At 39.8% G+C, this 275,357-nt stretch overlaps 3 protein-coding genes across 9 annotated transcripts; 2 read left to right on the top strand and 1 right to left on the bottom strand.

Moving 5' to 3' along the window:
* Positions 1-32,234: 32,234 nt before the first annotated feature.
* INIP (INTS3 and NABP interacting protein) lies at positions 32,235-67,471 on the top strand. 4 transcript variants are annotated; one of them, XM_054500881.2, is made up of 5 exons: positions 32,292-32,372; positions 33,815-33,895; positions 56,207-56,309; positions 61,756-61,846; positions 63,743-67,471. In XM_054500881.2, exons 2-5 carry the CDS (start codon positions 33,871-33,873, stop codon positions 63,836-63,838), a joined length of 315 nt encoding a protein of 104 aa, XP_054356856.1. In that variant the 5' UTR covers positions 32,292-32,372; positions 33,815-33,870; the 3' UTR covers positions 63,839-67,471. The 4 variants fall into 4 exon arrangements, with proteins under 4 accessions (XP_054356855.1, XP_054356856.1, XP_063505869.1 ...); XM_063649799.1 differs by lacking the exon at positions 32,292-32,372 and adding an exon at positions 48,709-48,801 and having other exon boundaries at positions 33,812-33,895; XM_054500880.2 differs by lacking the exon at positions 33,815-33,895 and having other exon boundaries at positions 32,235-32,372.
* Positions 67,472-85,803: 18,332 nt separating this feature from the next.
* On the bottom strand, positions 85,804-261,283 carry KIAA1958 (KIAA1958 ortholog). Of its 4 annotated transcripts, XM_054500532.2 has the most exons (5): positions 261,155-261,283; positions 176,665-177,859; positions 133,318-133,401; positions 105,403-105,575; positions 85,804-91,833 (listed from the first exon to the last, which is right to left on the bottom strand). In XM_054500532.2, the coding sequence occupies exons 2-5, from the start codon at positions 177,833-177,835 to the stop codon at positions 91,027-91,029; spliced, it is 2,235 nt and encodes a 744-aa protein (XP_054356507.1). In that variant the 5' UTR covers positions 177,836-177,859; positions 261,155-261,283; the 3' UTR covers positions 85,804-91,026. The 4 variants fall into 4 exon arrangements, with proteins under 4 accessions (XP_054356507.1, XP_054356504.1, XP_063506363.1 ...); XM_054500529.2 differs by lacking the exon at positions 133,318-133,401; XM_063650293.1 differs by lacking the exons at positions 85,804-91,833; positions 133,318-133,401 and adding an exon at positions 100,086-101,778.
* Positions 252,169-265,421, top strand: LOC129043684 (uncharacterized). The gene is made up of 5 exons (XM_063650137.1): positions 252,169-252,241; positions 260,744-261,292; positions 261,731-261,882; positions 262,740-263,358; positions 263,673-265,421. The coding sequence occupies exons 1-4, from the start codon at positions 252,169-252,171 to the stop codon at positions 262,923-262,925; spliced, it is 960 nt and encodes a 319-aa protein (XP_063506207.1). The 3' UTR covers positions 262,926-263,358; positions 263,673-265,421.
* The last annotated feature ends 9,936 nt before the right edge of the window (positions 265,422-275,357 follow it).

Genomic DNA, 275,357 nt, shown 5'->3' with positions numbered 1-275,357 from the left:
AGGGCACGCGCAAGAAGAACCCTAGATAGACGGAATTACGACCCATATCAGAAGAATAGCATAAAGGGCGACGAGGCTCAAAGGAGCTAGAGGACATCGGGTGGGGAACCTGGAAGGGACTTCAAAGAGGCGGTGTGGGGAGTCCTCAGGCTCACTCTGAGGTCCCCATTGTGGCTTGCTTCTGCAGCTGAGCTGGATTTGTGTAAAGTCAAACCTCAGAACAGCGAGCATGAGTAGAGAGCCTCAAATGATATGCGACTCTTCAACTCACACTTTGGCCGAAGAGACTTTTGAAAGAACCATGAGGTTCAAGTTATTTTTCATGCATTTGTGCTTCCTTTCCAGGCCTTGGGCTGAGCTGATTCTCAGCGTTATTTGCTGGCGTGGTGCAAATAGTCAAGGTGTTACTTCCAGCCCTTTGGGGTGTAGGTTCACCTTTTTCCACCTTACCTGTCCCTAGGTCTCCTGTTTCCAAGGCCAAGTCTTTAAAGGGTTTTCAGTCCCTCTAGCAAAGTAATGGGTAGGGAGGCTTATCGTGAGGGACCACATTTTCCTACCCATTCCAAACTCAAACGTTTGCCTAGCTTTACCTGCTAAAAGGTGATGACAGATCTTGACTCTGGGATTCACTAAGGCCTCTACCACAATTTTCTCTAGAAACAAATAGAAGAGAATGCAGAGGGTTGAAATGTACCCAAAATATCAGTCAGAGACTCCGAGCTTCAAAGACCTTCGCCTGTTTCCCCCTATGTAATTTATATAGGGTTGGACGCTTAGTCCTCAAGCTATCATCTTTATCTCCACCACATAAGCCTGCCTTGGCTGGGAAAAATAGCATTCAAAGGGCACTGGGAACAATTTTAAATGCTGCATCTAAGGAATGCCAAGTTCTGGTCCTCTTGGAGTTGGATTAAAATTGTTAACACTTCACATTCAAGGGCTGCTTACAACTACCACAGACCCTATTATTTGTTCTTCTGAATTAGCATGAAAACGAATAGCACAATATAACTAGAAATGAGTATTTCTAGAAATGAGTATATACATCTATAGATGTGTAACATAGGTTTTTCTTATTGAATGGTGCTACTTATTTTAGCAACCAGGCTGCCTTAAATATAATGGAGATCCTTATGGATTAAGACTCTATACCAGCTTTCTCTTTAGGACACCAGGGGAAAGTGAAAAAAGAACCACATTTGAATTTTGCTTTGTCACTACAAGTGGGTGACCATGAGCAAGTTACTAACCTTAGTGAACCTGTTCCTAACCTAAAAAGGAGGAAAATGGAGAGCAGGTAATAATACCTTATGAGATGGTTGTGAGAGTTATATAGCATTCTTTATGTCATAGTCCTAGCAAAGTGCTGGCATGGAATAGGTGCTCCCTAAATGTTAATTACCTACCTTCCTTTCCCTTTCTGTCAGATTTTCTCTACTATCATGGAATAATAAACAGTTTTCGTAATTAAATATGCTTTACTATTCTGAGTAGGGTCTGGTTGAATATATATATTTATAGAGAGAGAGAGAGAGAGACCAGGTAGGGTGCCTCACACCTGTAATCCCAGCACTTTGGGAGGCCAAGGTGGGAGGATCACTTGAGCCCATAAGTTCAAGACCAGCTTGGGCAACATAGTGAGAGCCCCATCTCTATAAAAAATGTAAAAATTAGTCCGGCATGGTGGCACATACCTGTAGTCCCAGCTACCCAAGAGGCTGAGGTGGAAGGATTGCTTGAGCCTGGGAGGTTGAGGGTGCAATGAGCTGAGATTGCACCACTGTACTTCAGCCTGGGCAACAGAAGGACATCTTGTCTCAAAATAAAATAAAAATATATATCCGCACATATATATATGTGTGTGTGTGTATGTGTTTATGTATACATATGTATGTGTATATATATGTGTGTGTGTGTGTGTGTGTATGCTGACCTCCAAAGTCCTCCATTTGCTCAGTTTAGATTGGAGTACCACTTTTCTATGCTCCCACCAAAAAAAGGACCCAGACCCAGAGTTCCTAAAAGTTCATATGAAATAGTTTATTACAGTTTATTTATTTATTTTCCAGTTTCCTGGTTGGTCGATAGCAGCTGGCCACGATTATCCAGTGGGTAGTCATCAAAACTAAAGAAAGTGAATTCGTATGGAAAGTATTTTGGTAGAAAGTTTCCACCGTGAAATTTAGCCCAGCCCTGCCCATTCATATTCACCATTTCCTGTGGTATTTCAGTGTTCCTTGTGGTGGGAAATTCTCGCTGAAATAAGTGTCCCAGAGCATGTGACTTTGCTTCTACTAAAAGGTTTTTTTTTTTTTTTTTGGAGACAGGGTCTCGCTCTGTCGCCTAGGCTGGAGTGCAGTGGCGTGATCTCAGCTCACTGCAACCTCCGCCTCCCAGGTTCAAGCGATTCTCCTGCCTCAGCCTCCAGAGTAGCTGGGATTACAGGTATGCGCCACCACACCCAGCTAAGTTTTGTATTTTTAGTAGAGACAGGGTTTCACCATGTTGGCCAGGCTGGTCTCAAACTCCTGACCTCAAGTGATCTGCCTGCCACAGCCTCCCAAAGTGCTGGGATTACAGGCTACTAAAAGTTTTAAAAGCAGTATGGTGGTAAGGAGGAAACGTGTAACGTTTCTCCATCACAGCAGAAGGCTGTAGTGTTTGTTGGAATTTATGGAGGGAAGCTTGGATTTCTAGGGTTGAGCTCTGAGGAAGACAGTAGATGTATGTGTGTGCATGGGTGGCGAGGGAGGTCCGCGATGCCACCAGAACCCAAGAACACAGCATGGAACCCTCCCAATTCATAAGGAATCTTAGACACTTAGGCTGGCACCTTTCAGGAGACAGGGCTTTGGGCCCCAGAATTTAGTACACTTACCAAACAAATCCTATCGACCTCACTAGCAAGCATATCGGGGCTGCATGTGAGCACCCAGACCTCAGAAACAAAGCAGTCTCAATGCATCATTTGCTCATTCTTTCCCCTGGTACAGCATGTGCTTAGGCCTTCTTCATGTTTGTGTTAGCTGCTTATCCTCTGGTGGTTTTTAGTACAATCATAGCTTTATTCTATATGGCATCCCAAGCCCTGCCTCAGAATAACACCACCACTTCTGAAGTGGACGGCTGGTGAGGACAAAGGACGTTTTCAGAGAGCATTCAGGATGACATGTCGCAAGCCACACAGGGCTGTATCAAACAAGGGGGGCAAGTGAGAAGGCACAACCCCCAACAGAGACAAAATTGTGTGGACAATTTAATTCAGCCAATGATGTCCCAGGAAAGAAACAAGGTCCACTTGAGTCCAGGATCTGAACAGTTTTGCTAACAAGAAATTGGAACTTGCTACTGAACCAGCAGAGGGGCTTGTGGGTGAATGATAGCATCATTTTATCTCTCCATATAAAAGAGCTCCTGGCTTGCAAAGCATGGAGACCCTGATGCAGTGAGTTATACAGTACAGTCATGGAGTCAGTGTTCCGAATCTCAAACTTTGGGTGCCTAACAATGACTTGTGAGCTTGTTAAAATGCAAACTTCTGGGCCCCACATCAAGAGATTCTGCTTCTGGAGTGAGGCCTGGTATAATTTTTAATTTAAATTAATTTTTAATTTAAAAAATGTTAACAATCTCCTAGGTGATGCTTACGCTGATGCTGGTCCATCGACTATATTTTGAGGAACACTGTTCTCTTAGCTCCTTCCATTTCTCTTGCTCGCTCTCTCTTTTAACCTAGCATCAATCCATCAAGATCCTTCCATTTTTATTTTTATTTTTATTTTTTTTGGAGACAGAGTCTCACTGTGTCACCCAGGTTGGAGTGCAGTGGTGCAATCTCGGCTCACTGCAACCTGCACCTCCTAGGTTCAAGCAATTCACCTGCCTCAGCTTCCGGAGTAGCTGGGATTATAGGCATGCACCACCATGCCCAGCTAATTTTTGTATTTTTAGTAGAGATGGGGTTTCGCCATGTTGGCCAGGCTGGTCTCAAACTCCTGACCTCAGGTGATCCGCCTACTTTGGCCTCCCAAAGTGCCGGGATTACAGGTGTGAACCACCGCGCCAGCCTTTCTCTCTCTCCTTTAACCTAGCATGAATCCATCCAGATCCTTCCATTTTTCCATTTTTCTTTTCTATTTTTTTTTTTTTTTTTTTTTTTTTTAGGCAGAGTCTCGCCCTGTCGCCCAGGCTGGAGTGCAATGGTGCAATCTCAGCTCACTGTCACCACTGCCTCCTGGGTTCAAGTGATTGTCCTGCCTCAGTCTCCATGTAGCTGGGATTATAGGCGCACACCACCACGCCTGGCTAATTTTTGTATTTTTAGTAAAGACAGGGTTTCACCATGTTGGCCAGGCAGGTCTTGAACTCCTGACCTCAAGTGATCTGCCCACTTTGGCCTCCCAAAGTGCTGGGATTACAGGCGTGAGCCACCACTCCCAGCCAAGATCCTTCCATTTTTCTAAACTATACATTGACATTCCAAACCTTTAATTGCTTACTTTAAATAAATATCCTATTTGAAAACTTGCTTAGAAAGCAATTTTCTATTAGAAAATTATATTACAAGGTCCTTTTGCACCTAAACTTTTGTGATTATTTTTAGTGAGCATCTACCAGGCGCTTAAAATATAAGGGAAGATTGAGGTGATGGATATCCCATTTACCCTGATGTGTTATTATGCATTGTATACCTGTATCAAAGTATTTCATGAACCCCATAAATATATACACCTACTATGTGCCCACAAAAAATATTAAATTAAAAAAAAAATTTTAAGAGCTCAGATGAACTAACCTATTTGTTGATAGTTTTTGTTTTTTTGTTTATTGTTGTTGTTGTTGTTTCTAAACGGAGTCTCGCTCTGTCACCCAGGCTGGAGTGCAGTGGCGTGATCTCGGCTCACTGCGAGCTCCACCTCTTGGGTTCATGCCATTCTCCTGCCTCAGCCTCCCGAGTAGCTGGGACTACAGGCGCCCACCACCACACCCGGCTAATTTTGTTTTTGTATTTTTAGTAGAGACGGGGTTTCACCATGTTAGCCAGGATGGTCTCAATCTCCTGACCTCGTGATCCACCTGCCTCGACCTCCCAAAGTGCTGGGATTACAGGCATGAGCCACTGCGCCCGGCCGATAGTTTCATTTCATAAGTCTGGTCACGAAGTAGATCACAGAGGAGTGGACACTTTTCAGAGCCCCCAAAACCTTGGCCTACCCTGAAGGCTCCTAGTAGCTGGGCCACATCTGGCTATAGAAACACCTTTCACTGCCGTCACTGAAGGATACGTGCTACCTGGCTTTCTTTACAAGCAGGCGCAGGTGTATGGAGTGTGGGCATGGATGTGTATTCCTTTGTGAGGGCTACTCATTAGAGAGGTTGGGCTGGAGAAGATATGGAACTGACAAGTACTGGAACCACGGGCACTGAGTCTTATTAGCAGTGATTCTTTGGATAGAATGGAAAACCTACTTACTGGCTGTGTGCCTCCATGAGAGTGTTTGATTCCATCACAAGGAGTGAACCTTAAAAGGCATCTGGAGGCTGAGTGCGGTGGCTCATGCCTGTAATCCCAACACTTTGAGAGGCCGAGGCAGGTGGATCATCTGAGGTCAAGAGTTTGAGACTGGCCTGACCAACATGGTGAAACCCCATCACTACCAAAAATACAAAAATTAGCCAGGTGAGGTGGCACATGCCTGTAATCCCAGCTACACGGGAGGCTGAGGCACAAGAATTGCTTGAACCTGGGAGGTGGAGGTTGCAGTGAGCCCAGATTGTGCCATTTCACTCCAGCCTGGGAAACAAGGGTGAAACTCCATCTTAAAAAAAAAAAAGGCATCTGGAACATGGACATTCACACATGATATGGCCCAGCAGTTCTACTTTCAGAACACAATAGAAATGCATGCATACATTTACGAAAAGATGGATCCAAGAATCTCCTCAGCAGTGCTATTTGTAAGAGCAAAAACTGGAAGCCGGTCACATGGCTGTCAACAGTGTAATCCGTGAATAAATGTGATACATTCACACAATGGAATATTGCACAACAGAATGAAGGAACAACATGGTGAATGCATCTCACAAACATAGTAGTGAGTGAAACAAGCTAGATATAAAAGAATATCTGCTGTATGACTCCATTTATATAAAGCTAAAAACCAGGCAAAACTAACATATAGTGTGAGAAATCAGAATAGTGGTGAGTTCTGGGTATTTGTTTTTTGATCTGTGGGCTTGTTTGGGTTTTTTTTGTTTGTTTTATTTTGTAAAAATTCATCAAGCAGGCCGGGTGCAGTGGCTCATGCCTGTAATCCCAATACTTTTGGAGGCCAAGGTGGGCAGATTGCATGAGCCCAGGAATTCAAGACCAGCCTGGGCAACATAGTGAAACCTTGTTTCTACAAAAACTTAGCTGGGCATAGTGGTGTGTGCCTGTAGTCTTAGCTACCCAGGAGGCTGAGGTGGGAGGATCATTTGAGCCCAGGAGGCAGAGGTTGCAGTGAGCAGAGATCACGCTGCTGCACTCCACCCTGGGCAACAGAGTGGGACCCTGTCTCAAAAAAAAAAAAAAATTCTTCAAGCAGTATATTTATGGTTTGTGAGCCTTTATGTTCTACTTCAATAAGAAATTTACATTAAAAAGGGCATCTAGTCTTCGACCCTTGCTTCAAAAGTGAGGAAGCTGAGGCCCAGAGGTAGTAATTTGCATGAGGTCAACCAAGAGTGCTCCTGGCAATGATCCTTTCCACTTTGATGCATATTGATGTACATGTGGATTTGGGGGATGCTAATTTAATGACAAAGAAAGGAGGAAATAAGCAAAAAGAGAGAGAAGTGTCAGCCACTATCAGTTGCCTACCAGAGAGTCATTTGCTCCTTCTTCATTGTTCATTGCTTGTCTCTTCTCCCTTCCTTTCAAATACAATCATGTGTGGACCAATGCCTGGAGCTGCTGCAGCCATCTTGTGGCCATGAGTGGAGACATTCCGGTTACCCTGAGGATAGCTGAGTGGATAAATGGAAAGAGCCTGTGTCTTTGGTGGCATCACTGAGCCACTGCATCTAAATCCAGACTTCTTTTGTAGAATATAAACATCCCTATGGTGTCAGGCAGTTTAATTTGAATCCCTGTGACTTGCAGATGAACTCATCCTTATGGATTCAGAAGACAAAGAATACAAGCAAGCAGGAGAAAGTCTAAGAAGAGAGTTCACCTGGTGGGTGGCAATGTTCACAGCAAGAGTACCATCCTTCTGTAACATGCATTCTCAAAAGAGCCAATATCACCTTCAAAAGGATGTAAATTGGTTCTTGGGGTAGGGAGGCCAAAAAAAAAATCTTAAATATTATAGTGGTTTGTGGCCCCCCACAAAGTTCAGCCCTATTCCTTAGTATTTAATTTTTCTTTTAGGGAGCATTTAAACCTAATTAACTCTTCCCCTTTAGGGGCAGTGATAACAAAAAACAAATTGAGAAACACTGCTTTATAGAGATGGAGGGCAAGCTCTAAAACAGAAAAAGAATAGATTTCCTGGCTTCCTGAGGTAGACCTCCTAATCCTTCCGAAAACCTTGGAATTCCACTGACTTCCAGATCCTTGCCCCAGGTTCTGCCACTGTGGTAGCTCCAGCCATGCCAGCTCTGCACAACCCTTCCTGTGCTTTGTAACCCAGGCCTGCAGGCAAGTCCTCACTACACAGAGGTAGTGAGAGAGTGTATGCAGGAGGCCTTTTCTTTATGCATAACCTGCTAGCAATGTAGCAAGACAGTGCTGGGAGCACAGCAATAAAATTACACTTCGTGCCCAGATTATAGATCCAGGTGAGGTGACTTGCTAGAGAAAGGGCTTCCCCATTCCCCCCAGCTATATAAGGTAATGAATTATGCTAGGGTTTCAGGATTTCCTGATTGGCAGGGTAGGAGGCTTGGTATTCCCCCTCTGCTCCCACTCAGGGCTTCCTGCGATATGGCAGGCAGAAAACCACCACCACGACCACTCATGAAAATGGGAGACGGGTCGGGCACAGTGGCTCACACCTGTAATCCCAGCACTTTGGGATGCTGAGGCAGGCAGATCACATGAGGCCAGGAGTTCCAGACCAGCTTAGCCAACATGGTAAAACCCCGTCTCTACTAAAAAAAAAAAATACAAAAATTAGCCAGGCATGGTGGTGCACATCTGTAATTCCAAATACTCGGGAGGCTGAGGCACAAGAATCGCTTGAATCCGGGAGGTAGAGGTTGCAGTGTGCCAAGATCGTGCCGCTGCACTCCAGCCTGGGTGACAGAGCGAGATGCTGTCCAAAAAAAAAAAAAAAAAAAAAAAAAATGCTACACAGTGTCCACTCCTTCTGCTTCCGGCTGAGACCCAGCTGGGCTTGGGCTAGTTGAAAAAGTAAAGAAGGATGGAAGGAATATCTCCCACCTGCAGCTCTAGGTGGTACAGAAATCAAGGGATTGATTGTGCAGAGCTGAGTAAAGAGAGGACCCGAGACCAGAGAACCAGAGTCAGGGGTCTGAATTAGTTACTAAAACAAGGGGAATGGTGGTGGTGGCAAAAGCAAATGACAAAGGTCAAGAACAGAGCCAGGGTTCAAGACCCAGAAACAACAGGTCCAGAGAATAAGCCTTCTGGTAATCCTGGGCAGCATCTGGGTGGGCACTGTTGTCATTATGAACCATGGTGCTTGCTGGGATGGGATGCACGGCGTGGCCAGGACAGCCAGAATGGAAGGCTTCCTTTGGAAGGCTTCTCTGAGCTAGCAGGAAGATTTGGACAGGGGAAATGATTTCTCACAGCTCCTTCCTGACCACCCACATAATTGGTTCAAATTAAGCACTAGGCTGTAGAGGTACCAATTCTTTGTTTCTGGAGGCAGGATGCTTTCTTGGCATAGATATAGTCCCTGAGGAAGGATGTGGCTAGCAATAATTGTCGTCTCCTCTTTTAATTTCAACTTTTAATTTTAGAATAGTTTGGATTTCCAGAAAAGTTGCAAAGATAGTACAGAGTTTTTGCGTACTCCTCACCCTGTGTCTCCATTGTTAACATCCTATATCATTGTCGTACATTTGTCACAACTAAGGAGTCAACATTGGCACACTGCTGTTAACTAAACTGTATACTTTATTCTTATTTAACTAGATTTTCCCCAAAGTTATTTTTTTATCCTGAAATCCCACCCAGGATACCACATTAAATTTTGCAGTCATGTCTCATTAGCCTCCTCTGGTCTGTGACAGTTTCTTGGACTTTACTTGCTTATGACAGTCTTGAAAAGTATTCATCAGGTACTTTGTAGATTGCCCCTCAGTTTGGTTTTGTCTGTTGTTGTCCTCATGGATAAAGTGGAGTTCAGGGGTTTTTGGGAGGAAGACTACCGAGGTAAGGTGCCTTTTTTTTTTTTTTGAGATGGAGTTTTGCTCTTGTTGCCCAGGCTGGAGTGCAATGGCACAATCTCGGCTCACTGCAACCTCCACCTCCCGGGTTCAAGCAATTCTCCTGCCTTAGCCTCCAGAGTAGCTGGGATTACAGGCATGCACCACCATGCCTGGCTAATTATTTGTATTTTTAGTAGAGATGGAGTTTCACTATGTTGGCCAGGCTGGTCTCGAACTCCTGACCTCAGGTGCTCCACCTGCCTCGGCCTCCCAAAGTGCTGGGATTCCAGGCATGAGCCACCACACCCGGCCAGTAAAGTGCCATTCTAATCACATCATGTATGTTAATCTGTGTTGCACTGCTGTAAAGGAATACCTGAGACTGGATAATTTATAGAGAAAAGAGGTATATTTGGCTCACAGTTTGCAGGCTGTACAAGAAGCACAATGCCAACATCTGCTTCTAGTGAGGCCTCAGGAAGCTTATAAAATCATGACAGAAGGCAAAGGAGAAGCCAGCCTATTACGTGGCAAGAAAGGAAGCAAGAGAGAGGAGGAGGTCCCGGGCTCATTTAAACAACCAGCTCTCTTGCCAGGTGTGGTGGCTCACGTCTGTAATCCCAACACTTTTGGAGGCCAAGGCGGGCAGATCACCTGAGGCCAGGAGTTGGAGACCAGCCTGGCCAACATGGTGAAACCTCGTCTCTACTAAAAATACAAAAATTAGCTGGGCGTGGTGGTGCATGCCTGTAATCCCAGCTACTCAGGAGGCTGAGGCATGAGAATCATTTGAACCCAGGAAGTGGAGGCTGCAGTGAGCTGAGATTGCACCACTGCACTCCTGCCTCGGTGACAGAGTGAGACCCTGTCTCAACAACAACAACAACAACAACCACCTCTCTTGTGAACTAACAGAGTGAGAACTCACTCATTACCATGGGGAAAGCACCAAGCCATTCATAAGGGATCCACCCCCATGACCCAAACACCTCCAACAAGGCCCCACCTCCAACACTGGGGATCACATTTCAATATGAGATTGGAGGGGACAAACATCCAAACTAGATCATCATATCAAGGGCACATACTGTCAACATGGCTTATCACTGAGGGTGTTAAACTTAATTGCCTGGTCAAGGTAGTGTTTGCCAGGTTTCTCCACTGTAAAGTTACTTCCCTCCCCCATATGGCATATGAATTAGACATCAATAAAGCTGTTACAAGAAAAGATGAATGATAATCTGGAGAAAGTTATTTGGAACACAAATGACCCACAAGGTATTAATATCTTTCTTGTTTTCTTTTTCTTTTTTTTTTTTTTGAGACGGAGCCTCGCTCTGTCGCCCAGGCTGGAGTGCAGTGGTGCAATCTCGGCTCACTGCAAGCTCCACCTCCCGGGTTCACACCATTCTCCTGCCTCAGCCTCCCAAGTAGCTGGGACTACAGGTGCCCGCCACCAGGCCTGGCTAATTCTTTTTATATTTTTAATAGAGACAGGGTTTCACCGTGTTAGCCAGGATGGTCTTGATCTCCTGACCCTCATGATCTGCCCGCCTTGGCCTCCCAAAGTGCTGGGATTACAGGCGTGAGCCACCGCGCCTGGCCCAAGAAATATAAATGATCAAAATATGTATTCAGTCTCACTAGAGATCAATAAAATGTTGATGAAAACAAAAAGATACAATTTTTGCTTGTCCTACCAGCAAATGTTAAAAGACCAATAAATAATAGGTAAGGATTCATGCTTTATGAAATTTAAACAATTTGGGGGGCCTTCTTCCAGAAAAAGAATTCAAAATTTCAAATATAAAAATTAGTACAAGGCCAGGCACTGTGGCTCACGCCTGTAATCCCAGCACTTTCATAGGCCGAGGCAGGAGGATTGCTTGAGCCCAAGAGTTGGAGACCAGCGTGGGCAATATAATGAGACCTTGTCTTTACGAAAAATTTTAAAAATTAGCTGGGCATGGTGATGCGCACCTGTAGTTCCATCTACTCAGGAGGCTGAAGTGGGAGGATCACTTGAGCCCAGGAGTTCAAGGCTACAGTGAGCTATGATCATGCCACTGCACTCCAGCTTGGGAGGCAGAGAGAGACCCTGTCTCAAAAAACAAAGAAACAAACAAAAAACCCTGATACAAAGCTGAATATTAATTTGGAAAATACATCGCCACAATTGTAAGTTTTACAAAACTGATAAATACCACAAACATCACAAAAGTATTAAAATTATTAGCTGCCTGGCACACCTCTATCATACTATTTTCCATAGTCTTTGAATGCACGTTCTTTACTAAATTCTTCATATGACAACTATTTTATAGTATTCTAAAGAGAACAGAAAGCTAATGAAGTCTTTCTTCTAGCATGGCTGATTGAAATTTGCTTTGCTTTTTTATTGTTAATAGTTTACAAAACTTTTTTTCAACTTCAAATTTGTTGTCGGTAATGTGCTAAAATGCCCCCTGATACCTCAGCAGGCTTACCACCAGACATTCTTGCTATTTGTTGTACTGTTACAGATTTTTGGCCTACAAACCCAGGAATTCTTATTCTGTTTCAGGTAAGTCCCACCAAAAAGAAAGAAAAGAAAAAAAAAAATCTAGGCCTGGGCACAGTGGCTCACGCCTGTAATCCCAGCACTTTGGGAGGCTGAGGCAGGCGGATCACAAGGTCAGGAGATCAAGACCATCCTGGCTAACACGGTGAAGCCCCATCCCTACTAAAAATACAAAAAATTAGCCAGGCATGGTGGCGGGTGCCTGTAGTCCCAGCTACTCGGGAGGCTGAGGCAGGAGAATGGTGTGAACCCGGGAGGCGGAGCCTGCAGTGAGCCAAGATCGCACCACTGCACTCCAGCCTGCGCGACAGAGCAAGACTCTGTCTCAAAAAAAAAAAAAAAAAAAAAAATCTATATGGTGCGTGTATGTTGCATTACCAAGGATATTCCTGATAGAAGAGAACTTTTGGTTTTGTTAGTCGTCAGTGAGGAGTGATTCATTCATTTACAATTATATAACTTTGACAACGGGAAGAATTTTTTACAGACTAGCTTCTCGCTCTACATTTCAAACTTTGTTTCTTCTCTAGTACTCTCATTCATCTGGTGCCGGTGCCTCAAGACACATTCATTTCATGATGTGACCTCTGGCCCTGCATCTTCATAGAAGCATACCAGGATGTCCAGCAGTAACGTATCTATGCACAGAAGTGACGGTGAACGTTGTAAATACATCCTGCTAGACTCAAATAAATGTATCCCAGCTCAACTTTCAACTGGCAGCCACTGCAAGCCATAAAACCCAAGGGCAAGAGTAAGGGAAGGGGAATTTGGACTGGAGAGGTACAGTTGTCTTATCTGGCTGCCATAAAAATAACTTACTTTGTCAAGTTTTGACCCTGTGAGCACATTGCTAAGGCTTGTCCCAGGGCTAGGGGAAAGGGGACTCACATGTTCAAGCAAAAAAAACGCCCTGAAATGTAAGCTTCAGGCTCAGAGGCAATCAGCCTCCACATCCACTGCTAGTGAGAATACTGAGAAACAGGTACTCTCAAATGGTGTTGGCAAAAACATGAAGTGCTATCAAAATAAAAGCACTAGACTTTGGAAGGCCAAGGTGGGCAGATTGCTTGAGCCCAGGAGTTTAAGACCAGTGTAGGAAACATGGTGAAACAAAAATTAGCCGGGCATGGTGGCGTGTGCCTGTGTTCTCAGCTACCTGGGAGGCTGAGATGGGAGGATCTCGACCCCGGGAGGTCGAGGCAGCCAGTGAGCCATGATCACAACACTACACTATAGCCTGGGCAACAGAGTGAGACCTTGTCTCAATCAATCAGTCAATCAATAAATAAAAATAAAAGCACTGGCTGGGCATGGTGGCTCACGCCTGTAATCCCAGCACTTTAGGAGGCTGAGGCGGGCAGATCATGAGGTCAGGAGTTCAAGACCATCCAGGCCAACATGGTGAAACCCTGTCTCTACTAAAAATAGAAAAAAATTAGCTGGGTGTGGTGGCGCACACCTATAGTCCCAGCTACTCGGGAGGGTGAGGTGGGAGAATCACTTGAACCTGGGAGGTGGAGGTTGCAGTGAGCTGAGATCATGCCACTGCACTCCAGCCTGGTGACAGGGAGAGACTCTGTCTCAAAAAAATAAATAATAAATAATAAAGCACTAATACCTAAGGAAATATGTGCAAAGACTTTTTTTGCAGCATTATTCTTAGAGGCAACGAAAGTGGAAATAATCTCATATACATCACTAGGGAAAAGGTTGAATAAATTATGATACATCTGGCCGGTCATGATGGCTCATGCCTGTAATCCCAGCACTTTGGGAGGCCGAGGCAGGCAGATCATGAGGTCAGGAGTTCCAGACCAGCCTGGCCAACGTAGTGAAACCTTGTCTCTACTAAAAACACAAAAATTAGCCGGGCGTAGTGGCATGCACCTGTAGTCCCAGCTACTCAGGAGGCTGAGGCAGGAGAATCGCTTGAACCTGGGAGGGGGAGGTTGCAGTGAGCCGAGATTGCGCCACTGCACTCCAGCCTAGGTGACAGAGCGAGACTCTGTCTAAAAGACAAAACAAAACAAAAAAAATTCTGATGCATCCACACTGTATTATGCAGCATTAAAAAAGGATAAATTTGAGTTTTATGTATGGGAAGGTCTGTAATACATTTAAAATGGCAAACAGTAAAGTAATATGCATGCTGGGATCACATTTTTGTAAAGAAGAAAACTCCTCCACATATGTGTGTGTGTGTGTAAATATATATAGATAGATGAATATATATGTATAGATTTTCTATGAGAACAAAAGAATATGCAGCCAGACTTAAGGTTTTCAACTTGGTGAGGGTCAGGGAACAGAGATTAGTAGAGGGGACAGATCAGATTAATGTTTGCTTTCTACAACTTTATGTTGTTTACTTTCACAGAGTACAACAGGCATTTATTTATTTTGCAATTTAAACATTAGAATAAAATTTTTAAAAATCAAAACATATGAAACATCTGGCACTGGGCACGATGGCTCACGCCTGTAATCCCAGCACTTTGGGAGGCCGAGGTGGGCAGATCATGAGGTCAGGAGATCGAGACCATCCTGCCTAACACAGTGAAACCCCGTCTCCACTAAAAATACAAAACTTTAGCCAGGTGTGGTGGTGGGCACCTGTAGTCCCAGCTACTCAGGAGGCTGAGGCAGGAGAATTGCTTGAACCTGGGAGGTGGAGGTTGCAGTGAGCCAAGATTGTGCCACTGCACTCCAGCCTGGGTGACACAGCAAGACTCCATCTCAAAAAAAAAAAAAAAGAAAAAAAGAAATGTCTGAACTAAACATATTTACAGTGCCTCCCACTTCTTTTTCAAGGATTACCAATATTCTTTGTAAAGCCAACCCTATGCTTACCTTTCTCCACTCCTAAAGTAATAGAATTATATGAAGAGCTTTGAGAAATCTCCACTGTACCCCATGGTATAAAAGTCCATGTCCATGGTACTTTTTAAAAGCCTCTATGACATGTATCACTTTCTACTTTAAATTATATCTATCTAATCCCAGCACTTTAGGAGGCCGAGGCGGGCGGATCACCTGAGGTTGGGAGTTCAACACCAGCCTGGCCAACATGGTGAAACCCCGTCTCTGCTAAAAATACAAAAATTATCTGGGTGTGGTGGTGTGAGCCTGTAATCCCAGCTACTCAGGAGGCTGAGGCAAGAGAATCACTTGGACCCAGGAGGCGGAGGCTGCAGTGAGCAGAGATCATGCCACTGCACTCAGCCTGGGGAACAGAGCAAAACTCTGTCTCAAAAAAAAAAAAATTATATTTGTCTGCTACTCAATAGCAACAAAGACAATTTCCTTGCACAATCTTAGACTTCTGCCTTTCAGCTGTGTCCCACCTCTCTCCTCCACTTTACAGACACACTCCTTCCTGTCCTACCTCATTTTTATCAGATGTGTCTTGAAACGTGTTAAAAAGCAAGGTTGCATTAATGTCATACAATTTGAGGTACACTACAGAATCATTTCCAATTTTAGAAAAAAATTCAATTTTACTTCTGATTAGAATTTTTTTTACACTTCAGAGTTCTGTGTCTTTTTGCTATTAAGGATGTAATATGTATATTTATAACTGAAGAGGTATATTCCTTTTTTTTTTTTTTTTTGAGATGGAGTCTTGCTCTATTGCCCAGGCTGGAGTGCAATGGCACAATCTCGGCTCACTGCAACTTCTGCCTCCCAGGTTCAAGTGCTTCTTGTACTTCAGCCTCCTGAGTAGCTGGGACCACACGCGTGGGCCACCACACCCCGCTAATTTTTGTATTTTTAGTAGAAACGGGGTTTCGCCATGTTGGCCAGGCTGGTCTTGAACTCCTCGGCCCAAGTGATCTGCCTGCCTTGGCATCCCAAAGTGCTGGGATTCAAGCATGAGCCACCATGCCCAGCCTTGAGTTGATATATTCTCAGCATCTTCATTTTGATTATACTCTTAAAAGATTTTCTAATATTCTCAGTATAAAATATAACAAATTTTCTGGATGGCCACTATTTAGCTAATGAAATGAATATTAGCTCCTACATTTACATCTGTTTAAGATCAATAAATTAGCAAATATTTCAACTTTAATTTCCTTTTGCTATTGAGAAAAGAACAGTGGCAGGCTTAACATGTGTAGACCCTCGCTCAGTCAGTTTCATCTGAATGTTTTTGGGGCCTGAGGCAAGAATACAGATGAAGGCTCACATTCTACATGTCTAAATATTTAAAAGTTATGAATCCAGGTAACAAATATATATTAAGACTATGGTTTTGGAATGACTGAAAGTTGACTAAATATGAAAGACAACTAACTTTATGACTTTTTATATCTGGGTGTTCTATTGACATTTGATATGAGTAATAAAATAAATATACAAGTAGCTCATAAATTAGTTTATACGATAAAACTTCTTTTTTTGCCTTTATATCAGCAAAAAAATTAATTACATTATTATGAGTGTAAGATTTTTCACACAAATTGTGTTCTATGACAATAATACCAATTGGACAAACTTTCTCACATTATTATTGTTCTTAGTTTTCTATTACTTTCTACTTGGAGAAAACATGTTCTCTGGTAAAGAAGCAACAGTTGAAACTGCTAATGAAATTCTTTTTTTTTCTTTTTTTTTTTTTCTTTGAGACGGAGTCTGGCTCTGTCACCCAGGCTGGAGTGCAGTGGTGGGATCTCAGCTCACTGCAACCTCCATCTCCCAGGCTCAGGTGATCCTCCCACCTCAGCCTCCCAAGTAGCTGGGACCACAGGCACATGCCCCAACACCAGGCTAATTTTTTGTATTTTTTGGTAGAGATGGGGTTTTGCCATGTCATCCAAGCTGGTCTCAAACTCCTGAGCTCAAGCGATCCTCCTGCCTTGGCTTCCCAAAGTGCTAAAATTACAAGCCTGAGCCACCGCACCTGGCTGCTAATGAAATTCTTAAAGCAATATTTAGATTCAGAAGTGAATTACAAATTTTACACACTGTATTAAAAAAAACACTGTCTTGGTCCGCCCAGGCCGCCATAACAAAAGACCACAGATTTGGTGACTTAAACAACAGGAATTTTTTTCTTACAGTTCTAGAGACTGGGAAGTCAAAGATCAAGGGTCCAGCAAGGCAGGTTTCATTCTGTGGCCTGTTCTTTTGGCTGACAGATGACCATCATCTAGCTATGCGCTCATGTGACCTCTTGAGTGTGTTCTAGGAGAGAGAGCCAGCAAGCTCTCTGGTGTCTTTTCTTTTTTTTTTTCTTTCTTTATTTTTTGAGACGGAGTCTCGCTCTGTCACCCAGGCTGGAGTGCAATGGCGCGATCTTGGCTCACTGCAACCTCCGCCTCCCAGGTACAAGTGATTCTCCTGCCTCAGCCTCCTGAGTAGCTGGGATTATAGTTGCCACCACCACACCCAGCTAATTTTTGTGTTTTTAGTAGTGACGGGGTTTCACCAGGTTGGCCAGGCTGGTCTCGAACTCCTGACCTTAGCTGATCCACCCACCTCGGCCTCCCAAAGTGCTGGGATTACAGGCATTAGGAGCTACCTTCTCCACTGAGAGCTGCAGAAACAACCTGCCTGCAGAGGGGAGCCACCCTCTCCAGGGCCTCCTCTCTACTGAGAACTGAATACTGGACACATGACCGGCCTACAGAGAGGAGCTGCCCACTCTGGGTCTCCTCCGAGCTGTTGTAACACTAAATAAAGCTCTTTGTCTTGTTCACCCTTCACTTGTCTGTGTACCTTCTTCTTCCTGGACACAGGACAAGAACTCGGGCAAAGGTGCTGCGACCACAGAGGTTTCTGGCCAGAAAATTGACACCCCAAAGATCCCATACACATTCAGTCCATAATACATAAGATCAATTTTCACAGAATAGTAGGATATTTTTAATTTTGTCATAAATTATATGTATTGCAAATTGTATTATCTTAATACAAAATATTTGTTACTAGAGAATCAGTATCAAGCTTCACTTATGTTACTTATAAACCTATACATATATACACAAATATAACAGGAATTATCAAATACTTAATATTGCAGAAATAGTTCCTTAGCCAACAGTGCAACTGTTGTGAATAGTGAACTAATTCTGACGAGCTCCAGAATCACAAATGAGAATAAGGAAAACAGGAAAATGGACACTCACTGAAGGGAAACAATTCTTGGTTGTGCACAATTCCACTGAATTCCTCTGATCTGAGAGGAGGTATTTGGAAGTTAATAATTTGCCTTTTCTCTTACCTAAGTTCTGCTGCTCAACTATTCCTGGCACTAAAATGCACTGTCCATTTCTGACCTCAACAGAGGCATAACTTGTAAACCTTCACAGCAGTCCAACCCAGCCGCCTTTCTTTCAAGAACACAGGGCAAGAGGTGTTTCCACAGGGTATAAATTGTGTTAGTCACAGAAGCAGACGTTCAAAGTTCCAGGTTGTTCTGTGCCAGAGCCAAATGCCAGATCCCAAGCACAGAGGTTCTCATCTGTCCTTTAACAAATTTATGTGCGTGTGTGTATGTACTGGATCCTCTAAAATGTGGCGGCAGGAGTCCCTCCTGTTTGCTATGGTCTATGGGCAATACTGAGCCTAATGAAGCCCAAATGACTTCATACTGTGCTATATAAATGAAGAGTTTATAGTCTTTTGAACAGAGGAAACTGGTGGGAGAATTGAGGTACCATAGGGCATGCAGTGATATAGGCAAGCAAACCCAAAGAAATGCATGCCGTTGCTAAGGGCATCCTCTTTACACTGTGAATAGCGATTGCATTTGCCAAAACATCAGTTGTCACATAAAATTTAACGTATTAGCTAGAATGTGTCTGTTTTGTGGGTTTGGTTGTGTTTAAGTTGTAAACCTAAATTCCAAGCAATTCTTAATTTTGAGAAACATATTTATTTTGGAAATCTTATAAAGGTGAATAATCTTCATATGCAGACACAGGACTAGTGTTGACTGACAACTGTTAGAAAGGGATGATCAAAACTTATCATTTCTGTTGCCAATTACTAAAAGATTTCTCAAAATAAAGCTGGGCATGGTGGCTCACACCTGTAATCCCAGCACTTTGGGAGGCTGAGGCAGGCAGATCACCTGAGGTTGAGAGTTCAAGACCAGCTTGGCCAACATAGTGAAATTCCATCTCTACTAACAAATACAAAAACTAGCTGGATGTGGTGGTGCATACCTGTAATCCCAGCTACTAGGGAGGCTGAAGCAGAAGAATCGCTTGAACCCAGAAGGGGGAGGCTGCAGTGAGCCAAGATTGCACCACTGCACTCCAGACTAGGTGACACAGTGAGACCCTGTCTCAAAAAAATAAAAGATAAAATAAAAAATTTCTCAAAATAATATGATTTATTTTAAAATGTTCTAGGAGAACTACATACTAAAAAGAAGCTACATAAGTGGCAGCAAGAGAGACAAGCATGTTATTAATTCAAAGCTACCGTCCCACATTTAAGTATTAGAAGGTAGATACTGAGCAGGAAGCTTCCTTTCCAACAATGGTGAGGGGGCCTCTCTGAACCTATTCTGATTCAGGGGCTGCCCAATACAAAATTAAAGAATTTTTTAAAATTTAAAAATAAAGGGAAAATACCTGTAAAATACTGCATTTTAAGCTCTTCTAACAGGCAATATTAGATAATGTCAATGCAAAATGTTATCTAACTTGTCTTTTCATCCACACTGCCCAACATGGTGCCTTGCAGGTAGAAAGCCCTTAATAAGAAAGCAAATTGCAAAAGGATATACAGTTGACCGTTGAACATCACGGGCTTGAACTGTGTAAGTCCACTTATACAGGGATTGTTTTATAACCAACTGCAGATTGATGCTACAGTGTTCATAGTATGCAAAACTCGCGTGTATATACAGAGGGCTGACTTCTCCTATACATGAGTTCTTCAGGGCTGACTGACAGACTTGAATATACTCGGATTTTGGTATACAAGAGGCTCCTTGAATCAATCTCCCACATGTACCAAGAGATGACTATGTATATATATATATAGATAGATAGCCATATATATATATATATATATACATGGCATATATATGTATATATTATGTCAGCATTTTTATGAAGTTTTAAAACATTCACAACAATGTAATTTTAAGGGATTTAATGTAGTACAAATTTTTCTTTTTTTTTTTGAGACAGGGTCTCACTCTGTCATCCAGGCTGGAATGCAATAGTGTAGTGGCATGATCTTGGCTCACTACAACCTCTACCTCCTGGGTTCAAGCGATTCTTCTGCCACAACCCCCCAAGTAGCTGGGATTACAGGCGTCTGCCAAGATGCCTGGCTAGTTTTTTGTATTTTTAGTAGAAACGAGGTTTTGCCATGTTGGCCAGGCTGGTCTCAAACTCCCGACTTCAAGTGGTCTGTCTGCCTCGGCCTCACAAAGTGCTGGGAATACAGGTATGAGGCACTGCACCCGGCCAAATGTAGTACAAATGTAAAGATATGTATTGGAACAATGAAAACTAAATTCAGCGAAGTGGTTACCTCCCAGGTGGAGGGAGAGGAACACAATGGAGAAATGATGTCCAGGAGGATTCCAATGTATTTGGAATGTTTTCTTTTTTAGGCTAGGCAATATGTTCAAGGGTGTCAATTATATTGTTAGCTATGTATTTGTATAAGTCTGAAATATTTCATTAAAATGCAACCCCAATTAAAAAAAAAGTCATTCCAACATTTGTTTCTCAAAGACTTTCACATGTTGCTAGGCATGGTGGCTCATGCCTGTAATCCTAGCAATTTGGGAGGCCAAGGTAGGTGGATCGCTTGAGCCCAGGAGTTCTAGACCAGCCTGGGCAACATAGCAAAACTCTGTCTCTACAAAAAATACAAAAATTAGCCAGGCGTGGTGGCACATGCCTGTAATCCCAGCTACTCTGGAAGCTGATTGGGAGGATAGCTTGAGTCCGGCAGGTGGAGGCTGTGGTAAGCTGGGATTGCACCACTGCACTCCTGCCTGGGTGATAGAACAAGACTCTATCTCAAAAAAAAAAAAAGTAATGTGCTCTGAGCTACAGGCACTGTAATGAATTACCATAAACTTGGTGCCTTAAAACAACCGAAATTTATCCTTTCACTGTTCTGGAGGCCAGAAGTCCAAACCAATTTCATAAGCCAAAATCAAAGTGTCAGCAGGGCCAAACTTTCTCCAGAGGCTCTAGGACAGTGTCCCTTCCTTGCTTCTTCAAGCTTCTGGGAGTTGCCAGCATCCCTTGGCTTGTAGCTACATCACTCTAATCTCCGCCTCTGTGGTCACATTGCCTTCTCCTATGTCAAATCTTCCTCTCTTCTGTCTTGTACAGACATTTGTGGCCAGGCGCAATGGCTCATGCCTGTAATCCCAGCATTTTCAGAGGCTGAGGCAGAAGAAACGCTTGAGGTCACCAGTTTGAGACCAGCCTGGCCAACGTGGTGAAACTCTGTCACTACTAAAAATACAAAAATTAGCTAGGCGTGGTGGCCAGTGCCTGTAATCCCAGCTACTCAGGAGGCTGAAACAGGAGAATCACTTGAACCTGGGAAGTGGAGGTTGCAGTGAGCCAAGTTCGCACCACTGCACTTCAGCCTGGGTGACAGAGCAAGACTCTGTCTCAAAAAAAAAAAAAAAAAAGACACCTGTGCACTTGTGATTGCAGTGAGGGCCCACCTGGATAATCCAGGATCATCTCTCTATCTCAAGACCCCTAATTTAATCACATGTGCAAAGATGCTTTTTCCATATAAGGTAGTAATTACAGGTTCCAGGGATTAGGACCTGGCCACAAGTACCTTTAGTTTTAGTCACCATAGGTATGCAGTCCTTTCCTAAGGTTCAGGTTGAATAAAATTAGCTCAAGGGTATCAAATAAAAGATACTGATTAACTATCAAGGAACTTCAAGAATGCTCAGGGATTTGGAACATGCAGCATAGGGCTGATATTTTGTCATTAATCTTAAGTAAGAGCCTTTTAGCAAATTTGTTAAATTTATAAATGGCAGCAAGCCTAGAAGAACTTTTTTTTGTTTGTTTGTTTTTCTGTTTGCTTTTTGAGATGGAGTTTCACTCTTGTTGCCCAGGCTGGAGTGCAATGGCGCGATCTCAGCTCACTACAACCTCCGCCTCCCAGGTTCAAGTGATTCTCCAGCCTCAGCCTTTAGAGTAGCTGGGATTACAGGCATGCACCACCACGCCTGGCTAATTTTGTATTTTTAGTAGAGATGGGGTTTCTCCATGTTGGTCAGGCTGGTCTTGAACTCCCGACCTCAGGTGATCTGCCAGCATCAGCCTCACCAAAGTGCTGGAATTACAGGTGTGAGCCACCGTGCCCAGTCGTAGAAGAACTGTTAACAATGCCAGTGCAGTAGTTTCAGAAGACCAAACACTTTGAACTTTGATAGATCAGTAATGCTAAAGGGCATATTAGCTGCATACTGTGCTATGGTTTGGATGTTTTTGTCCCCTCCAAAAGTTCATGTTGAAACTTAGTCCCCAATGTAACAGTGTTAGGAGGTGGGGCCTAATGGGAGATGTTTAGGTCACAGGTGCTCTGCCGTCATGAATGAATTAATGCCACTATATAAAGGGGCTTGTGGGAGTAGGTTTACTCGCTTCTGCTCTTCTCCTACATGAGTTCACAGCAAGAACGCCCTCCCTCAACACCAGATGCTGGTGCCCTGATTTTGAACTTCCCAGCCTCCAGACTGTGAGAAAGAAACTTCTGTTCCTAATAAATTACCCAATCCTGGCCGGGCGCAGTGGTTCACGCCTGTAATCCCAGGACTTTGGGAGGCCGAGGTGGGTGGATCACTTGAGGCCCGGAGTTCGAGGCCAGTCTGACCAACATAGGGGAACCCCGTCTCTACTAAAAATATTAAAAAATTAGCTGGGTGTAGTGGCACACGCCTATTGTCCCAGCTGCTTGGGAGGCTAAGGCATGAGAATCGCTTGAACCTGGGAGGCGGAGGTTGCAGTGAGCCAAGATTGTGCCACTGCACTCTGGCCTGAGCAACAGAGTGAGACACAGTCTCAAAAAAAAAAAATAAATAAATAAATTACCCAGTCTCAGATATTCTGTTATAGCAGCACAAAATGGACTAAGGCAGAAATTGATACCAGAGGAGTGAGGTGTTGCTATAACAAAGACCTAAAAATGTGGAAGTGGCTTTCAACAGTTTTGAAGTGAATGCTGAAGAAAAAGCTTGTACTGCCATGAACAGAGCATTAAGGGTGACTCTGGTGAGGGCTTAGAAGAAGGGGAGAGTTGTAGGAGAGCCTGAATCTTATGAAATATTATTTAAGTTGTTGTGAACAGAACGTTGGTAAAAATACGGATGTGAAGGCCACTCAGATGAAGTCTCAGATGGAAACGAGGAACAAAGTATTGGAAACTGGAGGAAAGGTCATCCTTGTTATAACACGGCAAAGAACTTGGCTGAATTATATTTGTGTCCCAGGACTTCATGGAAGGCAGAACTTAAGAGTGATGAGGCCAGGCATGGTAGCTCACGCCTGTAATCCCAGCACTTTGGGAGGCCAAGGCAGGTGGATCACCTGAGGTCAGGAGTTCGAGACCAGCCTGGCCAACATGGTGAAACCCCTTCTCTACTAAAAATTCAAAAATTAGCTGGGCTTGGTGGCGGGCGCCTATAATCACAGCTACTTGGGAGGCTGAAGCAGGAGAATCGCTTGAACCTCGGAGGCAGAGGTTGCAGTGAGCCGACATAGCACCATTGCACTCCAGCCTGGGCAACAAGAGTGAAACTCCGTCTCAAAAACAAAAAAAGGAAGTGATGAACTATGATATTTGGCAGAAGAAATCTCTATGCAGCAAAGCATTCATTTCAGGGTGTTGTGTGGCTTCTCTTAACTGTTTATATTAAAATGCAAGAAGAGAGAAACAATTTAAAAATGGAATTTATCATCAAAAGGGAAGCATAATATAAAGATAGAGAAAATTCTCAGCCTGGCCAAGTAAAGAATAAAAAAATATATTTAGGAAAAAAAAAACCAAGGATATGGCCAAGCTACCTTTGGTAACAAGATTAGTAGGAACAGAAAGGAGCCAGGTGCTATTCATCAAGACAATGGGAGAATCACCCTAGAGGCATTGCTGATAATTTTTAGACTGCCCCTCCCACCACAAGCCCAGAGTGCTAGGACATTGAGGGCCGAAGAGTTTGGGGAGAAGGCCTAGGGAACCCATAGGGGCTGAAGGCTCACTCTGCAGAGTTTCAGATGCAGTACTTACTGCTGCCCCAGCTGTAACTCAAGTGGGCCCAGGTGTGGCTCAGGCCACTGCTCCAGGCCACTTAAGCAGTGAGCCTTGCTGGTGTCCACGTGGTGCTAATTGTACAGGAGTGCAGAGTGCAAGAACTGTGGTGGCAGGGCTTCCTTCATCCTGATTTCAAAGGCTGCCTTAGAGAGCCTAGGGACCCAGGCAGTCACCTGCCCCAGTGGCAGAGCCATGCTGGAAGCCATGTGGCAGAGAGTACCCACTAGGGCAATGCCTAGTGGGAGTGAGGCCACCCCAAGACCCCAGAACTGTAGAGCCACTAGTACGCAGTGTCAGCCTGTGAGAGCCACAGGCATGCCATTTCGATGCATAAGGGCTGAAGTATGGGCTGTGCCCAGGAAAGCCATGGGGGCAGGCCTGCCCAGGGCCTTGGGCACCCAAACCCCACTCCAGTGTGTCCAGGTGGTGGGACATGGTGTCAACAAAGATTATTCTCAAGCCTTAAGATTTAATGTTGTTTGCCCTGTTGGGTTTTGGACTTACTTAGGGCCTGTTGATCTTTTCTTCTTTCCTATTTCTCCCTTTTGGGGAGGGAATGTCTATCCTATATCTGTTCCATCATCATATTTTGGAAGTAAATAATTTGTTTGATTTCACAGGATCATAGCTGGAGGGAAATTTACCTCAAGATGAATTATAATTTGAGTCTCACCCATATGTGATTTAAGTGAGACTCTGGATTTTTTTTTTTTGAGATGGAATTTTGCTCTTGTTGCCCAGGCCGGAGTGCAATGGCACAATCTCGGCTCACCGCAACCTCCACCTCCCGGGTTCAAGCGATTCTCCTGTCTTGCCTCCCTAGTAACTGGGATTACAACCATGCATCACCACGCCTGGCTAATTTTGTATTTTTAGTAGAGACGGGGTTTCTCCAAGTTAGTCAGGCGGGTCTCGAACTCCCCACCTCAAATGATGCGCCTGCCTCGGCCTCTCAAAGTGATGGGATTACAGGCATGAGCCACCGCACCCAGCCGAGACTCTGGACTTTAAACTTTTGGGTTAGCGCTGGAATGAGTTATGACTTGGGGCTATTGGGATGGAATAATGTATTTTGTATGTGAGAAGGACATGAATTATGGGGGATCAGGGGAAGAATGCTATGGTATGAATGTTTTCATTCCCTCCAAAAATTCATGTTAAAACTGAATCCCAGGTAGGCGCAGTGGCTCATGCCTGTAATCCCAGCACTTTGGGAGGCTGAGGTGGGCAGATCATGTGAGGTCAGGAGTTTGAGACCAGCCTGGCCAACATGGTAAAACTCCTTCTCTACTAAAAATACAGAATTTGGTGGGACGTAGTAGTGAATGGATGAATGCCATTATAAAAATGGCTTGTGAGCTGGGCACAGTGGCTCACTCCTGTAATCCCAGCACTTTGAGAGGCTGAGGCAGGCGGATCACAAGGTCAGGAGATCGAGACCATCCTGGCCAACATAGTGAAACACCATCTCTACTAAAAATACAAAAAAATTAGCTGGGTGTGGTGGCGCCAGTCTATAATCCCAGCTACTTGGGAGGCTGAGGCAGGAGAATTGCTTGAACCCAGGAGGCAGAGACTGCAGTGAGCTGAGATCGCGCCACTGTACTCCAGCCTGGCAACAGAGCAAGACTCCGTCTTAAAAAAAAAAAAAAAAAAAAGGCTTGTGGGAGCAAGTCCTTGCTCTCTTCTGCTCTTCTGCTATATGAGTACACAGTTTAATTCCTTCTTGTCCTTCTGCCACAAGGATGCAGCAAGAAAGAAAGCCCTTGCCAGATGCTGGCGTCTTGATCTTGTACTTCCAGCCTCCAGACCATGAGAAATAAATTTCTGTTCTTTATAAAATTAGGCAGTCTTGGCTATACTGTTAGAGCAGCACAAAACAGATTAAGACACAGTGGGAACCCACAACACATTATTTGACTAAAAGATTAGATCAGCTTTTTATTTTTGATACGGAGTCTCGTCGTGTCGCCAGGCTGGAGTGTAGTGGCGTGATCTTGGCTGAATTCAACCTCCACCTCCTGTGTTCAAGCGATTCTCCCACCTCAGCCTTCCTAGTAGCTGGGACAACAGGCATGCACCACCATGCCCAGCTAATTTTTGTATTTTTAGTAGAGACAGGGTTTCACCATGTTGGCCAGGCTGGTCTTGAACTCCTGACCTCAGGTGATCCACCTGCCTCAGCCTCCCAAAGTGCTGGGATTACAGGTGTGAGCCACTGTGCCCAGCCTAGATCAGCTTTTAAAGCAGTGAAAAAGCAAAAGTGGGATTCTGGCCTGCACAATCCAAAGCATCTCCTAGACAAGGACAGATCATTTTGTTTGTATTTTCAGTGCCTGACATAGCATTGTTTATTGAATAAATGAATGAAAGGGCACATTTCAGCTTTAATTAGGTTTACATTAAAGATCAATCATCAGGTATACCTGCTTAGCACTCTTCTAGGTACTCTGAGGATACTAAAACATACTGGCAACCTGGTCCCTTAGAAGTGACCAAATTAGAAGTAGATGACGTAAAGGATTACACTTCACTCCTGCAGCCATTTTCCATAAGCAGCTTAGTGCAGTTTAGTGAGTCCTTTTCATAGTTCGTTGAAAACACTAGGGTTTGATCTATTTATTTATTTATTTATTATTAATATTCATTTATTTATGAGTTGCGGTTTTGCTCTGTTGCCTGGGCTGGAGTGCACTGGCACAATCATAGCTCACTGCAGCTTTGAATTTCTGGGCCCAAGCTATCCTCCCACCTCAGCCTCTCTAGCACAGATGGGATGACAGGCCCCCGCCACCATACCCAGCTAGTTTTTTATTTTTTGTAGAGACATGTTCTCGCTGTGTTGACTAGGCTAAGTATTGAACTCCTGGTCTCAAGTGATCCTCCCACCTTGGTCTCCTAAAGTGTTGGGATTATAGGCGTGAACCACTGTGCCCAGTCCCAATCTATTTAATGAAGGAAAAAAAAACAGTGGCAAAATAAAACACTTTTCTCTTTTTTTAATCTTTAAACATATTTTTAACATTTTGTAGAGACAGGATCTTGCCTTGTTGCCTAGGCTGGTCCTGAACTCCTGGCTTCAAGGGATCTTTTCACCTCAGCCTCCCAGGGATTACAGGTGTTAGCCACTGTACCCAGCGAAAACCCTTACTTTTTATTTTTTTTACTTATTTATTTATGTATGTATGTATTTATTTATTTATTTTGAGCCAGAATCTCACTCTGTTGCTCAGGCTGGAGTCCAGTGGTGTCATATCAGCTCACTGCAACCTTTGCCTCCTGAGTTCCACCAATTCTCGTGCCTCAGCCTCCCAAGTAGCTGGGACCACAGGCATGCACCACCACACCCGGATAATTTTTGTATTTTTAGTAGAGATGGAGTTTCGCCATGTTATCCAGGCTGGTCTCGAACTCCTGGCCTCAAGTGATCCACCGCCCTCAGCCTCAAAACAACATTCCCCCAAAGTTGCTAGAAGTCTTCCTTCCATGATAAGCAAGTTCCCTTTTACTGTACCATTAGACCATCTGTCTACCTCCTGATTTAACTAAAACCCACTTCTCCTTCAAGGATAGCTTCCCTTCTGTTCATGTAAGGTGGAAAATCCTCTGTGTCCAACCACATACATCATGGCATGGGGTTAGGGGAAGGGTGCTTCAGTATTTCCAGCATCCACACTCTCAATTCCAAACTATTCATCTTCCTCCAACATGTAAAAACTCCAAATCTTTAGAAGCAGGTGCATCTGATTATACCATCTTTATCCTCTCCTCATTGCTGTCATCTACTGACATATTCATGGAGGACTTTGGCCCTTGGCTCAGTCTTTCTTCTTATCATTCTAGATAATATCATTGTCCATGTGGAGAATTCATTCTAAATGAATCCTACCATCTCCCTTAATTAGATAATCCTCCAAGGCTAATAATGGTCAGAAATCTTCTGCATAGAAGGTAGTGGTACAGAGAGGGGTGAAAGGCATTGTGGTGTTTTTTACATTTTATTTTAGACTTTTTTTTTTTTTTTTTTTTGAGACAGAGTTTGCCTCTTGTTGCCCAGGCTGGAGTACAATGGTGCAATCTTGGCTCACTGAAACCTCCGACTCCTGGGTTCAAGCGATTCTCCTGCCTCAGACTCCTGAGTAGCTGGGATTATGGGCATGTGTCACCACGCCTGGCTAATTTTGCATTTTTAGTAGAGACGGGGTTTCTCCATGTTGGTCAGGCTGGTCTCGAACTCCCAACCTCAGGTGATTCGCTTGCCTCAGCCTCCCAAAGTGCTGGGATTACAGGTGTGAGTCACCGTGCCCGGCCTATTTTAGAACATTCTTAAACATTTATTTTTAAAAAGGCTAGTCTGGCCGGGTGTGGTGCTTCACACCTGTAATCCCAGCACTTTGCTGGGCCAAGGTGGGAGGGTCACAAGGTCAGGAGTTCGAGACCAGCCTAGCCAACATAGTGAAACCCCGTCTCTACTAAAAATGTAAAAATTAGCTGGGTATAGTGGCATGTGCCTGTAGTCCCAGCTACTTGGGAGGCTGAGGTGGGAGAATCGCTTGAACCTGGAGGCAGAGGTTGCAGTGAGCCAAGACCACACCATTGCACTCCAGCCTGGGTGACAGAGTGAGACTCCGTCTCAAAAACCAACAAAAACAACTACAAACAAGCCATATTTACTATCCTACATAGTTTCTGTGGATTAGAAATTTGTGAACAGCTTAGCTCAGTGGTTCTGGCTCAGGATTGCTTTCGAGGCTGCAATCAAGATGTCAGCCAGAGCTGCAGTCATCTGAAGGCCTGCCTGGGGCTGGAAGATCCACTTCCAAGGTGGAACACTACTTGACTGGCAACTTGGTGCTGGTTTGTTGGTGGAAGGCTTGCCTCAGTCCCTTTATGTGGGCTCTCCACATGGACTGCTTTAGTGACCTCATGACATATACGTGGCTTCCCTTAGAGCAAGTGACCCAAAAGAGGCCAAGGTAGAAACTGCAATCAGTGTCACACACTGACACTTCCACAATATCCCATTGGTTACTTGGGTCAAGTTTATTCATTGTGGGAGGGGATGACAATAGGAGGGCCATCTTGGAGGCCACCACATTTGGTTGTACAAAATCTTCATGATGTTTCATATTGTTTTAATACTCTAATGAGTTAATGTTTAATAGAAAATAATAGCTTATAGGTATGAGGCATCTGGTTTGATTTTATTTAATTTTTAAAACAATGGCATAAGCTAGGTGCTTTTAATACCCCTTTCCACAGATACTGAGGTTGAGGAACAGATAAATAACTTGTCTAAGTGTTCACCCAGTAAGTGCAGGGCCAGGTTCTAAACCCAAGTTCTAAACTGCCAAGATTCAGGGTAATTTGTTACACAGCAATAGATAACTAATACAGTAATTGTCTCAAACTGCTACACACTTGATTTTAAAGGTTGTCTAGCCTCATGCAGATCCCCAAATACTTTATCACAAAATACCAGAAAAGGAGGTTAGAGTGGTTTCAGGGCTTCAGTGGAAATTAGGGAGTATTGTCAACTCTACCTTGATACTGAAGGTCTGTAACCACAATGGTTTCAGGATAAAGTAATTCACAGATGGCTATTAGTTAACAGAGCCAAGGGGCTATAACATGCACTCTTCTGTCTTGGACTTTCCCCTAGTATATTTCTCAGCTGACATTTTTTTCTTTTCTTTTTTTTTTTTTTTTTTTTTTGGAGACAGGGTCTATTGCTCTGTTGCCCTGGCTGGAGTGCAGTGGCGCAATCATAGCTCACTGTAGCCTTGACCTCCCGGGCTCAAGCGATCCTCCTACCTCAGCCTCCTAAGTAGCTGGGACCCCAGGCACGCACCACCGTACCTGGCAAATTTTTTAGATTTTTTTCTAGAGATGGGGTCTCACTATATTGCCTAGGCTGGTCTCAAGCAATCCTCCTGCCTTGGCGTCCCAAAGTGCTGTGATTACAGGCATGAGCCACCACACCCAGGCTCAGCTGACCTACTGACCACTTGCCAAGACACCCAGTAAAACAGATTGTTCATTGTTTATATTCTAATAGTCAACATTTATTGAGTTCTTATTATGTGCCAGGTGCTATTCTAAGTGATTTATGTATATCCAATCATTTACTTTTATTCCCATTTTATAGATGACAGAACAGAGGCACCAAAAGGTTAAACCAGGGCTCACAATCATTAAGTGGCAAAGCTCAAATTTGCATTCTAGTAAACTGACTCACTATTAACCATTGTGTTAGAGGTTAACACAATGAGGCAGAAGTTCCAAAAACTCTAGGAGAAGACAGAAGGGTTTCAAGGGCTGTGACCTACCAAGTAAAAGGCAAAAGAATCGGCAGCAAGTTAAATTTATCTTTCTCCTGATAATGTTCTTTCAACTCTCAGAGGCTGAATTTGCTAGGAAATTATAAAATGTTGTTTAGGGTTAGAACTCTTTTTACTCCCACCTCCTTAAATAAGCTTTGTTCAGAATGTCCATTTGAAACTTAGACTGGAACTTTCTGTGCCCTAGTTTCTATATTAGCTAGGCCACAAAACAAAACAAAAAATTCTAAGATTCTATCAGCCATATAGATCTCAGTCATCTTTTTAGTCATACTAGAACTCACAAAGTCCTCCTAACTGAAAGGACTCCTGGCCTACCATCAAAATGCTTATGTGTTAGGCTTTATATCTGGATTAAAGTCAAGTCAGCAAGAACTGGCCTCAGAGGAATTCATTCCTCCAGAGCAGAGGCAATGTGTGAGATTTAAGAACTCAGGCCTTAGCATCTGGCAGACCTTTCAATTTGAATCTTAGCTCGTTACTTGACATAGAGTAAGAAACACGAGTCTCAAATATAAATCAGGGAACAACAGGACCAGAGCTGATGCACAGGAAGCACCTCGCATTGTAGAAGGCACTCGATAGCTGCTTGGTATAGAGTAAATACAAGCTTGGTTTTGAGTAAATAAATACTTGATATTGAAACGATTATATCAGTCATTGATCCATGCACAAGAAAATTGTGCATCATAAACATTTTACTCTTGAGCAAACATCGATTATTAAAAACATATGTTCAAATTCATTATCCATTCTATTTAATTAAATGCTTTGAGGTGCTTGGGGAGCTTACATTTGTGATTTAGGTCTGTGCGTTTTTCAAATGTATCTTTCGGAAGAGATTAAGACACTGCAATTTTAAGCAGGGCAGGTGGCTCACGCCTGTAATCCCAGCACTTTGGGAGGCTGAGGTGGGCAGATCCCTTGAGGCCAGAAGTTCAAGACCAGCCTGGGCAACAAAGCAAGACACTGTCTCTATAGAAAACATTTTTTTTTTAATTAAAAAAAGTGCAATTTGAACACATGTCAATATAAGATTACCTTTTAATTCAAATGTGTAGATATCTATTGTGCTGGAATCAGGTGGGCAGCAGGTGATCCCACTAGTGGCAACTTGGTGTTCTGCCATGTGGCACATCCACTTCTTAAATGCAGATTATTGCACTGTAATAAAAATCCTCCATATTCAGTGCTTTCATTGTGTGTAATTATGTAAACTGTAGACAAAAAATATTCCTGAATTTGTGTGTGTGTGTGTGTGTGTGTGTGTGTGTGTATGTGTGTGTGCGGATGCGCAATCCGAGATGGTTGTTAAAGCTCGAAATCGAGTTTAGCCTATAGAGTCGCCCCTCCTCCGAGGCCCAGCCGAGGTGGACTCGCACCGTCTCAAGACCGGCCAGGCGGTGGCAATGAAGAAAAAGCCAATCTTGGTGCTAAGGACCCAGGTGTTCTCCGTCCCGCCCCTGCCTGGCAGCCCCGCCCCTCCCCCGCCCCGGGCCACGCCCCACCCTGGCCCCGCCCCCGACAGTACCAATTGCATCTCCCGTGAGCCTCTTCGACTGTCACTCTTTGGAAAAAAAGTGACGTCTGCACTGAGGTGGCCGCTAAAGTGCGAATCACGACGGGCGGTGGCCGTTGGGTCCCGGCGGGAGGCGGGGTTTCCGCTCCCTGGGGTGCACGTCAGTCAGGAGGCGGAAGCGCAGCGGGGGCGGGAAGGTTGTAGTGCCGCGAGTTGAGCTCCTCTTGCCTAAGTGGTCGCGCCCCCTTTAAGAGCAGCGATTGGAAGGCGAGGCGGTCCCGGTGTCCTCGGGTCCCAGGTAAGTACGACAGTCTGGCGGCACCGGGCAATAGAAAAGTGTGGCTCCGGTGCTAACCTGTCGCCGCCGTCTTTGTTGCTACAGGCAGCGACCTCCCTTCCGACCTTGCCACCCAACATTTCTCGCTCCTACTTGCTTCCTTCGTCTCGTTCCAGCCCGGGCCCGGCCGGCTCTGCACACCCGTAGGCAGGGACCTTTCTGGCACGCCAGTCTACCCTGTCACAAGATGGCCCTGTTGTCCTCCAGTCCTAACCCCGCATTGCTCGCTCTGTGCTTCAGCCGCTGGAGACACCTAACGATTCATTTACTAAAAACCGGTGTCTGTTTTCTATCCCTTATGTCTTTCCCGGGCTCCCTAGACTAAGGCATCACTCTTTGCTCCCAATGAAATCAATTCTTTGCCTCCGGCACTGTGCCCACCTTTTAAAGAGCGGGTTTGTTAAGCTTTTTTTTTTTTTTTTTTTTTTTAATTAATATTATGGTTGCTTGAATAAGACTTTATTTTCCCATCGGATTATATGTTCCTTGATAGCAGGAGTAGGATCTTGCTCATCTTGGATCTCTCCAGGATTTAGTACGAAAGCACGAAGTTTGGAAACCGGCAGCCCAAATAATTCTTACTAGCTCTATGACCCTGGGTACGGTTTCCTCATCTATAAAATGGTGATAAATAAATAAAGGAACTAATTTCGAGCATCTTATACAGTGTATGGTGCAGAGCAGGTACAGTACTCCTTTACCTTTTTTAGCTTTCAGTGTACACAGTAGTTTTTGGGTATGTGTTTTAGACGAATGCAGACACCACAAATGAATGATTTTTCTTCCTAGCACCATGATTGTATTGATTCTATCAATTGGTTGATACATTTGGTAAATACAACCTAATGATGTTTATTAAAGACAGTAATGCTAAATGATATGAACATCTGCAAGAATAAACAATGCCGTATTTAATTAAATGCTTGAGGCACTAGCAGAGTTTACATTTGTGATTTCAGTCCGTGTACATTTCAAATGTATTTTTTTTTTGAGACCGAGTCTTGCTCTGTCGCCCAAGCTGGAGAGCAGTGGTGCGATCTCAGCTCACTGCAACCTCCGCCTCCCAGGTTCAAGCGGTTCTTCTGTCTCGCGCTCCCGAATAGCTGGCACTACAGGCGCGTGCCACCACACCCGGCTGATTTTTTTTTTTAATTTTGTTTTTAGTAGAGACGGGGTTTCATCATGTTAGCCAGGATGGTCTCGATCTCCTGACCTCGTGATCCACCCACCTCAGCCTCCCAAAGTGCTGGGATTACAGGCTTGAGCCACTGCGCCCAGCACAAATGTATCTTTCTGAAGAGATTAAGAAACAGCAAACATTTCATTGTAAGGAGGCTAGCTGTTCCTTTTAGTTTGTGATTAAAATATGGTGCATTGTATATGTGTGTACACATATTTTACAGGTGATTGTGAAGTGCTGACCAGTTGCCACTGGACATACTTGAAACAAAATAGGAAAATGGCAGCAAACTCTTCAGGACAAGGTAATGACAGCAGGAATTTTTACTACGAACATTTCCCCATATAGTAAATGTATTTGAATAAGAGAAAATTTAGCATAGGGCAGTTACTGTAGCCAGAATTTAAAAAAGGAATAGCAGGCCGGGAGTGGTGGCTCATGCCTGTAATCCCAGTACTTTGGGAGGCCAAGGCAGGTGGACTGCTTGAGGTCAGGAACCCCATCTCTACTAAAATACAAAAATTAGCTGGGCATGGTGGCGGGCACCTGTAATCCCAGCTACTAGGGAGGCTGAGGCAGGAGAATTTCTTGAACCCAGGAGGCGGAGGTTGCAGTGAGCCGAGATTGCATCACTGCACTCCAGCCTGGGCGACAGAGTGAGACTCCGTCTCAAAAAAAGAAAAAGAAAAAAAGAAGAACAGCAAAGTAAAACTCTAAATTTGAAATACACTCATGTGCTGAATAATGATGTTTAGGTCAATGACAGACTGCTTACAGGATGATGGTCCCATAAGATTATAATGGAGCTGAAAAATTTCAATTGCCTAGTGACATCTTGATAATCCTGACCCTGTGTAGGCCTAGGCTAATGTGTGTGTTTGTGTCTTCATTTTTAACAAAGAAGTTTAAAAAGTAAAAAAAAAATTAAAAATTTTAAAAATAGAAAACTTATAGAATAAAGATATAAAGAAAATACTTTTTTTTTTTTTTTTTGAGATGGAATTTCACTCTTGTTGCCCAGGCTGGAGTGCAATGGCATAATCTTGGCTCACTGCAACCTCCGCCTCCTGGGTTCAAGCAATCCTCCTGCCTCAACCTCCCAAGTAGCTGGGATTACAGGCACGCACCACCACACTCGACTAATTTCGTATTTTTAGTAGAGCCGGGGTTTCTCCATGTTGGTCAGGCTGGTCTCAAACTCCTGACCTCAGGTGATCCGCCCACCTTGGCCTCCCAAAGTGCTGGGATTACAGGCATGAGCCACCGTGCCTGGCCCAGTGTTTTGTGTTTTAAGCTAATCGTTATTACAAAAGTCAAAAAGTTAAAAAAATTTAAAAGTTTATAAAATAAAGTTACAGTAAGCTAAGGTTAATGTATTATTGAAGAAAGAAAAATTGAACAAATTTAGTGGAGCCTAAGTGTACAGTGTTTATAAGTATACAGTAGTGTACAGTAATGTCGTAGACTTTCACATTCACTCACAACTCACTCACTGACTCACCCAGAGCAACTTCAGTCCTGAAAGCTCCATGCATGCTAAATGCCCTATACAAGTATACCATTTTTTGTCTTTTAAACTCTGTGTGTGTGTGTGTGTGTGTGTGTGTGTATGTATGTGTGTATTTTAAGATCTCAATTGGCTTTATTTGTGATTCTAGAATCAGGCAACACTTCATTTCATAAAATAGAATAAGTGTTCCCTAAACCATATTTTTACTGTACTTTTTCTATGTTTAGATACACAAATATTTAGCATTGTATTACAGTTGCCTACACTATTCAGTACAGTAACATGCTGTACACGTTTGTAGCCTTGGAGCAACAGACTGTACCATATAGCCTAGGTGTGTAGTAGGCTATACCATCTGTGTTTGTGTAAGTACACTCTGATGTTTGCATAACACAAAATCACCTAACAATGAATTTCTCAGAATGTATCCCTGTTGTTAAGCAACATATGATGGTAGATCTGACATTGGATCAGATATACAACATCCTTTATATTATTAATCTTATGTTTTAATCTGTTAAGATTATTTACATTGAAATTGTATTCACATTATTCACCTTATAGCCTCTTCTGACATCTATGTCCACTTGCTCTTTTACTTGAAATCAGAACCACTTTCAAAGAAGTTTTATTGTCATCATGCATTATCCGTGCCTTTATCTTCATTGCTGTAAAAATTTTGTACACATTTCACCTGTGTTAAGATAGCTCCAAAACAAATCAAGTCAGACACATTTGCTGCTTTCAAGGAGTTTTTATTTTAAAATGTTTATAAAAGTAAAATTTACTCTCTATAAAGTATTGAATCTCACTTGGCAAGTAGTTAACCGCTTAACTACTTGAAGGATGCCTCTATTTCCATTCTGTATCAAGTCTGAATTCCTGTTTGACTCTATGTATGTTTGATCCATCTTCATATTTTAAAATTACTCATCTCTGTTCTGATTTTTTTAATCTTGGTTTTATCTTAAACTTATGGACTCTTAAAATGTATACTCATTTGGTCTAGCTTCTTTCATTGACCATACCGTCTGTGAGATTCATCCATATTGTGCATGGATCAGTAGTTCGTTCCTTGTTATTGTGTAGTAGTATTCCATGGTATGACTATATCACATTTTGTTTATTCATTCTTCCGTTTGTGAGCTTTGGGATTGTCTCAGTTTTGGCTGTTGTGAATAAAGCTGCTATGAGCATTTATAAGTCTCTTTTGCAGGTACTTTTTTTTTTTTTTGAGATGGAGTTTTGCTTTTGTTGCCCAAGCTGGAGTACAATAGCGCGATCTCAGCTCACTGCAACCTCCGCCTCCTGGGTTCAAGCGATTCTCCTGCCTCAGCCTCCCGAGTAGCTGGGATTACAGGCGTGTGCCACTGCACCTGGCTAATTTTTTGTAGAAACGGGGTTTCACCATGTTAGCCAGGCTGGTCTTGAACTACTGACCTCAGGTGATCCACCTGCCTCGGCCTCCCAGAGTGCTGGGATTACAGGCATGAGCCACTGCGCCTGGCCTCAGATACCTTTTTTTTAAGAGACAGGGTCTTGTTCTGTTGCTCAGGCTGGGCTCTGAGGTAGGTAATAGCTCACTGCAGCCTCAAACTCCTGGGCTCAAGCGATCCTCCCGCCTCTACCTTCCAAAGTGCTGGGACTGCATGCATGCATCACCATGCCTGGCGAATTTTTTTATTTTTTGTAGAGAGAGGGTCTTGCTTTGTTGGCTGGGCTGGTCTTGAATTCATGGCCTCAAGAAATCCTCCCACCTTGGCCTCCCAAAATGTTGGGATTACAGGTGTGAGCCACCATGCTGGGCCACTTGTACCATTTTATTATTTTAGTATATATGCTGCCGAAGTGAGCTCTCTTTGTACTGTTTTATATTCTCTCCAGCAATATGTGAATATTCTGGTTGATTCACGTTTACTGTTGTCAGTCGTTAATTTTAGCCATTCTAGAATGTATGAAGTGGTATCTCATTGTAGTATTAAAATGCATTTCCTTGATGACAAATGCTGAGCACTTTCTTTGTACTTATTGGCCATTGTAAATCTTCCTTTATGAAGTGTTTGTTCAAATCTTTTACTCTTTTTTTAAAAATTTGGTTATTTCTTTTATTAGTAAGTTGTTTTGTTTTCATTTTTCGGTCTGGATACAAGTCCTTTGTCGGATATGTTTTGCACGTATTTCCTCCCAGTCTCAGTTGCCTTTTCATTTTCTTAATGGTGTTGTTCTTATCCTGTATGTAATGTGTTATTTTTCTCTGGCTGCTTTTAGGATTTTCTCTTTGTATTTCAGTGGTCTGACTATGGTATGCCTAGAGGTGGTTTTCTTGTTTGGGGTTTGTTGAGCTTTTTGGATCTGTAGGTTGATGTCTTTCACTAAATTTGGGATGTTTCCATCCATTATTCAAAACTCCAAGGCTCTGCTTATTTTTCCTCAATATTTTTTTCTCTGTTTTTCAGATTGGATAGTTTCTAATGCTCTAACTTTAATAACTTCTGCCATCTCCAATCTGCTGTTAATTCAATCAAGTGAACATTTTGTTTCAATTTACTTTTTAGCTCTAGAATTTCCACTTGGTCCTTTTCCATAGTTATATTTCTTTGCTAAAATACCCCTTTTATTTATTGCATCTTTTTCCCTTAAGTCCTTGAACATATTTATAATGGCTGATTTTAAATCCTTGACTGCTAATTTTATTATTGGGGTTATCTTGGAGTTGGTTTTTGTTGACAGCATTTTGGTGCATATGCGTCACGTTTTCCTTTTTCTTCCTATAACTCATGATTTGTTATTGGGTACTGGACATTGTGGAAACTCTGGATTCTGTTATATTCTTCTGAAATGAGGTTTTTGTTCTCACGGACAGCTTGACTCAACTCCTACTCAACTCCAAACTCTTGTCTCTCCTGTGTTGGGCAGCAACTGAAATCTTGCAGTGTTTTCAGCTTCCACCTGCTGCTTTATTGATGGGCTGCCTGGGATCTCCCCTGGATATGTGTAGTTCAGCAGTGAAAGAAAACTTTGAGAAGATTTTATATGCATGAATTGAGCTTTATTCCTTCTGCCTTTCCCTCAAGCCTTGACCCTAATTTTTTGGCTACTCTGTCAGCCCTAAATTTGAGTTCTCCTCTGACACTCAAGCTAGTAAGGTGAGGTTAACCAAGCTGTTAGTGGATTGGGGAGTGCTTCAGGCAAAAGGCCACAAGTTCCCAAATCTCACCAGCTGCAGTTTTTGCCTGATACTGGTCAGACTCCAGTGCCTTTAAATAGTGAATTTTTAATATTTTAGTATTATATTTGTGGCAGGATTAGACCAACCAGACTACTCTGCCAGTACTGGAAATTGAAAGCTTGCTGATTCTGTTTTAGTTTATTAGTTATATTTAGGACAAACTAAAGGTTACATGAGTTTCGTAGAATTATAGTATTGTAAAAAGCAAGTTGTGGTGACAGCTTTCCCAGCTGTAACCAGCTAATACCATTCTGTTCTCCTCTTCTCCTCTCACATAGCCATGTGCGATTTGTGTGCTCTGTGGACTAATGATAGGTCCACATTCCCTTGTGGTTGTTGACCTCTTTATTTTTCCATTAAATTATAAGGGCCCACATTAAAAATAACTTAATTTGAGCTCAGATGAAAACTAAGAGAAGTCTATTTTGGAAAGATAATACGCTGCTAAAAAAACCACCCAATGCACTGCAAATGAAAATAAATTTTAAATTATCCCACTATTAGCACAAATAGAGATTTACAATATGCTGGTTACTTTTTTTGTAGTTGTAGTAAAAACGCAATCATTTTTAGTATTGCCTTTGATTGACCCATAGTCAGATCCACTATGAAACATCCCCTAATCTAAATAGAAATGAATTTAGATTAGCCCTTTGGCTTCCATTGCTCCTTTGTCAGGGATTTTTGTTGATGTCATGGAACTGCTGCTACTAGGAACCAGCAGAGGGAGTCCACATCATGTTCTAGAGACTCCTAGACTCCAGTGAAATTTTAAAATTCTTATTTATTCAGATCTATTGTATTTTTTTCTCTGTCTTTTTAATTTAATTTTTTTTAAGAGGCAGGGTCTTGCTCTGTTGCCCAGGCTGGAGTGCAGTGGTGTGATTGTAGCTCCCCGCAGCCTCCAACTCCTGAGCTCAGCATCCCAAGTAGCTGAGACTATAGGCACATGCTACCATGCCTGGCTAATTTTTTTTTTTTTTTTTTTTTTCCTGTAGAAACAGGGTCTCGCTTTGTTGCCCAGGCTGGTCTTGAACTCCTCAACTCCTGTTCTCAAGTAATTCTCTCACCTTGGCTTCCCAAAGCATTGGAATTACAAGTGTGAGCCACCATGCCCAGCTGTATTTTACTTTCTGTAGTAAATCATTTCTGTACTGTTTGTATGTATAAGAATTACTTAATATGGAGATTAATACCAAGGGCCTTAATTATCTTAAAATGATAACTGAAAGAACCATGATTAAAAAAAATTCTTTATGTGTTGTAATTTATTAATGTAAATAAATAGATTTTGCTTATTATGTCTGGTGTAGAGAATAATTCCATTGTGTTGGGGACTAAGCCCTCTTTCAGATCTAGCAGTCTTTCATGCCATCATAGGAATCAGGACTGCTAAATTTCATACGCCCTTGACAGTCACTGCAGTCCCATGCTCTTCATACTGTCCAATGTAGTGTGGAACATTTGGTAGGCTTTCAGTCATGAGAATTTTAGTATGCAGAGGCAGATTGTCAACCTGGGGTTTGGACAAGGTACCAAAAGCAGCACAGAGTCTTTCATTATTGGTAAATGTCAAGGTCCTATGATGATGTGATGGCATTGGATTGGTTCAGCCTGATTTTAGAGAGACCTGGTGAAATACTGAGTAAGGAACATGAATTCTTTTGTTTGATTTTTTTCAATTTTACAGATATCTGAAAATGCTTATAGTAGTAGCCATAAGATCTGCAGATCAGGTAGTAGGAACTATTGATTTTGGGCCAGTCCAGGTGCTCTCAGCTGTGATTTCAGCATGCTGCATAGGAGTGGAATGGCAAGGCTCCTGGGAAGTGTCTTGTTTGACCTCAGATCCAAGTACAAGTCTTCACCTAAACCATATATGGTCCAGAAGGAAAGCAAGTTTATTCTTCAGGTTTATACTAAAGTATGCCACCTCCCAATTAAGAGTTTGTCCCAGTGATGCATAAAAAGCATCTGAAAATTCTTGTATTTGTACCTTTTTAAAGATGAGAGTACGGATGCAAAGACACAATTTGGAGTAGGTTTCTAAAGGCTAAATTTCTTTTTGTTGCATTTTAATTGCTAGAGCAAAGAGAATAAATTAGATTTCTGATGCTAGGCTTGACCTGTAGGCTCCAGATTGAAATTGTCACTGGGAAGAATATTATGTAAAGTAATCTGAGACTGTTTGTGTAGTTAGGAGAGAGTATGGGATCCACACATGCACTCAGACTGGCCTGGGAGTTTTGAAATGTGAATGTAATTAGAAAGCTGCATGCCAATTAGTTGTGGCCTATCTAATGAAAAACTGTTCACTGACAGAGAATTGTCAATGTGGGATGACAGGAATCTAGTGATGTTAACCTAATGACTAGGGAGAAAGAATGCTAGATAATAATAACAATAATAGTGTGTATTTATTAAGCAACTACCATGTGGCAGGCGGTGTTCTAGGTCTTTCATATTTTTCTGTATTTCCTGTAACCACCCTTTAAAGCGTTACTGTTATCCCCTTTGGTCCTGAGGCATGGTGAGGTAATTTTCCTAATATTCAGTAGTAAGTGGAAGTGCTGAGATGAGAACCCAAGTTGATTCCATGTCCCAAGTTCCTTGTTCATTCTGTTTTCCTATACCGCCCTTCAGTAGGGGGAATTACAACATTCTGATGATAGCATCTGATAGGAAACCACTGGGCGCTTGAGACAAGGGGCAAAAGACCTCTTCTTAATCTTTATTGGGATCAATCTAATTGTCTACATTGGAAGCAGAAAATCCTTTAAATGAAAAGGGCCTGTGAGTTTATATGTGAGAAGAAAAAAAAGAATGGGGAAGAAAGGTTGATTCAAACAGAAGATACATCATCATCTTACAAACCTCAATGGGTAGAAAAAGTGGCAGTAGTTTTAAGAGGAGTGGGTCCTTAAGTCTAGGTGAAAGGGAACATGAACACAGACAGATCACCTGAGCAGACATTAGGGCTTGATTCCTTTTCTTTGTTATGTATTTTTGGTAAACTCTGAAAGGTGGCTAATGATTGAGTAATTTTTTTAATCTTGCAAGATATAGGAACATTCGTCATTAACTAGATTTGGGACAGAGCCAGAAAATGGATTCTTTCCTAGAATCCATTTAGAGACCCTGTCTTTAAAAAAAAAAAAAAAGTTAATAAAAAAAATTAGCTGGGCATGGGGCTGAGGTGGGAGGATCGCTTGAGTATGGGAGATTTGAGGCTGCTGTGAGCCCTGGTCATACCACTGCACTCTAGCCTGCACAACAGAGTGAGACCCTGTCTCAAAATAATAATAATAATAATAAAAGAAGAAATGCAGCCCTGGCAACACCTTGATTTTAGCCCAGTGAGACCTCTGACCTATATAGATCCATAAGACAATAGATGTGTGTCGTTTCAAGCCACTAATTTTGGGTAATTTGTTACAGCAGCCATAGAAAGACAATGTATATTTAACTGCAAGAACCAAAAAAATCTAGGAACCCTCCATGACACCTTCTTCCTCATTCCTTCATATTGAATCCATCACTCTCCTCCTGATTTAACTTCCTAAATAGCTATTGGATCCGTTTGTATCTCTGCATTTCCATCCACTAATAACTTTTATTATCTCTAGCTCTTTCTACTGTGATAGTTTCCTGACATTTTCTCTTGTCTATTCTCAACATTGCAGTTAGAGTGATCTTTTTAAAGGGGGAAAGGTTATTTTGTTCCTCACCCCTACTTTTATGCCTTAGATTTCAGTTCAAGCATCACTTTCTTTGGAAGCCTTCTCTGACACTGCTCCCCCCACTTCCATGCTAGGTCAAGTTTATTTAGCATTCATTCCTACAATAATGATTGTTATAAATGCTCATCAAATGGTTTATTTCAGACTACTCATGTTAGATTTTAATTACACATTCATTCATGTGATTATTTGATCTCTATTTTCACTGAACAGTTTGAAAACCGTGAGAGCTAGAATCATGTCAAGTTTGGCCTTATCATTGCATCCTTAGAACGTAACTTTGTGCCTGTATGTGATAGCATGAAAGACTGCTAGATCTGAAAGAGGGCTTAGTCCCCAACACAATAAATATTTGTTGAATCAATAAATAACTGAAAACATGTTAAACATGTTAATAGTGCCACAGTGACGTTCCTCTAGTACTAAACATAGGTGTCTCAACTATGGTACTTTAATGTACTATATAGTTGTGAAAAGTATATAGCTTGTAGGATAACCACTCAACAGGATTTAAGTAATCTTTTAAAAATTATTGTTATGAAAGTGTGATAGATTGTCCATAACTGTAAAATCAAAATAATTTTTACTTTTAGCTTTAGATTTTTTTTACAATAAGAATTTCAGTTAGTCTTTAAGTGTGATAGAGCTGTTAAAGGAAAATGAGTATCAGCTCTTAGATTTTAAATGCAATCTGATGTAATGCTAGTTACTTGAGAATGTTTTTAGTGACGAAGAAATGTGCGGGAGGAAAAAAAAGAAATGTGTGGGAGTCAAAGTGTTTCTATGAATGAATGAGAAAATGAGAACATACGTGATTATGAATGGAGATAGTTTTATAGTTCCAAAAGTGGAAATGTTTTTTCAAACAAAAACCAGGCAACAGAATGAGACCCTGTCTCTTAAAAAAAACAAAGTTTGAAACAGATTTTTTATTTGTTTTTTAAAAAGGTTAGTTATAAAGGGATATTAAACATGCCTTGGTTAAAAAAAAAAAAAAAAAAAAAAGAGGCCGGGCACAGTGGCTCACGCCTGTAATCCCAGCACTTTGGGAGGCCGAAGTGGGCGGATCACCTGAGGTCGGGAGTTCAAGACTGGCCTGACCAACATGGAGAAACCCCATCTCTACTAAAAATACAAAATTAGCCAGGCATGGTGGCTAATGCGTAATCATGGCGGCATGATTACGCATGCCTGTAATCCCAGCTACTCAGGAGGCTGAAGCAGGAGAATCGCTTGAACTTGGGAGGTGGAGGTTGTGGTGAGCCAACATCACGCCATTGCACTCCAGCCTGGGCGACATGAGTGAAACTCCGTCTCAAAAATAAATAAATAAATAAAAGAAAAATAAATAAATAAATAGTTTCTGCCAGGTTTGGTGGTTCACACCTGTAATTCTGGTACTTTGGGAGGCTGAGGTGGAAGGATCACTTGAGGCCATCAAGACCAGCCTGGGCAACACAGCAAGAACCCTGTTTCGATACTATATTTAAAAATTAAGTAATAGTTCTTACCATACATGAGATAATATATTAAACATCTTTGTGCTTCTGAGACTGAAAAGAGATGCACTGAATTATATCAGGAGACTATATGGGTTAATTTTAGAAACCCTCATAGTGAGTATAACATTGTTAAAAGTTATATGTTGATGCCCTAGTTAGGGTAAGTTTGAACCCTGAAATTAAGAGAATCTTATCATAGAAAATTATGGGCTGGGTGTGGTGGCTCATGCCTGTAATCCCACTACTTTGGGAGTCTGAGGCAGGAGGATTGCTTGAGGCCAGGAGTTTAAGATGAGCCTGGGCAACATAGTACACCCTGTCTCTACACAAAATTGAAAAAAAATTAGCCAGGTGTGCTAGTGCACACCTATAATCTTAGCTGCTTTGGAGGCTGAGGCAGGAGGATCGCTTGAGCCCAGGAATTTGAAGCTTCAGTGAGCTCTATTTTTAGTTTTTTGAGGAACCTCCAAACTGTTCTCCATAGTGGTTGTACTAATTTACATTCCCACTAACAGTGTACAAGGGTTCCCTTTTCTCCACATACTTGCCAATGTTTGTTATTGCCTGACATTTGGATAAGAGCCATTTTGACTGAGGTGGGATGATATCTCACTGTAGTTTTGATTTGCATTTCTCTGATGATCAATGGCATTGAGCACCTTTTCATATTGCATTATTTCTTGAACAAGTCTCTATCTCACTGCCCGTCTCTGATCCTGGATTAACTTTTCCCTGCAGCAGGTCTCTTCTACCCTGTAATCTATTCTCTGTTACCACCAGAGGGTGTTCGTAACCGTGCCAAGACTGATCTCTGCCTCGTCCTTTTCTAAATACTCTCAGTAGCTCCCCATTGCCTATTTGATCAAACTAAGAATCTACATGTAATACAAGGTCCCTAAATATCTGCCTCCTTCTTAACCTTCCCAGCTGCTTCTTTCACTGCTTTTTCCACACATAATTTGGGCTAGAGTCACTTGTATTTATTTGCCAATTCCCAAGCATTCCGTTCCATTTCATTCGTTAATGTCTGAAGATATTGGGGCATGGAGAAAAATACTCATCACTGCTCATAATTTAATACTCAGTTTAGTAAACCTACTTATCTAATACACTAAAGTTCTAAAATAAAATTTTTTAAAAAATTTAGGGTGTGGTGGCTTATGCGGGTAATTCCAGCACTTTGGGAGGCCAAAGTGGGAGAATCACTTGAGCCCAGGAGTTTGAGAACAGCATGGGCAACACAGGGGGACCCCATTTGTACAGAAACTTTAAAAAATTAGCCAGGTGTGGTGGCACATGCCTGTGGTCCCAGCTACTTGGGAGGCTGAAGTGGGAGGATGCCTTGAGCTGGGGAGGTCAAGGCTGCAGTGAGCCTTGATTATGCCACCTGCACTCCAGCCTGGGCAACAGAGCGAGACCTTGTCTCAAAAAAAAAATTTTTTTAAACATTTAGACATTGTTTATAAGCTTTTTAGTTAAATTATGTTTAATAATAGTTTAAGTTACAATTATAATAAATTATACTGTCTGTTAAACTTCACTTTATATAGTGGTCAAAAATTTACTTAAAATTAAATGTATTTTAAAATGTTAACCTGTTGGTTTAATTTATTCATTCTATACTTTTTTTTTTTTTTTTTTTGAGACAGGGTCTCGCTCTGTTACCCATAGTGGAATGCAATGGCACAGTCATGGCTCACTGCAGCTTTGACCTCCCAGGTTCAAGCCATCCTCCTGCCTAAGCCTCCTGAGTAGCTGGGACCACAAGTGTGCACCACCACATCCAGCTAATTTTTCTTATTTTTAGTAGAAACGAGGTCTCACTATGTTGCCCAGGCTGGTCTTGAATTCCTGGGCTCAAGTGAACCTCCTGCCATGGCCTCCCAAAGTGCTGGGATTACAGGCATGAACCACTGCACTCAGCTGATATACTTGCATTTTTATATTTCCCTAGAGTTATAATACTCTTCCAGATTTCTATTTCTATACTTTTCCAGAATTGTAGTAATTTTTCTATACCTGTGTAGGTTACAGTAATCTTACCACTACCAAAACAAAGCAAAATTTCAAATTACCGAGCGTTCAGAGTTGTTGATGGATTTGATTCTTAATTAAACCACAAGGTTTGGTTATGCCTAAAGCTTACCCAAAGGCTGTGTTGATGGGCAACCTAAAGTCGTATTGGTGTGCATGAGTTCCCCTCTATAACTGAATGTTACCTGCTCAGGAGGATTTTTTTTAACTTCATGCCTTTCTCATAGACTGTTAGTTTCTTGCAGCCTAGAGTTATTCCATTAATTGAAATATTCTTTATTTTTTGTGTGATCAGTGTTTCATAGCTCAGGGCTCTGTTGTCATTATAACTTTCCCTTTTCTGGTAGCAGTGGTGCCAGGAATTATAGATGTTTCCTTTCCTGAGCAATCAGGGATCAGGTCTGTACTGTGAGCTCTCTAGGATATTGGACTAACTCACCCTTTTAGAACTCACAATGTCTACTCGGTCATTGTGTGTGATCATAGGCACTCATCAGCCACTGCGTCTCCTTTAAAAATACATATTGCTATATGTGTTAGGGCCTGTGCTGATCTGAATTGCTTGTTTTTGGTACGTGATCTGCTTTTTGGGGAACTGTTTGGCTTAGTCACACACAATTCCTTGTATCTACCCTACCCTCCTTGTACTGAAACAAAAAAGTACACGGCTATACTTCATAAATAGACATATACTTAACAGGAGAAACAAAACACCTAAGTATTAACACCAACCTAGTTATTAATATAATAAGACATTGGATACCCTATTATTTTCAACCTGCTTTACAACTATCTTTTTATGTATCTTAGCTTTCCCTTTTGCATCTCATTATGAATTCATGGCTTATCACAGACTTAATTTATTCCACTTAGCTGTAATTATTATTCTCTTTTTAATGTTCAAATTGTGACAGCCTGGCTAACCTCGAACTGGCTTCTTTGTCCTTTTAGCACTTACCCTTGGACCTTTTTTAAAAATTCTTCTCGGCTGGGCACAGTGGCTCATGCCTGTAATCCCAGCATTTGGGAGGCTGAGGTGGAAAGATTACTTGAGACCAGGAGTTCAGGATCAGTCTGGGCAACACAGACCTTGTCTCTACAGAAAATAAAAAATTTAGCTAGGAGTATGAGTGGTGGTACACACATGTAGTCCTAGGTACTTGGGAGGCTGAGGTGGGAAGATGGGTTGAGCCCCAGAGTTTGAGGCTGCAATGAGCCATGGTCCCACCACTGCACTTGAGCTCTGGGTGACAGAGCAAAACTTCATCTCTAAGAACAAAAAATAAATGGATACATAAAAATGTTAAAGTCTTCTTGCTTTCTAACAAGATAGTCCAATCCCATTTTGATATTTTTTTCCTGCCCTAAGACATGGAACTAGTACTCTCCCTAAAACTCTGTTTTTTGTTGTTGCTGTTTTGTTTTGTTTTTAAAGAGACAGGGTCTCACTGTGTTGCCCAGGCTGGTCTCAAATTCCTGGCCTCAAATGATCCTCCCACTTCGGCCTCCGAAAGTGCTGGTATTACACGTGTGAGCCACCGTGCCTGGCCTCTGGTTCCTTCTTAATGGAGAATAGTATTAGAGACCAAAATCTGTTCAACATGGAGTTGAGGATAAGGAGGGAGGCATTTTTGCTGGCAGCTGTAGTGACAGAGCAGGGGACCATGTTTCTTTTAGGGCATATGTTAATAATGGCAGTCCACTTTAACATTACTAGATCTTTTTCGATCTTACCATTTTTCTTTGTTATAAGGTTGCATTGACCATGAACACGATCATATTGGCATATAACTTTCTGTATGAAGATCCCTGTGCCAGGAATGCTTCCTCTCACCCCTTTTCACTAGTTGGCAAAGTTCTTGGCCAAGTAAAATGAGAGGAGGAGGGGTAGAATGAATTTCATTTAAAGCTCAGCCTAGTTCAGAAATGTTAAACAAAACCAGAGCAATTGAATATTCTTCTGATATCTTGCAGTATTTTTGTTGAATTCATTTTCTTCCAGTAAAAAAAAAAAATTCATACAAACAATATTGAATCAAGCTATCCTATCAGCTTGGTGTTATATTTGAAAATCATTTGTCAAATTATATTTACATCATACTCTTAGCATTTATAAATTTTTCATCCGGGGACAGTGTCTCATGCCTGTAATCCCAGCACTTTGGGAGGCCAAGGTGGGCAGATCACGAGGTCAAGAGATCAAGACCATCCTGGCCAACATGTTGAAACTCCGTTTCTATTAAAAATACAAAAATTAGCCAGGTGTGGCGGCACGTGCCTGTAGTCCCAGCTACTTGGGAGGCTGAGGCAGGAGAATCGCTTGAACCTGGGAGGCAGAGGTTGCAATGAGCCGAGATCGTGCCACTGCACTCCAGCCTGGCGACAGAGCAAGACTCCGTCTAAAAAAAATAAATAAATAATAAAAAAAAATCTTACATGACTTGGAACATGAGCGTTTTGTACAACTTTTCTCTGTCCCATGCCACCCTCACTCTCATGTACTTTGAAAACAAAAATATTTTTGTGCGATTGTAATTTTCAATATTATTAATCAGACTGTACACTTTCAAAAATAATTTATAGAAGTTTATGTATGTTGAAGGGCATTGAAAAACTCAGTTGTGTTCCTAGTCATATGAACATTATCGATCACATTATCTTTATAGGCTTTTTAATGCTTTTTCCATTGTTGGCTGTACTTCATATAATTTTTATATATGTATAATTACTGACGGTGACCCCAAAATATTTTTGTGTGAACAAGTTAATCTTGAGGGAAATTGATATTGCTGTAAACAACAGATCAGGATTTTCCAATGTGGCCATTTATTTTGCTCATGACAAAATTTAGACATTATCAGATTTTAAAATTTGCTTTTCAAGAATTATGTGTGCGTGCGTGTGTGTGTGTATATATTTTTGAGACAGTTTCACTCTATTGCCCAGGCTGTAGTGCAGTGGCACAGTCCAGTCATGGCTAACTGCAGCCTTGAACTCCTAGGTTCAAGCAATCCTCCTGCCTCATCCTCCCAAGTAGTTGGGACTGTAGGCACACACCATCATGCCCTGCTAAATTAAAAATTTTTTTTTTTTTTTGTACAGACAAGGTCTCGCTGTGTTGCCCAGGCTGATCTTGAACTCCTGGCCTCAGGTGATCCTCCTGCCTCAGCTTCCCAAAGCACTAGGATTACAAATGTGAGCCACCTAGCCCTATTTTATATTTATAGTATCTCTTAATCGCTAAAAAGGTGGAAGCACATAATTATCTTCTAAAAATGTAGTAGCCTCCACTGAGAAAAAACAAGTCTTGTCCTTTAGTTGACAATAAGCATGTGCAATTTGTATATATACAAATGGGAGAGTGCCAGTTTCCCTTGGAAAACATTCTTCATTTACAAAGAACTCACCTTTGGATTCCTCTAAATGAGACATTCCAGTATACTTAAACACGTCTTCCCATAATTATCTTACCTTAATTCGTATTACATAACTTTTAGGGAAACGTCTGTTGTATAAAATCAATAATACCTGTATTTACACCTTTCCATCTGATTCATTGTAAGAGCATGATTTGTTTGCTTATTTGGGTAACAGGCTCACTGTGAAGTAGTAAATAGAGCAATATATGAGAACAACATAACTCTCCTTAGTGGACTGCTTTTATTTTTATTTTTATTTTTTGAGACAGAGTTTTGCTTTGTTGCCCAGGCTGGAGTGCAGTGGCACGATCTTGGCTTCACTGCAACCTCCACCTCCCAGTTCAAGCAATTCTTGTGCCTCAGCCTCCTGAGTAGCTGGAATTACAGGTGCCTGCCACCACACCTGACTGATTTTTTGTGATTTAGTAGAGATGGGGTTTCATCATGTTGCCCAGGCTGGTCTCGAACTGCCCATCTCAGCCTCCCAAAGTGCTAGGATTACAGGCATGAGCCACCGTTCCTGGCCAGTGGGCTGCTTTTATAACCATATTAATATATAGTTGACTAACAGTCAAAGGAAATTTTATATATATATATATGTTTTCTGTTTTTTCTTTTTGAGACAGGGTCTCTCTCTTTTGCGCAGGTTGGAATGCACTGGTGCAAAAATAGCTCACTGCATAGCACGCCACTCTTGGCCAAGAACTATATTAATGTTAGTTTGGAGCCTATAGTTACAGATTTCCACCTTTGATTTCCACGGAAACAGGGAGGTTACTATACCTACCTATGCTCTGATTGTCAAACATGCATGAAGTTTTTGAAAGTGAGGCTCTTCCTTCTTGACCAAGCCAATCAAGACATACAAGTATGTAATTTTTTAAAAAGTTGATGAATCATATAAAATTGTTTTTGTAGGTAGAAAATCATCAAATATAGGCAGTTTTAACTTAATGCCTAAAAATTATAGTAGTTATGTTTATATAATATCCTTTATATTATATATTATATAATATAATTAGGTATATATTATATATATATATATAAAATATATACCTAATTTATAAGTCTTTTTTGGAGATGGCCCTGATAAAATGGGAGAGAAATTGTCATTCAGTTGCTTGGGTAGTGGTTGAAGAAAAGATCTAAAGCTGTGGTTTGTAAACTATACACCATGGCATCCTAGCACCCCATGGAAAAATCCCAGAGGCCTCATGGAAAATTGTTTTGAAAGCAAACACAGAACTACCTATACTAGTTGGACACCACATGAAGTAGTTTGAGACAGTTTACAGTTTCAACAGTGCACTCCATTCCTTTCAGTGACATCATATCTTTGCGAAGTTAGGTTTTTAGCAATTGCTTTGATAACCAACAACTACTGTGTGAAAATCAGTGCGGAACAGGGAATGAGGATTGGTGGTGTCTGAACTGATTCCAAGGTTTGAAAAGTGATACAAAGCCCAGGCACACATCCATTAGTAAGTAATTAATTGTGGTTATTTAAAAATGAAATTAAATATTTTTTATTTCACGTTATGTGTATTATTTTTTAAAACAACTACAAGATGTAAGGACACAAATACTTACTAGGTTGTTTGGACCTGACTACTTACTAAACAGAATAGTTATATATTTGTTGGCCTGGGGTGTCATGCAAACATTGCTGAGATACTAAGGCACACCGTGAACCAAGAAATTGTGAGAACCTCTGGTTTAAAGTAATTAGACTACCCAATCAGAATTCACATAGCTGACCAAGTCACTGATACCAAGTGGAAAGGTACATTCAACTGAAATTTCTCATGGATAGCGTTTTTAGAGTTGCCACTCCATTCTGCTTGTTTAATATTATGTGACAAACATCTGTACAGTAATCCCCCTTTACCCAGGAGGACGATGTTCCAAAAACCCCAGTAGATGCCTGAAATCACAGATGGTACTGAATTCTTTATATACTGTATTTTTTCCTATACATACATACCTACGATAAAGTTTAATTTATAAATTAGACACAGTAAGAGATTAACAACAATAATAATAAAATTAACAATTATAACAATATACTGCAATAAAAGTTGTGTGAATGTGGTCTCTCTCTCTCTGAATATCTTATTTTACTACCTTGGCCTGTTTTTGTACTGTGGTTGACCACAGGTAGCTGAAACCGTGAATATGGGGTGACTACTATACGTTTTAAATTCTGATTACTACTAAAGAGAAAGAATCTTTTTTAAAATTTTGTTATTTTTTTTTAGAGACAGGGTCTTGCTCTGCCACACAGGCCAGAGTGCAATGGCACATCATAGCTCATTCCAGTGAGCCCAAGTGATCTTCCTGCCTCAGCCTCCTGAGTCACTGGGACTACAGGCATGCAGCACCACACCTAATTGAAAAAAAAAATTTTTTTTTTTTGTTTTTTAGAGATAGGGTCTTGCTATGTTGCCCAGGCTGATCTCGAACTCCTGTCCTCAAGTGATCCTCCTGCCTTGACCTCCCAAAGGGCTGAGATTACAGGTGTGAACCACTGAACCTGGCCCATTTTTAAATAAAAATAATAATGCAAATGATAAATAATTTCCTAAAAGATGTCTCAGGTATTAAGACACCTAGACATTCAGAAAATCAATGAAAAGAATAGTGTAGCTTGGAATTCAAACATTATTGAAGTCTGAAGAACAATTCCCTTCTCTACGTCTGTATCTGGAGGGAAAGAAGGCTATTATGTGAGAGTCACTGTGGTATTCTACAATATGAGAAAGAGACAGACCATTTTTCTGCTCCTCAAGATAGTTATCTGACCAGCTTTGTTAAAACTGGGAATCTAAGGATCTCTTAAATCCATTTTGGTTTGAAGAAAGATATTAATATTGAAATACATAGTTGCACACCAAATGGCAGTGGGGTCAGGGCTGGGGTAACTTTTATATCTGCTTTCATTTTTCCATCCCTGCCAGATAGTTGTTATTTCTGATTCTAGTTGTTATTTCTGATTCTCTAAATCAGTGGACTTGTAATTATATATTGCTTTGCTAATTATGTTTCCTTAACATTATTTTGACAAAGTTTCAGTTATTATTTACACATGGCTCCTTTTTACCATCACATTGCCATACACAGGCATAAATGTCACAAATATTAAGATAGTTGAGGTTTTCAAAGCAGCAGACATTTGGGGAAAATTATGGAACCTTCATGTGTTGGAGCTGGAAAGAGCCTTTCAGGACTACTTTAATCATTTCTTTTTTTTTTTTTTTTTTTAAACAGAGTCTCGCTCTGTCACCCAGGCTGAAGTGCAGTGGCATAATCTCGGCTCACTGCAACCTCCGCCTCCTAGGTTCAAGCAATTCTCCTGCCTCAGTCTCCCGACTAGCTGGGACTACAGGCACGCACCACCACGCCCAGCTAATTTTTTGTATTTTTAGTAGAGATGGGTTTTCACTGTGTTAGCCAGGATGGCCTCGATCTCCTGACCTCGTGAGCCACCCACCTCAGCCTCCCAAAGTGCTGTGATTACAGGCATGAGCCATCGCACCCGGCCTACTTTAATCATTTCATTTAACATGAATTAATTTGCCTGTTTTGGGATACTTTAAGCAAACTATCCTAAGCAAATAACAACTGTTTATGGAAGGATTTCCATAGGTAATGATGTTTCATAAGTCTGATATGAGACTGGGAGGAATTTTTCATTGATTCAAACTTTAGTATTTCCTACTTCTGTTCTGCCTCATTTCTTCTTACTGAATCCTAAATTGAGATAGAAGAATACCTTCTTACTGTCCTTTCAGAAATAATTAATTGTATAAGTAATACATTCTTGGAATTTGGTTGTTGTGATACCATGATATAATAAGAAACATATTTGGTCATTGACCATGGTTCCTAACATAGAGCTCCTAAAACTCTTACAATTTCCTGAGCAGTAGGGGTACTAGGAGAATGTTTTGTTCTGATATTTGGTTTTGTTTTGTTTTAAGTGACAGGGTCTTGCTCTGTTGACCAGGCTGGAGTGTTAAAGGCACAATCATGGCTCACGGCAGCCTCTACTTCATGGGTTCAAGCGATCCTCCTGCCTTAGCCTCCCAAGTAGCTAGCCTACAGGCACATGCCACCAAGCCTGGGTAATTTTAATTTTTTGTAGACACAAGGTCCTGCATAACCATTCTGTTTAGTACATAGTCAGGTCCAAACAACCTAGTAAGTATTTATGTCCTAACATCTTGTAGTTGTTTTAAGTTGCCCAGGCTAGTCTTGAACTCCTGGCCTCAAGTGGTCCTCCCACTTTGGCCTCCCAAAATGCTGGGATTACAGGTATGAGCCACCAGCCTTGCTCTGATATTTGTCCTTGAACCCCATTTCCTAACACAGAGCTCTGAAGACCTTTGTGATTTCCTGGGTGATGGGAGCATCTTTTGTTCTAATGTGATGACTCTTTATGGGCCCTGGATGGAGGCTGGTTGCCAGGGAAACCAACCCTATAATTTGAGGGTTGGAACTTTCAGTCCCACCTACTGACCTCTGGGGAAAGGAGAGGGACTGAGGTTGAGCTGATCACAAATGGCCAATGATTTAATCATTCATGCCTATGTAATGGAGCCTCCATAAAACCCCAAAAGGACAAGGTTCAGATGAGCTTCTGGATAGCTGAATATGTGAAGGTGCTTGAAAGATGGTGTGCCGGAGAGAGTATTAAAGCCCCATGTCCCTTCCCACGTGCCTGGCCCGATGCATCTCTTCATCTGGCTATTCATGTCTAACCTTTGTAATACCCTTTATTAATAAACTAGTGAATGTAAGTAAAGTATTTCCCTGAGTTCTGTAAGCCACTCTAGCAAATTAACCAAATCCAAGGAGTGAGTCATGGGGGCCCCCGGTTTATAGCCAGTCAGTCAGAGGCATAGGTGACAACCTACTGCCTACTTGCCATTGGCGTCTGAAGTGGCGAGCAATCTTGTAAAACTGAGCCTCAGCTTGTGGGGCCCCACACTATCTCCAGGTAGATAGCATCAGAATTGAATTATAGGACACTCAGCTGGTGTCCACTGAAGAATTGCTTGGTGTCAGAAGTTTTGTGTTGAATGAGAGTAGAGAATAGTTTGTTTTTTCCAAAAACAGTTTGGTTTTTCCTCTGTCTCTCAAAGCTGTATTAAATCTTTCCTTGAGTAGAAGACTTCTCTCGAGACATGCCTATCCAGAAGACTGGGCGGAGCAGGTCATGACCTGCAGCATGGAAAGGCCCCACAGAGCTTCTTCCACTGGAAGATTAAGCTCTAAGAGATCAGGCAGGAAAAAGGGATTGGAGTTAGGATGAGAGTAAATGATCAATACCCTGGAAGGCTTAGAAAACTCTCTTCAGAAAGACCATAATGGGCTGAGCTCAGTTGCTCACACATGCAATCCTAGCACTTTGTGAGACTAAGGTGGGAGGATCGCTTGAGCCCAGGAGTTCAAGACCAGCCTGGGCAACATGGTGAAATCCTGTCTCTACAAAAAAAAATACAAAAATTAGTAGGGCATGCTGGCTTATACCTGTAGTCTTAGCAACTTGGGAGACTGAGGCAGGAGGATCGCTCGAGCCCAGGAGTTTGAGGCTGCAGTGAGATATGATCCCACCACTGCACTCCAGCCTGGGCTACAGAGCAAGACCCTGGCTTAATACATTCTGGCATGTCTTCTTCTTTTTCTTCTTTTTTAATGAATTATCTTATCCAAATAGAGGGAGTCTGCTATTACTAGAGTTTGATGACATAGCATGGGTGGGCAGAGAGGGGAAAATGGGAGATGATAGAAATGAATGTGCCAGAGGTTTATTTTGCCCAGAATCCTGGCCAGAGACAGTATGCTAATGCCTGATTGAAGAACAGATTTAGCTGAAAACACTGCAAAAGGAGTATGAATACTCCTTGTACAGCCTACACCATCCCTAGCTAGTCTCTGCTCCTCTCCCAAGGAGAGGAAAAAGTTTGCATCCTACCACCTAATTCTTCCTCTTTATAATCAGTATAAAATTCTTAGACTCCTTCATGTGAGTACCCTTAGGAGTGCCTAGGTCTGCTCTGCTTGGAAAATGTGCTTTCCTCCCATATTCATTCTTCTGGCCTAATGATTCCAGTCTCCTGAGCCATCATTGTCTTTATCTTTTTTTTTTTTTTTCTGTAGTTCTGTTTTCCAGTCCTTTAATCTTTCTTTTTGTTTTTCTAAATTAGGGATCAGAAACTCAAATGCTTACAGATAATGTAAACAAGGTGATAAGGATTGTAATGAGCTGGAGAGTGCCCAGCTAAAGGGGACAACTATTTCTTAGTTCTGGTGAATTGTTGCCGTGGGGGCATATAGATCACTTGTTGCCAGATCTTGAGATATATTTCAAGAGAAGCTAGGAATCTGAGAAATTAGTGTACAGTTTCTCAATGTTTACATGTTAGTATTTAATTCTGATTTTTAAAACATAGCTAGGAGTTGCTCCTGGGCCATAACTTGGCAACCTCTACCCTATATCTTATGTAAGTCTGAAGCTGAAAATCCAGCCCAGTATTAAGTATTTGACAAAGGCCATATCTCTTTGTATCCTGTCAGTTACGCTCCATTTCTTTCTCAGAATTGCTTTCTGGTCAGTTGAAATTCTTTGACATGTTCCTTGAAAAATTGTCCAACATATCTGAATGGAAGCAGTTGAGAAAAAGAAATATTTTGATCTGAGTATGTTTACTGCTTTTCCCCCCATGAAAAAGGCATGCAGAAAAAGGCTTCAAATAGAAGACTAAGAACATCTGCCCTCCCAAAGGTTGACTCTGCAGGATAGAGACTGCACAGGCCCCTGCAGCATTTAGGTCCTCAAAGATTTTGTTAAAAAACAAATGCTGTAACTTATACCTTGGTGATTAAAATTCTGTAGAACTAAGCCTTAAAAGTCCTCAGCTACACTTTAAATATAATATGATTTGATATTATATTCTGCTTAAGTATTCATGAATTATGCTGTTAAAGTTGCTGGGAAGTAGGAGGGAAGAAGTAACCATTTAGGGAAAGTACTTACTGGTGAATTCATTATCATGTTAGAGAATAGGAGTTTTGCTTTCTTGGTTCTAGATGACTTAGGTTATAAAAATAGGTCTAAAATGTTTCTTATTACTCTCTCTTTCTTTCTCCCTTTTCTCCTATTCCCCTCTTTTTTTTAGGTTTTCAAAACAAAAATAGAGTTGCAATCTTGGCAGAACTGGACAAAGAGAAAAGAAAACTACTTATGCAGAACCAGTCTTCAACAAATCATCCTGGAGCTAGGTATTGACACTATAATGTGGGTTTTTTGTTTGTTTGTTTGTTTTTTTTTTTGAGACGGAGTCTCGCCCTGTCCCCCAGGCTGGAGTGCAATGGTGCAATCTCGGCTCACTGCAGCCTCCGCCTCCTGGGTTCTAGCGATTCTCCTGCCTCAGCCTCTCGAGTAGCTGGGATTACAGGCACCTGCCACGACACCCAGCTAATTTTTGTATTTTTAGTAGAGATGGGGTTTCACCATGTTGGTTAGGCTGGTCTTAAACTCCTGACCTCAGGTGATCCACCCGCTTTGGTCTCCCAAAGTGCTGGGATTACAGGCGTGACCCACCATGCCTGGCGTATAATGTGGTTTTTATATTCAGTGATATAAAAATTTCTTGGACCAAATAACTCAAATTGGCTGGCAATGATTTTTTTCTTTAACACTGCAATCTATTCATTGTGTTTTATTTGTATAGGGGAGGCTAAACTTTACCTGTGCCCAACTTAGTTCTTATTGGGAGGGATCTCTGTAACAAAAGATAGATTAACAAGAGAAAAACAAATTTATGAGTGCATGCAGCACACATCACAAGGGAGAAACCTTATAACTCAAAATCATGGCTTAGAACTCTACTTATATAGCATCTTCAACAAAGAACAATAAATGTGGCACAAATGAAAGGGATTTTAGGCTTCTGGGGGTGGGAAACTGAGAAGGTAAATATATGGATAAAATGAATGGAGTAAGGCTTGTTGGCAGAGTCCTCTGCCGCTGTCCCTAGGCTAAGAGTCTAGAGTTGTCTCCAGTAGAGGAGAAGTTCTATCCTATCTTTAGGCAGAAAGTGGGGAGGGGAGAGAGAGAGCTTTTCCTCAGTTTGCTGCTGCCTTTTATTTTTATTTTTAAGCAACCCTATTAACTGAGCTGCTGCTTAATTGCTTTCAGCTCAAAAATAATTTTTATATCAAAGAAACATATTTTAGATGACATATTCTGGTTCCCTTCATTTCCTAGTCAGACTTTTAACAAACTGTTTAGTTGATTAAATTGTAAACATTCTAACTAGAATATTTAATTTTCCCTATAGACTTCATAGCCTTCAGACTTTTTTTTTTTTTTTTTTTTTTTTGAGACAGGGTCTTACTCTGTCACCTAGAGTGGAGTGGAGTGGCACAATCATAGCTCACTACATCCTCAGTCTCCTGGGCTCAGGTGATCCTCCCTGAGTATCTCACACTACAGGCGCACCCTACCATACCTGGCTAATTTTTTTTGTTTTTTAGTAGCGACAAGTGAGGTCTTGTGTTGCCCAGGCTGGTCTCAAACTCCTGGCCTCAAGTGATCCTCCTGCCTCGGCCTCCCAAAGTGCTGGGATTACAAGCGTTAGCCACTGCAACTAGCCCTTATAGCCTTTTTTTTTTTTTAAGAGTTTTGTATGGTTTTTTATTACTGCAATTGCTGCTAGTGCCCCACTTTTTAATCATTCTGCAAAGTAGGCCAAATTTAGGTAGCTTGATGATCTTTATTATAGGTATTCAGTCTCTGCCATATTTAGTATCTTCCTTCAGATCCATTATTGCCGGGCATGGTGGCTCACGCCTGTAATCCCAGCATTTTGGGAGGCTAAGGTGGGCGGATCACTTGAGCCCTGTAGCTCGAGAGCAGCCTGGGCAACGTGGCAAGACCCATCTCTACAAAAAATACAAAAAATTAGCTAGCCATGGTGGTGCGTGCCTGTAGTGCCAGCTACCTGGGAGGCTGGGGTGGGAGGCTCACCTGAACCTGGGAGGTTGGGGCTGCAATGAGCTGATTGCACCACTGCAATCCAGCCTGGATGATACAGTAAGACTGTCTAAAACAAACAAACAAAAAAGATCCATTATCCCCTTCAGCCACCACCACCCTAACTCTCTTTTGTCTTTCTCTTAAAGCAATTGTCTGTACTCTACTTTCTCACTTATTGATGCCTCAACCCACTGCAGTCTGACTTCCAGGCCCTCCATCAAAGAAAATGTTCTTGCCTAGGTCTCTTGTAACCTTCCCGGGCTAAATCTGGCAGACTAGAGTCCTTTTCTTATCAGACATCTTAGCGTTATTTGACACCACTGATCACTTTCTTTCTTTTCTTTTTTTTTTTTTTTTTTTGAAACGGTCTCTGCTGTGCAGGCTGGAATGCAGTGGCGCAATCTTGGCTCACTGCAACCTCTGCCTCCTGTGTTCAAGTGATTCTCGTGCCTCAGCCTCCCAAGTAGCTGGGATTACAGGCGTACGCCACCACACCCAGCTAATTTTTGTAATTTTAGTAGAGAGGGGGTTTTGCCATGTTGGCCAGGCTGGTCTCAAACTCCTGGCCTCAAGTGATCCGCCCACCTTGGCCTCCCAAAGTGCTGGGATTACAGGCGTGAGCTGCCGCACCCCGCCCACTTCTTAAAGTACTCTCTTGGTTTCCATTTGCTCACTCAGAGAATATAAAACACAGTAGGAGGAGACTATCTTGATTTCTTTTGTGGACATTTCTCTATTTGTCCCTTGAATGCTGACAGCCCTTCGAATTCTGTTCTAGACCAGGCTTCCTAGCCTGCCTGTTTTCACTGGACAGTTGCATCTTTTCCCACATGCTGTTATTTACGTGCTAATCACTTATGCATTTGCAGCTCTAGTCTGTCCTTTCTTCTAAGCACCACCTCTGCCTCCTGGATATCTCTACTTTGATGTCCACAGGCATTTCAAATGTAGTATGTCCCAACCTGAGCTCATTCTCCCTTCCTGTTCTCCAATCAGCTACTGAATATTCTTGTGTATCCTGTCTCAGTAAATGGTTCAGGCTGCCGTCTACTAGTTACAAAGTCAGAAATGTGAACTTCAATTATTTACCATTCCTTTCACTTTCATCTCCAAGCATTCACCGTTCTCTTGTGATTATACTTTGAAAGGTGTCTCACATCTGTCCATTTTCTTCATTGCTACTGATGCTATCCTGATTCCTGGCCACTCTCATTTCTTGCCTCAATTATTATAACTGCTTCAGATTTCCTGTGGTCTTACGCTTCTTGAATATATTCATCAGTTGTGTCATTTAGCAAGCTTTAATCGGGAAGTAACAGAAATATAACAAAATTGGCATAAACATTTGGGTATCTGTTAACCAAGCGTGTGAAGATAAGGTAGTTCCAGAGTAGCTGAATTCAGTGGCCACAATATCATTAGTGATGCAGCTTCATTCATCTTTCCTTTCTGCTTTACCCCATGGGTCAGTGGCTCCCTCAGGCCAGAGTATGACTGCAGTGGCTTAGGCATCACCCCACACTGAGCCACCTGTAGAGGAAAAAGCCTGAAAGATTCCTGTGCTGTGTCCCATTTGTAAGAGTGAGGAAAACACTCTCAGAAGCCTTCCTGTAGACACCCATCAAGTCTGGTTGCCCAGATTATGTACCTTTCTCTTGCCTAAACCAGAAACCAGCTAGGGAAATGACATTGTCTTACATCAATCAAGGTCTACCTCCTGGGGCATAAGCCTGGCCTGCCTTGAAGCATGTGACCACTGATAATTGAACCAAGTTTGGGTTCCATCAGCAAGGAGGAAAGGAGACAAACAGCTGTTGAGGAGGTGACCAACACTGTCTGCCACAGTAGTGCAGTAGTGGTCTTTCTGAACTACAGGATGATAGTTCTTTTTTTTGAGACAGGGTCTCACTCTGTCACCCAGGCTGGAGTGCAGTGGCACCATCTCCAGACCTCCCAAGCTGAAGCGATCCTCCCATCTCAGCCTCCCACGTAGCTGGAATCGCGGGCGCATGCCACCATACCTGGTTAATCTTATTTTTGTAGAGATGGGGTCTACTATATTGCCCAGGCTGGTTTTGAACTCCTGGGCTCAAATGATCCTCCTGCCTCGGACTCCCAAAGTCCTGGGATTACAGGCATGAGCCACCACGCCTGGCCAAGAGGGTGATACTTCTGATCATGTCACTCCCCTGCTGCCTAACACTCTTTGGAGGTCTCCTCTTACTGTTAGGATAAGGTCTACATTTTATAACATTTTCCAGACCACTATCCTTTCAGATACATTAAATGTCCTTATTAATTCTCCTGTTATTAATATACATCACACCTCATCAGGATTGCTGTTGTCTGTGAGCCTCTTGTCTTGCATATACCCCTAGTGTTCAGTACAGAGCTATGCATCTAGTAGCTGCTGTAGAATCTGGTAAGTATCTCTAAGTTTGATTATTTATTCATAATAGTTCTACCTATGTGGAACATGGTTATGATAATTTTAGTTTAATTATTATTTATTTATTTATTTTGAGACAGAATCTTGCTCTGTCTCCCAGTCTGGATGCAGTGGTGCAATTTCGGCTCACTGCAACCTCCATCTCCTGGGTTCAAGCGATTCTTCTGCCTCAGCCTCTCGAGCAGCTGGGACTACAGGTGTGCGCCACCACGCCTGGCTAATTTTTGTATTTTTAGTAGAGACAGGGCTTCACCATGTTGGCCAGGCTGGTAACGAACAAGTTTAGTAATCATAAAAACAAAAGGATATGGTTTTACTGCTGACGGATATCATGTGGTTTAACTGTTTTTAAAATAATGTTAATAGACATCATGATAGATCATGGTATCTCAAATCTGTTTGAAAGCAGGAGACCATAGATTATAAATTTTAGGCTGCGCATGATGGCTCATGCCTGTAATCCCAGCATTTTGAGAGGCCGAGGCAGGCAGATCACTTGAGGTCAGGAGTTCGAGACCAACCTGACCAACATGACGGTGAAACCCCTTCTCTACTAAAAATACAAAACTCAAATATAGCTGGGTGTGGTGGTACACACCTGTAATCCCAGCTACTCAGGAGGCTGAGGCACGAGAATGGCTTAAACCTGGGAGGCAGAGGTTACAGTGAGCTGAGATCGCACCACTGCACTCTAGCCCGGGTGACAGAGTGAGACTCTGTCTCCAAAAACACAAAAGATAAATTTTTAAAAGATCATTTAAAATCTCAGTAAATAACATAGACTTTCTTATATAAATTCATGAAGATAGTGAGAGAAGGAAAAAAGACTTATTCTTGGAGGTCTTTTTTACCCCTATAAAGAATATATAATGAAAAGTTGTGATTCAGAAGTAAGGACATCTCTTTAAGAGATTTACTGTATAGCATAGTGACTATAGTTAATGATACATACTTGAAAATTGCTAAGAGAATTTTTTGCTAAGAAAATTGCTACGAGATCTTAAATGTTCCACAACTAAAAATGGTAAGTATGTGAGGTGATGGATATGTTAATTAGCTTGATTTAACCATTTCACAACAAATACAAATACTAAAACATCACATTGTACACTGGAAGTATATGCAGTTTTTGTCAAGGATACCTCAATTTAAAAAAAAGAAGATAATTTACTACCATCCAAAAAAAAGTAAGGATGTTTCTGCCTTAAGCAGCTAAGTAACCAAGATTCCCATTTTAGCATTGCACTCTCGAGACCCTCTCTTAATAAGGACTTCCGGGATCACGCTGAGCAGCAGCATATTGCAGCCCAACAGAAGGCAGCTTTGCAGGTGAGCAAAGTGTAACTGACATTCTTGCCTCGGTGGAGGTTTCCTGGATCTCAGAAGCCAGCACATAGTTATTTTATATTTCAGTGGAGCAATATCGATAAAAATGTTCCACACATAATTGCAATGGTTTGCTGATGTTCAGTCAAGCCCAGAGGATTTGAAGGACCAGTGCAGCAGTAATGAAAGTATCTTTTATGGTGTTGACTGGGTCATGATTGATTCTGTGCTTCTACAAGCCAAGGGATTGCTTGTGCACAAAAGAGTTTAGGATATTTGGATGGACAGGAATCATCTTAAAAATTGAACTGGCTAAATAGTACATGCATTTTTTTTTCAAATCTATCATGTCATTACATCCTTTGATAGTTGTATTAGTTTATTATTGTTGCCTGGATTTTTTTTTTTTTTTAATGCTCAGCACATCTGTTGTGCAGGAAATATTTAATAGCTAACTCTTACTATAGGACTAGAAATGTGGTGCTTCATCAGTTAAAAAAAAATACTTTTCAGAGTAATGAATAGTTTTAGTGTTACAGTCTCATCATGAATAATTTAAGATTTCCAGAGACTTTGGACAAGACATTTTTTTTTCATAGACATAATTTAATCACTTGTATTTTTAAACCTTAGAATCCCAGAATTGGAAGGAACATTATGAAGACCATCTCACTTTATTTTATTTTATATATCTATTTTTTAGAGACAAGGTCTCACGCTCTGTCACCCAGGCTGGAGTGCAATGGTGCCATCATAGCTTACTGTAACCTCGAACTCCTGGGTTCAAGTAATCTTCTTGCCTCAGCCTCCTAAGTAGCTGGGACTACAGGCACATGCTGCTGGGACTACAGGCACATGCCACTGTGCCTAGCTAATTTTTTAATTTTTTGTAGAGATGGGGTCTCACTGTGTTGCCCAGACTGGTCTCAAACTCTGGGCCTCAAGTGATCCTCCCACCTCAGTCACCCAAAGTGTTGGGATTACAGGTGTGAGCCACCATTGCCCAGCCCTCCATTCACTTTAGATGACCTAAAAACAGTCTTTTTTTTTTTAAATGACAGAGGGAAGTTACTGGTGGTTTTCTGTTATTTACATTCCAACATTCTCTACCAAATGTTGGTATTTTAATCACCAGTAATCTCACTCCCTTTTCCCCCGTCTCCTTCCAACTACTACCCTTCTTTCTCAAGTTCCTGGTTTGTTGACCAAGATCAGACTACTTTAGGATCTTTGATACTCGTTTTCCTCACTGGAAGGAACAAAACAGTTCATGTCTGAGTCATTTATTGACTGAGGACGATTACAGGGTAGATAGAGAGGATGATAAATGAGTACTTGGTGTAACTTGTTAACCCAGATTCTGTATTACTGTCCATTTCCTGTCTATTTAAACACAACCAGCAGCAGAAGAACTGATTTATTTATTTATTTTTTTATTTTTTTGAGACAGAGTCTCGCTCTGTCACCCAGGCTGGAGTGCAGTGGTGCGATCTCTGCTCACTGCAAGCTCCGCCTCCTAGGATCACGCCATTTTCCTGCCTCAGCCTCCTGAGTAGCTGGGACCACAGGCACCCGCCACCACGCCTGGCTAATTTTTTTGTATTTTTAGTAGAGACGGGGTTTCACCGTGTTAGCCAGGATGGTCTCCATCTCCTGACCTCCTGATCCGCCCGCCTCAGCCTCCCAAAGTGCTGGGATTACAGGCGTGAGCCACCGCGCCCGGCCAAGAACTGATTTTAAAATAAATTCCATCTTGGCCATAACAATGAAAAATAAATGAATAAACAAATAAATTTGGTCTCAAGCATTCAGAAAGAATAAGTAATTTTAATGCCTTGGTTGAAGAATTGTGACTCTGTTTAATAGCTTAATTGCCTTTTTGTTTTTAATCTTTCCCAGCATGCTCATGCACATTCATCTGGATACTTCATCACTCAAGACTCTGCATTTGGGAACCTTATTCTTCCTGTTTTACCTCGCCTTGACCCAGAATGAAGAAAACATTTGCGATGGAAAAGTGACTTTGTAATATCAAATGCCAAAGCTACTATCATTCAGTGCTACATGAACTGTGACTTTAAGAATTTTGGTGAACTTTGATATTTTTTGTTTGTCTGAAAGAAAAGAATGTGTAAGTGAAAGCAGAAAGAAGAGTAACCAGGATGATGAAAGTTGTGGAAGCTGTATCTTCCAAGGAATTGATTATGTACCGTGACGGTAACTTTTTTGTAATGCTGTTTAACTCTCAATCAGACTCTGAACTGGATGGTCACGAAGTCATTCCCCAACTCCTAGCAAGTTTGACTGAATATATCATGTCCACAGTAGATTTTCAAGAATCATTTATAGTACTTAACTTTAAAGAAACAAGGGTGCTTTTAAAAAATGAACCGATAGGCTTAAATCAATTACATCCATATTTGCTGTTTATAGGATTGCTATCAGTATACCTTTTGAGTTTATAGTCAACATGTATCATCCTGAAATATTCTTTCTGGACTCATAACTACTTCCCCCTTTTTCACTTTAAAACAAACCCCAAGAATAAATTACTAACCAGTCTTAACCATCTTTTATAAACATATGCTCTTATAAATGTTGTGACTAAATGCAATTAAAAATAATAGGAAATGTGGTAGTTTTTTAATTTGTACATCCTCTTATTTAGTGTTACCACATAAATGATGAGTTTGTGTGGTTCTATTTTCCATTTTTGTTCTAATTGAAAACTTTTTGGCTGGGCACGGTGCCTCACGCCTGTAATCCCAGCACTTTGGGAGGCCGAGGCGGGCAGATCACTTGAGATCAGGAGTTTGAGACCAGCCTGGCCAACATGGTGAAACCCTGTCTCTACTAAAAATATAAAAAATTAGCCAGGTATGGTGGCACGCGCCTGTAATCCCAGCCACTCGGGAGGCTGAGGCAGGAGAATCGCTTGAACCTGGGAGGCAGGGGTTGCAGTGAGCTGAGATGGTGTCATTGCACTCCAGCCTGGGTGACAGTGAGTCTTCATCTCAAAGGAAAAAAAAAAAGAAAAAGAAAACTTAATGCAAGTCGAGCTCCTTTTTAATTACTTTAAGTAGGAAGGGATTAGGTTAAGAAAGTCTCTCAACATGACCCATCTTTAGCAGTATCTGGGGTGCTTATTTAAGTATGCAGTCCCACTACCCTACCCTAGTCCTACAGAATTAGAATCTGATTCAAAATAAAGTCTGAAAACCATGACATACAGAATTCTATGAAATATCTTGTACAGATTTTCGTGATATATTTATACACGCCTGGGTTTGTAGATCCCTGAAACTTAGAGGTCATTTAGCTAAAATCCACATTTTTTTTTAACTTTTAATAGGATTGAAATGATATTTTACACTGTATCACAGATAGAGTATTTTATATAACTTTTTGTAACTGACCTCATCTTGGCCTTGAGTCCCATCCTCTCTGATGGTAGGGTAAAACTGAAAATTCCAGTTTGGGTCAATATTTAGTGAAAGTTCTACTTTCTTTTCAGAGAGTTTGTTCCCCCCGCCCTTCTTCCTTAGATATTTTCAAACACACAGCTCCATCCTACTCAAACCAAGTGAAGCAAGGGTGGACAATTCTAGAATTAGCTGTGCCATGTAGGTTTTTTTGAGAATTTGAACTGATTTCCTTCATTTTGATGAGGTGGCCACTGTCCCCATTGTAATGGTCACCATTGCAGCGAGGATAGCCTTACTTCTGCAGCGCAGAGCTCCTCAGGGGGCCTCTGGCTCCTGTCCCTCCTCAGGTCCATCCAACTACTCCTTGGGCCTCCTTATGGTAGCCCTCATTGTCTTGAGTTAATTTCACTAGGTTTCTGTTCTCTGTGATCTGCAACATAACTGACATGGTTCTAAATCTGTCTCTAGGGAGATAACACATTAGTATATTTTCTACATTATTGAAGCCTCTACCTAATGTATGACTTTTGTAGCTCAGGTAAAGAGATCTTTTTACCAGTGTTATCCTTTCTAGTCTGTTAGCCTTTTAAATAGATGTGGCCTAAATCCTATAGTCCTGGCTAGGAAGCACTTCTCTCTACCCCTCTGCTTTGAGTCACAAATTCAATTCAATTTCCTATGTATTTATTAATACCTACAGATAAAGCACTGTGCTTTGGAGGACACAAAGGTGACTGGCACCTGCTCTTTTAGGAGGTCACCGTGCAGAGGATCCTATTCTGGTACACCAATAGTTATAAAGCAAGCCACAGCCTGGGCAACATAGTAAGACTCCTCTCTCTACTAAAAATTAAAAAAAAAAAAAAAAAAAAAGATTGGCTAGGTGTGCTGGCGCATGCGTAGAGTCCCAGCCACTCGGGAGGCTGAGGTGGGAGGATTGCTTGAGCCTGGGAGGTTGAGGCTGCAGTGGACCATGATTGCACAAATGCACTCCAGCCTTGGCAACAGAGTGACACCCTGTCTCTAAATCAATCAATCAAGCGAGCCAGAATGCAGTAGTGGCCTGAGAGAGGCATCCTGGAACGTAGTGTGGTCTGGCTAGGCTTAGAAGTATTCATGTAATTTTTACCTGACAAGGGAAGGAAGAGCTGCTCCACATGCAGAGCAAGGTTTCAGAATGAGAAGAGAAGAGCAGGCACCACAGAGGGTGAGGGAAAGGGCAGCAGTGGACTGGGAAGCCCTCAGGTGGAGGTCAGCATTGCTTCCCTCAGATCATGGGTGAATTTGAGGAACTCAGTTAATATCTTTGCATGTTCCTCCCTCCATAAGGTGAGAACAGCAGATGCTCTGCCCATGTCAGAAATTGTCTAGACTAGTGTTTTTCAAAGTGCAAAAGCCTCAACCCATTACTGAGTTGAGAAGCCAACTTAATGGTTTAACAGGATTGACCAGCATTTTTTCCGAAAAAAATCAAAAACATCTGAGTGTACTGCATATAGAAATAGGTGGTTTTGCCTCATGAATATTCTGTTTCTGTGTGTTCCTATATGTGTATATTTTACGTTGTATTTTGTTGGTTTTTTAAGAGACAGTCTTGCTCTGTCGTCCAGGCTGGAGTGCAGTGGTATAATCATAGCTCACTGCAAGACTCCTTGAATCCCTGGGCTCAAGCTATCCTCCACCCTTAGCCTCCCAAGTAGCTGAGACTACAGGCACACGCCACCATGCCCAGCTAATTTTTTTTTTTTTTTAATTTTTGTAGAGACAGCGTCTTGCTATGTTGCCCGGGCTGGTCTTGAACTCTTGGCCTCAAGCAGTCCTCTCGATCCTCCCACCTTGGCCTCCTAAAGTGCTGAGATTACAGGTGTGAGCCACTGCACCTGGCTTACTTATTTCGTCTATTGTCTGTTCCACTAGTACGTAAAGTCTTAGAGGGCAAGAATTTTTGTTTATTTCCTTCTCTTCCTCCTTTCCTTTCTTCCTCTTTTACTTCGTTCACTACTGTATTCCACATAAAATATATTTGGCATATAGTAGGTGTTCAATATGTTGAAGGAATGAAAGAATTTATATGACTTGAGTTGCAATATAAAATGTATATTTTTTTTACTGTTGAGTTATGGCAAAAAAAGTTTTGAAAGCCGCTTCTAAATAATGCAGATGTCAGTGCTTTGTATGACCCTGGAATAAAAACTGAAATGACTTAGTGATTTCAAAGGCATATTTGTTTTCCTGAACAATCTATAAACTGTCTCATTAAGTTGTCTCAGTTATTTGCTTCACTTCGGCAATAGAAGCTCAGCCTTTACATGTGTTTAAAGCCTCTTGAGGCAAGGGATTTGGCAAATATGGTTACATGGAGAATAGAAGATAACGAGAGAGAGTATCAATTCATTAGTGCAGTTGAACCCCTCTACTGGAATCCCATCAGCGAGCACAAGTCCCATTTCAACAGCATTAAATGCAACAAGTATTTGCTGAGTGCTTTTCTTATTCACCTCTATATCCACGGTGACTTCTACACAGTTGATACCCACGATTCTTTTTTAAAGAGATGGGGTCTCACTCTGTTGCCCAGGCTGGACACTGGGCTCAAGTGATCCTCCCACCTCAGCCTCCCAAGTAGCTGTGACTATAGGTGTGTGCCACCATGCTCAGCCACAGGCTTTTTTTTTTTTTTTTTTTTTTTAACAGGGTCTCACTCTTGTTGCCCAGACTGGAGTGCAATGGCAGCATCTCAGCTCACTGCAACCTCTGCCTCCCAGTTTCAAGTGATTCCCATGCCTCAGCCTCCTGAGTAGCTGGAATTACAGGTGTGCGCCACCACGCCCAGCTAATTTTTTATGTTTTTAGTAGAGACGGGGTTTTGCCATGTTGGCCAGGCTGGTTCTCCAACTCCTGGCCTTAAGTGATCCACCTGCTTCGGCCTCCCAAAGTGCTGGGATTACAGGTCTGAGCCACCGCACCTGGCTGGCCACAGGCTTTTTAAAAATGTGCAAATAATGAACATGGACAATGAGGAAGAGAAGGAGGACAGTCACTGTCCTCAGGAGTCTGACAATCTAGATTGGTTGAGACAAGCACACTAAAAACTAATCCTAGGAGCAACCTGGAGAGGAGAGAATGGAGACGGGAGCCCGAAAGGACCAATAAAAGCTACATCAGAACAAGCACTGGAACTTGGCTTTCAAGATGAGAAGGTTTCAGCCAGGAAAGAGAGCAACATTCGGCCGGGCGCGGTGGCTCACGCCTGTAATCCCAGCACTTTGGGAGGCCAAGGCGGGCGGATCACGAGGTCAGGAGATCGAGACCATCCTGGCTAACACAGTGAAACCCCCGTCTCTACTAAAAAATACAAAACAAAAAAATCAGCAGGGCGCAGTGGTGGGCGCCTATAGTCCCAGCTACTCGGGAGGCTGAGGCAGGAGAATGGCAGGAACCCGGGAGGCGGAGCTTGCAGTGAGCTGAGATCGAGCCACTGGACTCCAGCCTGGCAGACACAGCCAGACTCCATCTCAAAAAAAAAAAAAAAGGCAACATTCAAAGCAAACACCTGCACAGAGGCAGAAGGAAAGCAGGTTTGGGGGCGTTGTGGGGAGACCAAAAGCTTGATTTGGCTGGAGCACAGAGAGACATGTCTAGGCAGATAACTGGAAACGAGGCTAACCGGAGGCTAGATCCATTCCAGAGCATCTGGAATTCCAGGGTGCGCCAGACCTCTTTAGCTTGGTACACAGCGGGGAGACATGAAACATTTGTGGGCATAGGCAGGTACAGAGATGAACCCATCCAGCCCATCCAGCCCTCATCAGCTCTTGGGAAAGGGGAACATGTGAGGTACTAAAAGAATATTACTCTTCATGTCTGCAAATTTAGCGACAGGTGTGTTCTGTTTACATCTGCCTTTCAACTCCAGCCCCATCTGTCTTCGCTTTCTCTTGCATTTAGTTGTTGGGTCCTTCCCCAAATTTCTCTCTGCTCACCTCCCTCCCCTATCTACCTTTCTTTCCTCCAGTTTTCTTCTGTATCTCTACCTCCAAAAGCCTTTTAAGAAGGAAAAAGCGGCCGGGTGTGGTAATTCCAGCACTTTGGGAGGATGAGGCGGGGGATCACGAGGTCAGGAGATTGAGACCATCCTGGCTAACACGGTGAAACCCCATCTCTACTAAAAATACAAAAAATCAGCCAGATGTGGTGGCGGGCACCTGTAGTCCCAGCTACGGCTGAGGCAGGAGAATCGCTTGAACCTGGGAGACGGAGGTTGCAGTGAGCCGAGATCGCGCCAATGCACTCCAGGCTGGGCAACAGAGTGAGACCCGGTCTCAAGAAAAAAAAAAAAAAAGGAAAAAGCAAGGCGTCCTCACACAATATTAATTTAATTTTCCCAAGAGCTCAGTGAGGTAGTGAGGTGGATATTTTAGAACTCTATTCAGCATGACTTTCCCACTTCCTAACATTACTCAGATTTGTATTGGCCACGCTCCTTCCCCAACAGCCGGTGTCCTTCAGGGGAAGCCAACAGTGCCCCAACAACAGGAATGGGCCTTACATGCTCCGAACCAGTCAGGGTCATTCCTTGTTGCCACAGTGATTGCCTCAGGTAACTCGTGCCCACACCAGTCAGCATGTGGTATTTCCACACCACGGGAATTGGTTTAGGATTGGAGGCGTTGCTCAAATGAGACTCCAGAAGGGGTCTGCTGCACTTATGGAAAAGAGGCAGTCACCTTTCTGAGACATTATCAAAAGGGACTCTCTCTCTCCAGATGTGCAAAAGGAAGCAGATAGTCCTGTGTTGTTTGCAGCCACCTTGTGACCATGAAGAGGAGCACGTTTTAAAATGAAGCCACCATTCTGAAAGGTACAGCAGAGAAACGCAAAGAAACTGGGCCCTTGATGACATCATTGGGCTGCGGAGCCCAACAGTCCCTAGGTGCTAGCTCCCCTTCCTGTGGAATGCCCAGTGAGGGGAGGTAATAAATCCTCGTTACTGTTTAAGCTGGATTGAAGTAGGTTTTTGTCACTTGTCATAGAACTACCCTCATACAAAGTGTACTAACTTGCTAGCCTCAGCCACACAACTAAGCCGAACTCCAGAACACCAGTCCCTCCTCAAGCCCACACCACGCTGCCTCTGCTGCCTTCCTGACACCTTTGTTAATCACCACCCAGGTCAGTTGCCTCCCTTGCCCTTGCGTCTGTTCACTCGTCTCCCCTGCACCTACCTGCTGACCTGAACCCTTCCACGACACGGCCTTTCCTGGTGATTTCCCTCTTGGGATCTCTGGAATTCCTTTGGTTCAATCACCAAAATATCTCTAGTATTTCCAAGTCATTCCCACTGTCCCCTTTGTCTCCACTCTTCTTCCTGATACCCTGCTTTCTCAGGAAATCTGTAGGTCTTTGGTACCTCTCAGGAGGAGGTAAGCTGATATGTTTGCCTTCTGGCTGTAGATTCAGCTAGTTTCTGGCCCACTCACCGTTGCCACTCCAGAATATTGTTTTAACTTCATTTCAGAATTCACTTCTTAAAAACGCATGTCTCCTCCCTGCTTAAAAAAAGCCAGGCCAGGGTGGGCACGGTGGCTCACACCTGTAATCCCAGCACTTTGGGAGGCTGAGACAAGTGGATCACTTGAGCACAGGAGTTCAAGATCAGCCTGGGCAACATGTCAAAACCCTGTCTCTACAATTTTTTTTTTTTTAATTAGCCAGGCAGGCATGCGCCTGTAGTCCCAGCTTCTTGGGAGGCTGAAGCAGGTGGATCACTTGAGCCCAGGAGGTCGTGGCTGCAGTGAGCCATGACTGCACCACTGCACTCCAGCCTGGCCAACAGAGCAGGACCGTCTCAAAAAACAAAAAAAACAAAAAAAACAAAAAAAAAGCCAGGTCCACTCCAGAGTCATAACTGCCAAGAACTGTGTGGGGGTGTCCCTTTATATCCCCTCAGGACCCTGACTCTTTCATCAGCTTCAGCTCCTCTGCATTACTCCTGCTGCTATCCTGGGGACATCGACAGCCACCTTGGTGTGAGCTGAACAATACGCTCCTCCTCTCAGGTCCTTGACATCCTCTGCACCTCAAGGCTGCCTTCTCCTTTCTGCGGTCGCCACACTGGCCCTTCCCTGAAGCTGAAACTGTATATCCTTACCCTTCTTCCCATGATTTCTGCATCCTCTTCTGCAGCCGCATGCCCTGAGATTTCACATTGTCAGTTACCCCCTTTCTATCTTTCCACAGGCTCATGCTTTTTGCTTATATATTTGCACCTATTAAAAGCCCTCCCAATGATCTTATGTCTTTTTCAAGCCTGGTCTAATCTGGCCCATCACTACCAGACTGTATTTACTCTCTACAGCACCTCCCACCACCCCATCTAACCTCTCCTCCTGCACTTGTGACCATATACGCTGCCTTTCTTACTGTCATGGATGAATGGTTCACGCTCCATTTGAAGGCTGTCTACTGTGTCTTCCTTTGACCTGCATCCCATTCCATTACTGCCCCATTCCTCTGCATTCCTGTATAACTCCCGCCAAGAGTTGTCTATGCTGCTCATCTCCAGATCCTCTCTTCCCATTGTCTCTGGAGCCCACTCCAGTCAAGCTTATGTCTCCACAGACTCACTGAAAGTATCCTTGGAAAACTGCCAGTCATCTCCACTTGGCCAAATCCAATGGTCAGTTTTCATCTCTATCTTACTTGAACTCTTAGCATTTTACATAACTGATCACCCCCTCTCGTTCTTGAAACGCTGTCCCACTTGACTTCATCGACACCACACTCTCCTGGTTTTCCTCCCACCTTATTGGTTGTTCCTTCTCATGGTCATTTGCTGGTTTCTCCTTCCAAGTGCAAAAGGCTGGAATAGCCTAGAGATTAGCCTTTTCATCTCTTCTCTATCTACAGTCATTCCCTGAGTAATCTTATCCAGTAGCATGGCTTTAGGTACCAACTATCTTTTGATTACTTTCAAACTTATATCACCAACCCTGATACCCCACTCTGTGGTGGGCAGTCTCCAAAGATGGCTGCCATCAATTCCTCCCATCCCTGTCAACTTATGCCACTGTTCTCATCAAAAGGTAGAGTCTGTTTTCCTTCCCTCACATATATGCTGGCCTTGTGACCTGTTTTGACAAGTAGGATATGGCAGAAGAGATGCTATGTCAGTTTAGACCTAGCTTTAAGAGGCCTGACAGCTTCTGCTCTTGTCCTCTGTGGAGAACCAGCCACTATGTAAGACATCTGACTCCCTATGACCGCCATGCTGTGAGGAAGCCCAAGCTAACTATGTGGAGAAGTCACATGGAGCACTGAGGTGCCAGAAATGTGAGTGAAGCCTTGGACCTTTCTGCTCAGCCCAGCCACCAGCTGAATGCAGCCAGATGAGCAACCCCAACTCATGCCACATAGAGCAGAACTGACCAGCTGAATACAGTCAACCCACAGAGTTGTAAGAAATAAGAAATTGTTGCTGTTCTAAACGTCTGAGTTTTAGGGAAGGTTATTGTGTAGCAAAAGATAACAGAAACACCCTTGATCTCCAGACTCTCGTACCTATTGTCAGCATGTATTGTCAGCATCTCCATGTGGAAGTCCAATAGGGATCCAAACTTACATGTCTACATGTTCACTGGATTTTTTTTTTTTTTTTGGTGCATTGGCAGGGAATCAAGATAACTGGTGTTTTTTTGTTTTGTTCTGTTTTTTGAGACAGGGTCTCACTCTGTCACCCATGCTAGAGTGCAGTGGTGTGATGGTTGTGGCTCACTGCATCCTTGACCTCCTGAGCTCAGGTGATCCTCCCACCTCAGCCTCCCAAGTAGTGGGACTACAGGCATGCACCACCACACCTAATTAAAAAAAATTGTTTTTTAGAGACAGAGTCCCGCTACATTTCCCAGGCTGGTCCTGAACTCCTGGGATCAAGCAATCCTCCCATCTTGGCCTCCCAAAGTTGGGATTGTAGGTATGAACCACCGTGCCCAGCCTAAAATTGGGTTCTTGATATCTCACCCTCCCATGATATGGCAGGGTATCTCACCCTCCCATGATATGGCATATCCCATGAGGGTGGGTGAGATATCACCCTCCCAGCGTACTATTCTTCCAGCATTCTCCATCTCAGTAAATGGTCATTTGCATGGGCATAAAGATAGGAGTCATTCCAGACTTTTCTTTCTTTCGCATTCCTCTTTCAATTCTATCAGCCCTGGCCTCAAAATATGTCCAGAGTCCCATGAACTCTTACCACCTCCACCACTGTCATCTTGTTCCAAGCCGCCATAATTATTTGGCTAGAATACTGCAATAGCCTTGTAAATAGTCTTCCACCTTCCATGTTTTTTCCCCTGCTCTCCATCCCATCACCCTACAGTTAACAACATTCGACACAGCCTCCAGAGCGATCTTTTAAAAATACGTAAGGCACATGAAAAGATGGTCAACATTGCTAATCATTAGGGAAAAGCCAATCAAAACCAAAGTGAGGTTCCACTCCCCACTTCTTAGGATGGCTACTATTAAAATAAAATAAAAAAACAGAAAATAACAAATGTTGGTGAGGCTGTGGAAAAACTGGAACCCCTGTGCACTGTTGGTAGGGATGTAAAATGGCACACCCTCTGTGGAAACAGTATGGTGGTTCCTCAAAAAATTAAACTTAGAATTATCATCATTTGATCCAGCAATTCCACTTCTGGGCATATACCCAGAAGAACTGAAAGCAGGGACTTGCACAGATATTTGTACACCCTGTTCAGAGCAGCATTATTCACAATAGTCAAAAGATAGAAGCAACCCAAATGTTCATCAACAGATGAATGATTAAACAAAATGTGGTATATCCATGAGATAGAATATTATTCAGCCTTGAAAAGGAATGACATTCAGATACATGCAACAAGATGAATGAACCCGTAAGACATATGGGACAAATATTGTATGATTGCATATACATGAGGTACCTAGAGTAGTCAAATTCATAGAAAGTAAACAGTGGCCAGGCACTGAGGGAAAGGGAGAATGAGGAGTTACTGTTTAATGAGTGCAGGTTTTCAGTACAAGATGAAAAGTTTCTGGAGATGGATAGATAGTAGTGTCAGTCACACAGCAATGTGAATGTACTGAATGCCACTGAAGTGTACACTTAAAAATGGTTAAGATGGTAAATTTTATGTGTATTTTACCACAATAAAATTTAATAAAAACTCTAATTAGAGTGTCTATCTCACTAAGAGTAATAGGCAACATCTTTACAATGGGTTACAAATATACAGAATATTATGAGATGAGTCTATTTGTTGGAACAAACAAAACAGGCAAAGTGAAGGTTTTTTCACCTTCAATTTTAATGTACACTTTTTCTGATCTTTTTATTTTATTTTATTTTTTGAGATAGGGTCTCACTCTGTCACCAGGCTGGAATGCAATGGTGCAATCTCAGCTCACTGCAGCTTCAAGCTCCTGGGTTCAAGTGGTCCTCCCACCTCATCCTCCTGAGTAGCTGAGACTACAGGCTGCCACATCTGGATAATTTTTTGTGGGTTTTTTTTTTTTTTTTAATTTTTAGTAGAGACGAGGTCTCACTATGTTGCCCAGGCTGGTCTGGGACTCCTGGGCTCAAGTGATCTTCCTGGGCTCAAACGATCCTCCTGTCTTGGCCTCCCAAAGTGCTGGGATTACAGGCATGAGCCACTGTGCCTGGCCTCCTCCTTGAATTTTTTGAGACGGAGTCTCACTCTGTCACCCACGCTGGAGTGCAGTGGCACAATCTTGGCTCATTGCAACCTCTGCCTCCCGGGTTCAAGCAATTCTCTTGCCTTAGCCTCCTGAGTAGCTGGAACTACAGGCATGCGCCACCATGCCCGGCTATTTTTTTTCTTTTTTTTTTGCATTTTTAGTAGAGACGGGGTTTCACCATGTTGGCCAGGATGGTGTTGAACTCCTGACCTTGTGATCCGCCCCAAAGTGCTGGGATTACAAGCGTGAGCCACCGTGCTATGCCTGAATTTTTTTTTTCTTTTTTAAGAAAGAATCTCACTCTGTCACTCACGCTGGAGTGCAGTGGCACAATCTCAGCTCACTGCAACCTCCAACTCCCAGGTTCAAGCGATTCTCCTGCCTCAGCCTCCCAAATAGCTGGGATTAAAGGTGGGATTACAAGTGTGCACCACCAGGCCCAGATAATTTTTGTATTTTTAGTAGAGACGGGGTTTTGCCATGTTGGGCAGGCTGGTCTTGAACTCCTGGCCTCAAGTGATCTGCCTGCCTCGGCCTCCCAAAGTGCTGGGATTACAGGTGAGAGCCACTGTGCCCAGCTTCCTCGAATTTTAACACGCAAGTTCCCTTTTTCTCTTAGTGTTATTTAGCTCTTTTGTGGAGAGGTTGCTGGTCTCTTGAGAATGGCCAATGGCCAGCCGGGCGCGATGGCTCATGCCTATAATCCCAGCACTTTGGGAGGCCGAGGCGGGCGGATCATGAGGTCAGGAGACCGAGAGACCATCCTGGCTAACACGGTGAAACGCCGTCTCTACTAAAAATACAAACAAAAAAAATTAGCCGGGCATGGTGGCGGGCGCCTGTAGTCCCAGCTACTCGGGAGGCTGAGGCAGGATAATGGCGTGAACCCGGGAGGTGGAGCTTGCAATGAGCTGAGATTGCACCACTGCACTCCAGCCTGGGCGACAGAGCGAGACTCCGAGACTCCGTGTGAAAAACAAACAAACAAACGCTCACAGATGTAAAGCTACTCTGTTTGAATGCATGTGGCTCCTTGGGAATGGCAGATGCCTTGCAGGTGACAGTGGTTGGTTTGTAGGTTTGTTCAACATTGCTGTCCTCTGAGGCAGCAGAATCCAAGAGGCCTAGCCTGCCTCTCAGGAGGAGCTCACATATATCGTGTGCCAGATGAGAACTGAAGAAGAAGCATGAGTTTTACGAGAGCAGGGTGTGTCAGCAGAGGAGCAGGCGGGAGAGAGGGAGGGCATGGTGTAAATGCAAGATCTGGCAGTCCACGTGGCCAGTGTGGAGCTTTATCAGAAAGGCTTTGGTGAGCCAGGAAGCAAGAAATGATCGAATAAGACTTGTGTGCTGTGAGGCTTTTCTAGGAAGCAGTTGGGGAGGGACTGGTGGAGGCAAGAGGCAAGGAAGCCACTCAGGCAGCTTCTGAATAATAATTGGGCAAAATGGTGTGGGCTGACCAAGTTGGTGGCAGTGAGGAGAATGAGAAGGGAAGAGATTCAAAAGCAGGTAGAATGATTAGATAATGGAAATTGATTTTGGAGGAAGCAGGAGAGGAAAGAGGGAGGTCCTAGAAGGAACTGTCAGGTTTCTGGCTTGGGCAACAAGGTAGGTACAGGTGCCATTTCCTTAGGAATGAAAGACAGGGTGAGGCGTGGGGTTGAGGAGCCTGCTTCAACTGGGGTTCCACTGGAGAAGTAAGCCTGAAAGCCCCAAGGCTGCACAGTCTGGAATGAATGAGCGTCTCTCTCCTGCATCTGGAATGGTACTAGTTATGTACCTAGTTCTCCTTGAAGAACTGAGAAAATAGGGCCTCAAGTCTTTTTCGGCATTCTGTAGTTCAGCTGAAGAAGCCCAGTTGAGAAAGGCTTAGAAAATCTAGGTCTACAATGGAACAGAATAGAGAGCTCAGAAATAAGGCCACACACCTACAACCATCTGATCTTTGACAAACTTGACAAAAACAAGCAATGGGGAAAGGATTCTCTATTTAATAAACGGTGCTGGGAGAACTGGCCAGCCATATGCGGAAAATTGACACTGGACCCCTTCCTTACACCATATACAAAAATTAACTCAAGATGGAATAAAGACTTAAATGTAAAACCCAAAACTAAAAACCCTAGAAGAAAATCTAGGCAATACCATTCAAGACATAGACACGGACAAAGATTTCATGACAAAAATGCCAAAAGCAATTGCAACAAAAGCACAAACTGACAAATGGGATCTAATTAAACTAAAGTGTTTCTGCACAGCAAGAGAAACTATCTTTGGAATGAACAGACAACCTACAGAAAGGGAGAAAATTTTTGCAATCTATCCATCTGACAAAGGTCTAATATCCAGAATCTACAAGGAACTTAAACAAATTTACAAGAAAAAAACAACCCCATTAAAAAGTAGGCAAAGGACATGAACAGACACTTCTTACAAGAAGACATACATGCAGCCAATAAACATATGAAAAAAAGCTCAGCCTCACTGATCATTAGAGAAATGCAAATCAAAGCCACAATGATATACCATCTCACACCAGTCAGGATGGCTAGTATTAAAAAGTCAAACAACAGATGCTGGTGAGGTTGTGGAGAAAAAGGAACGCTTTTACACTGTTGGTGGGAATGTAAATTAGTTCAACCATTGTGGAAGACAGTGTGGCGATTCCTCAAAGACCTAGAGGCAGAAATACCATTTGGCCCAGCAATCCCATAACTGGGTATATACCCAAAGGAATAAAATTATTCTATTATAAAGATACATGCACGCGTATGTCCACTGCAGCACTACTCACAATTGCAAGGACATGGAATCATCCTAAACGCCCATCAATGATAGACTGGATAAAGAAAATGTGGTACCTATACACCATGGAATACTATGCAGTCATGAAACGGAACAAGATCATGTCCTTTGCAGAAACATGGATAGAGCTGGAAGTCATTATCCTCAGCAAACTAATGCAGGAACAGAAAACCAAATACGGTATGTTCTCACTTATAAGTAGGAGCTGAATGATGACAACACATGGACACACGGTGGAGACAACACACTCTGGGCCTGTCAGGGGTGGGATGGAGGGAGAGAGAGCATCAGGAAGAACAGCTAATGGGTGCTGGGCTTAATACATAGGTGATGGGACGATCTGTGTAGCAAACCACCATGGCACACATCTACCTATGTAACAAACCTGCACATCCTGCACATGTACCCCTGAACTTAAAAGTTGAAGAAAAAAAAATCTAGGTCTACTTAGGCTAAGGCCATGCAAGTGGATGAAACTGTCCTGAGAAAGTGTACAAAATTGAATTCATATAAATGACAGCATCAAAGGATGAGGAGCCAGAGAAAGAATCCAGAGATGCTGCAGAAAAACCTGGATACAGTGATACTTAAGCTTGCATGGAAACCAAGGAGAAGATCATTTCAGGGAGCGGGGGAGCTATTTCCCAAAGTGCCACTGGTGATGCTAAGAAGTAACTCTTGGAGTACATATGGGCAAACACTTTTAATAGTTATGTAGTTATATTTATTGCAGGTAATATAGCATTTATATAGTAATATAAATAATAACCATAGCTAATAGTTACTTTTCATTCTTTCTTTCCTTTTCTTCTCTCTCTTTCTTGGCAGGGTCTCACTCTGTCCCCCAGGCTGGAGTGAACTGGTATGATTCAGTTCACTGCAGCCTCAACTTCCCCAGCTCAAGAGATCCTCCCACCTCAGTCTCCTGAGTAGCTAGGACTACACACGCATGCCACCAGACCTGGCTAATTTTTAATTTTCTGTGGAGATGGGGTCTCACAATGTTGCTGAGGCTGGTCTCAAATTCCTGGGCTCAAGTGATCCTCCTCCCTCAGCCTCCCAAAGTGTTGGGATTACAGGCATGAGTCACGGCACCCAGCCTAGTTACTACTTTTTCTAGACAGTAACTCTGTACCAGGCATTGTTTTAAGTGCTTTGTATGTATTAATATTCTTATTCTTTGCTTTAATATAAATTCAAGTAAAAATGAATCAATTTAAAGAAAATATCAAACAAATAATAGGACAAGTGGACTCAGTTATCACAAACATTGTGAAGGTACTACATAAATGACTGACCCTTGGGCAACAGTGCCCTGGCTGGATAGTTTATATTGAGAAGTAATGAGAGAGCAAGAGGAATCCGGCCAGGCGTGGTGGCTTATGCCTGTAATCCCAGAACTTTGGGAGGCCGAGGCAGGTGGATCACCTGAGGTCAGGAATTCGAGACCTGCCTGGCCAACATGGCGAAACCCTGTGTCTACTAAAAATACAAAACATGAGCTGGGCATGGTGGCGGGTGCCTGTAATCGCAGCTACCTGGGAGGCTGAGGCAGGAGAATCGCTTGAACCTGGGAGGTAGAAGCTGCAGTGAGCCGAGATCGCACCACTGCACTCCAGCCTGGGCAACAAGAACGAAACTCCACCTTTAAAAAAAAAACAAAAAAAAAAGAAAGAGGAATCCATGGTACTGACCTATACCGAGTAGTCTGCACATGTACTGAGAATACGGAACAAAAGGAAACATCTGAAACATAGTTTTCCCTGCCTAGTGGGGAGGTCAAATCACATCCTTTCAATTCTGGGCCATTATCCAAGGACACACAACAACAAAGCACAAATATTTATTAAATAGTAACTGTCAAAAATGTATTTGTTATCGGCGGGCTTTAGATTCTTTAATAATGTCCTAAAAGATTCACCGCATTTTTTGAAGCTGGCCAAACTCTTCAACATGATTGCCATAGTTAAGTATATTAGAAACGTGCTAAATTACTTCCTTGATTGCATTTTGAACATTTCAGCAGCTGAGTACACTGTAAATACCCCACCAGGAATTTTTATTTCTCATCCTTATTTCTTTGGGATCCCCTGAGAAATACAGGAATGTTGTTTATTGCTGAAATACATATTGTTTAATGTCTTTCATGTCTGTCCCTGGTGTCTAACTAGGAAAGATGGTGATGAAAACTCTCCTAGGCAGAGGAAGGAATAAAACAGGGAGGCTGAAAAGAAGAGAAGGAAAAGGAAATGTAGTGGGGAAAGATGGAAAGATGGGGACACACACCTTCTAAAATACGCCAGGACATATTGGTCACGAGACCCCTTCAGGACTGGGGAGGCAATATCGTGACACATCAATGAAGGTGGGGACGCCAGGCACCCAGGGGCCCTGAGGCATCTACCTCATGCCCCACTAGCGCTCCCCAGGAGCGTTTGTCCCAGAGGTGGAGGCTAAGACCATGTGCCATTCCAGCCCCTTGGACCTCCTGGCTCAGTTTGCTATCTTCATAGCGTGACTGGGTCCCATCTCAGTCTGGGGGTCGTAACCACAGCTCTCTTAGGCCTGCTGGGATCAACCCCAAGATTTCCACAGATCTGCTTACTGTCTGCATTCAAGGGAGAGAATAAAATGTGTTCCCAGGCTCCACCGTGTGGTCGGTACAAATGAGGCCAAGTTCAAAGCAACAGCTTAAACTCCACTGGCTCTTATCGTCACAGGCACCACCCAGCGTGCTCACCTGGAAAATCGACCTGTGATCTGCTCCTGTCAGCATCATCTTCTCATGTCTCTCCTTTTAGCTAGAAGATTCTGTGGTTCTGTGAGATCGATGAGGAGGCCTGTGGAATCTGTAGTACAGGAGCTTTTTGTTTTGCTTTACATTTTCCTTAACGGAAAATTTTAAAGATATAGGAAAGAACAGGGAACAGAGTAATGAACCCTCACATACTCATCACAGATAATTTAACAATTATCTGCTCAAGGCCAATTTACACTTCATCTATGCCTCCATGTACTCTATGCCTCTGGATTATTTGGAAGGAAATACTTAAATAATTTAGAATATACCTCAAAAAATGAACTCTCTTTAAAGACATTGAGTACAAGAATTTTTAAAAGTGGATTTCTTATATTGGGAGGCTGAGGTGGGCAGATCACTTGAGGTCAGGAATTCGAGACCAGCCTGGCCAACATGGTGAAACCCTGTCTCTACTAAAAATATAAAGATTAGCCAGGTTTGGTGGCGGGCACCTGTAGTCCCAGCTACTCGAGAGGCTGAGGCAGGAGAATCGCTTGAACTCGGGAGGCGGAGGTTGCAGTGAGCCGAGATTGCACCATTGCACTCCAGCCTGGGCAACAAGAGCGAAACTCCATCAAAAAAAAAAAAAAAGAAAGAAATATTTTTCAGAAACTGTTTCTTAGAAATTATTTTTTAACTGCTCTATATACAGAACAGTTAATTTCTACATTAAAAGTTTTGAGAATTAAATGTAGTCTCCAAAAGCCATAAATAATCATTTAAAGAGCAGAAAAACATTCATTAGCAGCATGTACACAATGGTCAATGTAAAATCACCGTGACACCGTCCCAAATGGGACCTCAAGCCTGCCCAGCGAGGCAAATCTAAGTCAGAAAACCAGAGGGAACTCTGCTGGAACAACTATTTCACCCAGAGGATTGGCTCAGAGGCACAGAATATGGGTGTGGAATTCTCATAACGTCCTAACATCGCAAACTACAAAGACAAACATTACCTCCAGGAATGTGACACTAAAAAACTATTCAGAAACCAGAAATGCTACTGATTAAGTTAAAATAACTAAGTTAAGAAAACAGAAAGTATACATTAAATTTTTTTATTGTTTAAAAATCTGGGTTGAACAGTCAAGCTGCATATACATAAGTGAACCCAAACAACAACAACAACAACAACAACAACTTTTAAAATATAACCCAGACCCTTACAAATTGTTAACAGACTACTGGACTATCAATTAGAGGGCTGGACTGGATGAACAAAAAAATCCCTTCCAACGCTGACACTCTAGGACAGAAAATAGGAGTGACACCCACTTTCCCACTCATGTGCCCCCACATGCACAGCAATGTATGCACAGGTGCGACCATCTGGGGGAAGAAAGAAAAAGGTGGAGACGGTACAATAACATCATTTACGTTACTGACCACTTCCTACATCGTTCAGAATGATGTTTCCAGTGTTAAGAAATTATGGGTATCCTCTACATTAAAACAAAATTACAGAACAGTGAAAACGTTAGGACAGTTTTGTTGCTATTATTTGGAAAATACAGCCCCATAGAAAATATTAAATTTTTAAATAAAAGCATTGCACTTCTTATCTAAGTAGTTAAATTGAACAGACTTTTGTTAGTCACAGCTAAGCAAGAGGACCCTGGGACAGGTTATACTTGGAATCTACCCAGAAGAGATTCTTTCCATCTCTTTGGGAAGACGTTTTGCTCTGTTTCAGAATGAAAAACTAAGGAAACGCAAAGCAATCCATTGCCTATTCTATTGCTAAATTTAAAGCAAACATGCTGGTGTCATTGAAAATTTAGTTTAGAGTTTAAATTGGCAAAAACTTGGGGCACAGATAAAGAAACTGAGCATCGGAGCTGACGATACTCTACACTCCTGCGTGTTTTCAAGGCCTTCCAGTGCAAGCAAATGAAAAAACAAAACAAAACAACCCAGCTTTAGTTCTAACACTGACATTGTAGACTCCAGAAATAATTCGGATTTTTAAAACTGCATTCATTCCCTTGATATCTGAATTTAAACGGCGTTCCATAAAACTTCAAGTACAGCTAAGGAAAGCACCTCACTGCCCCAGGCCATCTTTCTGCTGTTGAAATTGAACTTTTCTTGCATTTGTATTCTAAAACAAGTTTTTTGTTTGTTTTTTCCTGATTGCTTTTTGAAACACAGACTTATATTCTGCAATTTTCTGACTTTGTACCTGTTTTTAGTTCTGTGTTTGAGCATGGAGAAGCACATGGGCTTCAGTCTACAAGCTCTAGTCTAGGCTATTACACCCCCAACGCGGGGGACTCCTTGGCTTTTCTCACTTGGAAGCAATGGACTCTTTCAGGATAGAGTGTTTTAAATGATGGTGGGGAAAATCAAGAGCAATTTATATTTTATTTGTAAAGACATACCTGAATTTTCTAATAACTATCATGCATTATTTCAGTAATAAAAATGAAGAAACATGATGCTGTGGTATGGCATTTATTACATCTTATTGTATTAATTTAGCCTATTCATATGAGGACTTCGGGTGCTTTTAGATATGTAGCTTCTAGCCATATTATCTATTTAAAAGCATACATACCCTTCCTCTAGTGGATAATGTCCTGGTATTTAATAGCCCAGAGCCCACTGAAATTAGGATACTAAGCAAACATTGTTTTATTTAAATCAAGCCTCGTAGGTTGCTGTACAACTTATTACCTTTGTAAGACTATTACATAGCTCATATATTTCCTGGATGGTTATCATAACTAAAAAATTATGTATCTTAACATATAAAATATGTATAAAATTCCAAAGTCACAACTTTTCCCCCTCACAATTCTCTATTGTTTCCTGGCATTTGATGCTATAGAGCAGAAGTCTGAAGCCAGATGCTCTTTGGTTTTCTTACAGGCAATTTGTTATTTATTTATTTATTTTTTTTGAGATGGAGTCTTGTTCTGTTGCCTAGGCTGGAGTGCAGTGGTGCGATCTCGGCTCACTGCAACCTCCGCCTCCTGGGTTCAAGCGATTCTCCTGCCTCAGCCTCCCGAGTAGCTGGAATTACAGGCGTGTGCTACCACACCCAGCTAATATTTGTATTTTTAGTAGAGACGGGGTTCACCATGTTGGCCAGGCTGGTCTTGAACTCCTGACCTCAGATGATCTGCCCGCCTCGGCATCCCAAAATGCTTGGATCTTAGGCGCGAGCCACCGCGCCTGGGCCCATTGACTTTTTTATATGCCTCATTTTACTTTTTTCTCTATACTCATCCTTAAACGTGGTCCTTTCTTCCCAGACCCTGTTCACATGACTGTTTGTTGAATCCTTTTTCAGTTAAATCCCAGGTCAATGGTAAGGTGATGAACATATTTCCAAGTCCAATTTCTAGTTTACTTTTCTATTGAAGCAGCATCCTTTTCCTTCCTATTGCCTGATTTTGTGGGTCTCTGAACCCAACATCATACATAAAAAATCATAATATTTGCGTGTTCTGCTACTCAGGTATTTATTGTTTCTACCTTCACCTAAAGGGCTTTATTCTTGGGATGCCACCATAGGTCTAATAGTCCTTCTCTGCTTTCTGCTCCTGTTTTAGCTCTAAGATTTATGTGGGATTGAATGAAGAGGAAGTGGGTTGGGGAGAAAGAAGAGAGGGTGGATATGAACTTTTTCTCTTCCCGGTGTAATAAGCATCAGCTAGGATTTCTCTGGCTCAGAAGCTCTGACTCCGAGTAAGGTGACAGACATGATTGGGGAAGAGGAGAAGTACTAAACAGCTTTCATGTTTTTAATTTCACAGGGCCTGTTTCATGAAGTAAGCCAGGAATTGAGCTACTTGGAAACTTTTGCCCCAAGCTACCTCCATATGCCTCATAAATTACATCAATTCCTTCTAGATTCTAGAATTGAGATTTGGCCTTCTTCTGGGTTTTTCTGGGAAGGTACAAGAAGCTCACTAGGGTCTTCGGCGAGCTGGATGTCATTTTGCCAGATGCAGCTCTATTAATTTTTAAAAATCTAAATCTTCTCAGCTGTGATATGGAGGAGAGAGTTCTGGACTAACTCTCTAGTCCTGAATCTATTACTTATTGTTTGGCTGATCTTGGATGGGCCCTTTAATATCTCTGGCCTTAAATTTCCTTATTGATAAAATGGGGGAATTTGACTAGATGATCTCAGAGTTTCATATAACCTATTGCTTTAAAAGTCTCAAAAGAGAAAATAAATATGCCCCGATAAAGGAAAAAAGAACAGAAAACCAGTGAGTAAATAAGTATATTTTTCCACTTTGGGAGGCTGAGGCAGGTAGATCACTGAGGTCAGGAGTTCGAGACCAGCCTGGCCAACATGATGAAACCCCATCTCCACTAAAAATACAAAAATTAGCCGAGCGTGGTGGCACACGCTTGTAATCCCAGCTACTTGGGAGACTGAGGCAGGAGGATGGCTTGAACCCAGGAGGCAGAGACTGCACCACTGCACTCCAGCCTGGCCAACAGAGTGAGACTCCTGAGTCTCAAAAAAAAAAAAAAAAAGGTATATTTTTCTATGACAGTGCTATAGCCTACAGATTATAAAAATCCTCTGACCAAAATTAAATGGCAAAAGTAAAAAACCTGAGCATGTAATTGTGGCGTAAGTTAGGAACTCCTTTACTTTTTAAGCAGTGAGTCCAATGTCAAAACAGGTACAGCTTGTAAACTAACTTTTATTAGAATAAAGTCACATGACCATCTGCCCTTTAAGGTAGATGACAGGTAATATAAATTACTTATTGGATAAAGACAGAAGGTTCTCAGTAGGCAGAAAATACTGGGGAACCGCCAGGCTTTCCAGGAATGATTAAGTTCCCAAGTGAGCAATCATTTAGTAAGAGAATACATGGAGGGGTGACACAGTATGGCTTGAGAGATGAAATATTTGCCAAACAAACTGAAACTGTGTTTAATTTTCTTAAAGTTAATGGACTTCCATGGCCTCCAGGAGGCAGTTTTGTCTCATGGACTGAGCACTAGATTTGGAGTCAGAAAACCTGCATTCTCCAACTTACAAACTTAAATTCTCCAACTTATCGGTGAGATTTTTGGAATTTTAACTCCTCTGAGCCTAGATTCTCAATAAGTAAAATGGAAATAATTAGACATACCTTGTAGAGCGGTTGCAAAGATTACATGAGAATATATGGCAGCTGCGAGAAAGCATGTAACACAGTGTTAGTCAAATCTGAGCCTTCTAGAAATTTTTATTTGAACAAATCAGTAGATGTAACAATAACCACAGTTAAATGCAAGTTAATCGAATCAGTTATATTGACCACCAAGTATCTAGGAGCCCATTCTCACCTCAATGGGGGGAGGGAGAGTTATCTAATTGCTATTAATAGTAATATAACTAAAATATATCTACATATTATCCAGTGATTTTTTTGGTCTTATTACGTATTTCCTGAAATAATTAACTTCCATATGAGTTGTTTTAGCTAAATACTAAAGCACTTCAATTGAGCGCAACAATCAGATTCTGGTCAACCACTGAAAATGGAGAACTTCTGCAGATTTTCTGGACTGTAATGAACAAGAAATATTCAAAATCATAATAATAATGGGTAAACTTTGCCTGAAGCATGGACAGCCTTCCTCAAAGAAGCCTTGGGAAATTCTGTTATGTCAGAATACACATATCCGACGGAGGAACTTCCAGATGTTCATTTAGTTATCACACCCCATGGCCTCATCTTCTCTTAGAAAGGGAGGGCAGCAGTAGGTCACCACGAATCCCTCCCTCCTCCTGTTTTAATAAGGGTGATTCATTTATATGGGAAAATGCAACAAAGATTTTTACTGAGGAACACTGCCTACACGATGGAATGTTTTTCTTTTAACAGAGTATAAAAAATTCACTCCAAAAACAAAAGCATTCAAAAATATATACAAGTTTGAAACTTTTAATACATACTTCTGTTCAGAGCTGTTACCAGCTTTTAACTATGTATAGGCCTTATCTGAGACTACATTGGAGATCATGTAGAGAAAATGAGGTAACTCTTCTTTGAGGTCTTCGCTGTTTGCATTCATTGATGCTTAAAGGTAACCGGCTACTAGCTCAAAAGTTTTTAGCAATCTACATCTCATAAAAGCAACAAAGTGATGGATGTTTGATAAGGATAATATTTAAGCATTCTGTTACTTTATTTAAGTGGTAACGGTGTGGACTGTGTTAGCCTAAACTGAGAAAAATGATCAATATTCTGCTGCTTCGAGATAGCAAAATAATTTTAGAAGTTGTGGAACTTGAAAATTAAAGAAGTCTTATTCCTAAAGGCGGCATCCCAATATAGTGAGAAGCACTAAATTAGGAGATTAACTATCTTCAGGAATTAGGAATTTTGTGTCCTAGCTCTGCCACTTTCTAATTATATGACCTTGTGGAACTGCAGAAGTGTAACACGGTTCACCGTGGAGAGGATCCATCCCACTGCTGACACTTTATAGCTAAGCAAAGTGATATCCGCATTTGCCCAAGTGAGGAGTGAAGTAGCTCTGAGTCTAGTTATCTTTTGAGTACAGCAAGATGCTTCCGTTTCTACAAGAGTATTACTTTGTCCAGATTCTCCTAATGACTATGTCTATGAAAATGCTGAGTGTGGCAGGCATATAATGCTTGATGCTTTTAATAAGCTTGAATTAAAATAAAAATCAAAGTACCCAAATTTCACATTTCTTCAAACACCACTTATCAGCCAGGGCAAATTAATGTAGCATAAAATCCAAGGAAAGCTGGAAAATGCCACATGACCAAGGAGACCCTTCTTTCACAGGTTTGGTTAGGTACTTCCATAAAATTCCTTTTTGCGAACACATTAAACAATGGAAAAACCTTCTCATAAAGCCCCATAAGGCTTTTCTGTTCTTCCTTCACTTGTTTTTGCTTATATCTGAGGTATCATAGCTTGGTTGTGTTGGAGGTAGAATTCATGGGCGAAAATGTGTTAACTTGACCAGATTATCAGGTTTGGTTTCTTCTTCAAGTTTAACAGTTTAAGGGAGACAGAATCTCCATAATGGAAGAAATAAGTGGTATAATGCAAATTAGTTAAATAATATTAATTATTACCAAAAGTTATAACTAAGCTGGCTAACATTTATTGTGTGCTTATGATGTGCCTGGTACTGCACTAAACTCTTTATATTCAATTGAATCATACCCTTTAAGGTGACATCCTAACTTCTGTGCCACAGTAAGCTTCCAACAGGGAGTCTGCTTAGATTCTGGAGGTGGGGAATAGCCAGAAAGTAGGGCTCACTTTAGAGCAGATATGAAAGGTGTTGTGGACAACAGCTCACCCGAAGGACACTCTATGGGTCCTCTCATAACACCTACAGTACCACCAGCCCTGACACAGAGCCCAGGGGCAACTTGTGCTTAAGTAAACTTGTGAATTCTTGATATTTATTTGTACTTGGGAGCACAAAAAACCCAAAGGTAAGTGGAGAAAATGCTCTTTACCTCCCCACTTCTTTCTCTGGGGATTCTCCTTTCTCTTGCATTAGGCCAAGAGCAGAAAATCCTGGAGTCCCCAGACGGTAAGGTTTAGAGCTGACTGGAAGCCAGATCAACTGCCTTAGAACACCAACGAGGACTGCTACTCTGGCCCCCTTAAGACCTCGGAGGATGGCTTTGGCCAAACACATGGACAGGTGCTTCGCCATTTTCTTTATTTTTTATTTTTTTGAGATGGAGTCTAGCTTTGTTGCCCAGGCTGGAGTGCAGTGGCATGGTCTCGGCTCACTACAACCTCCGCCTCCCAGGTTCAAGCAATTCTCCTGCTTCAGACTCTCAAGTAGCTGGGATTACAGGCACCTGCCACCATGCCCAGCTAATTTTTGTATTTTTAGTAGAGATGGGGTTTCACCATGTTGGTCCTTATCTCGAACTCCTGACCTCAAGTGATCTGCCCACCTTGGCCTCCCAAAGTGCTGGGATTATAGACGTGAGCCATGCGCCAGGCCGCTTTGCCATTTTAGCAGGCTTACCAGGCTTAACCACATATTGTGCGTGTGTGTGTCTGTGTAAACATTTATGTATATGTGTGTGTGTGTATACACAGACACACACACATATACATAAATGCATAATAAAGTACCTAGTACAATGGGTGGCACACGCTGGCACTTAATGACTGTGTTTTCTTCCTCACTCTTGTTCCCCAAGGTGGCATGTCATAAACAGCTTTTAGGCTGCTTACAGTTCTTTCATTCCATCAGATGCCACTGAAGATTCGCCCTCCTGATTATTAATTATAATAGTTCACTTCAGAACCCAGGGATTTTATGGAACATCAACTAGGTGATAGGCAACACATTTGAGGCAGAGATGATTATTTAGCTGATGAAAAGCCACTACCAACAGAAAGATTACAACCTCTGGAGTAGTTATTGCTACCTTTGAAAAGGTCAAAATCCGAAAAGATCCCAGTGATTCCTAATGGCAATTTCTACTTGAATCTATTCAAATAAAAATGGAGGTTTTATTTAATTAGGCTGCAGGCTTTGCCCAATAGTTCACATAGGTTGTATTTCAGTTTAAGTGCAGAACCAACAAAACAAAATATCCTTTGGGTGTTTAGCAAACTAAAGGAAATTGTACCTAATGTTTTGTGTATTTCTTTTAAATCAAAACCCTAAGATCACTACAGGAAACCACACCAGAACATTATGTGATATCAAGTCATACACTGATAATTAAATATTACCTGTTATTTATATACAGATGGAGAAATGCCAAAACTAAGCTCTATTCAGGAAAGGTCAACTAGTAAACAAACTTATAAATGCACAGTGACTAAAAAGGGAATAACATTAAATCTTAAGGCAGCATTGGTTGAGTCTTCTCTGGTAAAGGAAGTATTACATATTTCAATGACTAGTGTATGATTTTTTAAGAAACCAATTAATTAAAATAAATACTAAAATAATGTTTTTAAAAAGAAAGAGGAATGATTTTAAGACTTCTACAAAATGAATTTGTATTAGAGTTTTAATTTGGGATTAGAAAGCATATTAGGAGCATAATGGAATAAAGTTACACGAGATTTTCCTCAAATACAAAGTCAAGGTCCCTAGGAATTGTTACTATTAATGAGCACTCTTTGAGCTCCTTTTTCACTTGTTGTTGCACTCAGAGTAGTTATTAGAAAATTCTGCTGATATTTAAATAATGTGGTCAGGTTGCATTTTACCTGAGTAAAATGGTTTCAAACTGCATTACCTACCATGATGCGCTAATTTTATAACTGCATCCTTAATGCTGAGTTTGCTTACCTGGTGGGGTGCCTAAATCATCGTGTCCCAAGTATTGGTGCCAGCCTAAAATGATGACATCTAACTGTGGTTGAAAAGTCATACATTGACAAAAATATTCCAAAGCTCTTTAATAAAGAAAGTTTGGGGATCTGTGTTTTTTGCAGCTTGTTTGGTTAACTTTTCTCGGCTAAGACTAAAAATTACCTTTAGTTGTTTTATACATCCAGTGGTATACGCTGACAGAATAATGGGATGACACGAAGAACAGATAGAAACCTCAAAAAATGTTCCAATCAAACGAGCTCTCACATGGTGCTGAGAAATAAAACATAGGCACTTCTGCTTCAGGAGGTTTTCACATTTTGATCACAGATTGGCTTTTCCAAGCCATTTTCCTTCACTACTAGAAATTCCCTCACGGTACCAACTGTCTAGTTCACTAGAAGCCTTGTTCTCACAGACACCCTTCTGGTGCGTGAATCTTTTATCATAAAATTGTCTCCATTGACAGCCGAGATGGGGTTCCTCCCGCTGCTGAGAGCCGTGGGAGCAGCCCAAGTCCTTGTCAGATGACCGAATGTCGCTTGAGGATATTCCCCGACACAAGGCTGCCTGCCCTCCAGAACCACCTTATCCACCAACAAAAAAACAAAGGCGTGTCAAGCGCAATCTGTCTCCTGGAAATAGGGAACGTGTCTGCCTCTCTCTAGTTTCTAATTGTGAGTGTAATTCAACAAAGTGTACAGTCTTCCTAACATTCTAAAGCTACTGCGCTACTGGGATTTTTTTTTAAATGACTACTTAACAGTTTCCTTTTTTTGTTTGTTTTGAGAAAACCTGTGCTAGAAAGGCACTAGAGAAAATGAATTTCCTCACTCTTGTATGTAGCAATTATACATTGTGTTAGATTCTAAAAGCTAACAAAGTTGACGCACATTTGGATAAACCATCCGAATGATTTAGACTCATCTAGTTTCATTTTAAAAAGCAAACCCCAAGTCAAAGGGAGAGCAGGCCACACCAGGGGAGAGCCGCCAGACCGGGAGGTCACACCTGGTCAGCCCCTGCCTCCGAGGAGCTCCAGCTGCTCCAGCCCTGGCCGGCCCAAGCAGGTGACAGGGCAGTGGGCAGGCCCCAGGAGGGGCTCACTGGCAGCAGCTGTGGGAGCCAAGCCTCCGAGAGACCTGAGTGAACGAGACAAAGGTGAAGTTCTCACAGTTTTCCAGCTTGACCTTCTTGGCTAAGTTTGGGACAATTCCCCGAAGAGAGCGCAGCCCCATCCTCTGCTCCTCATACCACACGCTGCCCATGTCTGTGGCCTCCTTCCTGGCAGTCAGGTAGAAGGGGGACTTGGCCTCCATTTGGGTGGGCGGCCGGTGGATGTACATGTACTTGTAGAGGAGGCAGTAAGGGCACTGTTTGTGTCCCCGGGAATGCTCATGATAGATCTTCCCGTGACACACTCTGGTGGAGCCGCTCCGACTCTCCCGCTTGACGCTGTCTGTCCGGGCAAAGTAGGGCTGGTTTTGGGGGTCTTTGAGCAGCTCGATGTCACCGTACATCAGATCCGCATGCTCCTGCAGCGTCCGCATGTTCAGGTACTGGCTGTTGTACTTGACCACAGTGGACAGGAGAGTGATAGGGCTGTCATCCCCCAGACACCCTGCCTGCCACATCTCCTCCTCGTCAGAAAGGGAGAAGTAGACGATGTTGCGAGAACGCGCGCCCGACATGCCTGCCTTACTCAGCACCCACAGCTTCTCCTTGAGTTTCTTGGTGGAGGAACTAAAGGTGCTGCTGGTGATGGAAAAGCCGACACCTGCATTCTTCAAGATGCGGTCCAGGCCTCGGCGAATAGCATGGAGCGAGGTGGCCAGGAAGTCTGAGCCGTCACTCTTCTTGACGGTGACATAAAAGTTCTCGAGCAGCTCGTTCAACTTCACTGCAGGGATCTCAAATGAGACAAACACGGAGGTTACACACTTGACACTCACACAGCCAGACCCCTCCTTCCTTCTAATCCTCACCAGGGGCTGTGTTGACATTTTGTGAGCCCTTAGCAGGACATAATGGAAAGAACAATGAATTTCAAGCTGGAAGATCTAGGTTCCATACTTGGCTCCACCTAATATCTTTAAACCTCAGTATTTCTTTTTTCTTTTTCTTTTTTTTTTTGAGACAGAGTCTCGCTCTGTCGCCCAGGCTGGAGTGCAGTGGCGCCATCTTGGCTCACTGCAAGCTCCGCCTCCCAGGTTGATGCCATTCTCCTGCCTCAGCCTTCCGAGTAGCTGGGACTACAGGCGCCCGCCACCACGCCTGGCTAATTTTTTTGTATTTTTAGTAGAGACGGGGTTTCACCGTGTTAGCCAGGATGGTCTCGATCTCCTGACCTCCTGATCCGCCTGCCTCGGCCTCCCAAAGTGCTGGGATTACAGGCGTGAGCCACCGTGCCCGGCCTAAACCTCAGTATTTCAATCTGCAAAATAGAACAACATAATCAATACCCTCTCCAAGGCTGTAATGCTTAAAGCAGAGGACCGTGAAAGAGTGTGTAAATAGTAATGACACTCCCCCCATACACATATATACATGTGTGTCTGCAAATACATCTGTATATACACACTTATTATTACTGGCTGTTTGTAACTTTCACTGTTCCTCTTGAAAGGCCCCTGGTTTTGTTTGCAAATCAGTTGCTTCCCTCTCCTTTAATAAAATTCAACCAAACGCTCTGAAAAATTCCTGAATTAAACAAACTCTGAATAACTTCATCATTGATTTCCTTGATATGTGCACAGAACATTTGGTTACTAGACATAATGCTATAGCAAAAGATGTCTGATATGTCTTTTGCACAGCAAGTTAATGCTCCTTGATTTTTCCATTGAATTTATCTGAATAGGTCCTGAAATATCTGTGGTTTAATGAGCCACAGGTTTTCAATATCAGTTGTTTGTTTAAAAGATATGAAAAAGCTGGGCATGGTGGCTCACGCATGTAATCCCAACACTTAGAGAGGCCAAGGTGGGCGGATCACCTGAAGTCAGGAGTTCAAGACCAGCCTGGCCAACATGGTGAAACCCCCATCTCTACTAAAAATACAAAATTAACTGGGCATGGTTGTGTGTGCCTGTAGTCCCAGCTACTTGGGAGGCTGAGGCAAGAGAATTGCTTACATTGGGAAGGCAGAGGTTGCAGTGAGCCGAGATTGCACCACTGCACTCCAGCCTGGGTGACAAGAGTGAAACTCCGTCTCAAAAAAAAAAAAGAAAAAGAAAAAGAAAAAGTTAATGACTATCCTGACAGAATGAGCTCCTTATTTAGAGACAGTGGGAGGAGAAGGAGAGCTTGGTTATTAAGAAAGCTTTATTTTCAAGATGGAACTATGAAGGGCAAACCAGCCCTTGCTCATGGTCTATTCAAGCTGAATACATATTCTAGGACAATTAGAAAGTCCCAATAAAATTTTTTTTTTATCGAGTAGACATTGGACAGGTAACATTCATTCTTCTAATAGCCCTTAATTAAGGAGAAAATAAAAGCTGAACTATAGATTAAAAATTAACCAAGCTGAAAACATTATATATCAAAATGTATGAGATATTGCTAAATATACATAAAAAATATACATCATAGTTTTGAATGACATTGTTAGAAAATTTTATTGAGAATAAGCAAACTGATTATTCAACTCAAAAAGCTAGAAAAGTAAACTAAACTCAAAAATCGTAGAGTGGGGTTGGGCATGGTGGCTCATGCCTGTAATCTCAGCACTTTGGGAGGCTGAGGCAGGAGGATCACTTGAGGTCAGTTTAAGACCAGCCTGGCCAACATGGCGAAACCCCTTCTCTACTAAAAAAAATACAAAAATTAGCCAGGCATGGTGATGTGCACCTGTAGTCCAGTCCCAGCTACTTGGGAGGCTGAGGCAGGAGAATCGCTTGAACCCGCGAGGCAGAGATTGGAGATTGGAGTGAGCTGAGATCATGCCACTGCACTCCAGCCTGGGCAACAGAGCAAGACTCTATCTCAAAAAAAAAAAAAAAAAAAAAAAAAAGGAGAGCGAATCAATAAAAATAAAAAAATAAATTAATGGACTAGAAAAGAAATAAATTGGGATAGATAAAAATGTAATCTTTGAAAATACCTATAAAGTCGACAAACTTCTAGCAGGTCTGACTTTATAAAGAGAGTGAGACAGGAGGAAAGGAAGTGTGTATACACCTAAACCATATTAGGAATAAGAAAGACTATACAGAAAATGAAGAGAGTAAAGAATATGAAAGAACATCACATACTTTATACATATTAATATGAAAATCTAGATAACCTGAACAATTGTCTAGCAAAATATAATTACTAAAATGGGTTCAATAAAAGGTAAAGGATCTGAATAGCCCCAAAGAGTGTGAAATGATTGTCAAAGATGTATATTGTTCCTAAAGGGATGCCTTTATGGAATCAGTTCAGCTTTTCTTTTTCATTTTTCATTTCATTTCATTTCAGAGCATAGAAAAAGACAGAAAGGCTCTTCATTTTTTTCTAACCCAAATCTGACAAATGTTACATTAAAACCCAAAGTATATAAATATAAACTCCCGAAAGTAAAATACAAGCAATTTTCATTTTGCATGTTATTAGGTTAAATAGAACGTATGCACATTAGTACCACCCACAGCGAGGGCATGGCTCTGAGACACACAGATTCCAGTTCATATGGTACCTCTCAAAACAAGGACTGCCTGTGTAACCAGGCAGGTATCCCAGCCTTGAAATGCCTCTTTTTTTTTTTTTTTTGAGACAGAGTCTCACTCCGTTGCTCAGGCTGGAGTGCAGAGGCATGATCTCAGCTCACTGAAGCCTCACCTCCTGGGTTCAAGTGATTCTCCTGCCTCAGCCTCCCGAGTAGCTGTTACTACAGGTGTGTGCCACCACACCCAGCTAATTTTTTTATTTTTTAGTAGAAACGGGGTTTCACCATGTTGGCCAGGCTGGTCTCAAACTCTTGACCTCAAGCGATCCACCCACCTAGGCCTCCCAAAGCGCTGGGATTACAGGCTTGAGCCACTGGACCCAGCTAAAATGCATTGTAAAGTTTTGTTTTCCTTTCCTTCTTAGCCTCAGAATGCAGCCTTGAAATGTAGCTTAAAACCCTTTGTTTCCCTCCTTTTTCCAGACACCAGACACTCCCTTACACCATGCACATTTATCTAATTATGTACTTATTCAACTTACACCAGGCACACTTATCTAACTATGTGCTTACTTAGAAGTTCCAGGGCTAATGTGGAGACAAACCAGGCCTGGAGACCCAGTTTCAAAATTCCAGAGATTACCTCAAGGCCATGCGTCAACAACCCAGCTATTGTTGAGATGAGGCCACCATGCTTCAGGTGGACCACGACTCAAGATAGCCACTGGAACAAGACACAGAGACCTTGTGCCCAGCAACACTCCCGCATGCCTCCCATTCCCAGTTCCCTTTTTAAGCCCCTCTCTCCAGCCAAAGTTGAAAATGGTTTCTTTAAAGCACTAGCCTTGGCCATTTCCCCACTGCCAGCTCTGGAATAAAGTCACTTTCCTTTCACTGCATCTCATCTTTGTTACTGGCTTTGCAAGTGGTGAGCAGCTGCACCTGTGTTTGGTTACACCTGTATTATCAAGTTAAATTTAGGACTGCAGTACAGCAATACTGCATCAAAACAAGGGGGGATTATTGTAGAATGTAAAAATGATTCAATCTCTTTTTTTGTTTTATAGAGTAGTGCCATGAGTTTTTGTTGGATGAATGGATTAATGACAATACATTCAACGCATTATGGGAAGATATAGAGGCATCAAACCTATCCTGTGGGCATCATGGGAAGTGTTTGACTCCTGAAGTGAACACAAAATGATTCCATCTTAATAAATATTTTAATATAATTGACATTCACACATTAAAGCAAAAAGTAATATGAACTTATACATACTTGAAAAGTATTTGAAAAAAATGTGACATCCATTACAAATTTTTAAAAATTCAAATTCAAATTTAGATAGGAAGAAAAAGATCCTCTTACTACGATGAAGTGTAATTTACAGGCAAGAGCTAGAAAAACTGTACCCACAATGAAAACATTCAAATCTTTCTTATAAAGTCAGGAACAGGAAGAGCTTACTGAATATCACTGTTATTATATAATACTGTTCTGGAGGTTCTAACCAACCAGATAAGACAAGAAAAATAATTTATATATACACACACATCCATATGCATGTATATGGGAAAGGAAAAAGACAAAATGTAATTGCTTTCTGATAATCTGGTTGTTGGTCTAGGAAACCCCAAGAGATTCAGCTGAAAAGCTATCAGAGTAGGTTAGCTGTATGCAAACTATAAGAAAAACAGCTTTTTTATATACCAGCGATAACCAGTTAAAATAACTTGCCAGTAACCATTGCACTAAAACAAAGCTGGCTTTGGATTTTTACGTTGTCACTTGCAACTCCCTACTTGCAGCTGGTAAGCTCTCTTCATAGTAGTTGAGACTCCTTTGGTTGCAAGAGACAAACCAAACTTGAAGCTGAGGCAGAGAGGGATATCAGAACGAGTGGACTGCAAGGCTGTCAGGATTCTCATCTTCCATCTCTGCTTCTTTGTGCAGAGTGGCTTTTTTCACATAGCTGCAAGCACAGCCACCTAGCACTCCCCCAAATTTACGTCTTAAAGCTTCAGGTTTAGCAAGAGACCAACTCTCATTTTCAGGAGAAAAACACCACAAAGAAGGACTCTGATTGGCCCTAATCCAAACAACTTGCCAAAAGGTAGTCTATTCTATCCATGCTCCTAATGTGATAGCTCCTGCACTGACCATGTGGATTATAGGAGAGGAACGGTTCCTGAATAAGGGGTGCTGAGTAGAAAATCTTACTTTTTATGTTAGTGCTTTCAACAAAAACCAAAAAGCAAATCTTTGATAGTTTCCTGTGCCCTTGGGATAAATTCCAAACTGTTTACTTTGTATGCAAGTCTTCACAATCTGCTTCTGACAGTATGAGAAGACAGCTACAATTTCCCCTTGCTGTACACACACCCTTTGGCAATGAGACTTTGCTGCTTCTCCAATCAAGTAGAATCCATTTTCCCATGCCTTGAATCTGGGCTAGCCAAGTGACTTATTTTAAACACGTGACTTACTCTGCAGAATATGGCAGAAGTGACAATGCGTGAATTCCAAGCCTTCAAGGAATGTGTGAATTCCCAGGCTTCAAGGGGTTCTGCTTTTGCTGCTTTTGTCTTTTTTAAGACAGAGTCTCACTCTGTTGCCCGGACTGGAGTGCAGTGGCGTGATCACGGCTCATTGCAGCATCTACCTCCCGGGTTCAAGCGATTCTCTTGCCTCAGCCTCCTGAGTAGCTGGGATTACAGGTGCACACCACCATGCCCAGCTAATTTTTATATTTTTAGTAGAGACGGGGTTTCACCATGTTGGCCAGGCTGGTCTTAACTCCCGATCTCAAGTGATCCGCCCACCTTGGCCTCCCAAAGTGCTGGAATTACAGGTGTGACCGCACCTGGCCTGCTTCTGTCTTATAGGTTCTTACTGCCTTAGTGCATAGTGTTGCCACGTGAGGAGGCCCAGTTAGACTGTGGGAATATGGGGACAAGTTGTTTCCCACCTAACATCCAAATGACTGCACCCATATGAGTACCCCAAGTGAGACTAGTAGGGGAGGTACTCAGCTGAGCTCAGTACAAAATGCTAACTCACTCATCAAATCATGAACAAATAAAATGGCTGTTGCTTTAGGTCCCTATATTTTTGAGTGGATTGTTATGGAGCCGTAGATGACCAGTACACACCCTATTTCTGTAACCTGACCTTTTGGTTCCCTTTGTACTCTATTTTCCAGCTTCATCGAACTTCTTGCCATAACTAGAAACCATAAGGCCTTTTCATGCTACTTCCTCTGCCAAGAATGCTTTTTTCTACTAACCTTCTCTATTTGGAAAAACTGTATTCATTCTTCCAGAATTAGCTCAAATTTTACTTTCTACATAACCTAAGCAAAGTTATTCTCTCATATGGGATCCCATGGCACTTAAATTAAATTTTTATTATGGTCCTTTCCGTGTTGTACATTCTCTTACCTAGTTTATGTCTATCTCTTGAAGTGGACTGAAAGCTCCCTGAAGACAAGAACTACATTTCATTTATGACTGGGTCTTTAACACATACCAGAAGTCCCGAAATACATGATTGGCACTATGTAACCATGGGTTAGGCAGGGCACGGTGGCTGATGCCTGTAATCCCAGGACTTTGGGAGACTAAGGTGGGTGGATTGCTTGAGTTGAGTTTGAGACCAGCCTGGGTAACATGGTGAAACCTCATCTCTCCAAAAATTACAAAAATTAGCCAGGCATGGTGGTGCCATCTGTAGTCCCAGCTACTCTCAGAAGGCTGAGGAGGGTGGATCACTTGAACCCCGGAGGTAGAAGTTGCAGTAAGCCAAGATCACACCACTGCACTCCTGCCTGGGTGACAGAGTGAGACCGTCTCAAAAGACAAAAACAAAAACAAAAACAAAAAAAACAATGGGTTAAACCAATGAATTAACCTAGTGTCAGGCGAACCAAGCTGACTTAAGATACAGAACATTTTTCTTAATTTCCACAGAATATTACAAGTTTCAAAGTAAAATCACAGCCAAAGCAATTCCTCGTGAAATGTCAAGTCACAACACTTATCTTGTTTGCATACAAGAAACAGTTCATTCTGGCCCGTGTTGTTTGCCTCCTTAGTTTTCTCTGACTCAGTTTTAGTTAGTGATTACCCCCCAGGTTACTAAGGTTTCAATCAATTATAAAGACATCGCAAGAAACCATTTTCCTTTAGTAACCATTCTGAATTGATTCACCATGTCAAGACTCACTATAGATGATAAAATTGGCTTCCTTGATGTAAAAATGACCAAAGAGAAGTCAAAGACTGGTCATAGGGCTGATGACACCAAGTGGGAAAGAATAAAATAAAAACTGGGCTGGGCACGGTGGCTCACGCCTGTAATCCCAGCACTTTGGGAGGCCAAGGCAGGTGGATCACTTGAGTCCAGGAGTTTGAAATCAGCCTGGGTAACATAGTGAGACCTGGTCTCTAAAAAAATTTAAAAATTAGCCAGGCATGGTGTTGCATGCCTGTAGTCTCAGCTACTCAGGAGGCTGAGGTGGGAGAATCACTTGAGCATATTTTTTATTTCTTCAAGTTCTTTTTGTTTCACATTCATTGATTTTAGACCTTCTGTGATAAGCATTTAAAGCTAAAAATTTTTTCTCTAGACATTATTTTAGCTACAACTCACAAATTCTGGTAAGTGGTGATTTAATTTTCATTCAGTTCAAGACATTTTATAACTTCCTTTGTGATTTCTTCTTGGTCCTTTGGTTATTAGTAATATGCTAACTTCCAAGTATTGGGTACATTCTAGTTAGCTATCTGTAATTAATTTATAATTTAATTTGGCCAGGCACAGTCATTCACACCTGTAATCCCAGCACTTTGGGAGGCCAAGGCGGGAGGATCACCTGAGGTCAGGAGTTCGAGACCAACCTGGCCAACATGGCGAAACCCTGTCTTTACTAAAAATACAAAAAATTAGCCAGATATGGTGGCAGGCACCTGTAATCCCAGCTACTTGGGAGGCTAAGGCATGAGAATCATTTGAACCTGGGAGGCACAGGTTGCAGTGAGCTGAGATTGTGCCACTGCACTCCAGCCTGGGAGATAGAGTGAGACTCTGTCTCAAAAAAAAAAATAAATAAAATAAATAAATAAATAAATATATATGTATATATTATATATGTATTTATTATATATGTATATATTATATATATATAATTTATATATATATAAAATTTAATTCTATTGTGGACAGAGAACATACTCTATATGATTTTAACCCTCTTAATTAAATTAATTGAGATTTGTTTTATGACCCACCATATTGGTCTAGTTTGGTGAATATTCCATGGCATTTGGAAAGAATTTGTATTCTGCACTTGGTTGGAGTGCTACATACATGTCAATTAGGTTAAGTCAGTTTGACAGCATTAAGTCCTTATCCCTACTGATTTTCAGTCTACTTGTTCTATAAATTATCAAGGGAGAAGTACTGAAATCTCCAATTGTGGATTTGCAATTTTTCCTTTAAGTTTTATCATCTTTTGCTTCATGTGCTTTTATGCTCTAAGTGTATACACATGATCTTCATGTCTTCTTTATGAATTGATGTTTTTATCATTATGAAATTTCCTTCTTCCTGTTAAAATTCCTTCTGTGGAATTCTACCTTGTGTGATATTAATAGCTACTTCAGGTTTCTTATGATTAATGCTTGCATAGTATATCTTTCTCTCATCACTTTACTTTTAACCTTTCTCAGTCTTTATATTTAAAGTCAGATGTGAATAGCACATAGTTGGTCCTTGCTTTTTTAAAAAATTCAGTCCTCACAGTATCTCTCTTTTCATTGGTAGATACAATTATCAAGATAGCTGGGTTTACAGCTACCATATCTTGCCATTTGTTTTTCATTTGTTCCATTGGTTCTTTGTTCCTTTTTTCCTCTTCTTTTCCATTGAATTTTTTTTTTTACAGTTCCACTTATTTCCACATTAGGATTATCCACTCTATCTCTGTGTTTTATATTTTAGTCTTGCTCTAAGATTTGCAATATCTATCTTTAACTTACCATAGTCTACTTTCAAATACTATACCACTCTGCATATATTGTTGGAACTTTACAACATACCCTTTCATTCATCCACTTATCCTTTTTGCTATTGCTGTAATGCATTTTTTCTCCATATATAAAATATAAACCTTGCAATATATTGTTATGAGAAAAACAAATTTTATATGCCATTTCAAGTACTTTCCATTCCTTTGTGAGATCCTTGTTTCTGTATGGTATAATTTTGCTTCTGCCTGGAGAGCTTCTTTTAATATATATTGTTGTGTAGGTCTTTTGGTGATGAATTCTCTCAGTTTTGGTTCATCTGAAAGGTCTTTATTTCACCTTTATTTTTATTTCCTCTGAATATAAAATTCTATGTTGACAGTTTTTCCTTCAGCTTTTTAAAGATGTTATTCTATTGTCTTCTGGTTTGCACAGTTTCTAATGAGAAGGTTCTTTTTTCTTTTTTTCTGTATCAATTTAATATTTCTATTATTCCATTTTTATCTTGTTATGGTTTTCATTTAAAAAGTCAGTGATCTTTGAAAGAAAATTTAAAAATTTTAAAAACTTACATATTTACCCATGTAGCTATCATTTCCAGTAATCTTCATTCCTTTGTTTAGATCCATATTTCCATGTGGTATCATTTTCCTTCTGGCTGAAGGACTTCCTTTAACATTTTTCTAAGTGTGAATCAGCTGATGATAAATTCCTTCATTTTTGAATGCCTGAAAAGTCTTTATTTGATCTTCATTCTTTAAAGCTGTTTTCACTGAGGATAGTGAAAGTATTTTCCTTTCAATAATTTAAAGAAATTGCCCCATTGCCTTTTCATTTTCGTTGTTTCTAATGAGAAATCTGTTGTCAACCCTATCTTTGTTCCTCTGTATATAATATGTCTTTTTTACCTGGCTGCTTTTTTCTCTTTATCATTGGTTTTAAGTAATTTGGTTACTTCCTCCTCCTCCTTTTCTCTTTTTCAGGGATTCCAATTACGTGTACATAAGGCTGCTTGAAATTGCCCCACATGTCAGTAATGCTCTGATTATTTTTTAAAATTTTCAGGTGGGGTATGGTGGCTCATGTCTGTAATTCCAGCACTTTGGGAGGCCAAGGCAGGAGAATAGCTTGAGCCCAGAAGTTTGAGATCAGTCTGGGCAACACAGAGAGACATCGTCTGTACAAAAAAAAAAAAAAAAATTAGCCAGGTGTGGTGGCTCATGCCTGTGGTCCTAGCTACTCAGGAGGCTGAGGTAGAAGGACCACTTGAGCTCAGGAGATTGAGGCTGCAGTGAACTATGACTGGACCATTGCACTTCAGCCTGGGTGACAGGGCAAGCCTCTGTCTCAAAATAAAAAAAAATTCTCTTTTCTTTCGGTGTTTCATTTTACATAGTTACTATTGTTATATATTCAAGTTCACATATTTTCTTCTCTAAAATATGTGTAAGCATTTATTTTTCATCACACATTGTAGTTTTATATCTATAAGTTCATTTTGAGTCCTTTTTATATTTTCCATGTCTCTACTTAAATTTTGAACTTATCAAATATAGTTACAATAACTGTTTTAATGTCCTTGTCTTCTAGTTATACAATCTAGTTAGTTCTGGCCTGGTTTTGGTGGATTAATCCTTTAAGGGATGTATTTTCTTGCTTTGTTGTATGTCTGATAATTTTTGTTTAGATGCTAGACATTGTGAATTTCATTTCTTGTGTTCTAGATATTGTTACATTACTATACATATTCTGAAACTTTGTTCTGGGACATGATTAAGTTACTTGAAAATGCTTTGATCCTTTTGGATCTTTGTGAGATCCTCATTTTGGATCAAAGCATTTTCAAGATTTCCTCGGTGGGATTACAGCAGTGCTCTGTCTAGGGCTAATTATTCCCCACACCTGATGCAAGTCCTTTCTGAGTACCCCATGAATCCTGAGGTTTTTCCAGTTTGGCTGGTGGGAACAGGTACAGTTTCCAATTCTGTGTTAGTGCCAAGTACTGTTCCCTCTAATCTCTTCAGGCAGTTCTTTGTCAGCCTCAGATAGCTTCCTCACACACATATGTTGATCAGTATTCAGCTGAGTATTTGAGGGAGATTATCTTCAGATCTCTTAGGTTATCTTGCTGTGCAGCTCTCCAGTTTTGAGTGCTCTGTCATGACAACTTCAGCCATGTTGGTCTCTCTGGACTCTCAGCTCCATTTCCTTAACTCAGCAAGTCTGCTAGGCTCTGACTGGATTCTCCCTCCCTGTACCACAAACCTACTATTAATTCTCTCAAGGCAGCAAGCTGGAGGAGTCACAGGTATTATTACCTTGTTTGCTGTCTCTCAGAAGTCACTGTCCTTAGCCTATTATACAGTGCCTTGAAAAACGTTGTTTTATATCTTTCATCTGTTTTATGGTTGTTCAAGAATAAGGTTGTTCAAGAATAAGGGTTTCATCTGTTTTATGGTTGTTCAAGAATAAGGTTCAAGAATAAGGGCTCTCCAAACTGGCTGAAGTGAAAGACTTAACTGATTTTTCTCCCATGTATGAGTCACATGTTCCCATGTCTAGTAATATTTGATTGGATACTAGAAATTGTGAAATTTACAATGCTGGATTCTGAGTTTTGTCATTTTTTTTCTCAATAAACAATGAAATTTCTTTCTAGTGAACTTGTATCCTCAGCCTTTCTAAACTGTGATCTCTGCCTCCCCTCAAATCAGTGAGATCGCCAAGCTCTGAACAGATTCCCCTCCCTTCACTGCAGTTCAGAAATTGCCTCCAGGCAGAAATCCCGAGATGACAGCGCTCCTCTCACTTGTTTCCTGTGCCTTAGGGATCACATTCTGAGCAGACCGTTCTGTCTAAAAAGAGTTGTTTCATATGTTGTGTCTGGTTTTCTAGGAGGGTAATTCTGGCTAGAAATGGAAATTTCAATTTGTTTTTAAATCTGCTAGATTACTGTGATTAGTATATTGTTGCTTATTTCTATACGTTTTTATTTTTATAAAAATTTCATACATAGTCTATAATCTGCTATCTAAAGGCCTTCGTGTCTAAATCTGTTGTTTGTTGTTTTTATTCATCCTCATGCATTGTGGTTTATTTCCTTCAGCAGCTGTTTTTTTTTTTTTTTTTTTTTTTTTTAACGAGCACAAATGTAGTTGCTCTGAATCTGCAAAAAAACCTGAGCACCTACATTTTGGATATTTTCCCTAAAAGAGTATTATGATATGACTTTGCCAGGAGCCAGGGTATGCTACCTACCTAGAACCGCTTTAGGATCCTTTCAGGTCCTCTTTTTCATCAAGGATTCATCAGCTCATCTTCCCTTTGTTAAATAATGTTATCAACATACGCTCTCAGACAGGACCCAGGACCCTGCCTTTCATATGTGCTTACTGGCCACTGCTTCCATTGCACTTTTTTTTTTTTTTTTTTTTTTTTTTTTTGGTTCCATGGATGTTTCCCTGTCTTCAAGTACAGTAGAAAGGTCCCTCACGCTATGTAGTGTACCATGGTGCCAGAAGTAGAAACCTGGGTTTCCTGTCCTATTTCATCTGTTGTTGATTCCCTAAGCACATCACTCAAACCTGGAGATCTCACTTGCCCTTGGGCTTCAACTATGACCTCTATTTGCAAGACTTTTCAATGTATACTTCCAGCTTTAACAGTTCCACCATGTTTTAAGTCCCACATTCCTAACTCTTTGTTGGCCATTTCCATCTGCACATCTGATTTAGACTCAATGCAGTCAAATCAAAATACAGTACCTTTATGTTCTATCTCCACATGTCCAAGATTATTTCCTTCGATTTACAAACCTCAAGCATTTCAAGTTGGATGAGTTTTTCAGTTTTCCTGTTTGTTTTTTAGAGGCAGCGTCTTGCTATGTTGCCCAGGCTGGAGTACAGTAGCTATTTACAGTCATGGTTGTAGCACACTGTAGCCCTGAACTCTTAGGCTCATGCAATCCTCCTGCCTTAGCCTCCTAAGTAAGTGGGACTGTTACAGGTGTGTGCCAGTACCCCTGGCTTTCAAGTTGGAAGAAATTTAAGAGCTCATTTTACAAATGGGGGAAATGGAGGACCAAAGACATTAATTAACTTTTTGCTCATCACTTCCAATTATTTCCCTAAAATACTACTTTCATTATGTTTTTTCTCTCTCAAACAACTTCAGTGGTTTCCCTTTTGTCTAATCCTTAGGATGCTTGCGGATTTTATGGTCAGAGTGTTTTCCCCACTACAATAGTCTCTTTCTCTGCCCCTGCAATAATCGTTTCAAATATAGTCTCTCCTTAGCAAAAACAAAAAAAGATATTTCAGTGATTTTCCAGTGTTCACAAGATTTTAGCCTGGCACTTAAGGGTTATCAGAATCTGGTTTTATTGTCCATGATACCAAGATATGAGGCCTCTGCTGTAGGCAAGTGAGTCTGCCTCCCCAAATTTTATTCTTCCTCACATCACTCAGCCTAGAAGGCTCCTGTCCTCATCTAATTCTACCGAAATCCTACCTTTCCTCAAAAAAAAAAAAAAAAAAAACACTTAAATATCAATTCTCTCTCCAGTTTTACCAAACTGAAATTAATTTATCCATCTGAACTTTTCAGGCATTTCCAATCTATAAATTCATAAAACACTTGTTAAATTCTGCTTTGTGTGTGGATTTTTTCTATTCTATGTTCTTCCAAAGTTTCCCCAGGCAGAAGGCCACCGTTCTGTGTTTCCTACAATGCTTAGCACAGTGCCTGGCATTTGGAAGCTCAGTGAAGTTGGCTGAAAGAAGTAAACTCAAGAGTCCCTTACCTTGGTGATGTCTGTGTGGTCTTTGAGCCCGTTGGTCATGCACCAATATCGCCACACATTCAAGGCGTACCGCGTGGCTTTGGTAGTATTTGGGCTTACTGCACTGGTACACAGATCATTCAAGTCATCATTAATATTAAATACAGGAAATTTGTTGAGCTTAGTGGAATAAGCTAGAAATAAAAACAATAAAAGCATTAAAATAATTTGCCATTCCCTTCTTTAGAGAATTACATCTTGGGATGATAAATAACAGAAAACTCTAAAAGACAATACTTTAAAACATGAAATGTCTATTAAAGTAGATGTATATCTATATCTATCTATATATATTAGAATAAGTAGGGAACAGTATTTATAGCATGGAATCAATGTAGTAAGCTTGCATTTAATCCCAACAATTTTGCCATATATACTAGCTTATGTACCAATGCAGGCATTCCAATAATAGAAATATAAAAATAAATGCTGAAAATCAAAGACTGTTCTATCTAAAATTTTTACTGAAAAAATAGCATTTCTATTAACAACAACAATCAAAAGGAAAGGAAGAAAGAGAAAGCAAATAAAAAATTATATACCCTTAGCACATGAAGACCTATCATTTATTTGTAATTTACTTTTTCATATGTGTTGCGTACCATCATGGGCAGCCTTGAATTAAATGGTGTTAGCATTTTTTTTTGTTTGTTTTTGAGATGAAGTTTCGTGCTTATCGCCCAGGCTGGAGTACAATGGCAGGATCTCGGCTCACTGCAACCTCCGCCTCCTGGGTTCAAGCGATTCTCCTGCCTCAGCCTCCCAAGTAGCTGGGATTATAGGCACCTGCCATCACGTCTGGCTAATTTTTTGTATTTTTAGTAGACGGGGTTTCACCATGTTGGCCAGGCTGGTCTCAAGCTCCTGACCTCAGGTGATCCACTCCCGTCAGCCTCCCAAAGGGCTGGGATTACAGGCACGAGCCACTGCACCCGGCTCTGTGTTAGCATTTTTTTTTTTAAAGTTTTGTTCACAAAATTGATAGAGAGAGGGGTTTAAATCCTGATTCCACAACCCATCAACTAGCTTTGAATCAGAAGGGAATGACAAGTGAGAGAAAAATTATAGGAAGGAGGGAAGAATATTTCAGAGGGGCTCACATCTCCTCAGATGAAAGGGAACATGGTTTAACTTGCCATAATTACTTCAGATAAAGACAGGTCTCAATATGTCCACTTTAAGTGTTGATTGCCAAAGGGATAACTAGCTCATAAACCTTAGCTGGCTTTTCTTAAGACCCTGTGATCTGCAAAAACCAGGCTTAATCTGTTCAAATTGTAAGTCAAGGTAGAGCATCTCAAAGTAAAAACACTTCATCTAATAGTTCTCACCCTCTCTGGACTATTGATGAATGTATTCAAACAAGGTGCTAACTGGCTAGGGCTGTGGGAAACAGCAAAGTGAAAAATTAAATGCAATGACCAAGCTGAACTGCAAATTGGGTTCATTTTACCTCCCTCACCTCACCTTTCACTGCTCCCTCTGAGCGTCTCCTCCATACCAAACTACCAGTCTCCTACCGTCCCCAGGATCTGTCTGCACCAGGACACCCACACTACACCTTCCCCATGCACTGCCTGACCAATCTTCACATGGTTGTTTTTTTTGTTTGTTTGTTTTGTTTTGAGATGGAGTCTTGCTCTGTTGCCCAGACTGGAGTGCAGTGGCACGATCCACCTCCCAGGTTCATGCGATTCTCCTGCCTCAGCCTCCCAAGTAGCTGCGACTCCAGGTGCCCACCACTACGCCCGGCTAATTTTTGTATTTTTAGTAGAAACGGGTTTTCGTCATATTGGCCAGGTTGGTCTCGAACTCCTGACCCCAGGTGATCTGCCCACCTCCACCTCCCAGAGTGCTGTGATTACAGGCGTGAGCCACCACGCCCAGCCTTCACATAGTCTTTGTGCCAATCAAAATACCCTCTTTTTTTTCAATTCGAAATCCACTTTTACATAACCTTTCCTCACACTCACCCAACTCCCTTATTCTCTTCTTCAGTCTATGCCTCACATTTGCTTTACTATTTTTTAGGAGTGTGTTCTCATTATGTCCAGAAGGTCTCTTCAATTGGTTTGCATGCCGCTTAGGACTATGTCTTTGCTCTTTCAATCTTGATCCTGCACAGAACTGTTGAACATACTCTGCTTTAACAAATGTTTACAGCAAGAGAGGAAGAAAACATGCTGGAAACTATCCAAAGCAACTGTGTCTTGTAGGTAGACTCCTCTCACCACCCCATCAACCTGGATAACTCCTATTACTTGTGGGACTTGCTTGATATTAATAAAAGTACTCTTGTATAAAATTTATTATTGTTATACCTAGCACTAATTGAATGCCTACTATATGCCAAGAGGTTTTACATAAATTGTCTATAATCCATAAGCAAGCTCTTTGTTATTCCTGTTTTCAAGGCAAGGAAACTCAGCCTCATACATGTAAGTAACTTCATATATTCACTCATCCAATATTTACCAAGGTACCCTCTCTGTGCCAGGCACTGGGCTGTTTAAATTATGGAGTCAGTAAGTGGAAGAGCCAGGATTTGAACCTGGGTCTCTGACTCCATGCTTGAGTCACTACAGTGAAGGAATTAGGTACTATAAAGATAAAATTCTCAGTAAAGAATGCAATTTAGATACTAGCTTGTGCTTATGAAAAAATACCTTGGTCCCCCAAATGTACTCAGAAGAAACTTCAATAAGAATAATTAAGTCTGCTTTGTTTAGATGACCACTATTGTTTCAAACATGATTAAGTTAATTATCACATTAAACAGCTAAATAATTTCTTTTTAAAATTTTCTTAAAATCACAGGACACAGACTATACATTGAAAAACGAAACCTAAATCCCAGTGCACAGTGAAACAAATAAAGAATACTTGTCTGCTTACATAGTGGGACAGAAATTATGTGAAAATGATTAAATGACATATATGGTTCGTTCATGATTATATTTATGGATTAAATTTCATTTACTTAATAAACTGCTTTCAAAATTTTGGAGGTAGGAGTTGTGTTATGCTGCTGAGGATATTTTTAAAAGACTATATTGGTGAAGAAACAAAGGTAGTAACTTATAACTGAGTACAGGAAAAACAGGGAACTACTAAATAAAGCTGTGAATGATTTTTTTCTGCCAGAGGACAGGACAAACCCCAAGCTTAAGGTGAGGAGGAACTGGGCGTGAGAGAAGGAAGGGACTATGAGGTTGTGGTAGTGTAGGCTGCGGATGCCCTTACATCATCTACCACCAGCTCAAGTGTTGGGAAGTACGGCTGCGTGAAGTGAGGGATATTTGCTGTGGAAGCCACCCTGAGGGGCCAGAGAAAGGAAAGGGAGCACTGCCTCAGGTAACTCTGGGCAGTCCCATTGGACATGGACAAGGGAAAAAGCAAAGCAGCTAAGAAAAGCAAAGAAATCCCTGAACGCTGCCATCTCTCAAATAACACCTTCCTAGTGTCTATCACTGGGACAGTTCCAGTTTCCCAGCTTGTTGCCAGCTCAGGCACCCTGAAGGGAAGCCTATTCATGAACACTTCTTCAGCCACTTATCATAGCTGCTTGAAGTCCACTTGCAGAACCCTGTGCTCAACCACGGCCTGCAGAAATGAGTCTATCCAAGTGTTATCAGACAGGAGCCTTTAGCAATAGCTAAGAAAATCCCTATCAATTACCATGAATGATCAATCTAGACCTGAATTTTAAAATGTGAGTATATAAGCATCACTTGGCAATGGGGACAACCAGTAGCATGACAGTCACCAAGCTACGCAAGCAGAGAAGCTAGTTTCACATTCCCTACTTGTCCCCCTGAAAGGAGACTTAATCCGGAAAACCAAAGACAAAAAATTAGACATTACAAATATATCATTAGAGATTTGAGAGGATAACATCCTTAAAATAAGAATAGTCTTTACTGGAAAAGGAAAAATAGGAAAACAAGAAAGATCCTGGAAATTTAAGATGATTGAAAAAATATATTTTAAAAACAACAGATGAGCTGAGTACTAGAATGAACATGGCTAAAGGCAAATTAGTGATCTAGAAGGACTCTTCCCTACAGGGCAGGCAAAGACATAAGAAGTTATGAGGGTGAAGTTAAGAGATATGAAAGACAGATCCAGGAGACTGAATATCTATCCTAAGAATTCAAAGGAAAAATGTATAAGGATGAAACAAATAATATAAGAAAAGTTCCATTAATCAAAGAAAGATTTGAAACTTTAGGATATTAAGGTTCATGAACTGTCAAATAGAAATACTGAAAGAAGACATACATGTAAACATATCTTGGTGAAATTTCCAAAGTCTAAGAACAAAGAAAAAACTCTAAAATCTTTTCTGGTAGGCAGAAAAAAAAAAAAAAAAAAGCCACCAAGAGGCACTAGAGCTGTCAACATAGTGAGAAGAATCAGATTTCTCATCTATAACACCAAATGGCTAAAAAAAAAAAAAAAAAAAAAGACATAGTCTCCTCAGAGTTGTGAGGGAAAAAGACTGTCAATGAAGAAATTTATTACCTACCTAAAGCAGCATTCAAATGCTAGAGCAAAATAAAGATATTTTCAATCATGAAAGAAGTAGCATCCAAGCACCCACCCTATCTTTAAAAAAATTAGTTACAGATATTTGCCGGCAAAATGAAAAATGGATAGAACAAAGGGGAAGATACAGGGTATAAGACATAGTGAGGAGCAAACATTTATTTTTAACATTCAGTAATGTGGCAATAAAGCTGAATACAATTGTTAAAGGACTGTATATTATATGTAAAATATATCTCATTGAAGGTTTTTTTTTTTAAAGAATTGTGAAATAGATGAAGCATAATGGAATGAAATCTTGAACCAAAAATCCAACACCTGCAATCTATCTAGCAAAAGTTAGAACAGGTTAACAAAAGAAATAAAGAACAAACAAAGAAGGCATGATGTAAGGAAAACTTAAATTCATGCACGTGGAGGACTTCCACTTAGGACTATGATGAAGTCGCTGGTATTATACTCTTCTTCCTGCTGAGAATCAACCTTGATAAAATTCACTGGAACACAATCAAAGGAACCAGAACTCAAGAAGCAAAAATTTCAGAAAGAAGGGAAATACATAGAGGTGATTCCTGCTCTGGTCACCATGTTTTTCTCTTAAGGCATTTGCAGAGCTGCAGTGCAGGACATAGAACCCAAACAGAAAGCAGCAGCCTGAAGTCTACAGTAATCTCAGTGGAACAGGTACATGAATATTCAAGTGCAGGGCTACCAAGCAGCCAGCCAGCGCTTGAGAGACTGAGATCCTGGAGGAAGGAAACCACAGAAAAAGAGTCAACACTCTGCATATAATTTTCCTTCCAGAAATTGCTGATCCTAAGCCACATATAGAGAAACGATGCAGAGAAGCCAAGCAGAAAGAAATCACCAAGAGGCAATTGCATGGCACTGAGGAGTCAAAAATTGTAATTCAGGTGGGGGCCTTCCAAAGAGGAGAGATGCCTTGGACAATCCAGCTTTCATTTGAAATCCAGGAAGGGCTTGACTGTAAGAGTTACAGAAACTGGGAATAGATCAGTCTTGACTGCATTAAAGTGATCCACCCACCTTACGTGCTGGCTAGCAGAAATTTAAATCTTTTCTTGAGGAAGATAACATCTTCAAAAGTTTTCATACACAATGGCCAGCATTCAATAACAAGTTAACAGGCACACCATAAAACAAGACCAAATGAATGAAAACTAAGAGAAAGATCAGGCAATACAAATAGGCCTACAGATAACATGGATTATTCAAGTTCTCTGACACAAAAATAATTTGAATATGTTAAAGAAAATAATGAAAAGACAGAGAATTTTACTAGAGCATTGGAATCTATTAACAAAACAGAAATTCTAGAATTCTTTCCTTTTTCTCTTCTTCTTCCTCTTCTTCCCTTTTCTTCCTGAACTATGCACTTTTAAAGTTGTTGGTAGGGCAGGATGAGGTAAGACATTTATACCACAGTATGTGTGTATTGAAGGAGATGCAATGGCCTCCAGTAAGGGCATGGAGGGCATCTACATAGGAGAATTGCCCAGTGAGGTGTATTAGAACTTCACTAGGGTGAGAAATATCTTACATTATATGGGGGCAATCTGGCAAGCAGTTACAAGGCTTGAGTCAAGAGAAAAAAGTGTCCATGGAGGAGCAGCCTGGTATGTGGTGCCATAATCTGAGCAGGTTAAGAAGGGCATCCATGCAGCAGGGGGAGGCATGGGGAGAGGCCCTGTGTGAAAAGTCAGGGCCTGACTGGGGTGAGTAGGCCTTCCATGCATGGGGGTGACCTGGCATAAGGTGTCATAGCCTAAGCAGCGTGAAGGCTTTCATGTAGGAGGGTGTCCTAGGATGAAATGTTAAAGGTTGAATGGAGTGAGGAAGGTGTCTCTGGTTGGGAGGATGGCCCAGTGCAGGGCATTATAGGTTGAGCAGATAAGGATGGCATCTGTGTGTATGTGGGTGGCAGAGCACAGGTGGATGTTGCAGTCTGAGTAGGCAAGGAAAGTCGAAGAAAGACTGAGGAACAGGATATAACTAAATGCAATACATGATTCTGATTAGATCCTTTTCCAATAAAAGACACTGTTAGGGCAACTGGCAAAACTTCAATAGGAATAGACGTTTAGAGGGAAAGAATGCATCAGGGTTAATTTCCTAATTTTGATGAGTATATTATGGTTATGCAAGAAAATGTCCTTATTTGTAGAAAAATCACAGGAAATCACTTGCAGGTGTTGCTACATCAGGCTGGCAACTTAATTTCAAAATTGGTTGAGAAAAAAATGTTCTCTGTAATACACTTGCAACTTTTTGGAGTTTAAGATTGTTTCAAACTTTAAAAATTATTATAAAGGCAATAATGAATTGAGAATTCAATAGATGGGTAACAAGCAGGTTTAACACATATAACAGATGGTTTGTGAACTGAAAGGTCAATAGAAAACAATCAAATTGAAGCAGAGAGAGAAAAGAATATAGAGAACACAGAAAAGAATATAGAGAAAATAGCAAAATAGACATTTGGGACATAGTGAAATATCCAACACACTTGTAATTAAGAGTCCCAGAAAGAGAAGAGAGAATGGGGAAGTAGCAATATTTTAAAAATATTGGGTGAGAATTTTCCAAAATAAAATACCTCAGTCTACAGATTCCAGAAGCTTTCCTAACCAAGCAAAATAAATACAAGGAAAACTAAATGTAGGCACATAGAATAACAATGCTGACAATCTAAGTCAAAGACAAAATTTTCTTTTTCTTTTCTTTCTTTTTTAGAGATAGGGTCTCACTCTGTCACCCAGGCTGGAGTGCAGTGGTGTTATCACTCATTGCAGCCTCGTGCTCCTGGGTTCAAGAGATCTTCCTGCCTCAGCTTCCTGAGTAGCTAGGACTACCCGCATGCACCACAACACCTGGCTAATTTTTAAATTTTTTGTAGTGACAGGGGTCTCACTATGTTGCCCAGGGAGGTCTCAATTTCTGGCTTCAACTGATTTGCCTGCCTCAGCCTACCAAAATCCTGACATTATAGGTGTGATCCACTGTGCCCAGCCTTTTTTATTTTTTTCAACTTCCCACATAACACCACATTAAGAGACAATTTTATTTTTTGTTTATCTATTTTTTTGAGATGCAGTCTCTTGCTGTTGCCCAGGCTGGAGTGCAGTGGCACGATCTCTGCTCACTGCAAACTCTGCCTCTTGGGTTCAAGCGATTCTCCTGCCTCAGCCTCCCAAGTAGCTGGAATCACAGGCACGCAGCACCATGCCTGGCTAATTTTTGTGTTTTTATTAGAGACGGGGTTTCGCCATGTTGGCCAGGCTGGTCTTGAACTTCTGACCTCAGGTGATCCACCCTCCTCGGCCTCCCAAAGGGTTGGGATTACAGGCGTGAGCCACCGCGCCTGGCCCAGCATAAGAGAAAGTTTAAAAAGAAACTGGAAAAAAAGGACAAATTACCTTATACAGCACAACATCAGACTGACTGATTTTTCAACTGAAATGATGGAAGCCAGAAAACAGATGATATCTTTAGTATGCTAAAATAAAATTACTACAAGTCTAAAATTTATACTAAGCAAAGCATCCTTCAAAAATAAAGGTAAGGCCAGGTGCAGTGGCTCACGCCTGTAATCCCAGCACTTTGGGAGGCCGAGGTGGGCAGATCACGAGGTTTGGAGTTTGAGACCAGCCTGGCCAACATGGTGAACACCTATCTCTACTAAAAATACAAAAAGTAGCCGGGCATGTTCACGGACACCTGTAATCCCAGTACTCAGGAGGCTGAGGCAGGAGAGTCGCTTGAAACTGGAGGAGGTTGCAGTGAGCTGAGATCGTGCCACTTCACTCCAGCCTGGGCAAAAGAGCGAAACTCCATCTAAAACAATAACATAAAATAAAAATAAAAAATAAAAATAAAGGCAAAATGCAGCTGCAGTCACACAAAATAATGAGCAAATTCATTGTTAGCAGTCAAGTGATAAAAAATAAACACAGATGTTCAGGCAAAAGGAAAAAAGATGGCAGCAAGTTAATGAGAAAAGAATGAAAAATACTGGAAAGTGTGAATATGTAGGTGATTCTCAACGAATAAGCTGTTTAAAACAATACTAGTGACGTCTTGTGGAGTTTTAAATATACATAGAATATTATAATAACACAAATAAGGGTAACTGAAGCTAGTTTTGAAAAGTTCTTGCATTGTCCAAAAAATGATGAAAACACAAAATTAAAGTAGATCTTAATAATGCAAGAGTGCATGTTTACATCTGTATGGTAACACTATAAGAAGAATAAAATAATGTATAACTTATAAGTTGACAGAGGAGGAAATGGGATAAAAAAGACTTGCTTAATCAAAAACAAGGCATAAAGAACAGATGGGACTAAAAAAATGTAAGATGATAGATCTAAACATAAATATATCCATTATCATAGATATTCCAATTAAAAGATAAATGTTGTCAGGCTGGGCAAAGGAACAATATTCAGCTATATTCTCCTGGGGGAAAAATATACCTTACATATAAGAACAAATAGAACATAAAGATTCAAAGCGAAAGGTTGAAAAAAGTTATACCATAGGAACAATAAGCAAATGAAAGCTGGTATACCTATATACTAACAGACAAAACAGACTAAGACAAGAAGTATTACTAGAAATAAAGAGGGAGGTTTTAAAATTCAACAGGAAGGTATATATAACAATCCTAGATTTTCGTATGAATCTGATAACGCGTATAGAAATATAGAAAGCAAAAATTGAAAGAATTAATGAGAAATAGGCAAATCTATGATAAGAGATTTTAACACATCTTTTCCCACAACTGACAAAACAGTGAGCAAAACAATAGTATAGATATAGATGTGAACAATGCAAATATCAAACTGGACTTAATTGATACATAAAGAAGAACAACACACACAACTTCAGAATACACATTTCTTCAAGTTTGTATGTCACCTTTACCAACATAGAAATGCTGGGACATAAAGCAAGTCTCAACATTTCAAAGGATTAAATAATTCAGAATATGATCTCTAATATAAGTAGAATAAAATGGAAATCAATTACAAGAAGATAATTTGACAAGCAATTATATACTCCTAAATAATAATATGAGTATATTATTTAATATAATACAAAAATATATATAATATATGTATAGTATATATATAAAATAAACAATTCTTTCTGGTAAAAGAAAAAAAAATGAGAATTAGAAAATATTTCCAACTGAATGATAATGACAATACATGTCAAAGTTGTGGAATGCAGTTATTGCCTAAACAGAAAATAATACAATTTAGTGCATAGACTACAAAAGAAGAAAAGGTGAGTATCAACTGTACCAAGAAATTTAGAAGAACAACAAATCTATCCAAAAAAGTAGAAGGAAGGCAACACTACAATTAAGAACATAAATCAATAAAATGGGAAAGAAATTTATAATAAAAAGTAATGTAAGAGGTGGATTTGAAAAGACTAATAAACTAGCAAGAAGAAGAGAGAAGGCACAAACTATTGCACCAGAAATGAAAAACATGTTAATTATCACTATAGATCCTGCAAATAGTAAAAAGACAGTAAAAAGATACTATGAACAACTTGATTATGTCAATCAATTTGAAAATTTGGATAAAAGGGACAAATATCTAGAAAAGCCACAACTCACCAAAACTGAATAAGAAAGAAAGCTTGAATAGTCTTATACCCATTAGAGAAATGGATGCCAGATGTGGTGGCTCACACCTGTAATCCCAACAGTTTGGGAGGCCGAGGTGGGTGGATAACTTGAGCTGAGGAGTTTGAGACCAGTGTGGGTGACATGGCAAAACTCCATCGCTACAAAACATACAAAAAAATTAGGCAGGTGTGGTGGCATGCACCTCTGGTCTCAGCTACTTGGGAGGCTGAGGTGAGAGGATGGCTTGAACCTGGGAGGCAGAGGTTGTAGTGAACCGAGATTGCACCACTGCACTCCAGCCTCGGTGACAAAGCCAGACCCTGTCTCAAAAAAAAAAAAAAAAAAAAAAAAAAAAATATATATATATATATATATATATATATATATATATATATATATATATAAATACACACACACACACACACACACAATAAAGAATCTCAAAATAAAACTTCAGGTTCAGATGGGTTTCACCAGTAAATTCTTCCAACTGCCAAACTCTGCTAGTGAACAGAAAAAGAGGGAACACTCACTTCTTTTACAGGACTGCATAACTTTTATACAAAAATAAGCCAAGAACAATACAGTAAAAGAAAATTATAGGCCAACTGAGCTCATAAACACAAACACAAACATCTTCAACACACTATGAGAAAACGGAATCCCTACCTCACATCATAAACAAAAAAACAATTCCAAATGGATCATGACTTAAATGTGACTGATAAAACAATAAAGGAAGGAAGGAAACACAGGAGACCAGCTTTATGACCATGGGATAATTATGCACTTTTAAACAGGACATCAAAATCACTACCCCTAAAGTAAAAGATTGATCAAAATCACTATCCCAAAAGTAAAAGGTGGATAAATCGAATTCCACTAAAATGAAAAACAGACATTTATCACAATGCAGCATTAAGAGGTGAAAAGGCAAGCCACACAGTGGCAGAAGATGTTGTGGTACATTTATCTGAAAAATCATTTAGAAGGACAAACCCCCATGACACAAGTTTACCTATGTAACAAACCTGCCCATGTACCCTCGAACTTAAAAGTTTTTTAAAAAGGAAAAAAATCATTTAGAAGGGAGATAGTCCAATTGAAAATGGACAAAACAGCCAGGCGCGGTGGCTCATGCCTGTAATCCCAGCACTTTGGGAGGCCAAGGCTGGTAGATCACTTGAGGTCAGGAGTTCAAGACCAGCCTGGCTAATATGGTGAAACCCTGTCTCTACTAAAAATACAAAAAAAATTAGCCGGGCATGTGGTGTGCGCCTGTAATCCCAGCTACTCGGGAGGTTGAGGCAGAAGAATCGCTTGAACCCAGGAGGTGGAGGTTGCAGGGAGCCAAGATTGCACCACTGCACTCCAGCTTGGGCAACAAGAGCAAAACTCCATCTCAAAAAAAAAACAAGGACAAAATTTAAACGGGCCTTGCATAGAAATATTAATATTCCAGGAAATATAAAATACACTCACTGAAATGTCTAAAATGGAAAACGAAGTCTGCAAATATCAAGTGATAGTGAAGATATGGAGCAACAGGAACACTCTTGCTAAGTTGGTACAAGCGTCGATTTGTGCAACCACTTTGGACACTAATATAGACAGTATCTACTAAAGTTGAACACACACCAATTCTATGACTCAGTAATCCTACACCTAAATATATACCCAACAGAAATGTGTACATATCATGAATGTATGAGTGTTCCTAAAAGCATAATAGTACAACAAATAATAAATGGCCTCAAACTGGAAATAACCCTAGGACCCCATAAACAATGGTATGCATATAAAATTATAAAATATCTATACAATGAATTATTATACAATAGTGACAAGGCGTGGACTACTGGAGTGAACTGTATACAAAAGCATGGAAGAATCCCACAAACATAATGTTAAGCAAAAGAAGCCAGACACGGAAGAGTATATTGAAAGGGTTCATTTATGTAATTAAAAACCCGATAAAATGACTCTATGGTGAAGTCAGTGATTACCTTAGGGCGGTAAGGGAGGGCACATGAGGGAAGCCCCTGGGGTTCGGGTAATATTCTATGTCTCCCTCCAGGTGGTGGTTACAGCAATATATTAGCGTCACAAAAATTAATCAAGCTATATTTCAGTAAGTATAATAAGTACTTCAATAAGTATTGTATAATTCAATAAGAAAACATTTAAAAATCCTTAAAAATTCCTTTAAAAATGTATATGCAAACCTAATAAATTAAGAGTTATACCATGAACCTAGATGGGAAGACTCAATATTATAAAGATATTTAATTTCTTCAAGTAATCTTTAAGTAAATGTAATTCTAATTAAAATCCCCCCTTTTCTGTTGTTACTTGTTAGGGTGTTTCTAAAGTTTAAGAAAGTAACTATGTAAGAAAAGGCAGGCAATTTCAAATATAATTGGGAGGACTTGCCCTAAAAAAAAAAATGTATCATAACACCACTATAATTTAAATTGTAAATTACTATTTGTAAGTTAGTATTTGTAAGAAATAGACAAATAGATCATTGCTACAGAAGAGAATCCAGAAAAGGTCTGCAAGTATGCAAACTGAGGGTATAATAAAGACTAATTCAAATTGTTGGGAAAAGATGGATTCTTCAATAAAGGTATAATTGGTAGAGCTGGAAAAGCAAAAACAAAAGCAAATTTAGGTACCTGTTTCATAACACACACACAAAATCCACATATCTAAATCGCTCTTTTTTTTTAAAAAAAAAACAAAACAAAACTGTTTCCTTAAAGAAGACAGATTTTCATGATTTTGGTACTGAGGAAAGAAAGGCTTTCGCAGCACAACACAACCCAGAAGGTATAAAATATAGATGAGTAGATGTGAAAAAATTTGGAAAATCCTGCACTGAACAAATTTTAAAAGACAATAAACATAACTGGAGAAAATACTTATAAAACATAAACCAAGGACATATGAAAAGCTCCTACAAACCAACAGGAAAAATAACTTGCTAGCAAAAGGGCCCAGGATATGACAGGCAATTATTCACAGAACAAATACAAATAACAAAATGCATTAAAAAATAGGCATTATAATTAAAATGAGATATATTTCATTTGCCAGATTATCAAAAATACAAAAAGGTCCACATCTAAATGTTGGCCAGGCTGCTGGGAGCTTGCATTCTCAGCCAATACTGAATGATGTCTACATCAGTACAACTTTTCGGTGGGTAATTTTGACTAAATGCAGAAATATACAAGTGTGCAAAGATAAATGAACAAAGATGATCACCAAAACCCATTAGGAGATGAATGATTAAATAATTGTGCATATATATATATATTTACATGCGGTCATTAAAAATGTGTTACCCTTCTACATGCTAACATGAAAACAGTTCCACAATATATTAATTTAAAAAGAAAAATTCACTCTAGGACAATATGCATAGCAACATTCCAACTTTTATATAAAAAATAAAATGATTTATAATTACATAGAAAAAATTTGGAAGGAGACACATCACATTGGTTAGTCATTAGCTCCATGGGACTTTAAGTTTTGTAATATGAACATATTATATTTGCAAGTTATAAAAATCAATAGGACTTTGGAAATGTATATATAAGAAAAATAAATAAAATGTTCTTTTTATTTTACCCAGGAATTCCTCTTTTAGAAATGTATCCTAAGGATTTAATCAGAGAAGTATGCAAAAATGTATCCTCAAGGATGTTCTTTAAGGCAAAGTTATAAAAGCAAAAAACTGGAAACAAATCCAATCTAACAACAGCATTATAAAATAGATTTTGGCACATCTGCGCAATGGAAAAATGTGTAGCTACATAAAAATCTACTTTCAAAAACTAAAGATCTTTTATAAACATACAAAATGGTAAATATAACTAGATTAGTTTTTGAAGTACATTTTTGTAAGGAAGCAGTCCAAAATAAAACATCAAAATGTTAAAAGTTCTTATCTATAGTTAATAAGAGTCCTGTGATTTTTATTTCTGACTTGACATTACTATTTACCAATTATTAATAATAAATGTCTACTTACTGCCTTAGCATTTTTAAAGCATTATAAATCTTAACAAAGCAAATGGTGGTTTTACTTCCTTTTCTTTTTTTTTTCTTTGAGACAGGCTCTTGCTCTGTTCCCCAGGCTGGAGTGCAGTGGCGTGATCACGGCTTGCTGCATCCCCTATCTCCTTTCCTGGGCTCAAACAATCCTCTTGCCTGAGCCTCTCTAGCATCTGGGACCACAGGTGCACACCACCACACTAGACTAATTTTAAAATTTTTGTAGAGATGGGGTCTCACTATGCTGCCTGCCTAGGCTGGTCTTGAACCCCTGGGCTCAAGTGATCCTACTGCCTTGGCCTCCCAAAGTGCCGGGACTGCAGGTATGAGCCACCACACCTGGCCTTCCATTTTTTTTATTCGATGGTTCAGTCTAAACATGTTTGCCATCAAATTCAGTGTTTGCTTTTAAAATTATCTTTTGAGATGATATACCACCAACATCAAGCGTTTTATACATATTAGCCATTTTAGTCACATCAAATCCTCTTCAAAAAGATATGAATAAATTGAAAATAAATAAGACTTTTAAAAAGGAAAACATTATTTGATTTGTAGTTATTACTCAACTTGAATTCTAATATTCTTTCCCTAGCAAGGAAATAAACTTTGTCACATTTTAAGTGTAAAACTTGTAAGCACACTTGAAGATGAGTTCCTCGTTTAAATACTATGAAAATATAAAGGTGTAACTACCTGTAATTTTATATACTCTATCATCATACAAAAATACAGTCATTGTTTCTATTTGGAATATTCAACTGTGAGTAAAGACTGGTGGACTATCCAGCCATGAAAGAAAAACATTTGCATTTCTGCAAAGTAATTTTATATGACATACGTTGTATATTTTCAGATGTTTTAACATGTTTTTTCATTATTAAATGATTTTAGTGACACAAAAAATGTGTCTGAAGTTAACCAACTTAATAATTTTGGAGAACCATTCCTATTTGGCTCAAAGAACACTGTAATATGTGCTAAAGGTAATAAATGGTACATGGAGAATTATATCTGACTAAAATGATTCTCCTAAAAATAAGTAATTTTAGAACATGGCATCTCCTTAGCTTGGTATAATTTTAAAAAATTTTAAATTATTTTTTAAAATAGAAACTCTCCCTTTGTTGCCCAGGCTGGTCTCAAAACTCCCGGCTTCAAGCGATCCTCCTGCCTTGGCCTTCCAAAGTGCTGGAATTACAGGCATTTGCCACTGTGCCTGGCCACAGCTTAGTATAATTTTGCACCTATTTAAGAAGTGTCTGACAAGGGGATTACTGGAGGTAAAGAAAAATGGCCAACAGAGCTCCACACAAAAACAAGTGAGTTAATTGTTTGCAGCAGGGCTTTCTTTTCTATTAACAGGATTTTCAGGCTTGGGGCTCCAGGAAGCGTACGATTAATTCAACTGTAGATCCTTTACTAAAGGATTGTTGCTACCCTATGATCTGTGTTGGCACAGTCACATGCGCAATGCTTCCCCTTCCAGGGCTTCCCCCCAACTTCAGTGGTTAGAAACACTGCACATGGGCTGCTTGGCTCAATCTGCATTGACTGTATATCCTGAGGCCAGTGCACAATGTCCAGGTCAACAACATGTTTTTCAAAATGTGGTTTAACTTGTTTGTTGTAGCTACAAAAATCAGCCAACTTTGCAGAAGACAATTTATTAAATGAATGAAGACTGGTCATCATGCCCAAATACAGACAAAACACTGTGACTCAAGCATGCTCTCATTATAGAGACACTGTTGACACTCATTAGCTGACTTTATTGGATTGCTTTTCTTATTTCCATAAGTTTTAGGCTGTACCAACAAATATCAAAAACAATAGAAAATTACACTACATCAGAGGCAAACATTATACACACAATGGAATAAACTAGACATAAAACTAGATTTTTATTTAGAGCACAAGTACACAGACAAATATGAAGCAAAAACAGCGAGTTGACAAAGATGAGAACATCTTAGTGTAAAAAATCAGTGAGCAGCAAAATAAAGATGAAACTGAGGGTACTCTTAACAAAAAATTCTGTTATTACAAATATTGACAGGCAGCAGATTCTCTGACCAAAAGCATCAGTCACATATTTGACACACTAACAGTAATTTCCCTCTGTTGCAATTCACCTTTCTCCTCTTTCACAAACTATAACTGTAGCAGCTTTTAAAAAGTTGTAAAATATGATTTGAGTGAAACAGGCACACGTGCTTTTTTCATGTTAATCAGTTAAAAGCCAAGTGGCCAGAAAAAATATATAAAAATAACTATCTATCAAATTTGGGGAAAAGTAAATGCATCCTCAAAGAACACTACTATATTTTTTCAAATAGCAGAGTTAATCTGTTGAAACAATTTTCTCTAAGTATTAATTGTGGTTATTGTATTTCCAAGCAGATGCCTGGCCTTAAACTACAGCGACTAAATTGATAAATCTTTTTATTCCCAATTAACTTCCAAGGGATAGAGTAAAAGTGAAAGAAAGCTTAAACACATTCTTAAGATTTATAAGAAGGATGGAAGACCTTGTTGAATACAGCATTCATTCTATTAGACCATGAAAGTTCTTCATTTTAATAGATAAGTCATACATAATCAATCTGTTAAATCTAAAACACTTTCAATCTTCCCACCAGGTTTCAGGCCTACGGGGTTAGAGTTATATTTTCAGGCTACAACATAAAAGGTACAAACTATTACTGACCATGGGGTTAATCTAGCAAATCTACTTCTAACTTTGGCAGTGAAAACATTTAAAATTGTGGGAGAAATTGGAAACTCTATAAATTAGAAACCTAATAAATATATATATACATATTTGATTTAAAAACTGCCCGAGGCAAAAAGGCCTCAGGACAGAAATACAAAATGTACATAAGACCCAAAGGTGGGAAACAAACCCAAGAGCAGGACTCAAATAAATGTGCCCACTGCTAAATTGTTAATCATCAGGATATATCATGCCATAATCTTTGGTGTCCAAAATATAAAAGGAATTCTTGGTACAAAGGCTCTGCCTGAAAACCTCTGATGTAGGAATCAAGAAATACTTTTGCGTGACTCTGGAGGCCAATGGACAGAGGTAGAACTTCTTTAGACCACACATAATTAAATTTATTTTTATTGCTTTATCACCTCATGGAGGGGCAAATGTCTACAGCATATTCTAGAGAAGAGGCTCACAGTTAAAATCTGCCTTGTTTTCCTTTAAGCAAAGAGATGGTGGAGACCTTGAATTAGTTTCGATAGTCTTAGAATTAAATCAGTAATTTCATCAGCAATGTGTCCAAATACAGCATTGGCTGTTGCTGCAGATCTGACAGTTACACAAAAAGTTTCTACAGAATTCAGATTACCCCTTTATTAAAAGAATCTTGTAATGATAAGCCCATTGAACTGACAGAAGGAAACCCTGCACCCAGTGTGGAGTTCTGGCATGTTGGTGTAAAAAGGCTCTTCAGAAAGCAGCCTTCTTTTCTTAACACTTTATGACAGCTTCCCCCCACTCATTTTAAGAGTATAAATAAAAGTATAGTGGTATTTCCCTCATATTAAATTTTAACAATGTGTAGTAGAGTCAATCTGTTGAAACAATTTTCTCTTTACTTTCAGTTTGTTTGGAATTGCTGAGGCAAGATGGAAACACCAGGTACCAAACTAGACAAGTGGGCATGAAAAAACCCTAATGGCCATAAGGCAACCAAGTATGTTAAGTAAGTCTGTGTAAATGCTGAATGTAAAAGTTAACAAGTGGGAACTGTGAGGTTTCAATGGTTCTTAATAAAGGAAATAAAATTACTGAATATTCTTTTTTTCTTTTTTAGGAGTGTTGGAGCCTCACTCCCTCACCCAGGCTGGAGTGCAGTGGTATGATCTCAGATCACTACAACCTCCACCTCCTGGGCTCAAGCGATGCTCCTGCCTCAGCCTCCCAAGTAGCTGGGATTACAGGTGTGAGCCACCACACCCAGCTAATTTTTGTATTTTTAGTAGAGACTGGGTTTCGTCATGTGGCCAGGCTGGGCTCGAACTCCTGATCTCAGGTGATCCACCTGCCTCAGTCTCCCAAAGTGCTGGGACTGCAGGTGTGAGTCACCATCTCCAGCCTGAATATTCTTATTAAATGAAATTCAAACAATAAGCCATGATAGCCAACAAAAATAATGTATGCACCTCACAGTCCTCTATTACACTGTTCAGCCTAAAAATATCCAGATCAAGAGAAATTCTACTGCTCGTCATTCGACTGGATTTTTCTGTAAGATACTCAAATATCAAAAGAAAAAAATAATTAAAATTCTAGAGGAAGAGAGTATTAGAAAAGTTCAGAATTCTTGCTTTCTTTCTCTTTTTGCAAATGTTTTTTGCTTTCAAAGAGCTCGGAAAGTGTCGAAGAAAAGCTGACCTGGCCTGGAATTATAAATGTGACACAAGATTTTCAAGTTTGGCACCACTTTGACAACTACAATATTTCCTTCTGTAGAGGCCACCAAGTGCTGGCTCAAAATATTAAACAATGAAGTACATAGTTACTTAAGTCACACATAGAAATGTTGACTGGCACAGCCTTTTAACAGAGTTTTTCAGTTTAACTACAATAAGTGATAGCAGCAGTGGTTAACAATTCCACATCAACACCACAAACACACATATGAAAGAGCACCTATAACAACATGCAAAATCTCAACATCACTGAATATTACACAATGCATAGAAATCGTAATGATTTTTGGCAAGGTGTTTTTTTTTTTTTGTAACAAATGCTTTATAAAACAAAAGTTATTTTGTTATAAATGCTGTTTAAAAAGTTGTAACAATCTAATGGGTTATAGATACAAAAGTTCAGTTAGATAAAGTTAATCTGAGTGGGTTAATACTAAACATGGACCTCCTACTTCATCCAATATAAATAAACAATTATAAATTAATTTCTAGTGGAAGTACACTAAGGGATTTATAAAAGAATTACAGAAAATAAATGGACATAAAAATCACTAAAATACAGTATACACAATTACTGTTAGGAATCTATATTGCTGATATCTTCCTAGTTCTACTTATCACAAACAAACAATGCCAAAGCATTTTCAAAGCTCTTATTGAAATGAATGTATAATGGTAAAAATGCTAATTCCAGTGTAATATCAAGACAAACATTAGAAGTCTAACATAATTCAACATTACAGAAAAAAGACAAATCACACTGTACCTTTTTAAAAAACATCTAAAATTTGAACTTTTTCAACTATGATCTGGTAAATATGATTTGTAAAATAAAAATTTATGAAACGTTTAAATATTTATGCTTGAGTTCCTTTTCAGAAGAGTAAGCAAGATGAGAAATACAAATAATTTGCATTTAAGTAAGTTTGTATTTCTACATCTACTTACTATAGGCCTCTTTCCTTAGTTACCATTTTTCCTCATTACTATCTCTAAATAAATTTACTTCAGAAACTTCCTAATTATGTCGATAGAAATTTGATCCTTTTGACTGAGGATATATCCCAAAACTTTAAATATGATTTTTAAAACTTGCCAGACTAAAAAATATTGTGGGTTGCATTCAGAACCAGTAGTATAGATGCTATGTAGCTCAATATCCAAGTGAATATCAAATTAAACAAAAATGTATTTTTGTTCATAATCTATAACTAGAATTGATATTCTTGAAGACTGTAGTTTCCCCTCCATAACTGATAACTAAATGTAAATTGGGTAGGCTGAGAGATGTTTGTTAGAATCAAAGAACAATTACATTTACAGATTTTCCTATCAAACTCCAAAAAGAAAAGTTGCTAAAACTAAGATGTAACACAACACAGTGAAAAGTGAAATGTCACATTCAAAACAGCCTATTGGAACTTGGCAACTTGAATCTACTCCTAAGAGAAATTTGTGGGTTTTAAAAACAATTAAAATTTGGAAAACAGGAAGCAGAAATATAGGGTTGTTTTTCCTCTCTAAACTCTACCTATGGACAGGAAGTCAGGATGCCTGGTTCTAGTCCTGGCTTTAACCCTAACAAGGGAAAGCTCACACCCTAACAGGGTGTGACCACCTGGGCATTCACCTTCTTTCTCTGGGGCTATTGCCTCTTTTGTAAAAGGGTGGATTAGGCCAGAGCAGTGGCTCATGACTGTAATTCTAGCACTTTAGGAGGCTGATGTGGGGGGATCACTTGAGTCCAGGAGTTTGAGACCAGCCCGGGCAACACAGTGAGATCCGATGTCTACAAAAAATTTTTAAAAATTAGTCAGGCCTGGTGGTATGAACCTGGAGTTGCAGCTACTTGGGAGGTGGAGTTGGGAGGATTGCTTGAGCCCAGGAGTTCAAGGCTAAAGTGCCACTGCAGTGAGTCTTGATTGTGCCACTGCACTCCAGCCTGGACAACAGCGAGATCCTGTCTCGAAAAACAAATAAATAAATAAATAAAAAGGTAGATTCAATGTTTCCAATTTTATTTTCCAGATAGCACACCTGAAGGATGCATTGCAGAGGGAACAGCAGCTCAGTCGTAAGTCTCAAAGGAGGGGAGGGGGTAGGAAACATGAGACCTCTGGGGAATTTGTTTGAGGTTTTGTGTTCTCTTGGCTATTTCTATCTCCTTACTCTCCCCACTCCCCACCTACATGAGGACGTGGTGACTCCTACTCTTCACAGCATTGAAAATCACTGGGCTAGATGATCTCTTGGGTCCTTTCCAGATCTAGCCTCTGTGACTAATAATTCAACAAAGACAATGGTTTACATTAACACTCAGACCTAATTAATATTCTAATCAAACTGTGACTCCGACCTAATTAATACACTGGTTCTAATTCACAAAAGTCACTGTTTACTTAAGAACTCAATGTAAGTGTATTAAAATGCCATTAAAAAATAATTTTCAAGCTTTTGCTCAGCTTTGGCAGGCCTAACTGGTCAATTTACAAACAGGCTGGACCATGAGGAATTTTAAATGTCTTCCTTTTCTGTTTAGAAAAGTAAAATTAGAGTTCTTGGTACTTCATCAATACCATCTCTTCTTTTCTGTTGTTATATCACTAGAAATACACCAACTCCCAACAGGATGATATCTGCGATGTATTTCTTTATTCCAGTTCTATTTGATGGCAAGGATCTCTAAAATTATCCTAGCTTCATCACTTTGCTTTATGAAAGGCTATGCACTCAATATCATCTTAACCAGATCCAAGTGGGAAGGGAAAGCAATGTTTGCATACCATGCATTAAACAACGATTGAGGATGCCCTTGCCAATGTGCATTTCTTAACTGATCACAGTCTATCTGTACCATATTGTATGGTAGATGTACAGAGACATATCTTGTATAATAGAATTCTATTTGGGAAACATTTATTAAGCTGATAGAGAACTTGCTAATTCTTTCAGCACTTGTAACTATTTTTTAATGAACGCTTTAAAAGATATCTTGCTCCAAGAAATTATACATTCCCCTTGACTTTCCTCCCTAGGCTTAGGTATCTATTTCTTCTGTCATATGGGAGAGAGTTTTTATTTACAGGTGCTTAGTATTACAGCTTTATTTTGGCTAGAGAAATAAGGATCAAAATATACCTTTCCTATAGATAAAGAAAATCAGTCAGAAGAGGGCTAATTAAGATCAGAAGTGTCTGTCTCACATTAAACTGCAGACAGTCGAACCAGAAAAAATCTGAATAGGTTCACAGTCTACCTCTAATTCATATTTAGTATCTGGTCAATGGCAATCGATACTGGCTTATAGGCAGTCCCTCTGCCTAGACCCTCCCGCTTCCCTGCCTGAATTATAAAGGACTCTCTTGAAATTGGGGTTTTGGCTTTAATTGGGGTAAAAATAAATTATACACATATACACACTTGCCTCCATGACAAAGTTAGGTGTTTAAATTTTAGAGTAACACAAACTTCTGCTCTCTGCTGGTAACCAGGGGTAAACAAACTGCTTAATATCTCATCTCAAAATACTACAGTAATGGTGCCTAAATAATGTTGTGCTAACACTGATCTCGATCAATGAGGAGTTGAATTGATGATTTTATTACACCTGGGATTTCATTTATAATTTATAACTTCAGAGGGTCTACAGAAGCACAGCAAATCACTTCTTGAACAAGTAGCTACAGCAGAAAAAGAGAGTGCTTAATGGGATCTGGATCTAATTTCAGATACGGATGCTCTTACATATTAACTGTGACATGGGCAAGCCATTTGACTTTTCTGGATTTCCTTGATTATAAAAGGGAAATAATAATACTTACCTAATGGGACTATTGTGAGAATTAAGTGAAACAACTTATAAAGCACTCAGTACAATGGCACATTGTCAGTGCTCAAGAGGTGATAGTCACTGATGACAGATCTGCACATTCTGATGCATATGTGCACCTATATGAACACAGTGGATGGTACAGAAATGCCTTCTCTTTATTGATTTTAAAACAGGCTCTAAGAAAGATTCTCCAGAAAATACTCAAAGCAGAATTTTGTACTCCGCAGCAGACCAACATATTCAATGAATAAATAATGGATAAATTGCATGAGTACAAAGTTTGGAAAACTACGCAAAATAGTATTAGCAGAGCTTTTTGCTGGGCTCTCAAAAATGAACTAACTTTTATTACAATGTCTTTTATAAATTCTTTGAGAGCAGGGACTATTTCACTTATCTGTTTGGCCCCTAGCTGTTCAATAAATATTTGTTGATGTGACTACAAATTTTCATCTCAATAAAGTCATTGATTTCATGGCATCTGGAAGCTAAGCCATATGATTTAGTCAAGTAAACGCTATGAAAGTTTCAGCTAATAATAATCTAACTGAAAAACCAAAGAGATCAAATGTATGCTAGAAGATTTTCAGACTACTCTTTTGTAGAACAGGCAGTGATGTAACATAGGAAAAATTTAGCCATAGGGAAAAATAATTATAAATATCGTAAATTGCTGATATATATTTATAAGTCATATTCAGACCAGCCCTAATAACCGTGATATCAAATGGAATCTAGAATAAGCTGTCTTGAATAAATATCCTATCTCTTAACTTTTTCAAACATTATAGTTTTTTAAAAAATAGCATCTATGGTTTTCAAGAATCACTCACATGAATATGGTAGAAAGACCAAATTATGCAGCTATGTCATCCAAATGCTGACAGTGTTCAGTGTTTTTGTTGTAGACAGTGCAAAACTTTCAGTCATGTGAGGAACACTGGAGGGTTTCTTACATGACATTACATTTATCTTAAAGTGTAAGCACTGCAAATATGGCTTTATTTGAGCCACAGGATTGCCTGAAAAGGCAGCACATTCAGTTGTAGTGAACACCTCCTGGACTGTTGATTTTTTGCTAAAGTATATATGCAATTTTGACATCTGCCTCTGCCACAGCATGAACATGACTTCTTCTTAAGCTAATATTCCAAATAATAAAAATGGCATCTGGCAGTGCTATCTTCTCAGTATCATTTAGATAAAAACACAAAATTTAGAGGTAGCTGTAGATTTTTCATAATGTAAGTAACTCCAAGAGATAACACCAGCACTTTGGGAGGCCAAGGCAGGAGGATCTCTTGAGGCTAGGAGTTTGAGACCAGCCTGGGCAACACAGTGAGACCCCATCTCTACAAAAAATTAGCGAAGTGTGATGGTGTGCACTTGTAGTTCCAGCTATTTGGGAGGCTGAGGCGGGAGGATCTCTTGAGCCCCAGAGTTTGAGGTTGACAGTGAGCTATGACTGCACCTCTGCACTCCAGCCTGGGCGACAGAGCAAGACCCTGTCTCTATTCAAACAAACAAAAACAGACTGATAACTGTAATTTGGCTAGGTTTCTACCAAGCCATTATTCAGAAAACAGTTTTCTGAAACTAAAAGTCACAATGTTCCTATTTGGTTTGAGTTATCACAGAAAAATATAAATAAATAAAAATAATTCACATTCTCAATTTAATTGTGTTCTTCTAAATGAAGATGCAATACGATTAAGCAGGACAAAGATTTTCATTTTAGTACCTCAATAAATACAGATAGGGAACTGACATTTTCTAGTTCTGCTTTCACAGTGCATACTGACTACTCTTCTTCCTTAAGACAAACTTACTGTGCTGTCAGAAACATATCAAAAATTTAGAAACCATGTCAATTAAAAATTAAATGCACCATAACATTTTAAGTGTTTTACAGAGACCTTTTTTTAAACATGAGAGTTTAAGAGTTCCCTTAAAGTAGGCTGTCTGATGCCGTAAGGACTAACTATAGAATAAGGCGAACAGGAAGGTTCTGTAAAGAGAACTGGGAGAAAGAGGCTCTGTGGCTCCAAATGTACGGGTGTGGGAGAGGATTAGAGGACATGCTGCCACCATGGAAGATCACTCGGCATTCCTTTTGATCAGACATCCTTCAGAGATGTTAAGACACTGTGTCCCCAGCTCTGGACACTGGAAATTAATGATGAGCTGGTACTGGGAAACTTAAATAGAAAAAAACTCCGGAGTGAAATGACAGACTACCATTTCTTTAGCTATGACCTAATTGACTTATCTTGACCTGACCATAAAATAAAGATAACTCACCTTTTCAAAGTTGCTGAAAATATTAAGATAATGTATATAGAAATAAATATGTAAGTACTACAGTATGTCTGAAGAAATATTTGCCAAAATGTTAACAGTAGTTATCTTTGGCTAGAAGACTTATGAGTATGTATTTTGTTTTCTTTATCCTTATCTGTGTTTTCCTTTTTTTTTTTTTTTTTTTACGATTAGTAACTATGACTTACATATGTGATCCATGTAAGTCACTTAGCACAGTGCTGGCATGCACGCTGGCTCAAAAATGGCAGCTCTCATCATTATCAATACAAAAACATAAAGCAAGACATTCTCTGCCCTTTCTTCTTGTTTCTGGATGTATAAATGAATACTTCTCTATGGAGGAAAAGTCATGAACATGAGGTTAATTCCACCACACAAAGTCCATGGCTGACTTCCCACTCCTGAGCCAGATGAAAGGTCACAGCTTAGAGGAACAGGTCTTTATGTGCTTATGACTTGGTGTTGGAAGGAGTTCCCTGACCATGGGAGAGCTCAGCTCTGTGATGATTTAGCAAAGCAATTCAGAATGAAATTTGTCCTGGTTATACACTAAATTAATGTACAAAATACCACCTACCTTTCTAGCTAATGTGAATTATGAGGTTGCCTTGAAGAACAAATATTTCCCAATAGAATTCCCAGATTCAACAAAACAATCAAGATTTGGAGTTTATGCGTGTTGCTGATTATACAGAATAGGAACCTAGCTCAGCTTTATTGTGGCTCTAAAGTCTAAATTTATTTTATTTTTGAAATATCTTAACTAATAATTCACCACAGGCATCAAGACTTGAAAACAAAGACCTTGGAAAAACTGCCACAAATGTTTAACCAAAACTATTATAATAATTGCAGGATATCACAGATAAACACATTTATATTTACTATAGAAAAATCTCGCACATTTTCAAGAATGTCTTGAATTCAGCAAAATCTGGTAACAAAATATTGTTACCTAAAATGAGTGCCAATATTCCTTGGATCTCAATTACAGAGTCAAATACACAGCCTTGCCTCAGGAGAAAAGAGACTGTTTAATGCTTCTAAGTAAATAATTCGGGGAATATGAACTTTGAAGAGGATGAGTTTTTTTGTTGTCTCGACTACTGCTTCTAGAGTAAGACTTTCCACCTTTTACCTTTTTGATATGCAATCTAATGCTTGGCAACATTTTCAAAGCTTTGGTAGGTTTAAATTTCTTGTCAAACTTCATTTATACCCATTTCTTAGGGACAAAAAAAGAAACATTCTTTCCAGGTTCAAGCACAATAGTTAAAATGAGCTATGTAACAGTCTTTTTAGCCACAATATTAGACTTTGCATATTATTTTAAAATCATATATCTCCCAAAAAGAATGGCACCTTTATTCCCTCCTTCTACCCTTTCCCCCCAAAAAGAAAAGATGTTAGCTAAACATCTAGATTTTCGTACATTGTAAAAAATGAGGCACAGGAGCTAAAACTCTAATTAAGTTAAAAAAGAGAAGATGTAAATAATTTGATGTTGAGCTTATACAACACTTTCGTATTGTGGATCTAGCTGAATACAGTTTTGCATCAGCAGTAAAGTTAATGTCTCCTCTTGATTAATATAGAATTTTAAAAATTAAAAAAATAAAGCCATTTATTAAGGAGACCAAAAATGGGAGTTGGGGTGGGAAGGAAAAGCAGGAGTTGAGGACGCAAGCATGTAAGTCTAGGATGACTCTCAATTTCCTTTTTGACAGTTTTTAAAAAACAGAATTCCCTCTCTACTTTGTGTTGCCTGAGAACCACGTACAGTTTTGTAAAGTCTGTAACAGTAATTACATTTGATCACCCACAAGTACATTTGTCTTAAGCCTATAAATACTATGTTAGTAATACTAAATTATCTCCATTGGCTTATTTGTAAAAAGAAAAATATATTATATATTTATATTTTTATAAAGTGAATTAACACTGAGGGCACAGGAAAGGGAATGAGAAGCGGTGTATAATCACAGTTTCTCTGGACACAGTAACCAAACTGGAGTCTTGCTCAAGCCACCTGGTCAAGCGGTATCTGAGGAAGAGTCATAGGAGGCGGAGACGATGAAATTGCCATTGTTGGAGTGGCCGGCCACTGACTGGGCAGCCTGCTGGCTCAGATTGTTACAGATCAGCACGAGCTGGTTGCTCTGGGCCTCAGACAAGGTGCTGCAGCTCTGATACACACTGAAGTTGGTTTTCCTGCCAGGGATGTTGCCCTTCTCACACATGGTCTTCACCATCTTGGCCAGCTTGTTCTTGCCAAGGGCCTGGCAGTTGTACCAATGCAGAGCCGCCAAGTTCACGACTGGCTTGATGGATAAGTAGAAAGGGGCATCCTCGTAGCGCATGGCGGGAGGCCGCCGCTGGGCATACTCCTTATAGTCCTGGACAGGGCAGGTCTGTGGGGCATGCTGGGTGGCATACACACGGGAGTCTGTCCCCCCTCTCTTGGTTTTGGCATTCAAGTCTCCAGTGTCCTGACCCATCCACTCCAAGTACTCTAGACCCGTCTCTGTTATGCGGAGCCGGATATCACCCCATTTTAAGGTAGATCCATGGAAGCCTGTGCAATGCCCAAAAGCTTTTGTGTTGTTGAGCCAGACTAGGTTGAGCAAACCCTCAGGATTATATCGGCTTAGCAGTCCCCTTTTCCGCAGAATGAGCTCGTCAGCAAAGGTGAGCTTCATGGACTTGTGTGGTTTATTTCCTTTTCCTTTACAGCGGAGTTCAATTTGCTTCTGCTTCAGGGCCTCTTGGGAACGCTTGAATTCCTTATCCCTGGTGATGCTATAGCCATACCTGTGTTCTTTCAGGTACCTTTCGAGCCCACACTGGTAATTGGCCAAGCTGTTGGGTTCGTATTCGGACCCATCCTTCTGCCTGGCATCAACAAAGAAAGAGGCAAGGTAGGCATCCAACTCCTTGCAAGGGATGACATAAATCTCTCTTGTTTCAGAAGGATACTTGGAGATGAGGAACTCACGGAAATTGCGGAGCGCGGTCTGCGTGCTCCGGATGGTTTTCTCGTTCTGCTCCCTGCTGAGCTCAGCTGCTCTTTCATCCTGGTCTGCAACAAATTGGGGGGGGGAGGGATAGAGAGGGTGTTGATGAGTTCAGACAATGCACTTTCTACTCTGAAATAAAGTTTCCTTTTATAATGACAAGGGAAAGGAGGAATCAATTTTACAGAGATCACTGATAAATGTTATTTACATACCTGTCACATTGTAATAGCCAACTTCAGTTTCACAAATGATCTACTAGACAAGCATATGGCCCATTACAAGCAAAACGAGCTTCCTATGTCACGGGCACATAGTTTAGTGCATGAAGGTTTGTCAAAAGAGAGAGATTAGAGACAACCTTCGTTTTAGGAAAAATGTGGGACAGAAATGTGCTATTTATCCTACTGCAGCGTGCAAGGGCCCCATTAGCGCTGACAAACTCATTCCGAATCACTTCATTTGTGAAAATAGAGGTTGTACTGGTTCCATTTTATTGAATTAAACTAAAATATCTGTATTTGTTATTTTAACGCATCACTAAAAATCTGTATTTAAAAATGACAAAGCAGATCTTTTATGGCAGTTAATTAAATACTTGTTCTTCTACAGCAATTCGGGTAAACATAGTTTATAAGCATTCTGCATGTAATTGCAGGGCATTTGTAATAAGTGATGAATGGAAATATTTGGTATTTTGGAGGGTAATGAGGATAAAACATCATAGCTACAGAGACAGGACGGTTACATTTGAATTAGGCTATTATAGTCAAGATGTAAAGAAGGGGGTATGTCTCCAGGATCCGCTGTTTCTTTTTATTACTTTATTATTTGTACTCTGCTACCAAGGACTTGAGGTGCCTCTTTCTGTTTTGGATCATCCATGATTAAGTAATGCTGCCCTAGAATAGCTGTCTTCACAGATTGCTGTGCTTCAGAATCATCCAGGATGCTTGATCAAAATGCAGATTACCACGTAGCAGGTGTAGGAATCTGTATCTTAACCAGCATCTCTATGTTCATGATGAGGTTTGAGAGAATACATTTTGAGAAACAAAGTTCTAGTGCTTATGTCCTAGGCAGGAAATCTTACTCTATTTTCACCAATTTTTAAATAATAGTTAAGTTCAATTATATCATTTACATGGTTTCATTTCAGTAAAATGTAATTTAAATTTAGGATCTTAACATTAATGATAAAATATTTTGTCAAAACCACTATTATGTTAGACATGGTCTGGTGAAACTCAAGAGAAACCCTAAAGAAGGCATACAAATAAAAAACAAAAACAAAAACAAAAACAGGCTACCCTATTGACTGCTGAGAGGCAAACACAGAGGTTAATTTCAAACAACATAAAATATGTAATTTCTGATTTCTAAAGTATAAGGTAAAAGTATTTTATCTTAATTATGTTATCTAGAAAAAGTTATATTAACTTGTAAGATTGCTTAGTGGAAGTCTTTGTAATTACCACATCCAATGATAAAATTTCTAATAAACTGAATTTTATTTACACACTACTTTTTGTATTACTATACATATATATGAATAGCCATGTTATTTCAAAATGACAATCATAGGGCATTATTGCCAAAATCCACAAAACTTTATAAAATGATATAAATGAAAATTCACTAAACTAGTTAGCTATTTTTATAGGCACATTTTTGAGGGATCACATTTCCAAAATTCAAATATACAAAAGTAAGCTTTATGCTCCAATACACTTAACTTTTAGTCATGCTATTTTCTTCCAGTTGAAATTGTTTATCTATTGACAATAAAGATGTTTATCTTTCCATCAAAAACATGGAAGCCACAGGTTGAATGTAACCATTTGACATGCTGGCTTCCTTGACTGTTTACATGGACAGCCAAAGGGGCCAGCGCATCTGTTTTTTTTGGCTACTTGTTCAAATATCTATCACAGCAGTCTTCTAACTTCAAACAAAGATTTTCTAAGAAATAAATAGTCACAGACAACTTTGGGAGAAAAATTTCCAGGTTCTCAACTTTCACATGGGATCTTTTAAAAACTTTCTTGTCTGAGATGTAAACTGAGTTGTACATATTGCCATCCCAAACCTACTACAGTACATACTCTGGGGTGTATTGATTTATAAATTTTGTTTGGCTCCTCAAAGTCAAAAGACTTGACTTTTACCCATTAGCATTTCCTGTCTTTAAATAATTAAACCCATAGCATTTCCTGTCTTATGCATATTTTGACAAAGGTGAAATCTACCATTAGAAACAGTGTTTGGGGCCTGAATGGGGTGTTCTGAATTTAGGACATATGAAGGGGTTATATGTTAGTGAGGTTGATTCTTCTAACTAGAACTAGAATATTCTGCAGAACTACAAAAAAGCTCAAGATAAAGTAGTAGCTTAAAATTTTATTAATTTCTTTCAGATGATTCAGTGTGCTTTTTATTCACAAGGTATTTAATATTATCAAATCATATCATGAAATACTGATTCTAGGTAGAGTTGCTCCTCTTTTTTTTTTTTTCAGACGGAGCCTTGCTCTGTCATCCAGGCTGGAGTGCAATGGCACGATCTTGGCTCACTGCAACCTCCACCTCCTAGGTTCAAGCGATTCTCCTGCCTCAGCCTCTCAAGTACTCAGGCACCCGCCATCATGCCTGGCTAATTTTTGTATTTTTGTAGAGATGCAGTTTCACCATGTTGGCCAGGCTGGTCTGGAATTCCTGACCTCGGGTGATCTGCCCGCCTTGGCCTCCCAAAGTGCTGGGATTATAGGCGTGAGCCACCACGCCCGGCCTCCTCCTCTTCATTTTATAAAATATTCACTATTTCCTACCTCCTTTTTTACAAAAGTAAATTGATTGAAACATATTGAAAAACCTTTGGGTGTCAATTTAAAAGTAAGTGAGTGGTAAAGACTATTCAAAGTTCTTTTAAGGGATATGTAAGCAAAAAAGTTTAAGTCTGTTGGATTTAATTAAGCAGCATTAGTCAGTCTGCTATTAGTGGAACTGGTGAAGACAACCACGGAAGGGTCCAGACTGCTGGTGTGGATGTCGTCACCTGCCACAGTCCCGAGTGAAGCTCTCCTTCTTCTGTATCTCCTCCACATTTCAGCACCATGCTAACACACACAAAGATGACTGACACATTCACACCTTTTCAACTCATCTTCAGCCAAGCCTTTCCCTCCTTTCTACTGGGCCTCAATCGTAGTTGACAGTCATTCCATCTGCAGGAAAATAAAACTAAAGACAAATGTCACACTGTCATATCCTTTCCTGACAGCCAGGAATGAGCTACACGAAGAGGTTGAAAGGGTAAAGACACCATCGTTGATTTTACATAAGTAAGAGGGAAAGAAATAGTTTTAAAGTCAAGTAATAGGAATAAGTTTTTTAGTTAATAACAAAATCAAGTAAGACTAGAGAAGACTGACAATAAAATACAAAACTATTACAACTATCTGCATTTACCTCTAGTTTTAGAAATTTTTCTGACCCATTCCTTTTAAAATCTTTTTAATAGGTGTAACATACATACAATGAAATAGACTAGTCATTAAGTGCATGTGATTAATTTTCACAAATTGAATACACCTGTGAATCCAGTGCCCAGATTAAGAAAAAGAACATCACCAGCACCCCAGAAGCTTTTCTCATGTCCTCTTCTTCCAGTCACTCGCTCTCACCAAGAAAAGCCGCTCTCCTGACTTGAAACATCATAGTTTTGTTTGGCCTATTATTGTAACACATATGAATGGACTCTTAGAAGGTAAACTCTTTTGTGTCTGGCTTCTTTTGCTCAACATTATGGTTTGTGAACTTCATCCATATTGTTGTGTATTTGTAGATAATTTATCCTCATTGCTGCACAACATTCCATTGTGTGAATATATTATAATTTATTTTTCCATTCTACTGGACATTGCATTCTATTGGTTTTCAGTTTTTGGCTATTTCCAATAAAACTGCCATAACATTCTAGTGGGTGCCTTTTGGTGATCATGTGCATGCATCTCTCTTGGGTATATACATAGGAGTGGAATTGTTGGGTCACAGGAAATCATGCGTTCAGCCATAATACTAAAGACAATTTGCCAAAGTGGTCATATCAATTTACTTTCTCCAGCATGAGGAAAGGGTGCTCCATTATCTTCAGCAACACTAAATACTGTTAACCTTTCTTACTTTAACCATTCTGGGCATGTAGTGATACTCCAGTGTGGTTTTAATTTTCATTTGGATATCCTCTTTCATGAAGTGCCCGTTCAAATATTTTGTCCATTTATCTACTGGATTGTCTGCTTTTTTCTTACTGTTTGTAGGAGATTTTTAACATATTCTAGATATGAATGTTTGTTATATTTATTGCAAATATCTTCTCCAATCTGTGGCTTGCCTTTTCATTTTTTAATAGTATTTTAATAAACAAGAATTCCTAATCTTATATAGTCCAATTTACCAATTTATTTCCCTTATGATTCATGCTTTTTGCCTCCTGTTGAAGACATTTTGCTTATTCCAAGGTTATGAAAGATTTTTCCATTTCTTCCAAAAGCTTTACTGTTTCACTTTTCACATTTTGATCTGCCATCCACCTAGAACTGACTTGCGTATTTTTGATCTGCCATTTACCAAAACATCCACCTATATGTTCTGAGATAGAAATTAAGATTTTTTTTCAATATGGATCATGATCCATTTGATTTTAATTAATTAATAAAATTTGAACAGGCAATAGAAGCATATAGGACAGTTTCTAAAAGCTACAAATGGGTATAGAGTAAAAGTAAGGCACCTGCTCATCTCAACCCTTTGTTACCAAGTTTCCCTCTTCACAACAACCAATGTTACCAGTTGATTATATATAATTTTCAAGATTTTATATTTCTTATTCTTTTCCTTTCAAAATGGGGGAGGGGGAAGAAGATACTATACATCGTATTCTATACTCTGCTTTTTACCATTATGTATTAGAGATAGCGCCATATTATTATGTATACAGTTGCCTTAATCTTTCTAATAGCTGCATTCTATTATATATGGATATACCAGAATTTTTCCAGTTTCCTAACTTCCTACAGATAGGCATTTGCATTATTTGCATCCTGTCGCTATTACAAACAACACTGCAATGGGTATCCCTGTAGACAGAACGTTTCCCATGCATGGGCAAGTATATCTATAGAATGAATTTCCAAAAGTGGAACTGCTATATTGCTACTGCCCTGAACATATGTTGAACTTATACTCCCATGATAAGACATAAGAGTGCTGCTTCAATCACACCTTCCCAGATATATTATCAAACCTCTTCATCTTTGCTTATTTAATTGTAATATATATTATGATTTTATTTTGCATTTCTTTTAGAAGATTTAATGCTTTTTCAAGTACATACTAGTTATCTGTATTCTCTCATTTTCTGTGAATTTTGTCATCTGTCCATTTTCTTTTTAAAATATTGATTTATAGGAACTCTGGATATATTTAAGAATATTTATATTCATATTTCGTCTTAATTCATTACAACAAAATTTATCTGCGACCCAGGCTGGCATGCAGTGATGTAATCACAGCTCACTGCAGCCTTGTCCTCCTGGGTTCAAGCAATCCTCCAATGTAGCTGGGCCTACAAACACACACCACCACACCTGGCTAATTAAAAAAATCCATGTTTTTTTTTTTGTTAGAAATGGGGGTCTCACGATGTTGTCCAGGCTGGTCTCAAACCCCTGCGCTCAAGCGATTCTTCCGCCTCAGCCTCCCAAAGCACTGGGATTACAGGTGTGAGCCACCCTGCCTAGAAAGTCTTAATTCTTAATATCTACTATTTACAGATTATTAATTTAGCCTTATTACATATTATGTATTATAAACATTTTTAATATATATTAACCCTTTGTCTATAATATATAAATAATATATTTTTTCTTTTTTTAGTTTGTCTTTGTCTTTGTGACTCTATTTTTTCATCACTATGATGGCATCTTTATCATATGCTAAATTCCTAAATGTATTTGGGTCTATTCTGAATCTTTAATTCTATTCCACTAACTAGTATCCTTATTAGGGCAAAGTATACTACTATTTAAAAGTAGGTGTAATAGAAATTTGTCTTAATAATTGACAAGCCTATTCAATCCCCTCCTTACTCTATTATTTCAGAACATTCCAGGATATTTTAAAACTTTTGTATAACAAATAAGCTTTAGAATCAGCTCCTATCATTTTAAAAATCCTGTTTGCATTTGCACTGATAAAATTAAATGTATACTAAGTTTAGGAAAACCTGACATACTTATGATTGGGAATCTTCCTCTATAAGAATAGATTATTGCCGTATTGTTCATTTGTCATATCTTTTGCATCTCCCAAATAGCTTTTTGATTTTCTCCCCACTCCAATTTTTTTTTTTTTTAAATCTTAAAGAGTTTTGTTAAATTTATTTATTCCTGGGTATTTTCTGTAATGCTATTCTTACTGCAAACGGAAATTTTCCAGTTTATTTTCTAACTGTTAATTGTATATAAGGTTACTAACTGTTGTATATTTGTATTGTACCCAACCAACTTACCCAAGATTTTTAGTTGATAATCTCGGGTTCTGAAAGTATATAATCCAAGCATTCCAAGTATACAATTACATCATTTGCAAAAATGGTAATTTTATCACTTCTTTTCAATGTTTATGCTCCATATAGCGTTTTGTTTTCTAAGTACTTCCAAAATAGGTACCTCTAGAACATGTTAAAAAACAGTGATAGGTTGTGGCTCATTACTGATATTAATGAGAAAATCTCCCAGAGTTTTACTTTAAAGAACAATGATAACCTTGGGGTTAAATGATACAGATATATTGATACGGGTCTATTTAAGACTTATTAAAGAATTTCCTATTCATATTTTAATAAGGCATTTCTTAAAACATTCATGTTAAATTTTATCAAATGGGTTTTCAGCATCTATGGAGAAGATACAATTTTTCTTTTGCTCTATTAAAAGATTTCCTAATGTAGAAGCATTATTTAACGTCTGTTATGAATCCCATTTGCTTGTGGTATATTCCTTTAATGCTCTGTTGAATTCTGCATGTTAATATTTTATTTAATATTTCTGCACTGGTATTCATAAGCCAATTTTGTCTATTTTAGGTTATTTCTGTTACATATTACTATTATAGTTCTGCTGGCATAAGAAAACAATTTGAAAGTATTAACTATACTTGAAATTCTGGTAGAATTCACGTGTGGAACCATCTAGGTCTGATGCTCTCTCTATGTGTCCTGGAGGGGTTGTGAGGAGAGGAGGCTTAGCGCTTTGTTAATTTACAATTTCTAGAAAATCATCTACTTCTTCCAAGCTTTTAAACTGACTTGCATAGAGTTGTACAAAGTAATGTCTTATGATAATTTCAATTTCTGGGGGACCCATGATTATTTCTCATTTTCATTTATTGTCTTCTATATCTATGCTTCCTCTTCTTAATCTCTCCTCCATACCCCTTTTGGTTATCTACCAGTTTACTTTGTTAGTGTTTTCAAAGATTTAGATTTTGGATATTTTTTCATTGGTTCTACTTTTTTCTAATACTCTGTTTTTGTTAACTGTCTTTCATTCTGCTTTAAATCTTTTTTTCTAACCTATTGAATTGGATGCTTAATTTCTTTTCCTACTTATTTATATTAATAAAAGTTTTTAAGTATATAAATTTCCTCTGAGTACTGGTTTATCTGCATCTCTAGGTTTTGCTATATAATGCTATTATTGTCATCATTATTATTTTTATCTAGTTACTCTGCATTATTGATTTCATAATAAAAACTTGTGAATCAAAAAAATTTTAGTGTTATAACATTTCCAGGAGGTAGGTTCATTTCATTTCCTAATTTTGTTAAAAATGTCTAATTTTGCTTCATTGTGTTCTGAAATATTATTCCAATTATTTTCTACTTCAGACATTTTACTGAGATTTTTCACCAGTGTTCCAACACAGCAGAAGGTAATGCACTGTGGAAGAATAGGGTATTATACAAGATGTCCATTCTCCCCACTTTTCTTCTCCTTGGCTCAATTTGGTCATTTAATATATGGGTTTTCTGGCCAGGCATGGAGGCTCATGCCTCCCCACTCACTTTGGGAGGCTGAGCGGGGAGGATGGCTTGACCCCAGGAGTTGGAGATCAGCCTGGGCAACACAGTGAGACCTGGTCTCTACCAAAAATTTAAAAATTTGCTGGGTGTGGTGGTGCATGCCTGTAGTTCTAGACACCTGAGAGGTTAAGGTAGGAGAATCCCTTGAGCCTAGGAGGTTGAGACTGCAGTGAGTCATGAGCATGCCACTGCACTCCAGCTTGAGTACCAAAGCGAGACCCTATCTCAAAAAACAAAAATTACATATATATAAAGTTTCCCAATCTCTGTGCATTTTGCACTTGCCTCTGTAATTCAAGTTTCAATTTTCCTTACATCCTTTTCTAGTCACATAACTTCACCTCAGAATTTTTTACAGTAAATTCCTATATTTACTGCAACTTATGCTTATTTATTAAAAATTATCATGTCCTTTAAACTATACTAGTATTTTATTAGAATTAGCTTTGTTAGTTATCTGATTATAAAGTTACGTCGAATTTGAGTAGTCTGCCCCATAGCTCCGTTATTTTTTAGTGTCAACTGTTTTCAGAAATGCATATATCATTTGATAGCAGTTACCTGCACAGCAGGTAACTTGCGATCTAATCTGAGAGTCTCTACCAAGTTTATAGTTATATTGTGATTTTACGAATATACACGAGATATATATGAATATATGTCAAGCTCTCTGTTTTCATTGTTGCATCAGGGCTCTTGCTCAGCTCCTCTTTCTGTTGGCCAAATCCTTCTCCTTCTGTTGGCTTCATCTCAGGCAGAAAAACAACAGCCAGAGGCTGAAAAGAGACTATTTCAGTATCTCCTTTTAGGAGTAAAGAAACTTTTTCCAGTTTATATTCTACTGTAAATTTTTCTAGTGTTATCACTGTTGTTATAACTTTGCTTCATATCATAAATCCTCTCTCTTCTCTTTTTTTCTGAGGAGGAAGGGGCTCTTGCTACATTGCCCAGGCTGGCCTTGAACTCCTGGGCTCAAGAAATCTTCCTGCCTCAGCCTCCTGAGCAGGTGGGACTACAGGTGCATGCCACCCCACCCAGCTTAAATCCTCTTGATCACGGCTCACTGCAACCTCCACCTCCAGTGCTCAAGTGATCCTCCCACCTCAGCCTCCCAAGTAGCTGGGACCACAGGCGTGTGACACCATGCCCGGTTAACTTTGTGCATTTTTGGTATAGATAACGGTTTTGCCATGTTGCCCAGGCTGGTCTCAAACTTCTGAGCTCAAGTGAGCCACCCACCTTGGACTCCCAAAGTGCTGGGATTACAGGTGTGCACCACCACACCCCGTCAAATTCTCTATTTTTATACAGCATATTTTGGTACTCCACTACAAAAAATGTCAAAATTAATATACCATATGCTTCCTTTTCTGTCTCCAACTAATCATTTTTCCATTACATTATTTTTCTTGGTCTATGTAATTGTTAGCTTTTAATCATATTATTTAGTTTTTCTAATGTTACCTATATACCATCAAAGGTTTATAAACCCTATTAGTTTAATTATTAGTTTTAAGTAACATCTTTTGAATCTTGTTTTATACTATTTCCCACTTACTACCCTCCCAACTTTTAACAATAAGACATTTCTTCATTGTCATGGTTTAAAATAATTACCATAAATATTTAGAAATAATTTAAAATAATGTTTTTAACCATAATTCCCACATTTTGGTCTCAGTCTTGTAATTAAATGGAGGGAATGAAAGCTTACCTCAAGTGTTTTGCCAGTTTCCATCTCTCAGCTGGCTAAGTTTGTCCTCTAACAGCTTATTCAAAAAGTATTTATGAAAAGTGTTTTCCTGAGGTCCTGAGTTCTTGAGAATATCTTTACACTTTTATTGCTTTTATAACTGAGTAACAGTTTGATTAGGTTCAAAATTCTCCACTCATACTCATTCTCCCCCAAGCCCAAACATTAGTGGCATTGTTCAGCTGTCTTTTAGAACTCAGTGCTGTCTTAGAAAAGCCAATGGTCAGCATTATCTTCCACCTTTACAGGTCTCTGGATTGCCTTTGCCTTTTTTTTTTTTTTTTTTTTGTCTTGGATATCTAAATGATTATCTTTTTATCTATGAGGGGCAATAACTTTACTAGGAAATGTCTCCGTGCTGATCGTTGCACATTAGTCTTTTTTTCTGGTACAGAGTACATCCTTTCAAGCCATAAATTCAAGTATCTCCCCATTGCCTTCTCTTACCGGCAGACCACTTCCCTCAAAGTTGGCAAGTGTATAGGTGTTTCTTTACTCAGCTCTGCCTCCTATGCTACTCTCTGGTGTCAAACAGGGCACAGGGAAGCTCTCACCACCAACCTAAGTTCCCCATTCCAGTTCTTCAAAAGTGAATGTTTATTTTACCACTGAGCACGGACCACCTCAGTGGAAAACTGAGGTCTCTCACTTCCATCTGAAATCTACATTCCCACGCCTTTTTTTTTCTTTTTTCTGAGACAGAGTTTTGCTGTGTCGCTCAGGTTGGAGTGCAGTGGCGCTATCCCGGGTTCAAGCGATTCTCTCACCTTAGCCTCCCGAGTGGCTAGGACTACAGACGTGCACCACCACACCCGGCTAACTTTTGTATTTTTAGTAGAGACGGGGGTTTCGCTACGTTGGCCAGGCTGGTCTTGAACTCCTGACCTCAGGTGATCTGCCCGCCTTGGCCTCCCAAAGTGTTGGGATTACAGGCATAAACCACAGCCCCTGGTACCCATGTCTCTTGATGCCATATTCAAATTCCAGTCTCATCACTGCATTCAGCACCCCTTCTTTATATACTACGGTTCTGGGTTACAGAAGACTTTCAGTTTTATTTAAGAAAATGTTTGTGAAATGATTTCCAAGAGAAGTGGCTGAAACATCTTTGTTCTGTGTTCTCAAAGCCAGAATTCTAATCCAGTTGTTAGCATTTGAATGAGATTGCTGTAACTTCTAGTCTCTAACTTGGTGCTTTGGATTTTACAGGGATCCCATAAATGTCTGTTGAAAGCTTTCTAATCACAATGCTTTCTGATCTATACAGAAGGGTTTTAATCCTGAAGATCTGGGTGTTCATCAGTAACTCAGTGGTCAAACTTCATTGAAATTTTCTTTGAATGTACATGGTAAGAAATATAACTTGAACTCTAAATAGCTGTTGTTTTATCTAATGCTGATGATAAAAAATTTTCTCAACACAAAAGAAGATACACTATAAAAATTACTTAATTTTCTGAAGTATGTATATGGTTTAGCAGGTGAACTGAATGAGTCATTGTTACTAATGAGAAATATATGCATTGAGATGGGCAAAATGGTCTCATTAAGGAAGCTGTGATTAATAAGACATTTAAAAACTGAATATGGGTAAAATCCCAAAGGCCTAGAAAACTGAATGGCAACTACAAATATGCAAGTACAAATTATTTTTTTCTAAGCAGATCAGGTATTTATTCAACAATTAGAAATGAAATTTTAATGGGCAGGCAGCAGAATGTTTCTTATGGCTCCCATGAACCTATGTACCCAAAAGCCTAATCAACATCTGTACCCAGACCTAAGATGTAACTTAGGATCTGTCCCCAAACTTGCTCATCCACCTACTCAGTGTTTCCACCACCTACCCAGGTGCTGAAGCCTGAAACCTGCACACCATCCTTGATACCTGCTCTCCCTTTCTGCTACACCTAATCAATCAGGTCCTGCCAAGCTACCTCATTCATTCACTCAAGCACACTGACTGAGTAACTGATATATGTCAGGAATTAAGTAGGCTGGGTCTACAGGGATGGATATAAGGGAAACAGTCCTTGCATTTGTGGAATTTACCATCTGGTGGTGGAAAACAGACAAGAATACAAATAAGTAAACCTTGGACAAATTGGCAGAAGTGCTATGAAGAAAAATAATGGGTGTTATCAGAGAGGATAAGTGATGCATTTAAGGATGGATATTCTAGGAAGTCCTCTCTAAAAATATCTTTTAGTTAAGACCTAAAAATGAGAAGCTAGTCATGCAAAGAGCAGAAGGAGGAGCAGTAGAAGGAACAGCATATGAGAAGTTCCTGCAATGGAAACAAAATTTGAGAAACTGAAAGAGTATCACTGTGCCTGGAGTGAAGTAACTAAGAGCAAGAATGGTATGAGGAGAGGTTTTGAAAGCCCACTGGGGCCAGGTCATGCAGAGCCTTGTATTTTATCCTAAGAAAACTAGTTGGTCAGAAAAGTACATGGTCAGATTTGCACTGCTCTGTTATGACATAAACCTGCCCATTTTCTCCCATATTAAGAAAATCTTCAATAAACTCTGCCTTGTATAAGTAGGAAGGGCAGGGGCTGGGCTGATGTCTGGATGACCTGGTACGAAATATTCTCAGAAAACGAAATGATCCATAACTTCAATTACCTCAGTGGAAGCAGTAGGTCAGAGGCAGAGGGAACAGGAGAACATCCAAGTCAACCACTATTTCACTTTTCCCCAACCCATCCTCAGCCCCCGCAAAAAATCATAGTTTGTAAAAACTGTAGAAGAGAGATTCAAGCTAATCTTACCTAAATCTTAAAGAACCAGGAGACAGCAGGTGATTAGACTCACATTGTCCTACATATTTACCTGTGTCCATCTCAAACCTCTCTGTTAGGCTGTGACCTCCTCCAGGAGAAAGAAATGCTTAGAGACAGCTTTAGCAAAGTTTTAAAGCAGACAGCTTCTCTCTCTCTCTCTCTCTCTCTATATAAATTTATATATATAATATAAATATATAAAAATACATAATGTATTATATAAACATAATATAAAATATATATTTATATTTATATATTCTATATAAAATATATATTTATATTTATATATTCTATATAAAATATATATTTATATTTATATATTCTATATAAAATATATATTTATATTTATATATTCTATATAAAATATATATTTATATTTATATATTCTATATAAAATATATATTTATATTTATATATTCTATATAAAATATATATTTATATTTATATATTCTATATAAAATATATATTTATATTTATATATTCTATATAAAATATATATTTATATTTATATATTCTATATAAAATATATATTTATATTTATATATTCTATATAAAATATATATTTATATTTATATATTCTATATAAAATATATATTTATATTTATATATTCTATATAAAATATATATTTATATTTATATATTCTATATAAAATATATATTTATATTTATATATTCTATATAAAATATATATTTATATTTATATATTCTATATAAAATATATATTTATATTTATATATTCTATATAAAATATATATTTATATTTATATATTCTATATAAAATATATATTTATATTTATATATTCTATATAAAATATATATTTATATTTATATATTCTATATAAAATATATATTTATATTTATATATTCTATATAAAATATATATTATTTATATATTCTATATAAAATATATATTTATTTTATATATCTATAGTGTCCACTCCCTGTTAAGTCAATTATTTTTCACGTCTTTGTCATCTGTGAATCCAGAGTACTCAGCATATGTTCTGAATTTTAAATGCACAGATCCACCACATATATTTCAAAGGATGAACGTCCCAAGCTTTCACTTGAGTATGATAGGAAGGGGAGAACTTCTGGACATGCATGGCTTTCAAAAATGCATTTTAAAAATGTCTTTCCTCCAGAACTTGCATTTACATTAGCTCCCTTCTACCTACCTGCTATAGCCTGCTGGCTACTATTTTAGCAGTCCTTGCTGTCACTGCATCGCTAGTTTGGTTTTGCTTATAAACAGGAAGGCTGGATAGATTCTCTTAAAGAAAGTATGAGTGACCTTAGTTCTTTGAATGAAAGGTTGTATTTCTTGCCTGTACCATTCACAAGTACCACTTAAATTTACTCAAAGCTTCTCTAAAGCAGAAGCTATCCCATAAAATCCAGCACAGTGAAATGAGCCTTCAGTAACCTCTCTAAAGGAGAAGCCATCCCATAAAATCCAGCACAGTGAAATGAGCCTTCAGTAAATGTAGCCAACAGATCGAAAAGTTTTAGGTTAATGACTTCTAAGAGATTTGTGACCTGGAGAGGGGTCTCAGGAAGAGCCTCAGCACTGGCTCAGGATAGCCTGAGTTAAGTTTTTATCCGGACAGCTTTTCTGTACTTATTTACATAGTCTCCATGCCCCATTAATCTAATTGTTTCCTCTCTTGTTAGAAGATGGCATGGAAAAACACATAATTAGTGCAGTATCTTATGTTCTCATTTAATTTGGGGAGATTTGTTAGATTTAAATTCAGATCCATTTGCTTCTATTGCTACAGTACCCAATTTAAAATAAAAACAAACTTGGCTACCACATTCCTTTGTGATTTTATTAAAGCAATACATTTGAAGCAATATGAAACATTTCCTTTATTATTTTCATTTAAGAGAAGACTATTTTGTCTCATTTTTCACTTGATAAAGAAAAGAAATGTCTGAATTCTCTTTATATACCAGTGACTGATAAGTCCATGAGCTTATTAAATAAGAATGTATTTTATATTTGAAAAGTAAAAAGAAATCTGGCGAGCAGATTTATATTTATGAAGTTGCAGCTGAGATAAATATTTAATCCACATTTGTGAGTACCCACTGTGCCCCCTGGCATTTCAAGAAGACCTGTGGGATGTAGTCAAAGGTAAGTCCCTGATGGTTATGAAGATTACATCATAGGTAGATGATTAATACACATAAAACAAATTAAAAAGACCACACATGGCACTGTGCAATTACGCATTGAGTTTATGGTGTGGGCTCTAGGCCCTATAGGAATTCAGAAAGAGGGAGAGGAAAGACAGAGAAGTCAAACAGAGCTTAAGCTGTGTGGGGGCTCTAATCCATGGTGGAACTAGGTGGGACTTGGGTTGGTTTTAAAGGATGGGTATCATTTGTTTAGGAAGGGCAGTAGGATAGGGCATCTTAGGACGAAGCTGCACGAGCAAAGGGAAAGAGACGGGAATGAGTCTGGCTTGTGCTCATAGGCTGTAAGACACCAATCCTGATTTTGGGGTAGGGGAATAAAGCTAGACTAATGGGATAGCCACGTGAAATGTTTTTATAGTAATATCAATACATATGCAAGGAGAAGAGACTGAATATGTTAAATGCAAAAACCTCCAAATGCCAAACACTTGAATAAGGTGCTTTTAAAAAAAATAAATCAACACCCATTTCTCTACCTCTAACATTCCTTATTCTTCCTTTGCTGTTAAGTTCTTCCACACATCTATTTGTTTACTTGTTTCGTGTCTGTCTCTCCCCAATGGACCATGAGCTCCAAAAGAGCTGAGGCTTCACTGCTTTATTCCCAGGGTCTAGAAAAGCACTTGAAAAAAGTAATAGGATTCAATACGTATTTGTTGACTGAATTAACACCAAAGCAGAAAGGGAGGTTACGGAGATAACTCCATGTGTAATTATACAACTTCACTTCACTTATCCACTTCAGACCAACCATACTGATTGTATTTAGAAAGCATTAAAAACAAAAGTGAGTGGCATAAAATTAAATGTTGGGACTCACAGTGAGAATTCCACAATCACCTTATTCTTTGTTAGGACCCTTCAGAGAGTCAGGGAAGGTGGTGTGGACATCTGTAAAAATGGTATTAAAATGACTTATGAGGCCACTGGAAGCTTTTCCCAGGGATAGTTCCTTAGGAATTAAGGACCCATCGGCCATCACACAAATTACTACAAGACAATATCTTTATCTTACTAACAGAATAAGGAAAAAAACAAATAATACTTCAACAAAAGTCCATACCAGAATGAACATAACCCATAAAACCAATGGATAGCTCCGTCACTCTCCCTCCAACCTCCTTTTAAAAAAGAGATTATGCTGATGTTACAATGGTGTCTATTAGGTCCTGTACTAACTTCTTCCATAGATGCATTCATCTGAAAGAAATCAAATTTTCTTATGACTCCTTTCATGTTCAGGGAAACGATCTTGGTATTTTAAAAAATATGATCCCTGGTTGGTGATTGTAGGAAATAGGCCAACTTCAATTTTATTTGTTAGTGGTTACAAAAATCATATTTGCCAACATTCATGTTTCATTTTTGAAAATATTATAGCAATAGCTCCTAATACCTGCAATCTTTTGGGAAAAAAAACCAGTAAGCTATATTTACTTTAAAAGTGGAAAATTAATTGTAACAACCTTATAACTATCATAAAATATAATTAAAAAGTCAGTATCTTCTTTCTTTTTTAAACACCCAACTCCTTGCATATTATGTTTTCTCCTAGAGCTTTAAAACAAAGACTGTTTTCTAGGATAGTTAACAGCACTAATTGAAGCCTGATTTGTAAGCTATTATAGCTATCTGACCAGCAAATTATTTTTATGCTTGGTTAATCTTTTCCAATACTGGAAGTAAAACACATTTCTTACATACATGTTCAGGAGCTCTAAAATTTGGAACGATAGTATGTTAGTCCAGTATGATTCTTGATAGCATTTTTCACTGAAGCAGAATCACTTAAATAAACATTAGTCATCTGCTCATTTATCTTGGACGTATGCTATGTGACTCTACAGCCTCTGAGGAATTTTCTCCTTAATAAAAATTTAGAAAACAGAAATAGAACACAAAATTTACCAGCACTTATTAAACCAACACATGGTCCTAAAGAACAGGGAAAAAGCTTCCTCCACTTTCTCATCTGTATCAACTGTGGTCTTCATATATTCATTAAATCAGGCACTGTGTGTGTTGGAAGGTGGGGGTGAGACATCACATGTGTACAGGAGACCAGGCACTGACCTTGCAGATCCTCAGAACAGGGAATCAACTTATGGTCAAAGGAGGAGTCTGCATTTTTAACAAGTCCCCAGATAGTTCTAATATCAGTGTGGTCTACTAAGCCACACTTTGAGACACAGTCCCCTAGAAGACCTAGAAAATGACACCTCCTTTCAAATAAGCTTTAGACCCAACTCCTGCCACACTGCTGGAATAGCAGATTTTCTGGTCTGAAAGTTTTTATTTTCCAGGCAGAATAGTTGCTAAATAATGTTTATTTAAATGATTTTTGTTCAGTGAAAAACAGTATCAACAATCATGCTGGAATGACTGGTCCTATTATTGGACAAAATAATGAGTTAAGGAATTCTTTCTGAAACCCACTAGATTCAGATATTTTCTTTCTTAACTTCTCTAAAGTTATTCTTAAGTTCAAAACTGTCTAATTAATGGCCAAAGACCATTTTCCAATTCTCATCTTAGCTGACCCCTTTCAGGGTACCTGACATAGGTAGCATAGCCAATGGTTAAAGGTTCCAGCTCTGCCAACAAGAATGCCCGGGTTCAACTTCCAGCTCTACCACTTAACGAGCTATGTGAAATCTGTGAAAGTTCTGTAAGCTAAGCCTTGGTTTCTTCAATTGTAAAATGGGTATAAACTGTACCTATCTCTTAAGAGTTGTATGAAGATCAAATACAATAGGAAGGTAAGCCACTTAGCTCATTGTTGGACATATAAGTCATCTAGTTCAACTCTTTAAACATACTGCTGCTTAGAAAATGTGTTCCAACTCATGAAATCAAAGTCTTCCTACCTAGCCCGAGCTCCTCCTCTATTGCTACTTTAATTTCTGGCAAATATTTGCTAATTATTCCAAGCTAGATTCTACAAAGGCTACTGAAGTCAGGCATTCGTGTATTTAACAGAAAAGAATATCCTGCCATGGACATATGTGAACAACCAGAGTTAATATCTATATCTAAAACAGCTTTTAGGAGACCTTCCGTTCCATAAAGCTGAAAATTCTGTGATTTGATAAGCTAATTGTGTCACTGTAAGAAGAGACACTATGTGACTATGAATTCAGTAAAGTTCTAAACAAGGGTAGAATCAGAGAATGCTCCCCTTTAAGAACGCTACTTTTTAAAAATTAAATTACGACAATGAAGTTTTTCCTCAATGGTTCCTTCCCCTCAAAAAGAGACGTAACGTTGCAGGTGTGACCTAACAAGCCTGAGGACAACCCTGCTGTGCTAGAAGGGAGTGAATTCAAACAGGCTTCACACTTGGAGGAGATGCAACATCAGGTGAACCTACCAAGACACAAAAAGGCAAAAAGAAGACCAGATGACAGGTGCGGATAAATAACTAGATGAAGCTCCTCAAAACTAAAAGCGAATTCCAGTTCAAGTCACAGAAAAGAAATTAAGCATTCTGTACTACAGCCAAGGTGAAAGAAGAGTAGAACAAGAGAATAAATACTGTACTATATTAATCACAATAAGAAGCACTTTCGTCTCAGCCAAAATATATTCTTAAATCAACTTTAGAATGTAGCTGCATTTGCAGGCTTAGCAGCATGAAACCCACATAACTGTAATTAATGTAATAAATCATGTTGTGGACTTTTCTACAGAATCTGACAGTACTCATTGATATATTGCTTATTAGAGACTGCAGAAATTTCTCCCCCACTTTTTTATTATATGCCAGAGACACTGAATCAAGAGAACCTTCTTCTGATATGTCTGAAATATCTGCTGCTGGTATAATACATAAAATACACAGTGAGCTGCTGCCATCAGACTTTGATATACAAGACATCATATACAATTTCCAAAAAGAACCTTGTTTTTTAACTCTCACTTTCCTTGAGTTAAGGCAGTTGTAGAAGATACATGGATTCATTATAGATGTGACATTTACATTTTCCACAGCTTCAGCCACGAAGCCACAGCTTTGCACACATGGCTCTCCTTTTCAGCTCATTCTTTAATGACTCCATTAGTATATAGCACAGAATATTCTAAACAGGCATTATTTCAACAACCTATACATGTTATTCCATTGTTTTCAACATCTGACTCTTCAGAAAAAAAGTTTTATTGAACATTAAATCATTTTCAGAGCTAAAAATGAGTCCTTTCACAGTTCAGAAGAAATTCAACTATGACTGCATTTCACTTCAGTGAGTTTACAAACCTTTAAATCTGCTGTATATAAGCATCTTCTAATTTAGGAATAAACTTTAGTTTAAAAAACAGATAGTTTAAAGGCTCACTATACACATAAGGAAAAGGTTACATGATGCATTTTCCCCTAATAAAAAAAAATTCATTAGTTTTATCATAAAAGCAATATATGGTTAATATAAAATGTTCCCCACAAAATACAAAAAGTATGAAGAAAGTAAAAACTGTTCGTAAATCTATCATCCAAAGATAGCCATTGGAAGTACTGTGATGCATAGCTTTCCAATGCAAAATTTTAATTTAAAATATTACTTTCTTTTTTTTTTGCTCTAGTCTTGCTCTGTCACCAAGGGTAGAGTGCAGTGGCTCAATCACTGTAATCTCGAACTCCTGGGCTCAAGCGATCCTCCTGTCTCAGCCTTCCCAATAGCTGGAACTACAGGCACACGCTACTGCACCCAGCGAATTTTTGAATTTTTTGTAGAGATGGGGTCTCGTTATGTTATCCAGGCTGGGCTGGTCTCAAACTCCTGGCCTCTAGCGATCCTCCCACCCAGGCCTCCCAAAGTCAAAGTGCTAGGATTACAGGTGTGAGCCACCATGCTTGGCCTAAAAATAGTACTCTTTAATTACCAAGAGTCTAGTCCATTCTGTCTTAATTACACACTTCAGTTTTCTTGTGTGTCTTGTTTTTTCTCAGGATATACTGCTTTGTGACATGTTCAAGAGAAAAAATACTATTAACATAGTAATGCCTGGATATTTCTGATGTATTCCTTTTGATCATATAAAACTACAGATTTTAAGACTTGAATAATGGTTTGGCATTGGATTTATTTTCCATGGGTGACACAAATTCCTTATTTAGCTACTGAGAATTCCCTATGCTCACTCTTGCCCTCATTCAAAATGTTCTCCACACAGCAGCCTGAGTGTATGAGCTTTCTGGATTCCCAGTTTGTCCATGTCACTCTCCTGCTTAAATTCCTTCCCTGAATTCCTATTGTCCTTTTAAGTGAAAGTTCAGTCTTCAGTATCTCGATCCACAAGGTTCTGGTCACCTCACCAGTCCCATCTGAAACCAAGCTCACATGGCTTCCTCCATGCCAACGACAGTGGCCTCAATGCAAGTTTTCAAATATGCTTTCCTTTCAGTATCTTAAGGCATCTTCTCTCTCAAAGAATTTGCACGAGCTGGCCCCTCCTCTGGAATACACTCCTGGCCTCCATTTCCAAACCTCTCATCCTTCATTCTCAGGTCAAATGTCACTTCCTTAAAAAAAATCTTCCATTATCCTCTCCTTATGCCAACCAATTCTCTGCTTTTTCCTACCACAGCACGTCTAACAATTTATAATTATCTATTTCTATGACTACTTGATTAATGTCTATAATGTAAGTAAGTCTATGAGGAGCTCAGACTAGAATGCAAGGGACCTTTTTTTCCCCACTGTTTCATTCATGGTTCAAGAAATGAATAGCAGGCACTCGTTAGTTAATATTTGTTAAATAAGTGAATTAACTTGATTATCAGAAAAGAAACACTAAAACTATATAAGAAAAATATAAAGCCAAAAGAAAACAAAGAAAATGAAAGTGATCTCCTTTTTCATTTCTAGAAACTTTACTATTTGCATATTTGCTTCAACATTCAACAAAAACATATTCAGCATCTCAACATGGTAGGCATTGTTTTAAGCATGTCTGTACGTGTCTCCCTCAACTGTTAAACACTCTGATTTCCATCTAACAAAGCAGTTAGAGATTGGAACAAGAAAAAGAAGAGCAGGAGGAGAAGTTTTGGCAATGAAGTTTTTGGAGGAATAAAGCAAACTCAGGGAAAGTTGGCCCATGTCCTGGAACAGCCAAGACGGAGGATGCCGAGACATGTAGGAGAAGCATCACCATGGCAAGGGGGCCTACTGGTTAAGAGCATAAATTTGGGAATCAAACCACCTGGATCAAAATTCCAGCTTTCCAAGCTTCTTACTGTGTGACCTCCAGTAACTCTAATCTTTCTGTGACTTAGTTTCTTTATCTGTGAAATGGAGTTAATTATAGTCCTATCTTCAGAGAGTTGTGAGAACTGAGTTAACATAAATAGTGAGATAATAAGCACACTAGAAGTGTGGGCTATTATTACTGCTATTTTGCGTGTAGTAATCAAAGAGAGACAACAGCATATGACTCTGCAGACTGAAGAGGAGTCTGGGAAGTTAAATAAGATCACCTTTGTTAACAGTTCATCAGTATGACAGTCAGAACTGAGTATTTGAAAGGTGCTTTTCACGAGTTTGCTGAAATTTTATGGCTGCAATGACTGAGAACAAACTCTAACAAAACATTAGCGGTAACATCTGATGAATTTAAGAGATGAAGTACTATTACTGTACCACAACATAAATAGTTATTACAAACATTTGATTAGAAACCATTCCTTCCTTTAAATTTACACTCAATTTACATATCTACATTTACTGCATATATTAATCAGTAAGGATCAAAATATGAAGGCATCTTTTACTAAAAATGCATAGTACAAATCAAAAACAAAAAGGTATTATTAATCAATTTGAAACAAAAGATGTATGGCACATAAAGCAAAAGGAAAACAGATAACACATAAAAATGGAAATGCACAAAGCTATAATAAATTACCTGCTTCTCTTCTGAGTTAGGCTATTAATATTCATTAAATTCCACCCAAGAAGTAATAACCTAATGGACAGGAGGATGTTGATTTCTAAGTGGGTCAGTGGACAACAGCAAAACATATTTTTAATAAGTTCATTATAAAATAAAAATTATGTTGTCCCATGACACTATAAAGAAAAAAAAATTAGGTATTTTCCTATATGGATTAGCATTCTATACTCATTTATTAGGCAAAACAGGAAAATAAAGCTTTTCTTTCAATTATGAGATGGTTGCCTTCCATAACACAGAATAATTTAGTAGCATTAATTCTAACAGTATACAAAGTGTTAAAAAGCTAGTGACCTGTAACATAAATCTTCCTATATCCTAGAGACTAAAAATATTCTGTAAAATATAATTTTAGGTAGTATTTTTTAAAAAGATATATTTATATTCTTTGAATCAAACTCTAAAGTCAGATGCGTAGAAACGGTGTACCCTAGAATAAGAGGTATTATTTTCCCTGCTAAATGAAGGGTGAAAAATTAAGTAATAATTGAGTTATTTAAAAAAAAATTCTCAACTATAATCAGTCATTTCATTTATTGTCCTAGAGGTCCCGGCTTTTTTTACTGTACACCCCATATGTAAAAATGTTTTCGGCTGGGTGCGGTGGCTCATGCCCGTAATCCCAGCACTTTGGGAGGCGGAGGCAGGCGGATCACCTGAGGTCAAGAGTTCGAGACCAGCCTGACCAACACAGAGAAACCCCGTCTTTACTAAAAATGCAAAATTAGCTGGGCATGGTGACACATGCCCGTAATCCCAGCTACTTGGGAGGCTGAGACAGGAGAATCACTTGAACCCGGGAGGCGGACGTTGCGTTGAGCTGAGATCGCGCCATTGCACTCCAGCCTGGGCAACAAGAGTGAAACTCTGTCTCAAAAAAAAAAAAAAAAAAAATGCTTTCAAACAACAGCCCCAGAATATGTATATTTATTTACACTATGTATAAGTGCTACTGCCAATGAATATATTAGAGGTTAGTAAAGCTTAATTTCTTTTTTTTTTTTAATTTTTTTAGATGGAGTCTCACTCTGTCGCCCAGGTTGGATGCCAGTGGCATGATGTCGGCTCACTGCAACCTCTGCCTCCTGGGTTCAAGTGATTCTCCTGCCTCAGCTCCGCCCACCCCCACCCCACCCCAGTAGCTGGGGTTACAGGTATGCGCCACCACACTCAGCTAATTTTTGTGTTTTTGGTAGAGATGGGGTTTCACCATGTTGGCCAGGCTGGTCTCGAACTCCTGACCTCAGGTGATCCACCCACCTTGGCCTCCCAAAGTGCTGGGATTACAGGTGTGAGCCACTGCACCTGGCCAGCTTAATTTCTCAGATTAAATAAAAATCAGGAAATCTAATGTTTTCTGCTGGCACCGCAATGGATCACTGTGTGACTATCTTGGAGAGCATTGAGCCTTATCACTCAGTGCTATAACTCAGTGCTATAGCTTCGTTACTTCATTATGGATTATCTTGTATCTAATTGTTTTTCTATTATCATCACAGTTATGTGTCCTTTTATATGGAAATTAATAAAATTCTGTTTCTATCAATCACTTTGAGATATGAAGGAGGTCAGAAACAGGTTTATTTATGTATCACAGGTAAAGTGAAAGTATTATTTATTGATCACTGCTAACTTAATGAAAATATATGGATGTCCCTATGTTTTAAAACTCTTATATTAAATATGGCAGAAACACATAAAAAGATGCTCAAGATTGTTAGAGAAATGCAAATTAAAACCACAATGAGGTACTACTTCACACCACTAAGATGCCTATAAGCAAAAGTCAGATAGCAACATATGTTGGCAAGGATGTGGAGAAACTGGACCCACATACATTACTGGTGGGAATGTAAAATGTCACAGCCACTTAGGAAAACAATTTGATTGGTAATTCATCAAAAAGTTAAAATGGTTAGCATACGACCTATCAAGTTCACTCCTAGGTATATCCCCAAGATAACCGAAAAACCTATGCACCCAAGAGCCTGTATATGACTATTCATAGCAAAGCATTATTCACAATAGCTAAAATGTGGAAACAACCCAAATACCCATCACTTCCTGAATGGATAAACAAAATGTGATATATCTGTGTATGAGGGATATTATTCAGCTGTAAGAAGAAATGAAGTACTGATAGACACTATAACACAGATATATCTTGAAACATTATGCTAAGAAACCACATTGTACACCTATTGTACAATTGCACTTACATAAAATGTCTAGAATAAGCAAATCCATAGACTAGTGGGTCCCAGGGGCTGAGGAGGGAGTAAGAGAAGCAACGTGGTAATGAAATGTTCAGGAATTACACAGTGCTGATGGTAGCACAACAATGTACTTGAAACCACTGAATTGTATACTTCATTTTAATTGTGCACTTTGAAGGATGTATTTTATGGTATGGATTATATCTCTGTAAATTGGAAAACATTTGGCAGAAATTGCTGCTGTCCAGCAAAATCTATCTTCCCACCTTCCAGAACTTTCCAACTATACTACATTTAAAAGTCTCCCTTGGCTGGGCTCACTGGTTCACATCTGTAATCCCAGCACTTTGGGAAGCTGAGGTGGAAGGACTGTTGGAAGCCAGCAGTTTGAGACCAGCTGGGGCAACGTAGTGAGACCCTGTCTCTACAAAAAACAATAAAAGTAGCCAGATGTGGTAGTGCATGCATGTAGTCCTAGCTGCTTAGGAGACTGAGGTGGGAGGATTGCTTGAGCCCAGGAGCTCGAGGCTGTAGTGAACTACGATCGTGCCACTGGACTCCAGCCTGGGTGACAGAGCCAGACTCTGCTGTCTAAAACACAAAACAAAACAGACAAGTCTCCCTTGCAGTTGGTGCTTGAGGAGGGTATTCTGCCACAAGAATTGTCTGAAGCCCTTAGTTTCTGTCCATCTCTGGATCTTGACAACTTGTTTTACTTACTAACTCTAAAAATACAGGCTGGGCTCGGTGGCTCACACCTGTACTCAGCACTTTCGGAGGCCAAGGTGGGAGGACTGCTTGAAGCCAGGAGTTCAAGACCAGCCCGGGAGACAGAGGAAGACCCTGTGTCAAAAATCCAAACAAAACAAAAACAAAAAAACAAATATAGTCCTACTGCACCCCTCCATCCCTGGTCAGACATAAACTCTTTATCCACCCCAATTATGGAACAATTCTTTCAAATTTTGTTAGTTTTTAGACCAGTAATCTAAGCTCCCCCAAAAGGTGGGCATGTGGTCCAGCTGCTGTTAAATCTGCCATCACCTTGCATAAGATAATTTTCAGCTTTCACTGACCCCCTCCGTGGCCTTTTAGTTTGTGGCCGGGAACTGGTTATGGGCCAAGATGTATGACTTTCACATTCAAGGGGGTTACTGATGTATATTCAGAACCTGCAGTTTAGTTCCACCACGTGGCAGAGCTGGAACCCTGACAATAACATTGAGTGGTGCAAATAAGGGATGTGTGAACCCCTTTGCTTTCTGTCATGTAAAAAGATTTTATTTTTATTTAAATTTAATTTTAAAAGGCAATACACATCATTACAAAAATCAAAACCAAAAAAGTACATAGAATAAAAAGTATCCCACCTCAAAACTCTCTCAATTCCTACTCTTCAGGAGCAACCACCATAAACTATTTAGTGTTATCCTTGCCAACCTTTTTCTACGTGTACTAAAACAAACAGCTTTTTTTCTTTTATAAAAATAGGCTATTATATACATAGTTTTGACAGTTTTTGCACAATATTAGCAAAATGGACACAAGTCCATTCAGTACATATAGACATACCTCATTCTTTCTACCACATGGTATTCCGTTGTCCCATTACCTGAAAACCACCTGCCCCATTTCAGAATGTGGCTGCTACTCAGATCCAATTACTTGTCACCAAAAGGGAATTTTCCAGGTTTTAGCACTGTCCTACCCAGGCTACCTCTCTTCTATTAAGGTTTATCTTACTGTCTTATTTTTAAATCCTGAACCAGGATGACAAATAAAAACTACAATTCCCTTCCTGCACTGCTACTAAAGTACTTCCAACTTATGGTAGCAGCAGCTAATAGTTATCAATCACTGACTACGTATCAGGTACTTCTCTCTAAGTGCTTTACTTTGATTAACTTGTTCCTTACAATGACCCATTAAAACATACTATGACTTTCCTTACTTTATAGATGATGAAACTGAGCACCAGAAAGCTTAAGTAATTTGCCCAAAGTGACATGGGTAGAAGTGTTGAAGCCAAGCAGTCTTACCTAAATTCTATGCTTAACTGCTATACTGCTTCTTTTTTTGAGACAGGGTCTCCCTCTGTTGCCCAGGCTGGAGTGCAGTGGTGTGATCTCGGCTCACTGCAGTTTCAACCTCCTGGGCTCAGGCGATCTCCCTGTTAGATATGAGTTCTAAATTTCTTTTCAAAGAATTAATATGTCAGTATGTTCAATTCTTTGTCTTTTACTTTTAAACTTAACTTCCTCGTAAAGCAACCTTTTTCGATTACCTACTCCACCCTCATTCCGACTACCTGCTCCACCCTGACTCATTCCGATCACCTGCTCCACTCTAAATCATTCCAATTACCTGCTACCTGCTCTGCCCTGACTCCCACCAAACCACTCACCCTGTCACTCTCTTTAAATTAGCCAATCAGAATTAGTTTAGCCTGTGCAGTCTAACCCTAGCCAATAGGGGAACGACACAGCAGCAGGGGCCACTTGCGTCAGGGATAAGAACACCTTCCCTTCCCTTGTCCAAGAGTGAGCTCACTATTGCTCCATCTGTAAGGGGGCACCCTTCTATAGAAGTAACTTGCCTTGCTGAGAATTAAAAAGAAAATTTAATATTAGAGTGCTATTCCTTTTGTGGCACCGTAACTTTATATATAACATTCCCACCTCAGCCTCCGCAGCTGGGACCTCAGCTGGGACCACAGGCACACACTACCAGACATCGCAAATTTTCTTTTCTTTTCTTTTTTGTGGAGACAAGTTCTATGTTGTCCGCGGTGGTCTCAAACTCCTGGGCTCAAGCGATCCTCAATCTCAGAATCCCAAAGTGCTGGGATTACAGGCATGAGCCACCACATCTGGCCTCATGCTGCTTTTTAAGAACAATATGTAGTCTAACATGACAGTTACAGCCCTAAAAAAAAAAAATCCACTTATCAAATACTGAATTAACAATAACTACTTCTATAAAAAATAAGAGGGAATGAAGTTACGGTTCTAAATATATAATAGCAAAATTATTTTTTCCTATATGAATTCCAATACTAAAAGTTGTTTTTATTGCTTTAAGTATATAGCCATAAAAGCTAAACGGGCTGGGCGCGGTGGCTCACGCCTGTAATCCCAGCACTTTGGGAGGCTGAGACGGGCAGATCACGAGGTCAGGAGATGGAGATCATCCTGGCTAACACGGTGAAACCCCATCTCTACTAAAAATACAAAAAAATTAGCCAGGCGTGGTGGCATGCGCCTGTAGTCCCAGCTACTCGGGAGGCTGAGGCAGGAGAATGTCATGAACCCAGGAGGCGGAGCTTGCAGTGAGCAGAGATGGCGCCAAAGCACTCCAGCCTGGGTGACAGAGCGAGACTCTGTCTCAAAAAAAAAAAAGCTAAACCATCACCGAGTAAATCCAGCATTTCAATGCATTTAAGTTTTGCTCATGAATTACAGCCCTTCTTTTCCTTATCACCACCAGGAGTAACAGAGCAGAGTTCTTACATATTCCTGTCACCTTCAAAATTATAATGCACAAAGCCCAAAGGCTCCTAGAGAAGCTGGATGTCAGGGTGACAGTAGGGTGAATTATAATTAATGGTAACCTGCATTAGACATATCAACTTCCTTAATCAATCAATCACATTATACACAATTATGAAATTTTGCTGTAAGAGAAAATGCCTGAACTTTATTCACTGGGACCAACTACATGTTTCAAAATTCAATGTTTCATCATTACGTTGGCCCCCATCTCCACGCTCAGTAACTACTGCCCAGAAATGTTCTGAGGTCTGCCATGGTTAGCAAGAGGTTAAAGAATGGTGTCTGGGCCCGGCGGTGTGGCTCATGCCTGTAATCCTAGCACTTTGGGAGGCCAAGCAGGTGGATCACCTGAGGTCAGGAGTTTGAGACCCGTCTGGCGAACATAGTGAAACCCTGTCTCTACTAAAAATACAAAAATTAGCTAGGTGTCGTGGCGGGCACCTGTAATCCCAGCTACTCAGGAGGCTGAGGCAGGAGAATCACTTGAACCCGGGAGGGGGAGGTTGCAGTGAGCGGAGATCGCGCCATTGCACTCCAGACTGGACAACAAGAGTGACATTCCGTCTCAAAAAAAAAAAGAAGGGTGTCTGGAGCTTGATGGGTCAGGAGTTGTCACCTAATGAGGATTCTAACAAAGCTTTGGAGGAGAGTTGATGGCATGTGTTAAAAATTAAGGCACAGCAATGAAACTGTAGCCTTGAACTGTTCTCAAATCTTAAAGTGAATAAAATCATTCAGGGACCTCATTAAAATGCAGATTTTGATTCAGTAGGTCTCCTAGGGCCTGAAATTCTGCATTTTAAGCAAGCCCCCAGGTGATGCCAATGGTCAGGGGACCACACATGGCAGTATGAGGGACCAGATCACACTATGCAGGGGCTGCATCCAAGGTGGAAGCCAGTCATCTGTTGGAACCTTGGAAAAGCTCCTGGTAAGAGAGGGTGGCAGTAACAAGTGGATCTGAACCTAGGAGACTAATGAAAAACTTATAATGGCTGTACCAGCCAGGACATCCCTACTCCCCACTATCCTACCCCAGCCCCTTTCCAGAAAAAAATCAGAAAGAACTTTGCTAAGGAAATGGTACCTATCACATGGGAGAGTCAAGACCTCTATCGTGGGTACTGGTATCTGAGCCCTGTCACTGGAGGCCTGCTGACCAAGTGCCAGCTCTCTACCTGCTCTGGAAAGGGAGCCCTGCCAATCAACTTGTCCTGTCCTACTTTTCACACATATCCCATCCTACTTTCAGGCCTAGTGGGACACAAACCTATTTACACAACTGCAGCAGAAATCCACACCAGATTTCTGTCCTGCATTCTTTTTTTTTTTGAGACGGAGTTTCACTCTTGTTGCTCAGGCTAGAGCCATCTTGGCTCACCGCAACTTCCACCTCCCGGGTTCAAGTGATTCTTCTGCCTCAGCCTCCCGAGTAGCTGGGATTACAGGCATGTATCACCATGCCCAGCTAATTTTGTACTTTAGAGACGGGGTTTCTCCATGTTGGTCAGGCTGGTCTTGAACCCCTGACCTCAGGTGATCCACCAGCCTCAGCCTCCCAAAGTGCTGGGATTACAGGCGTAAGCCACTGCGCCCAGCCTGTCCTGCATTCTTAAATATGAACAAACAAGTAGACAAGGCATCAGAAGAAAACTGGCAGAATCAGAGAAAAATGAGGGAAAAGGAACAGAAAAACCAAAGGAAAAGGTCACTCAAGAACAGAAGATCACTTTGTAAAAATTTCTAATTAAAATTCTCCAAAAGATTTGGGAGTTTTTGTAGCTATAACCCTTGCAAAAGGAACAAGTATTGAGGATCTCTTTCAATCATATTAGAGAGCTGGGCATGGTGGCTCATGCCTGTAAACCTAGCGCTCTGGGAGGCTGAGGTGGGAGAACTGCTTGAGCCTAAGAGTTTAAAACCAGCCTGGGCAACATAGTGAGACCTCATCTGTATTTTTTTTTTTTTTAAGTCATATTAGAGGAAAGAAATTTTCAGCAATTTAAGGACTCCAAAAGTTACTTCCTACCAATCCATTCTTGGGAAATTATTTGATGGATTCCACCAAAACGAGGGGAAAAAAGGAGGAAACATGAAGTTAGGGGAACAGTGGATCAACCCAGGGAAAACCTCAGGGTTGGGGGATCAACTTAGATTTAGGATAAATCAACTAGTCCAAATTGTAGCAGGAAACCAGCTTGGGAATCTCATGGGCACCAAACAAATATGGTGATGACACATTGCTTTCTTGTCAAGAAAGGCTACCAAAAGCTTTACGAAAACACACACACACAAAGTAACAAAACAAGAATACATTTCACTGATTCTAAGATACACTTCTGCACATTTTAATAATTGTGAGATTTGTCTCTAAATTCCTGGGGATTATAGTTTAATCCGTAGCATGCTTTTTTCTTTCTTTGCGGAACATAAAATAATAATACTGCTTACAGTCAGTGACACTTCAGATGCAATGAAATACAGTACTAATAATAATGCTGGGACGGGCTTATTGAAGACTTACTCTCTGTACCAGAAATTGTTCTAAGCCCTTTACATGGATTAAGTCATTTATCCACCCAACAACCCTTAGAAACATTCTTCTCTGAATGCACCAGAGCTTGTGAAACTCATCGGGATGAAAAGAAATGCAATCTTAGAATATGAATAGCTAGGAACAATATTTACACTGTGAAAATAACATACAAGGTGTTACTGGTTCTGAATATTTAGAATCAACCTATGGATAAAGCAGAAAAGGGTTAGTTATTGAGAGTAAAAATATTGACAAACTTGTGATAAGAACATTGTGAGAAACAGGAGCAGGGAGGAGAGAACAGTGGAATGAATAGGGACACTGATATCCCTAATATCCTCATCCTTAGGTGGAGAAAATGTATTTATTTCCTCTCTCATTATTTTAACTTCTTCTGTTGCTTACTGGTGTATTTTAATAACCCAACAATCAAATTGGAAAGTTAACGAAAATGAGTTAAATCCTCATCTTTCATAACAAAGAGCCTATGGATATTTTATTAAGTTGATAAATCAAGAAACAGAAGTTATATGCATTTGCTCAGATTTTTGGAAGAACTGAAAACAAGTTTCCTTTGAAGAGCTGGCATTGGGGTGAAAACTAAGGTGAGACATTGTTACTATTCAGGAATATTATTATTTTATTGATTGCCATATATATGTATTACCATGACAAAAATAAAGAAAATTGAAAAAGGCAATAAAAAATGCTTTCTTTGGGTCTAAGAAAGCAATCCTATCGATTTTAAGGCAGTACTAAAAAAGCAGACTGATATGTGTATCATAACAGTCAATAAGCCAACTAAGGTGCATCAATCATTATATCAGATTTACTTGATTATAAATCTGATCACTGTTCTTACCTAAAGTAAAGCTTAAAATAGCCTTGAAGCCATAAAGCATGTTTTTTCATTTTTGCCATGCTCTAAAAATACTTCTGGGCTGGGCGCAGTAGCTCATGCCTGTAATCCCAGCACTTTGTGGGGCCGAAGCGGGTGGATCACTTGAGGTCAGGAGTTCGAGACCAGCCTGACCAACATGGTGAAACCCCGTCTCTACTTAAAATACAAAAATTAGCCAGGCATTGTGGCACATGCCTGTAATCCCAGCTACTTAGGAGGCTGAAGTATTAGAATTGCTTGAACCTGGGAGGCGGGGGTTGCAGTGAGTCGAGATCGCGCCACTGCACTCCAGTCTGGGAGACAGAGTGAGACTGTCTCAAAAAAAGAATAATAATAAAATAAAAATACTTCTGGCTCCAATACACTCTTTTGGGGACACAAGCCATTAGTTACATAAATAACATCTATATTGAAAGAGAAGCTATTGCTGGACCTAAAATGAAGCGGATCACCTGCATTCTGCTCACTCCTGCTGAGACCCAAGATGGTCAGGCAGCTCTACCTGTGGGGAGAAGGGGGCTGCTGCTTTGCTAATGAAAACAGACATGGGAATAACATTTGAATTAATGGGATGCTGGAGCTAAGGCCTCAGTGCCCTGACACTGACTTGTTTGACCTGAGGTTGTACATTATTTCCTCTTTTCAGACCTCAAGGAATGGATACCAAGCTAGAAAGGTCAACACCTCTTCAGTTCTGAAGTGGTTCCTGGCATCCTCGCAGTCTTAGTCAAATCCAATTCATTGAAAGGAAATTATATTCTGAGGTTTATAGCTATTTGCTAGATTGCTGCATTTGGGTATATTTCGCATATTTGGAAGTCTCAATCATACGCAGGCAAACTTTAAATACATCTAAATAACACAGTTTTTATTTCATTGGTATAATATGAAAATGCCCTTGAAGAAATAAAAAGCCAATTGGGAAGATTTTTTTTTTGTGAAATACTAATACAAATCATACTAAAATAGGATTTGCAAGCATTTTAAAAAGCTATTGAAACATAATTTATCAGAAAATTATGTATTTGTACAACACAGAGCAATTTGCTTTTCTACTTTTGCCTTTCAGATACTAGTAAACAATTGTATGTTTAGTTCTTAAAGAAGGTCACTAGTCCACAAAAATAAGCAATATTACAATTTTAATACAGCTAGGCTTGTTATTTTTAGCTGAGTAGAAAGTGTTTCGAATAAATTATGACACGGAATGGGTTAGCCTCTACACTTTTAATTTCCACCTAAGAAAGACTTGCCTCTCATTTATCACAGTGGCTTAATTGTTCATTTAACCACTGTTATTCGTATATCATCCTTGTTAAATGTGTTATCTAAAGGCAACCAATTTAGTCTTACAAAATCATTCACAATTTGATTAACAGCATCTCGGTTCTGGAAATATTTAAAAGTTTTGTTTTGTTTTTAAACTAGGGATGTTTGAGATGTTTTTCTTTCATTAGAATGTAGGCAGCACGAGAACATGAACCATGTTTTTTCTCTGTTTCTTGCTGTATCCAAAGTACCTAACCTCAACTTGGTAGTTTGCAGGCTTCCAATGAGTATTTGTTGGATGAATGGATGATCATTACATGCTTCAGAACTCTTCAAACTGCTTTATCCTACATATAGAGGACTTAACAATATGACTTCGCTGCAGATCTCTGTGCCCTGAAGACCTTTCAGTATTACTTAAAATAATGTTGTGCCTTTGGACAGGGAATATGTGGGTGACAACAGAGACTCTAAGAGGCCAAACACTCACAGGTCACCAAGTTCTGTATTTTAACTCCTGAAACACCTGCCTGTCTCCTCCTCTCCAATGCCTTCACTGTTATCTCATGCGAGCATTACTGCCATCTCCCACCTGGATTACTGTCACCCTATAAAACAGCCCTCCTGTCCCAGCCTCTACTTCCCCAGTACTATCAGCATGACCTTCTAAGATAATGAACTGTGTCCCCCTGAGCCCTGTGGAGGACACTGTGACATCATATGCACAGCCTTTCACAGGTGGCTTTCTAGCCCATCTTGCCAGCAGCAACTCTAAGCTACAGTCAACGCATTGCTTCTCTAACATCTTTGCTCACGTTATTCCTTCTACCTGAAATATCCTTCCATGTGTTCCCTGAGGCTGAGTCAACCACTCTTCATATATCTTCAGCTATATTTTATACACCTCCTTCTTATACACTTGAAGTTGAAGTTGTTGGTTTGTCTGCTTCCTTTATAAACAATGATATCCTCGAGGCAGGAAATTTAATATTCTTCTTTTTATCTCCACCAGTCTAGCACAGTGCTTGTCACACAGCTGATCCTGAAAACAGGTCTGATAAACCGAAGTGCAAGTGACTTGTGCAGATACTTAATAGAAAAAAGACTGAGAGACATGTCTCCCTGATCCTCAGTCAACCCTTCTGTTAAACTCTAGGTCCTTTTTGATTCTCATTTCTAAAATAAATGACCTCTTTAGGATATAACCTAGCAGTCTCAACTTTGGATAAGTGATGGGCATGATGTGACATAAAAGGAGAGGAAGGGGAAGCAGTCGGCAGTTTAGACTACTCCTGTACCAACGCAGGCAAAGGCAGGGGCGGGGAGCACGGTGCATGCAGGTCGCCAACCCTGTCCCTCTCGGTTCACAAGGAAGGGGCCAGGTTCCCTCTCACCCGTCATAACTTCAACCAAACCATCTACCTTCTTTGTGTGTCATTTCCATCAGTAAAATAAAGGAAATAACCTCTCACTTTGTGGAACTCAGGCAATGTTGATCCTGGAATAAAAGTACTGCATAGATAACAGACATTTTATTTTTGTGTGTTTTTTATTTATTCCAACAGAAGAGCTTTAAAAAAACTTTCCCATGACAGCATCCCATCACAATCATAAGGAGAAAACACATAGTGTTAAAATTTGTGAGGATAATTTTCAAATTCCTTGTCCATAAACAAATCTACTAGAAGACAGTGGTAGTAACGTTTGCTTTCTAATAAAAATACCCCACATTCAGTAATAGCAATAATGTTACAATGCCTTCGTAAATATTCCACAATCAATTTTATTTATGCTTCATGATCTATTTTTAAAAGTAATCACATTTTTAAACATCCAAAAAAGTATATGGAATAACAGCTAGAGTATGTTTACCATGAACCAGAGGGCTTTGTATAGCTCAGCTTAATCTATATATATATCAACCCTATAGGATTGCTTTATTATCATCTTTATCTTACAGATGAGAAAACTAAGCCACCGAAAGGTTAAGTAACTTGCTAAAGTCACCCAGAAAAGAAGGGGGCAGGGCTGGGATATGAATCCAGGCTGTTGTGTGAAAAGTTCAACCCTGAAGCATTGTGCTAAGGTTGCCTCCTGTTAACATAAAACTCATGTTCCCATCACTCAGATTTTTTTTTTAAGAGACTGGGTCTTGCTGTTGCTTAGGCTGGCATGCAGTGGCACAATCATAGCTCACTGCAGCCTTAAACTCCCGGGCTCAAGTGATCCTCCCATCTCAGCCTCCCAGAGTGCTGAGTGTCCACCACTCAGATTTAATAAATGTTCACATTTTGCTATATATATTACATATGTATTTTTAAAAATTATAGATACAGTTTAAGCTTCCCATGTACCTGTTTCCATCACCCCCTCCTCAAAGAAAACCATTACTGTGTATCTGGAGTGTCTCCTTCCAGTCCATTTTTAAGTGTGTGTCTGTGTAACACACACTACATCGTAATGTTCATGTGCTGTAAACAGGTATGGTATTATTCTAATATATAATAATATTCTGCAACTTTGTCTTCCAAGATTTATCCACATTAATAAATGTACATCTGGCTGATTCATCTATTCCACTGAAAAATATATCACAATATATTTATCTATTTCTCTATTGATAGACACTAAGGTTAACTGATTTTTTTCTCCTGTTATCAAGAAGTTGCACTGTAGACCCCGTACATATCTCCTTTTATATACTATGAGAAAGTCTCTCTAAGACAAGCATTTAAAAATTGAATTCCAAGGTTGTATGATACGCACACTTTAAACTTTATTAGATATTGTAAATTGCTCTCCAAAGTAGTTGTACCAATTTATATTTCCACCAGCATGTCCCCATTTTCTCATACTTTCAGTAACACTTGGGATAGTTAAAATTAATACTTTCTGCCTTTCTGATGGGAGTAAGATAGTATCTTGTTGTTTTAATTTGCATCCCCCTGCTCCCCCAGTCTGATGTGGATGCATTTGACTGGCAAAGCCTAAGGTCACAGGACTGCCCTTGCTGAAATGTAAACCTGGAAAGCAAGTTTCTGGCTTCTCCTATGGGGAGGTACAGATGCACAAAGGAGGGAATTCTCTCACATAGGTAGGAAGAGTGCTCAACGTTACTGGGTGGCCAGATGAAATGACAATGTAGCCTGTAATCCTGAATTTCCTAGATCACTGCTTCTCAAGTTCTAATGGCATACAAAGTCACCTGGAGATCTTTTTAAATGCAGATTCTGATTTTGTGGAGCCTGAGATTCTGCATTTCTTTTTTCTTTTTGGAGAGATTCATTCAATAAACATGTAACAAGCCCCTGCCAATGCCAGAGAATACTGTATGTGCTGCTTCAGTGACAGCCATGTCCAATGTCACTGAATCCTTCCCTCTGCCCTTCATGGGAAGCATGGGAACTCATTCCACAGAACTAGTGGGTACTGAACAGAAGCTGTCATGTTTGGTTATGGATTCGGTTTTTTTGTCTGTTTTTTTCAGGGCTATTGCTGTTTCTCCTCCCTTTAGTTGAAATAAGAGTTGTTCTTTGGACTATGCCACTCTATCTGATCCTCTAAAGCATTAGAGGGCTGAGTTGTCACTTGCCTTATAGTCCTTTGTCCTCTAGATCCCACATGTGGATGGCGAGTAAGATCTCAAAGTGTCCCGAGACATGGCTTAGGTCTTCAGAGATGTCTATGTGCCTCTAAGCTGCCGAATCATCAGGCAGGTGAGAACAAGTCACTCTTACTGCCATTCATATTCCACTCTCTCTGCCTTCTCTTGGTCCCTTGGCCTAACAACTATTTTTTTTTTAATTTTAATTTTTAATTTTTGTGGGTACATAGTAGGTATATATATTTATAGGTTACATGAGATATTTTGATACAGGCACGCAATGTGTAATAATCACATCATGGATACAGGCATGCAATGTGTAATAATCACATCATGGAGAATGGGGTATTCAGCCCCTCAAGCATTTGTCCTTTGTTACAGACAATCCAATTATACTCCTCTAGTCATTTAAAAATGTACAATTAAGTTATTATTGACTGCAGTCACCCGTTGTGCTATCCCAACTCTTTACTACTCAAGTAAATGAGCAAAAAATGTGACAGTGTGACTGCCACGCCTTTCCTTTCCTAAGCCTGATACTGTCTGTAGACTTGAAACCAGTGCCTATGCCTTTCCGGTGCTGGAGCGGTGAAGCTTCCCTAACGAGGTAATAGGGCTGCTCAACTGTAGTGAGTTTGCACTCATGGGTATGTGGCACTGACAGTGGGGAAAGGTGGCAACGAGAGGTGGGCTGAATGCATCCCCCAGGACTAGCATGTCAGGGAAGAGTTGAATCTGGTCTGACCTCAGACATGACCAAGAAAATCAAGGATTCCAGTGAGTCCCTTCACCTCACCTTGGTGGTGTTCTTGGGTGGCTGCACATTCTCTGAGATCTCAGCTCTCCAGTTCCTAACAGGATTGTGACAGAGGTTAAATGGGATAACCAGTGTTGAAAGGTACCAGGCCTGTGAGCAGGGTTCAATGTTCTTTCCCTTCCCCTTTAGTGTATGATTTCCTACAACTGGGGAAGATTTCCTACAACTGGGGAAGATTCCCCCCAAAGATCAGTTCCAAGGTTCGCTTCCTGGATGAGTAAGGGAAATAAGGCTCCAGACTTTCCTATTAATCTCCGCTCCTGCACCCAGATCTGGCCCTGGGCACTGAGGGCTTGGGGGAGGCTGGGCAGACACAGCGTTTTTGGTCTTTCCTCGTGGCCTCCTGAAACTCTGCATTTCTAATGTGCTCCCAGGTAATGCTGGTGGTGATACTGGTCCACAGACCATATTTTAGTAGACAAATGGGTGTAACTACACGAAACCAGAATCTACTTCACTTCTCACAGAGTACTGAGCACAATCTAATGATGATGATGATGATGCAAATAAAAATATTAATAAAGGAGGCTATTATCCATTTATTGAATGTTTATCATATGTCAGGTACTCTCTTTAGTGCTTTACCTATATTTTTGCATTTGGTCCTCACAATAACCCTGACAGGCAGACATTATCATTACTTTACAAATGAGGGAATTGAGTTTCAGAGAAGTGAAATGACGTAGCTGAGGTCACAAGGCCAGCAAGAGGCAGAGTAAGGAATCAACTCAAATACATCTGATTCTATTCATCTCTAAGAGATCTGAGAAAAAAATAAAAATAAATAAACACATCAGACTCTAAGCTCCGGGTGGCCAGGCTCCACTCTCTCAGCCCAGAGCTGCCTGCCATATCAGTCTTCAGATGTGTACCCGCTTTGTGATAAGGAAGAAAATGATGGCAAAAAATAAAAAGCTGAATTTTTACTTTGTCTCTCTTATTTTTCAAAAATTATGTCTCAGCTCTTCCTTCAGGAAATGACAGGAAAAGGTTAAGAAATGGCTAAGAAAATAAGTTTTAGTCTTGTTTCTTTGTGTGCTTTTTTTTTTTTTGAGATGGAGTCTCGCTCTGTAGCCCAGGCTGGAGTGCAGTGGCACAATCTTGGCTCACTGTGACCTCTGCCTCCTGGGCTCAGGCAATTCTCCTGCCTCAGCCTCCCGAGTAGCTGGGACTACAGGCGCCTGCCACCATGCTGGGCTAATTTTTGTATTTTCAGAAGAGATGGGGTTTCACCATGTTGGCCAGGCTGGTCTTGAACTCCTGACCTCAGGTGATCCACTCGTCTTGGCCTCCCAAAGTGTTGGGATTACAGGCATGAGCCACTGTGCCCAGTTAGTCTTGTTTCTTCTTGTAAGAAGAGGCATATATTTCTCATGGAATAAAGAAATATATAAAATATGTGTCTATGTATATATATACATATATGTGTATGTATACACAAGCACACATATTTATACATATGTCCACACTTAGAACACTTTTCCAATATACGCTGCCTTTAAACAAAACACGTAACAACTCTTATCTGCCCACATAAAAAAAACTAAATGCTCAAAAGAAAACAAAACAAACCTCCCATAAACAGTAGCAGGAATCTCTGGTTTACTGCCCCTCTCAAGAATCATACCTAGAATGTTCTTGGAAGAATACCTCCACCCCACGCTCGCACTCAGCTATGTAGTTTGTGTAGGCTTGGTCTAAATACCATTTCCAGGGTGGGGGCCTGATCCTCCTATGAGTGGTTTAGGGGTGACTGGGAATGCTGTGACACAGGTTCTGTCTACTGCTAGACAAGAAACCAGCAGCACAACCATCTTGGGTCCACGCAGGGATCAAGTATAACAGGTGAATCTAATCGGGAGGAAGGCAAGGTGGCAAATGGCAAGAGGGAAACTTGATGCTGTCTGAGCCTGAGTGAAAGCTGGTTTGAAAATCTGTCCTTGGACTATAAGGCAGTTAATTCTCTCCTTTAACTTATTTCAACTCAGATTTTTTGCTTCTGACAAGAGAAACCATTATCTATTATGTCAACACAGACCAAATAACTGGCAGTAATATATACCTTAATCAATTTTTAAAAGCTCACTGAACTCAATTTTACATGAGTAATTTTTCAAAAAGCATATTAAATGACTTAGACTACATTTCTCTTTCTGAATGCATTTTTTTGTATAAAATACAATCACCATAAATTTATACAAATAAATACTCAAGCAGTAAAAATCAGAAGAAAAAATAAAGAGATCAATAAAAACAGAACTGAAAACAAGAAAGAGACCCAATAATAAACAAAAATGTGGTATCTGAATCAATTCAGCAGAGAATGAGAATTATTCAACAAATGAAGCTGAGACATCTGACTATCTGCAAAAACAATAACATGAAGTTCTACCCCAAAAGGTATTCTAACTGTAAAGTCAAATGTTAAAAAAAGAAAGGGAGAGGAGAGGAGAGAGAAAGAAAACCATAAAAGAACAAGAGGGAAATACAGAGAAATATTTATGTGATCCCAATGTAAGGAAAGGACTTCCTAAGCAAAATACCAAAGACAGAAAAGATTGATTGACTGATAGATGTTGAAAGAATTGCCTTCATAAAAATTAAGAAAATTCATACCTCAAAAAAGGTCATCAACAAAATTAAAAGCTAATGGTAAAGTGGGAAATGTATTTCCAATATACATGAGAGACTATGAGCTACTTGGGAAATGTATTTCCAATATACATGAGAGGTTATGAGTTACTATTTCTAACATATGCAGAACCCATATGAATCTATTAGAAAAAGATAAATATGTATTTTTTTTAAAAGAAAATATATATAAACATACAAATCTGATAGGCAAAAATGGATTGCTTATAGCACAGAACTTCTGGGAAAAAAGCTGATTAATAAAAGGGATCTTTGCACAAAATCATAAAAGAAGCTATGTGTATGTTAAGTATATTGAAGAAATATAATATACACATAAAACCCTAACTCATGATGCGATAGAGATTTAAATGTCATTATGACAAATGCCCCAAATTTACATAAAACCTCAAAAATTAATGGAATCCAAGCTACTACTAGGTAGTCAATAATTCTTCTAATAATAGATGCCTTCTTTACTCATTGTTTGCTAAGATTTGGATTGAGCAGTATGGCAGGATTGACATGAAAATTAATGATTTTATCTACACCTTGATTAACATTTTATAATTTTATGAGTTCAGCTCTGAACAGAAGTAGGGATGATTTTCCACTATGGGAATCAAATTTAAATGGCAACAATAAAACCAAACAAAATGGAACAATTTCTCTTTGTTTCTGGCTGACTCAACAGTCATTTGTCAAATTATTATTTTAAAAATATTATCTAAAGATACGCAATATTTCTGCAATGATCTGATAAAGACTCAGTATAAAGCATTAATTTTAAAAGAACCTGACTTAGCTTTCAGAACCTGTCTTCTTTGCTTAGTCCCAAGTACGCTTTACGTATTAATTGCGTAAGGTCCATCTGTAACAAAGTCATTCACATACATCTGGGTGTGCTAGATTCTAAATTTTCTAAAATCTATGTTTAGAAAGATTATCTACTATAAATAAACATGCAAACACAAACACATAAATAAAACTTTAGAACACAGAATCTAGTTAGGTACTAAAGTAAAAAGTAAATTTTATGTTAACTTTATACAGTTCACTCAAAAGAAAAATACGAGTCTGATTTTTATTTGTCCCACTGCTGTTTCCAGTTCAAATAGTATTTCTCTAAAGCTAATGACATCTTAGCAATATGATACCCTTCCCGAGAACAATGGATCAAAACATGAGGACCATCCTTGGAAAATCGTCATGACCAGTCTTCACAATGTTTTTCTTAACGGTTTACCTCCAAGCCAAACTAATCCTCCTCTGAGAGTAAAGCCAAATCACAATTTATGATTGTATATATTCTGTGCTCTCTTTGGCCATGCCAGCTTTTCACAGCTAATATAAGAAGTGCAATTTCCATGAGGGAAGAAAAAAACCTAAGAGAATGTAATATACACAATAATAAATGGATTCGTATTTTTTTCCCAAATAGGCTGAATTTCTTTCCCAAAATAATGAGACAGTAATATATTCATATATGGTTTAGCAAAGTGCCTCAGTGCCTCATTTACTATCCACAAGGCAGATGCAGAAAAGTCTTGCATCTTGCTTTGCAGGGATTAGTGAAAAGGTATGCAACACAACTAATACTCTCACCAAACTGGGTACACTGGACCACTTGGCAAAATACATTTCTGAATTCTACCCTATTTAAATGAAAAAAAAAAAAAAAAAGGCAGGAGAGTTCAAATAAATAAACTAGAACTAGGTTCATAGCTATTTAAGTGAAAAGGTACTACTTATATCCTACATATATCAAGAGTCAGATTTCCTAGAACAAAGACTTTCACCAGCCTAATAAAGATAACATTTTGTCTCATGATGAGATTAGTCAAGGACCACATTGTTATTCAATGATCAAAGTATAATTCATTAAAATATTTTTTAAAAGAAAGAAAGAAAAAGACAATCCATGAGATGGGAGAAAATACTTGCAAATTATATACCTGATAAGGATCTCATATTCAGCATACATAAAGAACTCCAAAAACTCACCAATAAGAAGGCAATTTTGAAATGGGCAAAAGATTTGAGTAGATATTTCTGAAAAGAAAATATACAAATGGCTAACAAGCACATGAAAAAAGTCTCAGTACCATTAGTCATTAGGGTAATGCAAATCAAAACCCCAATAAGATACTACTTCACACACCCAACAGGATATTTATTGTTTTTTTAAACATGAAAAATAACAAGTGTTGGTGACAACGTGGAGCAATAAGAACCTTTATAGATTACTAGTGAGGCTGTACAATGATGGAGCTGCTTGGGAAAACAGTTTGGCAGCTCCTCAAAAAGTTAAATACGAAGTTACCACAGTACCCAGCAATTCCACTCCTAGGTAGTTACCCAAACAAGATAAATATACACACCCACACAAAAACCTGTTCCCAAATGTTCACAGCAGCAGTATTCATTATAGCCAAAATATGAACACAACCCCAATGTCCATCAACTGATGAAAGGAAAAATAAAATATGGTAGAGTCATACAACAAAATATTATTTGGCAATAAAAAGGAAAGAAATGCTACAACATGGATTAACCTTGAAAACATAATGCTAAGTGTAAGAGGATGGTCACAAAAGACCACATAATATATGATTCCATGTATATGAAACATATAGAATAGGAAAATCCATAGACAGAAAGCAGATTAGTGGTTGCCAGGAACTAGGAGGAGGGAAAAAGTGACTTTAATGGGTATGGGATTTCTTTTCGGGGTGATGAAAATATTCTGAAATTAGATAATAGTGATAGTTGTACAACTCTATGAATACACCAAAACCCATTGAATTGTACACTTTAAAAGAGTGAATTTTATGATATGTGAACGGTATCTCAATAAAACTATTATTTAAAAAAAGAGAAAAGTGAAGAAACTGAAAAGCATAATCTTCAATCAGGATATAAATATTTTCAATGAGTATCTTCTTAATAATACCATGACTATGTCTTCAAAAAAATAATAAATGAAAGGTCTTCTTTGGGAATCCTAAAGTTGATACTAAAATTGGAAAAAAAAAGTTTGTAAAGCAACTTCATCCAAGGAAGTTTCAGGATGAAGGCACAGGGGCCTCAGGCTTCTAGGAAGCTTTTCCCAAAATACACTATATTTTTGAGAAGGGCTGAAATAAACTAAAACATGCCACACAGACTTCTGCACGTTTGTTCATCCTTGTCCACGTTTCTATTCTAGCCTACTAGAATTGAGTCATGAAGCCAAAAGCATGAGATCCAACCCCTTTATATACTAATGGCCCAGATTAAATAAATATTGAATGTCAGAATTAAAAAACATTAGAATGCTAGAATTACAGGTAGAGAAGCCTCGTACAATTATTTCATTCTCCTCTCAATCCATTCCAGTTAGGCTCACGGATTCCAGAAATGCAAGTTTCCATATTCTTTTAAATTTTAAGAGAAAAGATCAAATACCTCTTTTAGAAATGTATATTACTTTTTAAAAAGCTTATTAACTACCAGACCAACTAAAATGAATAGCAATGTCAAGTTGGCTCAGTCAAATAAATAATAGGAAAAGCATTAGGTCTATTGTCATGATATGCCTTACCCAACATTATTTTGGCTTCAAACAGCAACTAAACACCTTGCTACTGATAGAGAAGCATATTTTTAAAACTTTCAAAAATAACTTTACTATATAAAAATTCAGCTGACAGGTATCAACCTTAAATCTAACACTGCAATATCAACAGAACAATCTTACAGCTGTCCTCTCAGCCCTAAGGTACGTCAACTAGATATGGCCTTAATTCTTATGAATTTCCTTTATAGTATCACCTGGATACTATAAAGTCATTGTTTCTATCTTTCTATGACTAACAAAGGACTGAATTCTAGCAAACTGAGTGAATGGTTTTAGAAGTGCTGACGGCGCAGAATTCTGGCGTGCGTGGATGAGGGACTCGCTGTCACCTCACGTGCCATACCTGGTATGCACTGTGCTGTGGCCTCAGTGGTTATGGCTGGAGCAACTGGGGGCTGCTGCTGACTGGAGCTCACTTCTGGCTCTGTGTTAACTGAGGGAGAAAGGGCTACCTCACAGGAGGAGACCTGGCTGGGCAGATGGGACAGGAACTCTTCAGAGGCAACTTGCTCATCCTGTCCAGGCAGCTGCAGGGCAGACAAGGGGATACTGATCTGTTTGTTAGGATGGGATGTGCTCACAGGCATTTGCATGGCCACCTGTTGGTTGGTGCCATGTGTACCAGGGGGTCCTCTGTTTGGTGAAGCCAGAGGTACCCTAGCAGTCTTCTGGACAATTGGTCTGGAGATCACAGAGGGGGATGCAGACATACCGTGTGGGTCTAGCTCCGTGCTGAGGGCAGATGTGACATGGGGAATCAGTTTAGCAGACCCTACACAGGAGGGACCAGCGTGAGTCTGAGGCTTGGGTTTTGCCATCTGTGTCAAGGACAGGGCTGGTCCATCTACTCCTCCTGTCAGTTCTGCATTTGCCACAATGTAATAATCTTCGGGGATTTCTTGTTTGATTTTCTTGATGATGACATCATTGCTGCATTCGTCAACCATCTGCGTCTGGGAGCTTGAATGGAGGGAAGATGGGACTACCCCAGGTCTTTTGCGAGCAATGCTTTGAGGCCTTTGGGTTTGGGGTTCAAAGTCACTATCCTCATCTGTAACAGAAGACTCACAAACCATGTCAAACAGGGTGTTCTCATCTTCATATTCTTCAACAGTTTCATCCAGTTCAGAGGGCTCACTACAATAGGAGAAGTCACAAGAGTCTCTGGTCCGGTTACAGTCTAGCTTTGCTTTCACTGGTCTCCCAGGGTACCTTTCAACAGGGCTAGTCTGTGTCTCAGAGGGCACCCCGATTATACTGGGACTATCAGAGTTAAAACTTCTGTTATCCTGGAAACAGACCCTCTCTTGGGACCCAGCTCTGCAAGTAGCTGTTAGTGGCCAGTGATAAGCATGGCCAGCACTACAGCCCCACATTGCTGTCAGGTTCCCATGGGAACCTTCAGAAAGCAAGTGTTTCAGGTTTGGAATGAGGCTGCAAATAGTCCCATGGCTGTGGGCCCAGCTGACCAATTTGGACAGATTCTCAGATGAGGTATGAAGACAATCCTCCATGTTACAGGATCAGCAGTGTCACTCCTAAAGGGAAATAATCAAAAGAAGAAGCCATTATTACCCAAGATAATCCTATAGCTCAATTACTTCAGTTTGTTCCAAATATGATCATTTGGCATAAAAAAGAAATGCACTTCAAAACTGAATCTAGTTAAGGTCGCTGTAGATGAGCAGGGACTGGAAAAGAATACCAAGGAAAGTAGAAACAGCTGATGACTGACAGTTGTGGGATTTGGAGAAAAATTTTGTTAGTTTTCTTTATTGTTATAATAATTCCTGCCTAAGGGGGGAAAAAAGGAGGGAAAGAAAAAGAGAAACAAGCAATAAAGAGATGAGCTTTTCCATGGTACATTTTACTTCCAAAGTCACCGACAGAGAGGTTCAGATGGTCCCCCAATAATAAAATTGTGTCTATTACTTGCATTAACCAAGAGGATGCAGCTCCAATGACACCCTTTGTCATCAGAAACTTCACTACTAGAGGCAGAGCCAACAAAGGAGGTTTAGATCCATCTTAGGATGGAGGTCAGAGAAAGCAAGCCAGTCCTCTGCTGACAACGCAACTGGGAGTCCAAGGAGAGGATGAGGGGCTCAATTTGAGAAGTGGGAAAGAAAAGCAGAGAAGGGAGAACAGACTGGGAGGAGACCTGCTGGAGGGGAAGGCTGTAGACCAAAGAAGCAAGGATGGGGAAGCAGGAGGCCCTGCTCTAACCACTCCTAGGACCAGGCTTCCTGTCTCCTGGCTGTCTGCAATTCCTGAAATATTGCCTTTCATCCCACCATTAGAGGTTACAAAGTACGTCTGGTGTTTTCTACCATCTGAGGGTCTCGTAAAGTCAAGTATAACCAACTACCAAATAGAAGCAAATCATTCCTTATTAGGCAGGAGACAAAAAGAAGCCCTTGTTAGGAGTCCCTGAAGAGTGAGGACAACAAGATGGGTAGGAAAGTGAAAGGGGACATGTGGAGTCTGCAAGGGGCTGGAAAGGTTAGTAAGGCTCTGCCAAGAGGGGGTCCTGGGAGCACTGGGCAGGGAGGCACAGGAATCTTTATGTGTCATTCTGTCGGCCCTGGCTATCTGCAGCTGTGGGTGACAAGAGGTACCTCACTGGTGCTCTGCACTCAGGCACCATGGTCTAACCACAATGTCAGGTGGTTACACCAAAGTGGACAGACACCTGAGCCATTCCCTGCCCTGACTCCATGGCGCCCTGTCAGGGAGGTGAGGTCAGTTCAAATCCTTTAACATACTATTAAGGTCTCTGTTGATGTGGCCACGGCTGCCTCTCAAGCCTCATTTCCTACGACCATGGCCTCTTCCCATACTTCTTGTGGTCCCCTCTTCTCTAAATCCCCTACTGGTGAGAAACTGATTCTTTGGCTTGATATGCTGCCCTTCTCTTTCCTCACCTGGCCAGCCCCTTCAAAACAACCTGGGGCTACCTCCTATTGGCATCTTTCCAGACCTCCTTTCTGCCTCAGAGATTTATTTAGCTTCCCTTCACCCATGCCTGTATCATCTCAAGGGATTTGCCTTTGCTGTACTATTATCATTGATTTGCTTGTCTGTCTCTCAGACCTAAGAATTTCCTGAAGGCAGAAACTATGACTTAATTATTCGCTCGTCAGTGAGGACCTACTTGGGGATACGGAAATTCAAAAGCCATGGTCCTGTTCTTGGGACATTATAACCTATTGTCTAGTATGCAGTCGTCGAATAAATGAATGAAGAATGAATGAATGTTTACATACTGCCAGCACCATCAACACTTACAAAGTGAACATATAAGACTCTCTCAAGTAAGACACATAAATTTTCCTCAGATCACTTTTATTGTAATCATTCAAGGGATTAGACAGTTTTCTCCCGGATAGTGTAACCCAAACCCAGCCACCCCGTATATGCAGAAGAGTGACAGATGAGCTCCCAGAGTTCATGAAGCAGCCAAGTAAACGGAAAGAACAGTGACTGGCGTGGGAGTCAGGAACGTGAAATCCCAAGCCTGGAACTGCTCCCTGTGGTCTCAGACAAGGCACTAATTATCTCTAAGTCTAAAATGCCAGGACTACATGATCTTACATTTCCTTCATACTCTAGAAATTTAGACTTATTTATGTTCCTTTCATATAACTTTGGTTAAAGTAGAAATGTTAAAAAAAAAAAAAAAAGACATAGATTGGTTTGTGTGTTTGTTCTGAACTTCTTTTTTTTTTTTTTAATTTTTATTTTTTGTAGAGACAGGGGTGTCCCTAGGTTGCCCAAGCTGGTCTTGAACTGGGCTCAAGCAATTCTCCTGTCTCAGCCTCCCAAAGCTCAGGGATTACAGGCATGAGCTATTGCACCCCAGTCTGTTTTGAACTTAACATAGCTATTAATATTTAATTGGTGTGGCAGAGACTGCTATTTGGCCTACCCAGTGTCCATTCTCTCTTAGTCCTCACAGAGTCCAAATTTGTTGAGGCAGCAATGTGCTCACTAAAATATTTTTCCCAGCTTCCCCTGGAGCAAGGGTGGCCCTATGACACAGTCATGGCCAAGGACACGTAAATGGAAGGGGTTTGGATCATAATCCTGAAAGACAAAATTCTGAACGCCATAGTTCCAGATGTTGAAATCCCGAAAGATCAAAATCCCTAAAATCTAACGTCCCCAAAATCACAATCATAGGATAACTACATCATGTTAGGTGGAACTATTACCTTGTTATTGTCTTTATTTGGAAATTAAGTATGGTTTAAGGAAATGCATATGAGCGATAAACTGACATGGGGTGAACTTGTGGACTTAAATTCAGGTGTCAATTTGACTGGATTAAGGAAGACTTAGAAACCTAGTAAAGCATTATTTGGGGGTGTGTCTGTAAGGGTGTTTCCAGGAGAGATTAGTGTGTGAGTCTGAGTGGATTATGTGAAGATCTCGCCTGAATGTTGGCGGGCACCATCTCATCAGCTGGGGCCCCAGAGAGAACAAATACAGAAGGTGAATTGTTCTCTCTCTGAGAGCTAGCACAGGCTTCTCTTTCGCTGCCTTGGACATCAGAACTGGAGGCCTCCAGCCTTTGGACTCTGGGACTTACGCCAGCAGTTCCCAGGTCCCGGCCTTTCAGCCTCAGGCTGAGAGTCACATCATTAGCTTCCCTGGTTCTGAGGCCTCTGGATTTGGACTGAACCACTATACCAGCACCCCAGGGTTTCCAGCTAGCAGAGAGCCTGTTGTAAGACTTCTCAGCCACATAATCACACGAGCCAATTCCCCTAATAAATCCCCTCTCATGTATATATGCATATTCTATTAGTTCTGTCTCTCTGGAGAATCTTGACTAATACAGATTTGGTACTGGCAAAGCCAAGTATCATTCCTTCTTACTGTATTCTTTACAACACAACAGAAGAGACTAAGAAATGTTCCCTTGCAAAAGGGCTGTGATAAGTTAAGTATACAAGGTTACTAAATGGTGAAAGATAAAAGTTTAAAAGCTAATTATTATTGGTGCTGCACAAGCAGAAAATTGCTTAACTGCAGCAGCCAAGCAATAAGCAGACTTTCAGACGGATAGCGTATACTTACAAAATCTGTAGACCACAACCACCCTTCAAATACAAGTGCAGCAAGTGTTTCAAAGATCACAGAAGTGAAAACACAGGCCAAAAGTGCAAGAAATCTCCCCGGCCAAATTATTCAATCATGTAAGACTTCTGCCCCTTCACGTGTAGCACCATGCTTCCATTCAAAAAACGCCCTTCAGCAGAAAATAAAAAGAATTCAACAAGCTCAGTGACCTTCTGAACCAAAGATACTTGTTGATACTGAGGTTCTTCAGTGTTAAAAAACAAACAAACAAAAAACATTAAATGGTGAACTATTCTTGATTAGTGATTTGACTGTCAAAGAAGACAGATTTCTTATATTTACCACCAAATCTAACACAGAAGAACTAGCACATGCTTCACGTTAGCTGATAAATTGCACTTTCAAAATCATTCCCACTGTTTATCAACTATATATAATTCATGTCCCTGTTAGATCTGAAAATTCTACAACTTATCCACTCAATTATGTATTAATGACAAGAAAAAGTAAAGCACTTAATAAATGCTCATTTGGGCCAGGTGCAGTGGCTCACACCTGTAATCCCAGCACTTTTGAGGGGCCGAAGTGGGTGGATCACTTGAGGTCAGGAATTTGAGACCAGCCTGGCCAATGTGGTGAAACCCTGTTTCTACTAAAAATACAAAAAAAATTAGTCAGGCACGGAGGCGCACACCTGTGATCCCAGCTACTCAGGAGGCTGAGGCGGAAAAATCATTTGAACCCGGGAGGCGGAGGTTGCAGTGAGCCAAGATCATGCCATTGCACACCAGCCTGGGCGACAAGAGCGAAACTCGTCTCAAAAAAAAAAAAAAAAAAAAAAAAAAATCTAAAAGTGAATTTCAAAGTGTTACCAATAAAGTTTGTGTCTCCCATTCAGCCTAATGCATTTGGCAGGAAATTCAGATGAGCGGATTGGCTACAATGATATGGCAATGATACAAACTTCAGTTAAAAGCATCATTTGCCTGCACTGGCATTCCTTTCAGCAGATGACATTCCAGAAGCTTTTAATGAAGTAAAGCCATATTGCCTGAAGAAGCCAGCAAAGTACTGACTAGTTCAAAAATAATTATGTGCACAATAGGATAAGAAGGCACTTAATACAATGGTGTTGCTGTTTCATCACCAGTATTGCTTCTGCCAAATTTGTGGTCTGTGTATGAGTACATGTAGAATGGATTTCCACCTACTCACAATACAGAAGCATGGCATGGAAAACGGGGGAAATTTAATAGGCAATGCTCATGTTGTTGTATACGGAATCATACAAGAATTTCAAAAAGAACAGTACCACATATAGAAGGAACGTGAACATATTCTCCAACGAGAGTCATGTCCGAAAAGAAAAAAAGCAGCTATTCATCAAGATGCAAGACTTCAAAATACAGTTAATGATTATGAAAGTCGGCCAGTTCTTACAGACTACCTCCATGCAACTGCCATAATATATCCCTGTAACACACATTGTCATATGTCAATTTTTTTTTTTTCAGTTTTCCTACTCTTAACTTGGCAGCCCTATTTTTTTTTTTTTCTTTGAGACAAAGTCTTGCTGTGTTGCCCAGGCTGGAGTGCAGTGGTGAGATCACAACTCACTGCAACCTCTGCCCCCCGGGCTCCAGTAACCCTCCCACCTCAGCCTCCCTAGTAGCTGGGACCACAGGTGCGCACCACCACACCTGGCTAATTTTTGTATTAAATTTTTTGTTTGTAGAGATGGGCTTTTGCCATGTTGTCCAGGCTGGTCTTGAAGTCCTGAGCTCACGCGATCTACCTCAGCCTCCCAAAGTGCCGGGATTTCAGGCTTTAGCCACCATGCTGGGCCAAGCACTATTTATCTTACAACGTGCTATGCTATGTATTTCATCTTACCATTTCCAAAACTGGAGGTATAAACATCGGGAAGACTTACAGAGTTCTAACTTATTTTATGTACTTCTTGCAAATTTGACTCCAAAAAGGTACATTACCACAATGTTGACTTTGTGTGTAAGCACTGTGCGTGTATATAAAAGCACTGAAATGTCCTTAATAAATGAAGAGATATCCTTTTCATACATCTGCATTTGTGAAAAATAAAATTTCTCAAGATCTTAGCTCTTTGGGTAACTGCATATGCAGTGGTGAGCCATCACGGTTTTGATGGATCTCACCAAAAGACTTAGGTTGTCTGTCACAGTATTTCAGATGACCTCAGTTGTAAAAGCTATCTCTTCATGAATATGGTTCATCTGCTCATAACTGTTATACCCATGAAACTGTCATTAGTATACCTGAGTGTTTCTGTTTGCAAAAATTTGTATGCTAATATCGCCTATTTTATTTTATAAAGTGACCTATGAAGTGTTCTGCTGTGTTTTTATGTTTCTCAAATAAAAATAAATAAAAATTTTTAAAAATGTAAAATAAGTATCTTTCAAATTTCTTCCAGAATTGTATTTTTGGGATTTTTTTTTTTTTTTTTGAGACAGATTCTCACTCTGTCACCCAGGCTGGAGTGCAGTGGCACAATCTCGACTCACTGCAACCTCCGCCTCACGGATTCACGCCATTTTCCTGCCTCAGCCTCCCAAGTAGCTGGGACTACAGGTGCTCGATATCATTCCCGGCTAATTTTTTGTATTTTTAGTAGAGACGGGGTTTCACCTTGTTAGCCAGGATGGTCTCGATCTCCTGACCTTGTGATCTGCCCGCCTTGGCCTCCCAAAGTGCTGGGATTACAGGCGTGAGCCACTGCACCCAGCCTGTATTTTCAGGATTTTGATCTTTCAGGATTGATTTTCAGGATTTTAGACTTTAGGGATTTTTACTTGGGATTATGGTGCTCGTGGTTGTTTCCTTCTGGATTATGATCAGCTCCTAAATGGAAGTCACTGGGTGGGGTTTTGGGAAAGCCCTTGAAACACAGATTTGTCTGGTTTTTACCTTTTCCCCTTAGTTCTTTCCCTTTCTTTCCAAGTGGAAAAAGATAGGATGACTGGAGCTACAGAGGCCTCCTGGGAGCATAAAGAAGAACTTAAGAATGGCAGAGATCAAGAAGGAATGGCAGAGATCAAGAAGGAGCCTGGTTCCCTGGTGACGCCCTTGAGCCACGACATCAGCTCTGAACTGCCTGCTTCAGGAATCCTTATTATTCATTAGGGAAAGATATACTCCTGATCTTGTTTAAGCCACTGTTGTTGGAGTTTTCTCTTATTTTTGTTTGTTTTGTTTTGTTTCACCCTGTCTTAGGGAGCTGGGGAGTTATTTGTTACATATAGCTGAACTCAATTACTAATTGATACACACAAAATAATACATTCCTCCCTGGTTTTTGACACCTCAGAGTATAATCCTTCATTTACTCTGCATCATACTCCAGTACAATTGTTACTCAGATTAGATTCCACAAATAAATTCTTGGAAGGTCCTTAATTCTATGTCATAATGTTTTTACCACTTTTCATTTTTATCATAATCAAAAATAATTAATATGAGCATATTATTAATCATCTAAATAATTATATATCCATGTACTGTCATGTAATTTCAACACCTCTTTGCCTCACATTAGGGCCCATAATCACCTTAAGTGACATCACTCAACTTCCAATTTGTTAGAAAACCTGTTCATGCTCTATTCATCTTAGCACATATAAATAAAACATTTCTCTTTTGCACTAATAATTTTAAAACAAAAGTCCTCCTGATTTGACATCATAAAAATAACATAATGTGATGGTGGAGTAATATACTACTTTTAAGTGTCGTAGGGCAATGAGAAAAGAAAAGGAGTTGAAATAAATACTACATGTTCATAGAAAATCACATACATTACGGCACAGTATTTTTTTGAGGCAGGGTCTCGCTCTGCTGCCCAGGCTGAAATGTAGTTCACTGTGTTCTTGAACACCCAGGCTCAAGCAATTATCCTGCCTTAGCCTCCCGAGTAGCTGGGACTACAGGCATGAATTTATGGCACAATATTTGGAAGAAGATGTTGGAACAGTTTAAAAATGTAAAAATGTGGCAGAATCAAGGCACCAAATTGTAAAGGCGTGTAGAACTCTAAAGAACCTATTAACCAGGTAGAAGCTACTATACAATAGAAAAATAGTACCTTTGCTGAAGGCCCTCATAGCTATAATAACAAAATGCTAAAGTGAAAATAAAAGACCAGGTGGATAAAATTATAAATTTTATTAAAGATTATACATTTAATTTTATTAATATTCACTAACCTTTAGAATCAAAAGATAGGCTACGCACGGTGGCTCATGCCTGTAATCCCAGCACTTTGGGAGGCCAAGACGGGCAAATCACGAGGTCAGGAGATCGAGACCATCCTGGCTAACACAGTGAAACCCTGTCTCTACTAAAAATACAAAAAATTAGCTGGGCGCAGTGGCGGGGGCCTGTAGTCCCAGCTACTCGGGAGGCTGAGGCAGGAGAATAACGTGAACCCGGGAGGCGGAGCTTGCAGTGAGCCGAGATCGCGCCACTGCACTCCAGCCTGGGTGACAGAGCGAGACTCCGTCTCAAATAAATAAATAAATAAATAAATAAATAAATAATCAAAAGGTAGTAAATATTAAGTTGCTTTTATTATATTCTTAAATCCATTGCCAATCTCATGGAGAGGCTCTTTAAACTTTGAGTACCATAAAATGAAAATATTTCTCCAGAATTACTATTAATATATTTCAACCTGGCAACCATGTTGACTAGTAGTTTTGAGAGCATAATTAGCTGATATATTAAGGCAATTAAATATACTGAGTCAAAAGAATAGTTATCACTCTACTTCAATATATTGTAAATTTCATACAAATTGAAATAAAAAATAAGACAATCAAGGTATTTTTAAAATTTTGAGAAAGTTTTTAAAATCTACTGATTCCCATCGGCAGTCAGTGATAATCTCTATGCTGAAAAACAATGCTGCTTCTACATTTTCAAGAATTAAAAAATAACTTCAGGTGGCACTTCCCCATATCTGACATGGGCAATGATTGGATAAGATACTTACAGAGTTATCAAGTGACACTTGATTAAAAACTGAAATTCAGGCCAGGTGCAGTGGCTCATGCCTGTAATCTCAGCACTTTGGGAGGCCAAGGAAGGAGGATCGTTTGAGCCCAGGGGTTTGAGACCAGCCTAGGCAAGGTGGTAAGACCCCGTTTCTACAAAAACAAAAAAGCTTGAAATTCAAGGGGTTCTAGCTGGTGGAGTTTAGGTTAAGTATAATACACTATGTTAGCAAAGCTATGAACTTAGGCAAGTAGACATTCTATATATTAGCATTTATATTATGAAAGCCAAAATCAGAAGCACATTAAATATCGAATCAGACTTTCTACCATTAAACCCAAAATTAATCATTAAGTTTCAGTAGAACAATAATACAACAATAATTACAACTAAAGCTAATATTTTTTAGACAATTCTTATTTGCCAAGCACTGTTAGGACTCGTCACACCAAGAATCCTAATTATTATCAATAATTCTAATTTGACTAAATTAGTTCAGTTATTATCCTCATTTTATAAATAAATAAGTCACTTGCACAAAGTAAATGGCAGAGCCAATATCTGAACTTAAGTCTTACTCTAGAGCCCATGCTCTTATTTATATTACATGGCCACTGGTATTATAATATAGGAAGATACTGTCTCAAGTCTGGTTCCCTATAAATTAATGTTGTTAATTTGATCTTATCTGGTTTGATAGATTTAAGTTGAATTTGTAAATACATTTTGATTTATAGCTGTATCAGAACTATAAATTTTATGTTTACATATATTTAAGTAGCATTATAATAAAAACTATTTAAGCCAGCACTAGTCACAAAGAAGGTCCATGAAAATACTTTTTCTTTCAAAAGTTTGAGAAAAATTTCTTTACAGAAAAAAAAGGTATGAAAGGATTATGTCACTTTTTCAAAAGATGACAAAACTAATTAGTAACGAAACAACAGTGAGTTCCTAGTTAGCTTCCACCTGACTTCAGCTACAAAAATCTACCCAAAAATCCTTGCAGTCTCTCTCTTTACAAGGTTCTGAACCTTTTAGAGTTTGTTGTTGCTGTGTTTTAATGCCACTAGATCTCAACTGCTGATGCATGACAAAATTGACATAAAAAGAAACAGAAAACCTAAGTAACTATATGCCTACAAAATAAATTGACTTAAAACAAAAAACCTTCTCCAAAAAGAAGGCTCAGGTGGTTTCACTGGTAAATTCTATCAAACATTCAAGGAAGAAATAACACAAAAATTACGCAAATACTTTCAAAAATATAGGGGGAAAAGACAGCACTTCCTTCAACTTGTTTGAGGATGCCAGCATAACTTTAATACCAAAATCTGACAAAGCCTATATAATAAAGACAATTATAGATCAATATTCCTCATGAGTATTGAGGTAAAAATCCTTTACAAAACATGAGCAAATGTAATTCAACATAGTAGCAGTCTACAGGAGAAAAACCACACAATTATTTCAACAGATGCAGAAAAAAGCATTTGACAAAATTCAGTACCCCTTCATGATAAAAACTCTCAGCAAACTAATAATGGTAGGGAATTCCCTCAAACCGATAAAGAGCATCTGTAAAAAATCTACAGCTAATATATTTAATGTAAAAGACAATTATTTCCTTTTAAGATTAGGAATAAGGCAAAAATGCCCACCTGTATCACTCTTATTCAACATTGTACTAGAGGTCCTAGCACTGAAATAATATAGTCGGGGGTGAGGAGGGAGGAGAAAAGGCAGAAAAATTGGAACAAAAGAAGTAAAACTGATCCTATAATATATGTAAATAACATAGCTGTTTATGCAGAAATCACCGAGAATTCACAAAGCACTGCCAGAACTCATCATTGAATTTAGCAAAGTAAAGGATACAAGATTAATATTAAAAGCTCAATTATTTTCTACATACTAGCAGTAAAATATTTAAAAATTATATTTAAAGAAATTCTACTTATAGTAGTGCCAAAATATATGCCAAGGAATAATTCTTACAAAAGATGCCCAAGGCTTCTATACTAAAAACAACAAAACAATGCTGACAGAAATTAAACATGACCTAAACAGAAAGATATACCGTATTAGTGGATTGGAAGAGTCAAAATCATTAGGTTTGCAGTTATTTCCAAATTTATCTATAGGTTTGATGCAATTCCAATCATGAAGGTCTTGCAAGTCACGTTAAAGACTTTAGACTTTATTATAGAGATAAGAAAATATTACAGGCTCACACCTATAATCCCAATACTTTGGGAGGCCAAGGTGGGAGGATCACTTGAGCCCAGGAGTTCAAGACCAGCCCGGGCAAGATTGTGAAAATTTGTCTCAATTTAAAAAAACTTATATATGTGTGTATATATATATATATATATAGAGAGAGAGAGAGAGAGAGAGAGAGAGAGAAAATTAAGATGAAAGGGAATTAAATGTTTGAGCTTAAACTGTGATTTAAAACACATTCATAAAGGCTAGGTGGCTCATGCCTGTAATCTCAGCACTTTGGAAGACCAAGGTGGGAGGACCGCTTGAGCCCAGGAGTTTGAGAACAGCCTAGATGACGTAGCAAGACTCCTTCTCCACAAAAAGAAAAAAAAAAATCCTGACATAACTTCTACTTCCCCTAAAACAAAAACAAAAAGAAGGAAAAGACATACAATCAATTTTGATAGATGTCAACAGTATGTTTCAGATTACCTATAAACCTTGTTTACAGAAGAATGAATACAGAAGGAAGTCAGACCATTCAAGTACAAAGCAGAGAATCAGCAACATTCTCCACTGACCGACGCAGATAAAAGCTTCTGGGTCTCTTCAAAGGGCCTCGGTGGCAGAAGTTGCAAATATTCTGAATAGGTGAGGATCATATTAGGCTTTCTAGAATCTCAACTGCCCTGCCCTAAACCCAAACTGATATGCATAAAACTTAAGAAGTTCTGCCCACAGACTATTCTAGGTGTGTGTGAGATACCCCCTTATGTGAGCTGGGACAGTGCAGGGGTGAAGAGCCTGGACTCCACTGCCAGATGGCCTGGGTTTAAATCCTAGTTCTGGCCACTTGCTAGCTATGTGACCTTGGGCAAGTTATTTTACCTCTCGGTCCCTTAGTTTCCTTATCTGTAAAATGACAAGAATACTGACTTCACAGTGTTATTATGAGAATTAAATGAATTTATATCTATAAAATGTGAAAAAAAATTATCACTTCATAATTGTTTACCTGAAATTAGGGGCTTTCCCCCCATTTTGGTGGTCTACCATGTAACTACAGAGAATAATACACAATATAGTGCAATACACTCACGAAGTGAGGCCCAGACAGCGAACATATACAATACAGCACAGTGCACTCAGGCACAAATGAAGTTCTCATTTAACATTCTGACTTCTTAGACTCAAGTCACTCCTAAATTTAAAGCAACATTATAAAACAAGGCTCATTTACCCACACATCTCCGTCTCTGGGAGCCACGCAAATAGGCCCTTAGACCAACTATATGATCTATTCTGCAGCTCTCTGAACCATCAATCCGTCAATCCCAGAGTTTTTTTTTTTTTTTTTTGAGACAGAGTCTCACTCTGTTGCCCAGGCTGCAGTGCAATGGCATGATCGCGGCTCACTGCAGCCTCTGCGTGCTGGGTTCAAGCGATTCTCCTGCCTCAGCCTTCTGAGTAACTGGGGTTACAGGTGCCCACCACCATGCCCGGCTGATTTTTGTATTTTTAGTAGAGACGGCGTTCCACTATGTTGGCCAGGCTGGTCTCAAACTCCTGACCTCAGGTGATACGCCCGCCTCAGCCTCCCAGAGTGCTGGAATTACAGGCGTGAGCCACTGCACCCAGCCCGAGTTTCTTTTAAGAGAAATCATATAGGCTTTTCAGTAGCATTTCTATTCAATAAATATTGTATGACAGTGGGCCACTAGGCACTGGGGATACTGCCATTAATAAGACAGTCATGAACTGTGCTCACATGGAACTCATGGTGGCAAGGCAGGAAGAAACAAAGAACTAATGATACAAGAAATAATTTTGCTGCAGTTCTATTAAGAATTTTGCAAAGACAGGCCAGGCGTGGTGGCTCACGCCTGTAATCCCAGCACTTCGGGAGGCCGAGGCAGGCAGATCACGAGGTCAGGAGATTGAGACCATCCTGGCTAACACAGTGAAACCCCGTCTCTACTAAAAATACAAAAATTAGCCAGGTGTGATGGTGGGTGCCTGTAGTCCCAGCTACTTGGGAGGCTGAGGCAGGAGAATGGCGTGAACCTGGGAGGCGGAGCTTGCAGTGAGCCAAGATCGCACCACTGCACTCCAGCCTGGGCAACAGAGCAAGATTCCGTCTCAAAAAAAAAAAAAAAAAAGAATTTTGCAAAGACAATATACTGAGTGCTAAGAGAGCATAAAACCATAAAAACCTGTTTCATTTTCAGTGTAAGCTTCTCTGAGAAAGTGGTATTTAAGTTAACTGCTGAAGAATTAGCAAGAATTCACAGATGAAGAAGGAAGAGGACAGACAGAGAGAAAAGGTTTTTCCAGTCAGAAGGAAAAGCACAACCAAAAATCCTAAGAAGATTCTGGAAGTCTTCTATGATACCTATCAAAAGTTATCCACCCTTAGCAACTACCTTGCAACATTCTAGCATCCCACAGACTCAGGATAATAGATGCCATGATCTAAAGTAATTCTTACCCTAACCACTTCTACCATATTTCACCTACCCATTTCCTAACAAATGCTGCTCACCAGCTCTTTGACAAACTGATCCAGTTTAAGTCCTAACTTGAAATACAGTTATGTGATGCAAACTAGTTATACCTTTGCCAAGAAAATTAATTTTTAAAATAATTTGTAATATAATTTCTATGGTCGTGGAAAACAAACACCTTGATCTCAGTCAATAATTTGATACTGATATTATATCAAAAATGCAAGGCCAGGTGTGGTGGCTCATGCCTGTCATCTCAGCACTTTGGGAGGCCAATGCTGGAGGATCACTTGAGGCCAGGAATTTGAGACCAGCTGGAGACCCTTTCTCTATAAAACATTTAAAAAATTAGCCAGAGGCAGTGGCACGAACCTGTAGTCCTAGCTACTCGAGAGGCTGAGGCAGGACGACTGCTTAAGCCTAGGAGTTTGAGGTTACAGTGCACTATGATCGTATATACCACTGCACTCCACCCTAGATGACACGGCAAGACCCTATGTCTTCAAAAAAAAAAAAACAAAAAACAAAAAACAAAAACACCAAAGAAAAAAAAAAGCAGCTTCAAAAATATCAGTGCAGGCCAGGCCAAGGCAGAAGGATTGCTTGAGGCCTAGAGTTCAAGACCAGCCTAGGCAACATAGTAAGACACTGTCTCAAAAAAAAAAAATCAGTGCAGCTATCTAAAATACTTATAAATACCTCAAAATTCTTAAGAACTTTCCCAATTATTCATGTTTTTAAATTCTATAATTTATACTACATAGGTTTTTATTATACACTATCAGAAAAGGATTAAAATGAATTGCAATGGCATTCCACTCACTAAAATTGTTCCACATGTGATGACTAGCAATATTATTCCATCACATTTTAAAGTGGTTTTCTCATCAATGGGCGTGATTTGACATGATTCATACTTTACAGCCCACTCAAAGAAGTATAGTAAATAGAAAATCTGAAAATTCTGTCTCAGAGTGAGTGATGTTTAACATTTTTAATTGCCTTTAACATAGCCTCATTCTCCTGATGGAATTTTCCAAGGCTTAACAGAGTAACAGTGTCTCACAACAAAGAATCTGTCCCCGATGCTTGAAAATACAGCCTCACCTTGGTAAATAAACTATAGGCGGGCTGATCCCAGATTTGAGAGAACAAAGTGAAATACATGTGCCTCCCCAGACTCCACTGGAACTGCCCTGGCCAAGGTCACCAATAACCTCTATATCAAGACATTCCATTGACACTCCTCAGTCCTCTTCTCTTGGCTCCTCGGCAGCAATCAGAGCTGTTCTCTGCCTCACTTGAAACCCTCTCTTCCCTTAGCTTCCATGATACTGCCTTTCCTTATTCTGCTATTCTTGGTTTCCTTTGCTAGAGCACATCACTCTATTTTGACCTTTAAAACCAAAGTTTATCCGTGTGTTTTCTTCTCATAGTCTCACTAGATGAGGCTCTCCTTCACCCCTGTGGATCTGGTTATCAGACAATTAATATACAAATTAATATCTCAGTAAATGGCATTACCATCCCTTCAAACGCTGAAGCCCAAATCCTGCAAATCACCCTTGACTCCAACACATCCTTCACATGTCTACGTAGAAGAACCTGCAGGGCTGGTTCAATTCCAAGAACTCATCCCTGGCCGCTGGTTTTCAAAACTACTATGTTTTACAAAGCTTCTGATTTGCATTGCTGCTACACTTCTGAAGGGTGTAGAAAAAGATGAAACATGCAGGCATGTACTTTCTTTATGCAGAGTGGGTGAACCTTAAATTAGCATTTTAAATGTGGTAATAAGTTAATATTATATAACACTTTGTACCCAAAGTGTTGTACCCAAAGTGTTATATAATATATAAATTAATTCTTATATCTTCACTAGCTCTCAGGAAGGGAGGACAGGTCTTTCTTATCACTGTGAAATATTTGCTCATGGGAATAAGATCTGAAGCTACAGTGTCTATCATTTTAATAGCCCCTCCATTCTGACTCTTATTTTTAGGTATGTGGATGGTGAGTGCTGAAAGTGGTATAATTGTTCCAGATGAGAGATGGTGAGTCAGTGACAATGTTGGGAATGTGAGTAACCTATTTTTATTCATAAAACGAAATATTTTAGAAACTCTGAAATAGACTTAACAGACATCAAGATGACTTGAATTTCAGGACTAAGCCTCCCAATTTGGGGCCATACCACTCATTCTAGAAAATACTCAAAGAAGGAGAGAGGTCATTTTCCTGAGAAATGCAAAAGAATTTAAAAATTGACACGGTTTTAGTTTGGTATTATGGTCCCTTTGCAAAAGCACAAAAATGTCCTAATGAGTCAGGATATACATTCCCATATAGTTCTAGAATGTATATCCTGACTCATTAATCTACTTATCTATTTTACAATTAATACTATACCATTAAAATTTAAATACTTATCTATTTTACAATTAATACTATACCATTTAAAATTACTGTAGCTGAATACTTTAAATTCAAGAAGGCAAACCCCTTCTCATTATTCTTATTTTTCAAAATTGTTTTCTAATTGCTAACTTTTTTTTTTTTTTTTTGACAGAGTCTCACTCTGTCTCCAGGCTGGAGTGCAGTGGCGCGATCTCGGTTCACTGTAATTTCTGCCTCCTGGGTTCAAGCGATTCCCCTGCCTCAGCCTCCTGAGTAGCTGGGACTACAGGCGTGCACCACCACGCCCGGCTAATTTTTTGTATTTTAGTAGAGACGGGGTTTCACCATGTTGGCCAGGATAGTCTCGATCTCCTGACCTCGTGATCCACCCGCCTCGGCCTCCCAAAGTGCTGGGATTACAGGCGTGAGCCACTGCGCCCGGCCTCTAACTCTTAACTTTTATGCAAAGTGTCCAGTATGCCATATCATATTAAATATGATATTAGGTATTTATTCCTATAACATTTTCTTATACTATGTTAAAAATGTTTTCTGTCTTTCTTAGTTGGAAAACCTGTCGAATTTTATCAAGTATTTGGTCAAGTATAAATACGATATTTTTGTTTTTCATGTCGTAAGTTACATTTACAGATTTCTCAGTGTTGACCTACCTCAGATTCCTATAGCTACTTCTCAGTTTCTGCCATTGGCTCATCGTCCTTGCTTTGACCTTTAAAACTAGGTTCATCAGTGGTCCTGGCATTGCTTTTCTCATGGTACTGTCTAATGAGATGATGCTTTCATCCACCTCTGTGAATCTGGTTAGCTGAGATATATACCCTAATGTTTCCCTAATTAATATCTCAGTAGCTGGCAGAGACATCTTCCTGGCTGCTGAGGCCTGAATCCCAGAATTAGATTCCTAAATATTTTTTAGGATTTGAGAGATCATTATACAAATACACTGCTTAGGGGCTGGACAGATGTGTGCCAGGGCCAGGCATCTTTGTGCTCTGTGATCCTTCTCTAAGTCCTGAATGCAGGCTATAGGAGGGTAGAAATTTTGCCCAGCACTGTGTCTTCAGCACCTTGAACAAAGCCTAACACACAGAAGACATTCAAGAAACACTGAATGGGGCTGGGTGTGGTGGTTCCTGTAATTCCAACACTTTAGCAGGCTAATGAGGGAGGACTGCTTAAGCCTGGGTGTTCAAGGCCAGCCTAGGTAAGAGTGAGACCCTGTCTCTACAAAAGACTGAAAAAATTAGCCTTGTGGGTGGTACGTGCCGTTAGTCCCAGCTACTCAGGAGGGTGAGGTGGGAGGATCACTTGAGCCTGGGAGGTTGAGGCTGCAGTGAGCCATGATTGCGCCACTCTGTCTCAAAAAACAAAAACAAAAACAAAACACTGAATGAATACTGAAGGAACAAATTCAATTGGGTTCTCATGAATACTCTGATTTGAAATATGTCCACCCACCTGTTCTGTCCACCTGTCCGCTCAAACTTCTACTTAGCATTGTGTCTCCCTGCCCCACTACCCCCTGGCCCAATCTGACAAGAACAGAGGGCACTCCTGCCCATTCAGGATTACATTAAGCATAGCAATGATTCAGAGAGGGGAGGGGTCAACAACCCAACTGCAACACTCCCTAGATTAAAATCTTTCAACAAGTATGCATCATTTTCATTGCAATCGAACTGACTCAGAAAGCCTGTATAATCTTTTGCCTAGTTCACTAAAGAAACCTAAGTGGGCTGGACTCAGTGGCTCACGCCTGTAATTCCAGCACTTTGGAAGGCTGAGGCAGGAAGATTGCTTGAGGACAGGAGTTGGAGAACAGCCTGGGCAACACAGTAAGACCCTATCTCTACAAAAAATTATAATTTTTACAAGGAAGCCTAAGTGAAGAGAGAGGGCTGTACTATATACAATTTACAACAAAATTGGAGAGCAAAGCCTGTGAATTAAGTAGGAGTTATGTGAATATGAAAGTGCATGTGTATTTGGTAGCACAACTTTCAAACCGAACCCCAGTCCCCTTCAAAGAACTCAGCCAGTAGCTACCTGTGTGCAGGCAGCAGACTGTGCCCTGGGTATGGAGGCATGGTAGAGAGAAACCGAAAGCTGAGCCAACCTTGCAGGTAACAGGGACAGAAATTGATAGCCAGCTGAGGTCTACTTAAGGGAGATGCAAGATGTCATGCAGCATTTTAAACTTCATTTGGTGCTATGGTTTGAATGTATCCCCTCCAAAATTCATATTGAAACTAATCCCCATTGTGGTTTTAAGAAGTGAAGCCTTTTTTTTGGGAGACAGAGTTTCACTCTTGTCCCCCAGGCTGGAGTGTGCAATGGTGCGATCTTGGCTCACTGCAACCTCTGTCTCCCAGGTTTTCAAGTGATTCTCCTGCCTCAGCCTCCAAAGTAGCTGGGATTATAGGCACGCGTCACCAGGCCCAGCTAATTTTTGTATTTTTAGTAGAGACGGGGTTTCACCATGTTGGCCAGGCTGGTCTTAAACTCCTGACCTCAAGTGATCTGCCCGCCTCGGCCTCCCAAAGTGCTGGGATTACAGGCGGGAGCCACCGCGCCGGGTCAAGAAGCGAAGGCTTTTGAAAAGCGATTAAGTCATGAGGGTTCCACTCTTATGAATAGGTTAGTGCCTTACAAAAGAGCTGGAGGAAACTAGCTTAGGTCCTTCTGCTATTCGAGGGCACAGCGTCTGTCCCTTTTCTGCCCCTTCTGCCATGCGAGCATACTGTGAGCATATTGTGAGAAGATGCCATCCATGGAGTAGAAGGCAACGAACCTGCTGGAACCTTGATCTTGGACTTTCCAGCCTCTAGAGATGTGAGAAATAAATTTCTGTTCTTTATAAATTACCCAGTCTCAGATATTTTGTTACAGCAGCAGAAAGGAGCTGAGACACTTGGTTTCCAAGAGGCATTTATCAAGGCAGGAGGGTGAACACCATGATCACCCACTCTGTATAGTGCAATGTCTCAGTCTTACTTGTTCCTCAACTCTCCCACTTGCCTGGCCTCTGCTCATGGGATCTCAGGAATGTCTATGGCAACTAAAACTATAAATGACACTCTTAATAAGACACTCCTTCAAAATATTGCCTGGAAGTAAGCTCTAAGACAGATGTTCTGTGCCCAGGAGATGGAACAAGCAACCATGCCTACCACCTCCAAACCAGGCCTTGCTGCTCCAGTTTGGGGACAGTCTATGTTCCTTTTGGAAGAACTCACCCACTGATTTTTCTGGGAGGGATAAAGTTAGGGGAGAAGACTTTTCTTTGACTTGTGTTAGGTGCTCAGCACTAATTAGCTTTCTGTGTCGTCAGAATCTGATTCAATCTTTTTCCCTTCTTGCAGTATTTTTGTTTTTAGTTCTTCTGAAGTCCTCCTTTCTTGTTTTCCAGAGTCCTCACAGATTTTAACTCTTTTTTCTTACTTGTCATTTCATTTGGTTCTAAGACCTTTGGGCTCAGCTGACTAGGAGCCAATGCACACACTGTAACAGTGGCTCCAAATCAGACTGTACAGTGAAATCATCTAGGGTTCTTCCAAATCAGGCTGTGCAGTGGAATCACCCAGGATTCTTGTTAGAAAATATACGACCTGTTTCTTAGCAAAACCACAGAGATTCTGAGTCACCGACCAAGAGGTTGGGTTTGGGAATCTGTGTTTTTATCTAGTGTTTGCAGCCAATATAAGAATGTGCATTTAAGAACCATGGTTCTACATAATTTTTAATGATGGATATATTATAATTAACCAATCCTTTACTTTTGGACATTTTGTTTAGCTCTATTCTAATTATGATTATGATTATTATTATTATTATTGAGATGGAGTCTCACTCACTCTGTCATCCAGGCTGGAGTGCAGTGGCACAATCTCAGCTCACTGCAACCTCTGTCTCCCAGGTTCAAGCGATTCTCCTGCCTCAGTCTCATGAGTAGCTGGGATTACAGGCACACACCACCATGCCCGGCTAATTTTTGTATTTTTAGTAGAGACGGGGTTTCACCATGTTGGTCACGCTGGTCTCGAACTCCTGACCTGGTGATCCGCCCGCCTCGGCCTCCCAAAGTGTTGGGATTACAGACGTGAGCCACTGCACCCAGGCTGTTCTAATTATTAACTAATGTAAGTGCCTTCATGAACATCTTTGTATATTCACCGTTTTTTACATACCTCTATGTCATTTTGATAAATGCTTAGACATAGAATCAAAAGAAGAAATTTCTGTAGTTCTTTTGGTCAAACTGCCTTTAAGCCAGGATCTGCTGCAGACTGATCCTACTTACAGTACATGATACCATCTATTTCCTACCTCTCTGCCTAGGTATGATGGCATTATTTCTTTCAATCTTTGCTAGTTTTAGAAGTGAAATTATATCTTATTGCTGAACTACTTTATAACTGTGAAAATATTTATTCATTCAATAAATATTTCTTGAACACTTATCAGGCCTTGTGAACAATGCGCACAAAAAATAAACATGGTTTTTACTCTCGTTTATGTAGAAAGTATCTGATTAATCCCATAATGAAACAAAGAAACCTAGTCACTGGTACTTATTATCAACACTGTGATAAGTGATGTCATTAGATCTTATAAAGCAGAGATTTGACCTATTTAGAAATGCCTTCAAAGGCTCCCCTGAGAAATTAAGTTAACAATAAAGATAACAGTACACAGTGTAATGTAGCACTTACTATGTTGTTCCAAGCTCTATTCTAAGCACATCAGAAATATTAACACATTCACCTTTATAAGGCAGTACTATTATTATCTCCATTTTACAGATAAGAAAACTCAGTTGGAAAGTTTAAGAAATGTGTCCAATGTCACAAAGCTAGTAAATAAGGGAACCAGGGCCAGGTGCAGTGGCTCACACCGGAAATCCCAGCACACTGAAGCAGGAGGATGGCTTGAGCCCAGGAGTTTGATCGAGACCAGCCTGAGCAACACAGCAAAACCCCATCTCTAAAAAACATCAAAAAATTAGCTGGATGGGGTGGCATGCGCCTGTAGTCCCAGCTACTTGGGAGGCTGAAGTCAGGAGGAATGCTTGAGTCTAGGAAGTCAAGGCCACAGTGAGCCATGACCATACCACTGCACTCTGGCCTGGGCGACAGAGACCCTGTCTAAAAGTAGGAAAAGAAGGGGAGGGGAGGGGAGGGGAGAGGAGGGGAGAGGAAAACGGTGTGGAGGGGAGGTCAGGGGATGGGGGAAGGAATCAGGATTCAAACCAAAGTGATCTAACCTGGAGTTAGTACTACTAACCACTGCCATCTCTCAAGTGATGCAGTGTGCATCCCTGTGCGCACACCAGGCTCAGTGCTCCCGGCTCTTCCCCATCATAAAGGCATGATGTGCTGCACTACTCCAAAGAAATGGCATACAGCTCCATGCCAACTTGAATGGTACACAGCTCCATGCCGACTTGAATTGTACACAGCTGCATGCCAACTTGGAGCTAAGAGTTGTTGAAGATGATCACGAATGGATATCTCCTCCCTCTCGCTTCCCGAGCTGTAGACAATGTTCCACCCTACACATGCAACCCCAGAATATCTGACTAAGGCACTGGAGAGGGAAGGAGGAGCATTTTCCTTGTTTTTAAGTGAGTAATCCCAAATTCACCTATGTTGATGATTTCTTGCTAATCATCCTGTGTTATATTTGAACATTAAGCATCACTGTTTCATGAGGATATGAGGAAAAAATATCCACCATTTTCAGTTTTTAAACCTCTCAAGTGAAAAGTGACTGCCTCTTATAATGACCCTCCCTGGCATAGGCCTGGTTCCCACAGGCTGGCAGTCTATTTTTCTATTTATAGTTAATATATTAGGCCTGTGAACACTGAGAGTGGATTACTATGAACACGGTGTAAGCTGACTGAGCATTAAAAATAAGAACGGTAAAGGTTTAAAACCAAAGATTCTTAATCCTCTGTCAGTCCACCCAACTTTTTGAGAGTTTAAATTACGACAACTTAAAGAAGCATGTTCCAGAGACTTCTGTGAGGAACATTTACTCACTTTGGGCCCTGGACATGTAAGTGAACTAAATTCTCTATCAGATTGTTAAGCAAACACTCAATACTCTCACAAATAAAAGTACAGGGATCCTCATGGTCCAGATGCTCATTAACCATGACCCTATAATCATGAGGCAAAAGCTGTCACACACAAATTATTCACCAATGAGCTGACCAGTCCCCATTCAAACTACCCACCTAGTATCTACTTCTGGGAACTTGTTTATGTCACTCTGATTTTTAGATGCTGCAAACATGAGACTATACAAGTAGGATGAACATAAACTGAAACTATAAACCACCAAAGATACAGGATTTGAACAAGTCACTTAACAATGCTAGAGAACCGCTTTAATCACATGCAAAGCCATTTTAACAAAGGAATGTCCGGCAGAGTTAGACCAGATACAATTAGACCACAGAGCAACTGTGGAGAATTCTCAAGGATGATACAACAGGTACTTCAAAAGAGAATGAATTAACTCTCTAAGAACTAAGAGAGGCCCCTGGGAAAACTAGAGAAGCCAGGAGACATTTCCGCAAAAACATCCCTCTCTTCTTGACCTGGTAAAGGATACTATATTCTTATATAATTTTGTCAGAAAAACTATGTCCCTAAAATGAGTACTCAAGTCACTTCTTTTACATTTTAAGGATTAGCACAGTTTCAATTATGTAAATTTTGTTGAATATAAGATTTTTAAAAAATACTTTTTACCATCTTCAGTTTATGTTTTCAAATTAAAGCCTGTGCTATATCAACATTAAATAGGAATACAATTCTGATACTGGCTAACAACATGGATGAAACTTAAAAGACACTATACTAAGTGCAAGAAGCTAGTTAAAAAGACAAATCCCGTATGATTCCACTTACATATGAGGTGCCTGGGGCAGCCTAATTCAAAGAGACAGAAGTACAACAGTGGTTACCTGGAGCTGGTGGATCAGGGAATGGGGAGCTATTTTTTAATAACACATCAAATTTTCAGTTTGGGGATGATGAAAAAGTTCTGGAGATGGATGACAGTGATAGTTACATAACATGTGAACGCATTTAATGCTACTGAACTGTACAGTTAAAATTATTAACTTCTTTTATATTATATATATTTTACACAATTTTTCAAAACTCATAGTAAAGCAGGGAAAAACAAAACTATAACCTCCCTAACTTAAAAAAAACAAAACAAAAACTATGCGGTAAAGTGTTAATTCAGCAGGCCAGGGTTGCTCAAACCCCATTCATTCAAAGAAAGGAGGGCTGACCCATGACAGGCTCCTGAGAGAGAACCTCTGAGTTTGTGGAATATCTTCCTCATAAGAGTATTTTGCTGGTAGCCTTGAGCCACACTGTACCTGTCTGGCCTCTGAGGAGCTAGAGACTGAGTAACCAAGGTCAGTCGCACAGGTTCACACAGGTGATACAAGTTTACATGACTGACAAATAAAAACCCTGGACACCTGGGTTGGGTGAGCTTCCCTGGTTGGTAATACTTCACATGTTTTGTCACGCATTGTCGTTGGGAGACAATCCTCATGTGACTCAACTGGGAGGGCCTACCTGGAATCTGACTCCTGGTTCTCCAGGACTTCATCCATCTGCCTTTTCCCTGCACTGATTTTAATCTGTATTCTTTCGCTGTAGTAACAAGAACTGTGAGCATAACAGCTTTCTGAGTTCTGTGAGTCCTTTTAGTGAATCACTGAGCCTGAGGTGGTCTTGAGGACCCCAACACAAAGCCCCAGTCAAGTTCCCTCACTCTCTATGATAAAATTTGTATCCCTACTTCAAGTGGGTTCACTTTAAATGCCCCTTCAGTAACAGAATGTGTAGGGGACACATTCAAACCGTAGCAGTTATCCTCCCTTACATAGATTTATCAGTGATCCTCACTAGATGGGTAACCCGGAGTTCAGACTTTCTAGAATAGTTATTCTCAGCCATAGTGCTTTACCATTAGTGTCTGCAGATATACTCAGAATGGTTACTAGTTACTTATCAACAGATTTACCTCAAACTCTCCATCAAAGGCTCCAAACAGCCAAAGAGAAGACATCCCAAATTATCAACGTGGCTCTGAGGCCTCTAAATCTGAACATTGCCAGGCTTACCTCTCAAGCCTAATTCCTTCCCATTCAAACATTGAGCTCCAGCCACATTAAACTCAGTCCAGTTAGCCAAATCATGGTATCTCAACTCTAGTAGATCTTTGCAAATGCTGCCATTCTTTGGCTGGCGAAACACCTTCCTACTCAAATTTTACAACCTGATTTACAGCAGGATTTCTCAACCTCAGCACTATCAACTTTGTGAGCTAGATAATTATTTGTTGTGGGAGACCATCTTGTGCACTGTAATATGCTTTGCAGCATCTCTACCCACTAGATGCCAGTAGCATACACCCACCTCCAAGTCGTGACAACCAAAAATGTCTCCAGACATTGTCAAATGGTTCCTCCCTTTTCATCCCCATTTGAGAACCACTGACTTAGACTCATTTCTGCAGCTCTTCCCCTCGCCCCACCGAAGGCTTGGTCCATTGCTTCCCTGGAGCCCTATGTTACCCTACTTAAATGTCTACCCCTACCAGAGTATTAGCTCCTTCAGCAGAAGGCTTATGGTTTTATTAATCATTATACTTTCAGCTCCTAGCCCAGTTTCCAGCACACACTGAGGCATCAATAAATATTTGTGGACTAACTAAATGAATAGAACAAAGCAGTGTTGAAAGTCCATAAACAATGAGTGAAGGCAAGAAAGTGGGAAGTTAAGGATATACAGAAAACAGCAAACACTTTCATTTCCTTGAGACTAGAATAGGCTAAGGGAAGTAGCAAGATACAAGTTATGAAAAATAGCTTGTAATAGCACGGAGAGTTATAAAGCCCAAGGGAAGTAATCTGAACTTTATTGAGAAAGAGAAATGAGGATATGGAAACATATGTTTGTTACAGTCCTTTTCCACAATGCCATTACTGAGTTTCTATTATTTGTCAAGCAATATAAAGGTGCATATGTCGTTACCATCTTGAATGAAATATTTTTCTTGACATGTCAGAAAACTAAACACTATATAGTCATCCAGATATTTGCTATTATGTTTATATCAGCTTGCTAGAGCTGCCATAACAAAATACCACAGACAGGATTCCTTAAGCAACAGGAAGTTATTTTTTCACAGTTCTGAATGCTAAAGGTCCGAGACCAAGCTGTCAGCAGGACTGGGTTATCCCAAGTCCTCTCTCCTTAGTTCCTAGATGACTGTCTTCTTCTGGTGTCTTCACATGGTCTTCCCTCTGTGCCTGTACAAATCTCTATCCAAATTTCCTCTTCTTATAAGGACACCAGTCATATTGATCAGGGGCCAGCCTAAAGACCTCATTTTAACATAAATTACCTTTTTAAGGACCTTATCTTTAAATATGATTATATTCAGCCTGTAGCAATGCTGAAAAATATATGGAAAAACAAGATGCTGAAATTATTCATCTATTCCAAAAACATTAAGACTACTATGTAGCAAATACTATGCCAAGACACCAAAGAGTCAATGTTACACGTTCCTTGTCCTCACAGAGCTTACAATCTAGTAGCTCAAAATCTAAACAAAACAAGTAATAACAATATAGCCTGATTTGGATATGTTGACGCAAAGGGTCAAACTATTGAAAATATTTCAAGAGATTTATTCTGAGCCAAATATGAGTGACCATGGCACACGACACAGCCCCAGGAGATCCTAAGAACATGTACCCAAGGTGGTCAGGCTACAGCTTGGTTTCATACATTTTAGGGAGGCATAAGACACCAACCAGTACACGTAATATGTATACTGATTTGGTCCAGAAAGGCATAACACCTCGAAGAGGGTGCTTCCAGGTCATAGGTAGATTCAAAGATTTTCTGAATGGCCGGGCGCAGTGGCTAACACTTGTAACACTTTGGGAGGCCAAGGTGGGCAGACTGCCAGAGCTCAGGAGTTCAAGACCAGCCTGGGCAACACAGTGAAACTTATCTCAACAAAAAAATTAGCTGGGTGTGGTGGCGCTTGCCTGTAGTCCCACCTACTTGGGGGACTGAGGTGGGAGGATTGCTTGAGCCCAGGAGGTTGAGGCTGCAGTGAGCTAAGATGATGCCACTCCAGCCTGGGAGAAAGGGCGAGACCTTGTCTCCAAAAAAAAAAAAAAGATTTTCTGACTGGCAATTGGTTGAAAGGGTTAAGCTATTATCTACAGACCTGGAATCAACAGAAAGAAGTATCTGGGTTAAGATAAGAGGTCCTGAAGCCCAAGGTTTTTATAATGCAGACAAATCCTCCAGGCAGCAGGCTGCAGAGAGAACAGATTGTAAATGTTTCTTAATCAGACTTAATAAGGTGCCAGAGACTCTAAAGTTAATTCTCTCCTGGACCAGGGAAAGATCTGGAAAGGGAAGGAATTTTCTACAGAATGTAGATTTTCCCCACAAGAGACAGCTTCACAGGGTCATTTCAAAATATGTCAAAGAAATATATTTTGGGGTAAAATACTTCAATTTCTTTCAGCGCCTTGTCATGTTGGTATCTTACTGCTACAAAGAGTCTGTTTTGTCAGTCTTAAGGTCTCTATTTTAATGTTAATGCTGGCCAATTGTGTCTGAACTCCAAAGGGAGGAGGGTATAATGAAGCATGTCTGACTCCTCAACCCCGCATCATGGCCCGAACTAGTTTTTCAGATTAACTTTGGAATGCCCTTGTCCCAGAAAAGGGGTCCATTCAGTTAGTTGGGGAGACTTAGAATTTTTTTTTTTTTTTTTTTTTGAGACAGAGTCTTGCTCTGTCACCCAGGCTGGGGTGCAGTGGCACAACTGTGGCTCATTGCAACCTCCATCTCTTGGATTCAAGTGATTCTCAGGACTCAGCCTCCTGAGTAGCTGGGACCACAGGCGCGCACCCCACTCCTAGCTAATTTTTTTTTTATTTTTAGTAGAGATAGGGTTTCGCCATGTTGGCCAGGCTGGTCACAAACTCCTGGTTGCAGGTGATCTACCTGCCTTGGCCTCCCAAAATGCTGGGATTACAGGAGTGAGCTTCCGCGCCAAGCCAGGGAGTGGTGGCATGCGCCTGTGGTCCCAGCTACTCGGGAGGCTGAGGCAGGAGAATCGCTTGAACCCAGGAGGCGTAGGTTGCAGATCACGCCACCACACCCCAGCTTGGGCAACAGACGGGACTGTCTCAAAAAATATATATATATATTTTTTATTTCTGGTTTACAACTCTGATGGGAAAGCTCAGGGTGTCAAGGAGCACAGAGAGGCAGTAGCTAACCTAGTTCCCAATGAGTCAAGGAGTGCTTCCTAGAGAAAAGACGAGTTCATACTTGAAGGATAACCATGATTAAATTACACAGGGCAGAGAGAGTGAGAGTATTCCAGGTAAGAGAAGACGTAGAACTCTGAGAAACATAAAATTCAGTACAGCAGAAGCATATAATATACAACAATCATAATATTTGTTCAATTCAAACTATATTCCTTTCTACAGGGCAAACCTCAAAATTGGAGTTCAGTTTGGGAGGCCACATGGGTTCATGGCTTCACACAGGAAGGAATTCAAGAGCCAGCAGACAGAGTAAAGTGAAAGCAAGTTTATTAAGAAAGCACTGCACTCCAGCCTGGGCGACAGAGTGAGACTGTCACAAAAAAAAAAAAAGGCAAAGGAATAAAAGAGTGGCAGCTGCATAGGAAGAGCAGCTGTGATGGCTGCTAGTTGGCTATTTTTATGGTTTTTCTTAATCATATGCTAAACAAGGGGTGAATTATTCATAAGTTTTCTAGGAAAGGGGCAGGGAATTCTTGGAACTGAGGGTTCCTCCCCCATCAGACCATATATGGTAGCTTCCCTACATTGCCATGATGACTGTAAACTGTCAGAGTGCTAGTGGGGGTTTCCTCTAGTATGCTAATGTATTATAATTAGCATATAATGAGCAGTGAGGACAACCAGAGGTCACTTTCATTGGCATCTTGGTTTTGGCGGGTTTTGGCCAGATTCTTTACCTCATCCTGTTATTTCAGTGGGGTCTTTACGACCTGTATCATGTGAAACCAGTCCTGCAGAACTCCTATCTCATTTCTAGGTCATCAATATTACACAAATTTGCCAGCCTCAAAATAAGTATAAATTTAGCTAACTCAAGGACACTCTACTACTAGGTGCTCTAAAATGCCTTAAGATCAGGAGAGACTCACAAAGCATCTGACAAGTTTATATATTTCACACATCAATAATATCCAAATCAATAAAGGCCAAAATCCAAGAATGGCAGCCATTATTCTTTGCAATTCACTAAAAAAAAAAACCAAACAAACCTGTGTATCACTAATGAAATATTTATCTAAAAATGCTAAGACAAATCTTTCATGAATATGGGACCCAAAAAGGAAATAAAAAACAACGAAAGTGCTAACCAGACCAGAAGTCTGCCTTTCCAATTCATCTCCCGGATGCTCTGTAAGTAGAAAAACTCCCTCCTGGCAAATAGCACGAATCCTAAGTGTTGAAAGGACATGTTTCAAAGGGATGATAGCATTTCCATTTACATGTATTTTTCTGCTGCTAAATAAGTGATAAATGTCAAGTAAAATATGATCATTTCATATGTTCAAAAAAAGTACAAAAATATACATATTTTAATAGAATGACATATAACAAGAAAAGCCAAACCCTGACTTGACAGTTTCTTCCTTTCCAGTCTTATTCTTTTTCCCATTCTCCCTCAATATGGTTTAAATTCTGACTTCATTACAAACACCTAAGTTCATACATAAGCAAAGCCATTTACCATGCAGTCAAAAGGTGAATATAGGTACTGATGGGGAACTTAACAGTAAAAGACATCAATGACCCACAGTATTATATACTCCAAGATCTTAAAGATCATCAGGTAATAACCGTTTCTGTGACCACGTACACATTTTATTTTCTGCAAAACAAGCAGATTTGGGATCATTAATGGAGGTCAACAGTAGACCAGAAAAACTAAGGATGAAACTTTAAAAGGTCATGATGATTCTGGAAGTTTCTGTTTGAATTCACAAATGACCAGTATCAATAGTCCTTGAGGTTTTATAAGTACCTTAGGAGTCTGAGCCCTCACATTAATGAACTGAATCCTAAGCAGAGTTTTTGATCGCTGGGGCACTCAGGATTTCAGAAACAATACATTTAAAAATAAGATTAATATGATGGTATAGTGTGGAAAGTTAAAATTAAAAAAAAAAAGATTAAAAATTAGATTGTAGCTGGGGAAAATTTCTTTTCCTAAGATGAAGTTTCACTGCTTTGAAAAGTAGAAGTGCCTCTTGAAAAAGGCTCCAGGCAAAAATAATGGCAGCACATCCTCTACATTGCCTTGGTCAGCTGCTTTCCTATATAGCAGTCTCCGGTATACTGAAAGCCAACATGTGGAAATGTATAAGTTGCAGAGCTTAACAAACACACTTAAGAAAAATTAGTCATTTCCACTGACCTTGACTCTCTCCAGGATGGCAGAGTAGATTACAAAGCTCTGACTTTTAATGTGCTTAACTGAGATTCAGCAACTGTGGGCTGCCCCCTAAATAGTCACATGACTTTGAGCAAGTCCCTTCACCAATCTTGACTCATTTATTTATTTATTTATTCCTAACTGAACCATTAACTGAACACCTATTCTCTTCTAAGCACTGTGCTGTGTCAGAAATACAGCAGTAAATAAGATAGATGTGGTCCCTATTCCCACTGAATTTAAAGTCTAGCTAGAAATGCCAACAACTAAGCAATTACAAAATAGCCTGGCATGAGTTACAGTGCGAAAGCAATTAGAACTCTGAGTTTTTCACGAGTAAAACAAAAGGATTGAATAGTGGTCTCGCAGGGCCCTCTCAGATCTGACATTCATTCAAGTCTAATAGTACAGAAAAATTTTGAAACTTTTCAAATCACTGAACATTTTCCCTCCACTTTATAGTAAAGAAGGCTACAGATAAGAAAAGGGCTAAACAATTAATCTAGTATTCTGTGAAGCTGTGGGGAAAGAGGATTTTAGTGCACGAAGGTTGGATATACAAGAAAAAAGGGCATCTTTATTAAGAAAACAGAGACATAGACAAGGCTTACCATCCATATCCTCTAGTTAATGGGCAAAATAGCAATACAAATATAAGGAAAATAGATAGTTCCATGACAGACATTTCATATATGTATTCATTAAAAATAAACTTTAGGCATCTTCTACACACAATAAATTGTGCTAGATGCAATAGCACAGCAAATATAAATTGGACATGGGTATTGACTTTAAGAAGCTCAGAACTCTGGGAGGCCGAGGCGGGTGGATCATCTGAGGTCAGAAGTTCGAGACGAGCCTGACCAACATGGAGAAACCCTATCTCTACTAAAAATACAAAATTAGCCAGGCATGGTGGCGCATGCCTATAATCCCAGCTACTCAGGAAGGCTGAGGCAGGAGAATCGCTTGAACCTGGGAGGTGGAGAGGTTGAGGTGAGCCGAGATCATGCCACTGCACTCTAGCCTGGGCAACAAGAGCAAAACTGGGTCTCAAAAAAAAAAAAAAAAAAAAAAAAAAGCTCAGAAGCTCAATGGTAAAGTTAATGATAAAATTAAGCATTTTACAAATTCCTTAGTACAAACCTCAGAAAACTAATATCCCACACAAAACACCATATAACCAAGGTGTCAGCAAGATCTGGCCCACTCAGCATCCATTTACTAATGGTTATTAGTGGTTAATATTTTGCTCAGAGATACACGTGAAGTTGATGGTTACTTCTGAGTGCCCATAAAATGTTAAGTCCAAATATTTTACTAATATTTGAACTTTTGGTTTTTCCAAAAAATGTGCACCCACAATGTGTTTTACTGCTGCTTTAAAACAAACAAACAAACAACAACAACAAAAACAAATAGGCTAAGAAATTTGGGTTGTTACTGGCAGTAAGCCTCTGGGTGAGCACTATTCAAGCTGCTCAGAGCTTTGATCTGCTCAAGATAGATCCAGGTCACGAAGAATGCTTGATTTATGAGATCTGTGGGTAGCAAACTGTCTAAAGCCTCAGAATTTCTTTTCTGAAACACCAAAACAAAATGAAGTGAGGAACTCCCAAAGCAAGCCATGTAATTTTCCAGTTTCTCTCTATTATGAGTAAACTTAAACTTGTATCATTCTGCAGATGGTAACTACACTAAACTCTTCAGCCCCAAAATACTGCCTGCCATACCAGTCTCACCAGCCTGAGCACTGTGGTCCTTAAATCTCATGCAGTGGCTTGTAGGCCTTCCTTCTAACAAGAATCTTTATTTCTTTAGTGTTATTAATCAGCCTGTTCTGAACACTCAGCCCAGCTGTTTTCAATATCCCCCTCTTTTTCTCTTGGTTTTCCCAGGGCAGATGCTGTAATAAATAATGGTTCATCTCATGCAGAGAGAGAGGGCTCTAAATTAATTTGCCAAGAACTATTCACTAGGAGCCAATTCATAAATAGATCAATTCGCTGAAGATACCAAATTTATACTTTTTCACTTTTTGAAGATTTCAGTGAAATTTTAGTAGAATGATTTACACTTTGCTACATAGCAGGATTTTAAAAACTAATTTGTAAAACGCAAAGAGTTGTAGAGTAGTTTAGTCTTCATATGAATATATTCTTTGTGAAAATATTCAATAAATGTGAATATATTCTTTATAATGATTATATTCATGAATATATCCTCTTTATGAATATATTCATGAATATATTCTTCTTTACCCTATTGGGAAAACTTTTTAATACAGTTTAAAATTAATGAACATGAATATATTCATGAACATTTTCATAAGTTTATATTCATATTCATGAGCTATGTTCTTGACCATATTGGGACATTTTTGAACCTGGTTTAAAATTTAATAAAGATCAATATATTCATTAAGAACATATTCATATTTTCATCAGCATATTTTCATATTCATGGTCTGTACTCTTGACCATATTGGGAAATATGAACTCAGTTTAAAATATGATGAATATCAATAGATTTATTAAGAGTACACTCATATTCATTCCACAAAAGTATACTTGCAAGGCAACTAACCCATCCAGTAATTTTAACCTTTAACAAAACGAACGTTCCTTAAAGCAGTGCTAAGAAAAATATATTTGCTTATTTTTGGCAAATAGGCATACTTCCTTGTAGAAGAGCTCTTATCTCCAACACACATCGACCCCAAGATTTATTCAGTGAAACTCTTTTGGGCACATGCCAGTGATGTCCCAGTATTTCTCAGATCTCACAGGCTCTGTAACATCTGTTTTTGTTGTTTTATTCTTTTTTTTTTGAGATGGAGGCTCACTCTGTCGCCAAGGATGGAATGCATTGGTGCAATTTCGGTTCACTGCAACCTCTGCCTCCCGAGTTTAAGCAATTGACTCCTCAGCCTCCCGAGTAGCTGGGATTACAGGCACCCACCACCATGCCCAGCTATTTTTTCTTGTATTTTCAGTAGAGACAGGGTTTCACCATGTTGGACAGGCTGGTCTCGAACTCCTGACCTCTGGTGATCTGCCCACCTCAGCCTCCCAAAGTGCTGGGATTACAGGTGTGAGCCGCCGTACCCAGCCTTTGTTGTTTTATTCTAACATACTGATTTGGTATACATCTAGGACTAACAGGGTTTTTGCCTGAATGTAAGAACTTCTATCAGTCCTGTGGGCTGATTATCACCCTCTACCTTTGGGTATTATTTTTGCTCTACATTTTAGGATTGCTTTTCATCACTTTTTTTTTCATTTAATTTTCTGATTTGGGTACTCTGTTTCACTCAACTATTTTAATGTTAGATGAAAATGTCCTTAACCCAATCAATAATATTTATCAAAAAACATAAAACTTTGAAACTGAAACAAGACTGCCATTAAAAATTTAAAATAAGGACGTTTACCCTCATCATCATTCAAAATTGTTCCAGATATTCTAGCCTATGCAATAAGGCAAAAATATTGGAAAGGAATCATAAAACCAGCATTATCTCCAGATGATACCACTGTTTACCTAGAAAAAAAGTAATGGATCAAAAAGAAACCACATCAAAATTAATAAACATAGATTATGAAACTCCAGGCCAGGCTCGGTGGCTCACCCCTGTAATCCCAGTATGTTAGGAGGTGGGGGTGGGCCAACCACTTGAGCCCAGGAGTTCAAGACCAGCCCAGGCAACACAATTAACTCTGTCTCTACAAAATATACAAAAAAAAAAAAAAAAAAAAAAATTATCCAGGTGTGGTGGCAACCTGTAGCCCCAGCTACTCGGGAGGCTGAGATGGGATAATCACCTAAGCCTGGGAAGTCGAGGCTACAGTGAGCCATGATTGTGCCACTGCACTTCCAGCCTGGGTGACAGAATGACACCCCATCTAAAAAAAAAAAAAAGAAAAAAAAAAAAAGAAATTCCAAACAGCCTAGAAATTTAACTTAAACAAAAGCAAAAGGACTAGAAAAATAATTTCATAATTTTGAAATGTTTAAGGCATTTTTCTGCTTATTAAGTGTGACTAAAATTTTTAAATATGTAAATATTTTAAATATTACAATAATGTGATCACAGAAAACATTCTGGTGGGGTTTTTACCCCTGATTTTTTATTACTATCAAACACAGATAAAATTTGACAGACTAGTAAAATAACTATCCATATAACCCCCACATAGAGTCAACAATTGTTACATTTGGCCATCTTTGCTTTATCTATCCATCTATATGTGTGTATATATGTAATTATGTATGCATATATGCTGTCTTGCTGAACCATCTGAAAGTAAATTAGAGATATGACACATCATGGCTTTTTATTTAAATACAGGTTTTCTTTTCCTAAATTTCATTGCTACCTCCTTCCCCTCGAATCCCTCTTCCCCCATATCAGCACCCTCCTATCTTGATAACCCAAATTGGCAACCTATTATATATCCTTCCATATTTATTCCATGCTCATATGTCACTATTTTACAAAATAAAGCATATTGCTTTCCTTACTGAAATGTACCTTGCAGAACTCCTTTAAAGTCAATTAACATAACTGTAATTTGTTTTCGATAACAACTTCATTAAAACATATTTCACATATCATAAATATATCTATTTACAGCCCAGCACAGTGGCTCAGGCCTGTAATCCTAGTGCTTTGGGAAGCTGAGGCAGGCGAATCCTTTGAGGTCAGGAGTTCAAGACAAACCTGGCCAACATGGTGAAACCCCGTCACTCCAAAAATACAAAAATTAGCCAGGCATGGTGGGGCATGCTTGTAATCCCAGCTACTCAGGAGATTGAGGCAGGAGAATCATTTGAACCCTGGAGGCAGAGGTTACAGTGAGCCAAGATCGTGCCACTGCACTCCAGCCTGGGTGACAGAGGGAGACTCCATGCACCCAACCCTCCCCCCGCAAAAAAAAATATATGTATATACTTTTAAGTCCAATTCGATGGTTTTTTATAAATTCATAGGCTATGCAAATCTGACTTTAGAATCACAATCAATTTTAGAACATCTTCGTGACCCTAAAAAGAAACCTCCTGCCCATTAGCATTTAAACCTAATTACCCCCTCCCACCCAACTCTAAATCATAATAACCACTCATCTACATTGAGTCTCTATAGACTGGTCTATGCTACACATTTCATGAAAATGAAATATGTAGTCTTTTATAACTTGATTCTTTCACTTAGCATAATGTTTTCAAGGTTAACCCATATGGTAGCATGTATCCTTTTTATGTCCAAATAATATTCCACTGTGTGGAGAAACCACATTTCATTAATCCCTTCATCAGCTGATAGACATCTGGGTTGTTTCTACCTTCTAACTGTTAACAATAATGCTACTATGAGAATTCACATACAAGTTTTTTTGTGGACAAATGTTTCCAATAATCTCAGGTATAAACCTAGGAGTTGAACTGCTGTGTCATATGGTAACTCTATGTTTAACCTTTTCAGGAAATGCTAGACTGTTTTCCAAAGCAGTTGCATAATTTTAAACTTCTACTAGTGATGTATGAGACTTCCAACTTCTCTACATCCTTATCAACACTTGTTATTGTCCATCTTTTTATTACAGCCACCCCGGTGGGTGTGAAGTGGTACTTCACTGTGGTTTTGATTTGCATTTCCCTATGACTGATGCTGCTGAACATCTTTTTAGGTGCTTATTGACCATTTGCATATCTTCACGGGAAAAATGCCTTTTTGTTGAGTATCATAAGTTTTTTATGAGGATCAATGATTTAATACTGTAAAACACTTAGAAGAGTGCCTGGCACACAGTAAGCACCCAGTAAATCTCAGATAATATATTAATATAGTACTGTTATCATTACTGATTATTCAGTTCCTCTAGATTCAATACTGTAAGGATACACTGAAATGCCTCACAATAGCTCAACTTTTACCAAGTTTACCTTATATTACTAATAGTTTTTGTTTATGTTTTTGCCTGATATGATACTTGATGCTATTTGGTTCATACATGATCATAAATTGTGCCCCTTATCAGTATATAATGTCTCTTTACCTCACTTAGTGCTTCTAACCTGAAATCCACTTTGTCTAATGCTGTTCTGCTTTGAGGAAATTTGTTTTTGTTTTTCGCTATTTTCCTGCTCTTTCATTTCTGCTTTATTTTCACCTACTCATTTTGCTTTGAGAATTGCTTATAAACATTATTCTCCAGAGGTTTATTTAGTTCAGTCTGACACATCTTTTTTTTCTTTCTTTTTTTTGAGACAGGGTCTTGCTTTGTCATCCAAGCTGGAGTACAGTGGCACGACCAAGGCTCACTGCAGCCTCCACCTCCTGGACTCAAGCAATCCTCAAGCAATCCACCTCAGCCTCCAGAGTAGCTGGGACTACAGATGCATGCTACCACTCCTGGCTATTTTTATTTATTTTTATTTTTTATTTTTTGTAGAGATGGGGTTTCCCCATGTTGCCCAGGCTAGTCTCGAACTCCTGGGCTCAAGACACCCTCCTGCCTTGGCCTCCCACAGAGCTGGGATTACGGGTGTGAGCCACCCGTGCAACCTCACATACCCTTTTTAATGGCAAAATTCAGTCTGCTCACATTTAGTCTAATAATTGATATAATCTTATTCCTTCCCCTTACTTTTATTATTGTATGTTTCCTCTTCTTCCCTCTATTTGTGTTGAGCTAGTCAAACTGCCATTCTTTCCAACTTTTTTCTTTTGTTAATGTGAAAATTTTCCTAAATTTCTCCATTCAAATAATAGTTTCATTTTCCCTGCTCTAAATATTATCTGAAAACAGGATGCCAATTATTTCCCCAACTTTGAGAGTGGCCTGGATACAGTGATAGATAACTGAAATAACTGCCAAAGAATTTTCCTAAGTGGTTACACTAATTCCTATTTCCACCAGCATGTAAGAGCACTCCTGTTGCTCCATATCTTTGTCAACCTTGCATATCATCAGATGTTGAATTTTAGCCATTCTGGCAGGTGTACAGTAATAGTATCCTACTGAGGTTTTAATTTTCATTTTCCTGATGACTAATGATGTTAAGCATCTTATTGGTCAATTAGATATCTTTTGAGAGCATATTTTCTATTTGGTTGTCTATCTTAGCCTTACTGATTTATAGAAGCTCCTTAAAGATTCTAGATATGAACGCTTTATTAGTTATATGTGTTGAAATATCTTGTCCTGGCCCAGCGCAGTGGCTCATGCCTGTAATCCCAGCACTTTGGGAAGCAGGCAGATCATTTGAGCTCAGGAGTTCGAAACTAGTTCAGCCAACATGGTGAAACTCCGCCTCTACTAAACATATAAAAAATTAATCGGGTGTGGTGGCTTGTGCCTGTAGTTCCAGTTACTCGGGAGGCTGAGGCGGGAGAATCACTTGAACCTGGAAGGCAGAGGTTCCTGGGAGCCAAGATTGCACCACTGCACTCCAGCCTGGGTGGCAAAGGGAGACTCTTGTCAAAAAAAAAAAAAAAAAAAAAAAAGAAAGAAAAGAAAAGAGAAGAGAAGAGAAGGGGGAGGGGGAGAGGACAGGAGGGGAGGGGAGGGGAGGAAATACCTTGTCCCACTTTGTGTCTTCTTGCTTTTCACTCTTCTTACTGATAACTTTTAATAGAGTCTCTAATATTAAAGTAGTCCAATTTATAAACTTTTCCTTGATGATGACCGTTTCTTGTTCCTATTTGAGATATTTGTTCCTACTCCCAAGGCAGGCATGTTAGCTTCTTAAATCTTTATTATTATTTTTTTATCTTCAACATTTGGATCTAAAATTCTACTTGGAATTTATTTTAGTGTATGATACAAGATTGGGTTTTTTGTTCTGTTTTGTTTCAGGAGACAGGGTCTTGCTCTGTTGCCCAGGCTGGAGTGCAGTGGCTCAATCATAGCTCACTACAGACTCAAACTCTTGGGCTCAAGCAATCCTCACCTCAGCCTCCCAAGTAGCTGGGACTACAGACATTCACCACCACGCCCAGGTAGTATTTTTTTCCCACGTGAATATCTAATTGACTTGCACCATTTATTGGTAGGACATAGATGTGTGGGTCTGTTTCTGGACTTTCTGTACTATTGGTCTATTTACCCATCCTTGCACATCCCTTTTTAATTGTACGACTTTACAAGAAATTTGGACACCCTATAGAGCAGGGGTCAGCAAATTACAGTCTGCAAGCCATGTAGCCTGCAAAGTCTAAAATATCTGATATCTTGTGTTTTATTGAAAAAGTCTGCCAAGTCTTCTATAGGCTAAATCCTAACTCCTCTAACTTTGTTCTTCTTCAAGATTGCCTTCACTGTTCTTGGCCTTTTGTTTACCCATGTAAGTTTTATTTATTTATTTGAGAAAGGGTCTTATACTGTTTCTAAAATAAAAAAATATTGAGACTAAGCTTATCCAAAGATCCACAATTTCCTGGTCTTCAGTCTGTGGCTTGGTCTCTAAAATGTTCATGGGAAAGAAAGCCCAGTGCCAGTTTCTTTTATATTCACTTCCAGTAGAGAGCCAGGGGCTTCAGTTACATTAGCCACTCACTGAAACCAGAGGTCAATTAACAGAGCAGAGATGAGAATGGAAGGAAGGGAGCCACATTCCATTATGTTCATCATGTTCATAAATTCCTCTCTCCTTATGTATGACAATATGACACAATCCACCAGAGCCATGAAGAAAAAGTCAGAATGACTAAAACACTGTTGACAATTCCTCAACAGTAAAAATCACAACAAAGTCACAAATGGCCAACAAGTAGATGAAAAAAAGTGTTCAACATTATTAATCATCAGGAAAGTGCAAATTAAAACCACTAGGAGATATTACCTCATGCCTGTTAAAAAAAAGCTACATCAAAAAGGATGAAAGACAGCAAGTGTTGTTTAGGTTGTGGGAAAAAAAAAAAAGAGAGAACCCTTGTACACTGTTAGTGAAAATGTAAACTGGTATAGCCATTATGGAAAAGAGTACGAAAAAATATTAAAAATAGAATTCCCATATGACCCAGCAATTCTACTTCTGGGCATATATCCAAAGAAGATGAAATCAGTATGTCAGAGATACTGCACCCCCATGTTCACTGCAGCATTATCCACAACAGCCAAGACATGGAAGCAGCCTAAGTGTGTATCAACAGATGAATGAATTAAAAAAAACATGGTATATTTATATAATGGACTGCTATTAAGCCTTAAAAAAAAGAAAGAAATCCTATCATTTGTGACAACATGGATGAATCTTATAAACATTATGCTAGTTAAAATAAGACAGGCACAAAAAGACAAATACCACATGGTCTCACTTACATGTGGAATCTGAAAGAGTTGAACTCACAGAAGCAGAAAGTGGAACAGTGGTTACCAGAGGCTGTGCAGTGCGATGACTGAAAAAATGGTGGTCAAAGGATATAAACTTTCAGTTAGACAGGAGGAATAAGTTCAAGAGCTCTATTGTACAATCTTGTCACTATAGTTTATATCGTATACTTGAAAACTGCTGAGAGATTTTAAATGTTCCAACCACAAAAAATAAATGTGTAAGGTAATAGAGATGTTACTTAGTTTAATTTATCCTTTCTACAATGCATACATGTATCAAAACATCATGTTGTACACCATAAATATATACAATTTTTATTTGTCAATTAAAAAAAATTAACACACAACAAAGTCAAGAGACATAAACAAAATAAAACAACCCTGGGAAAATATTTGAGTAATCTTTCAAGAGGTTGTCTCCTTAAAATATAAAGAGTTTTCATAAATCAGTAAGAAAAAGATTGGCCAGGCACAGTGGCTCACGCCTGTAATCCCAGCACTTTAGGAGGCCGAGGCGGGCAGATCACCTGAGGTCAGGAGTTTGAGACCAGCCTGGCCAACATGGAGAAACCCCATCTCTAATAAAAATACAAAAAATTACCTGGGCATGGTGGTGGATGCCGTAATCCCAGTTACTCAAGAGGCTGAGGCAGGAGAATCGCTTGAACCCGGGAGGCGGAGGTTGCAGTGAGCCAAGATTGTGCCACCACACTCCAACCTTGGCAATAAGAACCAAACTCTATCTCAAAAAAAAAAAGAAAAAAGAAAAAGATGAATATCCCAAGATACAAACAAGTAATTCACAGTAACTGTATCTGGCAAAAGATATAAACAAGTATTTCACAGTAGCAAAAAAAGTCAACGAATGCTCACAAAATGTATTTGAAAATACACAATCTTACTAATTAAAAATGCAAATTAATATACCCTGACATTATTTTTTGGCTGACTAGAATGACACTAAAAAGTGGAATAATAATCAGTGCTGATGGCAAAAATGGAGTGAAAGGCCATCTCATCCACTGTTGGTCCTTTCATTCTGACATGCCTCTGCTAGACGCTAGGCCCCTTTGGTGACAAGATATACCCATGGATATGCAGCTTTCTGAACAGTAATCTTGAGACACGTATAATAATCTCTTACTATGAGCTAGGCACAAGTCCAAGCTCTATGTCATGACACAGGTGCTGCTGCTATTCCCCACTTTACAGATGAGGAAACTAAGGCACAAAGAGGTTAAGTAACTTGCCTAAGGTTACAGAGCTAGGAAATGGTAAAGCCAGGCTTCAAACCCAAGCCAATGGCTCCAAGGCTCTGTACTTGGCAGCTATGTTCTGCTGTCTCTTCTGCACATATTTTACAGTATGTATACTCACTGACCCAGCAATTCTTTCAGGAAGTCATCCATTGATATGGTTTGGCTGTGTCTCCACCCAAAATCTCATGAATTGTAATCCCCATAGTCCCCACAATCCCCACGTGTCAAGGGCAGAACCAGGAAGAGGTAATTGGATTACAGGGGCTGTTTCCCCCACGCTGTTCTCATGATAGTGAATGAGTCTCACAAGATCTGATGGTTTTACAAGTGTCTGCCATTTCCCCTGCCTGCATTCTATTTCCTGCTACCCTGTGAAAAGGTGCCTTCTGCCATGATTGTAAGTTTCCTGAGGTCTCCCCAGCAATGGGAAACTGTGAGTCAATTAAACCTCTTTTCTTCCCTTTTTTTTTTTTTTTTTTTTTTGAGATGGAGTCTCGCTCTGTCGCCCAGGCTGGAGTGTGGTGGCGCGATCTCGGCTCACTGCAAGCTCCGTCTCCCGGGTTCACGCCATTCTTCTGCCTCCGCCTCCTGAGTAGCTGGGACTACAGCACCCACCACCACGCCTGGCTTTTTTTTTTTTTTTTTTTTTGTATTTTTAGTAGAGATGGGGTTTCACCGTGTTAGCCAGGATGGTCTCGATCTCCTGACCTCATGATCCACCTGCCTCGGCCTTTCAAAGTGCTTGGGATTACAGCACTTTGGAAGTGAGCCACCGCGCCCAGCCAAACCTCTTTTCTTTATAAATTACCCAGGTCGAGGTACTCCTTCACAGCAGCATGAGAACAGATTAATACATCCCTTAAAAAATTAGAAACTTTATATATATAAGAATACTCACTGAAGCATTGCTTAAAATGGTGGAAAGTGGACATACTATTGAGTGAAAATGCACGTTATACATAGATACACACATATTTTATAATCTGGAAGGGTATACTTAAATTTGGGGGGAGGAAGGTAAGATTATTGAAGAGCTTTCATTTTTGCTGTACTACCTGAATATTTTATAATCAGGTATCTGAAAAAAAATATATACATTTAAAATTCATATTAAAATGTTTTATTATATGGTAGATTATTATTTTTCAATTTTGAAAGTTTTGTAAACAGATGGCCAAGTTTTGTTGCACTGATTTTCAAGGGCTATTTGAGGGCCATTATTAAGAAAAGAGGAGTTACCATTGTGTACAGTTCTTGAATATCATCTTAGTGTACTGCTAAATCCCATTATGAAGAATTCATGGGCAGTCTGCTGAAAGGTACACTAGCTTATACCACACACAGCGGTACACTAACAGACTGGAGGAACTAATCCCACTAACACCATGAAATGAGACGACTTGAATGCTGGCCCAGTTTTTGATGTTGCAATCCTAACTCCAGAGCTGGACTACCAGTGCTGTGGTAATCCCACTACTGTTTTATACACACATAAGAACCTTCTATTAAAACAGACTCCCTCCAGGAAACAGTCAAAGAAAGGATCACTCCAGTCCCTATTCTCTTGCATGCAATGATATTTCCTAGTGATAGAAAGGAAAGAGGTAGGGCACTGGCCACTACCTTAGGGATAAGGGCCATAATAGAAAAAGAGTTTTCCTCTGGTTTAAGGCCAAAAAGAAGTCCCTTTGAATGTATCTCTAAATGTTAAACTGAAAAGAAAAGTATCATTTATTTTACTTAAAAAATAAAAGATTTAATAAAAGATTTAAAATGCATCTCCCTTTCATTGTGCTACTCTTGCAAATTATTTGAAGACTGGAATATATCTTTTGTAAACTATAATCTTCCATATATGACCCATCCAGAGGACACCCACAGACATCAGCCTACAAAAGCTACTCTGCAACTTCCAAGCCTGAATCATGAACTCAATTCACCTCCCCCTCACCGCCAGAAGCTAAAAAAAATTAGAAGCAGCTAGACAATGTTAGGTATTTTTAATCCAAACAGGCTCCCCAAGGTATCTACTGAGGTCATCAGTCTCCTATGAGAGGAATGTGAAGCGGTCCCTCAAATTGAGGTCTGACAGCAACCCCAGCCATGGCAGCAGCAGTTCCAGTGCACAAGCTTTGCTCCAAGAGCTTTAGGGTCCTCGGTCTCCAACTCTGCTCCAGTTGATCAGACATTAATGTAGTCATGGTTTCAATACATCAACATGAGCGTTAACCTTTGGACTTTGATCCATTCGTGTGGATAAAGTGAAAATCCATCTGATACAGATTTTTTAAAATACGAAATAAGATACATGAACAATTCTGTAAACTATAAAGGGTTGTAATTATCAAAATAGGAAACGGTTCACTAGTTCATCAGTGAAGAAAAACAACCTGAATTATGGACTATGTCTTCAAAAGACCTTTTAACCTTCAGTATCTAAAATGGAATAAACAATTTGGCTTCCTTTTCTACACTGTAAAAAAGTCTCCATTTTCCTTATTAAACAAGTAACACAAGCCAATTTATTTTTATTTATAATTGGAAAATAGCAGAAAAGCAGTGTCATATGACCTAATAGTCTGTTAACACTGTGGCATTTTTCCCTCTAGTCGTTTATTCCTACTTATTAGGATCACAGTTAGTTTTGTTTTATTTATTTATTTTTTATTTTTTTGAGATGGAGTTTCACTCTTGTTGCCCAGGCTGGAGTGCAATGGCATGATCTCGGCTCACCACAACCTCTGCCTCCCGGGTTCAAGTGATTCTCCTGCCTCAGCCTGCCGAGTAGCTGGGATTACAGGCAAGCGCCACCATGCCTGGCTAATTTTGTATCTTTAGTAGAGATGGGGTTTCTCTATGTTGGTCAGGCTGGTCTTGAACTCCCGACCTCAGGTGATCCGCCCGCCTCGGCCTCCCAAAGTCCTGGGATTACAGGCGTGAGCCACAGCGCCTGGCATTTCCTTTTAAACAAAATTGTAATTAGACTAAATATTACTATTTCCATCTTGTTATCTTAAGCATTTTCTATGTTGTTGCGTAATCACATGCTATATGTCATTTCATCAGCTGTAACTCAGAATAAGCTGAACATAAAATATATAATGGAATTACTGACAGTTTCATAACAGTCTCTGAAATATTTAGTTAGAGACAAACATATTAAGAATTCTAGGCTTCCAAAAGCTAAACTTAATTTCTGGCAAGCATGACTGGTAATTACAACCAAAAGCCAAATATTGTGGAGTCCTTTTTTTAGACTAAGCAATCTTACCACTCAGAATATATAATCACTGAAACACTTCCAGCATAATGATATCCGTTCAGCTACTGGCAACCATAAATGTCTCTGAAAGCCAGAGAAATGTAAAAATTCTCTAATATGATTTGCGAAGTGAAAGTTATATTTTAAAAAATTGAAAGTATAAAACTGTGGTCATAAATACAATATTCATTCAGAGAAAATCTGTAACCCTATATATTTTCACCTATGAGAAGTAGCTATACAAATCACTACGAAAAATAAAACCAATCCAATAATGAAAAAAATGTAATCTGTTCAACAGTCCAAATTCATAAGCACATCAAAGTATTTTCAACTTCTGTATAAAATCAGAGGCAAAATTATTTATATTTTCAAAAATAGATACTTGAGCACCTAATAGTACCAGAAAATAAGAAAATGTTCAGAAAACGAACTGATGGGAGCACAACAAAGGGACACAGGAGTCAGTTCAAAGAGCTCCCAACGGCTAAAGCTAGAGTAATTTGAGCAATAAAGTCTAATCCGAAGTATAAAATAAATAGGAATTCATATTGATATAAATAAATAAATGGGAGAGAACAGACAACTCTACAGAAGAATGCCAAATAATTTATGTCAATATTGCCTCCTCAAGAAAGTGGAGTCTAGGCCGGGCGTGGTGGCTCACGAGGTCAGGAGATCGAGACCATCGTGGCTAACACAGTGAAACCCCGTCTCTACTAAAAATACAAAAAATTAGCCGGGTGTGGTGGCGGGCGCCTGTAGTCCCAGCTACTCGGGAGGCTGAGGCAGGAGAATGGCATGAACCCGGGAGGCAGAGCTTGTAGTGAGCCGAGATGGTGCCACTGCACTCCAGCCTGGGCAACAGAGCAAGACTCCATCTCAAAAAAAGAAAAAAAAAAGAAAGTGGAGTCTAACTTCTGGTCCCTTCAGTGTGAGCTGCACATAGTGAGTTCCTCCCAAAAAGTAAATTAGGTAGGGAAAAGAGTACTTTTAAGCCTGACAAACACTACCTCAGACAAGGGTTCAAGGCATCAACAGTAATAATTCATGTTGATAGCATGTAGCATTGATATGATGTGGTAAGAATGGTATTTTACCTCTGTGGCCTTAATCCTAAGAACACATAATCCCCAGTTAACCTATGAGAAAAATATACAAATCCAAATTGTAACCCAAATGTCTCACATTCTCTAGAATACCTCAGCAGTACGTCTTAAACTTGTCAAGGTCATCAAAAACAAAGAAAGTCTGAAAAACTGCCACAGCTCAGAGGATCCTAAGGCGGCATGATGACTAAATGTAACGTGGTATTATGGATGGGGTCCTGGACAGAAAAAGGACCCTAAGTAAAAACTAAGGAAATTCAAATAAAGTACGGACTTCAGTTAATAATAATGTATCAATATCGGTTCATTAATTATAACAGATGTACCACACAAATGTAAGATGTTAATAATAGGGGAAACTCAGTGTGAGCCATATGGGAACTCTCTGAACTATTTTTGCAACTTTTCTGTAACTCTAAAACTATTCTAGAAATTAAAGCCTATATACAATATGTATTATATATGTATTATATTAAAATGGACATATAGATATAGGTAGATAATATAAAAACAGACACATCTAAATTACAAGAAGGCAGGGAATTGTTTTGTTCACTCCCCTACACTCCATTGTTAGACCACCTCCTGGCAATTGAATAAATATTTTTGGAATGAATAAATGTGCATATATGCTTTGTAAAACTGGTTTTATTTCTATAATTCTGCATTATTCCTTTATTTATATAATTCCATGTACAAAAAAAAAGTTCTAAAGGAAAAGTCTCACCTAATACTGGTTAACAAATTAGCAAACATTCACGAAACAACCCATTCAACAAACACTGATTATATCTTTACCATAATCCAGAAACAATGCTGAATGCTGGGAACTCAAAAACAAATAAAAACAGGCCGGGCACGGTAGCTCACACCTGTAATCCCAGCACCTTAGGAGGCTGAGGTGGGCGGATCACCTGAAGTCAGGACTTCGAGACCAGCCTGGCCAACACAGTGAAACCCCATCTCTACGAAAAATACAAAAATTAGCTAGGCGTGGTGACGGGTGCCTATCTCAGCTACTTGGGAGGCTAAGGCAGAAGAATCGCTTGAACTCAGAAGGTAGAGGTTGCAGTGAGCCAAGATCATGCCACTGCACTTCAGCCTGGGCAACAGAGCAAGACTCTGTCTCTAAATAAATAAATACATGCATATGAAATAAACACTCCAATTGTGAGGGAGGAAGGTGAGAGCCTGGCTGATACACAGATGACAATGATACAAAATGGTTAAGTATGAGGTACAGGCTTTGGGTATCATGAGAGCATGCCAGGAATACTTAACCCTGCACAGGCTGGTAGGTGGCAAAGGATTCCTGAGCAAAGAAAGGCAAATAGGCCCCAAATGACTGAGGTGGAGGGGGATGCAGAAACATTCTGTCATGTGGGACACTAACTGCAGGGCAAAGCATAGTGACAACTGGTGCTTGAAAGGCAAGGAGGCACCAGACCATCAAGTTAGAGGCTTTTTAGAGGGGCAATGAGGTGGATATGGTAAGATGGGTGACTTTGATCGATCACATCTCTCTGGAGACATGGGGGCAGGGATTAGGCAGAATGATCAAGTACGAGGTTGTGGGAACAAATCATGCAAAGATGGTGAATTATTAATAAAACAGTGAGGAGGAGATAGAGCTGACAACTGTTTAGAAGCTAGTATCGGCAGATTTGGCAACTACTGAGTATTGAATGGCCATGCCTCTTAACTCATTTTCTTTTTTTTTTTTTTTTTTTTTGAGAAAGGGTCTCACTCAGTCACCCAGGCTGGAGTGCAGTGGTACAATCTCCACTGACTGAAACCTCCGCCTCCCAGCTTCAAGAGATCCTTCCGCCTCAGCCTCGCCAGCAGCTGGGACCACAGGCATGCACCACCACGCCTGGCTAATTTTTGTATTTTTTGTAGAGATGGGGTTTCACCACGTTGTCCAGGCTGGTCTTGAACTCCTGGGCTCAAGATATCTGCCCACCTCAGTCTCCCAAAGTGCTGGGATTACAGGAGTGAGTGAGCTACCACGCCCAGCCTCTTAACTCATTTTTCCATTTTACCGCTTGCCCTCTTCAAACAATTCCCCCCAGAACAGAGAATATTATGTTTTGAAACATAATCATCCCATTCCTAGTTTAAAACCATCCAGTGGCTTCCCATTACATATTCCAAAGCTACACTCCTTAGTGTGGTCTCCAAAAGACAAAACAATCACATTCCTGCTTTCTTCTTCAACTTCATCCTGTGTTACTTTCCTCCAGCCACATTGCTTTTCTTTCAATTTCTGAAAAATATCAAGCTCCTTCCTGTTTTAGAGCCATTCCTCATGCCTACAAAAATGCTTTCTCCTGTTTGTTCCATGGATCTCAACTAAAATCCTTTCAAAAGGATTTTGAAAAGGTCTCTCTCCTACCACTACCAATTACTCTCCACCACAGTATCCTTTCTGTGTATATTTCTTTCTTTGTACTAAGATAGTCTGTATGCACAGTTGATTCTTGTTATTTGTGGTAAATATGTTTTATAAAGTCACTGCAAACACTGAGTAATTGTGTGACAGAGTCATCCTATCTCTAAAGAAAAAGAAAATTCCTGGCAAAGAGAACAGTCAGTATAAAAGCACAAATGTGTCTTAATACCCAAACAATATTATCTACTTGAAAGTTAAGATGATAAGTTGGTATAATCAACATTAGTGCTAGAATAGGTTCATCATAAACACCTCCCAAGCTGTAGAAGCAGTAACTTCAACTTGTTCAGTACCTCCCGGAGCTGTCCAAAGAGGATTTCTTTCTTAAAACCCTATAAAAACAACTTAGATAAATAGAGATACTGCTATGGTTTGAATGTCTGTCCCCTCCAAAACTCATGTTGAAGTTTAATTGCTATTGTAACAGTATTAACGGCTGGGACCTTTAAGAGCTGATTAGGCCACGCGGGCTCCACCTTCATGGGTGGGATTGATGCTGTTATTTAAAAATCATGTTTATCCCCATCTTGCTCTCTCTTACCATCTTGCCTTCTGACACGTGATAACACAGCAAGAAGGTCCTTGCCAGATGCTAGCATCTTGATATTGACTTCTCAGCCTCCAGAACTGTGAGCAAATAAATTTCTGTTCATTATAAAGTACCCAGTCTCGGCTGGGCAAGGTGGTTCACATCTGTAATCCTAGCATTTTGGGAGGCTGAGGCAGGTGGATCACTTGAGGCCAGGAGTTCGAGACCAGCCTGGACAAAACCCTGTCTCTACTAAAAATACAAAAATTAGCTGGGCGTGGTGGTGCATGCCTGTAATCCCAGCTACTTGAGAGGCTGAGGCATGGGAATTGCTTGAACCCAGGAGGTGGAGATTGCAGTGAGCCGAGATAGTGCCACTGCACTTCAGTCTGGGCAACAGAGCGAGAATCTGTCTCAAGAAAAAAAAAATTACCCAGTTTCAAGGTATTCTGTTATAGCAGCACAAACAGACTAAGAGAGACGCTAAGACCACTGACAGTCAATGATTGGAATGGGAGAATTCATCAATGGAGATATATCAGAATAAACAACATAAAGGCCGGGTATGGTGGTTCATGCTTGTAATTCCAGCACTTTGGGAGGCTGAGATGGGAGGATCACTTGAGCCCAGGATTTTGAGACCAGCCTGGCCAAGAAAGTGAGACCCCCATCTCTTTAAAAAAAAAAAAAAAAAAAAAAAAGAAGAAGAAAGAACATAAATGAAGCTTTCCAACTTCTTTCACTTCCAAGAACCCTAAAAGCCCCTGAATCTCTTTGTCCTATTCCTCCTCTTCTATGCTCACCCAGATTCAGTAAATTGAGGGTCTGTTCATATTTTGGTTATGCAATGTAATAAGTATGCAAAACAGTAACAATAATCAAGGACACAATGTGGCTTTTCTCATTCAGAGAAAGTAAAATTATGAAATTCTATGAGGACTAGAAAATTACATAAAAAAGAAATATGTAATAAATTTCCCTTCATATAATAGGTACTAGACAAAATTATTTTTCTATATGAATAACTGCAGCAATAAACACCGATAAAGCAGGAGTAATGGCATCATTAGGAACAGCAAAATTATTCAAGCAATGAACAGACCACTGGTGGTCCCCAGAATCAGTCTACTTCCCCATTACTGGGAACATACCATTATGAATAAATGAAAACCACAGGATATGCTCATTTTCCAAAGATTTGTATGCTTATAGGCAGGTCAAGTGCTATAGATTCCAGGAGAGAATGTATTTCTAGTGTTTATGGTCCTGAGAGGATGGGTAAGGGTGACTGCAACCATCTCTGACACACTAATTAAAGAGTCAACATGTACTAAGCCTTAAATACAATGTGTTACAATCTCCTGTGGAGGGAATTCTGGGGAAATGAAACACATGGCAAGTCTATTCAAGGAGATGGAGGTCTAAAGATGGTAAATCAACTGGTTTAGATACAAATGAAAATCTTATCATAAAGACAATGTTCTATATAGAATGATATTAGGTTCTCAGGCCACTCAAAAAAAAATCTCACTGAGCCTATTCTGCTGAGCAGAAGTATAGAATATCCCCAGAAAACACAGCCAACCAGAATTATATTATCATTTCCATGAGAAAATGCAACCCTAGTTTACCATAGTGATAAGCCTTGATTCCTCTGGAAGCATCAGGGCACTGCGAACCAGCAACCCTAGGATTCCAGGGCGGCACTAGGGTCATTAAAGACTTGCTAATCCTCTTCTACAGTGGCTATTTAAATTTAAAACAATTACAATTAAATATAATTAAAAATTCAGTTCCTTATGAAGCCACATTCCAACTGCTTAAGAGCCAGATGGCTAGTGGCTCTTACACTGGAAGGTGCAGAAGGAGAACATTCCCATCACTGCAGAAAGATCTCTGGATAACACTGCACTAGTTAGGAAAGAAGAATTCTCACTTTTCTAGAGCATCATAAAAGAAAGCAGCCTATGGTAGCACAACAATGTGAATGAACTTAACGCCACTGAACTGTACACTTTAAAATGGTTAGGACAGTAAATTTTATGTTATATGTATTTTACTACAATTTTTTAAGGCTGCTTTCTCAGTCACAGTCGCTCCATATTTTCCAAGGTATAGCATAAACTGAAACTGGTCACTGAACTAGACCCCCTTCAAGCGTGAAGCACGCCAAAGCCATGAATTTGTAAATGGCTGTTCAATACACAAAAGAGAGTCAATTCCTACAGTCCAGTTCTACAGCCCATGCTTTGGTTTTCTCAGTTTTCACGTGACCTTGGTGGGGCCTTGGATCCATCCACATTTTATTTCAACAGCACCATAACTAGAACCCCTTCTCAAATCTCACACACACACAAATCTCTTTCAGAACTGTATTGATCCCTCAGTACTCTTAACATCTGTGCCACTGGTGGCATTTTGTTGGTTTCTGGGTATGTGGAGATATGGATGGGAAATGGTTAACATTTTAAAAAATAGTTGAAATCAACAGGAAATAGGATGGGATGAGGGGTGCGTGCACACATACACAACATTCTTTAGAAACTCGACTAGAAAGGGTCTATCAGTTGGCTAGAAGGGCCACTAAAGCCTTTTGTATATGTGGAGGTGGAGACAGTAAGCAGGGAGAGTCAGGGGAATGGGGAACTATGGCCCCAAAGTAAGAATAACTCAAAATCTCTGCAATGCAATCTGCAATGGTGCTTCATCACCTACAAACCTCAGTGTTCCCTCAGTTATGAACTCTTACTTGAGTCCTGTCTTAAACCATTTCTGGGGTTTGCATATTATGTATATTCTCTACTTGGAGCATACCTGATACATGTGGTAACTTCTGAGAACATAACTCCCCAACAAAAGAGTGTCTATCCACCCATGAAGTCAAAGAGTAAAAGCAAGCAATCTGAATCCAATTCAGGATTATTCTTCCCAGGACTTTCAAAAGCATAAAACAAGGTGAAGAAATTCTAGGCCAGAGACCAGATCTGATAAATGGTTTAAATTTCATTTAATCCAGGACAAATCTAAAACCACATATCTACTGGTTGGTGCTTTATTTATTTATTTAATAAGACACTTTGTCACTCAGGCTGGAGTGCAGTGGCACAATCTCGGTTCACTGCAGCCTCGACCTCCCAGGTTCAAGCAATCCTTCCACTTCAGCCCCACAAGTAGCTGGGACTACAGGTGTACGTCACCACACCCGGCTGATTTTTGTATTTTTTTGTAGAGACAGGGTTTCACCATGTTGCCCAGGCTGGCTGGTTAGTACTTTAAAATGAACACAATCAATTTCCAGGTAACTGAAAAATCTCAGCATCCTAATAGAACCACCCTCAATCCCTAGCATTTGAATGTAATGCCACTTCTCAAATAAGGAATCATAAGTGCAAAAAAGAAATCCATTTCTTAGGGGTGGCTGTGAGGATGAGTGCTATGATGGTACCTAGCTGTGCTGTGGGTAGAAATGACATTGCCCAGTTGTCATTGCATAGCCCTGTATCTTGCTAATTCAAGCTACCCACACCTGTTAACTTGAGAGTACTCCCACCATCCATTCTAAAAGCAATCTGGGCCATGTGGATTCAAATTTCTACCTCACCTGCTGTAACCAAGAGGTAGATGTCAGTATTAGGGTCCACACAGTGGGAATGAGCACCTGCTCTGGTATCCTGGGCTGTTCCAAGGACCCACTGGGGACTGAGCTGAGACCTTCTCAACTAGGACTTTAGAACATTCATCTTGCCCAGCTTCAGTCTCAGGGCTGGGTAAAGGGGCTGAGCTTTTTGACTATAACCAAGGATGGAGCCATAAATAAGTAGATATGGTAAGTGAAAGTAAGGTAATTGGTCCCAACAGGGTCAATGAGGGTCAGGACCCAAGGTCAAAGCAAGCAATGAGAATGATCGCATATATCATGCCAATCATATCCTTGGAATGAAACCAAGGAGGAGAGAATCATGGCCCCAACAAAGGCCCAGGCTAGGCGTAAACACCAGATAGATCTATATAGCACAGTGACTGGACAGATATAAAATGTGACTCAGGTGAAAGGAAAGTAGGCGTAGAGCTACTTAGAGGTGGAAGAGATATTAAACAGGACAAGGTGAAACCTGGGTGACTGTTGCTGGAGTATTAGGGATAAAGCACTAAAAAAGAGTAAGATCCCTTATCTGAAGCATGAAATACTAGAAGACAGCAAAGGTGGTCTACAGTTTCTTATGAAAAAGTTCTTTAAGTGGCTGGGCGCGGTGGCTCACGCCTATAATCCCAGCACTTTGGGAGGCCGAGGCAGGTGAACCACCTGAGATCGGGAGTTTGAGACCAGCCTGACCAACAAGGAGAAACCTCGTCTCTACTAAAAACAGAAAATTAGCCGGGTGTGGTGGCACATACCTGTAATCCCAGCTACTTGGGAGGCTGAGGCAGGAGAATCGCTTGAACCTGGGAGGCGGAGGTTGCAGTGAGCTGAGATTGCACCACTGCACTCCAGCCTGGGCAACAAGAGCGAAACTCAGTCTCTAAATAAATAAATAAATAAATAAATAAATAAATAAATAAATAAAGTTATTTAAAACCAGAATTCTATGCCCAGCAATGATTATTCAAGTGTGTGGAGAAAAATAAAGACATTTCATTTAAGGGCATATAAGGGCATACAGTAATCAGTCTAACGCACTTTAACAATGGGGATAACAGAGAATGTACCCTATTGATTTTTTTAAAAAACGAAATTAGAAGAAAAATTCAAGACAGATATAAAAACCAGAATAACAATTAAACCTGAGTATATATTTTTTCAAATACAGAATATATATTCTTTTCCAGTGCCTGCAGAACATTTCTCAAAAGTTATCATGCAATATGCCACAAAGAAAATCTCAAAATTCCAAAATGCAAACATCATATAGGCCATATTTATGACTGAAATGCAAAAAAACTAAAAATTAACATGATAATCTAAAAGAAAATCTTTTAAAAATATTATTCTAAATAATATAGACTATTTAGAGGGCCTGGCATGGTAGCTCACGCCTGTAATTCTAGCTCTTTGGGAGGCCAACGTGGGAGGGTCACTTGAATTCAGGAGTTTGAGACCAACCTGGGCAACACAGTGAGACCCTGTCTCCACAAAAAATTCAAAAAAGCAGCCGGGCATGGTGGCACACACTTGTGGTCCCAGCTACTCCTTAAGAGGCTGAAGTGGGAGGATCACTTAAGCCCAAAGAGTTTGCAGTTACAGTGAGCTATGATTGCACCACTGCACCCCAGCCTGGGCAACAGAGCAAGACCTATCTCTTTAAACAACAACAACAACAACAACAACAGTATAGGCTATTTAGAAATACAAGAAACTGACACATTAAAACCTAAGGAAAACAGGCAAAGCAAAGAACCCAGGAAGACGGATTGTCTTACATGCCTTTATCAGAAAATTTTTTAATTGAAAAATATTGTTTAAATATTAAACCCAACAAGTTTAAAACATGATAAAAGAAACAAGAAGAAAAGGCTTATAAGGTAAAGGAGAAATTAAAGAAATAGAAAACAAAACAAAGAAGGAGATGGCACACATTACATCATGAAGAAAAAAAAGATTTAAAGAAATCATTTATTTAGCACCTCCTAACTTCCAAGTTCTGCATGCCAGGTGCTAGGGATATGCTTCATATGTTGAAAAGGACCAACATATGCTGTCTTGATTCAAACCACAGATGGTCCAAAAAGGATTCCTAGAAGGAAAACTCAGGACATCAGTATTTCTAGCTTCCATTTTTATTTTTTATATTTTGACTTTGTTCTTATTGGGAACTAAAAATTAACATTTATTTGTATTCAGCATTTTCTTGATGGTCTGGATTCCCTCTTTTAGAATCACTTACAGTGTATAATTACTGTGAAAAATTCACTGATTTCTCAGTTTTAACACCCTGTTCATTTCTCTGTTTCTTCATTTTCTTTTCAATCAGTGCTTCTGCTTCTTCTGCCACTCTCCTATCTATAGTTTAAGTTTGGGGATATTAATTTATACAGAATACCACAGCTCTTACTGTGAAAGTTAACCTAGGACCAATATAGTCACTCACTGGAGTAATATAGAGTATCATGTAGATGATGGTAAAAGCATCAAGCATATGCTGTTGCTTTATCAGACATGATAAATAATGCAGAACTAATACAATATATCAGTTTCATTTGGCCTTTAGTTATTTGAGACTATACCACATTCATTATCTTATCTACAACTGAAGGTAGTACTTCTACTCAAAGCCAGTGCTAAAGACTGAATTAGATTTCGTTAGCAGTAATATGCACATAGCATGTTCATCTACCTCTATCTTTTCTATTTTCCATCTTAAGTGTCTTGGAAATGCAAAAGCAAATTAATTTGCCATCTCCCTACTACTAACCAATTTAATCCATCAAGCCCAGTGTAAAATGACAAAGAACTGCTTTCACTTTGTCATTTTCCCAGACACACAAAACTTAAGAACTCCTTGATCTTAATTAAGATGACATATCACCAAGGGGACTGAAGCCCCTCTTTTCTATTATACTAGTCCACTTCCTGCAATATTGTATAATTAGGAACAAGAGACAAGCTGATGTATTTATATCAGCACTTACTGAAATACTAACTAAATGCTATAATAATACAACAATTACATGAACATAATCTACTGGGGTCCAATTAATACCATATAGTTACTGATTGTTTATCAGAAACAAGTTGGTACAAAAATGTCTTTGAGCTCCAAAAGGTACATCAGCATTTCTCACTGTTATGATCTGCAGCAATCATATGTATCTGCTGGAAAAGCCTCAAAGAACTGAAGGATTTGGGATTTGTTTTCCTAATCAGCGTGCCTATTTTGCCTCTCTTACACTATAATTATTAGTTCTGTAATCACTGAGCACCTATGTACCAAGCACTAAGGAAGGCAAACCTAGGTAAATTAATGTTCAGAAGAGACACAAGGATAATTCAAAACAACGAATTCCTAAAAGCCTAAAAGTCACCTATGTCTTTGATAAAGCTATTGTTACTGTAAAATTATATTTAAATACTTGGTGCCTGTGATGTCCTGGTGATAACCATCATGTAAAAATTACATCATAAAACTTCCAATCGGACCCTGAAAACAGTTTGAGAAGCTATGAGCGTAAGTTCAGGCATCATAAAGAAACATCCAATTTGTCTTCAACCTCATATAAGTATGATAATAGCATATATTAGTAAAAACACATGTTTCATAGAGCAATCCACAGAGAAATCATGAGCTAGTCTGGGCATGATGGCTCATGTCTGTAATCCTAACACTTTGGAAGGCCAAGGGTGGGAGTACTGCTTGAGCTCAGGAGTTCAAGACCAACCTGGGTAACATAGTGAGACCTTGTCTCTTAAAAAAATAATAATAATAAATTAAAAAATTAGCCAGGCATGGTGGTGCATGCCTATAGTACCAGCTACTTGGGAGGCTGAAACAGGAAAATTGCTTGAGCCCAGGAGTTCAAGGACGCACTGAGCTAGGATTGTGCCACTGCACTCCAGCCTGAGCAACAGAGTTGAGACCCTGTCTCTAAAAAAACATGAACTAAAAATAGCAAAGAATGAATTTGGTTCCAAAAACCAGTCAATAATGTTAGCTTTTTTTTTCTTTTTTTAGCTCCCCAAATGTTTATTTGGTTTCTACCAGCATCTGCTTAGTGAACTGTTATACGTCCAAACTTGGCTAACTTTTGTCATACTGTTCTTTCCTATTTTACTTTTTTAAAAAATGCCTTTATTGGAATATAATTGAAATACAATGAATTGCACATATTTTAAATGTACAATTTGATAAGTTTTGACATGTAATAAATAGCCATGAAACCATTACCATGATTAGAAAAAACGAACATACACATCACTCCAAAATGTTTCCTTTAGAGCCTCTAATTCCTCCCTTCCACCCTCCCCATCTCACATCCACTCTCAAGGCAAACACTCATCTGTTTTCCATCTCTACAAATTAGTTTGCATTTTCTAGAATTTCAAATAAATAGAATCATATGGTATCTGTTTTTTGACCTGGCTTCTTTCACCCAACGTAAGTATTTTGAGATTAATCTATATTGTTGGGTGTATCAATAGTTCATTCTTTTTATTGTTGAGAGATACGCCCTTGTATGTATATGCCACAATTATTTTATCCATTCACTTGCTAATATCCATTCACTTGCTGATAGATATTTGGATTGTTTCCAGCTTTACAAATAAGGCTGCTATGAACATTCATGTACATATAAGTCTTCACACATATACATGCTTTCCTTTTTCTTTTTTTAATTAGCCTTCAACTTAGTCCTTCAAACCTTTTCATTTTTTTAAGAGTCAAGGTCTCTCACTGCAGCCTTATATTCCTGGGCTCAAGTGATCCTCCTGGCTCAGCCTCCCAAGTAGCTGGGACAGCCTGCATGTGGCACCGCTCCCAGCTGCTTTCCTTTCTATTGGGCAAACACTTACAGTCAGGTGGGAAGTGTATGTTTTTAACTTTCTGAAAAGGTGAAAACTGTTTGCCAAAGTACCATTTTACATTTCCACCAGCAGTGTATAAGAATTGTAGTTAGTTAATATCGTAGCCAACACCTGGTCAGACTTTTTAATTCTAGCCATTCTAATAGAGATGTAATTCACTCTGGTTTGATTTGCATTTCAATGACATCGAACATCTTATCATGTGCTTACTTGTCATCTGTATATCTTCTTGGGTCTGTTCAAATCTTTTGCCCATCTTTTTTATCTCGGTTCCTTGTTTTTTTAGTACAGAGTTTTAACAGTTCTGGGTAAAGTCTAGATACAAATCTTTTGTTGTATAATTTGCAAAATATTTTCTCCCGATGGTTTGTATTTTTATTCTCTTAATAGTGTCTTCCGAAGAGCAGAAATTCTTAAATTTTCTGAAGTCCAAATGATCAAATTTTACTGTTATGAAATTTTGCTGGTGTCATCTCTAAGAAATCATTGCATAATCCAAGGTCACAAAGATTTTCTCCAACGTTTTATTTTAGAAATTTTACAATATTAGGTTTTATATTAATCCTATGATCCATTTTAACTTTTATGTATGGTACATGATATAGATTGAAGTTCACTTTTTAGAAGTGCAAAAGGTTTACTGGAAAAAAATTTTTCAAAAATAAAATGAAGTTCACTTTTTGCATATAGATATACAATTCTTCAAGCACCATTTGTTGAAAAGATTATTCTTTTTCCACTGAATACCTTGTCACCTTTGTCAAATACCAACTGGCCACATACATCTGTGAGTCTATTTCTGGACTCTCTGTGATGTTCTACTGATTTATTTATTCTGTTAAGTTTAGCCTAAAGCTGCCTCCTTCCACATCTGAAGTTCAGTCTAAAGGTTTCTTCCTACATAGAGAACTGTAACCTAACTCGATGTGTAAACAGACTGTAACACACTCTTATACCAATCACTGAGTTTCAGCCAATCAAAGGCAACCAACTTTTCAAATTGTTTTCAAATAAGGCAAACACGGAGCTGTAACCAATCAACTGTTTCCATACCTCACACTTCTGTTTTCTGTACATCATTCTCCTTTTTCTGTCCATAAATCTTCCACCACATGGCTGCACTGGAGCCTCTGTGAAACTGTTCTGGTTCAGAGGTACTGCCCAATTCGTAAATCATTCTTTAATCAATTAAATTCTGTTAAATTTAATTTGTCTAAGGTTTTTTCTTTAACAACAATTCTTACACCAGTAGCACACTGTCTTGATTACTGTGACTTTATAATAAGTCATGAAGCCAGGAAATGTAAGTCCTAAAACTTTATTCTCTTTTAAATGTGTTTTGCTCTAAGTCCTTAGCATTTCTGTAAGAGCTTTATAATCAGTTTGTCAATTTCTACTAAAAACTTTGCTGAAATATTAACTGAGATTGCAATGAAACTACAGATCAAGTTGAGGAAAACTATAAATCTTAACAATATTGCATCTTCTGAACCATAAAAACAGTGTATCTCTTGACTTATTTAAGTCTTTTAAATTTATATCAGCAATGTTTTACAGTTTTTAGTGCATAGATCTTACATGTATTTTATTAGCTTTATCTCTAAATAGTTAATGTTTTTGATGCTATTACAAATGGTATTTTTAAATGTCAATGTTCAATTGCTTGTTGCTAATATATAGAAATACAACTGACTCTTTTTTTTTTTAAGAGATGAGGTCTCACTGTGTTGCCCTAGGCTTGTCTCCAACTCCTAGGCCCAAGTGATCCTCCTGCCTTGGCCTCTCAAAGTGCTAGAACAATTAACTTCTATGAATTGAACTTCATCCTGCAACCTTCCCAAATTGATTAATTAGTTCTAGAATTTCTAGTATTTCTTCTGTAGATTCCACAAGATTTGCTACATAGACGATCATTTTGTCAGTGGATACAGACAGTTGTACTTCTTCCTTTCTAGCCTGAATTTTTTTCCCTCAGTCTGAATTATTTTATCTTCCTTTATTTCACTGTCTAGAAACTCCAGCACAAAGCTGAATGTTCTTGATCTTAGGGAAAAGCATTCAGTCTTAAATTATTAAACATGAAGTTAGCTGTAGGTTTTTCACACATGCCTTTATCAGGTTGAAAAGATCTCTTTTATTCCACAGTTTGCTAAGAGTTTTTTTTTTTTAATCAGGAATAAATGCTTGATTTTTTCAAATTATTTTTCTTCATCTACAGCAATCAAATGATCATATGGTTTTCTTTTTTAGCCTGTTAATATAATAAACTGCTTTCCTGAGTTTTGAATGTTAAGCTTGCATTCCATAAACCTACTTGGTTATGATGTGTTTTTCTTCTTAGGAATTGCTGGATCATTTGCTAAAATTTTGTCAGGTATTTTTAGAGCCATGTTTATGAGAAATATTGGTCTATACTTTTACTTGTAATATGCTTGCCTGGTTATGATGTCTATACTATAGAATCAGAAGGGAAGTATTCTCTCCTCTTTAATTTTCTAGAAGAGTTAGAATATAATTAATACTATCTCTTCCCTAAAAGTCTGGTAGAATTCCATAGCAAAGCCATCTGTGTCTGCAGTTTCCTTTGTGGGAAGGTTTTCAACTACAAATTCAATTTCTATAACAGATACAGGACTACTCAGGTTTCTATTTCTTCTTGAGTGAGATTAGGTGGTTTGTGCTGTTCACTGAATTTATCCATTTTATATAAGCTGTCAAATTTACCTGCATAAGGTTGACCATAAGTCTGTTATCCTTTTAGTATCTGTAGAATTCACATTGATATTACCTCTCTCAGTCCTAATATTGGTAATCTGTATATCTCCTCCTAATTTTCGATCAGTCTGGCTAGATATTTGTATTTTTAAAATTTTTTAAATTAAGCTTCTCAAAGAACCAGCTTTTGGTTTTATTTATTTTCTATTCTATTTCACTGATTTATGCTCTGATATTTCTTCTACTTTCTTTGGTGTCATTTGCTGTTTGTTTAGTATTCTAATTTCATAAGGTAAAACCTGAGGTCATTGAGTTTATTTGCTATATAGTTTTCCCCAAAGTACTACTTTAGCTATATCCCACAAATTTTGATGCCCTGTCCTCACTTCTTTATGTAGCTTAGATTTTATGGTATATCATTTAAAATAATTCTCTGTACACATTCACTTCTCTCAACCCTTTTCTGCTTCAACACAATCTACTGACTGCTTTCACAACAAATTTAAGACCACTAAGCTCGAATGGATCCTTAGTGCATTATACTCACCTCCCTAATCCAGTGACTCTCAAACTTTTCTGTACGTCAGAATAGCTTGTTAAAATACAGACTGTCCACCCTCACCCCCAGAGTTTCTGATTCAGTATGTCTGTCTGGGATGGATCCCAAGAATGTGCATTTCTAACACATTCTCAGATGATATTGGTGCTGCTGGTCCAAGGATCACACTTTGCTCAAATCCATATTTACTCTCCCACTTTCCCAATTGAACATCTCTTCAAATCTCCAATTCCTCTTGCCCCATCCTCCCTCTTGCTGAGGAAACAGAAGCAAGCAGCAGATAATTTCCACATGCTCTCAATGCCACGTCTACCTCTACCTGCCTACCTCTCTTGACACACCATCCCCTGCTTGATCACTCTGTTCTATCTGTAAAAATCTTTCTTGCTTTTTTGCAATGCACCAACATTGTCCCCACCTCAGGGATTTTACACTGGCTGCCTGGAATGCTCTTCTCCCCAGATAGTTACACAATTTGCTTCTTCACAACCTTTAGATCTGCATAAGTGTCTCCTTATTAGAAAAGCTCTCTGAGACTACTGTACAAAAATTAGCAAACCTCCCCTACACATGCCTGGCACTCCCTATGCCCCCTACATCAAACTGCTTTTCTCCATGGCATTTATTATCACCTGACAGTATATTTTGTTGTTTATGTGTCCATTATCTATGTTTAGCTACATGGAGAATTTGAGTAGAAGAGAGGTATAAGCAGCAGAATTCTTTGGAATTAAAGCGATTTAATGATAACAGAAGAGACAGTATATGTAACCCATTTATCTGAGAAACCCGTGAAAGAAAAGAGGGAAACATGCACAAGGAGTGGCAGGCTCAAGCAGAGATTTCTTAAGATGCAAAGGCAGATCTGAAAGCACAGGTGCCAGGATCAGTGTAAAGAGAAATTTTAAACATGCTAAAGATTGAGAGGATGTGTGGGAATCAAGACTGCTTAAATATCTGGAAGAATTGGGCTCGCAGAGATTTTTGCTTTCGCTTTTCAAGCAGGCATCTACTGAGAGTTGACGATATGCAGGGTGCTGTGGGGAAGCAGTTCATGCTCACTGTGACATTTGATTCACTTAATCTTCACAATAACCCTAGGAAGTAGGAATTACCATCCAGGCCTTTTTGCACACAGAGACATCCCACTGACAGATCTGCTCACTATAAAAATATCACACCAGCTTCTCCTCCCAAACAGTTTCACCCTTCCTTTCTCCCTTACCTTACTTATAACTGATCTTACAAGGTCTCCAACTCCAGGATCTTGTGCAAAGATCTTAGGAGCAGATTTGTGTGGAAAGGGCTGAACCACTTCCTTTAGCACTCAGATGGTTATTAAGCTGCCCACACAGGTAATGAACTGCTTATGCTCAGAGAATCCAGATGCCACCCTGACACACACAAACCACCTCTGTTGACTGACTCCCCAATGTCTTCATGTTAATTCACCCTCTGTTGAGCTCCTGGAGCTATTCCACATAATTTTTCATCACAGTGGCTTCTCCATATCTTTTCTTCCTATTCTTCTTAGTTGCCCAATTTCACCCTCATTCCCTCCACTTTCAGCAAAAAGCCTTCATTCACCAAAAACACAGAGGGCACCAAACAGAAAATGTTTCAACCTCTCTTTCTTCCACTTCAAACTTTCATCTTATTCTCAGGAATGTTCTTTTCCTCTATTGTATCACTATTACTGGAAATGGTGATAAATGTATGGCTTCCTTTTCAACATCCATAATCCTTTTTGCCTTACCTTACTACACTGACTTACACCTCCCAAACAATGGTGATAATGAATGTCCTCATCTTGCTCCTGACTTAACCTGCAGGGCTTCAGTGTTTCCTCATTTGGACACCCTCAGTGTTTCTCCATTAAGAATGGGCCTGGTGGGAGGCCGAGGAGGGTGGATCACCTGAGGTCAAGAGTTCGAGATGAGCCTGGCCAACACGGTGAAACCCCACCTCTATTAAAAATACAAAAATTAGCCGGGCATGGTGGCACGCACCTGTAATCCCAGCTACTCGGGAGGCTGAGGCAGGAGAATCGCTTGAACCTGGGGGAGGTTGCAGTGAGCCAAGATCATCTCATTGCACACACTACAGCCTAGGTGACACAGCAAGACTCCGTCTCAAAAAAAAAAAAAAAAGAATGGGCCTGGCTTGGCTTCTTACAACGATGCTTATTTTAAATGTCTCAAGGATAGAACTTCTCTGTGATAAGCTTTCTCCATACACTATTCTGCTAACACTGACAAAAAAAAAAAAAATTCAATGTATCTACATTGCTCTTTTTAAAATTTTTTACCATATGTTATCTTTCGAGGCATTTTAATCACAAGTCAGCTATTTGTTGAAATGTTTTAGTATCTTCTTTATCAAATAATTTTCTTTCTGAAATGACTATAAATGCAGGCTATGTTTGCTCATTTTGCAAAAGTACTAGATTAGTAAATGGCCTATAAAAGTGAAAAAATTTTAAATTGAACCACATAGTTTAGCTAGTGGCCAGCAGGGCCAAATAATCTTTTAAAAATCTTATTAGAAAAAAAATTAGACAATCAGCTTTATGGTACAAACCAGGCAACAGAAAACCGATTTCAAAAATAATCCTCAGATGTTTAATAATGTATATTTTTACAACATGACTTTCAGCTGTTGTTTCACCTTCTAGCTAGGCTGAATCTGATTTTAACCATCCTTCTGGCATTGTACATATGCAGGGAGCAAATGCAATCTATTGAAGCGAAGCGGTGTGTGTAAAAGGGCTCAATTAAATGGTGGAATGTTTCTTGCAAATTAAAGCCTTATTGAATAATCATCTTCCATGCAAATTATCTTTCTTAGGGTGTTCCAACAATGTGCCATCATCATATGTAGCTGCTTTAATACATGCATATTTGTAATGCTTGACATAATGAATTCTCCCTCTCTATTCCCTTAGAAATGAGAATGAGAATTTAAGCTTTTTAATTTTTCCTTGCTAGACTGCCTTTGTGAATACACCAGTAGTAAGACACTATTTTTTCATAACCTACAGTGCAGAAGAATGATTTAACTAGATGCATACTAGTAGTGTATTTATCTGAAAAAGCAAGTTAAATGGATTTCTGATGGAAAAATAGCATGTTAATCTCTCCTCTCTCAAAAAAGGAAATTTTCCCTGGAAGCTCAGAAGCTCAGTCTCCTAATCCTTTTTAAGCCTTTAAGGTTTCTATTCTTAAAAGAAAGTCATATGCTAAAATGTAAATACACAAAACAGAGATTGTTTGCATAGTGCATCAAGAGTCCACGTATTTCCTAAAATGTATACAAAATTATAGGTTGTATATATAGATATGTATTTAATAAGAAAGGAGTCCAAAGATTTTATCCAATTCTCAAAGGGGTCGAAAACCCACAAAAATATTTAGAATTACTATGTAAGGCTAAAAGATAGAATCTCACTTATAATCTCAGCACTTCGGGAGGCTGAGGCAGGAGGACTGCTTGAGCCCAGGAAGTCAAGACCAGTCTAGGAAATATAGTGAAACCTCATCTCTCAAAAGAAAGAAAGAAAAGAAGGAAGGAAGGAAAGAAAGAAAGAAAGAAAGGAAGGAAGGAAAGAAGGAGAAAAGAAAGAAAGAAAGAAAGAAAGAGAAAGAAAGAAAGAAAAAGAAAACGAACGAACAGATACAGCATTTTAGGGTTATACTTTGATCTTATAGGTATAGATGTTTGATTGCTATCACACAAAACAAAAATTCCCATTCAAAAGAATCAAACTGGCCAGGCACAGTGGCTCAGGGCCTGTAATCCCAGCACTTTGGGAGTCCAAGTCAGGAGGATCACTTGAGGCCAGGAATTCAAAACCAGCCTGGGCAACATTGTGAGTCCCTATCTCTATAAAAAAATAAAAAATTAACCAGACATAGTGGCACATGCCTATAATGGTAGCTACTCAGGAGACTAAGGCAAAAGAATAACTTGAGCCCAAAAGTTCGAGGTTACATTGAGCAGTGATCACACCACTGCACTCCACCCTGGATGAGACTGAAAACTTGTCTCTTAAAAAGAAAAAAAACAAAAACAAGAACAAAAAACAAAACCTAAAATACTCAAGTCAATTCCACACATCTTTTCTAAACATTCTTATATGCATATGATATATCAATCTAAGCCCTGAAAAGAGTGACTAGCAAAGGATACAGTGGCCATTTGAGAGTCATATGCCACCCCCTCGACCAGAGCCTAGCGCATGAGCAGATAGTTGGGAAAGAAAGGCAAATTCAGTGTCACAATTTCATGCTCTTTCAGGGTCTCTGTAAATGTATGGCCTCCTTCCCTCTACCCACAAATACTTCTAAAAGTCCTTAGCTTAACTATTAACTAAATCATAAATATTGAATTGCACTTAAAAAATTTTTCTCAGAGGTCTAACGTAATGGCCTAGAAATATTCCAAGTGACCTTCAAGTTCAATTAAATACCACAACTGCTACAACAGCAATGACCACTGAGTATGTAAGTACCTGGGTCCTGTTATGAACTCACTACCAAAACTACCACACTTCTAGTTAAGCACAATCTCAGGTTCTATTCAGAATTTATGTGCCCACAGAAACCCTAAATCACAACCCATGATCTGGCAAAAAAAGGCAAAAACTTTCTAATAAAGCTAGTGTGGCAGAAACACTGCAGACTCTATCTGCATTTATCCAGCTGTGTTTACAAAAAAAAAAAAAGCAGTAGCTTGAGCAAGCAAAAACTTCTGAAATTTTAATACTAAAGAAAATAATATCAGCACTGCAAAAAGAGTCCATATTTTTCCCAGTAAAAAAAGTAGCGGAACCTTGTGCAACCCCCTTGTGCAACCCCCAAGTACCCAAGTAGTCACAAACATGTATAAACACGTAACACATCAGGACACACTACACATAAAATTATCCTTAATTACCACGAAGAAAATACATTCTAACATTTGTTTTTTCTGTTTTGTTTTGAGATGGAGTCTCGCTCTGTCACCCAGGCTGGAGTGTAGTGGCGTGATCTCAGCTCACTGCAAGCTCCGCCTCCCAGGTTCACGCCATTCTCCTGCCTCAGCCTCCCGAGAAGCTGGGACTACAGGTGCCCACCAACACGCCTGGCTAATTTTTTGTATTTTTAGTAGAGACGGGGTTTCACCGTATTAGCCAGGATAGTCTCGGATCTCCTGACCTTGTGATCCACCTGCTTTGGCCTCCCAAAGTGCTGGGATTACAGGCGTGAGCCACCGCGCCTGGCCTCTAACATTTGTTTTTACAAATTGCCACAGTACTCTATAAATTTCATTTTTCTCCATATTTCAGATTTTACCAAAAGCTTTACCCTATAGTTCAAAAACTACTTTATAGAAACACAATTTGTTCATTCTTAATCATATACATTATATGAGTTCAGCGGTCTTCTGTCTCTTTGATACTAAGGGACACTCAAACGCTAGAATTTGGTGACACATTTCAAAGGAAAGGGGTACATACTCATTGTTCTCTGTTTGATCCCCCTTCACTGCTGTTTGTCAGCTTAAATCGAACTTTTTATTGCCCTGACCTATATACTCACAAAGTTCTTGCCTGCTCCAGTAAACAAGCAATCTTTCCTACAGCTGCCTGGACCCCGTGCTTTGTCTTTCATCACACATCCTGTCCCACCTTTCATCACCTAACCACTCAGGCCATTTACCTAAATCACAGTATTTCTCTGAATGAAATCAAAGTAAACATCCTTTTCAACAAAATTTGATAACCGTCTGTGAAGTGCTACAACATAGAATTTGAAACCACTATGCTAATTAAAATTATTAGTTTTAAAACGTTCTTAATAAATTACTACATTGCCTGCAAAGTCAAAATAGAGACATATAGACTTCACACCATACAATTCAAGGATTTGTTAAGCTCCATTTTCTTTGCTATCTAGTGTTCAAATATACTCTCTTCTAGATATTTAAGCCTCAGTAATAATATAACCTATGTGCCTGGCACTCTACCCACATGAATTTACCTAATCCTCACGACAACCCCATGGGCTATATACTTAGTATTATACTCATTTTATAAACGCGGAAACTAAGGGCCAGAAACAGGATTCAAAACCAGGCAGTCTGAGTCCAAAGTCTGGTCTTAACCAGGGTGCTAGCCTAAAGAACTCATTATTGGAAGAATAAAATCAGGTCATTTTCAGCAACATGGATGAAACTGGAAGTCATTATCTTAAGTGAAATAAAGCCAGGCACAAAAAAACAAGTATCACATATTCTTATACATGGAAGCTAAAAAACTTGACCACATGGAGGTGGAGAATGGAAAGACAGATAACAGAGACTGGGAAAGTTGAGTGAGGGGACCAAGGGGAGGATGAAGATAACCTATTTAAAGGGTACACATAGAATAAGATAGAAGGAATAAATTCAACGTTAGATGGCAGAGTAGGGTGACTATCTTCAACAAAAATGTATTGTACTCCAGCAACAGACATGCTAAATACCCTGACTTGATCACTACGCATTATACACATGTAACAAAATTTTACATGTACCCCATAAATTTGTATAAATAAAAAATGTATATACATCTACACATATATACATATATACACACATACACATATTAAAAAAAATTTCATTATTGGCATCATATTTGCTATACTGGTTTTGGCACTGAGAAGATTTGGATAAAACAGACTCAGATTTCATCATTTTCAAAGATTTTCTTGTCATAATCTTATCATAAAGATAAGATTAGGTAAATTATGAATCACAAAAATCACTCCAGTGCTGGATAACCTCAGATTAAATGGGGATGAAACAGACAATGAAAAGGAACTAGAAGCCAGAGTTCCTTCACTTCTCCAGATCATTTCCCCATATGTAAAATAAGGGGATTAAAAATAGTTAATCTTGGCAGGGCATGGTGGCTCACGCCTGTAATTCGAGCACTTTGGGAGGCCGAGGTCGGCGGATCACCTGAGGTCAGGAATTTGAGACCCGCCTGGCCAACATGGCGAAATCCCGTCTCTACTCAAAATACAAAAATTAGCTGGGGGTAGTGTGGCACGCACCTGTAATTCCAGCTACTCGGGAGGCTGAGGCATGAGAATTGCTTGAGCCCAGGAGGTGGAGGTTGCAGTGAGCCGAGATCATACCACTGCACTCCAGCCTGGGTGACGGAGTGAGACTCTATCTCAAAAAAAAAAAAGATAATCTCTACAGTTCCTTCTGGTTCAAACCCTGAAAGATTAATACATAATTAAAAAACCAACAACTCCTTAGATGATTTAAGACACTGTTTCCCACCATCAACAAAGCCAGGTTACAATCAACTTGAGAAAGATCTAAAGTACTTGATTTCTAAGGTATTAAAAGACAGAAATATGCAAAATACTTCGTTTTTAATTATGCTTTTTATTATAAAATATAGCCAAATTATAGAAAGCATGGCAAATATATATATATAATCTATAACCTCAGCACATTAACACTGTTAGCATTTTAGGGTATTTTCTTCCAATCTTTTCCTTATGCATAGCTTTGCATGATAGTCAAGATCAGGGAAGGAGGGAAAATGGAAGGGAGAAAAATCATTCTATTTCCTACTTGAATAATTTTTAATACGGATTTTTCATTTTGCCAGAAGGTTCTACATGATCTGCCCTACCCACTACCACCAGCAATTATCTGTCCAAACTCTTGCAACTCTCTTCCCTTGCAGCTCTCCCTTCCTTCACTCTAGTGCAGCCCTTGACTTCTTTTTTTTTTTTTTTTTTTGAGACAGGGTCTCGCTCTGTTGCCCAGGCTGGAGTACAGTGGTATGAACACAGCTCATTGCAGCCTCAGCCTCCCTGGTAGCTGGGACTACAGGTATGCACGACCACACTTGGCTAATTTTTTTTTATTTTTTGTAGAGAAGGAGTCTTGTTTCCCAGCTGGTCTCAAACTTCTGGGCTTAAGCGATCCTCCCACCCCGGCCTGCCGAAGTGCTGGGATTAAAGGAGTGAGCCACCGTGACCAGCCAGCTCTTGAAATTCTTGTTCCTAGAACATATCAGCGCACATTTCCAACTGACCCTTTGTGCTTGCCGTTCCCTTTGCCTCAAATGCTCTTCCTCCAGATACCTGAATGTCAAGCCCTCTCACTTATTTTAAGTGCTTACTCAAAAGTCACTTTCTCTGTGAGATATTCCTTGGCAACCCTAATCTAAAATGTCAAGACCTTACCCTGAAATATTTCATATCCCCCTTTCCTGCTTTTTTTCTTCCTTCTTAGCACTTATCCCTTACATGTTATTTTACTTATCTATTGTGTTTCTTCTTTATCTCCACTACTAAAATTTAAGCTCTATGAGGGCAAGTATTTTGTTTTTACTGATTTCCTAGCATCTAGAAAAGTACCTAACACATGGTGAATGCCCATTAAATATTTGTTGGTTAAACGGTCTCTATAATCATTGTAAATGGCTAGATCCAGTTTTATCAAGGATTTAGCCAATAATTCCCCTACTGATGGACATATCGGTTACTGCCAATCTTTTACTATTCTAAATAATGCTCTAACGCAGGGGTCAGCAAACTTTTTCTGGAGTAAGTCAGATAGTAAATATTTTCTGCTTTGCAGGATCTCTATCATAACTACTCAATTCTGCCAATGCAGCACAAAAGCAGCCACAGACAACACATGGTGTGGGGTTGCAGCAGACAAAATTTAGACTGCTTCATTGAATGTTTTTGTGCATGTATCTCTATCTTTTCAATTAGAATCACTAGATAAATTGGTATAAATATATTTATGGCTCTTAATATATTGACACATTGCTTTTCAAAATGATAATCATGGAAAGCAGGGCAACTGGAACATTTACACAGGGCTGGTGCCAGTGCAAGTATAAACTGATACAATTACTTTGGAGAACACATTAAAGCTCAGCATATATACCCTATGACTCAGCAATCTGTCAGGATATTTTGTTTCAACAGGATTGTTTCAACAGGATTGTCTGGGAGAAGCACAAGGAATAAATAATGTCTTGTTTATTATCTGAGTATCAGTCACATGTATTCAATTTGTAACAGTTAATCAACTATACATATTGATATGTTTATCTTTTGTAAGTATATTATACTTCAAAGTTTTATAAGAAAACAAAGATGTCATATTCCCATCAGCAATACATATGAGAATAACTTCCTCCCCTCTTCCTTTCTACTCAACCAGAAACGGGTATTATTTCACTTCATACTTTTGCTAATTTGATAGTGTTTTAAAAAAGCTTCTGGATTGCCATAGTATTTTGTGTGTGATTATCATGGAGGCTGAACATTTCTCTTCTACAAATTGCTCTTCATTTTATCTATTATTTATTAGGGTTTTATTATTTTTTTGTAAATCGTGAAAACAAAACGATACAATGTCACAAAGACATCAACTCTTTGTCTATCATATTGCTGCAAGTATTTTCTTTTTCTTTTTTCAAGAAAGAGTGATTTTTAGTAGGGTCTGCTCCATGTGAGCCCCCATGCTGGACCCACTAATGAACAGTTATTAGAAGTCATAGATGGGAGCTGGGGTCTAGCATTAGGGTTTCGAATCTTGGCTCTTCTGTGCAGTCTGCTGTGTGACCTCATGCCCTTCCTGTCTCTCTATGCCACAGTTTTCTCTGCCTGAAATGCTTGGCTACCAGCTCTGCAAGGTGTTGGCTCCTCTTTATTTTTTAAATCTGAAATGGAAGATTTTCTTCTTAGACCAATTGAAGACTTGATTGAAAGAGGCCTTCCTTGTTATTCTCCATTGCAGCCCTGGTTGGCTGCCTTCTTGGCAGCGTTCTCACTTCTCAACTCGGTTTCATTTTGTTTTTTTCAAGAGACAGGATCTCGCTCTGTTGTCCAGTCTAGAATGCAGCAGTGCCATTATAGCTCACCATGGCCTTGAATTCCTGGGCTCAAGTGATCCTTCCATTTCAGTCTCCCAAACAGCTGGGACTACAGGCATGAGCCATCATGCCTGATTAATTTTTCTTTTTTTTTTTTTTTGTAAAGACAAGGGTCTTGCTTTGTTGCCCAGGCTGGTCTCAAACTCTTGATCTCAAACAATCCTCTCACCTCAGCCTCCCAAAGTGTGCTCCTTCCTTTTTAATTTCATTATTTTGTTGAAAACACAAAGTTTTTTGAGTTTTTTTGTTTTGGAAACAAGGTTTGGCACTGTCACCCAGACTGGAGTACAGTGGCATGATCATAGTTCACTGCAGCCTCAACCTCCTAGGCTCAAGTAATCCTCCCACTTCAGCCTCCCACCTCAGCCTCCCAAGTAGCGAGGACCACAGGTGCATGCAACCATGCTGGGCTAATTTTTTTTTTTTTTTTTTTTGTAGTGATGGGGGTCTCCCTATGTGGCCCAGGCTGATCTTGAAACTCCTGGGATCAAGCAATCCTCCTGCCTCAGCCTTCCAAAATACTGGGATTACAGGTATGAGCCACTGAGCCGAACCAAGTTTAAACTTTCACATGGCCAAACCAACTAACCTTTTTATCAGTGCACCGTTTTTCTCAAAAGTATTATACAGAACTACATTCTTTTATATTCAATAAGAATATTGTTTATTATGTAATGCGCAAGGACATGTTTATTTCTCAGGCCAATAGTATGTTCTTAGATGACTAAATAAAGTAACTATAAAATATCTATTTGATGACTAACAGGAAAGCATCAAATAAAAATGATACTAGGCTGACCACGGTGGCTCATCCCTATAATCCCAGCACTTTGGGAGGCCAAGGCAGGAGGACTGCTCAAGCCCAGGTGTTCGAGACCAGCCTGGGCAACATAGTGACACCTTATCTCTTAAAAAAAAAAAAAAAATTAAATGATATTAAGGTTAATCAATAGGATAAATTTTGACACCAAAACTAATTTGTAAAGCCAGGTGTGGTGTTTTGCCTGTAATCCCAGCACTTTGGGAGGCCAAGGCGGGCAGATCACTTGAGGTCAGGAGTTCGAGACCAGCCTGGCTAACATGGCAAAACCCCATCTCTACTAAAAATTCAAAAATTAGCTGGGCATGGTGGCACACACCTGTAATCCCAGCTACTCAGGAGGCTGAGGCACAAGAATCGCTGGAACCAGGAGGTGGAGGTTGCAGTGAGCTGAGATCGCACCACTGCACTCCAGGCTGGGTGACAGAGCGAGACACTGTCTCAAAAATAATAATAATAATAATAGGAAAACCCCTAAACTGAGGCAATCACTTCATTAATGGAAAGTGCAGATTTTATACCTTATCCCAATATATAAACATATCATTAGAAAAATGTAGATAGGAGGCAGGGCACGGTGGCTCACGCCTGTAATCCCAGCATTTTGGGAGGCCGAGGTGGGTGGATCACGAGGTCAGGAGATAGAGACCATCCTGGCTAACATGGTGAAACCCCATCTCTACTAAAAATACAAAAAATTAGCCGGGCGTGGTGGCGGGCGCCTGTAGTCCCAGTTACTGGGAGGCTGAGGCAGGAGAATGGCATGAACCTGGGAGGCGGAGCTTACAGTAAGCTGAGATCACGCCACTGCACTCTAGCCTGGGTGACAGAGCGAAACTCTGTCTCAAAAAAAAAAAAAGAAAAAAAAATGTAGATAGGAAATATAGTTTGTGTTAAGACTTTTATCTACCAGAAAGCAGCCAGCCAGTTGGCCAAAAAAACAATGTAAAACTATATATATCAAGAAGATATTCATATTCCAAATATACTCATAAGCAAAATATTATCACAGGCAGAATATTATGAATATATGCTTTTCAATGAATATATTCATATTCATTAACAAAATTCAAAAGGAAAATATTTCTAAGACTACATTATCATATGACCCACAACTTTTAAAGCAGAACATTCCTTAAAATGCTGCTGTGAAGGTAGAATGGGAGCACCTTCAGCTAAAATTTCACAGAAATCTTCAAAGGCTATTTATTATAGAAAGCCATATAGAAGATTCTCAAAAAACTAAAAACAGAACTACCATACTAATCCAGCAATCCCACTGCTGAGTATTTATCCAAAGAAAAGAAAACCAGTGTATCAAAGAAATCAGTGTATCAAAGAGATTATCTGCACCACCATGTTTATTGTAGCACTTTCACAATAGCTAAGACATGTAATCAAACCAAATGTCCATCAACCGATGCATGGATAAAGAAAATGTGGTGTATATACACAATGGAATACTATTCATCCACAAAAAGGAAAGAAATCCCACCATTTGCCACAACATGGATAAGCCTGGAGGACATGATGTTAAGCAAAATAAGTCAGGCACAGAAAGATAAATGCCACACGTTCTCACTCATATGCAGGAGATAAATTTTTGAGCTCATGGAATTAGAGAGTAGAACTGTGTGTGTTAGAGGCTGGGAAGAGTAAAGGGAGAGGGATGGATAGAGGTTAGTTAACAGATACAAAATTACAGCTAGATAGGAATGAGCTCTGGTGTTCTGCAGCACTGTAGGATGAATACGGTTAACTATTATTTATTGCATATTTTCAATAGGCCAGAAGAGAGGATTTTGAATGTTCCCAACACAAGGAAATAATAAAATGTTTGAGGTGATGGGTGTCCTAATTACCCTGATTTGATCATTATATGTTGTATACACATATTGAAATATTACTCTGTATCCCAAAAACATGTAGAATCATTCCATCTCAACTAAAAATAAAAGGGGAAAATCACTCCACTCTACACATAAGATTATGCATTTTATGGAAGTTATATCAACATTTAAAAAAACTTTAAAAGAATCTTCAAAGGCTGTTTAAACAAGATTTTGGTAAATCCGTGAATTTTATGGATTTTAAGTCGGGTTGATTGATCCTTCCTTGAATTGGCTGTAGTAAACTGGTCTAAATTTACTGTAAAACTTCAGAGCTGAAAAACTTAAGCGAATTTTCCAGGGAGGGAAAAGAAAAATCTTGAAAATTTCTCCATATCTGCTTGGGTGCATCCAGATGCTAGAAAAGGATTCCTTTGGTAGGTTTCTAAAAACAACTGAACCGCCACCTTTACTTAAGCTATGTTTAAAGAACATCTTCAGTAAAAATGATTTTAATCTTAAGTTTTCTCCAGGAGATAAACTTTAGGTATATGGTAAATTCACTAATGTAGAACTCCTTGTTTTCAGAAGATGTCAGGTAAAGTCAATAACTGTACCAGAATTGTCATGAAAATGTTAACAACCTTAGTCACTTAGAGAAGAATTAAACTCCCTGCAACAAATATATATTGGCTTATCACTATAAATCAGATACACTAGAAAAGCTATTACTGATCAGATTATTGCATATCTTACCCTTTCTTGCCTAATCAGGTATTTGTCCCCTTTGATCAATAGGGAAAATAAGTCTTCTAACATAACAACAACAACAAAAAACTACTTAAAAATAAATAAAGGACTCCTAAGCAAGCAAGACAACAGATGCTGAGTTTTGGACTCTCCTCAAATCTAATCATACGAATAGGTTAGAAATGGTGGGGGGGAGCAGCGGAGAGGCTGGTAGAAACAGAAACCTAAAAAGGTGATAAAACTGTATTGAACCTCCCCAAGTTTGCATTTTCGACATTAAAATTTATTTTTTAATTAAAAGTTTTAAATTGGAGAATTAAAAAAAACAACTGTATTGAACCTAGCACATACACAAGTGAGTACCACTGAAACTGGAAATCTGAATAAGAGTGGTGGATTTTATCAATGTCAGTGTATTCATTTGCTAGGGCTGCCATAATAAAATACTACGGACTGGGTGCCTGAAACAACAGAAGTTTATTTTCTGACAATTCTGGAAGCTAGAATTCTAAGATCAAAGTGTTGGCAGGCTTGGTTTCTTTTGAAGCCTCTCTCCCTGGCTTGCAGATGGCCTCCTCCTTGCTGTTTCCTTCATAGAGTTTTTTCCCCTATGTGCATGTCCCTAATGTCTCTTTTTGTTGTCCAAATTTCCTCTTATAAGGACACCAGACTGGATTATATTAGGGCCCACTCCAACAATCTTATCCTAACTTAATCACCTTTCTAAATGCCCTAGCTTCTAAATACAGTTACATTAAGGTACTGGAGGGTTGGGGCTTCAACATATGAATTTGCAGGGACACTACTCAGCCCATAAACAGTCAATATCCTGGTTGTAATATTATAAATATAATTTTGCAGTATGTTACCACTGGGGGAAGCTGAGCAAAGCATGCAAAGAACCTCTCTGTATTATTTCTTACAACTGCAAGTGAATCTACAATTATCCGCACGGGAAAAATAAAAACACCCAGAGATGGGAGGATAACAAAATAGGTGGACAATAACAAAAGACAAAATGTTCAACAATATCAGGTGATAGGACAGTCCTATGGACACCAGATAAGTAGGCAGGGCTAAAACGCCCAAAAAACAGAACCTACACAGAATAAGCAACTGGCAGATGAAGGGAGAAAAAGGAGAGTTCTGGTGATTCTAAGAGCTAGGAAAGAAGAAATTACCATCAAAAAGAGAGGATCTTTTTTAAGTGAAATTGTATCTAAGAACAACCAGTAAAGTTTCTGAGTTTCTGGGGGAGAATGCGAGACCACGAGAACCTAAGAGGCTTTAGGAAGAACACTGTGGACTAGAATCCAAATCAAATAAAGAGGCAGGAGTGGGAATAAAGGAAAGAGATACCCAGAGGAGGTTAATCTCAGAAAACATCAGAGAAGAGGTCACATCAAGAAGCCACATTTTTTCCTTTATGTTGAAACATACACTCAGAAAAAGGCAGCAATAAGTGAACTTGCTGATATTTCACAATTTCATAAACAGAACCCACTTATGTAACCAGCAACCAGTTCAAGAAACAGAATCTTTCCAGCAGCCCAGAAGCCTCTATTTTCTCTGTTCTCGTCAATACTCTCCCAAGGGTAGCCCCTATTCTGGCTTCTAACAGAACAGAATGATTCTGCCTGTTTGAGGACTTTCTATATATGCAGGCATACAGTATAAACTCTGCTCTGTCTGGCTTCTTTAGCTCAACATATGTCTGTGAGATTCATACATACTACTGCATGCAGCTGTAGACTGTTTATCATTCTCATCGCTCTACAGTATTCCATTGTGTAAATATACCATGATATATTTATTCAATCTGAGTCAGTTTAATATTGCTGTATAACAAATCACCTAAAAATTTAGTGACTTAAAACAACAATTTCTTATTTCTCACAATTCTATGTTTTCTGGGTAGTTCCTCCTCTGGCTTTACCTGGACTTGTTCACATGGCTACTTTTAGCAGGAAGGAAGGTCAGCTAAACTATAAGGTCAAAGATGGCCTCACTCACAAGTTTGTCAGTAAGTACTGGTCATTGGCTCGGCACCATGATTCTCTTCCATGTAACCTCTCCTACTCCAGGACATCCTTATATAGTGGTCTCAGGGCATTATTCCCCAGAGTATGTAAGTGCTTATCAAGCTTCTGTTGCATAATGCTTGCTAATGTCCAACTAGCCAGAGCAAGTTACACAGCCAAAGTCAGACTCACTGTGGAAGGGAACAACAATGACTGATGGCCATTTGAACAGATTTCAGTTTGGAGCAATGACAAATGTGCTATGAGCATTCTAGTCCATATATTTGGGTGAGTATGGATCTTAGAGTAGAACTACTGAGTCACAGGATTTGCAGCATATGTCCAGTTTTAGTAGATATAGCCATACAGCTTTCCAAATTGCTGTACCACTTTACATTTCCATTCCAATTTACACTTCGAATAGCCGTGCAGGAGAATTTCGGCTATTCTACATCCTCATACTTGGTATTTTTCATCTTTCTCATTTAGCCATTCTAGTGAGTGTACAATGGTACCTCATTTTTATTTTAATTGAGTGGCCATATTTTTAAAATACTTCAGGATAAGCAACAAAGGAGAAAATCTTCAAACTATAAAACCAGGAAAACTGTATTTGTCAATTTCCACCTCCATTACAGAAACCTTCTCCAAAAGTACAGGTAAGTCCATCTAATTTAAATATGACCAAGAGAGAACAATTAAATTAAAAAGTACAGTAAGAAAAAAATATGAGAACTGTAACATATTTCAAAATGAATAAGAGGAATTAAGAAAATAGCCAGGTACAGTGCCTCATGCCTGTAATCTCAGCACTTTGGGAGACCAAGGCAGGAGGATCACGAGCCCAAGAATTCAAGACCAGCCTGGGCAACACAGTGAAACCTGTCTTTACAAAAAAAAAAAAATTTCAGCTGGTAGTGGTGGCACACATCCACAGTCCTAGCTACTTGGGAAGCTGAGGTGGGTGAATCCCTTGAGCCCTGAATGACAGAGAAAGGCCCTGTCTCAAAAAGAAAAAAAAGAAAAAAGGGGAAAAATTTTTTAAATGATAGAAGCTATGGAAGAACAGCATACATCAGAAATTGAAAAACTAAAAAATGAATCTTGCCAGATAACAAGAGGATGTACAATAAGAAATGACAAAAGTTCATGACAGAACAGGAAAGAAAAAACTCAGAAAGGAAGTGAAAACTAAAAGAACACTAAACTTAATAGACAGATACCACCAGGTACGGTGGCTCACACCTGTAATCCCAGCACTTTGGGAGGCCGAGGCAGGTGGATCATTTGAGCCCATGAGTTTGAGACCAGCCTGGGTGACATGGTGAAACCCTGTCTCTACAAAAAATACAAAAATTAGTAGGGCATGGTGATGCACATCTGTAGTCCCAACTACTTGGGGCTAAACTGGGAGGATCACCTGAGGCCAGAGATGTTGACACTGCTGTAAACCATGATGGTGCCACTGCATCCCAGCCTGGGTGACAAAGACTGTCAAAAAAAAAAAAAAAAAAAAAAAAGAGATAGATACCATGAAAAATACATTGCACACACTAAAGCATAAAATAGAAAAAAACATAAAAATACAGCAAATATAAAAAATAAGAAAAAATAATATTAAGGTATAGATATAAGAAGATCCAACATACATATAATAGGAGGCCCCAAAGAGAGAAAACGAAAACAATGGAACACATTACTAAAAAACTATAATTGATGAAAATATGAAAAAACACTTGAGCCAATATAATAAAAAACACTGTGTATCTAGGAGAATTAACAGGGAATGGTCAACAGACATTCTAGTAAAATTATTGGCTTTAAATATGAAGAAAAAGCCCTTGGTATCTAGGCAAAAAGATAAAATTAAAGAAGGAAAATCATATTGGTATTAGAGTTTGACAACAACACATTTTACCAGAATAGAATAGGACTCAGCAAACTAAGGCCTATGGACCAAATCCAGCCCACTGTCTGGTTCTGTAAATTAAGTTTTATTGGAACAGTCAGGCTAGTTCATTTACACACTATCTATAGCTGCTTTTGCAATGCAATGGCACAGTTAAGCAATTGTGAGGGAAACCAGTGATCCACAAAACCTAAGATAATTATTATTCAGTCTTTTACAGAAAAAGTTTGCCAACTCCTGCAAGAGAGTAACATTTTTAAAGATAGTTGAGGGGAAAAAAAATGCGAGTCAAGTATTTTTATTCAGTCAAAGTGACCTTGAACTATAAAAGCCACAGATAAACAGTGTTAAATATGAAAGGCAAGGGATACATTTCACGTGAGCCACTACAAGAATTCAATGAACTTCAGACTACTAAATGATTACAGAAGCTTTACCATAAGGACTTCTGTTGCACACTGAATATATTTAACTGTAAAACTAAGACTAATGCAAAGGTAACACAGTAGCATATGATTCACATGTGGCAAACAGACAGAATTGAGAAATCTTGGGGAGAAAGAACTGACTGACTCAGGGGCTTGATTATGTATGGAAAATGGGATTAAGAATAAAGAAGGAATCAGCGATAACTCCTAAATTTCTGGACTGGGAAAATGTATTCCCAACTCACTGAGCTAGGGAATAAAAGAAAAGACACAGATGTGAAGAGGACAATAAGTCTGGGGCATGTTCAATGTGAAATGCTTGTGGAAAATTAAGTGAATATATCCAGTCGTAGCAGGACACAAAGATGTGGATTTCAGGAGAAAAGCCCCGACTAGATATTAGATTCAGGAATCATCAGACATGCGTGAAAAGACCAAATAGTGCATAACTTACCATGAGAGCAGCAAGACCAACAGCTGAAAAAAAAAAGCACCAAAAGAAACAAGTCCTCAGAACTCAGAAGAAAATAACAGCATTAGCGCTTCCACTGAATTTGGCCACGGTAATATTCTCTAGTATTCCAAAACGACTATTAAGAATTTTGGCCAGGCACAGTGGCACAGGCCTGTAATCCCAGCACTTTGGGAGGCCCAGATAGGAGGCTATCATGAGCCCAGGAGTTCAAGACCAATCTGGGCCACACAGGCCTCATCTCTACAAAAAAAAAAAAAAAAGTTAGCTGGGCTCTGAGCATGTACCTGTGATCCCAGCTACTCAGAAGGCTGAGTTGAGAGGATTGCTTGAATCCAGGAGGTGGAGGCTGCAGTGAGCTGTGATCACGTTACTGCACTCCATCCTGGGCAACAGAAAAAGATCCTGTCTCAAAAAAAAAAAAAAGAAAAAAAAAGGATTTTGTACTTCAAGTCATTCAAAATAAAGCATTTAAAAACAATGAATACAAAGAGTGAAAAACAAAAAGCCTTTAACTATATACTTTATTTTTAATGACTATATATAGTTGATCATATTGCTATGTATTTGCACCTGGGACTCAAGTGACAAATTGCCAACAGAGTAAAAAAGACATAAAAGATGAAACCACTATAAAATCCCACATGTGGAGTGAGGTATGTACGTACGTATGTAGGTAAGTAGGTATACATGCATGAAAGGCAGTAGGTAGAGGGATGGACTGTGTTACGGGCTGAACTGTATTCCTCTCAAATTCATCTGTTCACATCCTAAACCCTGGTACCTCAGAATGTGACTTATAGGGAAAGTAAGGCCTGGAATAGAGGTAATTAAGGTAAAATGAAGTCATACGTGTGTGCCCTAATCCAATGCAAGTGATGTTCTTAAGAGGCAATTAGGACACACACACACACAGAGGGAAGCCCAAGTGAAGCCACCTTAGGAAGACAGCCATCCATCAGCCAAGAGAGGGGCCTTAGAAGAACCCAACCCTGCCAACACTTTGGGCTTATACTTCTAGCCTCCAGAATTGTCAGAAAATAAATTTTTGTTGTTTAAGACAACCAGCCTGTGATTCTTTGTTATGGCAGCCCTAACAAATTAATACAAGCTGAGAAGAGGAAGTAGTCCTAGCTGGTTAAGAATTCACACATATTGTCAACTCCGTCCCAGAAATATGAAGTCCTATAACAGAAAAAAGGGTAGAGCTTATGATATATGGTGATTATACCTTAAATCACGCAAGGAAAATATTTTTAAAATAATAAGTATTTCCAGAGGAAAACATAAGGAAAAAACTCAAGGGATACAATATTTGCAATTAAAAAAGGACAGAAAAGGTTAAAGTCGTATCAGTTTTGAAGAAAACCAAGAATAAAAAGAGAAGCCAACCAAGATGTATCCTATGCATGAAATGAAAGTTAACCAAAGAGTAAATGAATCATCTAAAAACAATCCAGAGAAGCAAGGGAAAGCAATGGAAGCAACTTTGGATAATTATTTAGAATTAAAAAGAGTTATGTGTATGTTATTTTATGTTTAGCTAATGAAATCCTTGATGATTAACAAACAAAAAACATTTGCAGGCATCAAGTGAAAATATATTTCCAGTAGGTTTTAATGGAATTTTGGTTCTTTGCAGGTTTCTTAAGGAAAAAAAAACCCAAAAAAACAAAAAAACAAAACCCAGCTAATAATTACCAGCCATTCCATACATATTACTTTTTGTCCTGTGTCTGGAGCTAAAGAGGCCATAGATTTCCAGAGGAGAGTAAGGTGAAGGAGAAAGCTATTCTCTAACTTGCAGCAACCAAGGGGGGAGCTACTCCCTGGTGCTAGGTTGGCCAAAGTTCATGCAGAGAAGAAAAAAAGCTAGAGTAGAAATTCAGCATTTTATGGTAATATTTTTAATGTTTTTAAATATTGCTTCAACGTTTTAACATCTTCTTAAACTTTTTTAAAGTTATGGCTGGACGTGGTGGTTCACACCTATAATCCTAGCACTTTGGGAGGCCAAGGCAGGAAGATCATTTGAGTCCGGAGTTCAAGACCAGCCTGGGCAACACCGCAAGACCCCATCACTACAAAAAATAAGAAAAATTAGCTAAGTGTGATGGCACGTGCCTGTAGTCCCAGCTGCTTGGGAGGTTGAGATGTGATCCTTTGAGCCCAGGAATTCGAAGAGGCAGTAATCTATGGTTGCACCACTGTATTCCAGCGTGGGTGACAGAGTGCGACCATGTCTCTAAAAAACATGTTATATCTCACATCAAAGTTGTATAATTTATCTTTTGATACATAATGTTACTTCCTTTCAGTATAAGAATATCACTGTTGTCCTAGACCAAGATTCTTTGCTTTCCATATTATTTTCAAGTGTAATAACATGTTTCTGAAATACATCTTCTTTGTCACTAGAGCCATTAGCATTACCAGTATGAACACTAACGGTGAAAAAGCTCTCCAACTGTTTAAGTGTAAGACTTTGCAAAACAAACTTGAATACGGCTGCATAATTTGCCTTTCTCCAGAAAAGCCTATTAAACTTTGTTGGCATTGGATACAAAATAAAATTCAAAAATTTGCATTTTCAGTACTTTTGGTTTCTTGACCTTTATTTGAATTTGAGACTAAGCTTTACCAAACAACAGAATTTACACAGTAACTAGCCAACCACAGTCCTCATTATGGAATCTATGCAGTGCATTTGTTACCTAGGAAACGGACCAGAGCACAGGCAGAGTGCAATTTCAGTCTAGCAAAAGAATTCTCCAATCATGCTAGTAAATAAAGTCCATAAATCAACTAATCAGAAGCAAAGTCAAGAAGTATCACATAAGAGTTAAGCTCAATGGAAACTTTTTTAAAGGAAAAAAAGAAACCTGTGGGGCTTCCTCAGGCAACTATGTAGATCTCTTAAGTAAATATTATGAGCAGGTTTCTTTACAAACACAAACTGTCAGAAAATAAACTGTTCAAAATAAATGGCTTCTCTCCAATCTTCAGCTTCTCTATTTTTGACAGTACTTAAGAGAAAAAGCTTCTTTAGAGCCAGCCTCATACATCTGGTACCAGAATATTAATCCAAGAATGAAATCTGCATTTTCAGCAAGCAGCATGGGTTTGGTGCTGTTGTTAAACAATGCACGATGATGATAAAGGCTGGAATGAGAGGTCACTGTCCACACCTCTCACAGCCGGACCTGCTTCCCCACCAGGCTACAAAAAAATGTCAAAAAGAAAGACTTGAAAGTCACAGATTTATTACAAAGAATAAAATTGTTACTTTTCAGCTTTCCATTTATTGCTAATGAAAACACTAGTCATTTGAGCATCCCAGTTAACATAAAGTGGCCATTTTAGGCTTCTTATAATGATACTACATTGATAACCAATAAACAGGAAAATGCTAGAAAAGTCCATGGATTTTAAAGCCTATCAAATTTAACTGTGGACAGCTTAATGTTGTTCTAAAAAGAGAAGTTGGTAAATGTCAGCTATATTTAAAAATCCAGTTTTACACAAATTCAAATTTTCTAGAAGTAGCACTTATTCGTCAAAATAAATGAAAAAAATTTCAAACATGAAAAACGAAAAATAATTTATATGCCTTCCTCAACACCAACTCACCAGAAAGGAAATCAGTTGAAAATATGTAAGGTTCTCTGGAATGCTTCTGATTACACTAAAATATTATTGCTAACTACACAAAAAACAAAAAATTCTTATCTACCTATCAGTCAAAAAAAAAAAATACAAAAACATAAACAAAACTAGGTGTTATCTTTTAGCCAGCCCACATAAAGACTACATTGATGATCTCAGAAAACAGGCACAACTACAACTTTGCCAAAACAATTCTCAGTACAGGCCACACTCAATGCTTAGTTACACAGTGACTCTTTGTTAAATCTTATCACTACCCCTGACAGCCTTGTAAATATATAAACAAGCAATTCAATTGTTAGCTTATCTTTTTAAAATATTTTAAAGAGCTAAGGAAGAGTACGTATATCTAAGTGCTGAAATTCTGAGAGTGGTCTAGAACTCCATTCCTGGATTCACGATAAAGCCTGATCAAATTTCAATACCTCTTCTCTTTGGGCTATTACTAGGAATGGAGAGGGACAAGGAACGCTAGTCAAGGGCCTACCAGAGCCACATACTGAGCTCTGTGCTTCTGTGCAGAAGTTAAATTCATTTACCTAATGCAGACTGGAAGGCAAAGCAGAAATTAGTAAAATTTTATCAACTAAAAGGGATTGGCTTGATCACTGCTAGGTTTTAAGTAATGCGTGTATAAATCTACACTCCAGGCATTTACAAAATTAGGCATGCAATAATATTAATCTGTTCAACTGGGACAAGAATCTAGATAAATTTTTCTCCTAGAAAAAAGCACTACTTTAAGCATACTAAACTTTTTATAGTGACAAAAATCAGTTTGTCTTTAAAAAAGTGCATTAAATTGTATACTGCTTTCTAATTTTTAAACCTTAATGAAAATTTAAATAATACATAATTTTCCACGTTTTTCCTTCAAGTTTAGATGATAATGCTTTTTGTTTTTTTAGGAAAACCTCTATTTTTTACATATGACTGTCCATATAATTGTATGCATGGCCCCCAAAACTGCTTCTTCGTGTTTTTAATCTCCTGGGTAACTGTCAGACTTAAGTCTGTCAATATAAATTCTCACAGGGTGGGCAAAAAAGAGTTTCCAGAACGGAGCAGTAGATTGAGATTAATACAGGTATAAATTCATACCTGCATATTAAAAATCTGAATCTGTAAAATTGATTTTCTGGGTGCTTATTCAACCTCATTTATTATTTGAATATCTACAAATACACAGCAACCGTTCATGAAGAAACTCAGCTAGCTAATCAAATAAGACAAATCAGAAACATCACCCTACAGTATTTTTCAAAACACTGTATCCATATCCATGCACAACCCAATCGCTGGGTTATATACATGGAATAAAATAGGAAAAGCACAATCCTAGGGGGAAAACTCAATTCTGACATTCATGGTCTCATGGGTAGGGAAAGATCTCATATCTTAAATCAGCAGAAATAAAGGCTTCAGCCTAAAGGGAAAGCTAGATCATTGTTTATTGCACTCCAACTTAACCTCCACCATGGAAGCTGTCACTACCTGACTGGCTTGTTAGCTGTTTATCTCGTCGGGAGAGGATTCCGTCTTGCGAATCCTAACGAGTTCGGGAAAAAACAAAACTTTACTCCTAAACTTCAAAACACACACACACACACACACACACACACACAATATATATATAATTGTAAAAATCAGAGCCATGTTCATTTTTTTAAAGTCCCTATCTAAAACCTTAAAGAAAAAAAAAAAGACTTCAGGGAACCAAAAACATTCTTTGATTTTGGTTTGACGTTGATCAGTCCAACCTCCTACCCAGGGGAATACATTTCTCGATATATTTGATAACAAACACAAATCACTGTGCGCAGCCTCAGATGGGGGTGGGGGGGCGGAAGAGCCTTTTGGAGAAAGCCCTCCTCCGTTAGAAACAATAAATAAGGGAGCGAAGCCATGCACGTTCCTTCACACACGCCCCAAACGCACCTCGGCGAGCCACCCGAGGAGGAAAACTAGTGGGGCAGAGCCCTGAACCACCTCTCTTTCTCCATAAGCATCTCAGGACTTGGAAACTAAGAGGACAGACCTTTTCCTCCTCCTTCCCGCCCTCCTTCCCACCTCCGACAGACCCAAGAGCAGGAGCAGGGGCGCCAGCCCCACGCACTGCGCCTGCAGCCGCCGCTGAGACCCGAGCTGCCGGGCGGCGGGGCGGCCCGGGGCAGGCGGACCAGAGCCGCCGCCGGGGGTCTCTGCGCCTCGCACCCCCAAGCTCGGCGCTGCCGACGAGCGGCCGCCCGGGTTCCTGCCCTCGCTCCGGCCTCGCTCCCCCGAGAGGAGACAAAAGGAAGGTTCAGCCGGGTCACCGCGCGGCCGCTGACTGGGAAGCAGAGTCGACCCCGGCGCGGCCGCCCCCCACACAAAGGGGCTCCCCGCCTGGGTCGCGGCGTCGGCGCGCTCGTCCCCGCCCCGCGCGCGGGCTCTCACCCACCTGCAGGTGTCTGTGCGTCTGTCCATAGGAACGCGGTCGGCGGGGGGGCCTGCGAGAGCCGGGCAGCCCGGGCTGGACGGGACGGGCCGGAGGGGCGAGAGGGCGGGAGGAGAGCGGCCAGAGGGCCGGGCACCGAAGGTAAGTGGCGCGGGGAAGGCGCCCGGCGGGCGGCGGACCGAGGAGCGGGGCGGGGGGCGGGGGCGCCAGCCTGGCTCGGCCGACCGGCGCGCGCCGCTCCGTGCGCCCCGAGCTCCGCGCGCCCGGCTCGGAGCGCGGCGGGCGGGCAGGGGGCGGGGCGCGGGCGGGCCGGGGCGGGGCCGGCGAGCGGGGCGGGGGCTCGGACCCCGGGCTCCAGCCGGCACCGGAAACGCGCCGTGGTCGGCGAGACCCACAGGAAGTGTGTAACGACACCTCCTACGGCACGCACCGAGCTCGCAGTCGTTGCTGCCCCGAGGAGGTGTAGACTGAGCCTCCTGCCGCACACACATTCGCACGCGGCGGCCGGCGCGCTGGACCGGGAGGTTTGGAACAACTCGTCTTCCGCGCGCACGAGCTCAGTCCCTACTGCCCCGACAGGTGTGGAACCCGCCATCCCCGCTATGGTCCGAGGAAGTGTACAGCACCGCTCCCTACTACACGTCCTGGGCCCGCGATCCCCGATGCCCCCCGGAGCTCTGTGCACCTCCACTGAAACGCAAGGAGCAGAAAGAACCTACACTATCCGTGAGGTGTGTGATTCCTCTTATAACGCGTTGAGTAGAGTTACCTCTCCGCCCAGGGATGTGCATTAACACTTTCTACCGAGATACTACGTACAGCCCATAGTCACCGCTGCCCCGTGAAGGTGCCCAACAACCACCTGTAACACACACACCCCTATCGCATCTGTAACACACACACCCCTATCCCATCGAGGGAGCGGGGATGCTTAATGACACCTAAAATACGCTAAAACTAGGTCCTCCAGCAAACCAGAGACACAAGAACACCACCTACACGACTCAGCACAGCAAAGGTGAAGCTGGACTTGCTAGGTGCTACCAGGCTTGGTCCACCTTTATTTTACCTAACACGTTCGTAGTACTTGCTGTGTGCCCACAGTTTGCACTGAGTGCTTAGCGAATATTAATTTATTTAATCCTAAGAACTCTACATAGTGGGTGCTATTAACATTGCCATTTTATGGATAAGGAAATTGAGGCATAGAGAAATTAAGAAATGTTTTCAACATCACATAGATAGTAGCTAGAGGAGCCTGGGTTCATTCCAGTCAGTCTGGCTTCAGAGTCTGCTCTTAACTGCCTTTCTATTTACAGCACTGACCATCTCCAAAACAGTAATCATGGTAATAAATAACATTTACACCATATCTGTCTGGCCTTATGTAGTGCCCACATCTTGGCTTCACCTCATCTGTGACAGGCATACCCCAGTCACTTGTACCCTTGGAGTAGATAAGGGAAGAGAAGAATATTTTTGAGGGAGAGAAAGAAGCTAACTTCTTAGCAAAGGAGAAAATATCCAGGGTCGTCCAGAATCCAAGCAGGTAACTTCATTACCACATCAAGCATGTTCTTTCTTTTAGGTAGCTTCTGCCAACCCCTCTCCATCTCTAGAGCTGATTCAGGTTGATGTTCTTAACACCTTCCTCTATCAACACTCTTCCAGGTCTAGGCTGAAATTTAAAATCTGTGTAAATGTTGACACAATAATGTTTGTACGAACAAAAGAGACCAAAAATGAAAACCCCCTAGTTAATTGCATATTCTAAAGATGGGATCTTGTGGAGAAATTGGAACTCTTATGCAATGCTAATAGGAATGTAGATGGTACCACCACTATGCAAAACAGTGGGGAAGTTCCTCAAAAAACTAAAACTAGAGCTACCATATGATCCAGCAATCCCACTTCTGGGTAAATATCCAAAAGAATTGAAAGCAGGATATCGAAGAGATATTTGCCCATCCATGTTCATTGCAACACTATTCACAATAGCCAAGAGGTTGAAGCAGCCCAAATGTTCATCAACAGATGAAGAGATAAATGAAAATGTGATATATACATATAATGGAATATTATTCAGCCTTAAAAATGAAGGAAATCTTATCACAGGCTACAACATAGATGAACCTTGAGGATGTTGTGCCAAGTGCAATAAACCAGTCACAAAAGGACAAATACTGTTATGATTTGACCTATATGAGGTATGTAGAGGTATGTAAACTGTGGGATTATGTCAAACTCGTGGAAACAGACGGTAGAATAGTGGTTGCTAGAGGGTAGGGGGAGGGGAAAATGGTGATATAATGTTCACTGGGTACAGAGTTTCAATTTTGCAAGATGAAAAAGTTCTAGAGATGTTACATAATAATGTAAATATAACACCACTGAACTGTACACTTAAAAGTAGTTACAAAGGTAAATTTTAAATTGTTTTTGCCACAATTAACTTCAAAAAAAATCTAATTTTATTTGTTTAAAGGATATTTCATTACAATGAATTTTTTTAATGATGCAGGCATCCAACCATGATGAGGTACCTTGTTGAACAAACTAACTCTGCCACTGAGAACGATGAAAGCTGTTTAAAAAAATAAATAAATAAGTCTGTTTAAAACAATTGGAGAGCAACCCTGTCATCCAAGGCTTGAGAGTCCAAGAGCCCCCCAGGAAGAAGAGAAATACTCTGAAGTGAGTCCTGCATTCTCAGCCACTTTTCCTTCTCAGGGCATTGTTGATTCGTGTCTAGGAGTGTAGAAGTCAGAAAGAAGCACCATAGAGCTTACCGGCAGTCTTATTGGCCTGGAGATACAAAATTTGGAGTCAGGTCTATTAAGGCAGCTAGGACTTGAGAAACCAAGATCCTAGAGAAAGCAATCACAGTAAACCTAGTAGGTTGGCTGAAGGCCATAATCCCGGCACTTTAGGAGGGTGCGGCAGGAGGATTGCTTGAGGCCAGGAGTTTGAGACCACCTTGGGTAGCATAGTGAGACCCCCGTATCTACAAAAAGAAAAAAAAAATTAGCTGGGCATGGTGGCCCACATCTCTAGTCCCAGCTACTCAGGAGGAGTAGAGGAGACAGAGAGAGAGAGAGAGAGAGAAGAAAGGAGACCTGTGGGATTATGCTTTTATTGGGTCTATAGGCATTATGCCCTTAAAAAAAAAAACACATGCGCAAAGGAGGAGAACTTATTTCCAAGACTCTGGTGTTAACCATTAGGTTTTTGTTTTGTTCTGTTTTGTTTTGAGACAAGGTCTCGCTCTGTTGCCCAGGCTGGAATGCAGTGGCGTGATCTTAGCTCACTGCAGCCTCCTCTGTCTCCCAGATTCAAGTGATTCTCATGCCTCAGCTTCCTGAGTAGCTGGGATTACAGGCACGCACCATCCTGCCCATCTAAGTTTTGTATTTTTAGTAGAGGCAAGGTTTCACCATATTTGGCCAGGCTGGTCTTAAACTCCTGACCTCAAGTGGTCCTCCCACCTTGGCCTCCCAAAATGTGGGATTACAGGTGTGAGCCACCACACCTGGCCAGGAGGGTAAGTTTTAACAAGGCCAAAGGTGACAGCGGGGGGTTGGGTGTACAACTGGGTTTCAAAAGACTTAGGCCAGGCCTAAAAATGAATGCCAGAGCAGCAACTATATTAAAAAATTTATGACACTGGTACATGCTTCAACATGGATAAACCTGGAAAAGTTTACAAAGCTATGGGAAAGGAGCCAGTCACAAAGGGTCATATATGATTCCATTTATATGAAGTGTCTAGAATACAAATCAATAGGGAGAGAAAGTAGACTAGTAGTTCCCTAGGGCTGAGAGGTTTTGGTGGAAATGTGAGGTAACTACTAAGGAGTTAAGTTTCTTTTTGGGGTGATGAAAATATTCTAAAATTGGATGATGTTTATGAAACTCTGATTATACTAACAACTACTGAATTGTACATTTTAATGGGTGAACTGTACCGTATGTAAGTTATTTCTCAATAAAACTGTTTCAAAAAGGAAGCATCAAATACAAATCCTAGGCCAGGCATGGTGGCTCACGCCCATCATCTCAGCACTTTGGGAGGCCAAGGTGGGAGGATTGCTTGAGCCCAGGAGTTGGGACCAGCCTGGGCAACAAAGTGAGACCCCGTCGCTACAAAAAAAATCAAAAAATTAGCTGGGCGGGGTGGCACACATCTGTAGTCCCAGGTGCTTGGAAGGCTGATGTGGGAGAATCGGTTGGTCCCAGGAGGGTCAAGTCCACAGTAGGCTGTGTTTGTGCCACTGTACTCCAGCTTGGGTGACAGAGCAAGACTCCGTCTCAAAAAAAAAAAAAAAAGGAAAAAGGAGTCCAATAGAGGGCAGAGTCCGAGGAAGGGGCACAGGTGCCATGTCCAGCTGTGAAGGTGCCGTTTCCAGCAAGAAGAACCCCCTAAAACAGCCCAAGAAGCAGGCCAAGGAGACGGATGAAGAAGGTAAGACTTTCAAGCAGAAGCAAAAAGAGGCACTAAAACAAAATGATATGTTAGAACATTTCTCCCAACAATTGCAGAATACAAGTTCCTTTCTTTCATTATTTTTATTTATTTATTTTGAGACAGTCTCACTCTGTCACTCAGGCTAGAGTAAAGTGGATCATAGCACACTGCAGCCTTGACCTCCACATTCAAGCGATATTCCCACATCAGCCTCCTGAGTAGCAGGGACTACAGGTGGGTGCCGTCATACCCAGCTAATTTTTCTTTTCTTTCTTTTTTTTTTTTTTCTGAGGCGGAGTCTCACTCTGTCGCCAGGCTGGAGTGCAGTGGTGCCATCTCGGCTCACTGCAACCTCTGCCTCCCGGGTTCAAGTGATTCTCCTGCCTCAGCCTCCCAAGTAGTTGAGACTATGGGCATGTGCCACAACGCCCAGCTGATTTTTGTATTTTTAGTAAAGACGGGGTTTCATCATGTTGGCCAGGATGGCCAGGATGGTCTCGATCTCTTGACCTTGTGATCCACCCACCTTGGCCTCCAAAAGTGCTAGGATTACAGGTGTGAGCCACCGCGCCTGGCCATACCCCGCTAATTTTTATTTTTTTATTTTTTTTTTTTTGTAGAGATGTGGTCTTGCTATATTGCTTAGGCTGGTCTTGAACTCCTGGGCTCAAGTGATCCTCTCACCTTGGCCTCCCAAAGTGTTGGGATTACAGGCGTGAGCCACCATGCCCAGCCTAGATGTTCCTTGTAAGTGCATATATAATGTTCACTAAAAAAGGCCATATAATTAGCTATAAAACAAGTCTCAAAAAATTTAAAATGATTGAAGTCAGAGTATATTTTTCTAACCCACTGTAAAGCTAAATTTGAAATCAATTATAGATCAATATCTGGAAACTGAATATTTGAAAATTAAACATGTTTCTATATTCCTCATTGATTAAAGAAGAACTCAGAAGGAAAGTAGAAAAATCTCTCGAAGTGAATGAAAAATTACACAATATATCAAATGTTTGTGGGAAAATGCTAAGGCAGTTCTAAAAGTGAAATTTATGGCTTAAAAGTTTGTATCATAAGAAAAAGAGGGCCCAAGAGAATGAACTAAGTTTTAATCTTCAGAAGCTACAAGAAAGGACATATTAAACACAAAGTAGAAGAAAACAAATAATGAAGATAGTAGAAATCAAGTAAAACAGAAAACAGACCCCCCCCCCAAAAAAAAGTAAAAAAGAAAATAAAGGAAAACATAAAGTAGTTTGTAAAAAATCATTGCCAGGCATGGTGGTTCATACCTGTAATCTTAGTGCTTTGGGAGGCCAAGGTGGGTGAATCACTTGAGGCCAGGAGTTTGAGACCATCCTGGGCAACATAGTGAGACCTCATCTCTACAAAACAAAAATATTAGCCAAGCATGGTGGTGTGTGCTTGTGGTCCTAGGTCATCGAGAGGCTGAGGTGGGAGGAAATCGAGACCATCCTGGCTAACACGGTGAAACCCCGTCTCTACTAAAAATACAAAAAATTAGCTGGGCGTGGTGGTGGACGCCTGTAGGCCCAGCTACTCGGGAGGCTGAGGCAGAATGGCGTGAACCCAGGAGGTGGAGCTTGCAGTGAACCGAGGTCGAGCCACTGCACTCCAGCCTGGGTGACAGAGCGAGACTCCATCTCAAAAAAAAAAAAAGCAAACTACAGCCCCAATATGGCAAATGGACACAAATACAAAATTGAATCCACCAATATATAAGTAATACGACTAAATGGGATTTTTCCTAGAAATATAAAGTTAACGTTTCACTCAAAAATCAATCATTGCATTGTTTCTTCTTATGTAAAATAATAATAATAATAATTTTTTTTTTGAGACGGAGTCTCGCTCTGTTACCCAGGCTGGAGTGCAGTGGCACAATCTCGGCTCACTGCAACCTCTGCCTCCCAGGTTCAGGCAATTCCCCTGCCTCAGCCTCCTGAATAGCTGGGATTACAGGCGCGTGCCACCATGCCTGGCTAATTTTTTGTATTTTTAGTAGAGACGGGGTTTCACTGTATTAGCCAGGATGGTCTCAATCTCCTGACCTCGTGATCTGCCCGCCTCGGCCTCCCAAAATGCTGGGATTACAGGCGTGAGCCACAGTGCCCAGCCAGTAATTATTATAGTATATAGTTGGTCAAGAATCTTTACCATCTTTATATTGACTTAAACATCTCAGAATTTAGAAACAGAATTACCTGGAAAAGAATATCATAAGGAAGATAAAAAGTCTAAAATAAGAGATTTGTGTGCTGTAAAGTTTAAAATCTCATCCTGTGTTGGCTGGGCATGGTGGCTCATACCTGTAATCCCAGCACTTTGGGAGGCCAAGGTGGGTGGATCACGAAGTCAGGAGTTCAAGACCAGCCTGGCCAAGATGGTGAAACCCCGTCTGTACTAAAAATACAAAAATTAGCTGGGCGTGGAGGCGGATGCCTGTAATCCCAGCTACTCGGGAGGCTGAGGCAGGAGAATGGCTTGAACCCAGGGGGTGGAGGTTGCAGTGAGTGGAGATCATGCCACTGTACTCCAGCCTGGGCGACAGAGGGAGACTTCCATCTCAAAAAAAAAAAAAAATCTGATCCCATGTCTTAGTATGCTCAGGCTACTGTAACAAGATATAATAAATTGAGTGAGTTATGAACAAGAGAAATTGATTTCCACAGTTCTGGGAGCTAGGATTCCAAGATCAGTGTACAGGCAGATTTGGTGTCTGGTGGAGGCCCACTTCTTCATAGAAGACCATCTTTTCCCTGTAATCTCCAGTGGCAGAAAGAGCAAGGGAGCTTTCTTGGGCCTCTTTTATAAGGGTACCATTCCATTCATGAGGTCATATTACCTATTTATATCCTCATGACCTAATCATCTCCTAGAGGCTGCACCTTCTAATACCATCGCCTTGGGATTAGGATTTCAACATAAATTTTAGGGGAACACAAACATTCAGACCATAGCATCCTACTAGTTATATACCATTATGTTGACTAGATAACAGCTGTTTGGTTTCAGTTTAAAGAATTCCCTTAAGCAGTTCCTTCAAGGCAGGCCTAATGGTGATAAACTCCCTTAGCTTTTGTTTTTCTGGGAAGGTTTTTATTTCTCCCCCATTTCTGAAAGACAGCTTTGCTGCATAAAGTATTATTTTTTGGCAGTTTTTTTCCTTCACCACTTTGAATGTCATCCCACTACCTACTGGCCTGCAGGATTTCTGAAAATTTCTGAAAACTTTGCTGATAGTTGTATTAGCACCCCTTTGTATGTGGTATGTTTTTTACCTCTTGCTGCTCTCAAAATTTTCTGTCTTTGATTTTTGGTAGTTTGATTATTATGTGTCTTGATATACTCCTCTTTGGGTTGTATTCCTCTTTGATTGGAAAACTCTGTACTTCCTATACTGCTTGTTGGTGTCTATCCCCAGTTTAAGGAAGTTTCAGTTATTTATTTATTATTATTATTATTATTATTATTATTATTTGAGATGGAGTTTTCATTCTTGTTGCCCAGGCTGGAGTGCAATGGCACAGTCTCAGCTCACCACCACCTCCGCCTCCCGAGTTCAAGCGATTCTCCTGCCCCAACCTCCCAAGTAGCTGGGATTACAGGCATGCACCACCATGCCCGGCTAATTTTGTATTTTCAGTAGAGATAGGGTTTCTCCATGTTGGTCAGGCTGGTCTGAAACTCCTTACCTCAAGTGATCCACCCACCTCAGCCTCCCAAAGTGCTGGGATTACAGGCATGAGCCACCGTGTCCAGCCTATTATTTCTTTAAATATGCTTTCTGGCTCTTTGACTCTTTCTGCAATTTCTGTTGAGCAAAAGTTTAGTCTCTGGATGGTGTCCCAAAATTCCTACAGGCTTTCTTCATTCTTTTTTATTCTTTTGTCTTCTTGCTTCTCCGACTGGTTAATTTCAAATATTCTGTTTCCAGCTCACTGATCTATTCTTCTGCTTGATCGAGTCTGCTATTGAAGCCTTCTACTTAATTTTTCCATTCAGTCATTGTATTCTTCATCTCTAGAATTTGTTTCTTTTTTATTGTTTCTATTTCTTTCTCAAACTTCTTGTGTATTGTTTTCCAAATCTCATTAAATTTTCTATCCATATATTCTTATAGTTTACTGAACTTCTTTATTATTCTGAATTCTTTGTCATTTCCTAGATCTCCATTTCTTTGGGGCCCATTATTGAAGCTTTATTAGTGTCTTTTGGAAGTGATTCACTGATTCTTTGCAATCTTTGTGTCCTTGCATTGTTGTCTGAGCATTTAAGAAGACCACTCCTGGCCGGGCATGGTGGCTTACGCCTGTAATCCCAGCAGTTTGGGAGGACGAGGCAGGCAGATCACGAGGTCAGGAGATCGAGACCATCCTGGCTAACATGGTGAAATCCCGTCTCTACTAAAAATACAAAAAATTAGCCAGGTGTGGTGGTGGGCGCCTGTAGTCCCATCTACTCGGGAGGCTGAGGCAGGAGAATGGCGTGAACCCGGGAGGTGGAGCTTGCAGTGAGCCGAGATTGTGCCACTGCACTCCAGCCTGGGCAACAGAGCGAGACTCCATCTCAAAAAAAAAAAAAAAAGAAGAAGAAGACCGCCCCCCTCTTCTGGCTTTTGAAGGTGTTCTTTGGCAGGAATAGACCTTCACTATTTAGCCTGTGATTCTGGAAGGGCCAGCTCCCAGATAAGCTGGAATGACCCCAGACAGGCAGAGCTTGTTGTGATTTCTCTAGTTGACTGGGCTACTGCCTTTGCTCTGATATTAGGTAGAGCTGCTGGCTGGGTACTGTGATGGCTTTTGGTCAGGTTAGTCACAGGATATATTCCCTAGCCAAGCAATTCTGATATTTGGGATCTGCAGTTAGGTAAGGCTGCGGGCTGGGCTTGGAAGTTAGGTGGAGTCATTGCTTGGGACAAGTGGGATCATAAGCTATGCTCCTTAGAATTGCACAGTTGAGGCTGGGTGTGGTGGCTCACGCCTGTAATCCCAGCACTTTGGGAGGCCGAGGCGCAGGTGGGTCACAAGGTCAGGAGTTGGAGACCAGCCTGGCCAACATGGAGAAACCCTGTCTCTACTAAAAATACAAAAATTAGCTGGGTATGATGGCAGGCTCCTGTAATCCCAGCTACTTGGGAGGCTGGGGCAGGAGAATCGCTTGAACCTGGGAGGCAGAGGTTGCAGTGAGGTGAGACCGTGTCATTTCACTCCAGCCTGGGTGACAAGAGCGAAACTCCATCTCAAAAAAAAAAAAAAAAAAAAAGGCACAATTGAGGATTGCCTCCCTGTCAGGGTGGAACTGTGGGGTAGGCTTTTAGCTGAGTTGAGTGGTTGTTTGACCTCTCAGGTCAAGCCAGTCTGGCCCCTTTGCATTTCTTAAATGTTCGGAGGTGGGAGTCTTCCTGCCTAGGTAGGTTGTTAGGTGGGATTTTTGGCTGAGGGCTGAGTAGATCTTCATTTGACTTCCTGGGTCAAGCTGGTCTAGCTCCTTCTCTCCAGTGCATGGAGGCAGGAGTTTCCTTGCTTGAGTAGGATTGTTGGGGTTGGCTCTGAGGCTGGGCACAGAGACTAGCTATCTAGGGACTCAAGCTAGCTTGAAATTCCCACCATGCTTCTGAAGGTGACTAGCTCAGCTTTGTGGGTGGGCTTTGAGACTGGCTGGTATCTCTAATCTGGTGCCACAGCTGGCAGAAACGTAGAGGTATTACCAAGATCCATGTGCTGGTTACTATGACCTCTGCCTCATTTCATTGTTTCTACCTGACCCTGAGTGGTCTAGTGGTGCCATTTCCCCAAGTGTTCCCCTTGAGGAGAAACCACAGTGGGCTGCCTGGGAAACATCTCAGAATGCCAGGGAAGCTAGATGACTATTTCAATTTCTGTTTTCCCCTAGTAGAAACTGTGGGCCAGGAGAATCTTCTCTGTCTGGCATTGTGCTGACTTGGAGGGAAAGGGGTGCCACAGTTGGAATAAGACCATTCTTCCTTGGGCAACATAGTGAAACACAGTCTCTTAAAAAGGGGGGGGGGGGAAAAAAAGACTGTTCTCCTTACCCTTCTAATTCAGATTTCATTCCGTTCTGTGGACCATGTGTGTCTCAAACTTGTTTCCAAGTATTGGGGTTTACAAAAGGATTTTCTGGCCTGTGGATAGTTTCTAGTTGAACTTTCTGTTGGCTGGGAGTGAAGCCTGATACTTCCTAAACTGCCGTCATTCCCCTAGATACAGCTATTTGTCTCTATTTAAGTACATTTGGCTTCAACAAACATGGGTTGGGGAAAACAGCACAATAAATATTTTTAACTTAAAAAATCATTTTAGACCAGGCAAAGTGGTCCAGCACTTTGAGAGGCCAAAGCAGGAGGATTGCTTGAGACCAAGAGTTTGAGACCAGCCTAGGTAACAGCAAGAGCCCATCTCTAAAAAAAGTAAAAGTAATTTTTAAAAATCATTTTAATTCACCATATTAATAAAGGAGAATAACCTAATCATCTCAATAGATAATAGAAATAGCATTTGACAAAATTCAGCAATCATGTATGATTAAGAATACTCAGCAGATAAACAACAATCAGCCTGATCATGTGCAGCTACGAGAAAACGCCCTACAACTATCATAGTTAATGGTGAAAAAACAGTGTTTTCCCCCTAAGACTAAGAACAAGGCTGGGATATCCATTTTCACCACCAATATTCACCACTATACTGTGGGTCTAACAGTGTAATATGACAAGAAAAAAAAAATAAGGCACGCAGAATGGAAAAGAAGAAATAAAACTGCCTTTATTTGCAGATAACAATCACATACATAGAAAATTCTAAGGGATTTACCAAAAAAAGCTGCTAAAACTAATAAGGAGATTTAACAGTATTGCAGGACACAAAGCATTTCTGTATCCTAACAAAGAATAATTAAAAACTGGAATTTAAAAAATTATTTAGGCTGGGCATGGTGGCTCACACCTATAATCCCAGCACTTTGGGAGGCTGAGGTGGGAGGATTGCGTGAAGCGAGTTTGAGACCAGCCTGGGCAACAAAGTGAGACCTTGTCCACACAAAAAACAAACAAAGCCAGGCATGGTGGTATGTGCCTGTAATCCCAGCTACTTGGAAAGCTGAGGCAGGAGCCCAGGAAAGCTGAGACTTGGAAACCTGAGACCTTGAGCCCAGGAATTCAAGGCTGCAGTGAGCTATGAGCATGCCACTGCACTCTAGAATGAGTGGTAGAAAAAAGAAAACATCTGTGCACTGAGGTATACTATGATAGCATTACATGACTGTTTTGGGAAAAACTCTAAACCGTTTTTCCTCTGCTCTCATACTAACACAACAACAATCATCAACACACAAGAAGACTTCTGTGACCAAATGTGTGAGGGTTTTTCCCAACACTCCCACACACTAAGCAGTGGACAGCAAGTGGGTGTCCTCCAATTTTATTCTGACACTATCTACTTGGAGATAGTGGGTCTCACCATGTTGCCCACTATCTACTGTCTCCAAGTAGATAGTGTTAGATGCCACAGGTCGAGGGCTCAGTCCCCAAAACTGCCCCACCTCCCACACACCAGTTGTAACTCTGGGCCTCTGAAAATTCTGACCAACTGGCTTCAAGTTGGGGTTCCCACAGCCTCCACTTGGGGTTTGATTAATTTGCTGGTGCAGCTCACAGAACTCAGGAAAACACTTTTACCAGTTTATCGCAAAGAAAATCATAAAGGATACATATCAAGTGATGCATAGGGCACAGTAATGGGGAAGGGGCACAGAGCTCTCCAGCCCTCCCGGGGTGTGTCATCCTCCAGGACCCTCCATGTGTTCAGCTATCCAGAAGCTCTTGGTACCCAGTCCTCTTGGGTTTTTATGGAGGCTTCATTAAGTTGGCATTCTTCCCCCAGCATATGGAGGAGGACTGTCTCTGGAATGAGGGTTTATATGACCCACAGTTCTGGCTTGGGGAGGTGAAAGGAAGGCAAGAGAAGGTCAGAGAGATTGTTTCCTGAGGCATGCCTGCAAGGCCTAACACACCCAACATTGTAATAAAAGCTTGTAACAAGGGCTATGGGAATTATAAGCCAGGAACCCTGGACATAGATAGATTAGATAGATAGATGGATAGATGGATGGATAGATAGATAGATAGGTAGATGATAGATAGATAGATTAGATAGATAGATTAGATCGATAGGTAGATAGATAGATAGCAAACACAATGACCCAACCTCATAGCATTTCACTCAGACTTTTATCTTGACTCTGAGAGACTCAAGATTCAACTTAAAAATGGCATCCTTAATTCTTTTTAATTTTTAATACAGCATCTCACTCTGTTGTCCAGGCTGGAGTGCGGTGGCGCAGTCTCAGCTCAATGCAACCTCCACCTCCTGGGCTCAAACAATTCTCGCACCTCAGCCTCTTGGGTAGCTGGATTAAAGGCCACGCTGCCACACCCATCTAATTTTTGTATTTTTAGTAGAGACGGGGTTTCACCATGTTGGCTAGGCTGGTCTCAAACTCCTGGCCTCAAGCAATCTGCCGACCTCAGCCTCCCAAAGTGCTGGGATTACAGGTGTGAGCCACCACACCTGGCCAGCATCCTTAAATTTTTAAAGAACTGTGTACTTCACCTTCTGGCTATGTTTGCCTTCTCATGTGTTAGGGCCTAGAAGCTGTAAATACTTACAAAAAGGGTGAAATCTTAGAATTATGATGACCATTATGTGGAACATTCCAGATGAATAAGACTGTTTGTTCATCTAAGAATTGAGTTTAAAAATGAGGGCTTCTGAATCAGGCCCTCCCAGGGATATCTATTGATGTGCAAAAGCTTCTAAAAAGATTTCAAAAATGTTTGCCTCTTTAAAAGATCTCATGTAGAAGGCAAATGAAAAGCTTAAGCAACTAGTTTATAAGAAAATTGAATCTGCCAACCTTTTCACTTAGTTACTGTTTTGCTCCAAAGGCAAAAAGAAAGCTAGGTAATATTTATAAAAATTAGGCCCTTGGGTGAAGCAGGTTTGCTTCTTTTTCAGAACTATCCATCTGCGTCCAGAAATAGGAAACCCTTTGTCTGCTCTATTTGCTAATGGGCTCTGCCCTAAACTCAGTAATCTAGTTAAGAAACAGAAGCTAAGTTGAAAAGACCGCCTGTTGAATTAAATCAGTCTCCAAAATTTGCGTTTCTGGTATTTAGCCAGTTATTTTGAAACTCTGTAAAAATATGTATCTATAAAAGAAAATCAGTAGAAATTCTTAGAATAAGTGAGACCATTAGTCCAAATAAACCTCACCTTTGACCATTTTGTCTTAACTGGGCTTCTTAGCATCACCTTTCTGTCTTGGCAAATAACAATATTTAGGCCTGAAATGTAAGTTCTCTGCCTTTGAGATGTAAATTTTCTACCTTGTGTTACCTAGGAACCATCCCTTTCAAAATGCAATTCAGGGTAGAAAATTTTTAAATGGTTATTTAAAAAACGGATGAATAGCGGACTGTGATGGGTTTAAAACAAAGGTTTAATCTACTAATGATTGGATGGATCAGAGGAACTCATTGCTGGTCCCCTAACATTACAAAGCTCAAAACCAGTCAGCTCAATTTACTCCACTTTGGAAAAATTTTTAAAGCCAGAAGGCAGAGATTCCAATGGGCAACCTAACTAACAACCACCTAGGGCAATAATCTAGCAGGTCAATCAAGAAAAGGGCAAGGTCTCT

This window comes from Pongo pygmaeus, chromosome 13, assembly GCF_028885625.2.
Source record: "Pongo pygmaeus isolate AG05252 chromosome 13, NHGRI_mPonPyg2-v2.0_pri, whole genome shotgun sequence".
Classification (NCBI taxonomy): domain Eukaryota; kingdom Metazoa; phylum Chordata; class Mammalia; order Primates; family Hominidae; genus Pongo; species Pongo pygmaeus.
The sequence above is the reverse complement of the archived record's forward strand: the minus strand, read 5'-3'. Positions and strand labels throughout refer to the sequence as shown.

Bases quoted from the DNA above. Each gene is read 5' to 3' on its own strand.
- INIP (XM_054500881.2), top strand. From the start codon at position 33,871: ATGGCAGCAAACTCTTCAGGACAAG. The intron at 33,896-56,206 runs GTAATGACAGCA...TCTTTTTTTTAG, and splicing joins AGCAAACTCTTCAGGACAAG to GTTTTCAAAACAAAAATAGA. The intron at 56,310-61,755 runs GTATTGACACTA...TTCCCATTTTAG, and splicing joins ACAAATCATCCTGGAGCTAG to CATTGCACTCTCGAGACCCT.
- KIAA1958 (XM_054500532.2), bottom strand. From the start codon at position 177,835: ATGGAGGATTGTCTTCATACCTCATCTGAGAATCTGTCCAAATTGGTC. The intron at 133,402-176,664 runs GTATGGCACGTG...AATTTGTTGCAG, and splicing joins CACAGCACAGTGCATACCAG to ACCAGGATGAAAGAGCAGCT. The intron at 91,834-105,402 runs GTAAGGGACTCT...GTCTCATTTGAG, and splicing joins ACCACACAGACATCACCAAG to ATCCCTGCAGTGAAGTTGAA.
- LOC129043684 (XM_063650137.1), top strand. From the start codon at position 252,169: ATGGCTACTTTTAGCAGGAAGGAAGGTCAGCTAAACTATAAGGTCAAA. The intron at 252,242-260,743 runs GTAAGTACTGGT...TTGGAAACTAAG, and splicing joins CCTCACTCACAAGTTTGTCA to AGGACAGACCTTTTCCTCCT. The intron at 261,883-262,739 runs GTGTGTGATTCC...TCTTTCTTTTAG, and splicing joins GAACCTACACTATCCGTGAG to GTAGCTTCTGCCAACCCCTC.